Source organism: Metopolophium dirhodum, chromosome 2 (assembly GCF_019925205.1).
Source record: "Metopolophium dirhodum isolate CAU chromosome 2, ASM1992520v1, whole genome shotgun sequence".
Classification (NCBI taxonomy): Eukaryota; Metazoa; Arthropoda; class Insecta; order Hemiptera; family Aphididae; genus Metopolophium; species Metopolophium dirhodum.
The window spans coordinates 33,675,444-33,945,129 of NC_083561.1; the positions used below are offsets into that span (position 1 = coordinate 33,675,444).

Below are 269,686 nucleotides of genomic sequence, written 5' to 3' on the forward strand. Positions count from 1 at the left end.
TTTGTAACAATATATCAGAAGCCTTGCATTAAGTTTTCACGTTTTTTTACCCAACAAATAATATTTTATTGATATTTATAGAAAAAAATTGAAAACTGACAATGTAATGTCCGTAAACAGCTCAAAAAGAGTCAAATTATTTTCAAAATTTGATGGTGTCTAGAAAATGCTAATACAAATATTCAGTTAAATTTTCAAGTATCTACAGTCATACGATTTTTAATTACAACAAAATAAGAAAATCGTTACAAGAGAAATCGAGTGAATATCTAATGTTGAACTATTATATCTTAGTCCGTAGATATATCTTAGTTCGTGATTGTGGTATTTGTGATTGTTATCTATAATCAAAATGTCTTATCACATTGGTAGAATCAAGTATCCGTGGTGGAATCACAGAATAAAAGTAGAATACTATATAGAATTTAAATTTTATTGTTTTAAAGTAAAAACTATTATCAAAGTTAATAGTTAAGACCTTAGAGTATATATTAAATATTAATATACTATAATAATACAATACTTTAATACGATGTGTATGTTAAATCTATGGTTTAGTCAATTATTTTGATTAATTTTAACTTGCATGATGATTTGAGTTGAAAAATTAAAATATTGCCGACAAAACCGAGGTTTTATCTAAATCATGAGTAATCTCCATACGACCACAGCATTGACGGAGTTCACTCCGTTAAGTCCCGAACAAGAACAATCATCTGTTGGTTCATTTTTTGCTAAAGTATTCAACTTTAAGACAAGTCCAATAGACACCAATGATACAAATGCTGAAATGATTGTTAGTAATGTAAGTATTATTCTAAAAACAACAATAAACTAGTGAAGTAGATACTAATACCTATCCAATCTTTTTAATTAACTACCCAAAATATTGAATGTAAAAAAAAAAGAATTATGTTATTTAATAACTACCTCTATTATGTAAACAATTTTAAGTTCAACAAAAAACTGGTTAAAAATATATAACTTAAAAAAAACATTTTTATTGATGGATATAATATTTAAATCGATTAGGTATATTCGGTAGTTATAATTTTTTAAGGTGAGACTATTCAATTATAACTGGACATTTTTTTATAATGTATAATTTTATACATTTAGTTATATAATATTATTATTAGGGCTATTAATTGAATGCATTAGAACAACTTGAATGCACTACCTATAGGTATCTACTTAACTATATAAAAGAACTATAATTTAAAATATATATAAAAAATTTAAAATATTTTAAATTAAAGATATTATTAATTAAATGTGACATGCGTAAAGAACATGTAAAAATTAAAAATAAAAGTTTATACATTTTATTTATTACAATCTAATTCAAATCTTAATTTAATGAAGCTATTTATAGTAAACTAAAATAATGCATTTTTCTACAAATTCACAGCCCTAATTATTATACTTTATTTTCATGATTAGGATCAAACAGAAAAGGATACTTCACAAGCTCTTATGGCTATAGATGCGAGAAATTTACCAAATATTCTTAAAAGAGTTGGAAATTTATTACCGATTCGTTCAGGAGTAAGTCAATTTTTATTTTTATTAAAGCAAATGTATTTTAAATGATTTCTATTATTATTTTAGGATTATCCATCCTATAGAAATACTGACTTAAAACAGTACTGGATGCCTGATTCTGTGAGTAAAGAGTGTTATGACTGTTGTGAAAAATTTACAACTTTTCGCCGGCGTCACCATTGCAGAGTATGTGGTCAAATTTTTTGTTCAAAATGCTGTTACCAAGAAATACCTGGAAAAATAATGGGATGTTCTGGTGAGGTTTTTTGCATGTTTATTCAATACTAATTATATTTGTAATTACTATAATGAATAAAATATATAATTGATTTGTATTGCTTTTTAAATATTATTAAAATTAACTAAAAAATGTTTTTTTTTCTAGGGGACCTGAGAGTTTGTACATACTGTTGCAAAATAGTATTGTCTTACTTACAGTCTGTAGCTAAAGATGTAGTATTATCCCCAGACTTAATATCACTTAGAAATGAATTACAAGTGAAATTGGGCAATAATGAAGTATTAACTAACTGTAATGTACCCACAAACACAAAGTACTTTGAAAACATAATTGAAACAACCAATTCTCCCAGTAGAAAGATTTCTGTTGGCTATCAAGAAGAAAATTTTGCATTAGCCCGGTACGTTTTTAATACACACCAATTCAACTTATAATTTTCAATGACAATCTATTTTTTTTTTATTAGATCAAGCACGTTAGGTAGTTTATCTCCTATAGAAACTACTGATGATCCAAATGTATCTCATAATCTAAATAACTTGTTTGAAGAAATAACACAAATTAATGGTGGATTAAGTTTAAAAACACACAGATACCATTTAAGAAGTTACCATTCCTGCTTTCTTGGAAATAATTTAATTGAGTGGCTATTAAACCATGGGAAAGTTACTAGCAGGTAAAATATATTCTTTAAAATCATAGTATTTCAGTATCCTATGTTTGCCATGATTACTGTCATAATAATATACAATAGGTATTAGATCAAATCTAAAATTATAGTACCTACTACCTAGTTGATATTAATTAGTATGCATTTGTACATATTTAGAATGCATGGTACAGCAATAGGGCAAGTACTTTTGGATGCTGGATACATAGAAGATGTTATGGAAAATGAAGGAGATTTTTTGGATGGAAATTGTTTGTATAGATTTTGTTCAGTGCTTCCTAATCAGTCACATAAGAATCAGAAAAGTAAAACTACAAAATCTAAAATTTATGGTAGTTATAATTTAATTATTTATACATACTAGAGAATTTTTAGCTAAATTGGTTTTTATTTATTTTATTTTTACAAATATATTTTATTGTTTTATAAAAGAAAAACAAGGTTCAAATGTTTCTAATGGAAGTTACAAATTAGACTTAGATCTTCATAACAACACAGTTCAAATTTCAAAACCTAGTTCTCAAAAACTAAAACAAAATCCAGGTAAAATGAATCATTTTTTCACAAAAAAATAATTTTATATTTTAAAAAATATAATGATTTTAGTTGTAGAACCAAGACCTATGGATACATTAATTATAAAACTGTTAGATATTATTTCAATGACTTACCAGCGCAATAATTTTGGTACTATGAAAACTTGGAGTTCCCCTAAAAAACTGGGAGAAGATTATAATGAAGCACATATTTTTAGTTACTTAACGTTAGTATCTATTTATTACTAATTACATAATTAAAAATTAAATGCATATATCAAATAATAATTTCTATAATTTATAAGTTAATTAACTAGAATGATTTTAAATTTTAGAAATATTTTTGAAGATCATAAATTGAATTTTGTCGTACAAATGTTGAAAAAGAATGGTCTCTCCATTAATTGGGTTGACACCTTAATTGCTCTTTCTGACTTAGTTATTGGTGAACTTTCTCCAGATTTATCTACTGATACAGAAAATATGAGTATTTGCGAGTAAGTCATTTTTAAGTTTGTAATATTATTTTATTTCATCCTCATTTGAAAAAAAGCAATTTTGCCCTGGAGTGTTTTTAGATGTAGCCCAGATGGCACAATGGTCTACTCTTTAAATTAAAAATGCTCTTACCTGCCCCGTACTTTTTGATAATATGTTCATATTTAGATACCCGTACTTACACAGTCCGGTATGGTAACTCTGTCTCGTCATTCTACCCAATTAAAGCAGCAGTTCCCCAAGGTAGTGACTAATGTTTACACGGCTGATATTCCTAAGACCCCAAATACTGTTATGGCCACCTATGCTGACGACACTGCAATTTTCTCACCTGGTAATGATCCTGTAGAAACTGTACATTTTTTACAAACACATTTAAACTTAATAGACAAATGGTCATCCAACTGGAAAATCAAAATTAATCCTGACAAATCAATTTATGTTCCATTTACACTAAAAAAGTCCATACCCCTTCCCCTCTATTCTCAATGAATACAAATCCCAATATCCTCAGAAGTAAAATACCTTGGCGTCCTAATTGACAAAAGACTGACCTGGGGTCCTCATATCAAGTCAAAAAGAAAAATTCTCAATAGTCGACTCCACTTCGCCCAATTCTGAAATCAAAATTACCCTTCCACACAAAAATAATCATCTACAAATCCTTATTACAGCCTATCTGGGCTTATGCTATCCAAATCTGGGGATGCGCTAAACCATCTCAAATACGTACCCTCCAAGCCTTCCAATGTATCACTCTCCGAATTATCTCTTCTGCACCTTGGTACGTATCAAATTCCACACTCCAAAATGACTTCCAAATAGAAACAGTAAATCAATTAGCCATAAAACATTATAAAAAAATTCCACTCTAAATTACAATGTCACTCTGACCCTTTAATCGCTGAACTTGCTTCCAACTCACTTCCTAGTAATCCCCCACGCTGTCTAAAGAGAAATTGGTGTCGTGATTTATTAAATGATTGATGGCTCATACCATTTAAGTTTAATTTAATTTATATTAAGTCAATAATTGATAAATAATTAAAATAACGTTGGGTTCTATCACTAGATGGCCTCCCTCCTCATGTGTTTATGTTGTAGAAAAAAAAAAAAAATATTATTTATTAGAGGTAAGTAAAACTTAGATCTTAAAAAATTAACTGTTTAATTGATAACTGAACTAAATCAAAATATTACAACACTATCTACATTTTATTAAATGCAATTTTTTATAAAAACATCTATATATTAAAATCATAAGTATTTGGTATATATGATTTGATTAATACTTTCATTTTTGACCCACCTTATATTATTAATTTTGTATTCATTCATTCTTAGTCTCAAATTATTATATATTTCACAATATTTAATATTTAATTATTTTTCAATATTGTTAAAAAAAAAACTATTTACATTTCATCTTTTGCTCTGATATTTATTATCCTTGTATATAATGTTTTTTTTTCAGTTATTTACAAATAAAAAAATTAGAAGGAGGTGAACGGAGTGATAGCTGTATTGTTAGTGGCATTGTGTGTTCAAAAAATATAGCCAATAAAGCTATGGCGTCAAGAATATCTGGACCTAAAATTTTACTACTTCAATGTTCAATCATTTACCAACGTGTTGAAGGAAAATTGTTATCATTAGAGCCTGTTATTATGCAGGTAAACTTAGTAAATTTGTACTCCATTCAAGAAGTGTAGATACCAGACGACGACCGGTTTTCATCCGGTAGAGAGCACCTACATGTGGTAGTGGTAGGAAGTGTAAAATAGTGCACAGAACTGGTATCTTCTCTTTTAGAGTCAAGTGCTGTATCTATTTTAATAAAGAATTACATTCTTCTAGTAATTTAATTTATATTGTATAGGAGCATGATTACTTCAGAAATATTGTGAGCCGTATAGTATCAATGAAACCTGATCTTGTATTAGTGCAAAAAAGTGTATCTAGAATTGCACAAGAACTCTTTAATCAAATGGGAGTAACATTAGTATTGAATGTTAAGACATCTGTTTTGGAGCGTATTGCTCGATGCACCGGTGCAGAAATATTAACTTCGGTTGATGCGCATATGGGAAAACCAGTGTTAGGAACATGTCAACAATTTTATATAGAAAATTTTGGTAACAAAGCCTTAATGTTTTTTGAGGGATGCCCAGTACCTGAACGAGGGTGTTCAGTTTTGCTTAGAGGTAGTTCTAATAAGCAGTTGAAGATATTAAAACGTATACTTAGACAACTAATATTAATGATATATAATTGGAAGTTGGAAAAATCCTATATAATGGATCAATTTGCATCACCGCCAGTGAAAAATAAGCAATTAAACAATGACTCTTTAACTGATTTATCAGTTTTATCAAATGAAAAAAATAATGCTGTCAATGAAAATATTAATAATCAATCAAAATTGTCTGAAGTGAATAATTCACAAGCTATATCAACCAATGCCGAGCAAGAAAATAAATATCAATACTTTTTAAATTTGACATTACTCTCGTTATCACCAATAGTTAATGTAAGTAAAACAAAAATAATAACACAATTATTAAATTATTGTAATTATATTAAACAATATGATTACAATTTTATTTATTTAGTTTTCAGTTCCATACTTAGAATCAGATATTGGAAAACGTTGTAAGTTGCGAAAATATTTTTCAAAACATATTTATGTATCACAAATTTTAAATAATATGAAATCATCAATTGACTGCAATAAAGAAAATGGACAGTTGGAATTGGAAATAAATGTAGTTGTATAATTCTTATATCATTAACTGTTTACTATTAAGTATATTATTATAATTCAGAGACAACTATTTTAACTAATTATATTGTAGACGGAAAACAACTTTTTAATTAATTTTTTGCCATCTAGTTTGCATTAAAATTGAAATAAAAATAGATACTATTAGTTTAAAATTTAATTAAATTTAGTTTAAATTTAATATTTTAACTAAACTCTGTTCACCGAGAGAACACGCCACGGCCCGACAAAAATCGGTTTGTTCTGTGTATCCCCTTGCGTTACCCACCCATAGCTGCCGGTGACGGCCGACTATTGTCGCTAGCATCGGCGTCGGTCACCTATTGTTGTCGTGAATCTTGGAAGATGAAATAGAGCCTCAGCGTGCGAGCAGCCGTCAGTCTGCATGCGCAGAACCAGTGTGTTCTCTCGGCGAACAGAGTTTAATTTTAAGTACATATTTATATGTGTTATATTTATAATTCATAACTCACATATGTACTGCTTTTTGTATTACAGCTAAAACCAAAACATGCGTTTATAATATCTAAACTAACTGAAGACATAAATAGTGATGAAGTTCAAACTATGTTGGCTTTGTTTCGAGCTCAAGGTGGAAGAATATTACACAATCAATTAGAAAAATCATCTGTAAAATCTAAAAATAGTAATTATTCCAAAAAAGAAAAACTTGTTGACATATTTGATCCTGTCAATCATCAAAGATTGCCTGTGATGTTTTACAGTTTTTGTCCAGAATCAAATAATGCACCTTCATTTTGTGTTGAACCTAGGTTTATAGTATTATTTATTATTTATTATTTATAACTGTTTCATACATTGTATGAATTCAATTTAATTATAAACATTTTTTCTAGGTTAGTATTTATGGAATTCTATGGAGTTAATGATATATGCTTAGGTAGATTTTTAGAAAGATATTGTTTTCGTGAGACATATGAATGTCCATCTGATTCATGTGACAGTCCAATGAACAGACATGAACGACGTTTCATACATGATAAAAGTTGTTTTAGACTTTTGTTATCTAATATTAGTGGCCGTTTGATTGATCCTCCATACAATGAGAATTTAATTTATTCTTGGTCTTATTGTAAAAAGTGTTCCTTAGTAAGTAAAATTTTATATGATAATAATTATTAATAGTAAAACATAAAATAAATATGTGAATTAACTGATTTTTTTACTTAGATAACACCTGTAGTACCATTGTCAGATGATACTTGGTCATTCTCTTTTGCAAAATACCTAGAACTAAAATTTCATTCTCAGCAGTGTGTTTGTCGTGCATTACCTAATTGCAACCACTTTTTAAATCAAGATTATATACAATTTTTTGTTTACAACAAAACAATAGCATCATTTGAGTATGTTCAAAGATAATTAATTTTGATTAATTAAATAATTTTAAACATTATTCCAATTTTTGTTATAGATACATGAATATTAAAATGTGGGAAATTAGATTACCTAGTTTAAAACTTAAAATAGTCCCTATAAAAGTTAGCCAATACCGTCCTGATATATTGGAAGAAGTGAAACAATGGGCATTAATGGGACATGAAATATTTAATGCCGTTATGAACAAAATATGTTCTTTATCTTTGGAAGCAAATGGTAAAATAAGATACTTAAACTAAATAAATTGGGTGAAAATGCATGTATTATATTTTTTAGCAAATTTCTTACCATTAAAACAACAATTACAAAAGGATCAAGGATTGTTTAAACAAAGAGTAGATGATATACAACTCCGAATTACTTCACCAACACTAACTGATAAGGATACAAATTATGGTACTTTTATTTACATTTTACATATTTATTCACTTTAAGAAGAAACCTCGACAGCTGAATTGTGCACAGGGGCATGGCTTGACAACACAAAGAGCATACATATTGTTGACTTGATGGAGGTGGCTGACGTTTGTTGCCTGACTGCGATGAAAACTGGTTGCAGTCGAGGTTCCTTACTAACTTGAATAGAGTATAGTATTCCTTATATGTTAATTTCTTATAATATTTATTATTAGGGACAATATTAAATACAATATGGAAGTTGGATGATACAATGACTTTGTTGAAGAGGGCAGTAAGTGAGGCCACAATCAATTGGAATTCTAAATTAATAAAAGTAGAAGCAGCTATTAAAAAAGAAGATAAATCTCAGAGGAAAAGTGAATCCAAATCAAATAACCTATCTGAAGTATTAGAAGAAATTATGAATTTTGAGTGTGACTCAAGTCGCTATGTTATTGAAGAACATAACATTTCAAGTCATCTGAGCCAACATTCATTAGTTTCTGAATCTGAAATAGCTGCTGAACATGATTTTGAAAATCTAAACGATTCTGACATGTGTCAGAGTGAAAAATGTTATTTATCTGTACCACAAGCACCGAGTGATATTACAACAGATAGTGACAGTGATGCTATTGATGATTGTTAGTAGACATTATTTCAACAATCATTAACAGTATAATTTATATATAATTTTTATTTTTTCAGTTGACAGTAATGTACCAAATGAACCTAAGTCTCAGTTATCTATGTCACAAATTGATAAAAAAAGTGTTAAAACAATTCTATCACAATTTTTACCATCATCTACACCCCCTGCAATTATTCCTGTATGTATTTTATAAATGACTGAAGTACAATGACTAATACAATGCACAATTTCAATAAATTATAGAATCCAATTGAAACTACAGAACACCATGTTTTGAACATATACTGCCGTACTCCTATATCAATTTATGAAAAAGAACCCAGTTCCATTATTGCGTTCACATTAAGCACATCATTTTACCAAAACAACGTATCCAATACAGAATTAATGTAAACCAAAATAATTTAATATCAGTACTAATGTGGTGATCCAAATTTTATATTAACAAAGTTATTTAGGATCTCAATGTGATTCCAGTTTTGTTACATAAATTTAAATAACCCTATATATAATATTTATAAATTGAATTACCCTTAAAAATTTAAAATTTAAATAGGTCAACCGTTGAACATGTTGAACAAGATAACGATCAAAAAGAAACAGATGAAAAATCGAAACAACACATTGAGGTATATTAGTTTACATATTATGATGTTATTTTTCAATAATTGACTTAATAATAGATTCTAAACAATCATTTCTTTATTTGATTTTTATGTAACCACCGTTTTCTTTTGTATAGATAACCTTCTCAGATTCTACAACCAATTTTTATGTGAAAGTTTATTTTGCTAAACAATTTGCAAAATTAAGAGAAACATTCTTTGTATCAGGAGAGGAAATGTACATACGTTCTTTAGCAAGATGTATTTCATGGTCAGCTAGAGGTGGGAAATCAGGGTCAAATTTTTGTAAAACAAAGGGTAATTTAAAGTTAATAAATATTTTATTTATAATATTATGATTTTCATTATCATTTAACGTTTATAATTTAGATGTCTATTCATTGTATAATATTCAATATTATTTTCTATAGATGACAGGTTTGTATTGAAGGAAATGTCTCGTTTAGAGATATTACCTTTCCTAGAATTTGCACCTCAATATTTTGCATACATACACTCGCGTCAGACAAATAGACGACCCACTCTTTTATGTAAGATCGTTGGAGTTTATAAAGTAAGGTATCGCAATACTGTCAAAGGATCATCATTCAATTCAAACTTATTAGTAATGGAGAATCTCTTCTACAATAAAAATATATCTCATATATTTGATCTAAAAGGATCAGTTAGAAATAGATTAGTGGATCCCAATTCGCAAGACGGAGAGATTGTATTGTTGGATGAAAATCTTATTAAAAGTAAGTTTCCCAAAATAATTTCTTTCTTTTCTTAAATGACTTAAAATTGTATAGACATATAATTTAAAATAACCATGGTTCCTATTTTAGTGTCATGTGAATCACCATTATATGTTCACCCTCATTCTAAAATAATTTTAAATCAAGCAATCAATGATGATGCAGAATTTCTCACCTCACAACTGGTCATGGATTATTCTCTATTAGTTGGCTTGGATGAAGATTCTGGTGAATTAGTATTAGGAATCATTGGTAATTTATAATTGTAATAATTAAGATCAGAACTCGGAGATATCGTCAAACAATGATTAATCCCATTAAAAAAAAATCTACAGACTTACTAAAATATGCTGATGTTAAAAACTGTGATTAGGTTGTAGAAACTGAATTTGTTTGCTAAAATATACTTTAAAACAATATAATAAATGCACAGTTCTGAATAAATTTCATGATTATGTTATAATTAAAAGTAGTTTTATTATTTATTCTTATGTTTTTTAATACCTTAAATAAAAACTTTTATTATTGTATACCTTTTTAATGATTTTTAGTTCATTACTAATAAATTTCATGTTTACAGATTACATTCGTACTTTTACATGGGACAAGAAAATAGAAACAATGGTAAAGAAATCAGGACTCCTTGGTGGTCAAGGTAAATTACCTACAATCATTTCTCCAGAAGAGTACAAGAATCGATTTGTTGCTGCAATGAATTTGTATTTTTTATCAGTACCTAATAGATGGACTGGTATGGCCAAAGGCTTTGAACATCGGTTTTAATATTTTATATTTCCTTTCTGTGATATTATTATGTTTTACAAATAGTTTCAGTTTTAAATGTTATAAAAAGTTTTATTTATCATACATATTACAAGAAACAATATTATTATTATTATTTATATACTTATAATATTTATTAATTTCATATGTATGTAATAATAATACCAATTATTACAAGGCAGTAACAGTATACAGGGTAATTAACCATGCGGACTCACTGTTTTTTTTTAGCAATATATTAGTTCAAATTCCAATTCTAAATTATTGGAAATATGGATAGTTAATAATTTGAAGAATCAGAATTTAAATAAATTCATTACTAAAGTAAAAAAGGGAGATGAGCATGCTTGGTTAAATACTTGTATACTATGTGCAATGTGCATAGGCGTGCTCACAGGGGGTGCCAGTGGTGCGCAGGCACCACTAAATCCTTCACTGTAGGCCCTAATTATTAAATAAAGACCTCAATGGGTTGATTAAATTTTATATTTTTTCGTTTATGATATTCTGTATGTAAATAACTTTATTACCTAAAGTACCTATTTAGTTTCTGAAGCTTTACACATGAGTCCTACATCTATCAAAAAGTACAGAGCTATTGATAAATGAGCATTAATGAAAGTTGCTAATGATCTAAAACAACAAAAACTGTTTTTCTAAGTATCAAAAACGAATAGGCAGTGTTTGAGTCGTTCACTAAAAATTTGAGTAATTTCTCATTAAAAAAGGGTATGTTACCAATTATTTGTATAGGTATTTAATTCTTATTTTTTTGTCTACATAAATTAGTTTACCCGTACACTTATTTTTATTTAGATAGATTTTTTGATCAATTTTCACTGTAACAATAATTGTGCCTAATAACTTTCATAATTGTGGTGGGCCCCAATTTTTATTATGCATCCCCCCCCCCCAGATTCAAAAGTACGCACGCCTATGATTATGTGCAATATGCCATTATATATATTTAAATGAGGGTTAATATATTATATAATATTATGTATATGATTTAGTGTTAATTGATGTAAATTATACATTATGATTTTACCTAATGGTAATATTATAGTTAGAAATCTAAATAAAAATATATTTATAGTTAATTTCTTGACTGTTATACCTAATATGACGTGTTATTAATATTGAATATCTTCTAAAAAATAAAAACTTAGTTTAATCAAGAGGACGTCACATCCGCATGTGTTTTCACCGTCTTACACACGTACGACTTAGACAAAACGTGTTTACGCAGTCTGAGTAGAGCTCGTTCAATTTTGGTTTTAGAGCAAAAATACCCATTATAAAATTAAATCTTGACAATATTTCTGAGGGCTAGTCATTGCGTATTTTCCATTATACCCAATAAAACGTTCATTAAATCGTTTCGAAATAGAAAACATTTCAACATTTTTAAAATACATTTAACTTTTCAAAATTTAAATTTTTTAAAAAAAATCGCAACGACTTGTACTATTTTGTACCATTATTTATTAATTATCAATAATAACGCTTATACCTCATATTAATACATAATAATATAATTATTATATTATATATTTCTCAATCTCAAATCTCCTAAAGATTAAAATAATGATTTATTTTTTTATTGGAATTTGTCAAATTGTTTTAAATTGGTTTTTCTATAATAGGTAAGTATCTTTTTTTTAAACACAACCTATAAAAATTATTATTTACAATTATTGCATGTGCCGTGTGAGTGTTGGGTGAATATGTTTTCCGTTGAAGGCACTTCTGGCTTTGGCATAATCTATAATATCTTGACTTCAAATAATTACCCATATATAGAAAAAATTGTGTTGGTGCTCCATTAAGAGGACGTGGCACTTGTATGTGTTGTTTATGTCTTACAAGTGCATAACATTGCAAATTTTACGCTCAGCACATCACGTTTAGCTCAGTTAGTTTAAAAATTAGAATGAATTATATTTTAATTTTGATGCGAGTCATAAGTATTTCAAAATTTTGAATTGTTTGTACATCCTAAAATACTCATAACTCGCTTTAAAATTAAAATATAATAAAAAGCCCATGAGATTGCCTAGGTAATAATCTTACCTTTACATTTTATAAGAGGTCAATTCACTCTAATTTTTAAACTAACTGAGCTAAACGTGATGTGCTGAGCGTAAAATGTGCTATGCTATTCACGTCTTGTAAGGCGGAGACAACACATGCGGGTACCACATCCTCTTAATAAATCATAGACCTATTATAGGTCTATGTAATATATTGATATCAGCTATTAACTAGGTATTGATTGTTATTTTTTACACTCTTAGACATTTTGTTATATTTTATTAAACTATATTATATTATGACATTAGTTGTTGTTGGGTCTATTATGTACGTATCTACTACTTGAGTCGAAAGATATTTATCTAATTAATAAGTGTTATTATTTATTACTATACATAGGTAGGCACTATAGGCATATCAGCAGGTATATAGCCATATAGGTATACAATGTGCCGCTTTTTTTTTTAATTATTTCTACGAATATTTATCTAATTTATGTATACATTTTAATATATATATTATAATTTATTTAATGCTTGCTATTATTTGTTATATGATACTGAAACCTACTTAACCTGTTATACCTACTCTATACACTGAAAAATATAGCAATGGAAAAATTGACAGTAATATTACTTTCTTTTATGCTGCAGGCCACGCGTATATCTGGTAAGGTTTTTTTATATACCTATTTCATGAATTATACATTTTAATATAGTAAAATTAACCATTACCATAGGCGTGTCTACGGTGGCAGCCTAGGGTGCCTGGGCTGCCCCTGCAATTTTTGAAAGGTGTCGGTCAACCGAGTTTTAAGTCAGAAGGGTTACAATATTTATTTATATTTAAAAGCTTGATTTTTTTGTGGGTTTCGTTATAATTACCATTTACCTATAAAGATTAATTAAGATAATCTGCTATAAAGACTTGAGACAGACGACGACGATACGGTACCTACGCATCTAGGTATTATTGATATTATTGTTGTATTATTTTTGATTTGTAGCTAGGTGGTGTAATTCAAGGCTGTAGATGAATATTATTTCTGAAGTTACTGTAGATAATTTTTGTAAATAGATAATTTAGACTTTTTTTGAATTATGTAAATATTTCATTGTGGAGGGGGAGGCTTAAAAAAATACGTCTTCGGGTGTATAGGGCTTTTTTAAGTTAACTTATAAGGTAGCGCCGGTTATTAGCTAGGCTGCCCCTGCCGATGAAGTCTAGTCACGCCTATAACCACTACCTATATATTTATTTATCTAACATTGTGACGGAAAAATACCGAAGGAATTAAGGAATGAAATAACAGTAAATATAGGTACAATACAACATTTGAAAATAAGAAACATACCTATTATTACTATAAATTAGAATCAAATAAAATAACAATAAATCACGACTCGGCAGCAATAGCCATTAGTTACAGTTACTTGAAAAAAGGAGATTCTCATTCGAAAAAAGGTTAGGTATTATATTGCCATAACACGCCCCTTAAATTGTATATAGGCCAGTATTATTATTTATTAGTAATAAATGAATAACCAACCAATAACAGTCATGAGTTTGTGACAAACCGAACGGGTTTGCTACTAAATTTTAGTATTTAAAATAAGTAAAATAGGTAATTAGGTAAACTATAAAGTAGGTGTATACACTATACATAGTCACATATAAATATATAGGTACCTATACATATTATAAACATTGACTCATAATATATGAAACACTTATTTGCCATGTTACGAGTGCATAATTAAATAAATTCAAGGTTTAGATAAGATAGATTACATAACCAAAATTAAAAAAATTTTATTTAAGTTACTTACCTATATGTAAGTACCTATAATGTTCAGGTTAACATAATTCCTTCTTATTTTCAATACGAATTTAATATAAAATATTAATACGTATCTAAGTATATAACCTAACATAGCCAGTAGCCAATAAGTACCCAATTATTTGATAACCACATATGGTCATAGGCACAATTTGGGGGAGGAGGGCATGCTAGAGTGCTCTCTTCTTTTGGTTTTGACAAGTTCGGCCAAGACTGTTGAATCCCAATCCCTATGATGAATCGACATCATTGCCAAGCCGTTTACTCTAGCCTGAATTTTTCAAATCTATGTTTATTGATGTATTTTGCATAGAATTTTTTTTTTACATTTTACATGCCTAATTATTTATTCTTACCTTTTCATAGAATTTCGTAGATATGTTTTGATTCGCTTCAAATTTAAAAAGGAGCTCTAATTTGATGCAGTGGGAACTGGTAATTTAGTAGCAAGGATCTGAAGGAGTTTGAAGACACTTGGATACATTTATTGAAGCAAACTGTCATTGCTTGGAGTGCGTTTTTGGCTATTCCCCCGTGTTTTTTAATCTCCTTTGCTACAATTTATATTCAGTTGATAATATTGAATGGTTTATGAACTCCAGATCATCTTTGCAGTAATCATCGGCAAATTGAATTAATTTATCTCAATTTTCTTCTGTATCAAACAATGACTGAAAATTATTAAGCTCAACCTTATGATACCTATTACGGGTTAAATATGGATGTACGGTAATACTCTCCGATAGATTTTGCTTGAATATTCTTTCTATGTAGGTACTTGTCTTTCTATAACTCTAGGCATTGTTATTTCCACTTGAAATTTTGCAGCTAAATCAAGTGCAGTTGTATATATTTGTAGAAATGATTTTTCAGCATAATTTCGAAAACATAATTTCATTTCGTCTAAAGTTTTGTCAGCTAATCTAGTTGCTAATTTTAAATCGATGTCAACTTTTTGCAAATGTTTAGATAGGGGTAAACCAAAACCAAAACCTTTTGATAATATTAATAATGAAATAATGAATTCTCCATCTAATAGATTGATTTTTGTAAGCGTTGTGCTTTTCCACTTGTATTATTATCGTTACATTCTGATATTTCACCTAAAGACTCTACAATAAATTAAAAAAGTTCTTAAAAATCGTGCACTGCATGGTAACGTCCAATCCATCTCGTTTCACTCAACTACAAACATTTTGCATCATTTACACGTTCTACGATGTTTTTGAGTAAAACTGAATTACATTCTTCAATAATAGCATTTTGACTTGTTTCACACGTATATTTAATTGTACCATCACTTTCTAAACACATTTTCAAATTTAATTCTCCTTGGGCTCTAAAACGAAGAATTTCTCGAAAATTTGCTTCATTATTTTTGAGTCACCAGATTTAGTGACAACTAAACGACCATCATGCCAATCAACCATCAATGACCACATAGACAAATGTTCTGACAGTTATTGGTTTGATTTTGTTTCTATTTTCTGTAATCTGTATAACCCTACAGGTATCTAATTGTTGTTCAATAGACATGGTTGGATTTTTTAAAACGTTTGAAAACTTAGTAGCATCAAGTAAACATTTTGGTGATATTCTAGAGATAAGTGTTTGGTAAAAATTTCGACTGCGTATTTCCAGTTATTAAATGCTTTTAACACAATAAGACTTCTTAACAATTGAAAATTGTGTCCACCATGAGATTTAAAAATTGCAAAAATGCAAAAATTTGCAAAATTTTAATAGTAGGTATGAAATAACAGAAATAGTGTTGTATTATTGTCCCCTATTATAGTGGAAAAATACGCAGATAAACTCATCATCGCAATATAACAGAACATCATCGGGAATTAATGTTACGACGGACGATTTTATCAAAACTATAAAAATACGATAGTAAAATATTATTATTATTATTTCAGTAGATTCTTGATAATCAACCTACTTATATTTGAAATATATAAATACATTATATATAGGTACGGTATACCTACTGGGTCAGACCTTGTGTATAGTGCATTAGTGCATCATATAAATTATAATTAATATTTATAATATTTATAATATCTAGACGACCAGACCCCCTGGACCCTCCCCCCCCGTAAATCCGCCACTGCTGTATTTAGAAAAGTATTTTCAAGTAAAACGCTCAAACGCGTAAGAAAATGTATTACATATTATATTATGTTGCCTAACGGCATGCAGGTAAAGTACAAATATAAAAATACAACAACGGCTCCAGTAACATAGAATTTAAAAAAAAAAGTGTTCCCCGTCGAAGTTGGGTAATACGAAATACAAAAAACCGTTACCTAACCAATTTATATAATAAAAGAAAACAATAGTTTTTCCCATGAAAAAGTGTAAAATGTTCATACGAATAAAAGAAGAAGCACTAACACTTTACACCGATACTTACCAAACTGCATGCGCGCAAAGAAATGTAATAGGTACCTAATTTACTATTTAGAGCGTGTTGATCTGCTCCCAATTTTGATCAATGGGCGATATATTATCATTATTGTTATTATTGTATTATTACTTATTCGTTATTTTTGTGTTTCGTTATAAACATCAAAAATTTCAAAAAAAAATATTCTGATTCTGAAAATAAAATATAAATATGGATAGATAGAAATGAATAAAGAAAAACAACTTGTACTTTATGATTACCTATAATAATTTAAAGGGGCCACTGATTGTACTCCACCGTGGATGGCTCAAAGTAATCCGTTTTACGCAAAGATTTTATCAAAATCAGTCTACAGATGTCCATCGGTTTTTGGGGACTCAAATAAGGAATACTGTTGTTACAATTCGGATGGAGACGTTGAATGTTGCAATTATCAAGAATATTTCGTTTTTAGGTATAATATTTTCATTATTTGTAACAAAACATTCTCCATGGGAAAGATGTCAGCATAATAAAATAATTTGTATATATTTCAGATTATTTTGTCTTTTTCCAATTATTTTAATAGTGTTGATCATTCTATCATTCGTCTGCTGTATGTGTTGTTGGTTGTGCCCATTTTGCATGATTTATAAACGCAGACAAACTAGAAGTAAGCATGAAAATATGATATATTAATTCCTGCATTAACATTAATTAATTTTAATTCTTAAATAAGTTATAGTTTATTACGATGGATAGTATAATATGTTAATTGTATAGTGTTTCGACCAAAATACTTGGCCACCCCCAAACTAATTAGTAGGTAATTTAACAGGATGTGCATTGTGCATTACCACCATATCGTCAGACCAGTACAAGATTTCCTCAAAGACCCGTGGCTACCATTTATTCAAGTACCTTTACAAATTTCAATATTTTCAAAAATTTAAATTTAGTATATGTAGATACCTCACAGGTAGAATTTTAAATGTGCTCCTGAGCCCGCCCAACAAAATTTACCTATATTATTATAAAATTATATTATATCTACATACATAGCTACTACCTACTTATAATTTGTATCATATTCGTATTTAAGAAAGTTTACTTTTTAACGACAGTTTGTACGAGGCTATACATTTCTTTAATATTGGAAATATATTGAACATTTAATTATTATGCATTGAGATTGAGAAGATGTATTAGGTGAATACCAATATTCGTAGGTATAATTTTGAATACCTATACCTATCGGCAGTGGTGTGGTGAATGGGGTTTTATGACGCCTAGGCCTATGAGGAACTTTTTTTTTGGGTGGAGGGGGGGTAGGGTGGTTGGATACATTATGGTAACCAATAACATAAAACAAAAATTAAAATATTTACAGTCACATAATAATTGTATGTACATACTATTTATTATATTAAGGCAGTGGCGGCTCGTGGTTTGGACGACGGGACGATCGCACCCCCTACTAAAATTAATTAAATGAAGAAAATTAATTGTATAATATTCTTCATTTTACATTTTTCAAAAATATTGCAAATTTTTAAACAGTAAAATGTTTATAAACTACCTACTAGTTACTACCTACTCTACATTTGTTTATTACATTAATTGTTGTGTGCAAACTGGTTATTTCTCTCAGATATCAGGAGCATATGGGTATGCCGTACGTAGGTACACACGAGCAGTGTTTGGACGACCAACAGCGTCGTACAAGCAGTATTCAGAATTTGTATATTATAATAACCTTAGATCATATACCATGGAGCTATCCATATAATTGCTATAGCACCGAATTGTGTCCAACATCATCCCCACCACCCTTAAATTTCACAGTACACGATACTAATGCGCATGCCCGAAAGTCAGTCATCTGTATCAACCTTAGATCATATATGCCTTTGAAGAGTAAAACTGTAATGTAAGGGCAAATCTACGAATAGATGATGAATATTTACTATTGCGGGATTTAAAATATCTTTAATAGGCTCAGAAGTAGTGTTCTAGAAAAAAAAAACCACTACTATTAAATTATAATTAATGTAGATATATTAAAATTAGCTCCACAAATAACATAATCTCATGAGTTAATGTCAATTTATTGTTTACAATGATTTATACAGTTTATACATAAAAAAAATCAACAACTGCTCGACTACTACAACTAGTCTAATACTACTCTAGTGTTCTAGAAGAAAAAAAATACACTACTACTAAAGTATAATTAATGTAAATATATTGAAATATTAATAATATTAAATTAATAATCACACAAAAAACACAATTTCATTAGAAAACCACAAACACAATTTTGATTTTATTGGTCCATTTTTGATACAAATCAAGATGATTGAAATTCGTAAAAACAAAACAAAAAATAAAAATTGTATTAATATTAGCTACACAAATAACATAATTTCAAGAGTTAATGTTAATTTATTGTTTCCAATGATTTATAAAGTTAGTTTATAGTTTATACATTACCAGAATGTTGTCATAGGCTGCTTCACTCATTAATTCCGTTTTTTCATGCATGCAAACAAACTTTTCAATGATGATAATTTTTTTTGTAACCTATTAATTTGTTGTTTTAATGTTTTGATTTTTCTCCTCTGTTTAATGATTTTTAATTTAACCAATTTGAAACTTTCTTTAGCACGTTTCGGAGTACTCAAATCTGGAGTAGTTACATCACCAACATAACAAATCCTCCTTCGTTTTGGAGTTTCTGAAATGAAATCATTCATTGTGACATATAAATAACAATTTATAGAAATATTCATTATTAATATACCAATAATGCACTCAGATGGTGTAGAAGATGGTTCATTGATAGTTATTTCAAGTACTAAAATAAAGTATAAAACAGTTTCAATTAAAATAAAATATAATAATTATTTGATAACTACATATTCTTACTTTGATTAATATTTTGAATTGTGACATTGTGTGAACAAGACGGTTCACTGTCAGTTATTTCAAGTACTAAAATAAAGTATAAAACAGTTTCAATTAAAATAAAATATAATAATTAATTAATAACTATTCTTACTTACTATTTTTACTATAGGATACCATAGATTGATCAGGTTCAATCATTTGCATTCTGCTTCAATAAAATAAAATTACTAAAAATAAAAGCACATTAAAAAATAACCATAAATTCTTACTTAGGCTTGTTAACATATAAATGTTGTGCAATCTTCTTAAATTTTGTAGGAACTGCACCAGGTTTTAATAATTTCCTTGTTGTCGCCTTATAACAATGATCTTCAAAGTGGAGGGAACATATTCTCCTATCTGGCGAATAGTCGTTTTCCGTATAGCCACAGGCTTTTAGCCAAGCGTTACATAAATATTTATCAGCAGGTAACCTGGAAATGTAATTTTGATTTATAAAATGCTAGCAATAACAATGTGTATAGATTTATAACTTACGTGTGCAATGTTAAGCCTGAGATCTTGGATGGCGTTGATTGGCAATAAAAACAACACACTCTGCCCATGTTGATGAAAACAATTTAATAATTTAATATACAATTTTGACATCCAATTAGTAATTAGTTAGTACTTGCCACTTGGTAGCATATTTAATAAGTAAACAAAATTCAAAAATTTGATTTTAAACGTTTTAATATTTAATTTTAACGTTATCAGTTAACAGTATGACAGTCTGTACTCTGTATCGTTCACATATATTTCTGAGCATGCGCATTACTGTTGTGTACCGTGAAATGTAAGCGATTCGCAGCAATCTTAGATCATATATTATATACAATGGATGGAGCTACTTTAATCATTTGCTGTGTCCAACATAACCCCCCCACGGCCCACATATTAGTTATTTTATAGTGATTGTTGGCGAAACGCGTGCGTAATAACTGGTTGTACCTTGAAGTTAAATGGGTGGTGGTGTGTTATGATGGACCACGAATTAAGACATAATTAAGTATATCTTAATTCACGGTCCAACATAACCCACCACCACCCATTTAACTTCAAGGTATGAGTTATTACGCACGCTCCATACATAAGCTCTATCCATTGTATATGATCTATAAGGCAGTAATCGTGTGCGTGCGGGGACGTTTAAGCTGAGTTCTTATATACGGATATTGGACGACCGGCAGCGTCGTACAAGCAATATTCAGAATTCGTATATAATAACTTATAAGCGACGCGCGCAATCGTGTGCGTGACTCATAGGCGTAATTTGGACAGTTGATTTGGGGGGCTAAATTTATAAAATCAATACAGACCCGCATAATTTTTTTATCGGGTGGATTTAAGAATGAATATATTTAAAAACTTAGGGGGGCTTAAATAAAACTAGGAGGGGCTAATCCCCCCTCCCAAATTGCGCCTATGGTGCGTGCGGGTACGTTTATATTGTTGCTGCGGTGTTATAATATACGGGTTAGGACGTATTTATATATTACTATATTCAATATTGGGTAATTTATTTTTAAATTAACAGCGTTGTCGGTTGCTCGTCGCTATTATTATTATTTTAATTTCCATTTTCTACTGCGACCTGCGACTACATACAAAGTAAGATGCATGACAAAATAGATCTATTTTGTCATGGTAAGATGTATATTTTCGAATATTTAAATAATTTGTTATACCTATCACTACCGCTATTATAATTAAAAACCAGCAGAGCCGCCACTGTATTAAGGGGATAAATAATGGATACCTAGGTAATGAAATATAAACTGGGCATCGTGGTTTATAAATGTTCACCACACCGTCCACACCACTAGGCTATTATGGCTATTTAATTTGTTACATTTTTATTTATTGGGAAGAATATAAAAGTAATTTTCCAAACTCAACGACATGAACATTTAGGGATTAGCATCCATATGCAATATTTATCGGAATTATATATACATTATATACTTTACTATTTGTATAATATGTATTTTGTAATCTTTTTTAGGATAGCTGAAGACAACCAAGGTGCATCTCATTATCTCAATATTAATAATAAAAAAAAAAATTATATTTTATAAAGAAGAAATAATACCATGTTTTTATTAGCTCTGACCTCTGTATATTCTCTTGATGTTTATAACTATATCTATAGCAGCAATTCTCAACCTTGGGTTTCCAAACATTTTTAAGGTCAACTATACGCAACGTAAAATAGATACCTAGTAAGTGTTTTTTTGTAAATTTTGTTTTAAATAAACTTGTTAATAACTATTAAATCAGATTTAAAATTTTAAAATATTGAATTTATCAAGTACTTACCTACATACTTTTTATTTTTATTTTATTACAATAATAACCATTATAATTTGTAACAACTTCTTAATTATAAATGTAACCAAAAGGTCGTTGAAAATCATAGTGACATTATATAAGGAGGGTCGCTGCCTCAAAAAGGCATATACTAGTATACTTCTAAATTCTAATATCTATAGTATCAAAATCCTAAGGAAAATTCAGATTGGTTTTTTTTGTTCTTTGGGACGTATGAAATGATCTCAATTTTTGAAAAATGTGAAAGAAAATAGTTTGAACTTTTAAATTGTATTTAACTTATACAAAATGTGTTTACGTATTTTTTATTTGCTTTATTTCGTTTAACACGGAAATGCAATTTTTTGTTACTAACTTTTGTATTTGATTAGTTTTTTTATTACTATATCTTACGTATAATCTATTGTTAAAACCAATTTTGGAACTATATTTCAACAGAATTCAACATATTATCTGGGTACTTAGCCCTACCACATTTATTTCTTTTCAATATATTTTAAAAACTTAAAAGTAATTTTAGAAATTTTGAAATATGCTTTCATTTAACCCGTTTCATATATTTTAAAATTTTTTACCTTAGGTTTCTCGTAAGTTTTTATTGCAGAGTCATGTCACATTATTTTTTATGAAGTTTTAAATTAGAAATTTATGATAAACCGGGAATATTTACAATAAATATGATTTTGACAAATAATAAAAGTTTCCTTACAAGTTTTTCTTACAGGAATTAAAATCTATAGAAAATAGTTATTTATAGTTAATTTTTTTTAAAATTGGCGTTTGATTGTTAAATTTTGACAAAAACCAGTCAAAATTACAAAACTATTTTGTAGTCAAAAAATCATTCAAGTTTTAATTTGCATCCCCATAAGCTATAAGGCTTGACAATTTAATACAAGGTTTGTCATAAGATTTCATTACAAGTGTTGAAAAAAAGAAGCTTAGCGTAAAGCTACATTCATATTTTTTACCTATTGGCTATTTACATGTCTACAACTACAGACCGTCTCCGTTCAGAATCGTTTTTCATCGTATACCAACCTAGTACCTACCATTGATTATAAATACTACTAGGTAAACTAGTATTTACTATTTATTATCAACATTAGCGTACATAGGATTTTAGTTCAGTTAGGGTTTTATTTGAGCAATTGATTTACATTATTTTTTGCTAAACTATTTTTATATAATTGGTTATAACAAATTATAGTAAGGTTAGTTTCAAATTTGGTCTACATTTAGAACACTTGAGTGTCTAACTTGGGTCCTGGACACCTGGTCATCTATAGCGAGCTTCGGGACGCAATAAATGTGGTAATAATCGATGAACGATGATACATATAATGATACACCATATACGAGAATTATGACAGACGTTTAATAACATTCTAAATCAGTCAAAAAAAAAAATTAAACTATGATTATCGACATCTTTGTCATATTTAACAATTTATTTTATATCTATTAAAAATGACCAACAGGCAACAATTGATCGACTCCGTGTATTGAAATGGTGGTAAATAATATAAACAGAAATGTATTTTATTAACCATATATTATATCATATAGCAAAGTTTAAGTAAACAGTAAAATAAATTTAAGTACCTACAATTAATATTATTAGTTTTATATGTAGTTAAATTTTATAAATAATTAAGTAAAGCTAGTAAAAAAATTTTGAAGCACTATTACTAGCACAACTTTGCCTAAAATTTAAAATCGTTAGTTAACAAACATTTTGATGAAAACGGATATAACTGGTTAGGCAACAGTGTAAGAAACACACAAAAAACAACAAGACCTATCAATGTCAATTTAGGCAATCGAACTAGACCTGGAAGTAAAACTCCCAGTCAAAATAAGACACACGATACATTCATTCCAAATTCTAAATTAGAATGTATTGCTAATATGGAGGACACTTAAGTAGTTATATTTAATATTTAAACACTTAAAATATATTCTAAATTCATAATCAATTTTTGTTTTTTAGTCAAGGACAAATGCCTAAAAACCACATTTTTAACATTCAGTATCTACATCAAGAAGCCAAAGTAAGATTAAATAGAAATCAATCTGGTATCCAGGTCTCTTCAGTAAGCTGTAATCATATTTTATTATTTTATTAAAGAATTCAGCAATGTTTTATAACACGTATAAACATACACAAAATATTTTTTAAATGCAACTAAAACTTAAAGATCAGTTTTTTTTAAGCAGCCCCATAATGAAATACAAAAGCCCCATTAAAAAGTACTTAACATTTTGTTGAAAAAATGCTTTCCATCATTTTAGATTCTGAGCAGAGAAATGAATGCATATTGATTTTACAATAATGTATTTAGTTTTAAATTATTTTTATTATTTGTGTCTGTGTACAGTATACAGGGATAAGCAGTCGAAATATTGCTTCGATTTTCAACTTCAGTATCTTGAGATACATATCAGTTCGATGGGAAAGTGAATCTAGTTGACGGGTATAAATTTCAGTAGTCATGTTTTTACTATTTGTGTAAATAATCTTTGTTATAATATACTAATAAGTATTTAGCAAAAACCTTTTAAAATGTAATCGGACACAATAATATTTATTATTCTCCATAAAACAGCATAAATAGTTTTACATATTCAACCAATTAAAAAGTATAATAAAAAAACAATTATGTTAAAAACTAATGTAGCAAAATAAATTAATTGACATCCAGACTATTATTTTAAATGCATTTGGCACCGGCTTTATATGCAACTGTATAAAAAAGTTTTAACAGAAAAAATTCTTAATATTAAATTATTCATTTGATACAAAATTAAACAAATAAAAGAATGTAGATAAAAACATAGATTTGCGATTAACATTACATGTATTTAATAAACATTTTTAAAATATATAAAAAGGAATATACATCACTGACAGCAGCTTAATATTTTAAATGAATATAATATTATATTTGCATGTGTAAAAATAGTATGTTGATTAAAAAACTAAATTTAGTAATAAAGTAGTCCATATTGGCAAAAATATAAATTTATATATATATAATAATACTTAACATAATATTGAATTCAAAATCATGAACAATTCATTTTAAATTTTACAAGTAAGAAGTGTATTATTATTTAATGTCAACATGTATTGTTCATTTTTAAATCCACTTACTTCTAAATTATTTTACATATTTTAAATAATATATCATAGATACTTAACATTATAAAGTAATATCTAATATTGATGAATTAATTGTATTAGTTAAATATTTTAACTATTAGTATTGTTTAGGGTACTCATTAGGTATTAAAGGCGTAGAACCTGTTGAAGCTGAAAAAAAATTGCAAAATGAATACATAGTATGAATTTTAAAGTATCTACAATATGATGGAAATTGTATGCATAATATTTTGATCTCTTTAAATGTGGCTAAAATTCTTCAAAATTATGTATACAGAGTACAGTCGTTTCCAGATAAATTGAGACGGCAGCAGCGGCTCTTTTCAGTAAGTGTAGCCCAAACTAGTCGCTGGCAGTGTGGTGCATAGGTCACACAGTTGGCTACGACACGCACAGTCACCAGTTCGAACCCAGCTCAGTGCAAACAATTTTATTTATTATTATTATTATCATAATATTTATATTATTTTACAATTTCTACTTTTTGTTCTTAAATAAAAGATTATTATCAGAATATTTTATTTTAAATTAATATCGTAAAATAATTTTTGCGACAATTGTTGGTTTATTGATGTATTTTCGGTAATAATATTCAAATACAGAGAACCACGGGTTTTCTGTTATCGCGCCGCCGCCGTCTCAATTTATCTGGCAACGACTGTACAAATACTAAATAGCATATTTTTTCTATTATCCATCTACGTTTATACTTAAAGTATAATATGCCGAGTATGCCCTCATCATAAAGTACTATTTGCTAATGCATTTTCTATAAGTTATTTGGAAATCGGATTCACAATATAGTCTTAATCAAGTTGTCGATAACATTACTATGCTGCCTCAATGTTGTGCTTTTTCCAGGCTTAGAACATTATATTGCATACTTTTTTCCACTAAATTTCTCAACTAATGGTCAAATAAAATATTTCTTTCTGATATGAATTATAAGTTATAACTTATAAATTATAATTCCTTAATAACAATGGTCATATTCTTGAGTGTTGCCAATATTAACAAAAATTTTGACTGGGATAAAAATCAATTTATGGTTTGGTCTGATGGACCAGACAAAAATTGACAGACCCTTGAGGTTACGTAAGTCTTATATGGGATGGAATACAAATAAACTAATGAACAAATTATTATAAAATATAAATTATACCTGAAGCATAATAGGATCCATCACTGTATATTATAGATGGCATACCCTCTATAATGACACAATTGGTTGAAAGCGGTTGAACAAGTACCCCTGCAGTAATATTTTTTTAAACACAACCTGTGAAAATGCATTAAATTGTAGTCAGTTTTTTATTCACGGGAATTATGAAAACCACAACCGACACAATTTCATGCATTTTCAAAATATAATTACAGCAAATAATATTCAATGTTAGTTTAAAATAAATGTCTATAGACTAAATAATGAACACTTATTATTCAATATGTATAGAATTGTTGAAATATAATTAAGGAAAATGTAAGTGATTTCCAGATAAAAATTAAATTAAACTGTTTTAGTTAATTACCCAAGGTTAAAGAACATAAACATTTACTACTAATCGTGTAATAGTAAAAGCACATCAATTTAAATGTAAAAAACATTAAAACCTAAAATTAATATAATATAGAATATAGCTGGTATAATATTGTATATATTTGTTTTATTACTTGAAGTATTAAAAAAGAAAAACATTGAATATTATTTGTTCATATAAATTCAATATACTTAAAATATTACCAATTTAAATTTAGACAAGGTGCAAGTATTAATAAAATCATGCAATACTAGACATTTGGCATTCTTTGTATTTTTTTTGGGAATACTATATATTGAGAAAGCATTGTTATAAATTTGTTTATGTATCTTTTCATAAGAATAAAACTTATTTTCATAATCTGATTAATACTAAATCATATTTATAAAAATATTCTTTAATTTTTAAATGGTAATTAATAAACACAATTATATAAAATTGAATTTATAACATTTAACCATTAAGGTAACAAATAATAAATATAGATTTCAAATGTTTAAGAGATAATCATTGATTTATGTTTATAGAACATGCACAAAGAAAAAAATGTTATCCATAACAAGCTGTGCAAATGTAACTACAATTTTTAAAGGGAATATTACAAGATAAATAAATGCTTGGAAATATCAATACTACTAAAGTACTTCTAATAGTAATTTCACAAACATCTGTTAATTGTATAATATATAATGATAAGTATGCATGGTTGTTGTTATTAGTAATATTACTTAATTAGTTTTTTTTTAATTATGGATATCTAATAAGCCGTTTCTTTAAGTACTACTTACTGCCAGATTGCCTACGTTTGTAAATGGCGCAACATGGGCACAATAAACAACAGATGCAACTGAGAATGGATGAAAGAATCAGCAAAACAATGAGGATCGGAATAAGGCAAATCAATCTGAAAAACATAAAAGTAATTAAAATTTTGAATTAAACAAATATAATGATAATAATAATAATATATCCACACTTACCCAAAGAGCATAAATTCTTGAAAATTGCAACATTCAACTTTTCCGTCAGTATTATAACAGCAATATTCTTTTGTTTGATCCCCAATAATAGGCGTAGGACATCTGTTGACGGAGAAAGATTCAACCTTAGAGATGAATGGATTGTTATCTACTAACCATGGCAAAGTACAATCATTTGATCCTAAAATAAACATAAATAAGATTAGTGAATACCGTATACATTGAAACGCCTTTATTTCAGTATTATGGTCACAACAACTAAAATTTGTATAATAGAGAAATTTATTTAATGAAATATTGAAATTACATAAATTTAGTCAACTGATAAAAATACATTAATACCTATACTATATTAATAATGGAAAATAAACGTTAATTGCAATTTTCAACAACATTTCTGATTGGATTTTCGAAATCAGTGTAAACTATATTGAAAACGACATTTTTTTTTTAAATTAAGTATCAGATAATCTATAATTATGTTTTAAAAATCCCAATTCTTCTATTATGATTTTTTCACTATTTAAAACAAATTAAGTACCTATAGGTAATTACTATAACAGACAATAGGTATCTAATGAAGTTAGTTATGTATATATAATATCTATTACATAGGTATTATATTCTATTCCAAAAAAAAAATCGCGATGGAAACATTTCGCGGCTTGCATATGTGCAGTGTTGCTGTCTGCAGTCGGTGCGCTGCCGACTACTGGCCTAACACAACGGTCCAACTGTTCAGAGGCTGTGCAGTTTTTCCAAACTTATTTGGGTTGTGTATACAATAGAGTGTATACAATATACCACACATAAAGTTATTAATTACTTGTTTAATTAAGAAATAAAACAATAATAAAGACTATTATGGACTAAATGCAAGGTGCAGCTTAAGCAAATAGTAATTGATACTCATTAGTCAGTAATAAGACCTTGGAAATTGGAATGAAAAAATTGAAAACAACAATGATTACCAATCATCTACCTAGTACCTAACCGTTAACAATAAAATAATAGTTCCTCTAATAAGGATGTATTTGGAAACCTCTTCATCAGTGTCTAGGCAACAAAATTAGCGGTCCTCAAGAGGAACTCATTTATTTTGGTTAAGATGAACTTTTTGGAACATATCAGAAACAAAATTCCCTTATTACTTCAAAGAATATAACTGGAAATTTGTTCAATTTTATCATGCTTTTAGCAGGCTATTGTTCCAAATTATTAAATATCTCATTTTAAAAATTATATTTGTTGTGATAAAAGCAATCGTTTAAAATTAATTTTTTTTCGATCCTGGAATGGAAATTCAACAAAGTTCGATTTTATAAGGTAAATTAAACTTCCCAAGCACTGATGATTAGACATTTGGATCTATTTTAGGTAATTTTAGCTATAATATAGGTATACCTATTAATAATATAAATTGTAAAATAGAGGCAATAGCTCTTGTCACTGAACTAGAGTCAAACAAAAAAATAAACAATTCAAACAAGACACAATATAGACCAATAACATTTAACCATTGGTATACCTATGAACATATTTTGTTTTTACATTCTGAGTGAAGTTGATGTTTTTTTTTTTTTTTTTGTGTCATCACCAGGACAGTAAAAATGCTTGGATTTTCTTCAACAGTGACTTTTCTGATAGGAAAGTGAATCTAGTTTGTACTTTGGGGGATCAAAAGTAAACATTTTCTAGTTGTTTTCAAAAGCGACGTGAAAAACAAAAAAAAAACGGGAATTTTAACAGAAAATCGATTTTGGTTTTTGGTGCAACTCTAAAACAAATGACCGTAGGTACATAAAATTTTGACTGAATGTTTATATTAGCATTTTCATTATACACGATAAAAGTTTTGCTATATTTTGAGCTGTTTACGGGCCTTTTCAGTTTCCATTTTTTTATGTTATTTTTTCTATAGGTAAATATCAATAAAATTTTATTTGTTGGGTAAAAAAGCGTGACAATTTCATGCAAGGCTCCTGATATATTGTTACAATAGCAGTTGAAAAATATTAAAAATACGTAGGTACAATTTTGTTTTATAAGCATTTAAAGTTTAAATTTTTTCAAAATTTATAAAATTTAAAATTTAATAATTATTTTGTATCTAAAAATTTATAAAATGTTCAACTTTTATAGCTAAGGATTGAAAATTTAAAACAAGGCTCCACGTAAATAGGTTATATATAAATTACTTTATTCACAATAATATCATCAAATATACTTGGTAATATCATAGGCTGACTGACCGTTTTCGCTCAGAATCGTTTTTCTTATACAATGATATTATATCATTGAATTCAAATTTAACACCATCCATTACAGTGACCCAGTTGTAACCTACTGTACAGCAGAGCGACATCCACTCACCCACTTTTTAATAATCGAGACTGATACCCAATTGTCGAACAATTCTTACCTTTAACCACACAGGTGCAGAACGCAAAAGCCACCACCAACAGCATTAATCCTTTGACAGCCATTGTATCGTCGGGTGTATATACGATTTTTGTTCAGTCTATGAAAAAAAAAAACGACAAGGTAAACTAGGTATTAATAAAAATATATTGTCTATAACTTTCGAAATAATGTAATTTTGATTTAATTTAGATAATTATATAGATGTTATTAATTTATTAATGATAACCGTAAAATATCGCACGTAGTAAACAATAACAAATTTGTATGTAAATCGTTTACCGTAGATAGCGGTAAGCGAACGGTAACGTACCAACCTGTGGGACAAACGTGTGTGTAATAGTATTAGGTATATCAATAAAATGGAAAGTAGCTGACGGCAACGACGGCGGACAGGGGTAACGCGTAAAGAGTGAGAGTTGAAACCGACGAACAACTTACTGAACAAGTAACAGCAGTAAAACACCGAAAACGTCTAAAGAGTGGAACGGTCGTCGGAACGTGAAAAGACGGACGGCGTGAGACGGTGACGGCTGGGGCAGACTAGGGCGCTTGACTGTTCGTCGTTCGAGCTTGGTTGGCGTTGGCGAATGGCGAGCGGCGACAGCAATGCTGCGGTGGAGATGGCCGATGGGCGAAGTTATGAGTGGCGGGCGAGCGGCGGAAAGCGATGTACAACGGGCGGGCGACGGTGTCGAGGACAAACGCCGCGGCACTAACCAGTATTTTACAGGCTAACCAATACAAATACGGCGGCTGTCAAGGATTGTTTTTTTTTTGTTGTTGGGGAACCGACGGGCGACGCCGCGGCGGGGCTCGGTCACTCGGACGATGGCATAACCAGAAACAACTATATAATAAACAGTAAACTACGCCGTGACCCGAACCGGCCGAACTACAATATTATTATTAATACCACATATTAGAACTACAATATTATTCCGAACGACCGAACGGTTAAATATTAATAAATAAAATATTGTTCTTATTACTATTCTAACAATAACAAAAATGACGATAAACTGTTCGAAAACGATAAAATTACATCATAAATATTAACGAGGGCCTAGGGTTCTTGAACACTCTGTGACACTGTCAAATAACAAAACAACAAATCGTCGGCGTAAGCACGAAAATATAAAACAAATATACGATATTGTTACTGCACACACTTATAAGTTATAATAAACAATCGATGACACATAATATTATCACAGATATTTTTATATAATCTGTTATATAATATTATTATTATTTGGGTCTCGTTGATTGTTATTATTGTTGTTTTTTTTTTTTATATAAGAATTTAATTATTCAACCTGTTAGTTACATTGACCATATTATTTTGTCTTTTCTATACTATTCTTTAATCACTCAACACTTGTGCTTATTTTAAACCATTATTTTACAGATTGTACAATTTCTCTAGATATTTTTTTTGGTTCATATTTTTTTTTTATTCAATCTTTTACTAAAACGAAGAACAACAAGAACAATTGTTGGTTTATAAGTTAAAATAAATAAAAATAAAAAGGCAGATTAGACAGTCCGTAGAGGCCTCCCAGCGGAGGTACTACGACAACGATTAAAAATAAATGTAAGATTTTAATAATACATTTTTTTGTATATTTAGGCACTTTTGGATTTGGGTTTTTCTGCATAATTTATACAGGTTTCACGATTTATCGTGTCCACTGGAAATCGGCGGAGATGATAAATGAGTAGGTAAAATCGTTAATCGTTATGCATTGCCGCAATGGCCATTAGTCATTACTCATATTAGTCATTACTCATTACTCATAACTAAGGATCAGAAGTTGTAGAAATTGCATATTTTTATTTATAGCTAGGTGAGATAAAAATCTGTTCCATAATCTAACATGGATACCCATCCATATAATTTGGTACTTTTATTGCATATTAATTTATCTCATAAAACAAAAGTTGGCCAAAAAACTGTAGATTCTGTAGATTCTGTAAATTCTCCTAATTTAGGTTAAAACCTATCTAAAATATAAAACTTACATCTATTAACTTATATAAAGTATTATTAGTAGTACCTATATAAACTATTGTTCGTTTTATTATCGAATATTACATTAATACTTGAATATAAATATAATAATATATTATGGTAAATGGACATCCCCCCCGATATATTTTTGATGCTGACATTTTCCCCCCACACCATTTTTTTTTTAAAGTTAATTATTGACTAATTATATTGAAATTATTATTATAATATTTTTTATTATTTAATATGAAATTGTTTTGGGAAAATGTCCGCGATTCATATATGAATATGATATAATATATCAGAATGTAAATATTCATAAAAATAAAATTCCTTTTTTTTCGTACTATCTATAGTGTTTTTATATGCATATTTTATGGATTAGAATGTATATTTTACCAATTTCACCTCATATAACTTCTCATCCCTACTCATTACGAATATGGATTGTAACAACTTAGTAGGTTGTGTTATTTGTGCTCGTATCCGGAGGACCATGCCCCCCTCCTCAGACAAACTAACACACTTTCCCATGTCCCAGAAGAACTTTTATAATAATTCAATCACTTTTATTAAAAAGCACAGAGATACCTAAATAAATAAATTGTATGACTTTAAAAAAAGAAATTTAATATTACAGATACACTTTCAACACTTATTGTAATCAACACATATTGTGTGATATACTGATATGCGTTTTAAATTAATAGCCCCCAGATCTTCGTGCCTCCTAGATCTTCATTCAGGATTCTTGCAGCCTGACTTCTTATCATACTATATACTATATAGGTAGGAATCGCGGACATTTTCACCCCATTTATTTAAAGTTTACAATTTAATAATATTATTTTATTATTTAATATAAAATTATTTTTTTGCCCATTATCTAATATTTTTACATATTTTCATAAATATAATAAATTATAGATGTATATGTTTGATCAACTGAACTACTTGAATCATATTCAAAAGCAATCATTAAATTGTTAAATATCCAAACTGGTACATTTAAAAAAAAATAATAAATATGAACAAAGCCTAAAAAATATGTGTTTATAAATTACAAAGGAATCAGTAATCAAATGTTTTTTACAAAATGTATCATTTTTATGTCGGAAATTTTGGCCATTTTTATTAATTATTAATTATATTTTATTTTATACTTATTTTTTTTAAACTGTTTATTGTTTCAAGTAGTTGAGTGGATCAGACCTAGGTTCAAACTTCAAACCAGGTGTTGAATGATTTAACTTGAATCACTTGCGATTTAACTTATGAATTGGGAATTGACTTGATAAATTAATTCATCTAAATGAGTTCACTCACAATTCCCATTTTTAGACTAATATAATATTATTATGGTATTAAAATATTAAACTGTATGTGTACAACCGTACGGGATATAAAATATAAGTGAATAACCGCCAAACAATAGGATCTACTCATAACGGCGGTACGTCATAAATATTTATCATTATTCACTAATAATAGCTGGTTGTTTTAAGACTTGAGAAAAATTGTCACGTTCGATTTACGACGGTTATAACAATAATTATCTTTATCTTTATCAGTTAATTACTAACGTATACTTATGACCACGGTCTTAGAAGATATCTTCTAAAACCGTGCTTATGACTCAACAAAAGTAATAAATTATCAAACATATTTATAAGTACATATTAGTCATTACTTTTAGACATATTTTAGAACGATTTTCTGTCTCAATATGAATAATATAGTGCATGCTGCATACCTAATATGTTCCTACATAATATATTTATATAAATATATTCCTATAATAACATAGGTTGTATTCATGTCATGACAGTTAGGTAGGCACTTGTTAATAATATAATACCTATGAGGAGGCTAAAAGTGAAAAAGCCCAATGAAATGTATTGTATAAAATATATGAATTTTTATTTTTTACCAGTCTTACTACCAGTTCCACCGTATACTTATTTACGTCATTATTATTTGTAGTCCAAAATAATGTAATATGCGTTATTGTGTAAACATTATTTTCTTAATACTAAAATCGATCAATTTCAAAGTGCTAGGAAAATATAACTTAACGTCAATAATAGAAGGTCGCCCTAAATTATGTATATAATAAAAATACAAATACGTAGGTACATAATATATAATATTATGTATACAAAAAATAATTATAATAAACATCACCTAACCTGAGTAACCTAAAATCTATATCAAACATTCATATACCTACTATAATACGTCTGTACATATTATAGCAATTTTGAGGTATGACAAATTTACTTTTGGCGTTCTGCAGCTTTAATTATTTACACTACACTAATTAAAAATGAACAATGGTTAGATCAAAAATTCTCTTAAAAATTATGGGCCGTCACTTGTTAGGACGTGATATTAATACTTGTATAAACCAATAATTCAAGTATTTTTGACGTCCTAGACTATATTACCAAAAATTAAATTTTTCTTCGAGCAAATTTTGAACTATAGCTAATTGGTAAAATTATTTAATAATTAACTAACTATAATAATTATAATTATTAGAAACCATAATTTTGATTTATTTTTATTTTTTTTTAAGTATAACAAATGGATCTGAAAGTTTTCATCGAACTTACAACGCTCAATTTCATACCTCCCATCCTTCTGTCTATGTAGTTATTTCAAATCTAAAAAAAACGCAAGAGGAATGTACAAAAATGCAATTAGTATTTAAAGGTGGATTAAAAAAATGGAAAATTATGATTTAATTCGTATATAAAGAGCCATTAAAGAATATAATAAGTACAAAATTCCAAAAAATATAACATATTCGTCAAAAATTGAGTGTCTTAAATGGTTATACATCTAAAAACATCATAATTTCATTTTTTCAAAATTTAAATTTTACACATTTTTCACAAATAAAAACTTAAATTTGGCAACGTTACTACGCACTGCAAAATACGGAAAAATCACGAAAATTAGCAAATTATTTTGAGTTGAGAATTCATAAACTTTTTTCTTTTTGAATCTAAGATTTGAAAATGTAATACAAGATTATCCATAAGTTTGTCTAACTTTATCAAAAAAAAAAGGTGGATAAGTGGATGTCGCTCTGCTGTACAGTAGGTTACAAGTGGGTCACTGTAATGGATGGTGTTAAATTTGAATTCAATGATATAATATCATTGTATAAGAAAAACGATTCTGAGCGAAAACGGTCAGTCAGCCTATGATTTTACCAAGTATATTTGATGATATTATTGTGAATAAAGTAATTTATATATAACCTATTTACGTGGAGCCTTGTTTTAAATTTTCAATCCTTAGCCATAAAAGTTAAAAATTTATAAATTTTTAACCACAAAATAATTAATAAATTATAAATTTGATAAATGTTGTCAAAATTTGAACTTTAAATGCTTATTAAAAAAAAATTGTGCCTATGTATTTTTAATATTTTTCAACTGCTATTAGAACGATATATCAGGAGCCTTATATTAAATTTTCACGCTTTTTTACCCAACAAATAAAAATTTATTGATATTTATAGAAAAAAAAACTAAAAAAATTGAAAACTGACAACGTCCGTAAACAGCTCAAAAAGAGTCAAAATATTTTCAACATTTTATGGTGTATAGAAAATGCTAATATAAACATTCAGTGAAATTTTCAAGTATCTACAGTCATTCGTTTTTTAATTACAATAAAATAAGAAAATTGTTACATGAGAAATCGAGTAAATATCAAATGTTGTAAAAATATAAATTTCAGACGCTCATAAAAATTTAATTTAAGTTTCTTCTAGACATTTTTTTTTTGATAAAGGTTGACAAACTTATGAGTAATCTTATATTACATTTTCAAATCTTAGATTTAAAAAGAAAAATTTTTATGAATTCTCATCAAAATAATTTGTTATTTTTCGTGATTTTTCCGTATTTTGTCAAAATTTGAACTTTAAATGCTTATAATTAAAAACTGTGACTAAGGATTTTTAATTTATTTCATCTGCCTTTGAAACAATAACCTAGGAGCCTTCTATTAAATTTTCAAGCTTTTTTACTCAACAGATAAAATTTTATTGATATTTATAGAAAAAAAAACTAAAAAAATTGAAAACTGACAATGGCCGTAAACAGCTCAAAAAGAGTCAAAATATTTTCAAAATTGTATTGTGTATAGAAAATGCAAATATAAACAACCAGTGAAAATTTCATGCATCTACGGTCATTTGTTTTAGAGTTACACCAATAACCAAAATCGATTTTCTCGAAAACAGATTTTGCGTAAAAATTCCCGTTTTTCCTTAATTTTTCTTTCGTTTTTCACGTCGCTTGTGAAAACTACTGGGGAATTTTTACTTTTGACCCCCCAAAGTACCAACTAGATTCACTTTCCTATCAGAAAAGTTACTATTGAAGAAAATCCAAGCACTTTTACTGTCCTAAAAGGTGATGACAGACACAAAAATAAAAAATAAAAAATAAAAAAAAAAAATAAAAAAAAAAACACACATCATTGTAGAATCAATACATTCATCGCTTCGCTCAGAATCTAAAATATCCACAAGAAAGTCAAATTAAATTTTTATGACCGTTTGAAATTCACTCTTATTTTATCACTTTCTTATTTTATTGTAATTAAAAAACGTATGACTTTAGATACTTAAAAATTTCACTGAATGTTTATAGCATTTTCTATACACGATAAAATTTTCCAAATATTTTGCTATATTTTGAGGTGTTTACGGGCGTTTTCAGTTTTCATTTTTTTATGTTATTTTTTCTATAAATATCAATAAAATTTTATTTGTTGGGTAAAAAGCGTGAAAATTTAATGCAAGGCTCCTGATATATCGTTACAATAGTAGTTGAAAAATATTAAAAATACATAGGTACAATTTTGTTTTATACGCATTTAAAGTTCAAATTTTGACAAATTTTATCAAATTTATAATTTAATAATAATTTTGTACTTAAAAATTTATAATATGTTCAACTTTTATAGCTAAGGATCCAAAATTTAAAACAAAGCTTCACGTAAATAGGTTATATATATATTACATTATTCACAATAATATCATCAAATATACTTGGTAATATCATAGGCTGACTGACCGTTTTCGCTCAGAATCGTTTTTCTTATACAATGATATTATATCATTGAATTCAAATTTAACACCATCCATTACAGTGACTTACTTGTAACCTACTGTACAGCAGAGCGACATCCGCACTTACCCACCTTTTTTAACATTATTTTGAGTTTTTCACCTATTCAACTAAGTCATTTTGTTTTTAATATTTAATTATATATGGTAATTAATTAATTTAACTGGAGGAAATTATTAAATTTGATAATTTATATAAGTATGCTAGGAGGAAACAACAGCAGTACAAACGGTATCCACCTTTTTAAAAATTAATTTGACTGTTTTTTAAAAACTTATTATTTTACTATCGCTTGTAGGAGTTAACACTATGTTTTGTAGGTAATCGAAAAAAAAAATCCCCGGAAATAAAATCCAAAATCCCCAAAGCAAATACTTATATATAAATATATAATTGTACATCATAAAATATACTCATAAGTCATAACTCCCTTTAAAATTAAAATATAATATATAACCTTATGACATTGCCTAGATAATAATCTTAACTTTAAACTTTATAAGAAGTAAATTCATTCAATGGCGTATATAGAAATAATTTTTGGGGTGCGCTATAATGCTATATAATATGATTAACTATTAAATGATACTTTAATTTTATAGTAAATTCTAAATAAATTTGTTACTTATATAGTCGTCGAAATTACCTCCCACTAAATATAAATAATTGCGATGTCATTACTTTTTTTCGTCTAGATAATGTTATTAGTTATGACTTTTATTATACAATTGATAATTGTAGCATATTACATATTAATACTTTAGTTAAAAAATCATTTTAGATGTTAAGATTCATAAACAGGAATACGATTAATTTAAAAAAAACATTAGCCCATTTATAATATAATGTTATTTAATTTCAGTATAATATTTGTCAAATTGAGATTCAAATTACTTTATTTTTAATTTGTAATACCAATCCGTTTATAAATAAATAAATATTTATATAGCAATATCATATTATAATATAATATGTACCTATTGGCTATTTATCAATATTATAATAATATAATAATTATCATTCAAATTTTATATATTTTTTTATTACAATTACTATTTTTGACAGCTGTACCCAACAGTACGGTTAGGTATTTATAGCTTTGGATTTTTTTTCCGAGGATTTTTATCCTAGATTCGTTTTGTAGGAGTCAACACTATGTTTTTGTAGGAGATTACCTACATTTGTAGGAGTTGACCATTCCCCATTAAAAGTGTGGTCACTCGTCTCTTGTCAGAAAAGTCTCGATATTCGTGAGAAAGGAATAACGGATGCGAATCGACCAGAATATACCAAAATTATGCTACGATACCCGAATTCTGCCTCGCCGGATATTCGCCACTACTACAGTCTACGAACACCACTCTTGAGGATAAGATCATAATATGATATATTTCGGTATTATATATTATCACAATATATAAAGGAGACCATGACAAGAGCTCGTCAGACGGTTACAGTATGGGTTAGCAAACGATTAGACGGTTAGGGATACGCAAGAGTGTAAGACATTTGGAGGCAGATCGTAAAACCACTAACAGTCCTATAACTATTAGTTCAGTCAGGTCGTAACACCGCTTACCACTCTATTGTAGCTTATTATTGTAATTTTCTATTAAACTATTAAATATATGTTAAATAAATACACATTATATCTGAATATATCACGTTTCATTTCCTGAGTTGATGTATATATCGACACGAGTTGGGACGTAACAGAAAATTAGCACTATATGGACAGGATATAATAAAAAATAAAAAAGTGAAACATTACTTCCTACAGTGATAACAACGATAATTATTCTAATTTAAAACTTCTAGACATGTCAAATCTACCAATAAATTAGTTTACTCATCCAAAATAGAATATCATGCAAAAAACGGGAGGATGATAAATAATGGAAACTCATGATATAATTCGCATAGTAAGCCATGAAATAACCCATACCTACAAACCTAATATACCCTGACCCATACCCTAACCTACATTATACAGGATATGGGAATTGGACCAATACAATTATATAAGTTATGTAAAACGAATCTAAATTAAAATATATTACAACTAAAAATATCAGTTCAATAATGTAGACCATATCTATAACTGGGAACCTGAGGGTTGGAAAATAGCTCTCCCTGAGCCATTTTAAGCCCTCCTTAGGATATTTTAATATATAGATTATAAGTAATATTTATTATAATAAATTATAAACATAGAAAGAGATAGTTAGGTACTTAGGTATCTAACAAAATAGATACCTAATGATCATACTATATAAAGTATAAACAAGTTTTCTGAAAAGGAAAGAAAGATGCAATTATAATATAATTAATTATACATAATATTATATATCTTTATATAATATATTAAATTTCTTCTGTCCGCGTGTGTCACTGAACTCCTCTTAAATGACTCGACTGATTTTTATGATATGTTGTGTGTGTGTGTTTTATAGTGGTTCCCTGCATGGTTTAGATTCACATTTGGACCTGGTATAGGTCAAACCCGGAGATGTGCTCAAACTGGGATTTTAAGATTTACGAAAGGCATTTTTTTATAAATGGTTGCCATTAGTTACTCGGCCACATGAGGTAAAAGCATCCATAAAATTGTCACTTTTATGGTATCGAATAAAGAAATTATATCTTAAAACAAATATGAGAGTTGAATGTATGTGTGTAGATATTATATAGGCACTCAAAAACTATTTAACAGATTTTGTGAAATTTTCAAATTGTTCTTGGAGATATCTGGTGCAGGAAAATCTGGTTATGCAATTATAATTGATTGTTGGTTTTTGCCTCTCGGTTCATCCGAAGTTAATAGCCTCATAGACCGTGTAAAATAAAAGTTATATCACTCATTATTTTTTTTCAGTTCACGAAAAAAGAAAATGTTTTAGTTTATCCAAATTGTTGCAAATGTTGCAATTGGTTACATATTATATTCATATTATAATTAGAAGAAATATGGCATAAAAATGTTGTACATAATAATAAATCTTGGGCCTGGAAACGTCGGACGGGACAACTAGTATAGCTAATATATTATAATACGTATAATGTATATACGATATACGATATACCTATACTTTATACTTTATAAAACTGTATAAATGTATACAACGATTCAATAAATAAATTGACATTTTATTTGTGGTAGTTTTGAATTACCTATATAATTTATATCATAGATACAATTGTGTATATGTAGTGGGTGAAAGACAAGTCTCCCACTCTTTTTGTTCTTGAAACTTTTTTGGCTCAGGCCCTATGTATTCGAGGACCCTATTTACGTCTATTGTATAACGTCACTTTTTATCGACAGCAATATTTATATATGAATGCTAAGCTCTATAGTAAAATAAAGATTCTAGGAAGAAATATCCCCAGATAAAAAAACCAATAGCAGGAAGCCAGGGAATAAAGCCCCTTTTAGTGAATAATTATTAATTAAATGAAGTTATACACGCGTACTATTATATTTTCTAATAGCTCCAATATTTAGCATAATTACATAATATTATTATCATGCATTGTCAAGAATTGTCATAAAGATAAACGTAAATACTAGTTAAATAAAAAATTATTAATTAATTAAAAATGTATATAAATTAAAAATAATTCAATAGCATGCTTTAACTGACTCATCGCTCACCGAATCTATAAATGTAAGCGTATTTAGCGGCAGTTTGCATTCTGTGTATTTTCTTTTCTTTTGGAAGGTTCGTTGATTTTTTTCCGAATACCCACTACGCTTTTAGGACTGGCTAACTACGGTATGGATTGAAATTAAACTATTATAATATCAGTCTATACTATACTTAGTAATTGAATTGATTCTTATTACTTACCTAATTAAATATTTTAAATCTATAACTATGTCATTATATTTTAAAATGTTTCATGATAAATATAAATTTATTACGAAACATCTTTAACAAATTATGATTACCCTTGATAAATAACATACTCCTTTAGTAAATGACAAACGCAGCATGTCTAAATTATTTTTAATTTTGGTAATATAATTAATCCAACACTTTTCTACTGTCGTTTAATCGTAGACATAATTATATGAATATATGATATATTATTGGTATATTTGATTAGTTAAACTGTTGTACTAGAATATTTTTAATTGACTAGGTATGTATTATAACTTATAAGCATTCGAGCATTCGTATTTACGGTTATTACTTAATAATTACTAAATACACACAAAATGATCTTTACATACTATTATAATATATTTATGCTTATAAACACATTACACACATTAATATATTATGTAGATCAGTGGCGAGCTGAAGGTCTCAATTTTGACGCAGTTGCATCAACTTTTCAAAGGGGGTGACGCCACCCTGTGCAGTCTGTGGCGCAGAATTACATGCTAAGGCCTGACCTCTTGACTCTTTTGACCAAATTTTATTTAGAATATCATAACATTGTTATGAGTTATAATGGGCGGTAGTGGTGGTGGTGATAACTGATAAGTATAGTTAATTATGAAAATGCGTCATTTGAAATTTAAGTTCAATCCGCCACTGATGTACCTATATTATATACGAGAATTATAAAACAAACTAAATTATTTATTAACGTAATAACGTATTACGATCGAATCGACGATTATTCGTGCAAGATAGTACACTACACTTCTACGCTATAACACACGGCAATATGCCAGACATGAGATCATGGTTCATGTTCATGTACCTATTATATTTTGCAAGGCCGAGCGTATTCACTAAAACCACGAATTTATATTACAGACTACATCTATATAATACTCGTCCACAATAAGGTAGACCTTCCATGTGGCATCTATTATTACATGTGTCTGCGGAGTGCAGACTACGAATGTTTCCGGTTTGACGCATATAATTTTATATTCAAATTGTATACTATAAAAACAATATTATTAATATACAATAATACACAGCCTCTTGAAAAATATTACCTATGTATAAGATTCACGGTTTACCTAACGACTTTTTACAATAATGTGTGTATAATATACTATTCATCATAGTATGGTTCTAACCTTCACTAATCATCCATCCAAGCAATATAATATATTCAAGTTTTAATTTAATTTATATGATGGTCTTCTATCCCTCGTTTGAATGAATACAGGGTAATCATTAGCACTTCTCAATAACAAATCTAATTTCAACTTTATGTCATTAAATGTACAGTTTGTGTGTACGCTGTAATTTCTCAGGAACGTAGACATCATTACTTTCATTGACAGCATAGCATATTTGGACCCTGTAATAATATTTAACAATAATAAAAAATACGGTCAAGTTACGTAAATCAATCGTTCTAAAATATTATATTACCAATGCATCCTCTCGGACCACCACTAAAAGCTATAAAGCTATACTTATGGTGTTTGGAAATATTTTCTTTGCTGAAGTTCTCTGGGTTAAAATCCAATGGATTTGGATACGAATCACAATCACGATGAGTGAATAACGGGGCTATATAACATGTAGTACCTTTTGGCAGTACGTGATTACGAGAAACTAAAATAAAAATGATTGTGATGTTATAGGAACAAACTACAGTTTTATAGTATTCACTCACTAATTTTAACATCATCTTGGAGTTCTCTAATTACTAATGGTAGTACTGGGAATAATCGAAGGGTTTCTTTTAAGACTTGTTCTAAGTACACAACTACACAAGTTTAGTAGTGTCTTCAGTAGTAATTGTTTGATCCCCATCACCTAATACGTCGTAAATTTCATCGTAAACTTTATTATAAAATATAAAATTATCAATAAATGTATCTACAACTATTCAAACATAACAAACATATGCATAAATTATAAATAAACAGCAAACTTTTATTAGTTTTCCAGTATACGACAAGTGTAATAAGGGTAATAGGTATGTGTGATTAAATAGGTACCTAACATAATATAGCCATGTATAGGCACTATTTAGATAATAATATATAGCAGAGGTAGGTATTCAAAATTGTTCATTCCCTTCGTTTTTTTTTGCAACATTTTGGTGACTCTCAGATTAATAAGGACATAGAAAGAAAAATATGTTTTAATGTATAATTATTTATAATATAATATAGGTACAATTCTCGTGTCACAGTGTTGGTGGTCGCACTCCTCCGTAACGGCTTGACCGATTCTTATGAAATGTTGTGTATATATTCAATAGGTCTGAGAATAGGTCGTAAAATATTTTTCACCCTCCACCCGGGGAGGTGTTCAAACGGAGATTTTGAGATTTACGGTGGAAAATTTTGTACATAAATGGTTGCTATTGGTTATATATGAGAAATAATTATTATAAATTAGTATTTATTTATTATTGGTTGCCCTTAGTTAATCGGGCTGATCAAGTGCAATCAACTCATATTTTCGCACATTGCCTACTTGATATGCTGTTGCACATTGTCCGCGATCTGACGTACAGTTACACTCAGAAGGAGTTGAACAATCATAATTTTTTTTTAGTGAGTTGTAATTTTTTACGGGCAACGAAGTGTATGGGATCAGCTAGTATATATTATATATATATGTATATAATATATGTGCATATATATTATAAATATAATATCAATTATATCAAGACAACAAATTTAATAATAATCATCAATAGAAAACTGAAATTAAATGTTTTATGTTTAAAATAAAACAATATATTAGGTAATTGTAATCATCATTATTTTTTTCCACTTTTATGTCACGACTCCCCTGACAAATACTCGCGACGCCCCTAAAACCATGGGTTTACGTCAATTGCACCAGAAATTACAGATAAAAAAAAATTTATTGGATTCATAAAGGTTATACATCAACGGCGCCGGATGATATAATTGAGGTACAAAAATTATAATAATTTAATTAAGTGTAAAAGTTGCTCAACCGCTAGCTTCATTATAAGAATTAATTAATTAAATATTGGCCGATGATACAGTTATTTTAGTTTGTAATATACCACTGATGTATATAATTTAGTTAATTATTCACTAAAAAGTTCTAAAAGGTTTAGTTTATATTTGTGAATCAAAATTATTGAATACATTCCATCCAAAAATAAGTCTTGTGGATTTTGAGAAAAGTTTACATAATGCTATAATTACTGTTTGGCTTACTACAAGGCAAGACTTTATTTTAAAAATTTTAATTTTGAAAAGTTAAAGATATTTAAAAAAATGTTGAAATTTGTTATTTCTAAACGATATAATAATATATAATTATACATTGAGTATATAATGGGAAAAACGCAACGAGTTGCCTTCAGAAATATTGCCACAATTAAATTTCATAATGGTATTTTTATACTCGAGAACCCAAATTGAGCGAGTTCTATACTCAGACTGCGTAAATATGTTTTATCGTATGTGTGTAAGACGGAGACAACACATGCGGGGTGTAACGTCCTCCTAACACATTAATTCTAGTATATTTTAAATATCTAAAAATATTATATCTCATATCTTCTTATAATATACCTGATATGTGAGTATAGTACAGTAGTATATATTATCGTTTTGTATATATTATATTTCTTAGCGCAATCTATGTATATACCTATTTCATTTGCGATAAATTCAACGGCCCAAAATATGTATAGCTTTTTAATTTGTGACAAATCCCCTGGAACAAAATATGTTTATATTTCAGGTACCTGTCTTGTACCTAGCAAGCGACGAACATCGGGGGCGGTGACGCATAGTTGAAGTACCTCTGCAGTCTGCAGATATAATATAATAATTAGTAATAGAGTAGTATTTACGATTTTAACGATTTCGTAAGTTTGTTTCAAAATTTTTTTCGTATCAATAATAATATTAAAAATACAATTTTATCACGCGCGTGCACCGAAAGTTTTTTTTATGTTAGAAAAATTAGCTCTTTCCATTTAGCGGGTAACAGGCAATTTATTTTTTAAGTTACTGTTCAAATCAGATCAATGATTAAATATGAACGCATCAATACGTTTTATAAACTTTATTTAATATATCAACTATTAGCATTTAGCCGGTTGGTACAGCTCGGCGAAACAGTTTGGTAAATCCTGCAGAATCCTGATAGCGAGAACAGGAAAATCAATTTGATATAGATTATCGTTACCTAATAATAATTGCCAATATTATTACCATATACCGATACAGGTGGTTTTGGAGCGTGACAAAAAATAGTATAGGTGGCTCGTGCAGGAAGTAAATTTCAGTCTTGGATGAAATGCTCGTGCAGTCTCGAGTCGTGAGTTCGTGACGCACACGCGTCGCCCGAGAGTGAACTTCCCGCCCTTGGTATACAATATAAGATATTTTAAGTAATAGGACGTTGCACCCGCATTTGTTGTCTCCGTCTTACACACGTACGGCATAGCAAAAACGTTTTGGCGCGGGAAAGAACCGGACAAGATTACAGTCATAACTAAGAAACGACATTTTCACCACACAAAGAGGAGAACTTTGGCTGTGCAATATCGTTTTTATTTTTTTGACACCACTTATACGAAACAAGTAGAAACATTTAGAACATGTTATTTTAAGATTTTTAATGTATACAAATTACAAGTACTTTATTCATAAGGTTATACTCACTTGGATATCAGAATGGATAGCTAATAATAAAAGAGAAAAACATAGTGTAATAGCACTGGTTTCACTACCCTGAAATTAAATTAATATTAACAAAAAAAAAATTGACTTAACTGTATTCATTTATAGGTACTTACGCCTATCATCATTGTAACCACCTCATCAAGAATATCATTATCAGAAAAGTTCGCACCAGTTTCATTCAATTCAAATAAAGTGTCCAAGAATACTTTTAAATTTTTTTTTATAATAATATTGAGTACATTTATATTATTACAACGCACTACAACAAATGTTCAAATAACTCACTTTCTTCATCGGTATTATTCATGACAATCGTTTCTTTTACGATTTTCTTTTGTGCAAAAACTTCTTTCTTTTCATTGATCATCTAACAAATTCAAAAATACACTGTTTACTGAATGTCTAGACCTTTTAGTCTCTATTACACGCCTACCTTTAATGGTAGTTTTTTCAAAGTTTTGAAAACATTAGATTGTCCTTGAAGACTAAGAAATAAAGAGAAAAAAATATTTGGAAACAACCATGGTTTGTAAATCCTTATTGAATCTAATTCTGATGCTCTAAAAAGTTGAATATTTAATTATTTCATAGTAAAGTCTTTAAAATTTGTGATAAATTGAATTTTTTACTTGATCATAGCTTTTTCGAATTCAGACCCACATTGTGAATGACTGTCAAGATTGTAACCCATTGCATTTTCTATAAATGATAAATTTAGACAATAACTAGCTATATTAAGTCTTCAAAGTTCAAATAGTATATGAATATTAAACGTACGATATATTAAATTAAGAGCAGTAGGTGCAATGTAGTCCCAAAGGGCAAATGGTTGTGTTTTACCTAATTCCTTCTTTAGATTTCTAATGAGAATCTTTTTTTTCTCATTAAATACAGGAAAAAACTGACTTAGTAGGTTGGCATTAAATAAAGGAGTAATAATCCGACGGTGTTTCCGCCATTTATCAACTGTAATAATAAAAGAAAAATTGATACAATGTATTGACTCCAGACAAAATTTGCAATTTTGTAAGATAATGTACCAAAATATTTCCAATTAAAATATTAAAAATTCGATTGAATTAATCAAAATTAATTTTTAACGTGTAGGTAACATTAATTTGAATTTCCGTACAAATTCTAAATTTTGTACGTTAAATGTGTGTAGGTATAGGTTACCTAGTACTTACATGAGATTCTGAGCAGACCGATGAATTTATTTGTTTTACAACGTTGTTTTTATGGTATGTGTACATAATAATATTATGTGTAAGCCGTAAGGCGTAACTGTACGCTTAATCTACTAGTAGATAACCGTAATGGCGTGATTTATATTAACTTTTTTTTTAACATAGGTACCTATTTGGTATCCATTATTTCATAATCCTGAAATAAGATGTTCAAACGGAACCTTTAGAAGTTATTCTATTGCTATTTGCCACCATACTACTATATTAACCATTACTGGGGAACCATCACTATATAGTATACCGTAATACTGTATAATAGTGGCGTGCTCAACTTTTTTGAAAGGAGGCATATATATATACATATATACATTTATGACTTTTCTCACACCACGTTGTATAGGTATACACTCATTGCTATATCATATATTTTATATTTTTATATGACAAAAATAAGCCAAGGCGGTATATGACACTTGCACCCCCTCCTATGAGCACGCCCCTACCATAGAACTCAAATATATATAGCTCAATTAATGTTATCAACAACAGATTGCAGATAAACTATTCTTTAAAAGAGAGGCGTTAAACATTAAACTCAGCAAAACCGTTAAGTTTATGACTATTGACCACTGTATAAAAAACTGCTTGTAAACGAACTATACCTTTTTAAGTAGGAACTCCGTATACTAGATTCGAGCTAAGCTCAGTTGGTATACGCATCAGCTCTTATCATTATTTTAGAATATAAATCTTAAATATCGTATTATAATGTTATTGAATTATCTATGTTGAAATAAACAAATAAATAAATATATATAGGCTGACGCCAGAATCATTTTTCATACGCTGCAATAATAAATCCTTGAATTCAAATTTAACACATCCATTATACAGTGACCTATTCATAATAACTATAGGTAAACTTCACACCTACTGTAACACAAAATGTAAAATTTTGAGTAATTTTTAAAAGCGCTGAAAAAATAAAAACCTGAAAAACATTACAATATACATAATATATTTTTTTTATTAGATTTTAAGGCTTCGACGACTGAGGTCATTAGCCTGTAAGGTTGGTAACGTTGGTGCAGTAGGGTTGGGACTGTTGGTACAGTCGGTTAGGAACACGTGTATGTGTGACAAGGTTTTTGCGCACAACGAACCCGGATGGTCACCCATCCGAGAACTAGTGGCAGCGGCCATTGCTTACTCTTAATCACGTCACGTGATTGATTTCAGCCACTGCGCCGCGCCGAGTCACATATATATATATAATAATTACTTAACAGACGCAGAATTTTCCAAATTTTCCAGGCTTTCAGTAAATATTTTAAATTATCAAAGATTAAATATCGTAATTAGGTACCTGGTGCAGTTAGTAAGCCTTCACCAAAAATATTCTTGATGAATTCATAAAACCTGTCCTTTTGTAAAGCCTTTGAATTATTTAACACAATCTGAAACAAATTTGGTTTTATATTTAAATACATATTTTGATGACATATGGTTTAAATGGTTTAATATAATATAATAATATGTTTGCGGCGGACTCCGGTCGGCCCGAGAAGACCAGGAAGGCGCCGAACACACGCCTCGCAAATGTAACGTAAAATGTCATGTAAAAGGGGGGTAAGTCAAGGAATTGTCCCGTCTACCCCTCCCGTATGTAAATGTTTGATATCAAATAAACGATGGCGGCGCCGCGGAAGTAATGCGAAAGCAATACCCGCGGCATCGTCGGTTCAAAAAGGAAAAAAAAAAAAGTATATAATAATATAATTGATTTATTGTAACAAGATTTTGCTTATCTTGTTAACTGTTCAGTTTTCTCGATTCGGTCTGTATACTTTTGTAAAGGCACAGAAAATATATAATCAGAAAAATAATTACTTGTACGTCTTCTGGTTTAGTAATGTACACTCCGAAAAAAGGACCTAACCATACTTTAAAAGGCTCCGATCCGTAATTTTTGTAAAATCCCAGTAATACATTTATAACCTCTGAAGCAACAACAAAAAATTAATATAATAGATATTCATAAAATAACCATATAATTTTTATTTTTTATGTTTTATTTTTGAAGTGTCTTATTTCCCTTACGTTCGGGAGTGCCAAGAAGCTCTAGTGCTGAGCCAATGATAGGGTACGCCGGGGGCCCTTTCATTTTCGCGTCCAATTTATCGATGTGTCTATTGTTCCATTTGTAGCGGCACCAAAAAACGACAACAGAAATAATGGCCGAGTACAAGAGTACCTCAGTTACTGCCAATCTAAATTCACTGACCGACTGCATGATGATTGATCCTGTGATATAATTATTATTTAAATAACACTAATAAACTAATAAAGGGGACGTCAAACGTTGATTTGTTATCTTTAAGGCCAGGATTTATATTTATTTGCATGTTTTTTTTAATAGTCAAAAGGCGAAAAGTAGCTAGATAAGGTACAAGTTTGAATTATATATATCCGTCAATATATCCGGAATACAAAATTTTATTTTTGTATATTGTGTAATTTTTTATGTGTTCTGCATCTTTTTGTATTTTACGATTTTTCTTTGCATATAGATGATTTTAAAATACATACTTTCGCATATTTTGTAATTATTTGATGTGTATTACATATTTCTGTATTTTACGCGAATGCCGAAGTGTTTTATACCCATTTGTTTTACTATTGTTCGTTGGTTTTTCCGGACTAATCCCGACGGGTCAACATTAAGGAAAAACTATTTAAAAATTATGTATATGAACAAACCTTTGCCAAAATCCATGATTTTGATTCATATCAAAAAATATGGATAAGAGTTGAGTATATTATACCCTGTTCAAAATATAAGAAGCGCATGGATTTACGTAACAAAACAGGTTTTGCCCGATTCCACCCTTGCGCTTCTTATTGTGAATAGACTCTATTCGATACAGTATAGGTAATACAACTATTACAACTAGGTACTCACACATATTTCCGCTGCTCTTATTTTAATTATTAATTAAAATTCATATTTATTTGTATATATTTTTGCATATTTTAAGTGCATACATTTGAATGATAATCAATGCATGCATATAATTGCATATAATTCCGGGAGCCCTAGTCATCTTTAAAATTCAGTGTTTGAAAAGAATGGAACGTGAATGACATTAAAATTTTTAATAAATATGAATTGTATAAATATTGATTAATAATATTATTATAATATTCCTATTATATTTATTTGATTATGAATCATAAAAATTAAATACCAGTGGGCACGGCTAGACATATAACTATACAATGATATATTTTCAACGATTTTTGTATTAGTGTTTGGACGATGAATAAAAATAAAATAAAACAATTTAAATGAATGCATTTATATTTTTAAAGAACCTGAACGTGTTCCTTTTTTAAGCACTGAACGTTAATGAATTAGTTGTTTTGTTGAATGTTTCGAACAATAAAATGTTAGGTTAGGCACAAGAGATTCCTTCAGGCACGTAACCAGATAATTTTCCATAAGGGCGCCAACATTTCTGGCTTTTACCTCCCTTCTACTTTTCACTAAAATCTATAAAAAAAAAACGCTTGCCAAGTCAGGGATCGGCATGAAATTTTTCTTGATTTTTAATTTTTAGACATTTATTAACTGATAATCACCAAGCGGTATAACAATATAAATCCAGAAAAATGTGGGTGTGAACCACCCCACAAAAAATCATTTTCATTTTCATTGAAAATTTATTTTAATGGGCGTTTTTTTATGTTTTTCAGCTCTACAGCTTGGTAGTGAATTAACGATTGGAGATAAAAATCTGAAAAGCACCTCCTTCACTGCACCTCCTCCTAGCCAATGTGAATCCAACAAGATTCCAAACAACAAAATCCGTTCTCCAGTTTTGGAAATCTACCTCGCTAAATGAAAACCTAGCAAAATAATAACTCTTTTTTTATCTGTGAAAAATTAAATGATTTTTAAAAAAAAATTTTAATTCCACATTTAGTGTTCACTTGATAATTTCTTTTTAATGAGTTTTTAACCAACTTTCTAGCTATCATAGTTTAGGAGAAAAGTTAAAAAATAGACATTTTGGGACTGTTCAAGTCGACTTATTTTTTTATGGATTCAAGTCGTTATACCGCTTGGGTGTGATATCAAATCTCTATCATTAATATTTTATATTAAAGCTAGCTAAATTACCCACCTATTCATCATTACTGAGCTACATTTTTATTATTTTCCTATTTAACACAAATTCTTGAAGTTTTCAAAATTCAGACTTTTTTCATTTCAATTACCATACTTATCTGATTAAAAATCAAGAAAGTAAAATACTACATTTTAATAATAAGTTAAATGAGTTAGGTTAAATAAGTTAAATTTTAATAATAAGTATGAATAAGTTTAAAAGAACGCTTATACCCACATGTATTGTCTCCGTCTTACAAATGTAAATCATAGCAAAAACTGTTTTGCGCGGTAAAGAACAGAGAAAGTTAGTCATAACTAAGAAATTAAATTTTCACCACATAAAAAGAAGAACTTTGACTGTGAAATATAATTTTATGTTTTCGATATCAAAACTAAAAAAAGTTACTCAAATTTGAAAAACACAAAAATATTTTATTTTAAAACAATATAAGAAAAGTGCATCTCTTAACAACTGAATGCAATTATAATAAAAAAGGGTTTTTATAATTTACAATAATCCCCTCTTTGACAGTTATTTACATGTCATTGGATTTTAATTATACCTATATTTGGCTGTACCTATGTACTTAATAGTTTTTTACACTTTAATTTTAAAAATAAAACAGGTTTGGCTCATTATATCCGAATTTGAATTCTCTTCAAACTCTTAAATTACAATTAAAATCCTACCCGCCTTGAACGTGTTATAATTAGAATATAAAAGCATTGTCGGTACAGCATCAAGTCCGAAATTCGTGGAAGAGTGATTCGGTAAGGAAATAAAATAATGTACCTACCTATAAATATTTACTATTTAGATACATATTTATATTTAATATTTTTTTTATATAATTATATATTATCTAACTTGTATAATTATTTGTGTCAATGTTCAACTTTTAAGTAATTAACTTATTATAATTAGTCCAGAAAATTATAAACACGCATATAAAATATAATTGTGTATATAACACAACATGAATATACCTTTATAATTGTTGGTCTTAACATTATAAGACTACCGATTTGCCTGATCACCGAGGTGTCGTATTCCTTGTGAGCTATAACATGATGGCGAAGTATATGGAGCATATGGAGATTGGAGATCGAAATAAACACATTAGCAGGGACGGATAGGTTTATCGGGAAATCAGGATTTTCCCAGTGGGCCCTCGTCCGTATAAAATTATAGGGCCCTCAGTCTCAGCACCGTATTTTATGTGTTATAAATGTTATTATAATAATACAATAATATATAATATCGAACAAAACACAATTTTAAAAGAGTTTATTTCATTGGTTTATAAATAACGAGATAAGAACATTTGAACTGTAAATGCATATAAAAATCATTGTTCTTATATATACCTATATCATTAATATTTTTGAACTTCCATTAATGAAGCTTATAACTTATGAAAAAACCTTGCACTACAATTTCAAGCATTTATTTTTGACTAAGTGAAAAAGTTTTGATCAAGAATAATTTTAAAAACATTTCTCAAGACTATAGATTAGCTCAAAAATATTTCAAAAATGTTAAAATGCTAATATAAAATAATATTGGGTGAAAATTTCAAATGTCTATGATTATTAGTTTTTGAGTTACAACAAAAAAATTGAATCGATTTTTTCAAGAATTGTTCGAGAGAACACAGATAAAATGTTGGTACCAACACAAAAGTTTGATAATAGGTAAATTCACTCTATAATATAAAAACTGACACTTGACAGCATACTATTGAAACTAGTGAAAAAATATTTGATGTGTGTAAGACGGAGATAACACATGCGGCCATGCGGGTGCTAGTGTGGGACGTCCTCTTAAAAGTAGGATAATAGATCACTTTAGTCCAATTTTAAATATTAAGGTAGATTACCAATTCATTTTAATGATAAAACTGAATCCAACCCTAAAAGTATTAATAATTAATGTAGATTATAAGCATCTTAATGTTTTAATAAAAATAGAGGAGTATATAATAAAAATATAGTTGTTACCATTTAAGAAAATGTAGTTGATTTACAACTGTGTGCTTAAAAATAAAGAAATTGTGATAAAAAAAATATTGCTTTTGGGAAAAGTTTTCCCGTGTTTGGTTATATGGCATCCAAGCACGTGTAGTGTACACAGTAACAGTACCTCTTTCATTGTCGTTGTTGACGGGTCATCGTAATGGATGTGTGAACAATTTTAAAAAATATATTTACATAACTATATTAAATAATCCATTTTTCTATTAGTACCTAATACAGAAAGTGGATTTTGTAATATGAATACATTATTGACAAAATTAACGTAGGTACATATATTAGTGGGGCACACGGGGGGAGGCCGGCGGGAGGAGGATTAATAATAGGTCACAAACTCTGAACTCACAACCCCCTGGAATTCAATGAAATTTAATTCAAATTTAATCCATCAGTTACAATAAACTACTCAATAATGAAATACACTTGACACTTGGCAGCTACAGTACAGTGAAAATATTTGCCCACTTTATATCATTTGATTTGGTTAAGCGAACTCCAAATTTAACAATATGAGAACATTTGTTTGATAATGTGGATAATTATATATACTTAAGATATTTCGGTAAGAGATATAAAAAGTTTATGCAAATTAAGAAACTGTACCATGGCAATGAAATACAAAATATACTATGTAGGTACTGAACTATACAGAATACCCTCTACTCTCTAGCTTGGCCTAGCTATATTTAAATACGTAATAACATCGATAAAAAAACTAATATAATTATTTATGTTACGTATAGCTGCTCTACTGAAGGTATATTATTATTAATTAATTACTATTATCACCATCGGGTTCTTAGACACTCTGTTGTTGTTATCCACCAGTCACCACTATTTTTTTTCGGTAGGTACCTACATGCAATGCAACGTACAGCAAAACGGGTTTTCTTTTGTGCATCCGTGAATTATAATCAGACGTCGTAGCAGACCATTTATTGTTCGACGACCACGACGCAATTATAGTTTGCAAATGTCTAAAGGTCGTGATTCAACGAAATGTTACGTCGCTGTGAAAGATACAAAATATGTAAACAAAAATTGTCTCTCGAACATTATACTCATATTAAAGTCATATCATACACTAGCATTCAGTGCCATGATTTTCTCTGATCAATTATTTAAAAATATGTGAACATTTTGCAAAATAATTGCAAATTGGTTTTCAAAAAATTCAAATATTTTAAATAAAACGTGGATTTAAATACAAATTTTATTTAACTGGGAGCTCCAAAACAGTGCTTTAAATGCACAAATTCTTTCCAAACATAATAAAATAAAAAAAATTGTATTTAGACTGCATTGTAAAACATTTTTGTGTATATTTTATATTTTTAGGCATTTTTATAAAATATGTTTTTCGGAAGAAAAAACTAAAAATATCAAAAATAGCAAATGTTTAAAATAGCTAAAAAAAATGAAGATGCGTGATTTTGTTTGATAAAGTAAGCAAACAGTATATTATTTATTGTTTATCTTTACCGTACATACTAAAATTAAAATGTGTATTTAAAAAAAAAGTAATTAGAAAATGTATTATTAATAAATATATTAATATATTAAATTTGTTCCAATAAAATGTTCTGCTTGTTCCTTGCAAAATGTCAAGCTTATCTATGGCTACAATTTCAACGATAATATCTGTAAGATATAAGCATATTATGAATATGATTTTTATCTTTTTTTACATTTTTTTTGACAATACTTATTTACTTGTGAGTGTTTACTTATTTACATTTTTTTTTATTTCTTTTATTGTTTTTAATATTATCTTCTTCATAACTTTCTTAATTTTTAAAACCAAAAATAAAATTCTTTTATCTAACGAAATTGTTTAATTTGTCAATATTTAGAAATATACTTAAGTAAGTACATATCTACTTCTAATGTATTGATATTTATTTTAGATTCTGAGCGGAGCGATGAATGTATTGGTTTTACAATGATGTTTTTTTATTTTTTATTTTTATGTTTAAGTACACAATAATAAGTAGTCGAAATAATGCTTCGATTTTTCAGTATCTTGTTCGATGGGAAAGTGAATATTTTTGCATTGGGGAAGTCAAAATTTAAATTCCCAGTAATTTTCAAAAACGTCGTGAAAAACAATTAAAAATTAAGGAAACACGGGAGTTTTTACGCAAAATCGATTTTGATTTTTGGTATAACTTTAAAACAAATTACCGTAGAACTGTTTAGGGACATTTTCAGTTACAATTTTATTAGTTTTTTTTTCTGTCAATAAAATTTTATTTGTTGAGTAAAAGTTTTGAAAATTTAATAGGTACAATGCTTCTACTATACTGTTACAATGACATTTAAAAAATATTAAAAATCCTTAGTCACAGTTTTTTTTATAAGCATTTAATGTTCAAATCTTGACAAAATACGGAAAAATCACGAAAATTAGCAAATTATTTTGAGTTGAGTATTCATAAAAATTTTTCTTTACATAACATTAATAAAAAAATAATTGAAAAACAACATAATTTTTATATTTATAACTTGAATATACAATTTTAGATAAATATAATAAATTACAATTATTTAATTGTTGATCTGAATTTTTAATTAAAACTTATAATGTACAAATTAAAATATAATACATTTTTTTCGTTTAGCAGTCTCATTGTTAATTATTTAAAAAAATCTTATCTAAAATGTTTATACATTTTTAATACCTACTAAATTTTGTCAAAAATGTAGTGCAAATATTATACAACACACTTACGCGCTCATGCACAAATTAATAATAATAATAACTCCATTTTAATTTATGGCACTATGTCCTATACTCCTATAAACACAAAAAAGGACATAAGGGGTAATATCATAATTAGGTAAGACATAGACAACATATAGTTCAGAATGAATAATCCATTTTTTTGATTAAGTATACATTTAAAAATAGTTTAATTATATTATAATAATGATGAAAAACTAGTACTAAGACAGATGGAATGGAAATGAAACGTTCAGTTTTCATAATAAAAACGTGTTAGGCTTAACTGCTCTTTGGGACTTTCTTCTTTATATAGTTTTTAAGCTCAGTCTAACTGACAAAATGTAGGTATTACAAAACCATTCTCATAGGTACCTAACTCATATTTTATTTAGAATGTCATAAGTAGGAATTTATTTTTTTTAGGATTAAGCCGATTAAAGGTAGGTACAAAGGTATTTTTGTATGTATTTTATAAATGTGAACAATTAAAAATACACACAAGTTGTTGTCATTGTTAACCATACAACTTAATAGTTTTGGACCACACCAAAAATTATTATCAGATGGTATCTCATGAGAATTATATGTTTCCACGTTTTCTGTTAATGTAAAACCATAGATGAATGCATAAGGAATAAGTTGATGAGTAATATCTCTTAGCCCCCATTTCGCATTAGGCATCTTCAAATTACTATCAAATTCAAATTTTCTCGTAGGAGTTAGCTTATAATTATCAGTATATGGACCATACATAACAATTTTACCTTTTGGCTTTAATGCACAACAGCTGCCTCTAAAAATATAAAAATTAATATTATTGTACACTAAGTTAAGAGGGCGCAACACCCGCATGCGTTCTCTCCGTCTTACAAATGCATAACATAAAAGGTTTAAATATTAGAGTGAATTAAACTCTTATAAAATTTAGAGGTAAGAACATTATCTAGTGAACCTCTTATGGTTTTTTTTTTTTATAGGTATTTTAATTTTAAAGCAAGTTATGAGTATTTTAAAATTGTAAATTGTTTGTGCATTTTAAAATACTTATAACTTGCTTTAAAACTAAAATATAAAACAAAACCTATGAAGAGGTTTACTAGATAATAATCTTACCTTTAAATTTTAGGAGGTTAATTCACTCTAATTTTTAAATTAACAGAGCTAAACATGATCTCCTGAGCGTACAGTTTACCATGTTATGCGTTTGTAAGACAGAGAGAACGCATGCGAGTGTAGCACCCTCTTAAGATTAATAAAAACCGTTAATAACTTTTAAAACTTTACCTCCTGTACATATAAAATTAGAAACATACAACATGTTTATATTCAGTACCTATATAATCATATTGTATATTCATCAATTGACCACCAAAAGCCACATAGACGGATCAGAAGATACATCCAAATATTTTGCTAGTAATACATTTGACAAATTATGTGTGCAAGCAATTATAGTTTCAAAAAGTCTTCTATTAATTTCAGTTGGCTGAAACTCAATATATGGAAAATATGCTGCAAAATATGATATATGCTGGCCACCTCCAGAAGATATTTCCAATAAGCTACCACCAGATGGGTCCATACATTTTTTCAGAGACGATAAAATTGATTCTTTATTACGTTCAGGGGCATTTTCATGAAACATCTAAACAAACATGTTACACATACAAATAATACGTGCTATACAATTTAATCAAATAAGCAAATTGTATATTAAGTATCCAAATTACTAATCTATTAAAATTAGATGTCTAAAAGTTAAAGTTATAAAATAATCCCATACAAAAAATGTAATTATTAAACAAAAATAATTTTTATTATGTATTTTTCATACCTAATGATAAATGATTAATCAATAAAATATTGGTTTATTTATTAAAATAGAAAAATAATGATTTTCCCTAAAAATTGAAAACCAATTTCATTAATACATAATATTAGGTATATATTAACTAATAAGACGTGTATCTAAAAACTATATTTAGAACATATAAAAGTAAATACAATATTATTTTTTATTATAATAAACCCCAGAAAATGTTGGTTTAAATAAAATAATACAAATTTTAATTTACAATACATCAATAAATATTTTACATTTTGGGTCTTTTGGGAACCCCAGTTAATAGATTAACACTCTTTTCTCTTTTCATTGAAGGATTCTTATTTGATCCAGGGACGTTGCTGTCTTGTAACCATCTAACTTGTGTAGCTGGTCCATACCCCTTCTCATTTTTAGCAGCAATTCGAAATATTATAGCAGGTTTATTAGTTCTATCGATCAGCGCGGCTCCAAGTGACTCGTGACTGACTACAGCAGCATTATGAGGCCCACAATACACACGAACAAAATTTAAATTTGTCGAAGTTGGTTTTGGACTTTGGTGTGGTACATCCTTAGGATTTTTGATGGCCAAACAAACAGAATATTCTAAAATCTTACCAGAACTAGTAGGAGGGGCTTCCCATGTTAAACTAGCACCATCTGGTGCTTTTGTAATTTTAATAGCAGATGGAGCACCTGGATAACCTGGTAAACAGGTCTTAAATGCAGATATTTCACTCCATTCTCCACGGCCACAAGTATTTATAGCAGCTATACGGAGTTTGTAAGCTGTCCCTGGTTGAATATCAATTTTTAATTTATGTGTATAATCTGGTAAATGATCTAAGCTAGTATTTTCATGTTCATCAGTAGTAGAAGTCGAGTAAAATTGTTTCACCAAACAAGTAGTACCTTTAATTACACCAACATCACACCATGCTGGTCCTTCATGTTTAGCTGGTACAATTGGCTGTACAGATTTTGATATTACGCTTTCTGCAGTTCCATTAGTAGGAGGTGCCTGGTTTAAAGCAGCAGTTGCTAATGTTGATAATGCATCAGCAATATCATTTTCTGATTTCTTCTCTTCTTTCTGATCCGCTTTCTCAACCTTGCATAAGGAATTTTCAAGATTTTCAATTTTAATTTGGTCTTCACTTTTTATAAACTCTGATTTCATTTCAAGTAGAGGAGGTCCAACATTTTGAGATGGTTCATCAGTTAAAAACTCAGATAATTCTCTCATAACCAAGTCTTTCAATTCTGAATCTTTCATACTTAACACTGATTGTTGATCTAAATCAACTACGTTATCTTCAAGTTTTAAATCATTATTCAGGGCCGAATCAGTGACAGGAATAACTTGTTGACTTTCTTTTATTAAACTGTCTTGACTAACTGGAACAATTTGATCTTGAGTGGGTTCAATTGAATTATCTTGAGCAGGAACTGCAGATTCCATATCTGATGTTGATAATAATTGATCTGATACTGGTGTAGGTTGATCAACAACACTGTCTTGCTGTATTGGATCGCTGACAACAATTGTAGTGTCTTCAACTTTTTCATTGTCTCCTAATGTTTTTTCGGAAACTGTTTCTAATTGTTCAGCCTCTTTGACCTTATCAGTATCTTCAATAGATATTTGTTCTGGTTCTGATTCAGTTATTGATTCCTTGTTTTCCTGATCAATTGTAGGAGGTTCTACTTTTTTTATTTCTGCGGTAGCTGATTGATCAGAATTAATAGTTTCAGATATAATTGTTTCTGTTTTATCAGAATTATCAATGACATCTTTATCGTCCATGGTCTCAAGTATAGATAAATAAAATATCTGTAAATTAAAAAAAAAAATGGAAACATTATAGTATTAATTAGTTTATTTGTATAGTTCTATACTAAATAAGATAGTAATAGTAAAATAATTATGAACTACATCAATTTAAATAAAATTGATTAACAACTTATAATACCTATTACTAATAAGTAGGGCTAGGATTTATATGCAATAAAAAAATTTAAAATGTGCATTTTAATTACCTACCAATATAGTTTTTTTTTTCTACACAACATTTAATATTTATCCCTCGCCCCCTTTAAAAATGTAAGGGAGTAAACCCCCTTGGTATTTTATAAATTAATTAAAAAAATATTATCTAAAAGTCATTTTAGATTTGTAAGAATTATTTTATCAAGAAAAGTATATTTAAAACAATTAACTATCGAAAAATAAATGTATGTATTAATCAAATAATTTTAATCATTGCCAGATTTTGCCATCACAACACATCATGATAACAAAATTTAATCTTTTCTCATAATTTCGTAAGTAAAAACAAAACCAAAGTGAAATTTTAATTTGAGATATGATGATCTTTTAGTAATTTGTAACACTGGCAATATTGACTTCAATGATTTAAAGGCAGAACTAAAACTATTTGAGAAAATGTGTTTATCAACTAATATTACTGAACATTTTGAAGCCAATTTAAATTTGTATTTGGAATAAAAGACTTAATTGGCTCATTTGACAATAATATATAATTTATAAAATGTTTTTAACTATTCCAATGAGTTCTGCTTTGAATGAACGTTTGTTTTCATCTTTTTGTCGCTTCAAAATCTCCAGACACTAAATTATGTTAAGATGTTATCCATACCCTAGAAATAAATTGCATTCCCTGCGGTAAACCCAATGAGAAAAACAAAAACACAACAAGCTTAAAAAATAAAATATCATCCATAATGTTGCCACTTCCCCTCATCAAATTTTTCCGACACAAAATGATCATGGTCACCAGACTACCAGAGTACGCATTGAAAACACAAGACTTACAGATTCACATCTAATGCGCGGAGAACCAGAACTCATATGTGGAACATGCTTCTGTGTACTCTCCGTGAAACACAATATATTCTTAGAATGTCCTACACGCCTACCTACCAATACACTCGTAAAAAATCTTACGTTATCACCATCTTATCCAAAGAACTAAGAAGCATGTGGACCGAAACAAGAATCAAGAATTATAGACTCCCTCAAGGGTCAAGATAGTCACAATTCACAGCAAGTTTATAGTACAATGCACCAAAGATACCTACCACAATAAAATATATTATATTATCTTGAACTTTTTTACAATTGTTTAAAACTTTTAACTACCATAGGCTAATGAAAACTATATTTGAAGCATTAATCTAATAAAATTTAAAAAAATATAATAAACATAATTTATAAAGTATTTTTAAAATTATAATAATAATAAAAACATTAGTTAATATTGACATAAAATTATGAAATTAATCGAAATAAATATAAACTATAAGCCTTAAACGAAGTATGAACAAATTTATAATGTATTCAGCAAAATAAATATTGATGTTATAACATTTAATAGATGAAAATTAAGCTCTCACCACTTTTATCATACTTAGCTACCTACCTATTCTGAGATTAAAATATCAGTGTTTTAGTAAAATAAAAAATAAAAATGTATAATTTTTTATGTAAATATTATATTACCAATCCTAAATGTTTTTTTGTCAATAATTATTCCAAAACTAGTTTCTACACTGAGTAGTCTTCTATAAGCTGATGACTAATGGGAAAAGTATCTAAACAATTATAAATTAATGCTCCACAAGTACTTTTTACACGTTAAAAATGTAATTTTAATAATATGTAATATTATATAGACTAAGTAGTAAACAATCCAAAATGTTGAGAACCATTGCTCAGTATGTGTATGTGGCAGCATCTATGTCAAATTATCAAACAGCCACTGTATATTACAATACAAAACGTATAACAGGGGTCATCAAATTGTGGCATTCAGGTCACATGCAGCCCATGAACGAACTTTACAGATTTAAACAAGTACTAATTATAATATAGGCAGTGGCGCAAACACGTACATTAGGTAGTTGAATTAAACTGCCTTGAACATTGGTTGGGTTGGTGAGTAAAATAATAAGAATACACTTCCTAGTTTTTCTGCTATAATTGTATTAAGCACTGTAATGCCATTAAATTATCAAATTAGTTAAGCTCGTCTAAAAGGGGTGTAGTGGGTGAGTCAGTCAAATTATTTGAACTGCCAGTCTCAATTTCATTCGGCGCCGCTTTATATAGATAGTCAAAAAAATATTCATATCCAATATAGTAAGTGACACATAATATAGGTCATAAATCATATAAAAAACGTATTATATTTTATAATAGTAAAACTAGTTAAACATACTGTATAAGTCTAACACAACTCACAAGTTTGAGAGTAATGGGTTTAAATCGGGTTTAAATTTTGTACTAGTAACTTTTAAGCAAACAATAAATCATTACCTTGATTAAATAGATTCAAATGTAAATATAATTTGTTCTATCAAACAAACAAATAACGAAACGTAGATCACTAACTTACGAAGCAACGAAGGTAACTTCAATTAACATTGAAAACATTGACTCAAAGAAATCTAATATCTAAAATTTAGAATACTAGAATCAGTAGAATCTGAATTCTGATTTCAGAAATAATGATAAATGACAATTGATAAATAGTAAACAACTCTTATCATGGAAGACATTAAATTTCACTATTGAAGAAAATTCTAACAATTCCATTGTTATTACAAGAAAAAATGTAATTATAATAATTCTAGCAAATGGTTTAGAAAAATGTTAATAATTAATTATAATAATTAGATTTGTTTTTTTCGGATCACTACCTTTTATTCCATGAAATAGTTTTTTACAAATGAAAAGTAGACCACAAATTCGTTAGATTAAATATTTAAATCCTGAGAGAAACGTCGTGTTTGTAAAGGATCATTACCTCTTGTTCCATAATTTTTTTTTTCTAAGTCAATTTACTCCAATGATATTAATTTTCAAATTTCACCTTTTTTTCTATTTACATATTTTGTTTCAATGCTTGTTTGTCAAAAGATATTTATTCTGATGGACATTTCGTCCATTAAATATTTCTTCTAATGACATCTTTTCATATAATTTATTATTTTTGGTCCCACATATATAGTCTTGGAGTAATGACAAGCTCGAATATGGTTAGATAGTGATATGATATTGTAATCTTTAAGTCGGGTAAATATTAAAACATAAATTCAATCAGCCGGGGAAATTTTATTTCCTGAAATATTGTATGAGTTTCTTATTTTATTTTATTCTATCTATGTGTGTGTGTGATAGAAAGAGGGGAGGGGGTAAACAATTATTATTTTAATTATTCTTATAATACCTATATTCAATCTTATTTTATTTTTTTTTGTTAAATGATTTGTGATAAAAAATAAATACTACAAATTAATATACTCATCAAAAGTTATTATTTTTATTTTATGTAAATTAATTTTTTTTTATAATGCGGGTACGACGCGACTATATTATGAATGAACATATTTCATAGTAGTTAATAATTATATAGAAAAATTATAGACATAAATTCACTTTAGCTACCCAGCACATTTTTGGAATTTTTTTTTCGAAATATACGTATTTCAACGAGTTAAGAATGTTGGTGCAAAAAAAATTTGCAGAAACCATTATTTTGGAAGTTATAGTCATCCAAATGTTGTGGTTTTAGGTATAATACGCATGCGCGGAACACTACTTAATGCCCCGCGAATGGAGCCACTATTATATTATACTTATGTGACTTACAGACTGGCCATAACAACTTTGTTTAATTCCGAAGTATGCCCAAGGTGGTTTTACACAACAAATCGAAATTAAAATACGTATAAAAAAAATTTGAAATTAATTTTAGGCGCTGCGCGCGGTATTAAAGTAGTGTGGCGCGCAGCGTATAAACGTAATAATGCAAACTTTGCATGGCTATTACTTCTAAAATAATGGTTTCCGCAATTTATTTTTTACACCATCGTTCTGAACTCGTCCAAATAAAAAAAATTCCAAAAATGCGCTGGGTAGCTAAAGTGAATTTGTTCCAAAACTAAAAAGTTTCATGACAATATACAAAATATAAATAATATTTTTTAATTACAACAAATTAGATAACTAAAATCGAAGCGAGTTTACTATTAATCAGAACCGTAGACCTTATAGTGTAAGGTCTATGATCGGAACACAGATTCTATGGTATTCATGACAGATCTTTTGGAACAAATATTTTGTGAGCCTACTGGAAAAATGTGTTATGGCGTGTTATGGCCTGTACTACCTAATAAGTTTTATTACCCAACAAAAGTTCAAAATTGTTTCATAGCACAAATAGCTACTTTTAGAATCAATTAATCAAAACACTTTAGTGAAATAGATATTTGTACCACTAAAGTTAAGTATATTTAAAATTATATTTATTCCAATGCCCTTGTCCGTTAGTTGATTCCATAAAAACATCTTCCAATAATTATTATTATTTGTTCCAAACACGATGTAGAGAAATCTTGTTATATTCTGTGATCGTGGTTCCAAAAACTATTGTGTTCAGTTACCTGCAGGCTGCAACCACTTTATCCACAAAATATTTGCTCCAATGGTCATTTGTTCCAAACATTTTTTGAAAAAATGTTTTGTGGAACTACCTATTGTCTCGTTTTTTCGGAATAATTAACGGTTTTTCTTCATTTTGTTACAAAACATATAATCGTAATGATAAGATAAAAGATAAGCGCCGCTTTCTTCAATATTTGAAAAGTTATAATTTATCATAGTCCATAGATTTAAGGCCTTCTACTAAGTTATAATAGAATACCTGAATACTATTATTCTATAAATATTAGTGTCTGTAAGAATAAGTTCTATCGTTTATGTAATTTATAACATTTAATGATTTTCTGGAATGTTGTTGTTTCCAAAATATTTATTTGGAACATTTAAAGCTGTACGTTTAATTTACTGTGCTTTCTTATAAATTCATCATGCAATTTTCGGTATTTGATGATCAGCCAGAAACTATTCAGGTAATCATGTGTTTTATTTTAATAATGCAGTGTATTAAAAAAAATATAGTTGTGTTTAATTTGTTTTAAATATTAATTTTAGAAATTTGAAGAAGATATGAAATATGTTAATTCCAAACTGAAAATTATTGACACTAAACTATCATCTATTCATCCAACTAACAATGCATATGTTAGTAAACTTGAAGGTAAATTAAATACAATTTAATAGATTTAAATGTATCTAAATTGTGATGTTATGTTTCAAATTTTAAATGTAGCTAAACTGTAAAGATACTCATTAAGATTCTTGAAGACTTCAAACAATTTTATTTAAGTTACACATTTTTTAGTATCGAAAGTATTAAACATTTAAATTTATCATTATAAATGTATGTATTATCTTATACTTTATTATTAGTTAAAAATATTAGTGTATGTACACAACTAATTAATATACTTGACAGTTGACATTTTTACAAAACTATTAATTTTACTGACATAGGTAATAAATAGTATATAATATTCCCTATATTCTATCGACTATTATATTGTATAATGTATATTATAAATAATAAATATAATTCAATAAGTATGTACATATAATTTTACAATATCTACCTTGCAGGCAAAACGACTTATTTTATTTAACTCTTAAAACGCTTAATATTTCTTTCTACCTCTACTCGATTTTAAATACTAAATTTGTATTTGGTATAAAAATTGTTATGACTTTTATATTGGAGGCTGGCTTTATTATATTTTGTACTTTATAAAACTAATTTGTTGAGTCATCTTGGTTGTATATTAATGGCTTTAAACAAAAAAAAAAATACAATAATTTTACAAAATGATAAATTTGTTGTACATAAATCTTAAATTCAACATTTTACTAATTATATTAAAACATTGATTGCACATTTACACTGATCCAAGAGAAATTCTTTATTTTAACATTTAGTTATTAATTATAATATATAACAAATATATTATCTTAATTTTGAAAATACCAAGATTGTTTCTTTTATTTATTGTACACATCAAATTTATTATTATAGCCTACTGTAATTTTGAAGGGTTCAATTACCGATAAAAGTTTGTTTTGCAATGACTATATAAACAAAGCACAAGGTCGAGCATTAGCACATTGCAAAGTGGATTTGGAAGCAAGCCCGGCTCAAGGCGTAGGCGATAGGCCCACATCTAAGGCGGCACTTAAATAGTGGGCATTTTCAAAATAGCAATAATATTATTATTTTAGGGGCAGCAAAATTTGATTTTGCCTAGAGCATTATTTTTGCTTGAGCCGGCCTTAGGTAGGCAAGTGTATAGATATTTTGTACGTAGTGTTTTCTAGAGTAGGACCTGACATTTTTATGCACCACAAACTAAAACTCTAAATATGGTACATCTAAGGTCATTAGCCTGAAGGTTATTTAGTAGGTTTTTAACTGTAGAGGAGGGTATGGGGGTATGGTTGGCTAGAACATGTGTATGTGCGGGGAGGATTGTTAGTAGAACCCGGGTGGTCTGATGGTCACCCATCCGGGAACTAGCAACACCGGCTGATGCTTGACCTCCACCGCACCACACCAGGCCACAATATATATTATTGTACTAGAAGTCTAGAACATTCCTTCATTTTTGATAAATGTTAATTATAATATACTTATTTTTACATCAAACCAAATATGCATCTAAATTAACTTTATTGTAGAATTTAAAACTATATATTTTATTACATAGTCTACTAATTTTTATGGATATTTTTAATAAATATTTATCAAACACTTATTTAAAATAAATTTAATAAATAATAATATTAAATTGGAACAATGATGTGTTGGGTCCGGATTTGTATGTTAAAAAAAGGTCAAATATGATGCTAATTTGCTCAAAAAACCTGCAGAAATTTTCTTTGTATTTTTTCAAACATGATAATATGCAAATCTAAAAATAATTTTCAATAAAATAATACACAAACGTTACAAATTTTAATATTATGATGAAAAACTAACTTTATTTTTCAAATTAGGAATATAACATTTTATACATATATTATATTAACTATTTATACAAAATTTGTTTTATATATTATATGATTGAATATACCTTTATATATCTTAAGATAATATATCTACCTTCTATTAAACAATACTTGTCTTGAAAACAGAGAGTTAGACACTTAGAACATACAATGTGTGATAATTCACAAATAATAATAACAATTTAAACAATCCATGAAATATGTTTCAAAATAGATAGACACAGCTTACAGTTAGTGTGTAGGCATGTAATTAGTTATTACAGTGGCGTAGCCAGGATTTTTTTCCGGCTGTAGCTAATCAACTTTTACACTTTTACACATTAAATACGTACTAGCAAAGATAGATAGCTGAAAAGTGTTAATACTTATGGTACATTTTTAAATAATTTAAATACAATTTAAGACTGTTTTACTATTATAGACCATTAAAATAATTTTTCTCAACATTTCGGGGGAGGGGGTGCAGCCCCTTCAGCCCTTCCCCTGGCTACGCCACTGAGTTATTATAAATGTATTTTTAAAGGTAGATTTTTATCAATTTAATACTAATGCAAATAGGAAGATAAAATAAAATAATTTAAACATTAGAGACAGTACTTAGTACTTACTTATTTGGTTATTTCTAATTACATCAACAACCGATCAGTGAGTAGAGCATTTGTATGCATTACAAAGTCAAAACCAACCAAATATGAGCTAAAAAATCATAACATATACATAAATATCGCACTAAAATGTTCAAATATACATGAAAAAATATGCACTCAAAAATTAGAGACATTTATTGTTTTTTGAATATTTAATTAAAATAATAAATTTAAAACTATACTTTTGTTGGTAGTTTTAATATATATGAAAAAAATAAGTTCTACTTAAGTACTTCTTAATGAATGAGTCCTATATGAATCCCTATGTGGTCTAATCAAACATGTGTGTTTAAACACATAGGTTTGGACGTTTCAACGTCTGGTAATAATTATTATAGGTCATAAATCATAATTAAAACGTTTTGTATATTCAGTAACACTAGATCAATAATCTTTATTATTAGTTTGTACTATACTACTAATTACGAAGTTCTACACACTAAACGGATTGAAATTTTGTTCCCTACACGGATATTTGTTTGTCACCATCTTACACTCGTACAAGTACGTAACAAAGCAAATTTACGCTCAGCAGATAGGTAGCTTAAAAATTAGAGTGAATCTACTTATTATGATACTTTATGAAAGAACTTTATCTGTGTTTCTATGTCGATTTTTTACGATAGTTCAATTTTAAGCAAGGTATAGCATATTATAGCGTAAATTAAAAATGTTCCTAACTCACTTAAAAACTGAATTAAAGTAAAAAAACCCAAATATACCAACACGGTTAATGTTCTTACAATCAAGTTTCTTAATAGTACGTTCACTCTAATTTTTAAATTTACGAAGCTCAACGTGATCTGCTAAGCGTAAATTCGTTATGTTGCGCACTTATAAAACGGAGACAAAAAATTCACCTGTACGTCCGTGTTAATAACAATTTAAATACTATGCAAAAAGTAAATTGTTTACGAATAGTTAATTAAAAAACGTAAACACGTAATTAATTTGATTATAGTAAATATAAAAAAATATGTTCAAAATGGTCAAAAAAAAATTAAACAAAAAGTTGTTGCCGAAACCAGGGATCGAACCAGGGACCTTTAGATCTTCAGTCTAACGCTCTCCCAACTGAGCTATTTCGGCAGACAAGAATTGAGGCAATTTTGGATGTATAAGACATAATGTTTGAGCATTAACTTCGTTTTACTTATCCTACGACCTATAGTTGTAGGCAGGGCAGGTACGTCACAAAGGGGGTGAACACTCAGTGGTCTAGAACTGGCCCCCTCAGTTTTATTTTAAATTCTGAGCGAAGCGATTACAATGATGTTTTTTTTAAATTTTTTTTTTATGTCTGTCATCACCTTTTAGGACAGTAAAAGTGCTTGGATTTTCTTCAACAGTAACTTTTCTGATAGGAAAGTGAATCTAGTTGGTACTTTGGGGGGGTCAAAAGTGAAAAATTCTCAGTAGTTTTCAAAAGCTACTTGAAAAACAAAAGAAAAATTAAGGAAAAACGGGAATTTTTACGCAAAATCTGTTTTCGAGAAAATCGATTTTGGTTTTTGGTGCAACTCTAAAACAAATGACCGTAGGTACATGAAATTTTGACTGAATGTTTATATGAGCATTTTCTATATACCATAACATTTTGCCATATTTTGAGCTGTTAACGGGCGTTTTTGCAGTTTCCATTTTTTTTAGTTTTTTTTCTATAAATATCAATACAATTTTATTTGTTGGTTAAAAAAGCTTGAAAATTTAATAGAAGGCTCCTAGGTTATTGTTTCAAAGGCAGATAAAATTTGAGAAATTCATAAAAATTTTTCTTTTTACATCTAAGATTTGAAAATGTAATATAAGATTATCCATTAGTTTGTCTACCTTTATCAAAAAAAAATGTCTACAAGAAAGTCAAATTAAATTTTTATGAACGTTTGAAATTCATATTTTTACAACATTTGATATTCACTCAATTTCTCATGTAACGATTTTGCTATTTTGTTGTTATCCAAAAACGAATAACTGTAGATACATGAAATTTTGACTGAATGTTTATATGAGCATTTTCTATATACCATAACATTTTCCAAATATTTTGCCATATTTTGAGCTGTTAACGGGCATTATCAGTTTCCATTTTTTTTAGTTTTTTTTCTAGAAATATCAATAAAATTTTATTTGTTGGCTAAAGCCTAAAAAAGCGTGAAAATGTAATGCAAAGCTCCTGATATATTGTTACAATAGCAGTTAAAGAATATTATTATTTATAAGCATTGAAAGTTCAAATTTTGACAAAATTTATCGAATTTAAAATTCAATAATTATTTTGTAGTTAAAAATTTATAAAATGTTCAACTTTTATAGCTAAGGATTGAAAATTCAAAACAAGGTTCCACGTAAATAGGTTATATATATAAATTACTTTATTCATAATAATTTCATCAATTATGCTTCGTAATATCATAGGCTGACTGACCGTTTTCGCTCAGAATCGTTTTTCTTATACAATCATATTATATAATTGAATTCAAACTTAACATCATCCATTACAGTGACCCACTTGTAACCTACTGTACAGCAGAGCGACCTTCACTTACCCTCCTTTTTTTTCTTAATAATGTGCAATCAAAAACACATTACAACATGTACCTATATAATAATAGAATTTTAATATGTATATTTAAACTAAATGTTTATTAAACATGTTATATTCCCCCCCCTAAAAAAACATAGATACGCTAGTGCAGTGGCATCAATTGGCTAATGTCCTATGCCTATCTATGTTTTTACTATCTACGATTCTATTGATGTTGCCGATGTCGCCATGTGGTAGTCTTTTATGACTCCAAGCGCCAATTTTGTACCTTCCAATGTACCATATACCAAGATTCGTCGGAGTATAGCATTTTTTACATGATTGAAAAGTTTATAAACATAAATAAGAAAAATAACTTGTAATTTATAAGTTATAGGTAACAGTATTGTAAATACTAAATAATAATCTTTAGTAAAAGATTTATTTGAAATATTTGAACATTTTAAATTCTAGCGGAGCAAATGAGCAATGAATGTATTGATTTTACAATGAGTTTTTTGCATAACTCATGAAAAATAACAGTAAATAAATCAAAATATTTTGACCCTTTTAAATTATTTATAGGCATAAGATAGTTTTTATTAGTATGTTCTTAATAATTATTGTTTCTGATAAAATGTTTTTTGCTCTGCCAAAAAACGCATGAGTTGTTGGTAGAAATTGAAAAAAAAGTTAAGCATAAAATCCAGATCTAATATTATTTTATGAGCGTCCGAAGTTAGAATTTTATATAAAATAAGGCTTAAATATTGTTTTTATATAAACAGTTTAATGAATAAACAAAAAATTTTTGCCGAAACCAGGGATCGAACCAGGGACCTTTAGATCTTCAGTCTAACGCTCTCCCAACTGAGCTATTTCGGCCGTGTAGAACGCCGCCATTTGTACAGTATGTAAGGCGGGTTAAAATTACTTTTGATTTAAATCTAGATGGCGTTACTGTAATCTATAGGTCTATAATTAATTCAATCCGATTTCTTAGTCAGTTTACTATATAGTAGGTTCTGTGATCTCATAATTGCAATGATCAATCATTGCCTAGAAAAATTACTATATTTCAAAGGATAATTTTTTTATGAGCAATTCAGTAGATAGTATAGGTTGAAATAATTTTACCTATTATTGTTATAAACTAACTTATTACGTCAGTCCCACATAAACCGTTGAACAATTTGAATAGGTTCGCGGTAAAAATTCCTTAAAATTCCTCCAAATGTTTTTCAAATTGCATTGTGTATTTAATATTTATTTAAAAAAAAAAGTTTTAAATTTTAATGAACATAGTATGTATTTAGGAACTTATTATTTATAATAAATATTATCCTCCGAACAATATAATTAATTTATTAATAAGTAATAATTTTATAACTATTAGGTATAAATTATAATAATACCCATATATTTTTTTAGATACATCTAGTATAAGTTGTTTAAACCATTTAAAAGATGAAGAAGCTGAAAAGAAAATTGAAGACGTTTCTAACTCTACGGCTAAAACTTCACATAGGTAAGAGTTTAAAAGTTTTATTTTAAATGATATATATATTTTTTCCTTACAAAGCTGTCGAGCTGTCGAGCTGTCGAGCTCTATATACATGAATATTTTAGTATTTACTATTTGGTCACATTTATTTACTAGAACGTCTAGAATATTGTATAATTAAAATTCTTATTAATTATTTATTATGATTATATTATCTAAAATATTTTAATTTATTCTCAAAAATGAATTGATATAATTATTGGAGTAACCTATAATATATTTTTCGTTGATAAGTAGCGGATTGGGCCGGCGAGATACTAGAAATATTACCGGTGGGCCGCTGCTCAAAATTTATAAAATAGGTACCTATATTAAGGTCCCCACGGCCCACACACTGTAGCGATGGCTGTAAAATGTGTCCGGACTCATTTTACCGCTACCGCCTATGATAAGTACACACAACTGTGCAAGGATTTTGCAATATACTAATTAATAATGTTATATTTTTACAACGAAAATTTTGCGTTATAACATATAACTTATGAGGTACGGTATACTTCAGGTACCTGGTACGATTTTATTTTTAGTTGAAAAACAGTTGTTCGCTCGTATTAATATGTAAAGGCGCATATTATATTTTTATAAGTATGGTGGGTGCGTATACAAGGAAACCGGTGTTCTCTTACTGACAAACACGAGCAACTGAAATTGCAGATGTCTTTGGACTTATTGTTAAGAGTACTTTTTATAGTTATGTGCACCTTTTTGATCAGCTGCCTCAGATAGGTATGATGCAAGAAAGTGCTCGTGCCGTAGAACATATAAGAGGGGTTCGTCCATATTTTTTTCAATATTATGCAGGGTGAAGGAAGGGTCCTTACTCCTTACTCTTTTGTATTCAAAGGCTTTCTTCACCTAGCTCAATGGCTTACAACATACATTACCTATATGCTTCTTTGTTACTACCTCACAAAACAAAATTAAGAAACCAACCTAATGAATAGATGAATCACGACAGAGGCGTAGTCAGGGGGTTGAGGCTATTGCGTCCCCTCTCAATATTTACTGTGTTTATTTTAGCCTATATTATATTTAAAAAAATATTTTACAAAAACCCTGTAATCCTCCCCTCTCGTTACAAAATTCCTGGTTACGCCACTGAATCACGAATATGATTATTTATATAAAATATTAAAATATATTAGTAATGGATTTTTGATAACTCAATACCTACATAATATTATACCTGATTTGGTACATTGTATTAGTTTTAAATGTTTTTTTAATACAGACATTCAGTGTATTAATTCTAAAGTGTCGTTTAACAATATATTACACAATCGTAAACATTCGTATTTTTCTAACTAGACACCTAGATTAGCTATTTTATAAACTTAAGTTATTAATTAAGATCACTGATTAGTTATATAAGTTTTTTTAAATTAAAATTGCTTTTGCTTTGCTACTAATATATATTCATTATTAATATGGTACTTTTTACATATCTAGGTAGTTGAATAAAACTTGTAAAAATACCTTGCCTTTCCGAAGAAAATAAAACTGTGTCTATACATGACGATTATAACTAGGTAGAGGCTAAGCTTCTCTAAAAATTGGTTTAGCCTCCCCAAAATACTGATCAAATATACATGATGTAGAAAGATATTTCTTGGATCTCATCAAAATACCTTAGGCCCCTTCCCAATAAAAAAAAATAGTACCTATTTAGTCTACGTTTAAGTATATCTATATTTTACAGCTGACCATTTGTATGACGTATATGATGCCTGGAACTCATTTTAATTACCTACGTCAATATATTATGCATTATGCATAGATACAATTGTACAAATAAATGAAATGACAATATATTACGCCAGTAGCGTAGACAAAAACATTTTTTTGAGGGCATTTAATTTTTTTCTCTAGTTTTTGCAATGCAAGAATATCTTTCTATAACCCCTTTGTTCATTAAGTGGAAACACCACTCTTTTTGTGACTATATTTTAGTTAACAACTATGGTACCCACATTTAATATAACAATGTATTAACGTTATTGTAAACCATAGGTTAATGTATTCATTAATATATCATTATACCAATATGTGTTGTAAACAAACATTTGATTTTTTCTTCGAATGTTATTATAATTTACTAACAAGAATAAAAGACTATATAATAATAAGGCTGTTGAAAGCTTGTCATTTTTTCGTGCATTTAAACCAATAAGCAGTATAAATATATACTTCCAGTCTCCAGAAGCTCAATTTTGAACTGCGGGAAACTCCGCACACTAATGTTCAGTCACTATACACACCCAGTCATATAGCACTAACAAATGACAATGGATACAGAACATTTAACTTTTAATTTTTATCAAACATAATATAATATAAAACAAGCAAAAAAAAAATGTCAAAAAGATTTCCCGTGTGGGGAGGGGGGTGCGTGCCCCCAGTGTCCCCCCTGGCTACGCAGCGCTGTATCACGCCATCACAGAAATTCTGTATTTCGTTCCATTGTTCTGGCGTGCATTTTTTTAGTCTTTACACTCGGTTTTATTCTCCCACTCTACGTCTACGTATCAAGTCTCTACTCCGTTTTATATCCTAATTTTACAGTCGCACTACTACTTAAAAATTCATTAACAGGTAGTAGCTAGTTATCCAAGCAGACCCAAGGTCTTTGGAAACTAAAAAACAGCGCGTCGCGCATGTGTCAATTTTATACGCATGTTCACTACTGCGTTTATACGCAGGATGTCAATTGTTGCGAATTGTGATAGACATTGGACCCCTCCCCGCTCCCCTTCACCACGAACTACTCCCCTTTAAAAATACAAAAATTAGTACGTTGCTATAACGTAATGGAATACAAAAGTGACATTACTGTTTACTTGTTTGGAATGTATTTAAATATTTTGAATCGTTGAGTCATTCCAGAGTGTCAGAGATTGAAATGCAGTTAACGTTCTGATAAATAAAAAAATAACAACACGTTGTGCACACGAACGAGATAACGTTAAAAAACCAATCAACCTTGCTATATGCGATCCATAAATGTGTTTTGCATACAAAAAAAAACTCGCCTAACCTGAATACCATTGTAGTAGTCTAGAAAACACACGTATGATACTTACAACGTACATACACGATATAAACACGTGACACGCGCATAATAAATGTGTATTAAAATATAATATGGGTACCTTATGAGTTATGGCGTATTCGTGTATGTATTAATTTTATAGCATACCTATTTGATAATTTCGAATTTTGATTCTTATTTCATACATTTTATTATTGCTTAATATGAACAATGTTAATTCGATTTTTTGATTAGATTGACTGTATTCTACCAACCAACCAATTCTAGAGACTAGAACCAACTAAACCAAAAACATAAAAATATAAAATAAAAAAAAAAATTTTAAAAACACACTTTTCCATAAAAACATTTAAAAAAAAATTTTAAAAATTGCACTAAAAAGACAAAAATAATTCTCTGTACTTAAAAATAATGAAAAATTTATTGATGAAAAATTTAAAAGTGTGTGGTGCTCATACACTTGACATATATTCCCAGTCACTATCTTATAAACATGATTGAACAAAGAAGTGTATGTGAGACTTTCCTTGGCTTTTAAATTTTTCATCAGTAAATTTTTCATTATTTTGCTCTTATACTTGACATATACTGCCAGTCACTATCTTATAAACAGGATTGAACAAAGAAGTGTATGTGAGACTTAGCTCGGCTTTTAATGTTTTGTATGATGCACCACACACTTTTAAATTTTTCATCAATAAATTTTTCATTATTTTTAAGTACAGAGAATTATTTTTGTCTTTTTAGTGCAATTTTTAAAATTTTTTTTTAAATGTTTTTATGGAAAAGTGTGTTTTTAAAATTTTTTTTTTTATTTTTTATTTTCTACTTTTTAGTTGAAAGTAAATATTTTTATTAAACGTTTAAGAAATATGTTATCCGGTGTTTTCGGTACCTATATCAGAATACCGGTATAATGTTATTTGGTAATAATTACCGTTGTTACCATAGATATTATAATAATGGATAGGACACGCCTATACTTGCTTCGTAAGAGGTTGCGGTTTTTTTTGGGGAAGAGAGAAAGTTCAATATCTGCGAGAGATATTACGGCGACGTCGTGGGGACAATCCTTTTTTTTTTTTTTGGTCCATGTCCCAAAATGACAACGGATTATTGTATTGTCATCCAAGACCAAGGTCTATACCAATTTTCAGAATTTTTCATCTTCAAAAAGTGCCTCAAATCGAGCGCGCAAGATTTGATCACAGACAGACGTGAAACCAAACTTAAGAAAAGTGTTAATAAAACACCTATTCACAATATCTTTTTTTTAATGCTCAGTTATATCACTAATTAAATACATTTTATTGTTACTGTTTTACTGTACTTTTAATCAATGCATAACCATTAATAAATTATAGTTATAAAACTAAAAATAGCCTAAAACAAATATTAAAATCTTTGTTTTTGTAGTTCAATAGTTATTTAATTAAATATATATTGGCGGGACTAGTAAAAACTTGGCCCCACCCTAAGTTAATTTCGGTAATATATCTGAGTCCTGAGGAATTTTCCAATTCCAAAACTCAACTTAAAATTATTTACGAATTAAGCTCTACAACATACAATTTGTCCGGTATAAATTGGCCAGTGGTTACTTCATAGTTTACATACATAAAGAACACGAAATGAATGTTTTTATGGGAGATCCGAGATAGTGTGCTACCTATTGTGGTTATAGATTGACGTGTTATACTGTTAACTGTTATTACTTATTATTATAAACGAAGTTAACCCTCTGCAACTTATACAAAATACATTCATTGTTTTTTACAGTTTTTGAATAATTGTATAGAAAAACCATCTATAACAAAAGTTATGTAAGTTCTGAGTTATGTTATGAATAATATTGTATTGATTTGACAATGATGTGTTTTTTCCTTTTTATTATTTGTGCCTGACATCCCCTTTTAGGACAGTAACATGCTTAGATTTTCTTCAACAGTATCTTTTCTAATAGGAAAGTGAATCTAGTTGGTGCATCGGAGAGGTCAAAATGTAAAATTCCCAGCAGTATTCAAAAGCGCCAGGAAAAAAAAATGAGGAAAAATGGAATTTTTACGCAAAATCGCGTTTTGACAAAATTGATTTTGGTTTTTGTTTTAACTCTAAAACAAATGACCATGGATAAATGGAATTTTTACTGAATATATATAATTTATATTGGCATTTTCTATACACAATAACATTTTCAAAATATTTTGATTCGTTTTGAGCTGTTTACGGACATTTTCAATTTCCTACTTTTTTTATTTTTTTTTTATAAGATATTCCAATAAAATTTTATTTGTTGGGTCAAAAAGCTTGAAAATAGTCTATTAATATATTCTTGAAATGGCAGTTGAAAAATATTAAAAATACATAGCCACAATTTTTTTATAATCATCCAAAGCGTTCGAATTTTGATAAGATACGTAAAATTCACGAAAATGTGCATATTAATTTGAGTTAGAAATTCATAAAAAGGTTTGTCTAATTTTATCAAAAAAAAAAAATCTTACTGAAAAGTTAAAAAATAAAATGTCTATCAATAATATTCACACTAACAAACAATCACCGCTCAAAATCGTTTTTCGTATATAATGATATCATTGAGTTCAAATTTAACACAAATCATTATAGTCCACTTACGTGCGTTTTCATTTTTCATTAATATTTTATAACGTATTAAAAATTATGGAAAAACGTGTTGAAAAATTTCAAAAAAATTGCTTGCCTCCTGTGAGGTTTGAACTCACGACCCCTGGTTTACGAGACCAGTGCTCTACCACTGAGCTAAAGAGGCGCGTTGCGATTCCTGAAGAAAATGAATTCATTTAAGCGCATCCGTATATTGTGTTTCAATATCATGAAAATGTATGTAAATATTATAATTTATAAATAATAACCATAGTATAAGAAATATTCCTTATACTAAGATTATAACCAAAATATGTCTTTAATTACTGTATTATGTTATACTTATAATGTAATAGAAATTATTAATTTTTATTATTTATGCAGTTTGTATAAACGTTTAAATCATAGACATATAAATGTATTTTATTTATTTATTTATTTATTTATTTAGATGGCTATGGTTTTAATAAAACACAAATCTCATATGTTATACCATTGATTATGAATACTAGTAATATAAGTATTCATAATCAATGGTTTTATTTATATTTTGTAATCACAAATACTTATAATTACTAATGTAGAGTGTAGACTTATTTTTGGTTTCTAAACTTCTGAAATCTAAATGGTAGAAAGAATTTATTGGCTTTACAATGTTGTGAGTTGTTTGTTTAGTAACATATAAATACTAGCATTTATAATCAATGGTTATATACTAATATAGGTACTTAGTACTTATTATAATATATTATAATTAGGTTTTGGAGCAGAATATTAGCTCCAATCTTCAACATTGATCACTCTCAATTTTGTGGTAGAAATTTATCTAGTTGCTAAGATGTTATCGTAGAAGCTAAAAAATATCAAAATATATAATATGAACAATCATTTTTATATGTTTGAAGTTCAAATTTTGACAAATTATGTTATATTCAAACATGAAAATATCATTTTTCCTTAAACTATTTTATTATAACTTAAAAATTATTAACCATATGAATTTGAAACATTAAATTTTTACTCATGCCAGTTACACAAAAATGTTGTATAAACATTACTGAATACAATTTTAAAAATACCGTTTAGACTAATTTATTTTTTAGTTGTTTATATCACAAACCTTTTTATTCACACGGTACGCCGAAGGACGATATTAAGTCATAAGTTGTATGGAATGTTTTTGGTAAAAATTATTTCAATCTGCTAAAAATTATCTCATATACCTAAACATTTCCAAGAATATCTCATTTACCCAGATATTTTATCTGTATGCTTATAATATTGAATTAATAACATTGCATTTTGATTTTAATTATTTGAATTATTTGTTCTAACTTTAAAAATATATTTTAGACTTATAATGAAGTATTTTTACCTGATAAATACCTAAAATATTTAAAATACCTAATAAATATGAAATATCAGTAATAATAAAATATAATATATAAAAACCAAACATTTTTAAAAATTGCCATAAAAATACCAAGAAAGTTAATTTTTTTTTCTTATTAATTTTATAGATCAAACGAGTTAAGTTATATTATTTTTATAAAAAGTTTACTTACATTCATAATACAAATATTATGTCAAATGAATAGCTTTATAACTAATTGAATAATTGAATGTATTATACACATTTTTGATTCAGAAATTATTTCTATATATTTCATTAATAAAATTTGACATAATGTGTCCCCCTGAAAAAATAGTAACACAACTCAAAAAATATGTTTTCGAATTATTATCATCAAAATTTGCATAATTTAACTCTTCATATTTTAGTATGCTTAAAATAACAATTTAAGTACCATTTGGCCTTTGTTTTATTATAAATCTGATTTCAGTTTGACTTGTGTCATTACTTTTGCTTGGAAAAAAAATATTATATGTGGCGTAAATCAAAAAACATTTTTTTTCAAGCAGAAATGATGACACATATCAAACTGAAATCAGATTTACAATAAAACAAAAGTGAAATAGTACTTAAATTATTATTTTAAGCATATACAAGTAAACTATTCAATATGAAGAATAATATAAGATTGAAAAAAGGAAAATCAATTAAAAATTCTATTTATAATGACTAAATGACATAATAAAACATTAAAAGTCAATTTCCCAACATTTTGATATTATAATTTGTGTCACTATTCTTTCAGCAGGGGTGCAAATTATATCAAAAACGAAAAAAGTAAGTTGTGCTTTTTGATTTCAACTTTTAAAATGGTTGAAAAATAGCTGAAAAATCCAAAACACCACCTTACATTTCAAATAATTAAAATAAAAGTAACAAAAAAAAAAAAAAATGCAAAGTAAAAATTAGTTGTTTAAGAATACAATACTTTTGTTATTGAAAAACATTTTTAGCTAGGATAAAATTTTCTAAAATCTCTCCCCTCCCCCCCCACCAAAAAAAAAAAAAAATAAAAAAATCATAAACTCTCGAGTACTACCGGACGGTGGATACAATTTAGTATTTACCTATAATAATATATGTAAATATAATATAAGTCAAACCATAATATATATAACATTGGCCTCAAATTATTTTTCACAGTGAAGGGGGGGGGGGGGTTGCCTTTAAAAATAATGGTAATGGGTATATTGTATAATTTAAATAATGTTCTATATGTATAACATGATGTACCTATATATTAAATTTTTTGTTTTAGCTGAAAAGGGAAGAAACATGCCCATCTATTTCTTAAAATTATAATATATTATATGGCTGTATGGGCATGGCCGCTTTAGGTCTATTAAAAATTGATACCGCCTCTTGCTCAGAATTGTTTTTTTTTTTACAATGGTTAATGATTTATATTTATATATATTTATTGAATCCAAATTCAATACATTTACACAATATACATTTTAGTGAATACTCATTAACCAAAACTACAATACAGGCTTACAGCAAAATCAATTTTTATGATTTTTTTTAAAAAATATTTCTGATACTTCTTATTCTGATAGGAATATTAAATTTCATTAGTTAATCATGAATAACCTAACTTACACTTCCTTATATACTTACGATTTATCAATTGAAACTTTACATATTATAAAATATAAGCACATAAAAGTTCGATCAGATGATGAATCGTTTATTTAAGCTTGAAGTTGATAAGTTAATTTAACTTTTGTTTTTGTAATTGGTTAATTTGGTAAAAAAGTATTTGCCTCCTGTGAGGTTTGAACTCACGACCCCTGGTTTACGAGACCAGTGCTCTACCACTGAGCTAAAGAGGCACAGTTAAATTAATACATTTTGTATTTACTAAATTAAATAAATAAATTTTTGTTTTTCATTTTTTTTAAATTCACAATTTTAGTCAAAATACCGTTATATTACATAACTATTAAAGATACATTTAACTCAAATATTATATTATATTTTATTGTTATAAAGTTATATACAATGTATTAAATCACTATCCAAAAGCTCTACCAAAAATCAGAAAAATGTAGGCACTTAGAATTTATAAAATGTTTATAACTTAGTCACTTAGTAGGTACAAAAATAAGAATTTTATGAATTTAAATTAGGTATATGGTCAAATAACCAAATAGGTAATTGTAATTTAATTTTTAATGATTAATTAAAAGGTAGTTGCAGTTTTTGTTTTAATTATTTGTAAATCTATAGGGCATAGGTAGTAAAAATTGTTTTGTATTACTAAAATGTCGGTTTTATTGGTTAACCTGTAACCTATACTTTATAGCTTATAGTTCAACGTTATCACTTATCAAACATTTATCGAAACACTTTCTATATATTTTTATAATTAATATAATTTGAAATTTTATGTAAAATTAACATTTCAAATTGCAATTTATCAGTTTAACAATAATATTATATTTATATTCAATTTTATAGTACAGTAACAGTAGGTATACTTAGTGTATATTGATATAATTATTTTATTAGCTACTATAATACTATAGCTATATTATAGCTTTCATACATGAAAACTTGCATGAATTATGAATACAACAGGAGGTATACCTAGTCTTTAAGTATAAAAGTATATTGTATACAACATAAGAGTATTTAATAAATATATTTATAAAATAATTATTCATTAATTCTTTTCATGCTTAAATTGTTTTAAAAATTAATGGCTAAATTAGTGAGCCACTAATCCGCTCAAAATCGTTTTCAAACTACAAACATACCCAGTGTACCTACTTTGTTACATATTATTTAACACACTGACACTGTGTTTTCTATAATATACATAGTCATAACTCATAGTCATTGACATCTATAGACTATAACACAAAATCCAACTTTCTGTTTTTAGACTTTACTCATCAATGAATTCATCTATTATAATTTTGATACTCCAGTGTGCAGTGTGCAGTATTTTATATCGATTATATTATAATTAAATTTCTACCCCTCCCCTTAATATACCATTATGCATATTATGTAGGGAATATAATTTTCAAAATAATGAATTTAATTACATGTTTTTTATTACAAATAAACAATTTAACTTGTTACAAGCACGATAAGTGTATTAATAATGAACACATAAACATCATAATATTGAATAATAAAATTATATAGTAGGTAACGTCATAAATCATAATATATAATGTAAATAACACTCATGAAATGCAAACATATCGCTTAAATGTTTATTCATAATTTATTATATTGACCTTGGTCTAAATAAATTAATGGTTTTCTAATTAAGATTCTAATGCACAAATAGTTAATGTTTTCATATCATAAAGTTAGGTCCTTAGATTATTGTACATTTGTATAAGATTTTTCACTGTAAATTAGAGAAGTAATTTTACAATGGCGTATTTTTCGTTTGGTAAAACTTAAAAGATTTTAAAAAATTAACAAAAGTTGCATGTAGGTAGGTTCTTTTAATCTTAAATTATAAATTAAATTTAAATAATACAGGAGTATTTAAAATATCTAATATAGCACTATGTACTGTACATACAACTATAAAAAGATACATGTATAACAATGATTTTTCTATCTTAGAAAGTAGACAGTAAAATTTAATACGTAAAGTACGTTTTTGTGCTAATTACAAACAGTTGCCCCTGAAAAAATTCATATACCACTAGGCCAGAAATATTATGTTTGTGAATTGTGGGCACCTATAAAAATATGTTTTCTACCTTCTGATCATAGACGTATATATGGTTAAAAATCTGAGGCAGCCAGAAATATTACTTAACGTATTAAGTAATAACATCATTTGTTATACTTACAAGGTTACGTTAGGAAATACTCTGGGGGAAGCCTTACGGTGTTTTTAGGGAGGCTAAAGGCACTTTAAAGCCCCTCCACCACCACTTTATGCCTATGCTTCTGGTTACTAATTGTAGAGTTAAAAGAATTCACAATTATAATCTACCTATAAACAATAATTGTATATTATGATTGATTTAACCGAATACTGGACTTTCCCACCCACTACAACTACATCATATTTTTATATATTTTTATTCTAATTTATTTTTGGATATTTTTAATATCACCGTATCAGCTAAGTTTTGTCTGTTAAATATTACTATCTAGTTTGATGAAACTCAAGCAGGCAGCAGCACTAGTTTCATCGGTCAATATAATAGATAGTAGCTACTTTAATTTAATTTGATTGCATTCATAATGGAAAATAAACTTTCACAACTGTATTTTGATATATTGAGTATAAAATTTAAATTTAATGAAATATGAATCACTTTTTCCAAAGTACAAAATATGTCTGCACTCTGCAAGTTTATTAACTATATTATTTAAAAATATTAAATTAAATATTTGTTTTCACTATTATTTGTCACTTAATACAAGATTTGTTAATGATAAATTTTCGCGTGTTGTTAAACTTTCCAGAACTTTTACCAGTCATCCCCTGTTATATTGTATACTTTATATTTGGATAGTCTTCCAGAGTAAAAAATACATTTCACAGCTAGATGGCGTATGTATAAAACTTATTACATCGAAAATAATATTTTATTTTACTTCTGCAGATACAAAACTTGCTATTTAAAAAAAAGAAATCATTTTATTTTTAATTTTAAAATAATACCTTACTACCTTAGCCAATTTATTATATTTAACTTGTAAAATATGGATTTACAATTTTGTGTATTAAAAATAGTGTTTGCATTGTGTAGACTGTAGACTGATATTATTATTAGTTAGATATTCATTACTATGACAAATTTTAATAAGCCATAGCTGCAGAATGCAATAATGTTTATGTTATTCTTATGATCGAAATAATGTGTAGATTGGCGTATAATTCAAAATGTTGACCTTAAGTTAAAATGTACGATTGTCGAATTGTACCTAGGAATTATAAGTTTATTGAAAAGTTAATAAAAAAAAAAATAATAATTTTGGAAAAACAATGATAAGTATTATTGCGTATTATTATATTATATTATATAACTCAACCTTTAATCTTTTAATATACTTATATACTTATATACCTATGGATTATGTCCCGTGGTCCGTCTCTAGCACACAGTATATTATATAAACTAATTTAAGTATTAACATAATAATAGAATATATTGTAATAAATCAATTTTAAGTCATGTTATGGAATATGGTGATAACTGAGTGTAAAGTATGCCTACGTGGCTTTTAGTATTTTATAAATTACCGAGTCATCATATAAACTTAAAATATCAGCATCGTCTGCTATAGATAACTGACACGCACTTAGCTTGTCTTTTAGAAAATGTACGTGTTGCATTCAATATTCATGTTTCATTATTATTAAAATTTGTATGTGCAGTTGTAATGTCGAGCAAGTATAATATTGTATAATGTTTATTATGCACACGATGCAGTTTTGCGGGACATTTAAAGGTTATCTAACCTACATTCTTAGGATAGGTACAAGTTCTTTATATAACACTAGCCAGATATAAGCTAGAGCTAGATATGTAAGTATAATTTATTGATGAATACTACAATAATATACGTTTGCAGCCCAAAATTCGTACTTGAATGAATGGCTAAAATTGTTATACTCAATAGTCAATACTCATATTTATTACTTATTGTTATAACTTATTAACTTATAAATTTTAAGTTCATAAGTTATAACATTGATTTGGTACATATAATTAAAAGGTCTAAATGATAATTAATGTGCACTATATTATATAATCTATAGGTAATCTATAGGTTATCTATATGGTGTATTATATGTAATACATTTCAGAATGAACTAAATAATTATTTATGTCGCTTATCGAGATATAGTATTTAGTATTTACTCTGTACTTTAATAAACATTCGGATTGGTGTATAAAATATATCGTTTTAAATTTTAAAATTAAGTTTAAATGGTTTTTCATCATGCTGAGATTAATGATCCTGTTCTGTAGAATCAACCAAATTTGGTAATTGTTTTTTAACTAATAGAAGGTAATTCTACAGACCAAATTGAACTCCGTTTTTCAATATAATATAATATTTATGCTTTTTTTTACAACCTGTAGGAAATCTTCTTTTTTTCAGATAAAAATTAGTTATCAAAATCCGACAATTCTACAAGGCCTAATAATTATTCCTGTGAAGTCATTTTTTTCTATATAATACACCTATCAACCCCTCTCCACAACCTATATAGGTATCGGACAGTAGATTAGTGGATAAGTTGGAAAAGTATTATAATTATGGTGAAAATTAAAATATAAAATATAATTTTCAAATTTTATAAAATTGCGGAAAATTTGAAAAACCGGCACCGCACTTAATATTTTTTATTTGTTGACCGTCTGGAATATGTAATAATAACAGTCTACGTATACAGCGCCCACATGTTATAGTAGGTAAGTAGGTTCTTCAAATCGTACCCACTCGCATTAAAAAATAACCAACAACAATTCCACCAATTTATAATCGTGTCTCGTATATATGTATGTATGTTTGTGTGCACGTGTGTGTACATATTTTTTGAAACGTCCTTGTTTTTTGTTTTTACCCAACCATTAAAAATCTTATTTAATTTTATTCACGCATAGTTTTCGCGAAGGAGACTCTGAAAAAGGACCGGTTTTGAGAGGTCAGATGATCGCAATTTCTACGGTTGGAAGGGTATGAAAAAACCTGTTTGAAATTGTGTATACGTATAATATGACGAAAAAGGAAAAATTGCAATATAATATGTACAACTCCGCTAGTAATTGGCTGCGTTGGCGTTTGAGCATAATTTAGAGTCTGCAGAGACTAAAATATTAATATACTATATAATTGTCCCTTCTACTGTAAATGTCAAGTAAATAAAAAAGTGAAAATAAAACCGCAACATAGGTATACTTATTATATTATATATATTTAGTTAGATAAAAATTAAAAATCGAAAATAAAATAACATAATAATATGTAAAATAAAGGACATCGCATACATATTACTATGTTATTCCTTATCTGTAGTACCTACCTAGAAGTCATAATAATAACTAGGTAATAAGAATATACCAATAATATAATATAATATATAATAAGTCATTCAATATACGAGATTATATTATATAGGTACATTTAAAAAACATTACTTTATTAATTCTTCAAAATCCTACATTAATTATTTTGTTCATTTATATTTGATCCTAAATTAAAAATATAATCAAATTTAAATCATACTTAGTAAATATTTCAAAATAATTGTTTGAACTCTATTTTTGAAATTGTATTTAAATTTTACACAGTTTATATGTTTTAGAAGAGTTTGTATAGAAATACAAAAATTATTTTATAGGTACAACTTTGTTATTTTTCAATATATTTTGTACATTGTTATTATTTAAATTTTCAACAATAGAAACCTGAACATTTTTGAAATCTGTGTACTTGAATTCGATTCTAAATCTTAGAAGATGATATTTTTTTACTTAAAAGGTAAATCTATCATTAATAGGCTCCCGAATGGGTTACTGAATAATTTAATAATTTAAAATGTTTATTCGTAAAAAAAATATTATCATTTTATTAATTCCAATTTTTTAGATATCATATTATTTTGTATTGTGCATTATATTTTGCCAAACGTTGGAAACAATAAAAATTCAACACAGCATTACCAGCAATTGTATAAATGTTATTCTTACCAATATTTGTAAATATTAAAATCTTGAGAGGATATTATTGATTCAACATTTCCACCAGTACTTTAATACGAGTGTAAGACTTATGTAACGTAAGATTTGAAATATAATTTTCATTGAACTTGAAAAAAAACATAATAACATTACTCTTTATTGCGCTGCGTTATATATATTTATATACCTAATACTTGTGAATTTAATAAATATATAAATAAATAAAATATAAAATATATGAATGTCGATCTATTTTGACAAATCAGTTTGCTGCACTAGTGCACTATTAGTTTCATATAATTTTAATATTGATTTATTATTAAAAAAAAATTCTTACACGAATATATTAATTATTATTTCCGAAACGAAATTAATTCTACTTACGTTTACGAATTACGAGTGTATTAATATTCATATACATATTATATATTTCTGTATAGCCTTTAGGTAATAGGTATTTAAAATATTATGTACGGAACATTTCGCATTATTGATGTAGGTCGTGTACTCGTGAACAATGACGGTTCGAGTATATTCGCTTTAACAATCAGCTGTTACCCCGCAAGGTAAATGATTCGAGTGCCTTGTTCAAATTCCTCGAGGTATGAGTCGAGTATACACATTAAACTATATTATAATATTATGTATAAGTAGTTATACTGGTTTATATGGTGTGGCATTTAACGTGCATTATGCGTTGTATTATTTTATTATTTTAATCATCCGTGCGTATTTTTAATTTAAAATGTTTAAATATTAACGATTATAGTATTATACCCGTTGGACGCCTATCCACTCAGCTAAAATTTTTTTCATCGCATTATATTATACAATATATTAACCTATAAACAAGGGCTTTGCATCCGAACGTAACCCGAAACCCGAATTAACCCAAACAAATAGCATAACCCAAAACCAGTATATACAAAACCGATTGAAAAAATGAACACCCAAAAAAACACCCGAAACCTAAATTTCCATTTGGGTTTACCGGAAACGGCGGAAATCCGTAAAATTGAAAATTAAGTGGCATATCAATTTTGTATGTATTTTTTACAACTAACGCGACTAAGAAGATAAGAAGATAGTAGTGTTAGTGTGTAACGGATAAATAATTTTTTTTTTGTAACTAACAAAATAATTAATTAAAAATTAAAAAAGACCTTAATGCTAGATGATTTTTTTATTTTATTTCACAATATTCAATAATAGACAATAGTAATTGTGTTGTCTAACATTCTTAATCAAAAATAAATATAACGAAAATATGTTTAGTTAAAAATTAAAATATGTAATAAGTGAGAACTTTCTTCTGTATAAAAAGGACTGAGTAAGTAATAAGTAATAAACTAATAACTAATAAGTATTAACAGGTGCGGATTGGCGAATTTTTTTGGCCGGGGAAATATGGATTAAACCAGCCTTACACCGCAGATGAAAAAAATTAAAAATCCAAAGTCACAATTTTTTTATAAGCATTTTAAGTTCAAATATTTACAAAATAAGTAAAAATGACGAAAATTTGCAAATTATTTTCAGTTAGCAATTCATAAAAAATGTTCTTTTAAATCTAAGATTTGAAAATGTAAAACAAAATTCCTCATAAGTTTTCATACCTTTATCAAAAAAAATTGTCTACTAGAAATTAAAATTAAAATTTTACGAGCGTTTGAAATTCATATTTTTACAACATTTGATATTTACTCGATTTCTTCTGATGTAACGATTTTCTTATTTTATTTTAATTAAAAAACGAATGACAGTAGATACTAGAAAATTTCACTGAATGTTTAGACACCATACAATTTTGAAAATAATTTGACTCTTTCTGCTTAATTTATAAAAATATAATTTTTTTTTGTAACTATAATATAATAATTACCTATAGTAGCCCGGCCGGCCCTCACAACAACCGGCCCATCGGGAAGATTCCCGATTTCCCGATAGGCTAATCCACCCCTGAGTATTAATAATTTAATTTTTTAATTATTTTCATTATGCTTAATTTAAATATAAAATCAGATTACTATACCAAATTTGCATCGAAAATCTCATGTTAATTGATATACAACATGTGTTTTTTTAAACACCCGAATTAACCATAATTAACCCGAATAAATTTGCAATTAACCGTAACCAGAAAAGTGTATTACCTGTAACACTCGAATTTTCTTTCAACACCCGAAACCGGAAACCCGAAATAATGATTCCGGTGCAAAGCCCTGCTATAAACCTAAAGCTGGATTCACAGCGACACAGTTACTTTTTCGTGTCTTGTGCCTTTTATTGTATTCTGATTGGCCGTTCCAATAATGGGATCATTCACTAACCAGTAACTACGATCTACCCGAAAATTTCCAGTGTTGGACTCAGCTAAAATTTTGGACACAACACGACCCACGACGTATAGCAACTAGCAGCTATGGCCTGTGAAACCGACTTTACTTTACAGTCTACAGCATATTATACCATCATGATAATATGATATCGAAGAAATATTGGCCCATAAGCCATGTAGGTAAATAACAAGAATTAAATATGATGTCGCAGTCAGGCACTCAGGCTCAAGACCTTAATTCGTTTCGGAATTTCGATAGATCGCGATATGGTACATAGACATTTGGGCAAAGCACCAAAGAGTAATCGCTTTTGGCGAATGAGTTGCGTATACAAAAACGAGTTTTATTGAGTATTATCATTTATCAGGCATCGTGATAGTATATACAACATTTGAGAAATTATACATAATAACTACATTATACAGTTGTCCGTTCGCATCATTATTGTGAACGAATGAGCGGTAAATGTAACAGATATAACTTTAAAACAACTTAACAAGCCACTGCGGTTACGATTAAAGTCGCGCGGTGTATTGCGCGCACAAATGGTAAATAATACTACATAATATTACTACCTACTCGCATTCCAACGTTAATTTTTACGCTATTATTGAACACGACAACTGAAAAGTCATAAAAATAATTATGTACAGTTATGCGCAACTTTAATTTATTGGTAATACCTATTTTGTATATTATAGTTTTTCGAACGTCCTCGATAGTATTATTTATTCGTCGTGGATCGCGACAGACAACAGTTCAACACTAATACACTGTTGTCTATTATAATATAATAATATGTATACCCATAATTGGCTGTAGCCTATAACACACAGACGGGATCGATCGACCACAAATTGGAATGATGATGTAACGGGCACTGCCAGTGCGTTGCATCGCGATGCTAGGCAATCGCGCAAAAACGATCAAAACGTTTCGCACGGAGATCCAGCATCCGGTTCACGCGCACCGTTATCATATTATCGACGGTGTGCGCAAGACATCATTGTTTTCGACTATTCCCGTATGTCAATTTCCGATCGTCGTCGGCACGGATTCCTATATTATGTTCACGAATCGTGCGGTATATACCTCGAACAATAAGAACCTCGCATGCTATTTATAGACATTAACTAGTTCATTTATACTGTTTCTACGGTCTAAGCCTAAGTCTCGGCCTTAGTAATAAATATTAGTATAATATTATAGTGAATAATGATTAGTAAGGGCTCGTATTCTGTAGAAAATGCAATTGCGGTGGAAGCGTATTGTTAAGAAGACAATTTTCACACATACGTGTGTTTTAAATCATTATGTTTGCAATGAAGTTATTCAATCATTATTTAGCATTTTTACATACTAAAATATGTGCAAATGAGCTCTTAGAGCAGTATAGTTAAACATTCTAAATAATATCATTTACTCGAAAAATTGTCATATTACATCAGTTTACGTAGAAAGATCAATAATTGCAATATTGCAATGTATAAAAAGTATATTAGCAGTAAATAGGTATACAAGTTTTAATGAAAATAATTTAATTAAATAATAAATATTATATTGCCGTAAATTTGTTTTTTCTTTGCTTTTTTTGGTAATAATTATAATTACAAAATCTCACCTACATTAATAATATAGTAGAAAATATGATATTTTATCATTTATTTATATTTATTTTTTATTTTAACATTATATCATATATTTTCAACTGAAAATTAAAAAGTTGAATCTAATAACTAATAAGGTTTGAAGGAGAGTCCGTTGAAGGGTTTCTCCACTTTACGAGTGTTGGACAAGTCTGTGGTGTGGATGTTAAATAAATGCCATTCAAGTAAACTTGAGTTTGGCGTTGGTAGTATATACGCTATTATATCGATGGATCGTCTTCTTTTTAGTCGTGTAACTGCAGAAAAATGGCAGGTCAACACTAATGTTATTATTTTTCACTTCCGCATATATTATAGCGGAATGAGGAGACGACGTTGTAAACGAAACTTTATGCCCGGTGGTGATGCGATCCTATTTTTGAAATGTCCCACGGAAGTGAACAGGTGGCAAGACTCAATTTGGCACACATTTTAAAACGAATCTAAACGGCGCAACATGGCTGTGACGCTATTATCGGTGTACAAAACGTACAATCATAGTGGTCGCCTTTTCGCCATCGCGTCAGCGGTAAGCGGTATATCATGGTAACATCGGCAATCGTATACGTGAAGTAGTGGTTGTCGTTGTAGTATGTATCGATAGTAGTACTGTAGTAGTATTGTAGCGAGTAGTGGTAGTAGTACTTAGTGACGGCGACGCGAGAGCAGGACGGTGACTATCGGAAAAATAAACAAATAAAAGAGGGAACCTCATCCATGTGTGTGTGGGATTCTACAGAATATATAGATGGTCGGAAGGTGGTCGGCACGGCGGCGACGTCCATAATAATATAACGTAAGAATAGAGTTCAAGGGCTGGTGACGCACGAAGCAGCTCGGCCGCCGCGCCGCCGAGCGCTTGTTCGTTCACGCAATCGATGGTCGCCACTCTCCACGTACACGTAGTACTATTATAACTTTAGTGTGCGTGCGTGTCATGCATCGGTTAACTCGTTGCCGGGCGCATGCGCATCCTGTATCCATGGCGATAACCCACCGCCGCACAATCATCGATCGATTTATTATTATTTTTATTATTATTATTATTATTAATAATAATAATAATGTTTCCCCGTACGAACGAATCTATCGGCGAGCTGCGCAGGATGGAAGTGACTGCCTGGTAATAGTAACGGTGGTGTGCGGTCGTCGTCTCGACTTTCGAGATCGAACGACCGCGGCAGCGTTACCGTGACGACGCGACCACGTCGGGGCAACAGTTGTGCTATAGGATGGGGGAAGAAGACCGCGGTGGGGAGTGATTTCTTATTATATATTATTATTATATTAAAATAATCGGACCGTGATGGCACAAGCGATGCGTGCAGGCGGCGCGATACACGCGCACAAAGTACGGCGGCGGAATATTTTGGAGGCCGTCCGTGAACCGTGTCGCCGCTGTCGTCATGGTTCCGCGGACGCACAATAGAAACTCTTGACCGGAAATTCTGCGCTCTACGAATCGCCTCTCCACCGCCACCCACCCGTCAACCATCGTTTCACGTTGTCGTCACGTCTACGGCACGACTGCCGCGGTTATCCGTACGCCATACGGTCGACTTCTCCGATCCTCCTATGCGGGCCACACTGCAGAGAGCAATCTTTTTAACGTCGGCAGTGCCGCGGTTTTCACCGGTTACGCGCGCAAAGGCTTTCGCCACTCCCGCTCCCTCCAAAACCTATCACCTTTCGTCAGCTAACCGTCGTAAGTCGTAACTCCTCCGTCTGTGACTTTGCAAACCCAAACTGTTTATTCCCATATTAGCTACATCGACATCAGAAGACTGTACGTCGTATAATAATGATATAATATTATGAGATACGATAAAATGCAATGTTCGATGTTCTTGTATGTAATATAACCTACGTTGCACGGTTGATAATTTTTTTTATCGAAATTATGCTTGGCCTGGCATATTGACTATATTATTATATTATTATTACAGTTTACCAACTACTATGTAATAATACCATTGATTATAAAATACTAGTTACTAAATAACAATTAGCATTGTGTATTTACTTTAAAGTTTAAATACTACAAATTACAAAGCATTTAATTCTTATTTAAAACAAGATGTTGTTGGTGTTATATTATATACCAGCTGTGTATACCCCGGCGTTGTCCGGGGATAAATGAATCCCAGATGGGAATTACGCCATTACCTGCGGCGGATAGTTATAACTACTAAGTAATAAGTAACTTTTTTTTCTTACTTGGACCAATTTCAATCATAAATCATAAGTCATAACGAATATGTGGTTATGATTTTAATACTATCGATAGTGTAGGGAAAGGCGCCCTAAAATAAAAGGTTCAATCTATTATCTGAAATTTATATTTTATTAAAATTAAAATTTATTTTAAATTTAATAGTAATAGTATATACTATACACGCTATATAGGTGTATCCCGGTTTGAGTATACCTTAGTTTTAGTGCACCTCAGTTCTCGGAAAAAACGGCGTTAGTGGCAGCGTCAGACCTAGCTTTATGAAATAATTTGACCTAGATGGGCAACCGCAAGTCGATGATTGGATTTAGCACTTGGTATATTTTTTGACGTGGTTAAACTACTTACTCTTTAAACTTTTCTGACATTTCTAAAAAAAATATCTGAGATATATTTCATAAAATTAAATTAAGTAGTTTTTGAGTGTATAACCTACACACATACATTTGGTTTTAAGACAATTTGGTGCATGCTTGTACCTGATCTGCTGGAGTAACCAATGGTAACCATTTATATTAAAAAAAAAAAAATACAAATTTCTACTATTACTATTATAATCTAAAAAAGTTTCAATTTCCACCGTGCGAATTTCAAGATCACTGTTTGACCACCTCTTTAAAATGCGAATATCGGAAAATCCTTTCATATTGCACATCTAGATCATTATAGGATCCACTATATAAGGAACTTATTCCAAATTTAAAGTTCATATTTTTATATTTTTTGAGATGTAACGATGAATGAATGAGTGAGTAAGTGAGTGGTATTTGGCTTATGTAATATAAAAAGATAGCTTTATTAGCCTAATGACAAAATATAATACAAAACAGAACCCTATACATAAACCAAAAAATATTTGATTTTCGTAAGTAGAAACAAAATGAACATGTGAGTCTACTACTCTACTGTGGGCCACCCTATAACGACATACCTATTATATGGTTTGAAAAACGATAGGTACTACAAACCTTCCCCATGTCTCAACTCTCAAGGAATCTATAATGATATAACTTTTATTGAAAATGGACAAACGGTCCGGTAGCTTTGAGTATATTGAGGACTGACAGACAAACAAACATTCAATTTTATATTACATCAGATGAATATTATTGTACATCAGTCATATGTCTAACTAAATATACATTGTGATTACCATGCGGGCCGCACATAAAATGTTTTTTTTTGAAAACATTTTATTCAACATTTTTTATTGTATTCATGACTTACAATACTATACAATACTTATTTAATTACAGTTTATATCAGAAGATAAGACAGTAAAGAAACATAATGTATATTTTATACCTCTCACTAACATAGTTGTGACACGAAAGGAAAATTGTATAATTTTTTTTTCAATTAATTGTTCATCATTAAGGTATCCATGGGTCATAAAAAATGAGCCGAGGGCCTGTTGCATGTTCTACACAGAACATTAAAATGTTTTAAACTTTAAAGTGAAAATAATGCAATAATTATTGCACCTAATCATTTTTAAATATTTATGAATTAAGTAGTACCTATAATATTTTATGAGAATTAAATAAATTGTATTGTATAGTATGAGTAATATTTCATCAGTATATAATCATAATGCCTATATTAATATAGGTACCTACAGTAATTAATAAGCAAAAATATTTATTTTAACTTAAAACAAAAATTGATTATCTATCGTGCTTATTTCGATGAAATATATTACTTTTGTATATATATTAGTAAATAGAAAAATGTTATACCTATATTCTACTTTTAAATAGGTTCAACTTTCAACTATTACCTTCGAATATTTGATTACGTTAACTCTTATTATTCTTTAGATTTTCAGAACAAATTATGTTGTAATGTGTATTACTATCATTGTAAAACGAAATAAAAATATTATGATTTGGTTGAAATTTTAAGGTTCTAAATGATGTATAGGTTAATATATATATTAATACATTATATAACGTTATATGTTATAATAATTATTATATACATTTTATATTTAATTTTTAACAAATTCTGATAATATTCAATGTTCAAATGCAATCAAAATAAGTATTGTAAATTTCAAAGGCAAGACTCTAAAGTTACCATTAAATTTAAAATATTGATAATAATATATGACTGCCAACGTGTATTACATGAATAAATCTTAAATGCACGAAATGATTATACATAGTGATTCACAAAGCATGCTCACGGCTCACGCCCATTATCCCCCTGAATAATGAATTTTATTTATTCAAATTATGATTTTTGGAATTTTTAAATATACTCGAAGAACATATTTTCAAAATTTTGAATTTTTTTGTACTACTAAAGGAGTTTACTGTGGCGATACAAACTTCTGTTTTTCAAATAAGAACCGATTTTTTTTACTTTAAATTATTTAGTGAATGTTTTTTTTGAACATTTTGATGTACCTAATTCAAAATTTGATTGAGTTGCTTCTTAGTTATTAAAATTTTGTTTGAAGGATAATATTATAAAATGGTTTTGCATAAATATATAATAGACGTAAAATTGGATTTAGTATTTATTATACTTGGGCAATTCTTACATATTATTAATATTGATAGATTAACGTTAATGACTACAATTTTCAAATCACCTTATTAACCCAATACCATGGACCTTTTATCCTAAGAACACAAAGTTAAATAACTCAAAAACTACTTGTAAGAATTTTGATACGTGAAAATTTCAGAAAAATTATCTTCTAACTGTATAATTTGTAGTTGAATAGGGGTGCTCTCATCTGAAAAACAGAAGCTTGTATATACACACAGAACACTCCTTTAGTAGAACAAAAAATATCAAGAATTTAAAAATATGGTCTTAAAGTAGATTTAAAAATTCAAAAAATCAGATTTTGAATAACTGCATTATTGAAGAAGAAAAAGGGGGTGGGCAATGGGCATGCTTGATGGTGTGCGTATACTTATACAAAATAAAATATAATCAAATTTACCTATGTACTATGAAGTACAATATATTAATATAATAAAATGCACAAGTGTTTTGAAGGGAGGGGGCGTGAAGTAGGCATTCGCCCTTTCTTTCTGTGATAGTTTGTTTACCCATATATTATGTACGTTTTTGTCCCTTGTTATCAATAATATATTAGTATATGGTTCGAGCCAGAAATTGATTAAGAACTGTACGATTAGAGTGTATTAATATGTCTTAAACTACGCTGCTGGAGAATGACTATTCGTCTATTCATGAAAGGCCTTTTCTGGATTTTTTGTAACTGATGGGTGTATAATTATTAATTACTGATAATAATGACATTTATCAATCTTTAATTTTGTTATACATATCATAATTATTACAGTTTATAAATGATTCCGTACAACATATTACATATTATTATAACACACGTCATTATCTGTGACTGTCTTCAAGTATTATTACGGCTCTCAAAAACTAAGTTTAAGTAACATGCCACATTGCTACTGTTCATGTCGTTTTATATATTATTATACATGTATATTGTATAATATATTAATATATTAAAATATAACCAATTACGTTGTGTTGCTTTTATTTAAAATCGACAATTTATTTAATATATCACTTGAATTTCCTACACTTATCTCACCTTGACGTTGAAGTTTGATATTATCAAATAGTTTTTGTATTAAATGCTAAAATACCTACGCAATTAATGTACTTATAAATTAAAATCATAATAAACTACATTAGATTAATCCGATTAATAAATAATAACACTAATGTAGTAATATCTGACGTTGTTTGTGTCGTCAACTTTACTGTAATTAACGAAGTAGCGGTCTATCATATCTTATTTCGATACCAGATACTCACTAACATATTTCGGTCAATATAAAAATATAGAAAAAAGCCAAAACTAAAGATTTTATATTGCACGACTGTTTGATATTTGAGCCACCAATCACAGCTAGTGTTTATCGACAGTTTTGAAACGAAAATAATATCATCTATTTTTCACGAAATCTCCTTCGTAGGTATTTGGTTTACCGTTTACTAGTTCTCCGTTAACCAATTAAAAAAATATTTCAATCGTCAAGTAAAAATATTTATAATCAAAATTTCGTCTAAATTTTCTAAATAGTATGTTATTATATAATTACGTTTAGTGCTACTTTGAAGAAAATTGTTTGAACCTAGTCCAGAAATATGACGAGCCGTGTACAGAACTACATGTTACAACACAACTGACGTAAATCGTCATTACGAAAGTGCACGTTGGTATTATTACCTACGATTACCCTTGGCGGTGGGTTACATTAAGACCGCCGATAATAATATTATAATCCGACCGCATTTTCCCATAAAACCTCGTGGGTCTAGGTCAATATTGGAGCTATGAAAATAAACAAACGAAAAAATAAACCCGTATTTTATTACATTTCGTACGATGACGCGACGGTGAAATCGTGCGACGGGCCGTTGCGCATGAACGTGAAAACGATTCGGTGCGGAACCTTCGGCGTCCAGAGCGCCTTCGTCACATCCGGTATAGTGTGACGCAATCGCCGCGACGTCGAGGCGGGCAAATGAAAAGTAAAAAAGGAAATAAAAATACCGAACTCGACAACTCGGCCGTTGGAAACAACGTCTCGCAAACCCTATTGATGCGTGCCCACCCCTCTCACCCCTCCCACCGCGGGTCGGTCTACACGTATGTATGGCCATCGTCGGAGACTCGGCGGTGACGACCGAATAATATCTTGCGACGCAATCGCTTGTGCTGTATAATAATAATAATATAGTAGTAACGATAACCGGTTTTAAAGTCGACGGAATGGATAAAAAATGGTAAAAAAAATCTTTTCATTTTAAACGTGACGGGACAGGCGCAAAAAAACTCCCGTGTGCAGCGGCGGTTGCACGCACGCGCACAGGTGCATTCCACCGTCAGTACGCGCCGGCTCGGCATCGCGCCGGTCCGGTACGGGGTGGTGGTACGCGTGAGTGCAACGACGTCGCCGCCGCCGCCGGGGAATGGAAAGGAAAATAAAAAACAAACAAACCGGTCCCGACAGCATTCCCAGACGATCTTGTCCGTTACCACCGTCCACCACCGCTTGCGCGCGCACAGCGGCAAGTCCGAATGCCGTACACGCCGTGTACGTACGTGCGCCCGGTGCGCGTCGTGTATTCCATATTATTTCCATGCCGTCGGTCCCAAGGTCCTCGTCGGGTACACGCCGATCTCTCTCCGGCCGCCTACTCACCCGCGCGTTACACGATGGTGATATTATCACCATCACTCGTATGGTATTTTTGCGGCGGCGGCGGCCGTGACTGTTTTCTACGTCTTTCGGCGCAATAATCTAACCACCGTCACCCGAGTGCATACGAACAGAATATGTCGTGTTCCCGTCGTCGACATCATCATTATTAAATTTATCATTCACCGATTTATCAAACTTACCGGTTTACTATAATATAGTATATAATATAATATATTATTATTATAGTATTATTACCGTAAATATTAAATTTCGTTGCATTAGTTTTCCCAATAACTGCGTCGTAGTTTTTGACTTTGTCCCCACCACGCATTCACTCCCACATCCACACAAACATACGTTGTTGTTTACTGCGTTTTACATCGTCTTACACCTTCTGTTTTTAGATTTAGTAATTTGTAATAAATATTAATTAAAATTAGTATAGGTAGTATATTTGTATCTTGTAGTATAGTCTCAATTAATTGATAAAATAGCACTTTATATTTGTTAGCTAACTACTATAAAATACGTTTTATTGATAATATAGAAAAATTACATTGTATTCTAATTATTTCAATGAACATTTTATCGCCACATGCAATAAAAAAAAGATATATGTTTATCTAATCGATGTTTAAAAATGTTTTTTCTGGATATTGCCTCCGCAAATATTCTTATAACGTATTCGAATGAAATATTTTTACTAAATATTATTATTTATTGTCAAGTCGCACTCTATTATAGAGAACGAAATTATAGAGACGTCAGTCTTGATTCACAACTCATCATACGACGATTTTTATTTTTATATTCTGAGTGGAACTGCCATTTTTAGTAAAAAAAAAAAAAAAACGAGTCGATACATAGCCACATAGGAGTATAGGACTCTTTCAACTTGCGTCCCTAGGCTAAGCCCTTTCCCCTTGATCCAGCCCTGAACTTGCACTATAAACTTAAATAATATTTTTTATTATTAAATTTGTCGTTTCTAATCGGAGTGAAAAAGAGTTTTAAAATTTAGTTTTTTTCTCCGTAGTCCGTTTCTGTACTCAGATACTCCATACTTTTTTCAATAAATCGTGATACCAGTACATAATACGTATTTGGTATTGGTACAATACTGCAGTCTGCAATGTATCGCAACGTTTTATAATAATATTGTAATTAAAATCAAAATATTATAAAATCACTAATAGTCGAAACTTGAAATACGTAGGGGTACAGATTATTGAGTCTGTATGTCTTCGCAATATGTATTAACTTTTATTAAATAGTTAACATATAATATTTGTACAGCTAGGTATTCATTGTTTGTTTTTAAGTTAAAAATATTCGTTCGTACTTCGTTGTGATATTTAGTATTTACTGTCACATGGTTGACAGGATAATTTTGAATTAATATAATATTCGTATGATATTAGTATATTAATATATTATAATATATGATTCAATAATTTGGCATTAGGTATGACAAGCATAATGGGGCAGTATAATCGGCGTGTACACCTATTCTAAAATAAGTTTTGAGAGGGAACAGCGGCTCCGTCTCGAGTAAAATGGGAAATTGCAAAATGTGCATGTATAATACGTATGAAATATCATGTCATGTATATTATAAAACGTTCCGTCGTCGACACGAATTAAGATAAACACTACACGCAGGATACAAATTTATGAATAATTTATCATTTATCAACAATATTTTTGGGTCTCCGAGTTTCTAAAATTTCGGCAAGATTACTACCGCTTAAATAGGATTGTTCTGCGATACCAGGAAAATTTGGCACTAATGTCATAATATAACACAAGTACGTTTGATGAGTGCTATATAGTAGTCTTACCGCAGCGTATGAAGGTGCGGGTCGCGCTTATGACTTATCATCATCGTACACAGTTCGTTTCGTATCCTTTATAACAATAATATTTCAGTATAATACTATAATATCTAAATTCTTAGTCGTCGGCCTTGTGACAGAAGCGATATAATCGTTTGTTGTTGTTTGCCCCCAAAGACGAAAAACTATATAACCTTTTATTATGAAAAAATACATTATTGGCAACGCTGTTACTCGTTATCCCAAATTAAAAAAAAAAAAAACATTTTCCATCCCGAGCGATTTTCGTCCGTCAACAACTGCAGCACACACACGTGCTCGCCTCCTGAATATTTTATTTATTACATTACCACTGTATATTATTATTGTAATCGTCATTGCTGCCGGACGCCTGTACAAGGGCCTTGTCCGGCGGAGCGTAATATTATAAACGCTGTGGACGTGCGGGAAAAGGGGCGGTGGTAACATTGAAGGACACCAATCCGCGTATACGCGTACAATAGTAATAATAACGTTTGCGTATTAATAACGTGTGCGTCTAACAATATGGTGTGCGAGCGAGAGGCATTGCTGCACAGGTTCATTGACGGACGTTGTCAAGGTCCGACAGTCGCCGACGGGGAAGTTTCGACTCGGTGATGGTGGGAACCCTCGCCATCGCAACGAGGGATATTATTATTATTATTAGAAGTAGTAGTAGTAGTAGTCATAGTAGTAGTAGTAGTAGAAGTTTACTCCACGTAATCGTCTGTCTCCGTCTTTCACGTAAGATTTTACTATGACGTAACGCGTGTTGTTGATTTTATGCACCACTTTTACCTTATTATTATATTCTTCTCTTCATTGTTCGTAATAAATACTAATAAACGTTCTCTTCTGGAGCGCAGCAAACAGCAGTGTGTTATAATTACTACAATAATTAGTATAACATAGGCGCCAACGACGAGAATAATTAAAATAACAAAAACAACAACGACCCCGACGACGACAATCATGGTAATAATAAAAGGAACGATTCTCAACCCCCCCCCCCCCTCCCCAGCAGTAAGATCACACATACGTGCATGGTAATAATAATAATAACAACAACAGTATAATAACAACAACAAACGTGTGTAATCAGCGCGTTCGACCGAGTGACGTCACGTCGCCCTGCCGTACACAATGTAGAACAATGGGCGCGCGCGCGCGCGCGAAAGCTATTCAACATTTCAACCTCCGAGACGACGGCGGCCAAGCGGCGTCGATACCCTTGGCACGTCTGCTTTTGCCGCCGACGCCGTCTGACACCTGACAATACGAATTGTAATCATCAGCAGTACAACAATAATATACGTGTAAATAATAATACGTGTACGCAACACACGTCGCGCGCAATGCATTTATATTATATTATTATTATATTATGCGAGTTATTATAACACACACCGGTTCCGAAGGTCTACCATTATTATTATCCTATCCCGCCGAGTAGTATTAGATGGATAAATGGATAATAATAATATAATATGCGATCGACTCATGTAATCAAAACGACACTGGTTTTTACTTTTTCCTTTCTGTTGCATTATTTTATCGTGTCGGGTTTTTTTTTAAAAATATTTCATCTCACTCCGTCTCTTGCTATATTTTGTCTGTCGACCGACCAACAACGAATAATAAGTAATAACACATAGCATGTCATGAAACCGACCGCCGCCGCCACCGCAATGACGTAACGCCATTAACGCGCACGCACGGCAGCATTGTAGTGGCGGCGACGACGACGACGACGTCGGTTATATATAAGTTCTCTTTTCCCCTCTTCAACCCATCACAAGCGACCCCCTTCGATGGTCAACCGGGCGGACGTACACAAAGGAAAGTGCGCGCGCCCAAAACATGACCTTGACGTTCGTGCATGTGAACGCAATGCTGACGACGGCGAAGACGATATCGACTGCTCTCGGTGTACAAGCCCGTCCGGTATCGACGGGAATTAAATACAAATCATGTAAATACAAGTTCCATATATAGGTTAGGTTTGAGTACTGTTTTGAGGTACTTTGACGATTACCGAAATTTTGTCGATGGACAAAACGTGTCAGTCGAACCAGTTCACCAGTGTAATATACTAATATAACTTACAAGTATATAACACGTGTCCACCACGAATCGCGGAAAAAAAGGCCACAAACTATAAATCTATAAAATATAAATATGAACACGATATTATGTATACGTCATGATATATTGTGTTATAATTTATAAGCTATAAGTCAAAAAATTTCAGTCTTAGGTATATACATGTATACACAAATTACACAACTATATAAATAATAATATAATAAGTTAATATAAAACAGGTGGTAGTATAATATATTTAGATAACAGACAATATTTTAGTATGTTTATACCTAAGACTTATGTTTTTTGACTTATAACACAATATATCATGACGTATATATAATATTGTGTCCATATTTATATTTTTATTTTATTTACAATATATATTTTATACAATTAACAATTAATTATTATTTTCATTATAATATATTATTATATTTTGTCATAGTTACATGGTAATTACTAATTAGGAGTAAAGTATAAATGTGTTCACATTTATATTTATATTTCTGGGCTTTTTTTCCATGGGCTTTTTTTCCGCCTACCGACCACCACACCGGATGATTGATGAATGATGATTGATAATTGTTATTACTTTATATTTTTTAAATGTGATGAATGTGAAGATTGTAATACGGTTGTTCCACAACTAATCTCTCTACCCACTCGCCAGTTGGATATGCCGTTTTTCGACGCATCTGGACGATTCTAATACATTCTTATTTTTTGTATTGCACATAAAATAACTTTGGTTTAACGATGAGAACTGTGGTGTGCTAAGCGTAGAGTAGCGCGAATGCTCTATTAAAATTGTTGATAGGTGTTTAAAAATGTTTAATATTAATTATTTGAATTAATGAGAATTATACTTTACTTCGTAAATCGTATTGCCAACGTCGTAAACTATAAATTTGCTCAAATTGTTTTAATGATTTCAAATTAAACCAGATTCTATTAAAACAATAAAGAGTTATGTTCTTACTATTACATCGATACACAAAATCTAGTTTAACTTTGAAATTTGGGTAGTTTTACAATATCCTTCGACAAAAATGTTTATATTATTATATTGCATTAGAAATTCAGATAAATTTATAACAGTATTATGCCTGTATCTCAGTTCAGAAATTGTATCCAGGTCGTTGCTCTGGATCCGTGCCTCACGCCCACACCTGAACCGGCAATAGGCCTTAAAATTGTGATAACTTAATAACATGAGAATTAGAAATTACGTTAATGCGTAAAAAATATAAACAATTTTGAATAACCCATAGACAAATAAATACACAATTATTAGTGTTTTACCTTTGAACCACATGTTGTCGTCATTTGACAGAAGTCGTGATCCTGTTGAAATATTGAATTGTCACACATATTATCAGTGTCGACCTGGTACTTAAAGGGCCCCATATGCATTTATACAGAAGATGATAACCAAAAATGTTATTTAAAAAATTATAAAAAAAGTTCTAATAAACAGTTTGTGAAAAATATTATATTTTTTTAAATGTACCTTATTTAAAATACACATTTAAGTTAACTACATAGTTATAGTAATTATTTATAATTCTAAAAAATCATATAGATTAAAGGTACCTTATAATATTTTACAACTTAATATTTTTTAACGCGATTCAAGTTGTGTAATTGATTTTATTTATATCAGTAAATTTTGATATAATGATTATGCTATAATAGTATTATAATTTTTAATGATATAATATAAAATAATATTCAATATCCAATATTCTGAATATTCATAGTACTATCGGGGCCCGTTAACAAAAATATGGCCGGACGCGTTTGTGGCCTAGCGGCTATGGCCAGGCCGACACTGCCTAATATTTTATATTTTATCATGCCGACATGAAGCTGTAAAAATTAAATGAATATTTTAAAATAGGGGTTTCAATGAAAAATGTATGCGTAAATTAACTTAATAAATGTATTTAACAGTCCATAATTACATAATACTATAACAGATATTTTAACTTTAAACAGTTTTAAGTTTAAATAACTACCTACCTATAGTTAAACAATTTAGGTATACATGTGTATACTAACAGAACCGTTATTAATTAATAATTAGTAAATAATAATAAGTATTTAATTTTGGGTATGTTTGTATCTATGTATATGTTTATCTGCGTTTATTAATTATTTGCTCTCCACGTGTTTTTATTTAATAATACAATTATTGTAAATAGGGTTTATTCAAATTTTGTTGGTATTTTTGATACAATTCCATATCATATTGAATATTTTAATTAAACATCTACGTGTTTCCACTTTCCTTACACATACAGTAATTGAAAATACCAACTTTACTAAACTTTGGTGCTATACTTAAAGTATACAATAATTAAAAGAAATATTTTTAAAATAAATCATTTTTAATACAATAATACTTTTATGAATTTCTATTGGTGAGTCTTATCATTAGGTACGAGTGTACAATTCAATAAATAAATACCTTAGGTATAATTATAAACTCGTTTGATGTGTTTTTTTAAATATTGGTTATAGATGATTATTTTTAATAGTTATGAAAATGCGATTGTTAAATAAACGATTTAACGATATAATATAATAATATATAATATACATGTTTCATAGGTATTTAGTATTTATTGTCGAATAGTTTGTAAATTGTCCTTCAAAAAAATAATACCAAAACAAGGGCAAATAAAATGAGTCTTGATGTACCTCCTATTCAGCTATTCATCAAGTACGAATATTATTTAAAATTATAGGTTGAAAAATTGGTTTATCTCAGCGATGGTACCTAATGTTATATATTTGACATTTGTTGAGAAATGTGTATAGAATTTTTTGGTATTCAAATGTGACAAGTTGTACATTTTTCTGTTTGTTGGACAACACAGATCCTTGTTCAATATAGGAAAAAAAATCTTCTTTATGTATCAAGATTATATTTGACTTTTTGATTAAAATATCAATGATGATGCTGAATTATAAAATCTCCCCGACACACCTTGCAGTTAATAAATATTTTATGAGTTTAGTTTTTGGTACCAAAATTGAAAATACATCATTGCAATATGACAATATTATAATAGCATTTAATAAGCTTAGCAAAAAAGTAAACATTTTTAAAAGTTGGCCAATAACCTTAAATGTTAAAGCATTAACAGTTAAAAAAAAATGTATTTTAATCAATTTAACTTATTATCACTAAAAAATACATAATATTTATTTAGGTTGATTGTTTTGAAAACCTAACAGTAGTAACTTGTAAAATCAGTAAAACACAAAGACATTTTGAAAATTCTAAAATTTATGTAGTCAGGACGGCAAGACGTGTAAAGATATAAGTGATGAAATAACGGAAATACATAATATAGGATAGTTCAGTGGTTGAATACTTGAGAGTTCAAGGGAAATAATTTGACCTGTTGTTCAAAGTATTCTAAATATGTTCGTGAAACAACTAATTGAAATAGTCATTAAAAATTGCAAACTGCAATTAGCATATTTTACTGACTCATTTCTAGTTTATTTTATTTTTTTAATTAAACGCCAAAAATCAAAATGGTAATAATAGTTAACATTTAACAGCTAACACATTCATGATTCATGGGTATTAAAGATTATTGATCATTGATCATACTCATACTAACAGATCGCGGAAAGTGGAAAGTGGCCTATTCGGCTATTCAGACCATTAAGTAAGTAATGTCATAACCAGATAACATTATTAAGCTGGTTCAAGCCCAAACCTACGTGGTTTTAAAATATTATGTTGCATTTAAGTTATTGAATTTTGTGAATCTACGTAGAATTTTATAGCCAGATATTAGAATAATATAAATTATTAAAATATTATATTATGTATAAAATCCATTAATTTTTTCCTCTTTCGTTATCTTGGTCTAATAACCGTTTGTTGCTACACAAATATTTAAACAGGTGCACGTAGCAGCCAGCCGGTTGTAAACATTAAATACCAAACATGAGTTCAAAAATTATTAATAATAATAATAATATTTCGGAAAGGAAAAAGGAAACAATTTAAGACTGCCACCTGTTTTTTGGTCTCGATTTTTATGTTTTGTTAGCGACGACCTCGAACCGCCGCTGATTACCACCGCTCTTATGCCCATTAACTGTTAAATAATTATAATTATCATAATAATATTATAGAAAAGACCTCGCAAAATGTGTAATCACACTCACGCTCAGCGATGACAGTCACATGCCACAATGATAAAAACTTAAACGCACTTTTTTATTATTCCGTTATCGTTTAGAGGCAAATCCGGAATAAAAATAACAATAAATAAACTGAACGATATCGTCGTTATCGTTATCAACCACGGATCCGTCGTCCGGAAATGGATATCCCGGATGCGAGCGCACATATTATTAAAATAATTATTAACAATATAATACGTACGCGTTTTTTTTTCCATCCGCTTCCGGCGCGGCTGCTGTGCGCGGCATGCGGTGGTATCGATCAGCTGTTTATTATTATTATTTGACGCTAGCTCGCGCGCACGCGCTTGTAAATAATATGTTTTAGATAATATAAAAATTTATATACATGCGTACTATATTATGTTGGGTGTGTGTGCAGTGTGCTCCTGTATGGAGATAATAATTTATGTTATGCAATTACTAGTCGTCGTGGCGTCGGTTGATGTGGAGGTAGTGGCGGGGTCAAAGACGATAACGTGACCGGCTGCTGCTATTACGTCATATTATGGCGGCAATCTCGTCCATATTATATTATAAGCCATAAGGCTTCGACGGCATGTTCTGTACGTGGTGTTCTAATCACTGATATTATACAAAATGTATAGCAAATAGAAATATATATATTTGTTATTTGTACTTATATATAAATATATATAGGTATGGGTATTGTATATTTGTATATATATATTATATATATAACTATTAACTATATTATGTAAGTAAAAACAACAAATATATATTTTCTATTTGCTATCTATATTTATACAATAATAATATAATATGTAATTATTAAGGATCGCCGCTGCCGTCGCCACTGATTTTTCGTAGTAGAAAAAGCTCAGACCTTAACTTTTTCGCGGTCGTCGTCATAGCAGTGGTGGTGGTATCCCTAACCTAACCCTAACCGAACTTCGCGAGAAATCAATCGCACGACGGGGCAACACAAATACATAACAAAAACACTCACCCGATGTTTGTTGTGCTTATGTGTCGTCGTTTACTAATATAACTTCTTGTATATTTGTACAATAATAATGGCGTATAGGTATAATACGGCGGTGTATAATGGCGTGTTTAGGAAGTTTTCGACAGCCACATGGGAGAAATGAGTTATTTTTTTATAAAACTGGTAAAGATATTATTTAAATTGCATTATTATAATATAATATTGATATAATTTGAAGGGTATTGTGTTTATGTATAGTGGAATCTCGCTAAGTTCAATAAAGGTATACTGAAAAAATACCATTTGTCTTTAAGTCAATTTAAGGTATATAAAATTTAAATTGTTTTAGTTTAGTTTAAGGTTATTACTTATTGAAGTTAAGTGCGACCGAGCCACGGTGACGATGTCTCAAACATTCAAACTAAACCCAATCATAATATGCAGCCTCTTTCATATAGTTGAAATTAAAAAAAAAAAATGTTTGCGTATTTATTTATTGGGGTACATTATGTGAAATGTGATATGTCTATGTAATGCGGGTATGTGACTAGATTCAATTTGACTATAGGTTGATGTATTTTATAGAGTCTAGTTTAGAATTTTTAGACTGAAATATTCTGTACTACAGTGGTCTATAGATTATAATTTTATCGTGTAAAGATAAGTATACGATTATTAAAATTGAAATGCGGGAAACATACCTATTTACCACGTGTCAACTTTCAACTTTTCGCTCGTTATAAATTGTTGTTACATTTTCTGCAGAATTTTTCCTCCACCATACTAAACTCGTATACTGAACTCGTTTTTAACACTGTGATTGTCTGCTGCTTATCCCCACAAAGTCGTTATGCTATCTACTATTTTACCAGTACAGTGTCACCTTATACAGTTATGCACTATTATACATCTTAGTCGTAAGTTGTAACTATTCTTATCGTCGTTTAACCCTTATATACTGACCTATATATTGTAAGTACTTATAACTTATGTATCATGTTATCAAACCGTCAAAAGTATTAAAATTAATTTGAGTCTTATCAGCCATTGACCAACTGGTCAATATCAATATTATAATCAGTTCTTATCCGAAAAAGGTAAAATATCCAATTTTCCTTTCTTCTGAAATGCTTTAGTATTTTTTTCTTTACCAGTTCCCTTCGGCCATAGTATTATGCGCGAGCTCGATACTTTGATAAAAAACGCATTTCTGTCTGCTCTCATGAACTATGAAGAAAATAATAATTTTTACATTGATTATGATTTATAAATTATGATGTGTAATATTATGCCTATACTACCTATAATCTATATAGTAGGCGAGAAGTATTTGATTTAAAATTAAATACTTAAAAAGTTGAAAGTTATAAGTTATAACATTAAACATATTATTATTGTACGAGAAGTATTGATTGTATATTATTCTAATGACAAATTTAAAATTAATTTTTATTACATTTCTTTTATAATCCATTCTTGTTAAATCTGTTGACTGTCTTATATTTATATATTTGTATTTTGTAATAAATGTATAATTAACAAAATATGTCCACTAATTTATATTTATACTCATCGAATATTGAGGTTTAAATAAGTACCTATATTAATAAATTAATGTGCATATGTGTATAATTCATTAATTGTAATACAATAACATTGTAGGTGTTAACACAATTTAACTACAATTTTATTAAAATACCGGAGCGTTGCATCTGTAATGACTAATGTTGTATATGTACGCATATGTGGGTTTTAGCTAATAAAAATAATTTTAACTATACAACTGCAATTTAAATGGATACAGTGGCATAAAAAAGTTTGCCATGGATACAGTGGCATATTTTTTTAAAAAAAAAAGTTTGCCGCGTTCATTTTATGTGAAACGTATTCTTTCACTTGTGTAGGTAACGTAAGGCACGGGCACATAGATAGGTCAATGGCCAGTTGATGAACCTATACGAAAAACTCGTTTCTGGTAGTTTTCATAATATCTTAATATCGTTAAAATAATAACTACGATTTATTAAATGATAACTAAATATGATATTATTGTTAATCTGCTGTTAAAATATGACAATTACCAGTGTATTATAATATAATTTCATATAATTTATAAGTATTTGATAGTATATAACGTTTATGTTAGTGATTTTATTTCCGTTAAAAAATAAGATTAAAATATAGTATAGTTTATACAGCAGCATCCTTCTATATGTATGTAGTATGTACCAATTTACCGTTATCGAGCAATAACGTTATATTATGTTTTTTTTTAAATTGAGTGGCCGTCGATAAAATAATATACTTACTCACGTGCAGGTCAACCGTATAATAAATTAATTTGATCAAGACCCTGAATACTGCAGGTCACTGAGAATATTTAACATTCAAAAAAATATTTTTTTATTATGATATTTTGCAATTATTTTAAATAGTATTACATAATGTTAATATATACTACACAATTCATATATATAAATCAATATATCTAAGTAATTAATTAAATTGATTTTCGTATGTATATAGAATATAGAACACACAAATTTGCCCCCAGCAATTTGGCTACTAGGAAATACAGCTGTTTGGTGTAAAACTACTAAAACTTATAAATTATTTTTCAAGTATTTTTTTTTTTTTTTTAACATTTATTTAGAAAATATACAATCTATAAGGTTTTTTACAATAGGCATATATGCGGTGTTTATGTGATTTTAACGTGAGTTAACATGATTTTAAGGAACTACTTAACAGTAGTACTTATGGCTTGAGGGGTTTTTTTTTTCAAGTATCGAATACAATATATTTTAAACCACTTTTTTAAACATTTGTGATAGATGTACTAAAGCTATGCAAAAAAAGAATAAGAAGCAAATGGATCAAAGCAAAAAAACTTGACGGACTTGTTCCATAGTAGGTACTATAGTTATGAATTTTGCTTCTTAATTTCATGTCTCTATGATACCTACCTACCTAACTACCTTACATACTATTAGTATACAATATTACCCGAAATCTAAATATCTGATACATTAATATTTTAAATAATATATTTACGATTTAGTGTATACTCATGCCAACATTAAAACTATATTAAATAATCTGCAGATTTGTTATGTATGTGAAGTAAGCTTATACATTTTAGTACGTGATTAATATTATAATGGAGACAGAGTTAATATTTATTTACAAAGCTGATGCTATGTAAATTTACACTTAATGATCGCGAAGTTGAACATATTTTGACACGACAAACAAAATTTGATCAGAATATATTTCTCATTAAACTATACGATTTAATATTATAGTATATTTTATACGTCACATCGATTTTTTTGTAAATAAACATAATATCTTATGTAATGTATTGATAATGGTTTCTGATTTAAAACAGTGTAATAAGTACGTGATTATTTTTATTTCTTATGAAAATAATATTATTGTCCTAAAAATGTCTTTATATATAGTATAACTTTTCAGTTTAGTATATTATGTGGCGTATTGACTTTTATAATAATAACGTACCGAATATTCTAAGTAGTCGATAAATATAATATAAAATGCTTAGTACCTACTTATAGTAGTAATAGTATATAAATAAATATTATTATACTGAGGAATTAGAATTGCTGATAAACAGTTTGATTTTGTGAAATTAATAAATAATAATAAACAAATAAATAAATAAACTAATTATTGAAGTGTAGTGTAGCGTCTGTCAACATTACTTGTAGGTACATTAATAAACCTTAACGTTTATGTTAAGGCATTATCCAAGCCTGGAGGATTGTATATTTGTATTTACTAAAAGTTTAGACTGAACCTTATTTTTACATAGGCATTGGATAATAATGATAATATAATTAATGTATAATTTATTAAGATTTACGAGTGGTTTTTAAAAATTTATATTCTGAAGTTAAAATGTTTATAGGTTTCTTTGAAAATTATAGAAAATCACAAAAAATATTTGAAATAATTAAAAAGGTTGAAGTTGCGGTAGTACGGTGAGATTCTATGGCGTATCTATAGGTATCTATAGGCGAATATTACCCTCCTAGAATTTTAGCCTTAATTTAAAAAACCAATATTTTATTGCTATTTCAAATTATCATTGTTGTAATTATTTATTACAATCATCACGTCAGAATATAATAAATAATATAATTTTTGATGTTGTATTATATTATCTCAGAGAGGCAAGAAGCGATTATTGTCAAAAACAGTATTCAAAATTATATCGACAATGATAATAATGGATCGAAACATTCGAAACACAAACGTCACAAACATCAAATAATATTATTCTCAAAACATAAACAATTTCAATTTTTCTATAAATTTACATAAACTTCTAAATTTAACATAAATCGTACCAATGTTTTTACTTTGACATCATGTGAGTGATTATTTTCCACAATATATTTTGTCATACCTCATGCCTAGGGTGGTATCTCTCACAAATAGTTTTCGAGTTATATCTTAGTTTTTAATGTTCTTAATTTTAATGTAGAAAAGTTAATATTATAAAAATTGAGAATTGTGATGCAAGTGTAATTATGGATTCCGAGCGGAGTGAGGGATCTAGTGGTTTTACAATGGTGTTTATTTTTTTTTATATCCTGTATACAAAATTTTAAGCAGAAGGAGTGCTTCGATTTCAACATATAGTATCTTATCTTTTAGCAAATTGGATCAAGATGGTACTATAAAGAGGTCATTTTTCGATTTTCTCAATAGTTATTTAATGCCACGTGAAAAACCACCGACAAATTACAAAAAACCGCTAAAAATGGGATTTTAATTTCTAATGCTTTGTCTATCACCATAGAAACGATTAAAAATAAAAATAAAATAACGATTTTAGTTAGTTTGTTGTAATTTATAATATTAATTCAACTTCCAGGTTATAATAAAATATAAAATATCCAGACTGACAAACCGTCTCCGCTCAGAATCGTTTTTCGTATACAATGATAGATACGATATCATTGAATTCAAATTAAATACAGTGACCCACTTGTAACCTACTGTACGTCTATACAGTAGAGCGACATCCACTTTCCTGTTTTTTTTTTATATTTAAATAGGCACTAGTATCGACTGTGTCATTTATTTTAAGCACTTAAACTTGTCGTTGAATAAAATTCGTATAACAACGTAGTACCTATACTAGTATTCGGTATTACGTATTTGTAAGTATAGATACCTATGTAATTTTAAATTGCGATAAATATAAAATATGTAGGTATAATTGTTAAAATGTACGATATGTATAGTAATACTCAAATACCTTGCTTCGTAACCACGGTTATGAAAAATATATTTGTAAAATGAATCATGCAATATTGCAATCACTTAGACAATAACAGTATATTATTATTATTTTTCAAGGTGATTTTGATAAAACACAACAAAGCATAGAGACAAAAATAAAGGTATAGCTTATTGGTATGTTAACACAATGTTAAAATATCGTATATTTGATAATATTATATTAAGGGCCGTTCTTGGCAAGTTAAAGTTAACAATGTCAGGTTAAAGTTAACCAACACTAACAAGTCTAAGGGCCTGTTTTACAATCATAGTTTAAACCTCGGTTATAATATACTAATCTATGGTTACGCCTAACCCACTGATTTTACCGACCGAGTTCGGTGGTTTAACCTTGGTTTGATGGTTGTAATACCTTCTGGCCGTTCTTACAATGTCCGGCTAAAGTTAATCAACACTTAACCGGCCGAATTCTGCCGGTGATAAAATTTGTTATCTTAATATCTTTATGTACATAACAAACTAGTATTTAATTATTGTTATCAGGGTCGATATTTTGGACAAAATGGTGAATATATGTATAGCGTAAAAAAGCCGGTGTCGTCAGTTGTGGAATCAACTGAGTGCCTGAGTTTCACGTGCGCGTGTGTAAGAAGTTTTTATTATTTAATATTATATTATAGTTTATACTTTTGTAATTAAAAATAACAAGTTATGAATCGTTAAACCCAATAAAAAATAGTCGAACTGAAATATTAAATGTAACACGCGGAAAAAATTGTTAGATTTTGGAGGGAAGGAGCGCATTACTTGCTTTTTAACGTTACACTTTTAATCAATCGATGTGAAGACTTGAAGATAAACGGTAGGCAGGTGTGCCGTTTAAAGATGATAATATTTTGGATCGAAGTGTGTTGTGCAATAAAAGAGATTTGATCTGGAAAAAATCAAATGGCACTTGGGACTTTTCAATTGAATGCCACCCGATATTATCTTTTATTAATGTTATTATAAACCGCGCACAACGACGGTGTGACGACGCGAGTGTCAAAAATGTAAATAACACACGAATTGGTGGGGGGGGGGGAGGATAAAGGGAAAACGAACAAAATCAAAAAGGTGGCGCGATGACTCATTTAAATATTTGAAATTATTTGTGGTGCGGCCCGGCAAGCTCCTCCGAAAGGCGTACATAATAATGTACGTGGCGGTCGCACACGCGCACTGCGGCAGCTGTGCACACATTAAAATTTGAAACTTTGAAGAAGACGTGCGCGCGCTGCATACCCGGGAGGCGCGAAAGCTGCGGCAACAACGTGCGTAATGTTATCGAACCGGTTTCCGGGACGGAGAAAAACCTTACAAAACACTCGCGCTCACGCACGCATGCACTTATAGTCAACCTGTAACCGTTTGTTGAACCCGGTGCGCTGCGTCCTAGATTCCGCGGGACGAGGGGTCCGCGGGGTAGGCTTGCACGCTCGCCCCTCCACCGCGGCCTCCGCCGACGGACAGTTATAATGGTAATAACGTAACATGTAACGACGACCAAATTCGGTACGAGATTATAACATAATATTATTATTATTATATAGGTACACGCATACAATAATTAATAATAATAATAATATACGACGTATAATCTGTCGGAAGATTTTTTCCATCGCCTTTCCTTGACGACCGGTCCCATGTAGGTATATTATAAAGACAACGTGTACGCCGTCATCGCGAAAGGAATCATCTTTATTTCTTCCCGTTTCGACACTACCCGACACGAAAGTTGAACGCACTCTACTCCCCCCCCCATTCACCACCTTCTGACGATCATCAACCGCTGACATCGTACTTCATATTATTACTGTCGTCGTTACTATCATACTTTCGATTTTAATCGAAACGGTTTTTTTCAGTTCTTGCCGTCTCGTTTCTTCGATCGAGTTATAGGGTACCCCCAAGCAGCGCATCGTAGCATTATTTTATTTATAATATTCTTGTATTGTTGTGCGGACTGTGGAGAGTCTTATTATCATGTTATAGTTTTTACGATGTATTGTATCATTAATTTTGTTTATCGTCTCCCCGTGGCCCGTGCATATTCATTTTTCACTGCACAGGCCGCAGGATGGGCCAACATGTCTTTACGTTTTGGTTTCTGAGAGGAGCATTAAATGTATTGATTTTACTATGATGTATATTTATATTTTTTATATATGAATACACGATAAGTATTAAGTAGTAAAAAATAATAATAATAAGAAATAATGCTTCAATTTTTTACTTCAGTATCTTTTCTGGTGAATGAATCTATATAGTTTGGACTTTTGAGCGTTAAATTGGAAAATGATTAGGATATTTCAAAAGCATCAAGCAAAACCGAAAAAAAGTTAAAAAAAAGCGGTGATATTTTACGCAAAATCAATTTTTGAATTTCAATTAATTTAGATTTTTAGTGTAATAAAAATAACCGTAAATACATGCAATTTTCACTGAATGTTTATTTTAACATTTCCTATACACTGTACAATTTTTCGTTTTTATTATTATTTTGAGTGTCTTAGACGATGATATAAATGTAGCTTGTATTTTAGTGTAATACAAATCTATAAATGATTAATTTGTATTTTGCATTAAATGCATTCTAACTTTTTAATAAATTTATACTAATTGATTAGTTTATACCTAATTTTAATTATATTAATATCACAGTTTAAAAATACAAATTTTGAACATACTTAAAAAATAAATATCAATACATTTTTTTCATAAAAATAGAATTATACTATTAGTTTTGTTATTTAATATAAACATGTGCTTGACATAATTTATTAGACAATGTATTATTTATGTTGGTACCTATTTCTATGGTTATTACATTTTTAGATAATTTAATAGACACTAATTCTTCAAACTTCATCAACATTTCGAGCCCTAGCACTTACAACATATAGTAGAGCCTAGTGGGTGACCCTGTCTATATATTATATATCATTATTTCGATCCTTAAAAGCGGACACTGGCGGTTGTCAGTATTTTTAAGCACTACGCAGTCGTATGTATAATAATTATATATTATTTAAGTACCTATATGAAACAAGGCAATGGTCCTGTCATCGAGGCTTTCTTCTTTAATAAAAAAAAAAATAATAATTATATAGATATTTCAGTGTGTTATCGAAGTTAGGAATATCGCTCTTTGTCACAAGCTCAAAGCGTGCCTATGCTCCATAAAACCGTTACGGGGAAACGTTACTCAAGTAGCGTTGAGGAAAACTGCTGATACCAAAGATGTATTTATTACGCGTATTCAGTATTTTATTATGTATTTTCACGCGAAACGTGTATTATTTTTCAAACGCACTTGCCCTGCTGGAGTGCTGGACGTTCCCTTTAAAATGTAAATAATTTAACTAACGAAAACGATATGATAAGACACTATATTATAATAATAATATATTAAAATGTATGCAATCTGCATCTGTATTGCAGTATACATACCGCAACTGAAAATAAAAATCGTCAAAAGTCAAAACAAAATAACTATAAGTTATTATAATTTATAACTATTGCCTATTGGCAGTGGATACATTTTTACTTTTTGTTTTATATATTTACAACACTTCATATTTTGTACTATAGAAAATATAAATCAGAAATCTTATTCATTATCAGTAATTTCTTTATTAGTGTAATCAAATAACTTTTTACAACTAATTTGAATCAAAAATTATGTATTTTTTTCAGAACTGGGTAATATATTTAAACTTTAGTTAATAATTTAACACCTAAGATAACTTTATAGGATATAGCGTGTACTGCAGTGTAACCACGTTCAGGTATAGGTATGTTATACATTATAATATCCATGTAGGTATGAAACTATATTACTTAAAAGTATAACTATAGTATGCTCCTATTCCTATTGTATAATAATTGCATACTACACACTTTTGATATTTAATCACAAAATGATTTATCGACAATCGACTTTAAAATGTATTGGCATTTGTCAGTTAATAATTGTGTCACTTGAGGTTTATTTAACACTCTATCATGTTATGTTACTAAAACGTATAAACATACAACAGCGTAATATTTAAGATACATTTTTTTTGTAGACATCGTTCCAATATTTTTAGTTATAAACAACGTCTTATCGGAAAGTGTTACACTGTTACCTAACCGACTCAGTCTGACTTCAGACTTGTATGGGTAATATGTAGAGTGGTTGTGTAGGTAGAACAGGTAGATAGATATCTACTTAATAAATACTTATCAAGCACATTCTACATCTAACATTCGAACAGACCCATTGCTCAATTCTCAATGTATATTATTATATTAATATGTACAATATACATTGTACATCTTCAATATTCAATCTAAATCAGCTGCACTGTTCTGATAAGACTATAATATATAAGTCTACATTTTTTTAACCATATGTATATGACTTTGCAGATTGCGTTTAGTTTTTACTTTCTTGACATTTAACCCTTCGTTTATCTATATATAGTGCAATTTACTGATTAAATATTTCTGTACTTTAGTCCGGGTCGTTATTACAAATGATGTGTTTATATACCATCATAAGTGATAAAATATATAATAATAAATTCACTCTTGATCGGTGAGCCCACTGAGATAAGAAGCTTGCGGCATTTTTAATATTCTAATTACAAATGAAAACATCAATACCAATCGCAGTTATTGAGAAAACAACATGATTATGGATCACGAGGCGACCATGAGCTCGACCTCTTACATCATATAGGTTATCTTTTGTTTATTTCAAAAACATGTATTTATAATATTATGATAGGGAATAGGGATTAAGTACCTATTTGAGTGCTTCTTTTTTTTCGCGATAATAATAGCTGATATTCAAATATTTAAATATACGTTTATACATACATAAATAAGAGAGGAGAATTAAAATTATATTTCCCACCCCACAATTTTAGTATAGGTCTAAAATTCCGATAAAATGTGATATTGTTTATAACTAGATAAAGACACCGACTTGTACATTTAGTAAATATACAAATAATATGAAATATAATGAAAATAAACATAATATTAACATAGTGAATATTTACCAAGCTTTTCAAATATCCTTAGGTAAAAAAACACATACCCAAATACCTAATTGTAAAAAAATAGTTAATTTTAATATTTTATGCTCATAAGTTATAAAATATTTATCATGTTAACGTATGAGTTAATGCATGATTGATAATTCGAACCCAATAGCCAATATTTATATTTGCAGTTAAATGTTATGTTTGTATTCAATGTAATATAAACTATTATAATATATTTATATTCATCAAGCTTTTGTGAATATTTATATTTTAATACTTGAAAGACATGACGAAAATATAATTCAAATTATAGTCATTACTCATTATTGAACAAATACCAGTAAAAGTCTATTAAATTTAAAATGCATTATGAATAAGTGAGCAACTAAAAAATGATTTCGTGATATTAGACTTGTGAAAAACGTATGAAAAATAGATTAATTATATTTTATACTAAAGAAAAACATGAGATCGATCGATTTCCGATGAGTAAGAAAAAAATATATTATGCAAGTCCTTTGAAATATTTATTTAATATGATGGGTTATAAATATGTAAATTATTAATTAATATACTACTCAATTGATACTAGTGTTTTTCTAAATTAATAAAGCTATTGTACCGGTATTAAAATACATTGATATACTTTATATACTAAATTTATATGATAAATTAAAATTAAAGTTGTACAAACTCACTACAGTGAAAAATATCGAGTAGATGTAAATTATTATAAACATAATATCACATTTTTAACTCCTTTTAAAATGTATTTGCTTGAATTACTTCAGGTTTGTTCTCTTTAAAATTAACTTTATTTGATTTATTTACAATTTAAAATATTTATATTTGAGATGTACAATAAACGTATGTGTATAAAAAACTATATTATCACATGTGTAAGAAATAATAGAAATGGATTTTAAATCACAAATATGTTCCAAGATTTCCAATCACTATAGAGGCTAGAATTCCTCCACACTGTTTAATATAATACAAATAATATCATGTGTTTTGAATATTATTTTCATACATTTATATAACTAATAAATATACCTATTCCCCAATGTAGGCAGTTTCGAAAGTTAAATATTTCATATTCCAAAATCCAAATTAACAAATTAACAAATTAATAATTTTACAAGTCGTATTACAATTATACTGTCTACTTTATTAAATAACCTATGATTTATCTATACTAAATAATCTGTTGACAAACTTGCTAAGTAACTAGTTCAATTTTAATAATCAGTTAAATTTTATCGTTTGACATTTGAATACATTTTCTGGTTATTTTAATTAATTTCTACGTAATTTTTACTAAATGTATAACACAAGTCACAAGTGTTCAATATATGTAACACGTGACAATAGAGTGATACTTCGTAACCAGAAAAGCATATTATGTTCTTATTATAATATTATAATATTAAATAAAAAACGTATATAATTTGCAATGTTTATTATTGATGTTGGTTTTTATTTATACCATTTCTTAAAGTTGGTAGCTATACATGGAGCACGTAATGATTAATAAATATCTATAAAACGCACCATGTTTAAGAGGATGTCAGCACAGCGCTATTTGTTTTCTCTCTCTGACTCTTACACGCAACATATCAAATTTGCCTTCAGAAGAACCAATTTTGTGTTGTTAGTTTTAATGTTATTGTGAATTGAGTTATTATCAAACTTTAAGATAAGGATAGATCACCTAATTATATTAATATTTTAATCTTTAAGCGAGTTATGAGCATTTTAAATTCGTAATATTTGTATATACCTAGTTATAATTCACTTTAAAATAAAATATCAATAGAATCCTAGTAGATCCCCTAGATAATATTCTTATCTTTATATTTGATAATTAATTAATTCACTCTAATATTAAAACTAATAATACGAAATTGGTTCTACTGAATGCAGTGGCGTAGCCATGATTATGAAATGGTGGGGGAGTTTAAACACACCCTCCCCTGACTACGCCACTGACTGAACGTAAATGTGCTATGTTGCACGTGGGTCAGGGAAAAAACCAACAGTACCTAGCTGAAATCCTCCTATAATTTACTATTATATATAAAATAAAATATTATATAATATTTGTATTGCTACCTAGACACCTAATACCTCTTTTTCTTTTTGTAATCTTCGTTTTGTTATTCATAAATTATATTAAATAAACTTCAAAAATGTATACCATCCTCCAATCAGTATAAATAAATATTCTTATAATTTATAAACCAAAAAACTTATAAATTATAAAAATATTATAAAAAACAATTCATTTTACGTTTAGATAACTACTTTATTATGGGTCTTACGTCTTATATTAGTATATTTTGAAATTTTGATTATTATATTAAATTAAATTGTTTCATGTAGTTATTTAAAACTGCAGTTCCGACCTAAATTATACTTTATAGCATTATTATTTATTATCTATGGACTTTATAGTATGGTAATTAATTATTAGTTAATGAAATTTTAACCTCAATAGAAAATGATAAAGGCTTATACATATTGGCTATTAGGCCTATATTATAGCGTTGATTAATTATATTTTTGTTGTTATTATTATTATCATGAAATAATAATTAAATATTTTTCAAAGAAAGTTACTTTTAATCATTAATTTCTCGATAAAGTTATTTATTTATTGAGAAATATTTAGATAAAACATAATATTATAGGTTAATATCCTATCAGCAGGTGTATATATTCATAATAATTTTAATTTTGGTTATGTAGACTAAACTAGATGTCTAGATTAAAATTAATATTAATTGTGCTATCGTTTCAGCTTTTTACAAAAAATTTGTTCTTACAAATATTGTTTAAACATCCAGTTAATAATAATAACAAGTAATGTTAAAAATAAAATTGACAACGAAACAATTTTAGTATCAATTCATTAGTATACGTGTTTAATAAAAAAAAAAAATATGAAGTCGCTAATTATTATTGCTATATAATCCTGGCATATGCTGTATAGAAAATGTCGAGTATTCTTCGTCATTAAGTAGGTACCTACATTGTGTAATGGATGTGTTAAAACTTACATTTGAATTCAATAATAAATCATTGAATTTGCATTATATACAAAAACGATTCTGAACAGAGACCTGTCAGCCTATATATATATCTATAGGTATATTTTATGAAATATTTATAATATTATAAATGCTATTAGTAATTTTATTTTTTATTAGTGGGTAATAAGGTAGGTTGAACTAATTTTTGCCAAAAGCAAATGGCATATTTTAAATAATATTAATAATAATATTAGACATTAGTAACTATAGTAATACTATATTAGCTATTATTAACTTCAAACTTAAGTCAATACAGACGTAAATATATAATGGTGTGAATAGGTTCGTCCCGGTTCATGGTAGCCTAAAATTAGTTAAAATACTTTGGAAATTTCATTGTATGTATACCTAATATAGATAATATATTATGTAATACTAAATTTTCAAGTTCCTACGATTAATATCTTTATAATAATTACAACATATTAATAAGTGTAATAACTAAAATCGTTTGAGGTGAAATCGTTATTATATGTTTGATCCTTGATCATCCTGCAGTTTCGTCAAAATATTAACCTCAAAAGCTAATAAAAAAGTTATTATATCCGTCTATATGTATGTATATAATATGTATATTATATGAATTTTCGATATTTTTTTAATTGCTGTAAGAATAAATTATAAGGAGTGTTATATGTTCAAGCTATTTGACTCACAAAAAACAATTTTATCATAAAATAAAAAATTAATCAAAAATTAACAAAAAAAGTTAAAAACTCAAATGGCAAAAAAATTTTGAAAATCCTATCATGACTAGAAAATAAGTATAAATATTGGATGAAAATATTAAGTCTCTAAAGATATTTATTTTTTAAATAAACAAAAATATAGTTATTGATTTTGCGTTTTTATTTCCGTTTTTCCAGATTATTTTGAAAATAACTTTGAATTGTACAAACTATTTGCTAGATTGAAATTTAAAAAGTGTCTTCAAATACGCGCACACACCCTCACACACATACCTTATTATATCAATACATTATCGTCTGCTCTGAATTTAACTTAAATAATTTTCGGTGGCTCGGCGCGGCGTAGTGGCTGAAATCAATCACTTGTCGTGATTGAGAGTAAGCAACGGCCGCTGCCACTAGTTCTCGGATGGGTGACCACCCGGGTTCGTAGTGCGCAAAAACCTTGCCACACATACACGTGTTCCTAACCGACCGCACCATCCGTCCCAACACTAATATATCAACCCTACCAACCTACAGGCCACCTCAGTCGTCGAAGCCTTAAAACCTTAAAAAAAATATAATCTTCATTAAAATTGTACATAATATTATGAAGTCTCATCTATAAAGGCTTTTTATTATAAAATTGAAAGTATTACCAGCTATCATATAAAATTAATTATAAAATTATTTTATGATAATTCGGCATTAATATATTTGTTTTTGGGATAACAAAGGTAGGCAATACAAACGCCGCTTTCATTTATGGCACGATATTCTCCTTTTTTATACTTAATAAAAGCAATAAATTATAAATAGTTACGATAACAATATATTATAAAATATTAATACAGGTATTAGATACTCGTTTTCTTCAACATAGCAAAGGACTATGCTGGTATAATGGTATGTCTATAAGTTATTATTAAAAACGAAAATTGGAGTTTCTAGGTAATTAATTAAACCTCGGTTGGTGAGATTTCTTAAATATTTTCAAGTTGCAATTTGGAAAATAACTTATGTACAAGTTATATATTAATATGAATTTTAATTGTATAGTAACTTCTTTTTATTTTTTGGGGATGAATATATTATTTTAAGATTTTGGTATATTTTACTATTTTAGTATTTATATTTATCAATCAAATTTCTGGAAATATTGCTGGTTGCTATAACTATGTAGTACCCAGTCATAAAACTCTTAAACTGGTCACGTGCAAAATTTAATTCTTAATAGTTTTTGCAAAAGTGTGTCGTTAAGTATTTGTTTGAATCAAATAAAAACGTAAGATTACTAACTTTTATGTACAAACTGAACTTTAAACTTTACTGTTGTCAATTGTTTTACACTTTTATAATATTTCTGTATTGTATATTTTATTACTTTTATAATTTTGTATATTATACCACACATGTATGTGTACGTATGGGTATGAAAGAGAATGCCTTTGTGCAATAGAATATAATATTATTACTGTATATTCCAGCATAAAATAAGGCGAGGAGCCCTCTCAACAAAACTCTATGTTGGACATTGATTTATTTTGTGTTTGTTTGGATGATGTAATCGATAAAAATACTTACGTCTTATTACTCTTATTCATCTTAAACTATAAGTAGGTACTACATTTGTGGCTGTATCAGTATTTATTAATTACAATTAACGACAAATATAATTGTATTAAATGCGTTAAACTCAATAATCCTGAGTAATTTATAAATCAAAATCTCCTCCAAACTTTATTTTTTTAATTTTAAATTTTTTAGGGAATTTTATAGTTTTCGATTCTGAGCAGAGCGATAATTGTATTTATTTTACAATTCAATGTAATATTATAATTACTTTATAATTACAATATAATATTGTGTATTATTTTTTTGTGTCTGTGTACACGATAAAGTAGTCGAAATATTGCTTTGATTGTAAACTACAGTATCTTTTCTGGTGGGAAAGTTAATCTAGTTGGTACTTTTGAGAGAATAAATTTTAAAAATTCACAGTAGTTTTCAAAAGCGTTGGGAAAATCAAAAATAAATAAGCGTAAGCGGGAGTTTTTACAAAAAACCAGTTTTTGATGAAATCGATTTTGTTTTTTTGGTGTAACTAAAAAAAAAAATTACCGTTGATACTTAGGTTCATGATTTACTTACAACCTACATACAATGACATTTTCAAATACAATTTTTTGGGCGAAAATTAATTCAACGTACTAACTGTATCAAACTATTATATATATACCTTAGACTTTTATGACTTTTAGACACTATTCATTGAACATAAATTAACCTAATTATAACATATTATTTGCATACTAATATACTATATTATTAACAAATTAAAATATTTATATATAGATAATATTTTTCATGTCAAATTTAATCGCGTTATGGCGATAGTCTTGATAACTTTTATAGATAAATTATAATATATTATATAAAAAATAATAAAATAATAAAATCGTCAATGGTATATAATATTTTGATTTATAGTATAATATACTATTTATATATTCGATTTTTATATTTCCTTGAATGCGTTATATTGCGAGAACTATTCGTACGTTCGTTTTTTGATCGCACATATTGTTTTATAATAATATGTAACGTCATAATATATTATGTTCAACTGTTCAAGACAATAAATATTGTGCCCATGCGGTGTAATATGAAGGATTACGATAAAAAGGAGTTTGTGCCGAGCGATAATTTCATATTTTAAGTTACACACACTACACACACAAATTATATGTTCATAGTGTTCATACATAATTCATTCGGCAGTTTGACGCCTAGCCAAACGATGTATACGAAGCCGTTGTTCGGGACGCGCACGCCTACTTACACACGCATACTTACACACACGCATACTTATACATACGCTCGCATATTTACACGGACACTCGTCGCATACTTACGCACTCGGTCGACATACACGACTCTGTACATGATACGTGCATATTATACACGATGATAGGAGGACACTAACGGGTCCGCTATTGCCACCACCGCAACAGCCGCGTCGATGTCGACGGATACCGTCGACGGCCAGGCACCACCGTTTGACCTACAACAACGCTCGTAATAACGTAACCAAGAACTTTCTTTCCACTCGCGTGTGAATGTAGAACGTGACGTCACACGACCGCACCGCCGCCGCCGCCGCCGACGACGGTCTCCGCGTGTCCCGCTCGCCCACTGTCGTAGCCGCAACCGTTTACTGGCCGTCCTGCCAGGCACACGCACCCGGGCACGGCCGGCAGGGTCGACGAACTCGATCTCCACGCGCTGTCGCTACTATCAATATTTATAATAATAATAATAATAACATCGCGTAAGATATTAAATTATTATTATTATTATTTTAATATCGCGTTTAAATTAATACTATTGACGTTGTCACCGTCGTATACGCATATAGTATTGAAATATTTATGCATGTACGAAGCAACGCATCACCGAGCGATTGGAAAAAAAAAAAAAACAATAATTATCATGAGTTCTGGCGTTCTTCTATCGTAACGCTCACATACCGCGATACCTCGCAATAATGTAATATTATCATATTATTATCATTCATAGCATCCGTCACGATTCGACCGGTGAAAGCCGTGGCGTACTGAATGAATTACACATTAATAGTTAATAGCCGTTTGGGTTTCTTTTATATTTTATGATTTATTTTCTCATCCCTCCCTTTTCTTCTTTGCCGGCATTTTCTCTTCGAAATCGTCGTAATCGTTTAATACAGACGCGGCCACAACGGGTTTGGCGTTTGCGTATAATATATGTTATTTTATTATTATTATTATTATTATGTTGTACGCCACGTAATCGTACATAATATTAAATATAATATTAAAGTACCGCTACGTGAACGTATACCAAAAAATCCTATCCCGCCCGTCTGTTGCAGCGCGCGCGTGCAACTCGTGTCGGCTGCCGAGAGTTGATAACACGGAGTTTATTGACCCGGAAATTCGTTCGTGATGCGACCGTCGTCCTCATCACGACCGTGTCAATGTCGTCGGCGTTGGTGCATCATGTCGTGTCAACGAGTGGTGCCGGTGGACTCGGCACGTCATGTCGTACATACATCTACACTGATGTAAAACCGACGAGCGTTGGAGTTTCCGTTTTCTGTACAGGCTGTTTTTCAAGTCCGAGATGTCTGAATAGGCAAGGTGCGGCCATAGCTAGCTTTGCGGATAGATTCGTTTCTCTTTGAATTTTGACTAAATGTTTCCCGACGTTTGGGGATTAACCCAAATTCATGAGCGATCACTACTTATTCCACCTGCCAAAGAGACACATCCAAACGATGTACCTATACAAATTATGTCATATTCATATGGCCGACATCTGCGAGTGAGCTATCTATGCGCAAAACCGCCCAAAGTTATTCGGGGCTAAGGGAAAATTAATGGGGTGCCTCTAAATCATCATAACACGACATAATAAAAAAAACTGAGATTTTCAAAATGTTACCAAATTAATTTGACCAACCAAACTCTAGAATTCTAAATCATGATATCGGTGTTAATATAACTCATAGTTTCCAGTATTAAAATAATAACAGCTACCTGCACTTTATAGCCACTATAAAAGATTATGTACCTGCACGATACAAAACAGTAAACACAAGAAAAACTAAACAATGAATAAGTAATAACAAAAATTCAATAATTATCCATGGATAACTTACCTAATTAATACCTATAGTAACTAATAAGCAATAATTACTATATTAACCGCCCATCCGCCCGACTGCTATGCCTTGTCGATACTTGCAATAACGAATTTCTGTGAATAAAGTTGGATATATGTTGGAGATTTTATTTTTTTACCACACAAAACTAAAAGTTAAGTATAATAATTTCTCTAATACCATTGATTATAAATAGTAGTATAGTATTTGAAATTAATACTAATACCATGGCATATAAATATAATATTATAATAAACACCACTATAGTATATTATTGTCATCTTTCATCTGGGCTAATGTTCCAATTACGTCTGACCTTTTTTCAGCTGTTATTATCATTGCCAAGTTAGACAAGCAACCAAGGTACGATTTTGATAATTTTTGTCTACTTCTATTAAAACCTATCTTGGCCGTCGAAGGTCGAACTACTCACTAGTCATGGGTACTGGATAGTGTAAACTATAATACTGTTTAATACATTAACACATTGTATACAGAAACATTTAGGTAAGGTTCTCACCAGAGTATGAGTATGAGACACATACATTTTATAACAATCAACATCATTGTTTTAGAATATCTTCATAAATTTGGTATTTGGTATTCACTATTCACCATCCTAAATCGGTTAAATCTTTATTTAAGTGATAATAAAATCTTAAAAGAGGTAAAACCGTAATGGTAAATTATTTATGGTTCATACACTTTAATTTTATTATATTACCTTGGTCAGTTTGATACATTTTAGAAACAGGCCATGTTAGGTTAGCTAATGTAATCCTTCACTACTTATCCAATAAATGATAAAATACCAAACATTTTATGAATATTTTGCTATAAAATTATCAGAAAATGTTAAACGAAATCTATTTAGTTTAAATAGAAATTAGAATACATCAAACACTCGAGTGCAATAATTAATTATTAATTAATTAGTAATTACTGACCAGGTATACAAATCTAAAAAAAGAAAATTTTGATGTAAAATTACATTGAAAACTTTTCACCAAACACCCTTTTTTAAACATTTTTTTTTGTTTTAACGTAGTTAATAATTAGACTGAAAACGACAATGGAGGCAAAATTTGGCGCTCGAACTAAGTTTTGAAGTTATAGCTAATCAAAATTTAATTTACACCCGCATGATCACTCGCTCGCTCGGACTGTTATGTTGTGTATATGTCTTTATTACATTTTACATTAAACAATATATTATATTAAAAACAAACATTGCTGTCATAACTAATTGTTAATTAATACATTAGGTAATAAAAAGCACGAAACATGTGACTGTGTACAAAATCTTTAATAATATAATAAACTAATGTCTAATATATAAAAACATAACCTATAGTAGTAATAATAATAATGTTATAATAATAAATTTATGTTACCTTCACACGGATTATTTAAAATCGAAAACATCCCTCGACTACCAGTAAAATCACGTAGGGTGGGTCTCGAACTTCAAGCGGTTATAACACTTCAAAACTAAAATAAGCGCTAAATGTTGACTTCCCCATCATTTTCAGAATGCTTAACAACATGTTAAAAAAAGAGCGTTCAGTAAAACAGAATTATATATACCTGACATCAGTGGCGTAATTTAGTAGTATTTCAGTAGGAATTTGTCATGCGGGGGGGGGGGGATATACATTTTTTTACACACAAAATATTAAATTTTCAAATACATTGGTGAGTATATAATATAATATATAATATTATGAAGGCTCTACTATCCCCCCTTAATTACGCCCCTGCCTGACATTATACAACATTTAGTATTAATGATTCATTCATATTTGATATCATGGTAGAAAAAAGTGATAGTAGACCGTGGTACTAGTAACTAGTGTACTAATATACTATAATACGTCTATATTATAATGTACTAATAGGTATCAAAAAATAATAAAAAATTATGTTAAGAAATTATTAGCTAATGATTTTTTCAAAAAAAAAGTACAGTTTCATGTACTTTACACTATTGTAAATTACACTAGGGAAATACTATAAAAAAGTACTGTCCTACCTCTACGAAAAAAAATATATCTGATCAGTGTATAACAGTCATCAAAAATCATTAAAAAAAAGGTGGGTAAGTGGATGTCGCTCTGCTGTACAGACAGTATACAGTAGGTTACAAGTGGGTCACTGTATAAACTATAATGGATGGTATATTTGAATTCAATGATATAATATCATTGTATACGAAAAACAATTCTGAGCGTTGACGGTTTGTCAGAGTGGATATTTTATATTATATTTGTATTGTTATTAGTTATTACTTATTACTTATTAATTATTATTAATACGGTAGCCGGTAAGTTGAACTAATATTATAATATTACAACAATATAACTGAAATCATTATTCTTGGTTATTTAATATACCTCCAAATTTGAACATAAAATATGTATAAAAAATACTGTGTTTTTATATTTTTGAACATCGTGTACACAAACACAAAAAATAAAACATGCATCATTGTAAAATCAATACATTCATAATATCGCTCTGATCAGAATCTAAAATATAATTTTTATAAATTAATCATATCCCTGTTTTTTAATATATAAATTGGAATAGCAGTTTAAGAAAATAAAACAAATTACTTTTTATAACTGACATATTGTGTTGTATAATGTGTATTATGTATTCATGTGTGTAATACAAAAACACTGATGTAATTCATTCATTCATTCAAGAACGTCGTATGCTATCAATTCATCAATACATAAAATTATAATCTTCTTTAAAACTATTGAAGATACTTTTTTTATTTTTACGTAGCTATATTTATTTTGCATCAACTACTACTACAACTACAGAGTATCTAATTTTTATCTACATTTTCCAAAAAAGTGAATTGTGAATGATCATCTATCAATAAAATGTTAACAATAACAATAATTATTTTTGTTTTCGTATAGTCGTGAACCACGAGAGATTAACCACTAATAATTAAATCATGATAAATAGTATGTAACTATATTAATTATTTCTATCATAAATTAATGAATGAACTTATTTTTGGTTTACAAATATTAAATATAACACATTATTATTGTTTTTTTTTTTTATCAGCACTGAGGAGTACACGATACACACAAACACAGATTGTCTATTAAAAATAGATAATATGTTTCAGATTTTTGCTTAAATTTTTGAAAGTATACGTGTCATTAGTATTTAATATTTAATATATTCTGCAATTTAAACGTACATACTAATTGTTTTTACGCATAAAATATGTAGACATTACATTTATTGTGTTTGTTTATAATAAGATTATTAATATACGGGTCATTATTATTATATTATATTTCCGTCACAGTGTATATTGTAGTGTAAATATTAAAAATCCTATAATCTCTTCTATCTATCAATTGAAGGTTCATAATACAAAATAATTATTAAAATTCGGAACAGTGTTCTTTTTCACGTCTAAGTTATCTCATATTATAGTACTATCCTGTTATATTTATTAGTCATTAGCACGGCTATAGATAGTACTATCTTTAATCGTGGTCATTAGTAATTTCAGTTATTTGATAGATTATAGTAAGGTACCATATTGCGAAAAGATAAACGCGTAAATGTAATCATTGTAGTCAGTATAGATAGTGTAGATTATTCAGACATAACAATGGAATTATAACAGGTTTCTCAAAACCAAATTTAATAATTTCGAAAGCTAATTTTAAGCACCTTAGTTAGTTATAACTTATAACTTTTAATTTATAATTTTATCAATAACTTTAAATTTTTAAAAAACAGAGGGCAGTGTGAAATGTTGAGGCATTTATTAAAAAAAAATATAATATCGTATAAAAGTAAAATTATGCAGTGATTACGAGGAATATTGTTAGAGCTTGGTTAATAGTTATATTAAAGATGTGCAATACAAACATTTTTGAAATCGTGCATTGAAACAACCGGTTGTACAACTTTCTAAAATGCTCTGACAAAATATTCGATGAGGTCTATCGGATGTTATTTTTTTTGTTATTTCGGAACGTGGTCTCTATTGTGACAAAAGAGCAATGCTGTTTAGTGTGTGATTAATAACTATATATTGTGAAAACGGAGTTCTTAAAAATAATAATAATAAAAAAGACCTTAGACCGGTTTCGACCTCGTCCAGAATATCACAGCAGGTGAATACAAAAACGTAGTTGAATAGGGAACGGACGCACAAAATAAAAGAAAAAAACAATACGTTTGGGATTCTCTCACGAACGTGAGAGGGTTTGTTTATTATGTTCCACCTCCGGTCGAAGTGGGAAAAAGTGACCTTGACATTGTTCAGCATCCCTGTTATTCATGATTCATGAAACACATGGGAATCATTGGTTGGTTTTTTTTTACTACTATTCACTCACTAAGGGTGGTCCTACGGTCTTTCACCCACCTCGCCCAACCCCACTCATAGTAATTGTTGCACCCGCCGCTATAAACAACCGAATTATATAAATTTACACGTGTATCCAGAAACCGGATAATAATTCGGGCACGAATTTCAACGACTGGGTCTCCATATGAAAATATTACAGTATCGTATTCACTAATGTTATGGTTGGTCGCCAACATTTTTACAACGAATCATATCGGATTTAATCCAACATCAATAGAGTAAAATATAATATTGTTATTTGTTGTAAATACCATCATAAAAGTACAAGAAGCGTGTTATTCTACGACGTGGCGACCGTCGCATTTCCACGAATGCCGTGGCGCGCAAAGTCGCAGCAATGAAAATATGAAATTGAACACCGCGTGAATAACTCTAAAACAGAACGCACACATCCATAGGTCGTGAGAATCTGTCGCGAATTGTCGAGTTATCGTCATCGCAATCATTCCGAACACCTCGGAAACAACAAAAAAACGCATTTATAGTCACAATTATAATATTGTAAGTTATAACTTATAAGTTTATAACAGTACACAGAGGAGTTGGAGTGCAATAATACTATTACACGACGTTGAATATTGGACCAATAATTTTCAGTATGACTGCATTATTATAGTTGTAGTGCCTTAGTATTATGTATACCGCGTTACTATAATATACATTATACAATACACATATCTGACGTCGGGGGCGTTGTAGCAGAGTAAGCAGAAGTTATTGATACTTGACGATATCGTTTACACTGTCGGGCGTTTGTGTGAATGTATTCGATATTGTGTATTTTTTTCTGCTCATTATTCACCGTTGTTCCTCTGCACCGGCGCGCGCATGTTACCGAACAACGAGCGGTTCGGTTTTTATCTCGCGTGACGTATTCTCCATCCTAGTCACCCACCCTCCGACACACCATGGCCGACGACCGTAACAACACGCAGAGCCGCTGTGTCCTCGCCGCCTTCCCCGCCCGCGACCCGACAACACCCGTACTCCGAGGGCATCGCCGACGACGTCTGACCCGGTTGATGGATAAGCGGAAGAGTAGGGTCGGCATGCGCGGTGTGTTTTTCGTGACGGTGAGCGCGCGCGCGCGAGGGGTTTTCGGATCAATGATAAAAATAAAATACGACGATTACGGCGGTGACTGCCGGCGCATGCGCGTCCTGGAAGTTCGCTCTCACGTACGAGTTTTAGTAGATACGTCACGCGCGCGTCGAGCTCCAGAGAAGCCGGTTGTTCATTGGCCGCGCCGCTGAAACCCCGCTCTCTCCACACCACCACCCAAGAAAGGTTGGCAGCGCTGCGACGACACACGCACACGATCGTTGTGCCCGCGCGCGCACGGACACCGACACCACCCTCCCCCAACTGATCCCGTCCTGTGACCGGTCACACCCCCCTCAGCTCTCGCCATCACCGCAGCGACGTCACTCCACTACGGCTGTTCATTGCGCTTGCTGTGTGGCGCTGTTATGTTCAGTTTCCGTGTGTACGTGCCCGTGTACGCGGTCGTGGTATCCGTTGTCCGTATTCTCGCGCGTACTGATCATTATTATTATTATAACTATTAGTTTTGTTTTTTCGTGTTTTTTTTTACAATTAAATTTGATCATATGGATTTTTATCGAGTGGCGTTTATTGAAAGCAAATACAACAACGGCTCAACGACAACATCGCGTGTTCACTACTGGTAAACAATACCTATCGACTTCTACTGAGACCACGCGCACACATCTAAGAAATCCGTAACCATGCAGATGGGTAAGCGACAACACTGCTACTTGTGTGACTTGCCCCGCATGCCGTGGGCAATGTTGCACGATTTCACCGAGCCCGTGTGCCGCGGGTGTGTCAACTACGAGGGAGCCGACCGCATTGAGTTGGTGATCGAAACAGCCAGACAAATGAAACGGGCCCATGGATTCCAGGAATCAGCCCGGTCCACGGCCGTGGGCGGTGGTTCCAACGCTGTCAACGCGCACCACCCAAAAAACTCGCACCGACACGAGAACGGTACTCTGGAAGTGGTGGGATTGCCACCGCAAGCACACCAGTTGGCCGCACGACAGACACAACAACCACCACCGCCCCCGCCGCCGGCCGCGGCCACGTCTCACTACGCAGCCCTGCACCATCAGCGGTCCACGCTTATGGAATATCCCGGTAGGCCGGGTGGTGGTCACGTTGTCGACCACGAGGTGGCTATGAGCCGGACATCGGTGCGCTTATCGCAGAGCCAGCAGCAACAGCAACAACAACAACAACAGCAGCAGCAGCAGCAACAACAGCAGCAACAGCAGCAGCAACACATGGCGCATCACATTCCGAGCCGGGCCCAAGCCGGTAGCCAGGGCCTGAAACGCGGACTGAGCACGCAAGCCGATGACGACGATCACCACTCTGAGAGCAACAAGCGCATGATGGAAGAACAGCAGCAGCGACCGCCGCTACAGAGGGGCGAATCATTGCCAGCAGTCAGTCTTGCCGTGCCGTTCGTCGAGCGGTCGTTCAAAGCCGAACCTAAACACCCAATCAGGACCACATCGTTCGACACATCCACGTTCAAGGCATCCAGTAAGTGTCCTTACCTCATATTAAATAATAACAAATCTTCCGGCATTAGGTAGCGTGGTGATTGCAACGTCCGACGACGACGTCATTGCTATGTAGATGATCATTGTGTTTCACATCCCGAAATCACTATTATATTATTTATTTTCGAAAAAATTATTATTGCCTTCCTTACCTACGTAAATGTATATTGGCCATTGGGCATTCTACTACTATAACTGAAGGATTATTTCATTATCGCGGACGTTCTTCTGTGACGTAGTAATTTTGTAAAGCCAGCGAGCGGTTATATTTAGCGTTGAGCGGTCGCGCGCAATGGTTGGGGGCGTGAGCTTATCGAGATCGTCGATAATACACTCGTCGACGGGCGACGGCCAACAACAATACGTCGGCTGACGAATGGGCCGTGACGTCATGGGATCCAGTTCCCCGACCTGGTTCAACCGGCAGGCCACTATATTAATACATTTAAGACGTGATTTACTATGCGATCGATATTCAAAATTCGCCTTCTTCTGTGGAACAACGACCTTGGTGGTGGGACAAAAAAACACTCAAGAAAGTACGAAATACTGATTTATTTATTTTACGTTTCTGGAGGGCGGGTTGGTCGGTCGGTCGGTCGCTTATAGATTTGGCAACGTTACTCGTATACAACGAGTCTAGTGACGTAACATGCACACGCACGTAATACGTTCCATTGCGCTTGCGCACATTTTCTACGACCATCGCTCATCGGATGATCCGATCGTCCCGTTCCTCACCCCCATCGTAGTGGTGATTGATTGTTGTTTGCGTACCAGGTGGGTTGTTGTGGTGACGGGTGGAAATAACGGGTGCCGATCGGTGGTGCATTTTCGTGCGTTTTGACTAGAATGCGGATATTTCGCTTTGCGTGCATTCTTGCGTGAATTACCGATCGGGGTGTGGTAACCGTCGTCGTCGTCAATGACCTATTAAAAAACAAAATAACACGTGGTCGAAAAAGGGATCCTCAAAATATAAACGCGTTTTCATTGAATACGAGTGGAAAAATAAAATAGGTGTATCATAAAATCTTATTCAAACAGCCACAGACGGCTCTGCGTTTTTTCTTTCATTCTTCTTACTAACTCTTTGTTTCTATTATGACTTATATGCACTGCCTGTTCTGGCAATATCTTACTACACGTTCTTTTGGACTAACAGACCAGTTTTTGTTTGTCTGTTTTTTGTTTGTTTTTTATTTTTACTGACCGTCCCTTGTGTGCGCCAGGTGGATATGCGTCGGCCGCCGTGGCACAACAGTGCATGACCAACGGCAACGGACCGGCGGCTGGATCACCGCTGGCCGCCGGCCGGACGACCGGGTCGCCGACGGACGGACCGCCGTCCATGCAGACGATCGGTGCCGGCGGCGGCGGGCAGCCGGGCGCGCAAAACCAGCAGAACGGGCCCAGCAACCCGATGGCGGCGCTGATGAGCGTCGCCGATAACCTGCCGCCCGGTTCTCCGCAGAGTGCCCGCGGCAGTCCGCCCGGCTCCACCGGTCCCACCGCCCAGGCGCCCGGTGGTCCCAGGTCCGCATCCCGAGGATCTCAACACTCGCCAAACTCCACCGGTATGTATTTTTACACGCCAAATCCATCCATAAATTTGTGACTTGGGAGGGGGATATTTTAAATATATCGATTGTTCCACGGGCTTATTGCACTCCACAGATTTTTTAGATTTTTGGTTATCTCGGCACTCGCCCCCTCAACCACTACAGTTACCAAACCACCGCTGTGTCGCGCCTTTGTATTGATGCAAACGTACCAGTCGTTTTGAATAGTGCTACTTTCTTTAAATACAAACCTACGGTTTGTGTACTGCTAATTTCTTTAGCAGTACATTCATAATAACAACGAATTCTATATTTCATTATTTCTCGTCGGTCTGAATCTTATTTTGTTGTTGAGCTGATATAACACGCGTTCTGTTAAGTGGGCTCAAACATACAGGGGCCCCCAGGTCAGATAAGGCCGAGTGTACATCTCTCTTTCATGTGCACTTTAAATGCTCGTCTTATCAATCTGTGCATGTGACAGTTTGTTAGATTACTCATATTTATAGATCGATAGCTTTCCGTCGAATTTATCATCATGCACGCATAGTTCAAGTACTTACACGGCCGGTTGAAAATAGTACCACAATAATATCTTATCGCCCGCCGTTCGACGCAGCCGGCACAACATTGGTAGGAAATTCTTTAAATCCAATTAAATTGTATCTGTTCGAATACTTCGACCACGTAGTAATAGTACGCCAATGAAAATATGTACAGATTGTTCGTTTTGTTACAAATCTTATCTAGTCGCGCAATTAATAGTCAAAAGTTAAACGTTAAAATTAGTCGTTTTCAAAAATTCCTACGACATTGCATATTTTATTTTTTTGCACGTGCATTTTTTGTAATCAATGGCAATAAATATTGATTATACAACAGAATAAACTTATCGCGGATTCATTGCATAATAGCTTAAAATAGTAAATAACTTGTAAATTGGTCAAAAATGCTTATCTCAGCGTGTTTCGGGATAAAAAAAAACGTAAACCGCTGAAAAATGCGTATGGCTACTTTTCGACGCCGCGTCCACGACCTGTATACGAATGCCACAACAGCACCGTTAATAATAAGTAATAACAATATTATACCGTTTTAATATTGTGGTAACATTATTTTGACACATTGCCAACCAGACGTTACGCGATAAACGTATTTTTCGAATCTCGTTTATAAGTGCTGCCGGGAAGCATGTACCGCCGCGTTGCCTTTTTCGCGCACTACAACTACGTACACGATATTTTGATTAAAGTAGAGAGATTTATGATTTTCCACGCTTATCGTGTGACTAAAAAATTGAAACAAAACAGTGTATTTTCAAGAGCAATAATTTTAAATAGTGTCCCGTACTCCCGTCTCTGATGAGAAAATTGAATTTGTATAGGTTTCATTTTTACTTTTTTACTATGTGTCGTGGACCCGAGTATCATAACCGATCGTCGTGAGAAAAGGAAACACATGCCGCCTTAACGCGCGCTACAATCCTACAATCGGAAAGTAGGAAAAAAGTCTGTAAAATAAATTCTCAGTGAAAAAAAACGATACTATTTCCTGATACTTTTTATCCTAGAGAGCTCTGTTCTCCCTACTACCGTACTCTAGTTATTGTTGCTTAAAGTAGATTTGTTGATTTGCCATCCTTTTTTTTCTTTAACAAGTCGCGTTTTGTAGGCGGTTCGTCCAGCGGACGTAGATCATCCGGAAGCCGTCACGTCAGCTCCACGACTGTAACGTCAAGCGAGGCCAACGGCGGCGGCGCTCCTGGTGCCGGTGTGCCCGGCGTTAACGGTCCCGGAGTTAACGGCCCGGGCGGCGTCGGCGGTCCAGCCGCAAACGGCACCAGTGGAGGGAACGCGTTGAACGCATCGGTTCCGGTCGGCGGCGGTCCCGACGGCATCGCGCCCGGAACCCCTATGGACGCCACCACACCGACGTTGCCGCAAGTGCCGCCTTCCGTGCCTCTGACGAATGCGGCGGCGGCTGCTGCGGCCGCTGCCGCCAACACGGCTACACTCAAGTGTACGCTCTGCCAAGAGCGGTTGGAAGACACACACTTTGTCCAGTGCCCGTCTGTTCCCCATCACAAGTTCTGTTTCCCGTGCTCGAGGGACAGCATCAAGCGACAGGGGGCCGGCTCCGAGGTAAATTGATGACCTTGAGCGTCTCATTGTTTGGTTTTTGTTTTTGTTTTATAACTTGCATGTTTTTTTTCGCAGGTGTATTGTCCGAGTGGCGAGAAATGTCCGCTGGCCAATTCAAACGTGCCCTGGGCTTTCATGCAAGGCGAGATAGCCACCATACTGGGTGAAGAATTCAAAGTGAAAAAAGAACGAGACTCATAAATTATATTATTATTATTTTTATTATCATAATGTCATATTATATACTGTAAACGTGTTTCACATAATCATATTATGTATGTTATAATATGAAACTTCACCACCTACGGATCCTAACAGATTATCAGACTTCTAGGCCTGGAAGGATCGAGGCCTCGGGTGTAAAATATGCATTTATTTATTAAGCCCATTGTATATTACATTATGTATAAAATAATTTTATTACGTTACGTGAAAATGCCAATAGCTATTATAACGGTATTGTACGTTCCCGTAGGGGCAGTCCTTTAATTTTACTTTTTAGGTGAAATTTAGAATAATTTTAGCCTTGTTATGTTCTTGTTTCCCTACCGTTTTCCTTCGAAATCCCGTCGGCTCGTTCAACGTCGATGGGACGCGGAAGGGAGACGAAAGGAAGCAATATTTGGCGTCAAGACTGAGTCAAGTCGTGTTTGTATTTTACATTTTTTAAGTAAAACAATTATTAAGAAAAACGGTCCTAAGACTGTGCTAGTCAAAGCAAGTATATGTATAATATATATAAATCTTAAGTGCACAAAATGTATATTACTGTTTTTTAGCTTTAAACTATGTACTCTATAATTAATATTTAGGCCGGTAGCGTTGAAACTACGTTTGATATTTTTGTTTTCGAACGGAGATTATATTTTGTAAAGGAACTCACAATCTCGCTTGTTTGCATCTCGTGCGTGTATATTTGTCAAAAATATTATCGTACTAGATTTTGTGGTTTCTCCCTCACCCGCCGCCTCTTCCCTAATGTGTTTTAATAAGAAAAATGATAATAATAAAAAATACAAATCGGTAATCATCGGAAACGTTTAATATTTTATTACCAAGACTATAAGTAGGTATAATATATTGTGCATACCTAATATTATATTTTTGTCGTTTTATTCAAAACACTTGTCATTGCGTATTCGGGTGTTAGATTCTTAAAAAATGTAAAATCTATGGTACGTTATGGTAACATATAATGGAAAAAAATGTGTGCCTGCCTGATACCGTTGCAGCTAACTTTGCATTACCCAACATTTGTTGTTATTCTCGGTCGAAGTCGGGAAATAAAACTCGCCCACGTGGAAGTCTGTTGGATAGCGTCCAAACATTTTGTCCGCGTTGAATACTTCATATGTCTCGCACTCGCCAAACGCCCGTGCCCACTACTTTGAATTGTCTACGCTGCTGCACTTTTGACTATAATGTTTGTTCATGGGCGAATTTTGTGCAACAATCGACACGATTTTACACGCTAAAACATTTTTGATTAATCAATATCCAGGCGAATCCATTGTCGCTCAGCAAATTCATCTTCTCGGGTGACGAGAATCGCACAGTGCCATTTCCTCGGGCACTTCTAATTTCTATATATTATATACACGCGAGTACGCAACATTCCGTCTATGAATGAACATTTAAACGCTAATATTTACGAGTGATACTACGCAGGGGTGGTCGGAGGTTTGTTTCGTTGCGTGTGTAAAAACTGACGGCGAGTGTAGTGAGTACTGAGTAGACGTCACATCATCCACACGCTAGACTTTCGAGTGACGTCACCACGGCTAAACCTCGTCGTGCTTCACGGCAAGACCTTCTCGTAATATTTATTAATTTTTACCTAATTTAATATTGTGTATTCGTACACGCGAGACAGGCCGAGGAGGGGTTTGTACGTTATAGTATTGATCGGCGGCATCGCGATAATATGTATATTGTGTAAGCGCGCCATAAAGGGTCGAGTCGCTGACGGGCTGTTGCTGTTTTTAAACGTATACGACATTAAAACCGACGCTCTCCCTCCCCGGACACCTAGTCGTGTATCGATTGATATAACCGTGGCGGGTGTGTCGGCGGTATATAATATTATGATATGTTTACCCGTTTTATACGTCATGCAATAATTATTATTTATAAGTACCCAATGATGGTCGTGCCGAAAATTGTTTTAATACAGTTTACAGTCGTATACACTACTTGCCTCGGAAGTTCCAGTTGACTATAGGTACATAGGCGTGCGCAGACTTTTGGTTCCAGGGGTGCACACTAAAAATTAGAGCCCACAATAATTTTGAAAACAATTATAGGTACAGACAAATGTTTTAAAAATATCAAATGCACTAAATATATTTATTTTATTTTATTATTCATTCTAATAAATATTACATAACAATATAATATAGATATACAATCTCATAATGATAATCGACGTTTAAAAGGAACAACATTTTTGAATTCATCAATAATTTCATTAGTTTAATTTACATTTAGGTAATTGATAATTAAGGCCCTTGTCGTTTTTGGTGAAGGGTCCGGGGGTGCCCAGGCACCCCCTGTACGCACGCCTATGTATAGGTACCTATAATATATAGGTTCACCGGTATTTGCAAATATTTAAATGACACGTTTAGTTTGAGTGGGGGGAGCTGATTTCACGACACGCGTGTGATTTTTATTTTCCTTCAGGAAAATTATTTTTACAATCAAATTGTATAATACCTACTATAATGGTAGTATGGTTGGATAGTTATAATATTGATTATATTATATAATAATTATATAGTAGTACTGTTTACAATTAAATAAATATGAGGTATCTCGCACATATTGTTATATTGTGAACAACAACAATAAATAACGATAAAAATGGTACTTCGAGGGTTCGATTGTTCAATTACCTAATTGCCAGCTCCGAATAGTGATATACTGATATGCTATCAGCCGATAACTTAAATTGAGACAACAATGTACTATAATTGTGTTATTATTTACCTATGTCGGGCTATGTAAACCACATATCCGAGCATCACTCATTTACTTGGTATCTATATGACTATACTTTAAACACCAAAGCGTAACACAATCAAGTATTTACACAAGACAATATGAACTGAAATTAATATACTTCTTACTAACTATGGGTACCTATAGAAATAAATAATAATAACCTGCATTTTCACTTTTAGACTGTGCGCTACACATTTATAATTCATTGGCAGTATATTAATATAATATGATTTTATCACCTGGCAAGTCCTATAAAGACGGTCGCGGGCCGGCACGATTTTAATATTCGTATTTCTACATGCCTATCATAATAATAAATATTATGCCGAGTTGCCACATAAACATTATCGATTATTCATTATTGTAAATATTGTCGTCGTTTTATGCACACCGAAGTGCCGTACACTTTAGGTAACTAGGTAAGTCGAGTGGAAACACCGCGTATTTACTGCAGGACGGATCGTCACGGCGCGGGCGGCCTTTTCCCGCGCGATCCTTCCTGTATAATTTATGATGTGTGCGTAATGTGTATGCATGTGTGATCGGGGATTCCCATGACCGCGGTATAATATTATACTATATTATACTGTACAGTCATTCATCTGGTGTACAACGATATTAATATTTAAATATTTAAAGGTTGTTTACGATGAGCAATGGTTTTATCCGTACCACCATCATATTATATACAACGTACCTTACTACCTAGCTGTTATTACTTATTAATATTAATTGTTTATGCATTTTTTTTTCTACCGAAATTCATCACCAACAATCCGTACGCAAATGATTTCAGATTATAAAATTCGTCGAGGAAAACGCAACACTAGACAAATTAAAATTGTCAAGCGCGCGTATGTATGTAGTACGTATAATGCGCGTGTGTGTGTAATGTGTTTATGTGTATATTATTATTATGATTGATATTATGAACATGAATACTGTACGCCGCGGCACATTTCAATGATGGTGATGTGTAGTTCTTATTTAATATTTTTTTTCGCCGACCTCATTTTTAAATATTTTAAATATCATCAAAATGTAGTATGTATGCATATTATAATTGTTTGTTACGTGTATTCACATGAGTTGATTTTAACAAAAAATTTGTCGTCAATCTTCATAATGAAATATTTCTGTTTCGTGTTGTTTGATTTTGTTTTCGGTTTCTTCGACCGCATTTTGTAAACATTACTAAGAATAAAGACGACCCGCCAAAATGTTTTCGTTTTGGTTAGGTACTTAAAAATGTATTGTCTCCGTTCTAACATCCAACATTTTAATCTTGAGATAAATATTTTGTTCTCATACCTAGTCGTCAGTCGTCACATTCTCTTATACTTAGAGACACGTGTTTCATAGCCATGATTACAGTTAACCTTATCTTATCTTATTTTATCTATAATCGTGGTCATAAAGTCACAAGTCACAACTATGATGAATTTTACCCGTGTCGATCGTAAAATATGTTATTCTATACGTGTCGCTTGTTTCGTGTATAGGTACTTACTACTCAGTAAACTCTATACTACTATACTGTATAGTGTATATATTATTATCGTCTATAGCTTTGTTGTAGGTATACATGTATAATGTATACACTATAATGAAAGACGACAATACGTTTACTCAATATAGTATCCCACTATCTCCTATCTACATATCTGATATATAGGAGATACTGTATGTAATAATATCTGTACATGTTGACATGTAGTCATGTCACTTATCGACTATAACAATACTATATTATATATTGTAATGTATTTATATCTATAGGAAATTTTAAAGCGATTGAACTATATACGTTTTAAATTTTAAATGTGCTGCAGTGTACGAATTTATATATCTAACAACGGAATGTTTTATTTTTTATGACGATGAGTTGGCGTTGCCATTTGCTTGATAAAATCACTAACAAGTGCTCGAAATGGTTGTGAGAGATCCACTATTATTTTTTATATTTTAAGAGTGCCTACCCTTACCTACTAATAATTTTTGTATTGCTACGTTAATTTTAATGAAATAATGTTTATCCCGTAGGACGTAGGTAATGCACTATGCAGTACGCAAGTACCTATTTATATTATTTTTATAATTTTTAAATAATTGTAAAAAAATGTTTTTCATAAAATATTCAAATTTAATTTAAATTTAATACAACTTAATATTATTATTTATTCTGATACTGCATAAATAGTGGTAGTACCCCCGTACCCCACTTTTGCAGACAACATTTAATTTTATACTGTATGAATAGTAATTAGTAGGTATAGACACCTACTTTATATCAAGAATAATTTATGTATACGAGTGTCTAATAAATAATAATAAATAACAAAATCATAAATCCCTTGTGCACCCGTGACCCAACTTCAGTTTTCTTGGACTTGATCCGCCCCTGACAAAAGCTAGTTAAATATACAATTTAAAAAATTAAAATTAACATAGGTAGTAGGTACATTTGATTAATTGAAATAAAATGTAGGTTGAGTTAAATAATTTTAAGTCACCCTATTTGGCCTTTTTGTTTTAACTCTAAGGTCCATCTTTTTTTATTTTTCCATTTCGAACACTAGCTCAAATGGTTATGCATCATTTAAATACTATGAGTCGCGTCAAGAAATGTGGGTATATAACTCGTGCAGTAGGTATACGTATACCTAATATTAGGTATATTAATTTGGTCGCAGACAAACCAAAACGTGAAAAAGCGAGAGTAGTTTGTAATTTTCTATAGATTATAGTATGACGACAGTACGACATTGTACCTACGAAATAGTTATCGCTTCCTGCAGGCAGAATAAATTGCGTGTTTCTGCATTTATCGATTTTACGCCACGGCCCACGAGGAAATTGCTCTCATTATAAACTGTTGGGCAGACCATATCTATCTACATACAGTATAAACAAGTCGCAAGTTTGAGTAGACTAAACTTAATCCCCAGAGTTTTCTTATACCAGCCAAAAATAAGCTATAATATAGATAATAATAATGGTAACGCGCACGCGTAAAATTCAAACGTACAAACGTCCGCCCGCCACCTTTACAGTGTGAGGTGATACTGGCTGCCTTTCCTGGACTGCAGTCTGCATCGCCGAGAAAACTACGTATATCGGAAAAACGCTTATATAATTATTAATATTATTATCGTCTGATATTATAACTTTGACGTCACGCGAATACCCCCGTCGCCGTTTTCATGGTCAACTAGTTAACGATTTTTTAACAATTTTTAACCTCTGATGTACCATATATCAAACCGGTCATTAGGTTGAAAGCGGGGAAAGGCTTGACATTTTAACCATTTCGCAATATCCAATATAAAGCAGGCTTCAACCTTGCCCGTCAAATGTTGCCCCGAAACACGTAAATAAAGTAAATCAATAGTAAGTGATAGGTAAATGTTTATTTAAATGTTATAGTCCTATAAATATCATAAGTTTTATAGAAACGAATTAAACCTTCTGGGAGGTGAGGGCTTATGAAAACATCCTCGATTAACCTAAGCCTCTCCTAAGTTCCCCTCTCAATTATCTACCAACACCAACCACCTACGCGTTTTATATCATTGTTTATAGTACACATTAGCTAAGCAAATTTGTATTTCGAGTTAACCGTAGCGGCGTTTGTGCGCGCGTGCGTCGCTCCGTCACGTGAGGATAAGACAAAACCGTCGTCTAGCTGTTTGCCGGGTTACGTCACTGCCACATTTTTGGCTTCCAGCCCCGAGATTCCGTTTATAAATTTGTGTGCGTGTGTGCGAATGTTTATATATATTTATGTACGCATGACAAGTATTTCGCCCCCTCCTCTCTAGAAATTCTTGGCGCAACCGAGACCCTTTGGACGGAAATAGACGCGTCTTTAATTATAGAGAAATAGACGGGAAGTCAACCTCGGTCTGGTTTGATGTTGTGAGTGTTTTGCGGCGCTGTATATGCGATTCGGTTCGCGTCGAAAACGTACTGCCCAGTCTAATGGTATCGGCGCAAAAATACAACGATACATTCAATACAATATGTATACATTATGTATAGACATTATACGCGTAGTCCAAGCACCAACCATGTTTAAAAAGACTTTTCCGATGTCATGACAATCGATCAATGACGGGTATGCAGAAAAACACTATTATCCTACATTGGAAAAAATTGTATATTATACTTAAATGTTTTTTTTTTTTTAAATGACTACCTGATAAAACTGATACATAAATGACAATCAAATATGGTTTATAACTCCACTTTTTTTTAAGAGAAAAGGGTGGTTTTTCGGGGGCACAATTGTTCGTAATACATAATTCATTATACCCTGCCAATTAAGTCATCGATAATAGGTGTACGTAACCAATTTGTTTATAATGTGCGTATGCACTATGCGGCCGCTGTACAGTATACTATGCGTCTATGCGTGTATAATATTGTGATACATAAACAAAAAACACGTGTATATCATATACGTGTTCGACACGTCATGTTATATGCGAAACCACGCGTCTCGGTCCTCTCTGTAGTGTTTAATGTTTATATATGTGCCTATCTCTAACGTGTACAAAAAAAAAGTAAACTTGAATTAATGCGTGCGCATGTGTGTACATATTTTAATATTTAGGTATATCCATAAAGGTGTATAATCCAACGTTTGCGTAGTTTGTTTTCTTATATCAACGGTATAAATGTTATAATATTGATTCGGCGCCGAATACACGTTTGGTCGCCCTCCAAAAGTCAGTGATAATTAACAAGTGGGAATACGCTGAGCTCTTGTCTCGCAACGACACGGGCGCTCCGCGGCCGTCCCTGAAGTCTTGCAAGATCAATACGACGGCGCGAGGTCTGTGTCGGCGAATGGAAAAAGGCCGTTATCCTGGGTACACGATATGTATATATTATGATGTTGTACCGTCCGGGCCATCGGGGTGGCTTTTATTGATTTCCGAATTTCGTGTTTTAGCGCGCATCGATATAATTAACTTATCTACCAGCTTCCTCCTATGGATTATAATTATATATATACAGGTATAATAATATATGTGCACCGCATGTCCGCACATTTCACGACCGGTTGCTTGTACACACTTAAACAGGCGGGTTGAATGAAACAAAACACTGCGCTCTATACAGGGTCTTCTGAGTTATGGCATTTACATTGAAAGGATTCGACGACCATGTAGGACGATACGGGTGGTGTTATGTTTGTTTATATAATTATATAATAACAGACGACAGTAAATTATGTCATTTATTTAGACGAAAATCAAATAAACTAATTAAATGATATTTTTCATATTTTTAAGTTTTAAACTTCAAACTGTAATTCATTTCTGAAATAATGAAACGATATTATATTGTCTACGAATCTTGATCTGACACCCCTGAAAATTAGGTAAAATTGGTATTATGGAGTATCAACACTATCAACTACTCGTTTATTCGATACATGTCGATGCACTAAAATTGCATACTCAACGCGCCTTGTTATAAAATCCGTTTGTTTAAAATTAACAGCAGTAAGTTATTTAGTTATCGCTTATCTTACATAAAATATTTGATTTCAAACTGATGTTTCGATGAAACGTTGAGTGGCAAAAGTATATACAAATACAGTTGATAATAAATATATTATCAATATGTCTTAGAGCGATGGCAGGGACGATGTACTGGAGGGGAGTGACGTCACTGTTATTTATTATATTATATTATTTCGTATGAAAAATAAAAACACGGGCTTCGTAGTTCGTATTTCATATTATATTGATCGACTGAACGTATGGAGGAGGCCTTTTGGTTGGAGGTCAAGCTCCCGGACGTTGCATTACGAGTTCATTGGTCTCAAACTATCGAGTGTATGTGTGTGTGTGTGTGTGTGTGTGTGTGTGTGTGTGCGCGCGTTTTGTGCGAAGCTCCGAAATGCGTAAATAATCTTAATATGCATACGTCATACGACCTTCGCGGGACGACCACGAGAATAATATATAATATATAATAGTTTCTATTGTTTAACATTTTTATACAGTTACACGCACACATATATTAAACGCACACCGTAATATTTTTCATTGCGTTATTGTCATTTTACACACGGAAACGAGTTATAATAATAATAACTCGTACCTAATAGGTATTTGTATATTGTAAATTATCTCCGGGTGTTTGACGATTTTCACTATACGCTAGCCCATTGATAATAATATAACTAATCGCCATCGCCTAGCTCGAATATACATAATTTATGTATAATAGCTGTATTTTAGCAAACGTCCCGATATCCTAATGTTTTTTACTCGAGTAACCTTTATTAACGTATTTAATTCTATAAACAAATATTTAAAAAAAACGCGTTTTAGTGTCTGGCATAGGTTTATAACGTATAACATATTATAATGACTATGTCACACGCGCGCGCACCAACACATCGGCTAGTTTTAAAAATACATACTCCTATTAAAAAAGCCTCCGCTAGTTTGCTGTATATTATATATGTATAAATATAGTTAAAAAGCATGTGCCTATTATGACTTGATAAGACAATATATTCGAGTTCACGAAAATATGCTGCAGGTAGCATTCAATTTGAAAATTATTGTAACTATTAATTAAATATTAATATTACTTATACTCTAACAAAATTATTATTGTATATATTGATGAGTGATGACATACTTTATCATCATAATTAATTATTTTGTATTAATTTTGTATAATTTGTTTTTTTTTTTCAGCGACACAAGCCAAAACACAAATTTACTAGGTGCAATATCCGAAGTTACTACAATGTCGGACCCCTACGATGCATTTTCAAAACTGAAGGTATATACTATACATACAATATACTTTTATACTTTAGGTAACATAACATACGCTTATACAGTACGTTATTAATTGGAATGTAAGTACTAAATAGCTCCAATTCGAAATATAATTGCAGATATTATAGTGCAGTTTTTTGAATGTAATATATAACTAATATGCTCTTTTACCATGTTCTAAAAAAAGTTTCATAGAAAGGCTTAAAATCTTTTTTTTGGTATTTAAAAAATTGAAAATAGCAATTTCGTAGAGTTATTTATAATAATTTTTAATATAATGAACTGCTATGCGCAAGTCAATTTTATAGGCTTAATAAAAATTTAATAAAATAAAATTTTGTAATGAAATTAAAGTATCTGAGAATATCTTGCACATATTTTAATTATAGCTCTAATTTCGTTACATAATATACAAAGATCATGGGTCTATAAAACTGACTTGTGCACATAGCAGTTCATGATTTGAACAATATTATAAAACAAATAAAAAATATTACATAAAATATCGACGAATAGGGTTCTTTATTATCTGATGGATTTTCATTTGTTATCAAATCGTAAAAACCATACAATTTTACAATATTATGCTGGGTTTTTGAAAATAGAAGTTGCTTTCATTCATTCAAAATTCAACCGATTTCAAAATTGCCTTTTTATCAATATTATAATTAAACAACTACAATAAAATGGCCATTTTTAAATTTTTAAAAAATCAAAAAAGACGACATTTATTTTAAATTATTTTTTTTAAACCACGGTAAAAGGGAAGTTATTAGTTACACATTACATTAAAAAAAAATTCACTTCAATATCTGTATTATATTTCGAATTACAGATTATTTACTTTCCAATTAATTAACATACTGTATAATATAAGTAAATAACGGTAAATAAGTAATGCTATAAATTATAATTAAACGAAATCGTTTATATACATAATTTATATAAATAGAAACGAATAAATGTTTGTGGTTATGTAAAACAAAATTAACTCTGTTTTTTTTACATTCTTAAATTGTTGACACATTTTTTAGGGAGATCAATTTGGTACGAATAATGTAGTCAGTATCAATAAAGAAATGGTCAAGAACGACTTTGTGAATGCGTCTACATTGATTAATAAAGCAAAAAAAAAGGCCAGAGAAACTGATTTGTATTTAAAAAATCTACATGAAAAAGTATTGCCAAGGTGTCAGTCTGCAGATATCACTAGTGACATAGTTAAAAGGTTGTTTTTAATTGTATGCAAGTATAATGTATATCTATGAGCTATGGCATATGCTTGGATGCTCGTTAAGGTGCGTTTAAAAGCCGCGGACGGATAAATGGAATTAGGGATAGGTCAGAATTCAATTTTCACGAAATCGACTTTTTGGAATTCTGAACATTTAAAGTTAAAATTTATTTATTTATTAATCCACTTTAATTTTAAACAGAACCCTTATGAGTTATGAATATCCTGTTTCGACTGATATATCTAAGGCCACACGACAAATACGATAAATGAAAATAGTATTCTAAGATACGGGCGGTACGGCTACTTATATTTTATAAAATATCTTTAGGTATAATTACGATATTAAACTTTTTAATCGTTCCTGAATATAGTTTGAATTTTTTCAAGTTTGGGCTGTTCAATAAGTTTGAGAGCCCATCCCTAAATAAAATGCTATTCAGTGTGAATGACATTCGGTCCCGTACTCCCGTCATAACGATTCGCTTTCGAGCAAGGGCTATAATATTATAGCAAAAAAAAAAAAATCCTGTGCGGCTGTGCATACAATTAGCATTCATTCATTACAAAAATTATAATTTTAATTACATTTATGAACAAATAGTGATACTATTTTTGATTATACCAACTATAATTATAATTGTAGATTTTATTAATTACAAATTGCAAATTTCAACTTATTATAATCAATGAATTACTATTTATATTTAGAGATATATATGCAGATATTCCATCAAAAACCGTACGGCGACTTCAACCTGATCTTAAAGAAAATTTAGTAAGATTAAAAATTGTACTTAATTATTTTAGATTCTGAGCGAAGCGATGAATGTATTGATTTTACAATGATGTGTGTTTTTTTTTTTTTTTTATTTTTTTTTGTGTCTGTCATCGCCTTTAGGACAGTAAAAGTGCTTGGATTTTCTTCAATAGTAACTTTTCTGATAGGAAAGTGAATCTAGTTGATACTTTGGGGGGGTCAAAAGTGAAAAATTCTCAGTAGTTTTCAAAAGCGACGTGAAAAACAAAAGAAAAATTAAGGAAAAACGCAAATTTTTACACAAAATCTGTTTTCGAGAAAATCGATTTTGGTTTTTGGTGTAACTCTAAAACAAATGACCGTAGGGACATGAAATTTTGACTGAATGTTTATATTTCAATTTTTTTAGTTTTTTTATCTATAAATATCAATAAAATTTTATCTGTTGAGTAAAAAAGCTTGAAAATTTAATATAAGGCTCCTAGATTATTGTTTCAAAGGCAGATGAAAAAAATTAAAAATCCTTAGTCACAGATTTTATTTATAAGCATTTAAAGTTCAAATTTTGACAAAATACGAAAAAATCACAAAAATTAACAAATAATTTTGAGTTGAGAATTCATAAAAATTTTTCTTTTTAAATCTAAGATTTTAAAATGTAATATAAGATTATTCATAAGTTTGTCTACCATTATCAAAAAAAAAATGTCTACAAGAAACTTAAATTAAATTTTTATGAGCGTCTGAAATTTATATTTTTACAACATTTGATATTCACTTGATTTCTCATGTAACAATTTTCTTATTTTATTGTAATTGAAAAACGAATGACTGTAGATACTTGAAAATTTCACTGAATGTTTATATTAGCATTTTCTATACACCATAAAATTTTGAAAATATTTTGACCCTTTTTGAGCGGTTTACGGACATTGTCAGTTTTCAATTTTTTCAGTTTGCAGTTGAAAAATATTAAAAATACATAGGCACAATTTTTTTTTATAAGCATTTAAAGTTCAAATGTTGACAACATTTATCAAATTTATAATTTATTAATTATTTTGTAGTTCAAAATGTATAAAATGTTTAACTTTTATGGCTAAGGATTGAAAATTTAAAACAAGGCTCCACGTAAATAGGTTATATATAAATTATATCATCAAATATACTTGGTAATATCATAGGCTGACTGACCGTTTTCGCTCAGAATCGTTTTCTTATACAATGATATTATATCATTGAATTCAAATTTAACACCATCCATTACAGTGACCCACTTGTAACCTACTGTACAGCAGAGCGACATCCACTTATCCACCTTTTTAATCATGTTTTAATTTAATTATTAATATGAATTTAATTTATTTTAATATACATTTTAGAGTAAAAATATCCATGCCAATAATGAAAATTCAAATATAATTTCGAAACCTATATCTTCAACTCAAGAAAAACGTGTTCATTTTAACAACCGTTCGGGATATTTAGGTAGAACGAGCAATCCTCATCAATTGAACGACTCTTCTAAATCAATTGAACGGTTATCAAAAAATGACCGGCAAAATGTTAGTATAACGAATGTGAATTTTGAGGCTAATATTTCAGATGGAAAATATAATAATGATTGTAAAGTAAACAAATTAACGGTGCGGCGAATTCCTAGAATTGATTTAAAAGCTGATCTAGTCACTCAAAAATTAACTAACATTCAAATACAACCAGATAATAAAAAGCTCTTACGGTAATAGAATATTAATAGTTACCTATTCTTAATTTAAATCAAAATATTTTATTGACTCTATTTTTTTAAATATTATATTTAGTAATTATAAACCTAATGTAGCTTACCAAGAGTTCGCTTTTGGATTAGAACCGGAAACATGCAAATGCCATTCAGTAGTTCAGCCAAAAATATCCAATGATAAAATAGTTGCTCGTCATGAAATACGTAAAATTATATGTGGAATGTTAGATAACACGTCGTCAAACTATTGTCTAAGCGATCGATTAATTAGTCAATTACAAAAAATAATAAACAAGTTGGAAAATACAAAATCCTTGGATTATAACGATTCAAGTGAAATAGAAGATCTTATTGAAGAACACAGTATGGTTGGTTTTAGCGAAGAAGTAATAAAAAAAAGACTATTGGAAATAGCCGACAATATAGTAGAGAACGACATTGATGGTACTTAAATAAAGATATTAAATTAAAAATGAGTTAATTAGATTAGTATATTTTTTTTGTAATTTTAAATAATAAATAATTTTCAGGAATTTCATTTGATCAAATGTCTGTAGAAATAGAAAACAATTCTCGTCAAGTATTAAATCGACTAACTAAGATTAAAAACTCTATCGTGGCATTAAATCCATTAGTAGAATTTCCAAATTTACCTACGGACAATAAACTTGATGATGCAGCAAAATATGTTGATGAAAATCTTACAAATCATCATCCTAGCAATATTTTATCCTCAAAAAGTAAAATATTGATGTAACAATGTTATAACTAAAATTTAAATATTAAATATTTTTTTCTTTTTTTTTTACAGATCAACATAAAATACCATCAACTGGATGTGTCAGTGTAAAAGACTTTTTACGTCATGGTTGTAACTTCACAAATTCGGAAATGTAAAAATCTTTGTTATTATGGAAAAAAAATGATCTTGTTGTAATACTACTTTTATGTACTTAGGTTCTAATGATATTGTGCATTATATTTTTATTTTAGATTTGAAAATGCATCAGTTATAAAGGAATGTGGTTCTCAAATTACATTATGCTCCAACGACAACATAAATCAAAATAAAAATATATTTAAGACTCAAAATGCTTTGAACAATCAGAACAGTATATCTCAACTGAAAGTAAAAATGTGTACCAATGTATGTTTGTAATATTCAACTATTTTAATAATTGAAGCAAATAGTCTTAATTATCATAATTTAGTAAATAGTAGCAACTGACTACCAGGGCCGGCACTAATGATTTTGTAGACACTGGCAAGATTCAATTTTGCTACTCTTATGACTTATAATTTGATCAGGCTTCTTCCAAAAAAATAGAAGTTTATTTTTTTTTACACCTGTATAAAACTATAAAAGTAAAAGAGTAACGTTCTTATTACCTATTTGTATTGGCACTTCCTTTAAAATCATAATTAATTACTCAAACTGAGAACGCTTGTTAATATATTTTTTTAATTACTTATTTATTATAGTCAACATATTTTATGAATATTGTAATTTATATTATATTTCTTATAATAATATCACTTTTCTATAATAAAATTATATTAAAATACTTAAAACTAAATACTAAATACTAAATGTATCAATAGAACTTAAGTTAACTTAAGCTTTACTTTAAAAGTGTACTTACCTTAATTTTAAAGCAGGGGCCTCCAATTTGTGGCTCACCTTGTCACTATTAGAGCCTAGAGGTCTGAGGTCCGCAAATACATGTTAAGCATAGCATGTGTTTTTTATTATTCCGTACATGTTTAAATGTTTTCATTAAGAATGTGACATCAGAGATTTTTCAAAAATAACATATGGTCTGTTGCCTTAAAAGGTTTAATATCCCTGTTTTAAAGAATAAATACTAGATTCAGATTAAATCATGATAAAATAATAGATCATAATTGGGTTTTTATAATTTGAATTTAGAAAATGTTTCTCTGTTGCTGTCATAGAACAATAAATGGTTGCCGTTACTATTTACTGGTATGAATTCTGGACTCTGGTAATACAATTTTTAATGCTACATAAATATTAAGAAATATTCCTGTTAAATTATTATAAAATTACCTGTAAATCACTTTTTTCCTTATTTAAACGTTATTATTTGTTCAAGTTCAATAGAATTCATGTCAAAATTGAATTCAACTTTTGATTTTGCTTTTATAATATTTCATTACATTTTCATAGTTATAACTTATAAGTATTTAAAATTACAAATATTGTAAAAAAATGAAAACGATAAACATTGTCTTAAAGTTTCATAGACTTTTAGCAACTTTAGAGTCAACTACAAGCGAAGATAATAAAAGTTTACTTTAAAATGTTGTTTGGGATCTATTCAGTGTTGTAAAGTACTTGAGTAAAAGTATTCAAATAATCTTTAAGTACTCAAATAAATAATAAGTATTTTAAATACTTTCTCAAAGTATTATTTAAAATCAAATAATAATTTTCAAATACTTTAAAAATTCTTTTTAGTTTATATATTTTCTATTTTAATTTTGATCATATGAAATAAAAATAAAAATTGAGAATATGTTAGTTAAGCTGACTTATAAGGAAAAAATATATTTTTAAAAAATTTGAAAGTATTTGGAAGCACCAATCTATTAATACTTTTTCAAAGTATTTTTATTTGTATTTGAATATACAATATTTCAATTTCAAATACTTTTAAAAAATATCTTTTACAAGACTAGATCTATATAAAATGCATGAGATTATCATGAGATTTAAATGCAAATTTTTTTTTTTTACGCCAAGCTTAATCTTGTTCTAACTATTTACAACATCCAGTTTATTTGCCAATTGTCTTGTTTGTTTTAGAACATCTTTAAATTTATCATTAATATCAGGGTCGACCTCGGAGAAAAATTTGGGTATTACCCAGGCCACATTACTATGAATATGTCATAGGCGTAACTATGTGGTTTTTGGTGGAGGCTGATCATATGTTATAACCACCCCAAACCACCTACAATAAGGTTTATAATTATTTATTTTTCCAACCTTTTAGTTTGTATTATATGTTAGAGGACCACAAAAAAAACTGTCCATAAATCAGTATCAACATTTTAGTGTGACTACTCCCCTAAATATTTCTTATGCATAGATACACTTATCTATATTGTTTATTGAACTTTATTCTCTTAAACATTTTTTAGAAAAGTTCAATTAACAATTAAATTATTATTAAATGCAATTACAAGTAGGTATTACTATGCTTGAAGCTTTTATAATAATTCATAATTTATACCGTTAAGGGTGTCAGTGCCAATGCATTTCTAATACAAAAACATGTCTTACTGGAAAAACTCCCACGCCCTGTAGACTAGTTAGTTTTCATCCATTTCTTTATTTAAAAGAAAACAACATTTTTTCAGGTAGGATCAACGAGTACAAAACTCCAAAACAACTATGAACTATAGGTATTACTATATAATATAGCTTATCGAATTAGGATTTTCCTCTTGTAGTATTGTTTACAAATACTAGTAAGCATATTTTTTTTAGTTTAAAGAAATAATTAATAAATACTAATTATTTAAAATAATAGTTTCATGCATCCATCAAACCAATGGCAAGTCCCAATAGATCTAAGATCAGGCCACCGGGAACATCTCGGTAACCCAATGAGCCAGGCCGTCACCGATAACTGATTACTGATTAGTAAAAATATTTTAGTTTTTTTTTTATTACAAATAGTTTCAGAAATATCCAAAGATATTGTTTGTAAAAATTTCTAGATACCTACCTACATTAATTATTTCATATTATAATAAATCATTCCATGTTATTAGAGAATTAGAGAAATGTTATACAGTTTACTCTCGATTATCCGCTGTCTTCCACGGAATCGTCTACATACCTATATGTATACAAAAAAATATATACGTATTGTGTCTTTCCATTATAAATCATTATAGGTTTAATTGGGTTGTGAATTTGTCATAGCCGATAACTCGATAACGACGTAAAATACGCTTATTTAATATTAATACACGTGTATGTACTTTTATAAATACACATTATGTTATGTTCCTTTAATACTAGACCCTCGAATGTACATTGTACATCATTATCGGTTAAATTGGGCTGCGATAGTCGATTATGCGATAACGTACATTACATATTGCATTTGATCAGTTATAACGCGTATACCTATTTAGTCTTCTGTCTACTATCGATTAGAACTTCGCATTGGTGTTTAAAGTGTTTACGAAATGAGTGAAAAAAGAAAAAAAGTGGTATTGTCAATTCAAGAGAAACTTGAATTGATTAACAATATCGAAAAGGGTACGTCAAAAAAACAAATCATCTTGAAGTATAGAATAGGAGAAAGCACCATTAGAGACATTTTTAAACAGAAAGATAAATTAATGAAATTCGCGTCCGCATCAGACAACTGCTCATCAATGAAAAAAAGAAAAACCATATAAATAATTTATAATTTTTTTTAATTTTTCATTATACATGAACCATACATTCATTGTACATACATATGTATCTTTTTTAATAATACATATGTAATAATAATTTTCAATTTCAATTTCCAATTTAGTTTTTATTATAAAATTTAATTTTGCGGATTATCCGCGGAATTTGTTTATCCGTGGATGTCCTGCAAACCTTATTCCACGGATAATCGGGAGTAAACTGTAAATAATAATAAAAACTTGAAAAACTAGCATTATTGCAAAGCAACTATTAATTAAAATGGATATATTTATATTTTCTTGTATCTATATACAATGAATTAAATACATTTTAAAATATTATAAATTTAATTTATAGTATAATATTTTTTTCATAATTAATTCATAAAATACCCCTTCTGTAAAAAGAGTTGTTAATGCTGTTGTAGCCTCGTACCTATATCACCTATTCCCTAAACCGGCCCTGCTGGCTATTAACTACTAATATCCTGCTCAGAAAGAAACATGCCACAAACTAGAATAAGACTCTCAATGATAATAAAGCAAAATTATACAAATATTAAAAGTATCTTAATTAATATTCTTAATCATATAGTTTAAAAATTATAAATTAGGTAATATAAAAAGATTAATCATAGTTATTTATTTTTATTTTCAATTAGTTTTAAATCAGTGTAACTTTATTTTTTAGAGGAATCAACTAAAATTTAAAGATCAGAGTACATTATTTGAAGATTCTGTATCATGTCAACCTCAATCAAGCCATTCAAGTATAATATTAAAACATCAACTGAAGTCATCTGATGATGAAAATCTTAATGATGTATGTATACAATTTTACATTATATTTTCTTATCTAATAATTTACCAGAATAATAATGAGTATTAGTTAAATATATGTATTAAAATCTTGAAATTTAAAATAGAAAAATTATGGTTATATGACTACGACAAATGGATATGATTGGGAAGCTGAGAATAGTTTGAAGATAAATACAGTTTGTGAAACCAATAATGACACTATATTAACGAGTAAGTTTTTAGAATTTTAATTGTGTTATTAAAACAAAAACAATTCTATAATAGTTTATTCAGAAAGCGATCAATTAACTAAATTTGAGAAGGATAAAAACACTAATATGTCGAAGATAAATACAAATATTGAACATTTACCTATCAACGATACACGTAAGGATTATGGTAATCTTCAATCAAACATACAAGAGTGGCAATTAAGTTCTTTATCATCATTGACATCCAATAATTATCAACAAACCGATAAAGTACAAATTCTAGACAAAAAATCACAAAGTTCTGCTTCAACTTCTTCTTCAATGGTAATAATAAATTATAATTACCTAGGTATATATGTTGTAACCTAATTCAATTTTATTATAAGACTAAAAAGAAATCACAATAATAACAAAAAAGTATCAGTTTAGTAAATTGTACAGTTGTACTTTACTTCTAAATGAAAGTTGTAACTGTGTTTTTAATAAGGCCAGAACAAAATGATAAATAACTAAGAAATTCATACGTTATAACACATTTAAAAGGAGTTCTGAAGTCTGAAGAAGTTTGATTTTTTTTGTATATAGCGCTATGTCCGGAAGTTTGATGAATTTATTATATGGATGTAAAAACAAATTTTACAGTTTCTATTAAGTGCTAAATAAAAATTATATTTTCATAAATATTAACTTATTTTTATATTTTAGACTCTGAGCGGATGAATGTATTGATTTTACAATGATGTTGGTTTTTTCTTTTTTTTTTGTGTCTGTACACGATGAGTAGTCGAAATAATGCTTCAATTTTCAACTTCAGTATCTTGTGATTTGTTCAATGAGAAAGTGAATCTAGTTGGTGCATTAGGGAGGTAAAAATTCCCAGTATTTTTCAAAAGCACCAGAAAAAGTTAAAAAAAAATTAGGAAAACCGGAAATTTCTACGCAAAATTGGTTTTAGACAAAATCGATTTTGGTTTTTGTTGTAGCTCTAAAACAAATGACTGTAGACATCATATTTCCATGTTTTTTTTTTATCTACTCTCATACTTGAATAATTTTCAAAATATTTTGATTCGTTTGAGTTGTTTAATGACATTTTCAATTTTTAATTTTAGATTCTGAGCGGAGCGAGGAAGCTAGAAGTTTTCTTTTATTTTTTTCTATAATTGTCAATTGAGTTTTATTTGTTGGGTAAAAAAGCTTGAAAATTCAATACAAGGCTCCTGCTATATTGTTACAATAGCAATTGAAAAATATTAAAAATACAAACTTAATTTTTTTTACAAGCATTTAAAGTTAGAATTTTGGCAAAATTTATCAAATTGAAAATTTAATTCACAATAATATCGTCAAATATACTTAGTAATATTATAGGCTGACTGACTGTTTTCGCTCAGAAACGTTTTTCTTGTACAATGATATTATATCAATGAATTCAAATTTAATACAATTGACTACAGCTAAAATTTTTAGCTACTCTCGAATAGTGTATTATAATTGCGATATACTGCCTGGTGACCTGCCATACTCATATTGTTATTGCGCCTATTCTTTACACTTACCATTATTGTTCAATTATGATGATGTTTAAATATTAAATACCACTAATGACTGATCACTTATTATCACCCATCCACCCACCTGACTCAACCATACATAGTTCTGGGGAATTTTCCTCAGTTGAAACCCGTGTTTGACGCCACTAGAGACACCCACTTGCCCACCTTTTTAACTTTAATCTTATATTGTGGTTTATATAACTTCAAAGCAGTGGTGAATCCAGGGTTTAATTTTTTTTTTTTTGGGGGGAGGGCTCCTAAAAAAATTACTTTTAAGCCATAAATACAATATACATTATAATGTTCTAGTTGATGTTTCTAAAAATATGAAAGAAATGGTTATTAAAGGAATGTAATTAATTGTATCATGGTTGGATTAGGAATCGTTTATTATGGTTAATTAGATACCTATAATAATTATAGTCTGTTGAAGAGGTCTTAGGGGTGGGAGGTGAGGCCTCTACTCCCCTCCATGAATCCGCCATTGCTTCAAAGTTCCAAGTACATTTTAATGACTAAAGAAATTAATAGTTATAAAATTCATTCAGTAGATTTTGGTATCTCTGTGGTATTTTCATAACTCATAAGTAATATTTAAAGTACATTAAGTATGCTCACTATCCTAAAGTCCCTCCCCACCCCTAGCAGGATTTAAAATTATATAGAATAAATAAAGGTATGCAGTACCTATATTGTGGCCTTTAATATTTATACTATTTTGAGTATTCCACATATATTTAAATAATTTGTATTACTTAAATGTTAAAATTAAAAAATAACTTAAAAATTTTATCACATTGTCAAAAATAGTTTTGGGCGCAAGGTCCTAATATTAATTAGACCAAATTATTAATTTAATTTAAATTACAAATTTTTCATTTTTAAGATAATTTTTTTTTAATCCTTTATATTCTAGCACTCACTCCTTCAGAATATAAATTATGTAATGATTAATACAAAAATGTTTAATTTTAATTATTTAAGAATGTTTCTAAAATAAAACATTATCAATATAATAGAAATTAGAGATCTTAATTATATTAAAGTATTTAAGCATTATACCTATTATAGTTGTTTTGATGCCTACATTTATATTATAATATTAGGTACCTATTACATTATATACTATGAAAAGTATTTATTAAGTAAGCATATGAAATAGTGAGATGATAAAATAAATTGAACTAAGTTCTTTGTATGGTATATATTTAATACCAGACTAACTGACCAAGTGAACTAAATATAATATGTAAATAATTATGATGTTGATTTTATTCATAATTTGTGAACTATTAAATATTAATATTTTATTGTTATTTTCTGTTGACATAGATTTCATTGAAACAGTCTACTCAAGAAGTTGGAAGTGAAGCTGAAAGTTTAACTAGTCTTGGAGAAGTTAACTATTTTTCTTAATGATTCACAATGTACTCGTCTACTAGAAAAGTTAGAACATGCTAGAACATGAATAAATAATTTTATTTTATTTAAATGTTCAAAGAAATATTATGTTTTACTTATAAAAAAATATTTAAAATAAAAGTCACTTTCTTGTTTCTAATAATTTGTGAAGTTATATAATAAGACATAATAAGTTTAAAAATATATCTATAAAAATGTCATAATTGTTGTCAATAATTTAATCAATATGTAGGTATTTACCTTCATTTTAATATACAACATTTATGAATAATAATTGATGTATTATTCTTACATTTTTTCTTATGATATAGGAAATTTTTTAAGAAAATAGGAGTGTTTACTGAGATCTTTGATTCGTATTTTAGTTTTTTTAAAGACTATTGCTGGATTGCATAAGAAATTAGTTAATAGTTCACTAACATTTAATGGGCCAATAAATTATGTTTAGGGACTGTTTGAGGGACCATTAGTCATTAGAATTACAAAATTAAAAATAATAATTATATATATAAGTTTTAAGTTATGAGTTACAAATTTACAATTCTTAAAAACTAAGATTGCTTATATAAAGGTCTGGAAGTGGTTAAAGATTTAAAAAGTGACTGATGTCAATTTATGTGTCACATACTAAACTATGTAATGGGCATACGTGACTAAATTTAATCATAAAAGTGACCTATATATTGTATGTATGTTTCCTAACAACTTACCGTTATTATTATTTTTCTTTAACTCTCAAAATATATTTAATTGATTCTTACTTAGTTATTTACATAAAAATTTCAAAAAATAATGATTATAATAAATAGGTACAAATATTTGTTCCAAATTTAAAATGGACTTTTATTTCGAATGTTGAAAGTGGTTTATGGAACATACGACAAGTCTATCAGAACAAATATTTGTGGAAAAAAATGTTTATTTAACAAAATTAAATTAAAAAGTCTTTATTTATGAACATCTAAACATCTAACAAATAACAAAAAAAAAAATGTAATTTAGGCAAATTTAGATACTTAAGTATCGATAATTATCGACATACCTCATACAAATGACCTAAAAGAGACTCAATTTCAAAGGTGACTTACTTTCAGCCCCATAAATGTAGGTCTTCTTGTTTTATTCACATATCTGTTGGCAATAGAAGACAATAGACATCAAGATATTCTCCTGACTCATAGTCAAATTGGAGAAAATAGGAAAAATACTACCCGTGATCTGCAATCACCGTTCCAGGCTACATCGCCATAATTTATTTCAGATTATAAAACTGAAACTATAAATTATCATTTTAAAATCATAAATAATTTATAAAGGCATAGAATGTTATTTAAAATTTCCATAAAGCTAATTATGAAAAAATTGAAATACATCCTAACTCTGAATGTTTGACGTTATAAAAATTTGTGTTAAATTAAATTTATAATCTTGTATTTTTGTCAATAGTTAATAGCTTAACAAAATATTTATCGTTATTCTTAGTTCTTATGAAGTTACGACATTATAATATAATTCAAAATAAATACTATGTTTACTTGTATTCGTAATTTCGTAACTATTGAACGTAAAATACAACGGTCAACAGTAGGCAGATATATATTCAATATTATTTTGAATTGTAAAAAAAATAAAATAATAACTAAATTCCTATTTAATAATAATATTTTATTATTTAATATGAAATTATTATTTTGCCTATTGTCTAATATTTTCAAATATTTTCATAAATATAATAAATTATTGATGTATATTTTTGATCAACTGAACTACTTCAATCAAATTCAAATGCAATTATTAAATTGTTAAATATCCAAACTGGTGTAGTCTTGACAAAAAAAAAATATGAACAAAGGCTAAAAAATATGTGTTTAGAAATAACAAAAGAATTAGTAATCAAATGTTTTTTACAAAATGTATCATTTTTATGTCAGAATTTTTACCTATTTTTATTAATCAATATTAATTATATTTTATCTTATGCTTATTTTTTTTTAAATTTTTATTTTTAAGTAGTTCAGTGGATCGAACATATAGATTTATGAAAAAATAAATGTTTATAATATATTTTATATTTAAAAAAAAATAATAATTTCATATTGAATAATAAATAATATTGTATTATTAAATTCAATATTATTAGTATAATAAACTTTAAAAAAAAAAAAAATGGGGGGATAATGTCCGCATCAAAAATATATCAGGGGGTGGTTGGCGGAAGTGTCCATTTACCGGTGGTCAGAGGGTACTGACGAAAATTGTTATTAATTTTGAACGACCAGAAGATTAGCGGGAACATTTTTGAGGTTAAAAACGAAATGTGTGCGTTTACTTCATTATTTCTAAAGTTTAATCGCCAAGTGAAAATAACCACGACTACGAGTGCATAACAAAACTTAGAGCTTTGCGTTCGGCCAGGCAACCGATCAAATATTCAAAATATGTAATTGAATAGTTTTCCAAAAAATCGCATAACCTCAAATATCGTGGAAAACGAAAAAACTAACGGTTGGTCCACCTCTCTTTGTCGCCACTCCATTATCGTGTGCCGCCACAAGCGTCATCCCCGCGATCTTCACACGACGCCCCATCATAGTGTACCACAACCACACTACCACTTGTCTTTTCTCTCCCCGCTCGTGCTTCACCGGTTCCCGCGATTTATTTGTTGATATTGTTGACATCTCCCGATCGACGGACGAACCGACGAACGCGTTAACGACGACGGACCTACCGAATGCAGAACTCTCGTGTTTTACTCTCTCATTTTGTTATCGGCTTCTCGAACGGCTTCTACGATACGGATCCAGCTTGTGCGTTTAGCGTTATCGTGACAACGTCTCCGTCAGTCGTCCCACCGAAAACCGCATCCATGTAATCCGATTGACTGGTGGCGTGTTTCCCGGGCAACTGTGGCGTTCGAAGACATTTGCACAACGATCTTTGGACGCGTCCGTCCTGCTCATCACACGTGAATCGCGCGTTTCCTGCCGGATAACGCCGCCGGCATATCCTGTATTACAAACGAGTACGTATGCATCCACATGATAGCTGTTGACTTGCAGTTATAAATGGTTTTATATTATTATATTGTGTATGAGCATATTATGCATTATAAGTGAAAAATTGTATTCATAGCTCACCTACGGATGAGTTTTGTGTGACACGGTTTGTGTCGTTGAAGACGCATTTTGTGTGTAGTCAGGCGAATCGTTTTTACATTATTCTCTGATGACCGAAATTCAGTAAAAAATATTCTAACCGTAACAACTCCCAATAGGCTTATGGAGAGAAGTTATCCATTTCATTCAAAACCCTTTGGGGCACTGCGTTATAGGATCTGATCATCATACTACTTCAACGCAATAATCAGTTGACATATGTTTACCTTAACGTAGAATGGTGATATGGTATAAGAATATACCTATTGTGTGTTATTTTTATTCATACCTCTGAATTATGAACTGATTTATTTTGCATGTTCAACTACTGTGCGGTTATAGGAATTTTATAACACGTTAAAAATTTACTTGCCAATATTACGAAACGAGGTTTATATGAAAACCTCTTTTCAATAATAAACGTAATTTCTACTTATCTATGTAACATTCTAAGTAGTATTGATTGTATTTATAATATTAACTTGCATACTTTCAACAATTGATGTAAATACAAATAATATGATAATTTATATGAAAATAATATTGATAGGTTACCTACCTAGTTAAACACTATTAGCATGATAAACTACGTTTATCGTGAGTTCTCGTGTGTAAGTACTCAAACACATGAATTCTTTAACCTGCTGATAGTCGCTCTAAGATACAAACACCCCAACTTAATTAATATGTTCTATTACACAACAATTTAAGAAAAACATTTTTAATTATATATTTGAATCTATGTTTAAGAGGTCTACACCTGTATATGTTGTCTATGTCTTACAAACTGTTTTGTGCGGGCAAAAACCACTAGGGCTGTAATCCAAGCTAAGCAACCAAATTTTCATACTATAAAGAATTTACAGTGCAACGTTGGTTAGGTATGCGTTGTTGCGGGTGTAGCATCCTCTTAATATATTTATAAAATATATATTTTTTTTTTTATTATTTATGTAGTTTGTATTTAATTATTTAATGATTTTTTTCCCCCAAAAGATTTTTTAAATTTAGTTAACTTGTCAATTTTTCCAATACAATTCATCTTTAAATAATTCTATGTTTTATTATGGCAAGTGCATATTAACACCATAACAACATATTTTTTTTTTAAAATATCAGTTTTCCACCACCTATTTTTTACAACAAATAATCTGTATAATACTATTATGTATGGATAAGTCTAACCATGACAAAATAAATAATAATAATACTAATAATTTAGTATGTTAACAACTATAGGACAAAATTTTGCTCCAGCTGATAGTCCTACTGTCCACAGCTCTTGTTAATGTTTGCCTCATTTAATTTGTTAAATTATCTGGCAAAGACCAAAAGATAATCTCACATTATATCGCCTATATACTATCATGTTATTATATTCTACCAACGAAAGGCTTATGATGGAATGTGAAGTGGTGGCAAACACGCTGGCTATCACAAAGTTGTGAACATACCTATTTACTTTGTAGTTTGAAGTGAATCAAACTACGATTAACATTAACTCAAAATTCTAACTTCTTTTATTTCTCAAACTCAAATCCATTTTTTACTTTAACATTTAAACTCAAATCAGACAATTTGTAAAAGATATAGATACACGGGAAATACTGAAAATAAAAATAGTATTCTGGGGTGTGGCTAGTTATATTTATATTAGTATTTTAACTTGATTTTTCTTAAACTGTTCAAAATGTTAAGTTTGAAGTACCTATTCAATTTTGAGTATTAATTTCCAACAAACTTCAAAATTGTTCGAATTTCTCAAAGTTGGGATAAAGTTCAAGAACTCATCCTTACTTATTATCACAGATTATATTTTATATAATTTTTATATAATATAAGTTTAAATATATGTTTTATATAATCTGTGCTATTATGTAACTAATTATATTATAACCATATTTTTTTTCCATTTGATTTTGAATTAGTTTTTGTATTTTTTACATTTTTAACATGTTTGTTTGAATATTTTATATTTTTCATGCGTATCTATATTTTATCAATTTTTAACTTCCTAACCCCTAGTATGGAATAATACAAATTCATTTTTTTTGGCTTGTATGCCTTAATTAATTTTACTATAGGTAATAGTTTCTAGCACCAACAAATTAATTTTCAAATATATATTAATTTTATCTTTTATAACTTAAAAAAAATATTAATAATATTTTAGTCATTTTGTATTATTCTAGGTATCAACAATGGATAAATCGGAGAGAAAGAAATCTGCTGGTTTAAAAGTAATTATTAAATTTTTATATATTAAGTAAAAATTATATTTACTAAGTCTATGTCACATTGATTTATTAACAATATGATTTTAAAATAATATGATATTTTGGCAAATAACTACTTTATCAAGACGACTTTTTTGCAAAAAATCAATGCTGAAAACGATGATGAAATCAGAATTTAGCAGAAACATTTTAATAAACAACTGCTGGTTCTAACAGCATAATTTAATCAGTTGGTAATATAGTAATAACTTGACTGTTATAATAATTGATGACTATATGTTTAATTACCTATAAACATTTTATTTTTACCTTTGATTTTATCTTAACATTTCATGTATATCTATACAATATTATAAAACATTTTGTTTTTGTTTTTAAATATTATAAGACTAGTTAATTTCTATACAGTTATATATTTTATATGTTTTTTAAATTTCAATATTTGTTTTAATGCATTGTTTAAGAGTATATGGATGATTATTTCTATGTTGGTATCACTGACCACCTATCTCATTAACTGAGTACTGACAACTGTACATTAAAAGATTTTTCTTATCCATTTTAGTTTTCAACATTTTTAAGTTATTTGCCTTTTTCATTATTATGGTTTTAAAAAATGAGTACCTTAATGGTAAGTTTAATTTTTTATTTTCTGTAAGGCACTCATTTCAGTGTAAAAGTTATGATTTACATGCAATGTTAACAATATAGTATGTATTGTTTTAGTGCAGATTAATAAAAACAATGATTAAAAATAATTTGTCTTAATTTAACATTTACTAAATAATGTGAATATAATATAGCTTACCCACTTACTACTTATTTTAATAAAATGTGCTTAATTTCTATATTATTTAAACATTTTAAACCACTTCATTACCTATGAAAAATTAAGTTTAGATTAGCTTATATTTCAAATAATGTACAACATTTTTCGTAATATTAATCATATAATATTATAGCAAGATTGTATAATATGATAAATTAAAAATAATAAGTTATAATTTGAATTTGTTTATTTTTAGGAAATCAATAAACCAGAACAACATTTTATTGGATTTGATATTGATGATGATGTATTGATAATAATTGAAAATAAGAAAAAATGTAAGTATTTTGACCATAATATGTTTATACAGCTTTTGTATTTAACTTAAAATTAAATATGTACCAATTTTAAATTTTTTTTTGCTTATGACCTGGTTTAGCGGTTAAAATGGAACTAAGTAAAGAAACAGGTGAACCTATGGAAGTAGAAGAGCCATCCATTGTTAATAATAATCATGTTAATAAAAAGAAACAGTCTAAATCAAGTAGTAAGTTATAAAGACTATCTGTAAACCTGCTTATGTTCTTATATTTTATATCATGTATATTGTGAATGTGTAATAATAATGTATTATTTTTATGATTGATTTATAGTATCATCACCAGAACCTAATGATGTTAAGAACAATCGGAGTAATAAGAGGCATAAGAAAGATAATTTACGTGATGCCGTAGAATCTTTGGAATTACAAGTTCCCCCTACTTTAGGTGAGTGACCATCAATGTATAATACATATATCAGAAAATGGACAAAATCTCCCTGTATTTTTAGGGAAAACAAGTACAATTCATTTGCACTCAATATAAATACACACTAAACATTTATTTCCAAATGTATTTTTTTATTTTAACGTATTTCTTGTGATGCTAGCTTTAAGTCTTAATGATTTTATGTTTATTGTTGTACACACACCCATCATATAACACCTGATCATTTAATTTTTGTGTATTAAACAAATGTTCTCTTATAAGTTTTAATAACACTTTATTTGATTGACTAAAACATCAATTCCATTATAAATTAATTAACTATTAACTAGCCATTGGCGTTGAATGACCGCAAATTCCTGGTCTTGCCACCTCTTTTTTTTCATTATTATTTATAATTTATAATTTAATCTTTTACAAGTAATGATGTTCCTACAATTTTTCTTAATTTTTTTTTTTTTTATTAATTAACCCGCGGTAACTTGGGCCCTTTGGTGGTTTTTAACTGTGGGGGAGGGTACTGTAGTTTTTAAACACGTATGTTTTAGTCAGGCAGAATTTTCAAGTGGGCACCCATAGGTATCTGCCATGCCCGGGTGGGGATGGCAGCCTCTCTCCAGACACCGTGACTGCCCCAAGAAAAGTGCAGCCTGTGGCTGGGGATCCAACTGGCGACAGTGCGCATCTCAACCAACGCCTTAGTCCGCTCGGCCACTTCGTCCCCCTAATTTTAAATTGTTAACCATTAAAAATTAATTTGTAATTTTTTATACATAGTTATATATTGTATAATAATTTGTATTCATCTTGGCTCAAGTAGTCTGACATATTTTGCTGATTATTACACAGTAAGCGAGTATTCACAGTATGTGAATGTTGTGTGTTCCTTGAAACCGGTGTGCGTTAGTGAAAAAAAAAAATATTACGTCAATATTATTGATTGAATGCAACGCTCACTTTATGGATACTAATAACATTGAATGTTGATATATAATCAAGAAATATTTATAAAATTATTATATTTACAAAAGTCTATTTAAACATGTGTCGATTGAATGTATTACTAGTATCGGATGAATTTAAGTAATATTGATTTATGGTTCTAATGGGTCTGAGAAAAAAAATCAAATATTGGGAAAACAGATTAACAAAACACGCTCTGGTGGAAACAATTTGTACCTTCCGATTCGGGGTGTATAGATATAGTTTTATATTGGTTATCTTACTTTTTATAATAAATGAATTTTGGTATCAAAACTTTATACGCTTTTATAGCTAACTGTGTAAACGTTGGTAAGTACAATTTCTACTAATATTATCAAATACATTCGATTACACTTCACTTAAAGGAAAATATATGCAAAATGTCAGAAAAATACATATAATCTCCCGACTCCACGTAGGAGAGAACCTGCCTAACCATCAGTGTGATAGGCGTCGACAGCGCTCCCCGTGTTAATCTGTCTTCCCAAATGTATGACATTTTATTAAACTTATAAACTTAAAATTTCAATATTTAAAAATAAAAATATCAGAGAAATTATAATATTATATATTAATTTTTATATATCTAAAATATATTAATGCTCTATTATCTTTTTCTCATTTCATTAAAATAATAAATAATTATATTATGATTTTTACTTCTCAGTTTTTCACAGATTTATAGTGCAGTTATATCCGGTATCGAGTCATAAGCTTATGCCACAATTTTGTTATTGTATTTTAATATAGTGCCTTATAAATTATCTTTAAGGGAAGTAATAATCAAGTAGTTAAACTTGACACACAAGTCTTGGTCAAATGGTCTCAATACCACAAAAAAAAAAAATAAAAATATAATTATCTTTTTTAAAATTTTATATCATGATTGCTAAACATTAGTATTTAAAACCATAAAGAATGATGTGTAGCTTGAGGAAGTTTTAAAGAATATAAATTTGTTACAGCACACATTTCACTAAGTGTTGTGTTCAAAAAATAAAAAATCTGTAGTGGTATGCACTACAACCATCGTATTTTTGTACAATTAAGTATCAACTTATATAAATAAATATTGAATATTAAGATGATATTTGTTTAATTTGATACCCTATATTTATATATCTTATGTTTTAAAAGTTAATAATACTTATTATATTTTAGGTTCAGTATGATGTTCATAATATGTACTGGGTTTACTTTAAATGAATAATAATTGGTTTTAAAAAAGATAATTTTATCAAATAGTAATTTATTTTTAACATTTTTAGAACTTACTACTCCAACATTCAACCTTACCTCTTCTAACACTAGAACACGCCGTAGTACGGGTAGAAAAATGAATGTTGATATCAGTGATGCTATTTATAAACTTCCATTTGAGCATGGTAAGTAAATTTTATTAATGATATATATTTGTGTATTATTTGTGTTTAATAATTTTCAGGTTGGAAACGAGAATTAGTATACAGAACATCAGGTGAATCTACTATTCTTAATCGTGCAAATAGAAGTGGTGATGTATACTATTATTCTCCGACTAACCGAAAACTTAGATCATTACGAGAAATTCAGGAACAATTGGACATCTTATCTGATAAACATCTAACCATAGAAAGTTTTACATTTTTAAAACAACCAATTGGCATGAATGATCGATCTAAAGAACTTATCAGAGATGCAAATTCTAAATTATCTAAAGTAATGAAAATAATTTTTATTTATTTTTGTCTATTGTAGCAAGTTTTTCCATATTCTAATAACAATTTACATAAAAAAAACACATTTAAATTTGTCAACTTTACTTTGTAATATTATTTTTTAATTTCCTCCCTGCTTTTTCTTTAGTTCCGAGAACCCTTAAATATCGTAAACTTTGAGTATTTTGAACCGAGAAAAATTGATGTTTAATCTTAAATGGTTTTAATAGTTGATTATGTTTAGGTAAAAGAGAAGAATAGTTTGATTTATTTTTCAACCTCTTGCATTTTGATATCACATTAACAATGTCCTGCTATTTGATATTTCTTTTTTAGACTTAATAAGTAATAAATCAAAACTATTATGTTAAAAATAAAAACCCTTACAATTTAATGTCAAGGTTTATTTTACTTTTATTATGTTTTAAAATCTTTAAATTAAATTTTTAAAAGTTTTGTCAGTGCAGAAGATTTAAGTTTGAGTTTAGGAAATAAGTAATTATTATTATATTAACTTAAATATAAAAAAGGCTGATCAGTGGATGTCGCTCTGCTATACAGTAGGTTTCAAGTGGGTCACTGTAATGGATGGTGTTAAATTTGAATTCATTAATTTGATATCATTGTATAAGAAAAATGATTCTGAGCGAAAACGGACAAACGAAAGTTCTATGATATTACTAAGTATATTTGATGATATTTAAGGTGAATAAATCTTGTTTTAATTTTCGATGCTTAGCTATAAAAGTTGAACATTTTAAAAAATTATTATTAAATTTTAAATGTGATAAATTTTGTCAAAATTTGAACTTAAAATGCTTATAAAAAAATAATTGTGTGTATTTTTAATATTTTTCAACTAATATTGTAACAATATATCAGAAGCCTTGCATTAAATTTTCACGCTTTTTTACCCAACAAATAAAATTTTTAAAACTAAAAAAATTGAAAACTGACAATGTTCGTCAAACAGCTCTAAAAAAGTCAAATCATTTTAAAAATTGTATGGTGTATAGAAAATGCTAATATAAACATTAAGTGAAACTTTCAAGTATCTACAGTCATTCGTTTTTTAATTACAATAAAATAGGATAATCGTTACATGAGAAATTGAGTGAAAATCAAATGTTGTAAAAATATGAATTTCAAACGCTCATAAAAAATTAATTTAAGTTTCTTGTAGACATTATTTTCTTTAATTTTTTTTTTGTTTTTCACGGCGCTTTTAAAAACTACTTGAAAAATTTTACTTTTGACCTCCTAAAGTACCAACTAGAAAATCCAAGCACTTTTTCTGTCCTAAAATGATAGTGATGACATATCATTCTTAAATCAATACATACATCGTGTTCCACTCAGAATCTAAAATATTACAATTTTAAATTGCTCTTCATACATTTTATGGTTTTAGGAAGACTCTTTTGTTGGTGTTGCTGTTAGACCTAAAAAATCTAAGACACCTGCACAGCGGCCACCATTTGATTATGAATTGTCAGATGATGAAAACAACAAGTCTTCAAATAAAATGAAAATTGTTTTTAAAAATTCTAAGAGCTCCTCTAGATTGAGATCTAAAAAAGGTAAAAGTAAATATATTTTATTATTATTTATGAATTATGAATAGGAATTCAATTTTAATTGAGAATAATATACCATCGGTTAAGACATAATACCTCATATCTCCAAAAAGTGGTTTTTTCAGGAAACCCATAAAACTGATAAAGGAATCAATGAGATTAGATACGCATGACAATTGTTCAACATTTATATTCTTCTTGGGTTTTTGTGGGATATACGTGATATTTTCACTAATATATGTGCAATTTTTTTGTATATTTTGATGTATATATTTCAAAATACCTTTTTTTTTTGCTTACGAGGTATTATGTCTTAGTCGACGATATATAAAATTTGTTTAGTACTTAATATATATTTATAAATTATTAAATAAACCTAATTCAAATAATTGGTATTGACTCTTGGGGTTGTGAATTAGTTTACTCGCATTATCTCAAATAATACTGCATCTCATTATAATATTCTAAAATGCATACAATATAATTTTATATTTGGTAGAACTCTGTATTTATTTGCCTATTAATCAGAGAAATAATTATTTGTTTTATTGTGCAATTTAAATACAGAACTGACATTTTACATTATCACCTAGGTATTTCAGAATCAATGAATACAACTTCATCTACACCTGAATACATATCTGAAGACTGCCAAGCTATTCAATCTAGTGCATCACCAAAAGTTTCTTCTCCAAAACTTGAGAAAATTGATATAAATAATACAATAGTTAAAAGACGGTAACATATTGGCTTTATTTTTTATTGTTAATGCTTAAACAGTTTTTGCTTATTAGTCTATTATTTGGCTTCACAAATATAACGCAAAATTAAGGGGTTGTTATCCTTATGCTTCCTTCATAATCCTTCCTCAATCAAACCATATACGTGAATGGATAAAAATAGGTTGTCAACATCAGATGGTGAAGTCATTATGCAGACACCTTGTGGGATACGGTGCCCAAATAATGATGAACCTGCCACTTTAATGTGTGCCCAATGTCTGGTCTACTATCATCCAGCATGTGTCAATTTAAATGCTAATTTAAAAATTGTTGGTTATGTATGTATAGTAAGTGATTATTTATAGTTTTCTTTATTTTTTTAAAACAATAAAACTTTCCTTTTTTTTTTATTTAGAACTGTCGATCTACTGTGCGACAAAGAAATAGACGCGTACAGTCTTCTCATACTGTGGTTGTTGGTGCTACTGAACCGGAACAACTACGTGTTGAACCAATTCGTATACGACAGGTGCATCAAGCGTCAGACACACCTAATTTTTTTATTGACAGAACACCTATTTCTAAAACTGAAGAAACGCATTATGAAATTGATGAATATAGTGATAATAGTGACTCTGATATAATTAATACAGTTATTTGTCAAGGAAATGTATACAAAACTACAATGGTTGATGGTAGTTTTCATGAGCAATATGTTTATGAAATGAAACAAACACGAGGACCCAGTTTAATGACCTGTGTTATTCAAGAACCTAAAAATCTGGATGAGTAAGTAAATATTTTATCTTCCCTATCTTTTGGTGGTATGTAATAATGGACCAGGCACACAGTAGCGTTGGTCATTGGTCTTATTTGTATGAATGAGTGTATGTTAAATGTTCGTTTTTTACTACTTTAATTATTTGATTGTGTTTGTTTTCAGATTTGAGCAGAAAGTCAGCATTCCTATATTCCTTTCAACCCCTATTTGTTATTTACTAATTGTTTCATACATGTTCTGAGGCCTAATTTAGTTTGCATGTTAAAGCTAGTGGTCTTTATATGTGCCTGGTCGAGAACATAAATAAATATTTATAATGCTTTCAAGTACAATAAAATAATTATAAACCTAATTTTTTTTTTTTTTAATCAAATTTAACAGGAATTCTGAAATGAATGGTTCTTTAAGAGAAATTGTTACATCTACTGCATCCATGCAATCAGTCAATTACATGGTTAACTCAATGAGACATGTTTTTAAACATTTGAAAACGCATGAGCTGTTATCAGCTTCTAGAGTATGTACCGCCTGGCATATAATTGCAATGAATAAATACTTAGTAAGTATAACCTTAAAATCTCATATGGTGTTTTTTTGCTTATTTATATATTATTTTTAGTGGCAGAATGTTCGTTTAAAAAATTCTATGGTCTATGACTGGGAAAGATTTGTAGACTCAATTGATCAACAAAGAACTGATACATTAGACACTAGACGTATGTTGATACCCTCTAAAGTTGAAGACTTCGAAAGTTTTTGGTTGCGATTTGCAAATGCAATGAAAAGAGCAAAAAAGTTAAAATTCATTGAATTGTATAGATGTCCTGTCATTGTAGTTGAAGATATTATTTACTCATTACCTCAAATTGAAGTACTTAATGCTACTTCAATAAAGTAATAAAGAAAATATAATCATTTTTTTCAATAGTTTCAATAATTAATTTTATTTTTAGAAATCCAAATTTGACGAAAGAGACAAAGAATCTCAATGATTTAATGTACCTTAACTTAAATTATTTGGGACAAATGACAAAGCTCACAGAGTTAAGACTAAAAGGTTTAACTGGAATAAAATTGACGGCACTACCATCATTTGAAAATTTAATACATTTGAATAGATTTGTAAGTTTAGTAATAATTAATTATATATATATTTAAGGAAAGAAAAATATTATATTTACTCTTATTATTTTTATGATTATTATTTAGTCATTAACCTCTATTAAAGCATTTCCAAAAGAGATCTATCAGAGTTTAAATACTATTACTGATAATATTGAGTTTTTTGAAATTGGTGATTGCGAATGCTTAACAAGGGACTTTGCTGTGTCACTAAAAAGATTTGTCAATTTGAAAACATTGAGATTAGAAAATTGCTGTAATAGATGGGATCAATCTGCACAGGATGTTTTTACTGTCATTAGAGGTCTTGAAAAGCTCAATGTTCTGGAATTGATAAACATTGAATTCAGTAATAATGTCGAAGATGAATTGGAAAAATGTCATGGTATTAAAGCTTTACTGATTATTCCTGCTTATGTGAGCCAAGTATGTAAACTTCTTATGTATTATATTATTTTATAACATCTATTTATTAATGTTCATCTAATCTTTTTTTTTTAGTCCGCAACTACTAACTGTCACCTGATTGACTGTCTCAAGAAACTCTCCAAGACATTAACGCACTTGGTTTGGGGATTGACTCATGAGTTACTCCGTGTTACAGACTTATTTATAACTCAATATCAACAGAACCAGCATACAATTGGTTATAATTTAGAATTATCCCATACCAAAGAAACGACTAACAATATACCTATACTCAGAACAAGAAAGCCCCGACAGCGACCAGGAGATGAGGCTACTCTTGAAAAAGAAAAAGACAAGTCAGATAATGTTGATATACTTTCAGTTCCTGCTCTAGAGAAATTGTTAGATACTATGATGCCTGATGCTAAGACTAAGGTAATTAAAGTTCCCTTTTCTGGAACAGGTAGAGTTTATTTGAGTGAACAGTTTAATGATCTTTAAATAAAATGTATAGTATTCATTTGTTTCTTTATATGAGAAACCTTTTGCAATATAATTCTATTTTTTGTGACCAGGAAAAAATTTTTTTTTTTGTACTTCAAGGTGGAGATTTTAATAACAATTTAAATTATTAGTTATAATGTACATGTATTATGTTTTTCTGTATGTATAATAATAACTGATCATTAAGCGTAAATGTTATCATACATTTAGTAGATTTTTAATTGTAATAATTTTATTTCATTTATAATTCATATTTTTTTTTTTCATTTTGTAAATAATATAAATCTATAATTTGAAAATGTAATTCTTGCTATTCATTGTATAGTAAATTAATTTTGATTCAAATCTAAATAAAATTAGGTTCAAGAACTTTTTAATAAACAGTAATATTCTATGTACTTTCATGAAAAATAATTCATGCCATATAGAATCATTTTTATAACTGAAATCAATTGTCTTTAATTTAGATATGATTTTACAATAAAAGTTAGTACATCTTTTTGTTATAAAATAAATAATTGAATTTAAATAACTGACTATATATCTTGCTTAAATACAAGAAAAAAACTTTTCAGGTGATCTAAAAATCAATGGATATAGACTATCTTGGGCCGTGGTCAATACCGATGTACTTAAATTATGAATAGGTTCACAAATTAATTCAAATATTTTGATAATGTTATTTTGTATTTGTATATGCCGTATGGTAATAATTAATATACATAATAATATGAACACTTAGCGGAAAAAACTTTCATGTTTCATATTTTATATCAATATTTGAAATTTGAATATTTTCATGAATTATTTTGGTAATTAAGATCCCGAGACAACTAGTTTTCCTATGGTGGCTAATTTGAAAGTTAATTGATTTTTACTTCATGCGACTGACTTTCTAGACATTCCAACACGGTCTTCGACTTTACACTTTTTACAGACAAAAAAGCAACATACATAGACCCCAAAGGACTGTATCATTTAATTACCGATTTTCGTGGTCCATGGGAGATTTCTAGACACTAGAATTCGACTTTTTAACGTTCCCGCCTTCGAAACAAGACCGGAAAATTTACCTTCATTATTTTAGGAGTGATATTTTTATAATTCTAACTTAAATTATTCCAAAATCGGTACCCACTTTCAGTTAACACGGGGTGGTGGGGGGTGGTCCGGGGGTCTTGCTCGGCAAGCTTGGTAGACTAGTATGGTAATAAATAATAATATTATTAATATTGTTATAAGCAGCTGATACCACGATATACTTATATATATATATATACTTATGTATATCTTAAATCGTGGCTGATACATAAACCATTTTTGTGGATATTAATCTTAGATCATATTATTATTCTATGATTATACTAAGTACAACAAGTCTTGTTGTTCTATGCTCATAGGATTATGTCACCAGAGCGCATATCGTTAGCTTTTTTACCCAATATTGTAAGATATAAATCATGTCCGATTTTGATAAGTCTTATCTGTTTTTTTACTATCAATACATTATTATTTTGTGTTGTTTTATTCTATATATAAGAATAAGAATCTAAACCTTACACACAGTACACAGTTATCGTAATTCGTAGTGATTCAGTTAACAAAGACTAAAGAGACAAGAGTATGAATAGGTATATGAAGTACATAACATTGTACATACAATTTGCTTGATGCTGACGTTCTTGACAATAAAATTAATGCGGACATTTTAAACAAGCACAACGCACTTGTAAAAGGTGATGATATATTTTAACAAAACAATATTGTAAATCATTCGACATGGCCAAGATCGTTCATTTTTTATACACTTACTTGCTTTATCTGAACATTCTGAACGCACGACTGTCATTAGCGTCAAATGTGTCTATGTAAGTACATTTTTCATGATTTATTTTTGGGATCTATGAATAGTGAATGGTATTTTTAAGTAAATAATTTTCAAATGAATTCTGATTTGATGTCCATTCAATTCTCGGTCTAGAGATGTATTGCCCGACGGATGTCAAAATCTTCTGCAATCATTTGCCAACGAGACGGCCAGGTTCACACTTTGTGTAGTAACTAATGCTCGGCCAATCACAGTATGTGAAAAATGCGTGAACGAGTTCAATCAAGTATTCAAGAGATATGAGGAAATTCAAAAGGTTTGAAAAACTGTGAAATAAACACGAGTTGTTAAATAAAATAAACTATTATTTTTTCCCCTTTTAACAGTTACATAACAACGATAGTGAGGTAGACTGTCGAGCAGTTTTGACTAATATTGATCGCTTACAAGTTGTATATGCAAGTTATAACTATGTGTTGGACATGTGGGAAAAGGCTTCTTGTAAATGTCAGTACTTCCATAGTTAATACAACTAATACCTATTGTTCATACTTGTAATATAACCAGTTTTTATTTTATTATTATAGTGTGTTTAAATGGTACTGTTTTCAATGACAAGACAAGAGGAGTGATGATACGAGGTGATAATTTAGATAAGTGTATATCTAAACACATAAATGACACAAAACTTTCAAACACATCACTTTGTGCTGACTGCAAACAATACTATGTGAATTTAACCAATTACTATAATAAGCATAAAAATGATAACACATTTTGTATGGATGTTGTTGATTTGGTGAGTGTTTTTGGCTAGTTAAGTAGTTAATTTTGAAAGTTAATTCATTTTTAACCACTGATTTATTGTAGATCAACAACACTCAAAGTGACTGGAGTTTAAAATGGAAATGTCATGAATCGAACTATGATTCTGAATGGGTATTACTAGTCATTTCATTTATTGTACTTTTAATGCCTATTTTGTTTTATTTTATCAATTGGTTAATATCTCAGGAAAGATCAAATGTATTATTATCACGTGAGTATTTTATTTATTTAAATAGATGATAGTTAATTTTATAGTGATTTATGTCTTTGTTAACTTGCAATATTCATTGCTTCATTTTATAGAAAACCGTTGGCATCAAAGATTTACGAATAATGCAGCATCGACTTCCGGTTACGTTGTCATATCATAAGTTAGTGTTAGTGTTGATTGTACTATCAGCACTTTAAAAATGTATATTACATTTATTATATTGTGACTCAAGTATGATATGTAAGATAATATGTTTATTCATGTAAAATCAATAATTGTTAAGTTAATTAATCATATTAAGTGTCAACTGTGATATTCGGAAATTATGAGACATAAAAAATAAAAATATACAATTATTATATATGTTCAACCAACAGTATCTGAAAACAAATTATAACTTAATCATTATTATTATTGTTTTATTTTTATAGAATTATATCATGTTATACTTTATTTTAATCCGATTTAATATTTTACTTTTTGTAACTCGTCATTCACAATAACCGAATACTCGTATACACACCTTGTATTGGTGTTCTATATTCTATTGATGCCAAACCGATGTATTGGCATAGTAGACAGTTGTTTCTACTCAATCCATTATTGACAAATGGCATTGTTGCAGTTCTCTACGTGTATGTGTTATTATTTTTATATATATTTAAACATATATGGATAAATTAAAAATGTTGGTCTCCAGCAGATAACCCAACAATGCCACAATTCCACATGTTCCTGAACATTGAAACTACTGCATGTTTTTAACTGTACTATTTTAAAAATTCAAAAGATGATAATAAAATAATAATAATTTAAATATTAATACTAAAAAACTTACAGAAAACTCGGAAAAATCACGAAAATTAGCAAATTACTTTCAGTTGAGAATTCATAGAAATTCATGAAAATGTAATACAGGATTATCCATAAGTTTTTCTACCTTTATCAAAAAAAAAAATGTCTACAAGAAAGTCAAATTAAATTTTTATGAGTGTTTAAAATACATATTTTTACAACATTTGATATTCACTCGATTTCTCATGTAATGATTTTGATATTATGTTGTTATTCAAGAACAAATAACTGTAGATACATGAAAATTTTACTGAATGTTTATATTTTGACTCTTTTTGAGCTGTTTATGGATATTGTCATTTTCCATTTTTAAAATTTTTTTTTTCTATAAATATCAATAACATTTTATTTGTTGGGTAAAAAAGCGTGAAAATTTAATGCAAGGCTCCTGATATATTGCTACAATAGCAGTTGTAAATACATAGACACAATTTTTTTTTATAAACATTTAAAGTTCAAAATTTATAAAATGTTCAAATTTTATAGCTAAGGATTGAAAATGTATAACAAGGTTTCACGTAAATAGGTTATATATAAATTATATCATCAAATATACTTGGTAATATCATAGGCTGACTGACCACCGTTTTCGCTCAGAATCGTTTTTCTTGTACAATGATATTATATCATTGAATTCAAATTTAACACCATCCATTACAGTGACCCACTTGTAACCTACTGTACAGCAGAGTGACATCCACTTACCCACCTTTGTTTATTTTTAAGTTTATATAATAGTAATTAAAAAAATTAGGGATGACAAACTTATATCCTAAACTCAAACTAAAACAAGGTTCCATGTAAATACATTATAGATAAATATTACTTTATTCACCACAATATCATCAAATATACTTGGTAATATCATGGGTTGAGTGACCATCTTTGCTCAGAATCGCTTTTCTTATTATATCATTAAATTTAAATTTAACATAATCCATTACAGTGACCCACTTGTAACCTACTGTACAGCAGAGCATCACACACTTGCCCACCTTTTTTTTCCTTCTTATTTTATGTAATGTAATGATATGCGCACACACTATTATAATAAACTAAAATTTTACAGAATAATAAACAACGGACAGACTGTTGTTTGTAGAAATTGGTCACATCAAATAAAACCATTAACAATGACACTTAAGATATTGACACGCACTTATAACGGTATTACGTAGGATGTGTGTGACTTTGTTTTATGCTGACGCCAAAGAATAATCTAGTTCCCAGGCTCACTATAACTTTTTGATAAAGCTGCCTACCACTCTCTGGTCAGCATCCTCGTGTTGTCCCTTAAATCAGTGCATGAGCACCAACCACCAGAGTAACAACCTCTCAAGTCTCAAAAAACCGATTTCAATGAGCGACAACTGGACTTCTTATGCGAGCAATAGTCAGTGCGTTCTTTAATTCAATTTGTGTATTTGAAGTATTACTTTGTTTCATCTAAAACCTAAAACTCTTACAATATTATCTACAAACAACTGCGAATCAGGTAAGGCATATAATTAAAATATTTTATGTTGATTGCAGTTAATACATTCTATGTGCTTTTTCCATAAAATTATATTGTACGGTGTATTCAATCTAATTCTCCAATACACGATCTCGAGAGCCCTCCGAATATCTGGAGGAAGGTAATAGCGTAATTTGACCACACTAATTTTACGATTTTAATATAACTATCGACAGGAATCTTATTTCTACGTTATTACAGTAACAAATCACAACTCCAGTTGCGCTTTAGGCGTCTTGGTGGTTATCAGGTATAGTCCAAATTTTTAATAAGGGAATTCAATTGAGTACTTAGGTGGTTGTGGAATCTTTTATAGAAACATTTAAATTCATCACTTATTGTTTTTAGTTTAAGATCTGAATGTAAGAAAAAATTGAGACGTAGGGAGGTGCATTAGTTAACTTCCTTAGAACAATGTTTTGAAATGCTTGAATTTTGTTAGTGTTTGATTTTTTTGCATTAATGCACCTAAATGTTCAATTAATAGGCCCCCATATCAAATGTTGAGACCTTATACTAAATGTTTTTGCGGGCCCTATTTAATATTATTTAATATAAAATAAGTATTCCTATCAACATTTTAAAAATCATTTCAACAGGCCCCTTAACTCTAGGTCCTTATAGGGGCCCTGGTTTACAGTGTCGTAATTGGCTGGAATGTTAATTTGAAATGTAGTGTAATATTTGAGTATTCCCATATTCATTTTTAAATTTGTTTTCAAGTATTTTATCTATCTATATATATATAAAAGAGAGTTCAAAAAAATGTTAGACCATTTATAACTCAAGAACATGCTACATTATCCCTGAGTGCTGTACGCTTATTTAAAAAGGGGAAATTAGAACCTGGAGAGGTGCTCTAACAGGGATTTTGAGATTTACGATGGAAATTTTTGTTTATAAATGGTTGCTATTATAATAATAATTAATGGTTGCCATTGGTTAATCGTTAATTAAATTAATATTATTATAATATATAAATATATATTCAAGATGATCACTGAAAATGTTTTTTTTTTTTATCGAAGCACCTTTTGTATTTACGCGCATATCTCAAAAAGTACTCAACGGATTTTCATACGGTTTTCACTAATATATCGGTCAGTGGCGTAATTATGGGGGGGGGGGATATGGGGATATATCCCCCCTAGACCCTTTTTTTTTTTTAGAATACCCATAATTAAATTCCCTTAAGCACTAAGTTTTAAAAGATTTTAAGATAAGAAATAAGAATTCATGGATATTAATTAATTTAAGACTGGAAAGATTCATCAGGAACTGCTTCTATAGCCAATATGCTTATAAAATCAATTGATTCAGAGTTAATTGTATCAGTTTATGTTGTTAAGGTGAATATTATTATTTTTTATAAATTTAAAATAATTTATTTCCTATTGTAATGTAAATTGTATATTTTGTAATAAGTAATTAGTTGTAATTTAATTTGTAAATTGTATGTATTTAGCTACTGTTTTCATATGATTTGTCTCTATGCAAGCAGTTGCAAAGAGAGCGAATTGATTTAAAAGAAGCAGTCAATCTCACAGAAGATATAGTGACAGAGTTAAAGCTAACTAGAAGTAATAGTGATTGTGAATTTAAAAAAATATTTAGTCAAGCAAAGGTATAAAATATATTATTATAATATAATCACTTATATTAAGCTGAGAATAATTTGTTATAGGACAAGTCTGCTAAACTAGACATTGAATTAACATTTAACACTCAAAAGAATCATTAAAAAACAAAAAAACCGTGCCAACAGATGGAGAGTTAAATGTAGAAACTATAGGATAACAGTTTTTCTACCTTATCTTGATTATTTTATAACTGAATTACAAGAAAGGTTTTTGTCTCATTCAGATATTTTCAAAGGTACAGTGATATAACATAATAATTATAAGAATCGCATATTATTATATAAATATTGTTAAAAAATAATTAATTCTTAATTATATTTATGTAGGGTTCGAATGCTTATTTTCAACAAATTCAAATTTAACTGAAGATGAAGAATTATAATTCAAACAATTGGTAGAATTTTATAGTCCTGATGTAGAAAGTTTTGACAAATCATTTTTTGAATTAAAATTATGGAAGCGTAAATTAAATAAATGTGAAAAGCTTCCAAAATCTGGTCTCCAAGCACTTATTATGTGTGATGAACAAATTTATCCCAACATATTTTTGTTCTTAAAAATATTATGTACATTGCCAGTCTCAACCACTTCACCAGAGCGTATGTTTTCTACTTTAAAAAGAGTAAAAACTTATCTCAGAAACACAATGGGTCAGGTAATAATCATTATTTTTGTAAATTATATTATAATTATGAACTTTTACTAACTTAAATACCTACTTAATAGGAACGCTTGAATGGACTTACAATGTTATCAGTGTATCGGGACATTAAGTTGAACCCCGATGACATACTGGATATTTTGGCGAAAAAAACCAAAAGAAAACTTGAAATAATATTATAATTTATGAAAAATATATTTAGCTTAATTTTATTGTTTACTTTATTGTCTTTGAAAACCATTATTATACCATTTACCTCCTTTAATTAATTTATATAATATTGTGATCTATAAGATTTAATGGTAAATGGGGGGGGGGGAATAGCCCCACTGAAACGATAGTATAAACTTATATCCTAATCCCACCCCAGAACCAATTCTAAATTACGCCACTGATATCGGTCGAGTCTTAGGGAAGAATTTAATGTAAAATTTGTCTTGGAAAACTAATTGGTTGGCCGAAAAATAAATTAATGTTTGTCTGTATGCCTTTTATGCATTTCTAAACAATTTTTTGTGTGTTAAAACTTTCGGGATTATTTAGATTCACAATAGGATCAGGTAGGTCCAACCCTGGGAAGGTGTTCAAACAGGGATTTTGATGTTTACGATGGAAATTTTTATTTATAAATAGTTGCTTTTGGTTATAGGAGAAATACTTAGTAGAAATTAGTATTTTATTTGTTTATTGATTGCCATTTATTAATCGAGTAGAGCATGCATCAAATCTAATTTTCGCACATGCCTTTCTAGGTGCCCGAGTTGCAGTTACACCCAAAAAGAGTTGAACAATCACAATTTTTTTAAGAGTTGTCATTTAGTACGGGCAACAAAGTGAGCGGATCAGCTAGTTATTAAATATTTAAAGATTTATTTAATGTATGTGTATCATGTTTTTATTAAAGTAAATAAAAAAATTAATTAATTTTATAATTGATCAATAATGTGTTAAATATTTTGTAACTTAATAATTAATAAATGTCTTAGAATTAATGTTAATTGATATATAAACTATACATTTATAAATAAAAAAGGTTATTAAATTTGTTATGTTAAAAAATGTACCATTTTGTTTTAGTGTTATATAACTGTACAATAATATACAATTAAAATTATCTTCGTACAATAATAAATAATTCTAAGCTCTAGATTACAGTATTTATAACAAATTTACAAAAATGTTGTTAATTAAACAATATTAACATAACATTAAGTTCTCATTGCGGTCGCTGGAACTGTTTTAAAACCTGAATGAAATAAAATTATTTGTTAATAAACAGATTTGATACAAGTGTAATTTTGTACAATAACTTAGTATGCATTATTTTTTATACGCATATCACAATTAAATAGGTAGTAGGCTGATGTTAAAATGTAAAATATGAAATATAAATATTTAATAACTAATTTAGATTGTTCAAAATTTTAAAATATACTAGTTTTGTGAACTTCAAATTCTCAATATTATTTATTATTTGTTATTAATAGTTATACTTATGTGTATAAATGTATTAAATACAATATAAAGGCAAACATGTTATTATGAAAATAGTTGAAAATATATTTTATGGACATTAATATTAGTGTTACACAAATCATATTAAAAAGAAGGTATATACTTACTCTATTGAGTTTGTTGAACGAAGATCATCGATTCTTAACTTTTTTTGTACTAGAAGCTCGTTTGGCAGAGGCTAATGGATTTCTGGGAGTGGTTGGACCATTTGTCAAACTATTAGATTTTCCACTTTCTTTGGTCATATTATCTTCACTACCACTATTTCCTGTTTGTGACTCAGTTTCACTGTTAATTTCAGCTAACAATAATAAATATTTAATCATATTAATTATATTAAATTAATTTTAATTAGTTATTAAAACAATTAAATAATTTGGCAAGTACCTTTTTCTTGAGCTTCTACTAAACCACTCACAGCCTAGAAAAAACATAATTTTTAAAATGTTAACTTAAATCAATAAATTAAGATGTGATAGCAATTATAACAGTCTGAAAGAGGGCTTATAGATTTCTAGCTTTAAAGTTTAAATAGATACAAAAATAAAGTACACAATGTTTATTTTAGTGTAATATAAATGTATAAGTAGTTATATTTAATTAGTCACTAATAAGATAAGTAAAATGCAGATTATTTTAACATATATGGCATATAATATATTATCTAAACAGTTTTCATTGAACATAATAATGGAAGTTACAAATTCCAGTATGGCAGTATTCAACCAAGACAAATATTTATAGAAGAATAGCAGAAAATTTCGTTAAAATGCAAAAAATTGCGCTTTATTCTTAAGGAAGAGGAAACAAACTAATTTTTTTAAATTTATATTTTATACAATATAACAAAAAAAATGTAAGATTTAACTATTTAAGGGCAATTTATAATTATTGACTATTGGTTATTAATAACAATAGTATAATTATTAATTACTTATACAATTATTCTATAGGTGAAACTATGCTTTTAACTTTCATAAAATAACAATGATAATTAATATCACAACAATTATATGAAACCATCAGATAGGTTAGGTTTGGTTAGGACATCGCTAACATACAACCAATTATATTTAAATGAGCCTGTAGTCCTAACTCATTGCCTAGTAGGAATTGAGAAAAATTTGTTTTGAGAAGTAACATAAAGTTGAAAAATTTTAATGGTTTTGTTTTTTTAAACTATATTATAATGTTATTATTTATAAAAAATAAAACTTACAGCCATAGAAGTAATGGAAGATTTGGAAAAAAGACGCTCAGCTTCTTTAAATTTCCTGTTACGCGGCTCATTTTTTGAATTAGGAAGTTTATTAGCTGATGTAAGATATCTGTCCCAACCACGAATGATATTACCGTATAAATGAGTATCTTCTAAGTAACTTCCTTCAAATGCATAAATTTGACGTTCAAGATTGGCCAAAGTTTCCTAAAACCACAATTAGTAATCAGTTTTAAAAACTAACAAGTATTTCATACAAACATTTAAATTAAGTTATTTTATTTCAATGTTAAAAGTAATCATCAATGAAATAGCACATTTTTTTTTTATTTAAATATTTAATGCTAGAGTACAGTAGGAATAAACATAAAAATAAATATAACAGTTGTTTGAAATTTTAGAATCATAATCAGAATAATTGGTCAATAACTTATCGCCTATTGTTTATGTCTATTATTATAACATTTCAATTCCAAATTAGAGCTATAAATGCATTCTCATTGATAGGTACAAACTTTTTGTACAACCCAATTACTTTTGAACATGAATTACATAGGTACACAGCTGCTGGTAAACACAATATAATTATTGTTGTATCAACACGTACTGTATCTCTGGTCAAACTCTTGTATTTTACTTGTAAGTTAAATATATCAAAGAGTTTGAATGATTACGGACGGTTTTAATGATTATAATATTATATTATATACCTCACGTAGATACGTAATGTTATGTAATTAAAAATTTACAATGTAAAATAATAATCTGTTCAGTTATGAGGGTAACGTTGAAAAACCTAGGCAACCTTGGTGCGTTCGAGTCGTCCGTACAAAACAAACTTACAGCGATATCTGATTTGCGTTTGACGAGCTCGGCCAGCTCGGTGCGCAAGTCGTTGGAACCGGACGACTTGGACATGGCGTGTAGGATAGGAAACGGTGCCAAGTATCTAACGCTCGAATACGTTGCCCGCCCAAACCACGATTGAGAACTTGAGATAAAACCAATGAAATAACAATTCGTTACAGCGTTCTTGACAAAAGCGATGCGCGATGCGTCGTCGCCGTTATTCAATCATCGTCAAATCGTTTTGATTTTAATTTTCCGACAAGACAACGGTGTCTGTTATCAGTAAATTATCACAATATCACGGGTCGCTAGACAGTCATGTGACCGCGGTTTGTTTATTTGTTGTCGTCGAAATATTGGCGGGATCCGAAAACGGACGGCAACGTCAACGACGCGTCGGTTGAGAACGTTGGTGGCACTGCGCCGCTCTCTGATTTAGGCGGCGCGAGCTTTATTTTTTGCCTGCATCCCGCGCACACCTCTGAGCTTTGTCCTGGCGCTCCGGGTGGATTGATTTACGGCTTATGCGTATTATTGATTCGCCCACGCGCGTACGCCGACGTACGCGCGCACGGCGTTCGACCGCCTGGCCGGACGGCTGCAGTATAGTTGGTGGCGGGTTAGCGCGCCGGACAGCAGCTGCACGCGTCAAGCCACACGTCGTCGCGTCGCTATAAATAAAACGGTCGTTTGCACGCTGGTGTTCGGGTGCAGCGGTGTGGGTTAGCGCTCTCCGACACTGTTCGACGGCTGGACAGTAGTACGTCGCGTGTACCTGTCGGCTGCGAACGGTAATCGAGTTAAGTCGAAGGAGTCCAAACGGGGTGCCTGCAGTGCTGATCGCGGCTGTCCGACAGGGGACAAATCGACGGAGGTAATTTTATTGTGGAGGTTTTCGTAACGAGAAGAGAAGTATAATATATAAAATGTTGAACATTGTAGGTACTCAAAACCAGTGCGACAGTGCCTTTTGAATAAATGGGAATACATATAAATTCGATAATATTATATTAAACCTACCTATACTACGCTACGAATATACGATTGAGGAACTTGGAAAAAGTTTTTTTTTAAAATAAGGATAAGGACGATAAGGTGGATAAGTCTTAATTGATAGGTACCTAATATATATAATGATTATATTGCATATACCTGTACGCCGGATGTAATCACTATACGGTGGGAGGGGGGGGGGGGGGGGGGGGGGTAGCTAGAAAAAAACGATTGAAACTACTCAGTTTTAATATTATTCTTATTGTGAATATGACTGAATAATATATAAATATTATCTGTTATGCAATATTGTATCAAATATTTTTCGACCGAGATACAACTCGAAATAGTGTCTTCATGTTCACGGGTAGACAGCACCCTATATCTGCTATATCCCAAAATCAGATCGAGTGTTCGACATATTATGTACAGACGCACACGCACATGGTCCAGTCGGTGGGGACAGATGCAAGTGATGGAAGCGAAACTCGAGAGGGAATGGTCAACGGGCATGGTCGAGACATTGTATGCAGTGTCTTGACGAAGGGTAGTTTCATAAAATTGCCTTTGAAAATTTAAGACTTTTGGCCTATGGGTGGTGGGTGTAATTTTTCAGGGTACATAGGCATGCCGTATACTCGTATGTGTTACGTTTGGTCACAGTGCTCGAATTGGAAAAATAAAAGAAAGTGGACTCAAAATCTTAAAAAAAAAATTAGCGTTCCTGACAATGGTTAATCTCAACCTAACCCGTGGGGGGCTACACCCCCACACCCCCTCCCACTAACCACCATCAACAACATTAGACATATAATACACCAGTACCAATAAAATTTACCAACAATCAATAAATATTGTTTTACTTCTCATTTATTATAATAAAAATCAATTTTACACATTATTAACTACACTTATAAGTTATACCTAACTAATAAGGTAACTCATTTTAAATTTTTAAGTCACCCATAATTGATCACAAGTATGTCTCACTTTAGTATTATTCCTAACACTTAAAGAACAATATACCCAATTTACTATGCTTACTGTTTGCATCCATTATAAAACAGAAACATATACGAAATACAATTCATTAATTTTAAATAAAAGTTCAAAGTAAATTAAGATTTAAAAGAACACACAGCACAAAAAGAATGTTCTTTAAATTTTTCTTTAAATGTTAACTATTATTTACATAGGTAATGAATGAGAAATAAATAATTTAATTTACGGATAAATGTGTGATTTTAAGTGTTTAAGATGATAAAAGTATCAGAATTTCAATATAACGTTTAGTTTTCTAAATATTAAAAATCTTAAAAGTAATATTTTTGGTAAACAGACAACAGTGCGTTATGGCGAGTGATTTAAATATAAAATAAAAATTGAAAAATATCTCTTTTAAGATTTTTAATATTTAAAAAACTAAACGTTATATTGAAATTCTGATACTTGTATCATCTTAAACACATATCTTAACTACACATAGACGTAAATTAAATTTTTAGGTCGGTAAATAGTTGTGTGAAGCGAGAAACTTATACACATATAAGATAGGCAATTACGATGAGACAGGCCTATTTAATATCTTATTAAAAAGGTACAACTTTATGAAGACCCGAAATAAAAAATACAATATTATTTCAACAAAATAAAACGTTCCGTCCCCCCCCCCGTTCTAAAGAAAATAATTAGAAGGGGTAGGTACGCTCAAAATATAAAAAATTAGAAGAGGAGCTCCGTTCCCCTGAGTCCCCCTCCAATTCGAGCACTACGTTTGGGTTATTTTAATACCTTATAATTAATATATTTGGTACGTAGATACCTAAATAAGAATATACAAATACATCCTACAGGCATTTTAAGTCGACACGATAAACATTATAAACGTAATTCGTAGGTACATAACATTATGTGGTCATGTACTCATGTGGACAATGATTCGTAAGAGAATTATTGAATTTCTGTGTAAACGTATTTTTTACTCTTTAGTAATCGTAGTATGTGCAAAGCCTTTCACAGCTTCAAACGATAAATCCTATAAATATCTATCTGTGCCTACCTAATACAGTTTTGTGCGGGCTTTTCCCCCCTCTCTCATTAAATAAAAATGAGCACTAGCTAGATTCGACGATGAATATATATGACTCCGAATCGGGATCCGCGTTTTTGATCGTTTAGTTATATCGATGTATATCATTGTGCGTTTTTTTCAAACACTATTATAGTGTTTACGTAAAAGTTTTCTCGCTTAATATGGCTGGCTCAGTCTAGGTTTGAAAAAATGGAAAACTGTCCGAGCGTTTACCCTATCTCCTAGGTTAGCCACACCGTATTATTGCACGTTGCACTGCCTGCACTGCTGCAGGTGTGAACAGAAGTAGGTACTCGCCGCGCATTTGACCCCCGGAGCTCGACGCACATCGAAAACACATCAGTTGCTGACTTTCTGTATTAATTGTATTGTACCTATGTTTCGCAAGTGTCTTCCCGTTTCCGGAATTGTTTTTCTATCGATTAGTAGGTAATTACTAATTTATAGTAGCTAATTTATGACATGCATCTACAGTGGGTGGAGGCTGGTGGGTCCCAGTTTAAACTTATTCCAAATGGCATAATAATATAAAATATTATTTATACTGTTTTGGGTCCCGATGTCTCTTATTAGTTATTACGGTCACAAACTATATTATACAATCAAAAATAATTAAATTAGCTAAAAAAAACCACAGTAATTGTTGGGTAATTTAAATTGACAAATAATTTTTGTTTCTAACAGTTATTTTGTTAATTTATTTCAATTACTTACTTCTTTCGTAAAAAAGATATTCGAGACATTATTCAAATTTAAAAATTTTTATTTTAACAAAATCAGTATTGGTGTACAGGTGTACTTACATATAAAAATATTCAAATGTAAAAAAATATATTATATTGATATGTTGGTATTTTTGTACAAATTATATTATTTATAATTCTCGTTCTATAGTTTTTCAATATCAAACTGTTATAATATATAAATAATAATTACCTACTTTCTTAAATTAATTATTTTTAGATTCTGAGCGGAGCGAAAGAATGTATTGGTTTTACTATAAGTGTGGTTTTTATTTTTTTTTTGTCTGTCGGCAACATTTCGGATAGTAAGCATGCTTTGATTTTTGAGATCAGCATATTTTCTGGTAGAAAAGTGAACCTAGTTGGTACTTTTGGGAGGTAAAATTGAAAATTCCTATAGTAGTTTTAGAAAGCGTCGAGAAAAACGAAAAACGAAAAACCGCTAAAAATGGGATATTTATTTTTACGATTTGTATATCACCATAGCAACGAATAAAAATAATAATATTATAAGGACTAAGTTAACCGCTCAGAATCATTTTTCGTACATACAATGGTTTATCATTGTATTAAAATATAACACATCCATTACAACTACTGTACAGCTTTCCAATTTTTTTATTTTTTTATTCTATAAATATCAATAAAATGTTATTTGTTGGGTAAAAAAGGTTGAAAACTTAATAGAAGGCTACTAATATATTGTTTCTAAGACAGATGAAAACTATTAAAAATCCAGTCACATTTTTTTTTTTATAAGCATTTCAAGTTCAAATATTGACACAATACGCACGAAAATATGCAAACTATATTGAGTAATAAATTCATAAAAAATGTTCTATTTAAATCTAAGATTTGAAAATTTAATACGAAAAAGTTTGTCTACCTTTGTCAAAAAAAAAAAAATGTCTACAAGCAAATCAAATTAAATTTTTATGAGCGTTTGAAGTTCATATTTTTACAACATAGGATATTCACTCGATTAGAGGTTTGTTATTTTGTTGTAATTCAAAAACGAATAACTGTAGATACATGAAAATGTCACTAAATGTCTTTTTGAGCCTGTTTACGGAGATTGTCAGTTTTCAATTTTTTTAGTTTTTTTTTCTATAATTGTCAATAAAATGTTATTTGTTGAGCAAGAATGCGTGAAAATTTAATTCAAGGCTCCTGATTTATTGTTACAATAGTAGTTGAAAAATATTAAAAATACATAGGAGCAATTTTTTTTTATAAGCATTTAAAGTTTGAATTATGACAAAATTTATCAAGTTTAAAATTAAATAATTATTTTGTAATTAAAAATGTATACAATTTTCAACTTTTATAGCTAAGGATTGAAAATTTAAAACAAGGCATCACGTAAATAGGATATATATAAATTACTTTATTCACAATAATAATATCATCAAATATACTTGGTAATATCATAGGCTGACTGACCGTTTTCGCTCAGAATCGTTTTTCTTGTACAATGATATTATATCATTGAATTCAAATTTAACACCATCCATTACAGTGACCCACTTGTAACCTACTGTACGGCAGAGCGACACCCACTTGCCCACGTTTTTGATATTATTTTCTAACTAATAATATATGCATATATTTATTATATAATATATGTACAATGTAATAAGTAGGTACGGTACATACCATAAGTTAAAGATATCTTGACATGTATTTTTATGTTTCAGAATAAAAATGTCGGTCATAACCATATGTAAAGCTGTCGAAGAAATGAATACGTTTAAAAGTCAACCAACTACTAAACTTATCAATGCTTCTACTCTTTCAAAGGTAACTGAGAAAACATCAGTAACTGTACCGTCTACATCATCCGTCCAGTCTAATCAGATATTGCTGATTAACAATGTCGAAGGACAGCCCGTATCTGGTATATTGTTACCTTCTAATCATTTCATGTTAAAATTGAATCAAAACCAGCTCCAACCCGAATCAGATCCAGATGATAATACCGAGCGCGAATCTACTTCAAAGTATTTTTCAATGAATAAGAGTGAAAAGAAAATGTTTAGAGAAACATTTTTTTGTACACTTCTTGATTTTATGCACGAAATTGTGAAAGATGGTCGTATTGTTAGTTCTTCCGATCATATATGGGAAAGTGTTGCTTCAAAATTAGGTAATATACTGAAACCAAAAAGTATTTACAATCGTTTTATTCTAAATAAACATTCTTGTAGAACTAGATTAATCGAAGCATATCTCAAAGACCCTAAAAGTCAAACTACAGATCCAGATATATCATTACTAAACGATATGATGAAAACAGATAACAACTTCATGATGCAAGTCGTTGGAAAGAAACCGGGTCATGTTGATAATGAAACATTTTATGATGCTTTGTTCGCGTTCAAAGATAAGGTTCTAAAGGATGGAGAGGTAGCACCAAGTGTTGATTCTGTTTGGAATCAAATCTCAGCTCACTTGAACCATGCTATAAAGCCCAATAGCATTTACTTGAGATTCAAACGTAATACCCACAACTGTCAAAAACAATTGCTTTCTCATTGTAAACTTGACCCTTCCAAAGCTAAAACCTATGACGTTTCTAATCGAAAGTTTGTACCATCCGTGGAAAAGCAACAAAATAAAGTAAAAAAGAAATGTTTGAAGTTTGAAGATTCTTCCAAATTTTTCAAAGCATTATACACCCATAGAAAAAAAATCATACAAAATGGGTCAATAGCAAGATACAATAATTCGGTTTGGAATGAAGTGGCAAAGATGATAGATTACGCTCTACAACCATCTGATGTCCATTCTAAATTTATTCGTAATCATGACTTATGCCAGACTAAACTTATTGAGGAATGTAAGGAAGATGAGAATTTCACACCATTAGTCGTTCCAAAATTGAATAAACCCAATAGTGTATCTGATGAAACATTTTTCAGTGTATTATGTAAATACCGTGATGATATTTTACAAAATGGAAGTGAAATAGCTAAATTTTCTAATCCTGTTTGGACTCAAATTTCAAGAGACCTTAATGATACCTTAAAGCCAGCAACTGTATACTTCAGGGTAACAAGAAATTCTCAACTATGTTTAAATAGACTTCTTAAACCTACTGGATTATTGACAGACTACGCTTACAAAGATACAATTAATAAAGACCAGTTTTTCGAAACAATATGCTTGTATAAATATTCAATAATGAATGGTGATCAAGTTGTAGATTTAAGCGATCCCGTTTGGAATGAGATTTCTCTTCGATTAAACTCTGCATTATCTCCCGAAGTTATCTTTGACACAATTTCTAAGGATAAAGATTTGTGTAAGACAAAAATGATTCAAGCTCTTAAAACAGAACGCAGTGTGTTTTCCGGAGAAAATCCTGAAGTGTCTGAAAATATGACTGAACTAACACCAATAGTCGAATGTAATATTTCCAATGAATCTATTGATGATTTTGTTGAAGTTATTAGTGAATTTAAAGATTCTATCTTACTAGCCAATGGACAAATAGCTTTAAAAGATAATCCTGTATGGGAACAAATATCTAGTCGTTTGAAAGATCTGAAGGCAGATGAAGTTTATTCATATATCATTAATGATTATAAAAATTGCCGTACTCGACTTTTTAATATTAATTCTGTTCCTAAAAACAACTTATTTGAAGCAATATTTGCATACCGACAGTCGGTTATAAACAATAATGTTATTGCAAATATTAATAATGGAGTCTGGACGAAAATCAGTCAAAAACTAAACTATGCATTGAAACCCAGAGAAATTTATATGAAATTCATTAAAGATGTAGATGGCTGCCGTACAAAGCTGTTGAAATCTTCAAAAAAAGACTTTTGTCGTTCTCAAGGTATTGATAAAGACAAGTTTTTAGATGTGATAATTAACCATAAAGACTCCATACTTAAAAATGGAACACATGCTAAACCTAGTGATCCAATTTGGAGAGAAATTGCATCTAAACTTAACTTTTTAGTAAAACCATTAACTCTTTATAATAACTTTATGTTAAATAGACATAACTGCCAGCAGAAACTTCTAGAAGCTTGCGAAACAGATAAAAATGAAGTAATTTCTTCACCAATTTCATCAAAAATTACTTCTCAGATGGACCACGATTACACTAAAGGTGATGCAGACACTAGTTTTGAAGATTTGATATCCATGAGACAAAAAGTTGGCTATGTACAAGAAAATGACTTCATTGGAGCTTGTTTAGTGTTCAAAGATAAATTAGTGAAAAATAATTGTATTGTGCCTTCTACTGATAATGTTTGGAATGATATATCAAAACACCTTAATTATGCAATCAAAGCTAAAACAGCTTATTTGAGATTTAAGCGAAACACTCATAATTGTCAGGGGAAATTGTTTGGAAATTTTCAATTAAATGATGTTTCTTACGAAGGAGATGACGATGCATATTCTGCTGAAGAACAAAGCATCGAGGATGAGATGTTCTTTGATGCAATATCAATTTTTAAACATTCTATTATCGATAATGGTATTTTTGCTATGGAATCTAGTCCAGTTTGGTTGGATGTTTCAAATTTAATGAACAATTTACTCTCTCCTGATGAAGCATTTTGGAAGTTTCGTCAAAACAGTGACTCGTGCAGAACAAAATTAATAAAAAAGTGTTTAGCGGACTGGACCAATGAACCTTCCTCGGTAATTAAAAATCGAATCCAAGTTATTAAATCAAAAGAAGCATTGTGGAAAGAAACGTTTAAAACTGAACAAACTGCAAGGATGGATAAAAAAAATTACACAAAAACTTCAAATTTAAACGACGATGTATTCTATGATGCTATTTATAAATATAAAAGTGATATATTTCATAATGACTTGATTGCAAGCTGTACAAGTCCTGTATGGACAGCTATAGCCAAAGAGTTAAACAATGAAATGGAACCATCAACTGTATACTTAAGGTTTAGGAATAACATGACTAAATGCAACCTGAAATTTGCAGAAGCCGCTCAAAGACACAATACCTATCAATTAAAACAAAAACATAGTCAAATGAAAAAACAAAAACAATTACTTATTGAAGAGAATTCTAATGAATCATGTGATCAACATATGGTTATAGACTATGATGACGAAGAAATTATAGAAATTGAATCTGATATTAAGAATTACAGGCCTGTTCATAAAACTATACCAATGCAAACAGAGTTGCAAACATTTAAACATGTAAATAAATGTGAATAATAATTTCAACAAATTCAATTTATATTAGCTACAAGCTACAGTTAACCTGGAAATGATGAATAAAACTTATATTTAATCATAATTTGAAATAAAATTTAATAAGGATCTCTGATGTAAATATGTTTTTTTCTCATTATTCTTTAAAACTACCTACTTAATAATGACTGATTAATGTTACCTGTAATTTTAATTTGTTTTATTTGTTTACTTTGTTTTTATTTTTGTATGTTTCCATCAAACTATGAGGTTGTGCAATATGTGTGTTCAATCATATGTTTTTAAAGGTAATTTACTAATTTGATTTGTAATAATTTGTATTACTATTGGCCAGTTTATTATACTTTATAGTTCATTATGTTTTTATAATTTAAAATGTTTATTTAAATATAATAGCTACCTACATAATATACTTCTTTTAAAATAATAAAATGTATACATAGTATTTAATAGATATAGGGCACATTAAATTATACCTACATTTTGTCACATTATTTTCTACATATTTTTGTAATTATATATATTAAATATTTTTAATATAATAACTATTAGTTAGAATCTCCTAAAATAAAATAAACTAATGTTCTTGTTCCAAGCCATTTTTATTTTTAACTCATTTTGATTCTATCTAATGGTTTCAATTTGTGTTATTTGTAGAATTCAATAAATAATACATTTCATAATATCATTTGCTTATAATTTTAGCTATTTTATGTATATTGTAGGTATTAATGTACTACCTTTACTAATTATAATATTTTAGTACCTAATATTATTACTAATTAGTAATTATACTTTACTTTAAAATATTTAAAAGTAAATTTAGTTGGTAGTTTAATAAATAACTAGTGAGTTCTACACTGTATTAGACATTAAAGACTTTCACTGAAGAACCAAGTCTATTCCAATATTGTGATTTGGTAAAGACCAATCTACATTTTGTATCGGCTTGTGCAAATATTTTTTTTACATCATTTATACCCGATTAAAACAATATAATTCATAAAACTTTTTGTTAAATGTTAAAAATAGTCTGTGTCTGTATATTACGTAAATGACTATGACACTGTACAAATTAGATTTCTATTAAGAATTTAAACATTTAAACTATAAAATGTTTACATAATATTATGTGTTAAATGTTAATGGGTATTTATAATGACAACTAACCATTATTCTAATATTCAATTAACGTGTAAATGTGTGATGAAATGTAATTTTATTCAGTAAAATAATGCAATATAACTATTAACTATTATTCATAGTTGCAATTGTCAAAAACTAGCAGTAAATGTTATACATATAGGTACCTAATATTGTAGATAAGTAGGTACCTACCTAGGTATTATTTATACAAAGCTCAGACTTCAGAGCTGTATAGCTGTATAGGTTGTGAATTGTTGACATGTCAAGATAAAATAACTTTGATGTTTAAATTCTCTTTTTAGGATTAACCATGCTTAGCAAAAATATCCTTAAATAAGTACCTAGTTAAATGTTAATATATTTTTCATCTTAATTTAAAAATTAATAGGTAAGCAATAAATTGATGTATAGGTAATAGAATATATTAGTAATATGTACCTATCAAATTAAAGAATATTATTACTCTATGAATATCAATACCTACTATTTATTATGGTATAATACTTATTACTTACCAAAAAGTAAAGATAAAGTGAAAAGAACCAAGACTATGTTGTACATGCAAACTAAATAGATTTAAGGATAGTTAATTATTTAAAATGATTTAAGCCGTTCATAAGATTTGAATAATATTATGTCATTAAATCGATTAATTATTTTACAATTTAACAGGAAAATAATTATTTGTATTTAGTTGGTTGGTGAATAGTGGTATAATTTAGTAAACTAGTCATCAAGATAATAATTATTTTAAAAATTAAATTATTTAGTATTACCTATATATTTTACTTGAAAATGTATTTACTACAAAATTGAAAATACGACTACAATACAAAGACATGCTATAAGACATGTTGTATTCATTTGTTTTCATCAGATTTAAAGATTAAATACATTTCAATAATTACATAAAAATATTATGTTTTAATCAAAGCAATTTTCAATGTTCATATGGTTTAAATAAAATTACCAATCAACACAAAAATAATATTTTTTATTAAAATATAAACAGTTTTTGTAATATAAAAATTGTTATGCTTTAAAGTTAAAAGTGAAATTATAGTAAACATGCCAATGAATCAAAATCTGTTTTTATAGTTAAAAACAAATTAACCAAATCTTACAGTTTTATCAAGCGATATCATCTTTTACCTACGTATGCCTGAAAATAGTGACCACTGAATATACAGAAGACAACATTTACAAATTAGAATCAGAGACACTAATATCTTAATATAAATTTGAATTTAGGTTTGTCCTTAAAATACAAAAAAATTTAAAGTGGGAATTTTCTTTTTAGGGTAGGTATATAGTGTAATCGTTAATCATCCAGATTCTAGGACTTTACAACTGGACAGTTAAAAATATTAAATAATGTTATTTGATTATGTTTATTAAATATTTTTACCCAACATGTTTCATGTGTTTAAGTACCTTAGTTGTGCAATTGTCAATTTGTTTTGAGTAGGTATAATATTCCATGAGTTACCTATTACTATGTAAAATATTACAATATAAAAACTCATAATGACTTTATCATAACTCAGATAATGTTGAATGTATTGATTTTACAATAATGTGTGTTTTTTTTTGTGTCTGTCATCACCTTTAAGGAAAGTAAAAATGCTTGGATTTTCTTCAACAGTAACTTTTCTGATAGGAAAGTGAATCTAGTTGGTACTTTGGGGGGTCAAAAGTAAAAATTTCCCAGTAGTTTTCAAAAGCGACATGAAAAACAAAAGAAAAATTAAGGAAAAACGGGAATTTTTACGCAAAATCTGTTATTGAGAAAGATTTTGGTTTTTGGTGCAACTCTAAAACAAATGACCGCAGGTACATGAAATTTTGACTGAATGTTTATATTAACATTTTCTATACACCATAACATTTCTAAATAATTTGAGCTGTTTACGGACATTTTCAGTTTCCATTTTTTTTAGTTTTTTTTTTTCTATAAAAATCAATAAAATTTTATTTGTTGGTTAAAAAAGCTTGAAAATTTAATAGAAGGCTCCTAGGTTATTATTTCAAAGGCAGATAAAAAAAATTAAAAACCATAGTCACAATTTTTTTTTTTTTATAAGCATTTAAAGTTCAAATCTTGACAAAATACGAAAAAATCACAATTAGCAAATTATTTTGAGTTGAGAATTCATAAAAATTTTTTTTTTTAAATCTAAGATTTAAAAATATAATACAAGATTATCCATAAGTTTGTCTAGCTTTATCAAAAAAAAAAAATGTCTACACGAAAGTCAAATTAAATTTATATGAGCGTTTGAAATTCATATTTTTACAACATTTGATATTCACTCGATTTCTCATGTAACAATTTTCTTATTTTGTTGTAATTAAAAAACAAATGACAATAGATACTTGAAAATTTCACTGAATTTTTATATTAGCACTTTCTATACACGATAAAATTTTGAAAGTAATTTGACTCTTTTTGAGCTGTTTACGGACATAGTCAGTTTTTAATTTTTTCTAGTTTTTTTTTCTATAAACATCAATAAAATTTTATTTGTTGGGTAAAAAAGCGTGAAAATTTAATATAAGGCACCTGATATATCGTTCTAATAGCAGTTGAAAAATATTAAAAATATATTGGCAGAATTTTTTTTTTTATAAGCATTTAAAGTTCGAATTTTGATACATTTATCAAATTTAAAATTTAATAATTATTTTGTAGATAAAAATGTATTAAGTTCTCGACTTTTATAGCTAAGGATTGAACATTTAAAACAAGGCTTCACGTAAATAGGTTATATATAAATTACTTTATACACAATAATATCATCAAATATACTTAGTAATATCATAGGCTGATTGACCGTTTTCGCTCAGAATCGTTTTTCTTAGACAATTATATTATATATCATTGAATTCAAATTTAACACCATCCATTACAGTGACCCACTTGTAACCTACTAAACAGCAGAAAGACATCCACTTACCCACCTTTTTTAATTTAGCTTGTCCCTGAATCGTTTTATAAAGTGGATATTTGTTTTGTGTAAGTTAAAGTAAAATTAAAATTTTCTGAAAAAAAACATAAACGCAAAAAATTGTTTCCAAAGTGGTTATCCCGGTCATACCGGTAATCTTGAAGAATTAAAACCACTTCCAAACCGATAACCGCTAATTACATTTTTAGGGATCATTTTGGTAACCGGTAATCAATTACCACTTATTCTAAAGAATTTTTTATAAAAAACCCTAAAACTGGTAACCACTTACGAACATGTTTTTGGGTCTTACCGGACCCGGTAACCAAATTTTTCATAAGCGGTTTCATATCGTGCAGAAAAGTAAAATCTATTTTTTCTTAAATATGTTTGTAGCATAAGTATTCGCATATTTCTCCCTTTTTTGACGGTATTTCGTTCGCAGTGTTAAGGAAAATACTAGTTTGTCTCTCAAAGTACCAACTAGATTAAATGACCCTCAATATGGACAAAAGCACTAAATTGTCTACTTGCATTAGTACAATAATCAATAAGCAACTCTAGATATAAAAAAGAATAGCACACATTAATGTAAAACCAGTACCACCCATATTTCTATCCAGAATCTAAAATAAAAGTACTTTTACAAAATTTAATTTTAATTATCGTTCAATACAATTTCATACCTTTTTATATACTTAAACTATTAACAGGAAATTTTATGAAGCACATGAGTATTTGAAATAAACATTTTATTGTCTTTTAGAATAGTTACTAGCATACCTACAAATAAGTACTTAATCCAATATTATTTCAATTTAAACTATTAGGTACCTACCTAACGAATTTACGGAGCTCAGGGTTTCGTAGTTAGTAATATAGTGAGCCAAAATGCCATCTTCATTTTCAAAAAAATAATCATACCAGAATTCATTGAAAAAATAGTTGTCAAAATTTAAAAAAAACAATTTTTTAGTTGTTTGTTTGTTAAAATTTTAAATTGTCATTTAATTAAAAATCAAACAAATGGCCGTAAAAATAAATAAACACGTGTTTTAAATTTGTTTAAATTCCTTTACCTACTTTAATCCTTTGGTAATCATTAAAAAAACCATACAAACAACTAAGTTATAAGTTCCTACTTAAATATTATAAAATACGCTCTGTATATTGTATATATCTTGTAGTTAAACACACTGCCATGCCAATGCCCAATTGGCCATATTTCAATCGTTTCACCTATATTTGGTTAAATTATTTTTGGAAAGAAATGTGTTAAGTTCTTAAGTTATCACTTATCATTGAATCAATGAACTATACCAATTACAAACAATGCTATCCTCAATTCTAAAAATCTATGTATAAAATATATTTTAAAATCGTATTTAAATGTTTCATAATATATAGATAAAATCTACACAGTGTTTAAACAATATTGTTTTAGTTTTTAATTATTTTATAGCATTGAAATGTTTAAGGTATAGGTAAAGATCAATTATCACAAATGGCTAGTGGCTACCTCTAATTTTGCGGTAAACAAAATAAATTCAACAGTTATTGTGATTGACGATTATATACCACACAATAGTTAACGCCGATGGCCGTGTTATATAATTTAACAATGATTTTGAGGACACTATTGTGGAATTAGTTGTCTCCGCCATCTCGTTTAGCTTCGTTCGTTTAAAAGTCAGAGTGAATCGACCTGTTATGATACTTGATGGTAAAAACAATATCTGTGTTTGTATCTGGATTTTTACTATGATAAAGTTTTTTATCAAGTTTTTGTAGGCATATAGGTAATATAGGCTATAGCGTAAATTAAAAATGCTCATAACTCACTTAAAAATTAACCATTGTAAAAAACCCATAGGTATACAAACACAAATAATATTCTTACTAAGTATTAAGTTTCATAATAGGTCGACTTACTTTAATTTATAAACTAACGAAGCTATATACAATAAACGTTAGCGTAAATTTGCTATGTTACGCACTTGTTAGACGGAAACAACAAAATGTGTCTGTGTAGTGTGTATAGCGTCTTCTTAAAATTAAATAATATAAATACGTGGCCTATTATAATAAGCCTTCCCAACAGGCAACAAAACAAAGAGCATTGTAATGTACCTATATATGGGAACGAATAACGATGTACCTACGGCTGCTAACAAAATAATTCGCGGTACGCATTAAAAAATATTCGTTTCCGAAACATAATTTGGGTTCGTGACATACATATACTTGTCTCTTCGGTTAAATGATCTAGACCAGCGTTTCTCAACCTGTGGTACGCAAGGAAAATGTCCCTTTATAAAAAAAACGGAATGGATCATTATTCAAATTAAATATTATTTGGTTTATTTGATATTCATAATAATATAAATAAGAATTGTACATATTTCAATTTATTTTTGTGCATTAGGCAAATGCTTATATATATTATCATGACTTTGTAGTTCCTAATAAAATCAAATTCCATACATGTAAAATAACGTATACATTTTTGATACGCAAAAAAAAAGGTTTTTTTGGTCAAATGGTACTCTATACATGAACATTTTCAAACTGTGTAGCCGTGTAAGTGGTAAATACGCGGATATAAAAAGGTTGAGAACCGCTGATCTTGACGGTTGGAAAAATGTATAAATTGTAGGTAGTGGTGATAACCGATAAGTCCATTAAAATGTTCTTATTTTTTGACACACGTATTATTATTTATTATATTATTGTATTGAAATAATTCCGTTAGTTACAGAAAAAAATTATAGGCGGTAATAGTACCTCAAATTGCTTGATTTCCTTCATATAATGTTGCACTAAAATACTTCTTTACAGTGCATAACATTATAATATACGACCTCTCCCACGAATTAACTCACATATATTATCTACATTGACAAAAAATATGTTACCTGTAAACTGAAGAATAAATACTATACCTGTATACTGTATAGGTATAAAGGCATTAGTAAATATATTTTATGGTAGCAGGTACATATATAGCTATATTATATTATATAATTAGAGTACTCCATGTATAATTTATAAACATACATAATAAGTTATATATAGTTATAGGTCCTCTCACGGTATACTTATTTTTGAATTGTGTACATAGCGTATATATATACATGATACTTATCTTATATATGTGTGTGTGTGTGTGTGTGTATACTATATAGGTTAGGTTAGTGTGGTTATACAATTAAAAACGTTGAATAAACTATCTGCAATTGAGGAGTAATATATGTTATATACCTATGTTATTCTTCATGGGCTCCAAGAACAAAGTTAATTACTCAAAACTTGACATGGGCGCATTCTTTAACCTTTGAATTGAAACACGGTACCACCCACCAACTATATTTTAACCTCACAACTATAAGACTCACACAACAACTAAACTCGTTCAAACTTCGATTTATATGTATCAAAATTATCAGCAAAAAATATTCTGCTTAGAGGGATATGAAATTAAAAAGGTGGGCAAGTGGGTACGTCTACTCGTGTGGGTCACCGGTCGCATGGATGTGGTAAATTTTAATTCGATGATTTAAATCATTGTATATAGGTACGAAAAACGATCCTAAGTAAAAACAATCTGTCAACGTAAATATAGATATTATATTTTATGATATTAACTATTCATGATTTTCGCTCTGCTCAAAATATGAAATGTATGTTGTCATTCAAAAAAGTATAAAACCAATATGGAGATACAGAGTGTCCCGTAAGGATATACCCGTTAGCCGCAGCGGGGGACTAGCTAACTGGATGGAAACCGGTTTTTTGCCGTTTTACCTATAAACTAAAAAAATTATTAAAAACCATGAAATTAATGAAAATAAAATATTGAAAAGTCAAAATTGTCACAAAAATAAACTCTATAAATGGCTACATTCAATTGTCACAAAAATAAAAAAATAATTGAACTAAACAATAAAATATGTGTAATCCTTGTCTCTGTGAGTCCAATAAAAAAAAAAAAATGTATCATATATTTATTATCTCAGGAGATATCGCAATGGGTAAATCCTCGAGGGACAACACTCTGTATATCACAGCCTGTGATTCACAGATAAATTTGTAGGTATTAAATACGAAGTTTTGTATTATCACGTCAATAAAAATTTAGTTAGCTGGTAATCAATGTCATATTTATATTAATAGGTATGTATAAAAATAATACATTTAAACATAATCTTTTTACCTCAATTTCAGTGGCGTAACCAGCGGGTAGGCCTGGTAGGCCCAGACCTACCCACTTTTCTCCAAAAATAAATTAAAAAAATTAAATACCGACGGTTTTTAATCGGTTCTGAAAATCGGTCAATAACACGATTTTTCATAAAAAACTTATTTTATTTTGAGTGTTGCGGTTTAATCATCGATTGGTTCCTGTTAATCGGCATCCGACGAAATGCATAGATAAGAATATAATAAGCTACATCAAATTTTGTATTACAACTGATAGTTAACGAAGTTCATTCTAGGAGCCAGATATTTAGTTTAACTGTAGTTGAGGCTAGATATCAGTCAAAAATTGAACAAATGAGTAGGTATTTGTATTCGATATTTGCACGATTTCAAAATTAAAGAAAGATTTTTAGGTTTTGTCGAATTAAACGAACACGAGCACTGTGTGATGGCTTAATATTTTTTTTAAATAATGCTGGTTTGAATATTTCAAATTGTGTAAGCCAATCTTATGATGGTGCATATGTAATGTCCAGAGCTTTTTCTAGTGTTCAAACAAAAATATGGGAATTAGCACAGAATCCGACAATCCGTGTCCATATATTCTCTGTCATGCTCACAGGCTAAACCTAGTTCTAGTTGACGTAACGAAAAATATTCCAGAAGTAGATGAAATACTTGGTTTATTAGAAGCTATTTATGCATCCCAATCAGTATCTACAATTTGCCATCGTCTTTTTTACAAGAAACCAAGTATAAAGTGCCAGAACATTGTGAAACGAGGTGGGTTTCAAAACACAAGGGCATTCAATTTTTTTAAAATAATTTTATTGATATTTTAAAAGTTCTTAATGCATTTAAAAAAAGTACTAAGAAACAAGAAGCTGCAGAAGCAAAGGGTTTGGTCATACAGTTCACTAAGTTTGAAGTTATCATAATGATTGTGTATTTAAATTACATATTAAATATCATTAATTGCTTATCAATTAACTTGCAATCAGCTATTCTTGATATAAAACGATGTACATTATTATTTAATGCAACAAAGCAACAAATTATGGAACTACGTACCGATGAGAAGTTTTTTGAACTATATGAGCAATCAATGGTGATTGCTCAAAGTTCTAAAATACTCATCAAGCGATAATTTGTCATCATCAAACAGAACAAATTTAACGTGGCTGTCTATTGAGAGATAAATAAGTGAAAAATTCATGGATAATCCATTTGCTGTGATAAACGAGTTTGCATCAATGAAAAAAAGAAAATTGGAATTTTCAATTCAAGAATATTTTAGTAGTAAAGCTATATCTATAAACTATTTTTATTTTATACTATTAGTTTTAAAATTTAAAATAAATGCATGTAATATGCGTATGATAAATGTATAATCTACGGTACTCTGTTACTTTTTTATTTAATAAAAATATTAATTGGTTAGGTGATCCGTACATAAAAATATCGGGCCTACCCAGAAAAAAGTGTCTAGCTACGCCACTGCAGTCAATTTCCGATAAAATGTGTTTGTTTATAAAGATAAAACAATACAATTTGTTTTGCTATTAAAAATAAATAACAATAATTTAGGGTAAATGATAAGATTTTTTCGTTAGTGATCGATGATCATGTATTATTATCTAGGTATACTGCAGTCTTTGGATAGAAAATATATCGTAAAATTACAAAAAATAATATTTATAACACGATATAGCCTTAGTTTATGGGATCTGAGTTTTAATGATACACTAGGTATACACTATTTTATGTTTTATGTGTGTATAGCCCAAGTTAATTTCTTATCAATATTATCAATATGGACTCTTGATGACCAGACCATTATAACTTTGAACAGATAATAATATCAACATTTACAAATTGTTCTCAGCTATATTAAATACTCTTTAGATAAGAGTTTTAAATCATTACAAATCCAAATTTAAATAATGCAAAAATTTTGCTCACTTGGGGTAATTATAATAGTATTGTGATTTTAATTCAATCTACATCAAGCAACAAATACTATACCTAATATACCATTATACCAATGTCCAATATAGGCACGTATTAATGTTAAATACAACGCATTCAATTTTCAGTATTTCATTACTCTTACTATATAATTCTGCATTTAATTATTCAAGATACAATTTTAATATAAATGTGTAAATAATAAATATTAATGGTAATCAATAATCAGTTACATAAAACTTTTACACATGACCGTTAGGTTATGGTATATATATACATATAACGGTCCATTAAAGTTTTATGTAACCCTGAACCGGGCATAACATTTATAAGTCATAGGTAGTTATAGTCTATTATTTAAATTCTATATTTCTATACAGTATGTGATTACGAGAGTCGAGAAGTATTGGACGTTTTGATTCATTGTACGCTCTTATAAATAACGACCATCTTGAACCCAACCTAACCGGTCTTCTTTGACCCTGAACTCAAGTGTGAATTATATATTTGAGATGTAACTACTGATCGACAATAATTGGCGAATTGAAAATATTAAACCCAAATGTCGATGGAATTTTATCAATGTCAAAAGTAGAATTTTTATTTTGACATTCAAATCTTTTTACTAAACAATATTGGAAAATATTTTAGAAGATCAGTGCAACTATAAAATATGATCTATGTATAATGTATATTATTAACAAAATACCGTTAATTATGTGTTAACCTACATTGACAGTTAATAATATATATTTTCACTTTCAAATTTAATCGCTCTAATATAACTTTTGTTTGACAGATTCGTATATATACAATTTACCTATTATTTATCAAAGTGATCTGATAGTGCACGGACTACTGTAAAATAAAAAAAAAAAACATTTTACAAATTCTCGATTAAAATATCCAAAAATACAATAGCATTTCTCTAGTCATTGCCAAAGTCAGGGCCAAAATATTTATACGTGTAGTTGGCCATTTATTTTAAAGTGAGTTAAAAAACCTAAAACTTTTTTTCTAACTGAAACTCGAATTCAAACGAAAATAGTATTCAAACGTTTTATTATTTTTTTTTTTTTTGTTACATATAACACAGTCACGTACAGTTTTTTGCCTCATAATAATAGTGTGTTCCACAACAACGCAATGAGCAATCGTTTTCGTTACGAATTTATTGTCCATACACGTTAGAATATAATAAGTCATAATATGCTGGCGGAAATCTGATAAAATAGTACAACGTTAATATTCAGCAGTGAAAAAACCTATAAATAGTTGTATTATACTGTTACAAAACTCTTTGTAATGTATAGCTGTATAGGTAAAGGCGTACAGCGTTACCATAGAGTTAATCTTGAATTATAATAAAAATATACGTTAGTGTAATGTTCATGGAAACTTTTCTCTGTTTTTATTATATGTTTTTCGTAATTATAATTCACAAATAATTAAAACTAAAATCTGTAACCCACTTACGACAATGTACATGGAAATTAAAATTTTAAATTATCCATGTGTATGTTTTCCCGAAAATGTTTGCATACAGTAGCGCACCCCCCCCCCCCTCTTCCCTTGCGTTAAACCGTTTTCCTAAATATTATGTAAAACCTCCGTAGTTATACTATATGGATCTCCAGTGTTGATTCACGCCTCACGTTCATGCTCACCACCATTTTTCCATCAATAATTAATTTCTTTAAATTCTGATTTTTGGAAAGTTTAAGCATACCTACTACTTAAAGATTATATTATCAATTATTTAGATTTGTATACCATTTAAGGAATGTCTTGTGGTGATTAAAACTAATATTTTTTTTCTTTTCAAATGAGAAGCAACATATTTTAATGTTAATAGTGAAGTGGCTGATTTTTATGAAATGTCTAATCTAAATCAAAAATCGAAGCAGTAGTTTCTGAATACATTAACATGTATATAAGTACTAAGCCAATGCTTAAGGGTAATAGGTATTCCTTAAAGATGTTCTTACAAAAATATAAAATATATTTAATATTGAATATAGCATTTATATACTCGGACAATTCATACAAATTATAAAATATTGATGGATAATGGATTAATATTAGTTATTAACAAGGTATGCCATAGGAATGTTATACCATTTGGATAGGTACTTATTTTAAATGCTTTAGAAATAGAAAAGTAAGCTTAAAATTTGATTCATGATACAGAAAATTGAAATTAAAATTTAATTTTGCATATTTTGCGATTTTTAGATTTAAGTGCTATTTTGGGACTTTTAGATATATTTTTCATTTTAACCCGTTTTTGAATCAAAATTTGTCATTTTAATAAACGGTTTTATGACTATTATCTATTTTTTAAGAAATTTAGATCAAGTAAGATATGTAAATAGATCGAATACAACGACACGATGCAAACAGCGGTATTCATAATTTCATATTAGGTATTATTAGTTCTAATTCAAAACTTTTGTTATGGCTGATTTTTATGGGGTTTTTGTCATTTATGGCTGCGATTATTGTCGAACGAAAATTCAACATTCAAGTAATAATAATAATTTGTAAATTATAAATTAGGTAGGTACTATCATTGATTATATAATCAATGGTACTATTAATTAATAAATAAATAAAAACAAAAATTACACTCAGTAAATGTATTTAAAAATGTAAATAGTTAAAAGTATGGTCTTAAAGAAATGTATACTTTATAATTCCAAAAATCAGAATATGAATACATTTTTTGATTAAAAAAAAAATAGTGTTGATCATGCTTGATAAATAACTCTGTGTATTATATATAGGTACCTAAATTTAAAGTTCCGAATGGATATAATATAATAATATGTATATCAATATCATCATAGGTGGAAAAGTAACCGTTTTAACGTATAAGTTATAAATTATAATATTTACAGTAAGTTGACACATTGTGATTCTCTACGACCTTCAAACTGAAACTTAAAAATAATCATAAATCTCTGGGTAGAAATATATATAGTATCCAGTTTAAACAAATGGTTAGAAGGTATATTTCTGAAAAGGCGAAAAATATACCAGTTCAGAGAATTTAAAATAAAACCTATAAGCGGGGAAACAGCAGAGCAAAAAATATGACACATTAACTACAAGGCGGTGTGTGTTGTGGCGAAGTCGTCACTAAAGCAATGCTAAGCGCGAACGAGTGCAGCTCGCGCTCGTCCGCGTAGACCGGTTGTAGCCGCCGTGCGTAGAAATATTACACCGCCGTCGTGGCGTCGACGCGTCGTCGATGAGATGGCTGGCGGGCGGGCGGGTCCGAGTCGGCCAGATCTCGTGAGTCGCGCGGGACGGCAGTGGGGTGGATCCGTCAACGACCATGGCGCGTACCTATTATAATAGTAGGGGTCACGATCGCGTTCGTCGGCTCCGGCGCAGAACACCACCAGAGCACCAGCCATCTGAAGTCCAAGCCGGTCGTTGACTCCTCCGCGTGCGCGTTACTCTTGTCAAAAACACACGTCGTCGTCGTCGTCGTCGCGCAAAGTTTCTGCGAATAAAATTGAAAAATAAAAACACCCGTACCAGTGTTGGACGCGCGCGTGTGCACCGCCGCGACGACGATCCGCCGCGGGGCTGCAAAACGGAAAACACGCGCGCGCGACCATATACGACAACCGCGCGTAGCGCAGTAGCAGTCGGTCGTCCACCGCGCGCGTATACACGGGATATGACCGCTATAGTAGCTGTCGTCCAGCCTGACCGCTCGTAACCACTCATCATAAACGCAGCCGATACAGCAGCTACAGCAGCTATCGTCACCGGTGCACCGTCGTCACGTCGAGTCGAACGGACGCCCGCGATCGCCGTCACCATGACCGTCACCGTCAAAGGAGTTCCTCGTTACCACCACCGGTCGTCTTCGTTCAAGGTAAAGTCGGAAATCGTTGTATATTGTCACTGAGATAAGTATAATTAGGTATCTACATGCTACCTCCAGAAAAAAAGCTGTGGTGGAGGGTGGTGGTGTCAAACAAAATTCTTGACTCTAAATACCATATTTATCGACTCGAAAATAGAGCAAGAGGACGTGGTTTAGGGGTGTGAATTTCAGAAAATACCCGAATATGAAATATAATATGCGTTAAATATATATACCTAGAGTATTTTCTTGTAATAATAATGTTTTCCAAGATGTTTCAAATTTCAATTACTAGTTTCTGCAATAATAAAAACAACTAGGTATTATAAAAATATAAAATACTATAACCATAAGTCCATGAAAACTTTTTATTTTAGTATATTAAATTTTAAATTATCAATGGACTAAAAAAAAAATGCATTGAAAAACCATTCGAGTTTGTGGTTTGAAAATGAAAGAGAGAAAAAATATATGAAAATGAAATAAAAAACCTAACCTATGAAATAAAAAATTATTGGCATTACTCTAAATTCTGACTAATAACAAAACTGAACACTTCTGCCCATTTTCCAAGAGGGGGGGGGGGGGGTGGATTCACAATAAAAATAATTTGACAGGTTCACCACCGAACCTAAATACTGCCCTGAATTGTAGGGCAGTACATGTATACAACATAATATTATGTGAATCGCTCACATCAGCAATGATCAATATTATAATTTTATCTGCTAAAACATGGTAAAAAAATATATGTAATATAATCTAGAAATTTTTATATTCTATTTATTGACTCTAGATCCTAATTTTGCTTAAACCTAAAATTTGAACGTTCGTCTCAGGTTTGACAATAAACCACAACCAATTTTTATAATAATAGACATATTATAAAACAATTAATGTATCAGCTACTACAGATATTAAAAATTAAAGCAAAAGTGTTACATTTCGAATATTTTATCAGATATACTATATCAACAGATGGACTATATTAATATATTATAATACTATAATAGGCAATAGCCAACCATAAACATTTTATGCTCTATTTATTTGTATATTATTTTTAAGACCAACTTTATTCTTTGTTAACTCCAATAAAGACTAAAGAGGAACTTTGAGTCTTATAGGACAAGTGACAACATATTATTGAATGCTGAAGTTTAACAAAATGTAATTTTGATGTACATACATTTATTATTTTAATAGTATTTTTATTAAATAATTGGAAACAAGTAATATCTTGGGGGGTGCAACTTCCTATTTTCTACTTGTGTATGTAATACAAATATACAATATATATTATATAATCTGATTTACTTACCAACTGTACTTATTAGTTATAGTTTATTACATGTCTTATGTACAGATAATAAATAAACATTTTATTTCGATAGTAAAAATAAATAAATTAAAATGTATAAGTATAACCTAGTAATAAAAACGTATAGGTTTTGTCAACTTATCACATCTCTTACAAATGTACGACTTACCAAATTTACGTTTAGCAGAACCAATTTTGTGCAGGTAGTTATATTGTTATAGCTTTACTCGTTATATTAGAATAAGTTATCAAACAATATCAAACATTATGGTAAGAAACTATGAACATAATCTGTGTGTTTAAGATATTTTAAGTTTGTTTTTTACGATATTTCAATTTTTAAGTGAGTTACGACTTTACGATCATGTAAAATATTTAAAAATGCTCATAACTAGCTTTAAAATTAAAAACCATAGTGCAAACATAAATAATATTCTCACCTTTAAGTTTGACGATAGTTCAACCATCTGTAATATTAAAGCTAACTGCACGCAATTTATTGTTTCTTCTGAATGCAAATTTGACATGTTGTACGGTTGTACGACGGAAATAAGTAGACAACACTTGCGTGTAAAACGTCCTCTTAAGAGGACGTCGCATCCGCCGAGTAGTCTCCGTCTTATACACTGACGACATAGCAAATTTTCGTTCGCCAGTTTCATAGTGTATTAGTGTGTAGTTAGTTTTGATATTAGAGTGAATTGACCTATTATAAAACTTTTAAGTAACAATATTATCTGTGTTCTCTCGTCGGTTTTTTACAATTTTTTAATTGTTAAGTGAATTATGAGCATTTTAAAATATTAATGTTTTATATACTAATAACGTACTTAAAAATTCAAATATCGCAGAAAACCAACGAAAGAACACAGATAATGTTGTTACTTAAAAGTTTGATAATAGGTCAATTCACTCTAATATGAAAACTGACAGCACCCTGTTGAAACTAACGAACAAAAATTTACTATGTCGTTTATGTGTGTAAGATGAAGACAACACGTCATGCAGGTGCGACGTCATCTTAATAGTTGAATAATTTACATTTACATTTAATTAAATTTTAAATTTTAACAATGACGGGTAGTTGTAGGTATTAAGTGTGTACTGTATATTTAATATTTATAAAGAAAGACTACAAAGTTATTCCGTTATGTTGAGTAAACAAGTAAATACAACCTAAATATGTATAATGTATGTAAATTAAATATTGAAATGTATGCAAGTGTATAACAAATATTATACAATATTACTTTTATTTACTTCATACACTTTGTAAATAATGTGCAAATAAATCTTCCAAGTAAATTTTTTAATAATATAATTTGTATAAAATAATTACGATTATTTTAACATCAACAATATTTAGGTAGGTATATACATGATGTTTAATAATACAGATATAGGTAATATAATCGTGTTATGTGTGAATGCTCCAGATAATAATAGATATGGGTACTCAAATTTAGTAGAAACTTCAAATCGTCACACTGTTGATTTAAATGATTATAGATAAATATAATCAAAACGAGTACAATAGAATCGAGGTCCAACGAAATTTAAATCTTATCGCACTGTATACGGTTTATCTATTGAATTCGTTCTAAGTAATCGAATGTTTTGAGGCAAACGTTTCGATTGTCGATTGATAATAATCGTAAACAATAACCAATCAATCATTTGTGTGTGTTTTCAAAATCATTTCTAACTCAATTACTCATCATTCATCCCACACATATTATTATCCGTTTAAAATTTACCTAATTTCCATGTAGATATTGATGTATGTAGAATTTGTAGATTGTATAGGTACACATTTCCAATCCACTCGCTAGTTTATTCAAATCGTTTTAAAATGTTTCATACTTTCATCTCAATAAAATTCAATAAGTTTTATATTATTTCAGTTTTTTTCAACGTTATATGGTTTTGTATAAGTAAAATTAACGACATATTTAGTGAAAATTTAAATATTATTATACATTAGTATATTAGGTACCTATGAATATTTCTGAAACTGAAGATTTTATTCTAATTATATGCCTATAATATCATAGTAGCCCATAGGTACATACTGATACCTAACAATATTGAACAAGTATGTATAATATATTATATTATATACCTACTGAAATTTGAAATGAAGTTTATGACATATTTATTCCGCGCTTCAGAACGAAAAATTTAAATATTTTGATCATCAGGTACCTACACGGTTACACTTTTAAGTTTAAAATAAACACTTTTATCATTTCAATCATAAATCGAATTTATAACTCGCGTAAATAATGATACGCGTATACCCAACCAATACGATTTGAATTGGTATTATTGAAACAAACCTAGTTATGTGTAGGTATTTGTGTGGAATTCCATTTTATATTTCAAACAGTTATACATACATCACTACATACATAATATACACACAAATGCTCTTCAAGAAATCCACCGTACGAACACAGTTAAGATATAATAATCGTATTCAGACGCGTTTTCATCTGACAACCATACTCTCATTTGTACATAACAATAATATAACTTAAAAGTTATAGGTATATGTGTATAGTGAATTGTATATAGGCAGTCGGATTATCCCCGACGCAGTCCCGTAAATGATAATCGATATTCCATGTAACTCTTTTTAAGTGTTGGATGGCTTGATGAGGGGTTATAACGAGTTATTTCTTTTGTGATCCTGATTAACGACGAACAAGATCCTAATTGGTTGTCGGTCACGCACGTTTGTCATGAGTCGACGCAAATCTATATATATATATTATATACGACAGCTGACGGTGCCTATATATATGTATAATATGATAAAGAAATAGTAAAAAACCATTTTTAAAAAAGAAAAAAATGTAATCCTAACTAAATTATTTAGCATCGTTCATGTAGAAAAACGGCTGGGAAACAAAAACACTGCAAGTTCAATGACTGCAGCACGAATGACCGCAGGAATCCGCGTGGACCGCAATGTCCGTATAAACGTGCGTCACGCGTGACTCGGGAACAATTACGATTAGTGATTACTGTTCGTTTAAAAGTTTCATTCATATCTGCGGCGGCGAGTACCGTACTACCGTATAGGACGGATTTCGTATCTTGGAAGAATACTGTTCATCTATATATATATATATATATATATAGGATATGTGTCCCTGTAACAATATTTATTTATTCATTTTGTGTTTGAAAAATCAACATAGACCGGTTCTCATGTCGAGTCTCCCGTAAATATTTCCGGTGCGTCATCCGAGGAAAAAAAATATCGCATATACGTATATTATTATGCGTGTAGTTATAATGCCATAAGAAAAAAAAATCCTAACGGATATTATTATTTACTTATAATATACAAAAACTAAAATAATTATAAGTTACCCGCACCACACGGCACACACTACACATACGAGTTGAATTATTATGATAATTACATATTTATTTTATACAGTTATTGCTGGTCTCTCGCCACGTTTGTCACCGTCAACAACTTGTTTTCAAACCATTATTGTTGTGATTTAGGAAAATAATAAAATTTTGTTCAAGGGAAAACACGTCGAGACCCATGCGCTGCGTAAAGCTATTTTTTTGCTGTGCAGAGGGGGAATTTACTTTACCCCACCGATCGCGCGTGGTTGCTCTATATTTTTAAACTGTTTTTTTTCCACTGTGGCACTGTGCAGTACCTAGTGGATTCTGTAGATATTCATATTTCTAGAGTTACAGGATTCAATTTCTATGTACACGCGTTTATTGAAAATATTGTAAAATTACAATTCTGAAAGTCTCTTGCCAGTCTAATAATAGCACATTACTATATTAGTAATTATAGTAATTACGTTTCTTTATCATATAGTTCTGGTGACTATTGACTGGACTAGCATTGACACCGTTCAGAGTTTCAGACATTCAACAGATACGATAAAAGTAACTACGAAATAATATATACAATTCGAAGCATGACTGCAAATGTCAACCTTTAGTATCTATACGTCCTATGTGATATTACTTATCTTATTGTACATTTTCGACAGTTCGACGTTTCGAGTGGGCTAATAAATAATATATTTTGTAAATGTTGTAAAAAGTTTTGTATGTGTGCGCCCCCCACAAAAAAAAAATCCTCCATCACTTGAGAGGACCCGCATCATGTGTTGTCTCCGTGTTAAACACGTACGACGTAGCAAATTTTCGTTTGGTAGTTTCAATAGGGTGCTGTAATTTTTGATAATAGGTCAATTCACTCAAATATCAAAACTGGCCGCACCTTATGGAAACTAGCGAACGAAAATGTCCCATGTCGTACGTGTATAAGACGGAGACAACACATGCGGGTGCCTGCTACGTCTTCCTAAGAAGGGGGTGCGTACCCTCTTTTCCGTTTTACACTATAACTTGTTAAATTTTAGACTTACAGAATACAGATATAAAGCAAAGGTCGGAAAGTTAATGAAAATAATTAACTCAAGTTAAGAGGACACAACATCGATAAGTTAAAAGTTAACAGCTAAAAAATCAAAATTTAACTCGATAAGTTAAAAGTTAATATTGAAAAAAATATTAACTTTCCTCAGTTTAAAAAAAGTTAATTCACTTTTATAATTAGTAAGTGGGTCACATATTAAGGGTGACTGCGTTTTTCTAATTTCCTAAATTATAATAAACAATTTTATTGAATTTTCAACGTAATGTACAGTATTCTATGTATCTATTCTACTTTACATGATTATTAAATATTCAAACTATACCGACACATCCCAATTAATAATTTAACAAATATTAATTTTTTTTATACAAAATAGCAATTTAAGGTCATATAATATTATGCCTATCAATTTTACTAAAATATATATATTTACAAAATTGTTTTATCAAGAAAAATAACAGAAATGTTTGTATTATTATAGTATTTTATTATTATGTAGTACAATTTTGAATGATGATAATTAAAAACTAAAAAGTAAAAATAATGTATTTTAATATAAATATTTTATTTTAATTACTCTTTCAAAGTGTCGAATGTTGGATTTTAGAATGTACAATTCAGTTTTAATGTGGGCTACACAAACTTTGTTAAAGAGCCGCGTAGTGGGGACTGCTGCTCTATATGAACATATTTTGATTAATTTAAAAAAATAATTTTCTATGCTGAATTTTGGCAGTAACTAGTGTATAGTAAAATTCAAATCATATTTCTCATAAGACGCAATAACTCTTAATCTGTTTTAAAACATTGAACACATATATATTATATATACGGACAGTTATGACTTACCTATTTCTATTGTGTGTATGTATGATACGACTCACGATCAGTTATTCCATACAGTGTATTATCAGTGTTAATAATATAATAATGAACGCGTGTGATGGCGTTTGTCGGATGGTTAGCAGTTTGCAGTATAAAATAATACGAAGAGAGAAACTACTAAATGTAACCAGTAGGTAGGTATTAGTAAATATCGTCTACACAAAATTAATGTATGTATTATATTATACACTAGTTACTGGATTAAAAATCAACGGGATACCTAAGACACAATCAATAATAAGCTACTGTATAGGTTAGTGTATCTCTTGTACTGATGCGCCTTTTTGAATAGATTATGGATAGTACGAAAATACGATGGTTCGAAAATAATATCATCGATGGATACTGTGTAGACTGTATAGGTTTAATATTGAACTGGTTAGTATGAGTTTCGGATTATCTAGAATAAAGAAGGTAGATTCCACCCATGGATATAATGTTATATGCGTATACCGATGGGTGTAAAACAGATTTAAAATATGGCACCCTGCACAGAATTCTAATATTATAATTTATAATAAGTACGCGCTGAGCAAAAAGAATAATATTTGACAACGACCGATCTATTTGTATTAACTTTTGGTACTATATAGTATAATATAATATTTATTATATATAATCCAAGTTCGCTATCAATTTTCCTGTGAGGAGGCATAGCATTCTCTTCTGTGGACCACTTCTGCAGGTGTGATGTGTTATGTGTATCGGTACCACGATGGCACGACATTTTTCAAACAGTGGGTATTAATTGAAATATTCTATAAGAAATCTATAGGCATGCAGTTCTATATATAATGTAATATATTGTCAAGCTAGACAATAACATAATACTCACTGCACCACTCCGTCGATGACTGATAAACCCATCGAATTGTCGTGAGAGTTATATTATATTATTGCAATGCAATATAATATTTGTGTAGACCTCGACGTATGTGTTACACACGTACATAGTAAGTAAGTAACTACCTAGATGCGTGATTTCAAATTATAAAACCATTAGCCTTTTTTTTCTCCGCACAGAAAGTCAGAACCTATAAAACTTATACATGGAAACTAAATAAATTTTCACGTTGTATTACTTTTCCGTTAGGTTATAACATACTTAAAAGAACATATAGGACATAATACAAATCTTTTAATGTCTAATATATATGTGTATCGCATAATGGAAGCGAATTATATGTATTTAGGTGTTACAATACCTACATTGTACATAGGACGTTATTATAGTAGAATGTCTAGACGTCTAGTGCAGAACTATATAGCTGGAAACTCATATAGACTATAGTTATGTCCAAAAGTGTTGAATAAAAAATAAAAATATTTAAAAAGTCAGACTTTTTACTTTTTACTGGATTATTCAATATTTTATAAGTACCTAATAGTTTATGATTAAAAGTATACATTGATTTTGCTATAACTGTGTTTATAAATCGAATCCGCGAGAACAAAGCAATTTTAATTTTTAAGTGCTGATTGCAGAGGTATACAAATTATGCTTAAATCAAATTGCAATTATAATGCTTGGGTACTTATATATTAAATAAGAACACAGCTGATGTTAAAAGGATGCTGTAATCAGTAATCACAGACGTAATAAAAATCTTAAACTGAAAAATGTAATCATCACAAGATGTTATGTATTTTAAATTTTAGTACAATCTATTATCTTCTACAGCAACATAGAGGCGGTCAGACAGTCATTACTTAAAGATATTTACTGCCGCTACCGAAGCGAAAAACGTAATTATTGATGTATATATATTTTCGTCAAAATACCGTTCTGCAATAAATCCAAACCGCGAGATGAGAAGATAATTGTGTACCTACATATTTTATGGCCTAACGGATATCTTTAAACTCCTTATTAACTCTTATGAATTTACGAAAATTGTCGTATTAGGGTACCTATTACCCGTAAAAAACTATTTTATATCAAAAATATAAAAATTCTTAGCAGATATTTCATTATAATTACACCGATACGATCGATATAGGTACGAAGTACCTACTGGCTTATAGTAATAATCTGTATACCTATATTATATATTTTGTTATGTTGTGTATAGAGACAAATCTCTTTGATTCGCAAATATCCATATATAGATTATAGACGTTATAATTATACTCACAATGGAATAATATTATACATGCACAGTCCGTACACCATACACGATTGTCCGGCTGTTATCATATACATAGTTCCTACATATATGTACATGATATACAGGGTGATTCACTAAGCATGCTCAACTCTGTATATTCATATATTGATGCATTTTTTCAAACTATTCTACTAACTTAAGTAGCTAATTTTCGAATATTTTGATTTTTTTATTCTTTATAAGGAGTGTTTGGGGGGCGATACAAACTTCTATTTTCTAAATGAGTACCAAAATTGTTCACGGTAATTTATCAAGCCGATAATTTTAAATCGAAATTTGAAACTAGTTTTTGAGTTATTAAACCATGTGTACAAAGGATAATAGTGTATAATAGGTGTAGAATATGTGAGGGTATGGGGCGATTCTATGGTATGGAAATTATAGTAATATTATTAATATAAATGTATTACAATTTTATAATTTGTATAGACTGTCCGAGACTCCGAGTATAATGAATTAATGAGTAGGTACGCTAGACTAAATATTACATACTATAAGCTTTATATTATGTGATGTAAAACCATTATTAAGGACTAATGACTATAAGCCTAAGTAAGTATTTAAAGTTTAATTGTTTAATGACTCAGAAACTATTTGTTCAAATTTCGATTGGACGCGTCAACATTTTTAAAACAATTATAAAAAATGTGCTTATCTTATTAAAAAAAAAAAGAAGTAGGTACAGAAATCAAAAATAAAACGGTCTTTAGGTACTCTTTACTAAAATTTGCAAAAATCTGAATTTGAATAGAAGCATCATATTATTATTCATTATATAGGATAAAGTGGCCGGTGGGTGGGCATGCTGCGTGAATCACCCCGTACATAATAATAGTCCCGTTCCATACGATGTACGAGACCAGCAAAACTTGTAATTCGCATAGGCACGCCGTGCCGCGCCGACAGACACGGAATAAAACAATACAATAATAAATTATTATAATAATAATAATAATAATAATATTGCGATTACGTCGTCGTGAGAATTTGGGTCAATGGGTCTCGGGCGCAATCACCATGAATCATCGTCGAAATATCTGCCGCCGCCAGCTGGAGTCCGTGCGTGGTATACGAATAGCCGATTGTCGAACGTCGTCGTGGCTATATATAAAGCCGGTATAAAAATGTGGGTTATCCCGCGGTATCTGTACACCCGATCTCCACCCAATAGCGTGTGGGATACGACGAGCGCACAAGTCTCTGGCGGCGGCGTCGCCGATCCCGTTACGATCGGACCCCACGACCATCAACACACGTCTTGAGTGTGTCGCGTTTTTCACCGCGTTTGTAACCGTCGTTGTACCTACCTATTTCCTGTTATAGACTATAGCGTTATATATTTATATACGAATACACGATTCATACGTAGCGGTCAAGGTTACACACCGTGGTCGTACAGCTGGTATAAACGTTCGTTCCGAAATGACTGGCAAGCATATTATTATGATACGCGCAATATTATACATCTAAATAGTAAATATTGTATATTTAAATTGCGTTCACGTGGTTTTTATTTTATACATTTCATCACTCGGCGGCAGTGGGTAAAAAATAATAATATTATGTCCTAGTCACTGCAGTCTGCAGCCGTCGCTACAGCATCAATACAGCAATTGAAAATATATCAACACTTTACAATAATATGATATGTATTTTATGATTGTAGAATACTTGGCCGATTCGAAATGGCAAACGAAAATAACGTACGGCGTGGACGTAATAATGCGTGTATACCGTTATGCGGTGATTTTTTATTTTTTTTATTTCCTCGACTTTTTATAAACGCATCAAACACACTCGGCTGTACTATAATATACCCCCAAAGACCTATCATGAATGTATATATGCATTTGGTCCAGATATTATATTCACACAGATAATGCATCACACACGGGCGCGCGCTCACGTTTATATGCAGCAATATTGCCGGAAAACCGCACCGCCGGCGACTGATGGTTTCTAATTACACGATTAATTACAAAAGCGTCTTTGAAACTATACAATATTATAGTATATAGTAGGCCAATCGGTGTTTTATTATCCAAATACAACATACATATTTTAACGGAGACGTGGAAATTTGCGTGAAGCGATGTTTTGTTTTGTTAGATATTTTTTTTTTTATCCATTTTCGGTATTTCTCGTGCATTATATAGGTATCTGCCTATGCTATATAATTGTTATACAATTAGGATACTATTTTTTATTCCGTGTTGCATATACGTTTACATATTTGACACATCACACATTCACACATCTCAAGATTAATAACTGTTATTTAATGTGTGTTTGTATAATTGTATACGTTTGCAGTTGTGTTACATACTACTGTCTGTAAAAAGTAACAGGTATCAAGAAATTGATGTAAATTTACGTTTTATTATATTTTTCAAACGGCATTTATTTTCAAACTGTTTTTTACATTTTTATTGAGTTTAAAAAATGCAATACATATAGTATATATTTGAATGAATTTAATTTGTCTACAACATTGTGTTAAAATGACTTAAATTGAGAGTTATTGAAAAATATCTCTAAATAGACAGAACTTGAATATAATTTTCTGGACAGTGAACTGCTTAAATATTAATTGAGTTCCAAAACCAGTTTATTATAATTTATATACGTACTAATTTGTGAATTTTATTTTTCTTCAAGTTATGAAATAATTATCATAATGTATTAATTAATAATAATAACCCATGGATTCGTGGAATTAAGAATTAATATTTCGTATACCAGTTAATCATAATATATAGGTATTTTTATTAAAATGTTTTAAAAAAACAATACAAATAATTTTTTTTTTTAATTGACGGATTAGTTTACACTATTTATAACTATAGTTCTTAGCTTACATTTATGGTGACTTGTTCTGTAGTTGCGTGTTCGATTACAAATGTTGAAGGGTTTTTTGTAAATGTTTTATTCATATTTAATTATAATCATTCTATTTTCTCTTTATAGTTATTGCGTATAATTTATGTACTATCCCTGTGCAAGTATACGTGGGCTGAACTTTGTGGCGGAAATGGTGAATCGCTGAAATACTTGCGGGGTGACGCGCTCACCGATAATTTGGATTGCATCGGTCCCAATGGTAAACCTTATCCTGAGTAAGTACAAAATATGCTTAAATAAAAATAAATCGACACAATCGGAAAAATTGATAAAAAAAAATCGACCCAGTTTTTGATACGTAATTATACCTATAGTTGGCGTCATTGAACAATTCAATTATTATTAGTTTAGTACCATTACGTTTACTCGAAAATTATAATAATTTAAAAACCATATATTCAATTCGTTTTAAAATTTGTTTATTTATACAAAAATGTACAGGTCGATAGTAGCCGGCACTTATAGACGCACCCACAACTGGGGATCATCAAGGACAGGACGCGACGCTTTTAACGCAGGCTCGAAACCCAGTCCCGAAACGGTACGAGAAACACTACTAAAAACCTATAAAATTAATAATCACAATGAAGATTACACGATCAGTAGAACTGGTAAGTAGTGTCTTCACTTTTTAGTATTTGCTTTAAGTTTAAAACCTAACCAATATATTATATTGTGATGGTTTTCTTATTACTTTACAATTTATTTAGGTACAGTTAATTTTAAAGTGTTTGGTAATCATTTTTTTTTATATTTATTTTAATTTTTAACCATTTTTAAAAGTAATAAATTAAAAATTAATATAATATATTAATTATTTATTGAAAAATAAGAACATTTAGATTAAATTTGTCTGTATAATAAATAAAAAATTCTGATATAGTTATTATACTTATTTATAGGCTTTCAGTAAATATAATCTGATACTTGGTTTATATTTTTTATTTTTAATATAATATGTCGACAAGATAATTGAGACATTATTTTGTTCTGTTTATTGCTTCTCACACTGTACGACCACTAACCACTACCATTCAATTAAAGAGTAAAAAAAAATAGGTAAAATTAAATCGATAGGTATCATAAATAAATGTAATAACTCTCGAAACGAAATATCGGTCATATATATTATATATAATACATACCTAGGTATATGTAAAACTTTAGATCATATTTTATTCGAGAAATAAACGTTTTTCACATTATATTCCTACTTAAACAACTGCGCAACGAATCGAGTTTTATTCGGATATTTAACAAAATAAATAAGTAAGTACTTGTACATTCAATAATGAAGTGTATATAATTTTGTATCCTAAATAAAAATAGTGTCATAGTTCTTATGTATCTGATATAGGTATATATCATATTACTATGGGGTATCATTATAATATATAGGTATATATATATATAAAATAATAACCTACTATTATTATTAGAATAAAATACTATCAATGTTCAATATGTTATACTTTACTTATAAGTTATATTACGATAATATTATAGAATAATAATTTTAAATCTAAATGGAACGATGAATGTATTGATTTTACAACGATGTGTGTTTTTTTTATTTATTTTTATTTTTATTTTTGTCTGTCATCACGGTTTGGGGCAGTAAAACTGATTCGATTTTCTTCAACAGTAAATTTATCAAATTTTAAATTGTATAGCTAAGGATTGAAAATTTAAAACAAGGTTCCACGTAAATAGGTTATACATAACTTTATGTTAAGTTATTATATTTTAAAACGATTATTAAAAAATTATGAATTCTTAGTAGACCTATATCACAAACAATAGGTAAAACCCGGGTCACATTCCAGTTATCGGAACAATTAAGTATACACATATTTTCAACAAAATATTTTTTTAATAAAATGTGGTTCCATAACGAAACATATTATGATTCAATACAAATGTATTATTTATTAATTATATTAATACCATGAGTCCATGAAATACGGATCACTATAATTTTTTTTTAAAGTACCTACCTATGTGTCTAACAATTATAAAATGATTCCAAGTAAATACGATTCAGTTCAAATATACAGTTCCAATAAAAAAAAAATAAATTTAATATGATTCTATTTTCCATTTCCATTTTCACGCAACCTTGTAAGAGCTGTAAACAATGCAAATTGACTTTGCACCAAAACTGATCCAAAATGGCAAAATATATACAACATGTGCAATTTGCATCAAGTACCAACATTTTGAAATGCGTTTGGAATTTGCATCAAAATATATAAATGTAATTTGCTACTTTGCACCATCTCAGGTAATATAAATAATTATTGTAATTTACACCAAAATTCAAATCGATAGTGCTTAGCTGCGTACAACTGTACAAGACAAGTTTCCATATAGACTATAGACCAGTGGCGTTCTCAGGAATTTTCTATGGGGTGGGTTCTGAAAATTTACTAGAGTTAAATAGTGTGGGGCTCTGCCCCCACACCCCCCATAGTCATAATATTTACAAATTTTGTGTTATTATGTATTTTACCATTTTAGTAGTCAGTACCTAGTGGACTGTATTTGGTATATCATATGAATATCAAAAGTAAAATAATGCAACCAAAAACTAAGCTTTTCAACATTCATACTTTAATAATCATTATAAAACCATAATAATTTACCAAACATTTCAAAACACAATATTTTCAAGTTTCAGTCCATGATCTCTATCCGTTCTCTTTACCGTTTTACACTACCAACTACTTCTGTAACTGGTCAATTTATAGGATATTGACATATTGTGCATCGCCAACAAGAATAAATCTTTTTCTTTTTAAAATTAATTTTTTATTAACCTGTACTTTTTTGATTTGTATACTTGTTATACTTATAATATAAACTTATCTGTACATAGGCCCGCGGCCTGTTATCACGGCCCGCGACGTTTCTTTAAAATATTTATTTAAATGACTCAATTTTTAATGAGATGTGTCATTATTAGCTTAGTTAATAGTTAATAGTTCTCCATATTTTTATTCAAAATTTCAAATAATAGGTACGATACAATATTGTAAGAAAGTAATATTAACGGCAACCCTTATAACATTTCCGTCTATAATATAGTTATATAATATTTTCTGTGAATATACAGTATAATAACTATTATTATAAATTATTATTTACTAATTAATATATTTAATATTTCTGATTATTTGTTTATAAAATTAATTTTTACAAAATTGAATTTATTTTAAACCTGTGGCTTACGAAAAAAATGTACTTAACGTGGCAATAAAATTAATTAACTCGTAAGTTACTGAATAACATAAGAAAAAAAGTAACTCGTTAATTAACTTAGTTAAAAGTAACTTAACTTTAACTTATTAACTTGTTAATGTCCAGCCTTGCTTTTTGGACTACAAATAAAATTTTATTGATTTTTATAGAAAAAAAAAATTTGAAATTTGAAATTGTCCATAAACAGCTCGAAACAAGTCAAAATATTTTGAAAATTTTATCTAGTATAGCCATATAGGAATTGATAAAATAAACATATGATAAATTGTGCCTATGGATTTTTAATATTTTTCAAATGTCATTGTAACAATATATTAAGAGCCTTGTATTAAAATTTCAAGCTTTTTTACAGAACAAATAAAATTTTATTGATATTCATAGAAAAAGAAATAAATAAAATTGGAAACCGAAAATATCCGTAAACTGTTTAAAATAAATCCAAATAATATTAATAATACATTTTTTCGTGTATCGAAAATGATAATATAAACAACCAGTGAAAATGTCAAGTATCTACGGTCATTATTGTGTTAGATTTATACCAAAAACCAAAATCGATTTGGTCAAAAACCGATTTAGTGTAAAACTTCCCGGTTTTCCTTATTTTTTTTTTCGTGGCGCTTTTCAACACTAATGGGGGAGTATGGGATTTTGACCAATGCACCAACTAAATTCACTTTGCCATCGAACAAGATACTGAAGTTGAAAATCGAAGCATTATTTTGATTTTCGACTACTTATTGTGTACACAGACAAATAAAAAAATGATATTGTTGGTAAACAAATATTAAATTGTAATACGCATATAAAATAGTGAAAAAAAAATACGGCCGATGGGGGGGGGGGGGGCTTATCACTATATTTTTTGATGAATTCTGGTGAAGCTTTTTTCCTGAACATTTTGACAGTAAAATGATCAATTTTGGTTCACTGGGTAATTGACTATGGTGTCATTCAAAAAGTAAAAATTAAAAAACTGTTATGATAAAAAATGGTAATAAAGATAATTTTTTCAGTAATGTTGTTTTAAAATAATGAGTGTATCACCTGATATACTTAATTATTAATTTTGAATAAACGATATATGATAATATATCGTACACCCCACAACGATATTATAGTATAGTAATAATATAGTTTATACTTCACGATTAATTAAAAAAATAAAGTGTTACAATTTTACGTGATACAAATAAAAAATAAATTTATCAATATTACAAATTTCAAATTATATTCAGAAGATAATATGTTAATTTTAAAATTATATAGTTGTTTAGTGTTAACTGATAAATTATAATAATACAATAATATATGTTTCGTAATCTAACAAAAGAAATTTAGATTCTTCATAATATTAGTAATATAGATACTTTCGCGAATATTTGTTACAATTATTAACTAATACAGTAATACGTATAAACTATTAACCATTATTTATATGATTTTTCAGCTCGAGAATATGGATCAACACCAGCAGCCAATCGTGAACTATGTCAAACGCCAAACAGACTGTGCCGCACCAGATACAATACGACTGCGCCCATGTACGGCGTGTCACTGACGTCTGGCCAACCTGTGACTATCGTTCAAAAATTCCCGGATCTGTTACAACAAGTCGTTTACGAAGTTTGCGAGTAAGTACTATATTTTTGTTTTATAGTAATAACTATATTATATCCACCATTCAGCCGTTCAACTCCGCGTGTTCGTCTTATCATTATTGTTTTATGTATTGAACGTTTACACTGTCGTTTATTTTCAATTTACAGCTACGTACAAGTAATATTATAATTGTAATAATAGGTACCTAATATCTATATAATATATAATATATAATATATACATAACGAACACAGTTTTTTAGATCGCGTGAGAAACTGATTTTTGTTTTGATTACAGATCAAACGAGTGCGACATGGTCAGAGGAGAGTGTACGCAAACTTACGTACCATACTTGTTCCTGGTAATACCTTTGGGACCGGTGACACTGACCGGCCAGGATTACGTGCTCGTGGAAAGTGGATGCGTATGCAAACCAAAGGGCTCCAGGTCCACCGCACACGAATTGGTGTCTACTATTCCGGCAATGCCTCGTCCTTAGAGTGCGTTTAAACGTCATCGTATACCTACATATAAAAGAAAATACACCTCGCCGTTTATACTATATTTATATTATCATATCATATTATTGTCGTGTACTATATAGTCCATATTATTGTATATTATACTCTATACAATAATAAAATATACCGTACTGTATATAGGTACTATTCAATAAAGTCATGAGAGTTGTTCAAAAAAACAAATGCCTTGTTGACCTCATGACGTAACACACCCCTACTTATAATGTTTTTTACTTTTTCGTATCTATCCGTTTATTGTTTAAGTACCTATATACACGTATACGCGTGTCTAAACATTTACGCGTGAATATAAGTACAGTAGCGTCACGCATTTTTTTTTATTATTTTTAGGGCCAACATAGAAGTTAAATCCACCCGCATCTATCCCTGAAAACTTAACACCGATATACATGACTTAGATTATGTAGTAGAAAGTCTGCTTGCTCACCTAAAAAACTATATTTGCAACTATGCAAGTGGCAACCGAGTAACTTCCCCCTCGTATAAAAAAATTCTCATGACGCAACTGTACATTGTATATACCATAGCGGATATACGTATAGATAGTAGATACGTTATATTTTATTATTATAATGATGATATAAATAATATGATTATTATTTATTTAAAATAATGCTCAACTTATGTAGTGGCGCCAAATATTTTTAATTTATTACGCGTATACAATGGTTTTTATAATATTGTGTACCTAGTTTGCCTTACTGTAACAGTGAATATTTTACTTTAATGGCTAGTATGCTGCACGTTTTTTTTAAAAATTATGTGATACTGTATTAATAATCAACTCGTTTATGTAAAATAATAAATTAGGTTAATTATTAATATTAAGATAATTAGTCTTAAATTTAAATTAATATTTTTTACCAAAGTATATCTTGTATTATAGTGAAAATATATTATTAACATTTCAACTGACCAAAAAATCAGATTCAATTACCTACATAATATATGATAAACGTTTTTTTAAGAATTGTAAAACTCGGAACTCTAGTGGTAGAATACTTTATGAAAACACAAAAAGTAGTAGTATATTATATAGATAATACACTATTAATAGGCAATAAATACTATAAATGTAAGGTATAGGCGGTGGGCGTATACTTAAAGAGATTGATAACCTAACGGTTACACACCATACAGGGGTGGATTTATTGGGGATCGACGTGGTGATTACAACCCCTTTCCCTTTGGGATTTAAAAAAAAATTATTTCAATTAGTTAATTTTATGATGTAGATAATACGGTGTAGAAATTCTGATTTCACCAACACATGCAGCATAATAATACTAACATTTCCAAAAAAAATATTCCAAAAAATCAATTAGGAAGTAAGCTACATTCGTTCCCGAGTTAATGCGTATACCGCTATATACCGCTACACAGAATTATTTAAAGAATCGGCCTTCTTAGCGCTCCTGGCGGCCAACGTCCCCATTAAATTCCGTAAAATCAAGATTCAAAAATATCTTAGTCAAAGTTCGGAAGTGACCACTGTGTATTATCTACATCGTGAAATTAACTAATTTAAAAAAAAAAATTATTGACCATAACTTACAAATTAAGTTTGAAAGTACCATCATGCAAAACACGCATGGGTTTACGCATTTGGTGTACCTACCCAGATAAAACAGATTTGTAAACTGTAACTAAGATTATTTAATTAATCATATTAATTACAATAATTGTTACCTAACCAATGTTTGTTCAGGATATTTAAACTAAACTTGGATTCTCGTATGAACTCATATAAGTTAATTAGTAATTAATATAGAAATAAATTTTCATTGTACTTTATATATCACTCAAAAATATTCCTACTCGCCACAAGCTTGTTTAAGGCTTCAGATCCGCCCCCCGAGTCAGCATACCTATATATGTAAGACCTATGTAAGATATGTATTTTATAATGTAGGTACATGCTCAATAATTTGAAGAAATGGATATAGCCTACAATAATATCTTACATGCACATTTTATTGCATTTATATGATTTGTATATATCTATAAAAATAGTTAATTTGATAGTAAATAAAATTGTACAGTAGGTGCTTTTTGTAATTTATTATTAATGAATTATATATATATGTATTTATGTGTAAGCAGAAAAAAAATAAAATTATACTTGATAAAATAATTGTTCGTATTTTGTATAAACTATTTCATGTTGCTAATAATAATCATATATAGAATTTTTATATACATCGATAATGTTTACAAATTATAAAATTGTAGTACATACCTATATAATATTATTATAATAATAATAATTATAGTTTTCAAAATCTCCATACATTTTAAACCTATTATTAGCATTATATTGTCTAATAGATGATTATTATAATTAGAGCAAGGACATTTGTTCACTAAAAATCGTAAATGCATTTAAAAATATACAATTATGCATCAAAAAATTAAAAATATGCAGTAAAATATACCCTAAAAATGAAATGCCCACGTTAATCTAAAAATTACATATGTACTTATAAAATGTAAAAAAAAAACAATAATAGGCACAGCCAATACAGATCACATTCTTCGTTCAAATTTAATATGTTTAACTGTATATTGTATAATTGACATTAATTCATGAAAATATTTATCGATGTGCTTGATTTTGAACTCTCAAAATATGCACTGAAAACTTAAAATATGCCTTTATAATCAAAAATATGTCCTTTAAACCCAACAATTTTAAAATATCCAAAAATATGCGCTAAAAAACTTTGATCACAAACTTGTGAAATGTATTGTGCACTTACTAAGCATAAGATATAGTTTACTAGAAAAAATATGCAAATGCATGAAAGTCCTTGCTCTATAGTTATAATATAGAGCAACACGACAAAACCGTATATATTGAATAAGTAATTACTAATTAGTCTTTCACTAATTACTAAAAATACTATTGACATTTATATTATTAAACTTAAAGGTTAGAATATTACGAATATTATCTAGTAAGGCCGTAACCCTACTTATAATAATTAATAAGTAATAGATAATCAGTAATAATTAATATTCTACAGATAATTTTAAGTAGTTTAATTAAACTATAGAGTTATTAATAAAGTAATAAAGTAATAAAGTTATAAATAAAGTAAATACATATATTAAAATTTAAAATATTAATTTATATTCTGATTAAGGTACTGGTTTGTTATAGCCCCGTGGCGGTGAGTGAAAACTTTAAAGCCCCGCCGCGCCACTAAGGTTTGTTATAGCTCCGCGGCCCCTGCCATCCGTATAACAATAAATACATGATACATCGTATAGATTCCATAATAATATTTATATAATATAATTCGATGATAGATATATTGATATAATATTAAATCATTAAAATTAAAAAATGATAATAATAAATATATTGTATAAGTATAATTGTATAAAACAATGATAAATTAAAAAATGTTTAAAAATGTTTATGGTTTCTGTGATTCCCAAAATTCTGCTATACCTTTTAAGATGGTGTCAAACGGATCACTACATTGTTTAGTTTTGATCATCACATAAATTCTGCCATGTAAGAGTCTAAAAAATGTCTAACAGTTCCTCTACGTTTTTTGTTGCCCCATTTGGCCAACCATTCTCTGGACCACTGCACCACATTCTCTCGACATTTTGTGTGTGGGCTCCTGAGTTAGGGTCCACGAAATTTTATCTATGATTAACTTGATTATGTTGAAATCCATGTTGTTGCAAATTAGCATAAACTTTCCAGCTGTCAGAAAAAATTGTAGAACCATGTCTATTTTCTAATATATATCGGTTAATGATATGTATCAATGTAACTTCTAATCTATTTGGCACACTAACTATGAAATAGTTTTTGATTATTGATTATTAAGTACCTCATAGTAATTGTAAGTATTTTTCGTCGAATTATTTTATATTTATACTATGTATTTATTGTTATATGGATGGCGGGGCTCTAAAAAATCTGAGTGGCGGGGCTTTAAAGTTTTCACTCGCCGTGGCGGGGCTATAACAAACTAGTTCCTATTAATACAAATTATGACCATACTATAAGGGGGTTGGAGCATAACATATTTTAAGGAGTAATATTTAGGCAGTTTATATTACTGTATATTTGAACGTTGTCATTGTGTGAGTAGTGAATGAACATTAGTGTGTGTAATCCTTTATCTGGGCCATTATCGCGTTGTCGTACCACCACGATTTTAGATGCTATTTTAAATCGTGCGTACCACCGCGCACTGCCTTACTAACAGCTGTAATATGCGGGTATTCTCAAAACTTATTTATTACGATGATAATAACCAAAATAAACTATGTTTATTATTTATACATATTTTATCTACGTGTATTATAACTATCTTAGTTCATGATAATACTAATTATAATATGTTAAAAAATTAAAAGACACCAGAAAAAAATTTTAAACGATAGATCTATGTCAATTCGGTACTTGCTACCAAAATGACATTTACTTCGTTTGCGTTATTTTAGATTCTGAGCGAAGCGATAAATGTATTAATTTTACAATGATGTGTGTTTTTTTTTAAATTTTTTTATTTATTTTTTTATTTTTGTGTCTGTCATCACCTTTTAGGTTACAGTAAAAATATGAACAATATCATAGTCATGTGAATATAATATATAATTATTATTTATAATTTATATATTATATATATATTTTTTTATATCTAAAAGATAAATACCTATATCTAACAATAATGGTGTTTAAAAAAATTAACGCGCCCGAAATTCTTCTAATGCTGCGGGCTGACGAAAAAGATAAACAAACTATAGCTGGCTAGTAGGTAATACACGTCGTCTGGGAGATTTTCTCGGAGATCGGTCTCTGCGTTGAAATATTAATTGTATTTAGCTCAATACCAATTCTCAATAATCCGAACGTGCACGTACAAATTATCTTCACCCGAAAAATAAAATATGGCAACTAACTATTACAACATCGCACGCTACGCGGCAAACCTTAGAAGACATCGCAGTCAACAAAATGGAAGGCACTTACGCTGACGAAAGCGACGAATACCTCGTGCGTCTAGTACTTTTCTTCTGTCTGCCATTGATTCGGTCGCACTATACTGCAAGTGGCGACGATCAGACCCCGGCGTCGGATGGACAAAATCCGATTCTTGGAGGCGCAGATGGGAAGGAGTGTGACGAAAACGTCGAGGTGTTTCGAAAATTTCGGAAGCAGAAGAGGACCATTCCGTTTTGCAGGCGAACATTTGTGCGTCGTCGTCGTGTGGGGACGCGCCGTCCTCGGAGTCGGGGCCTGTCGATCCCACTCCGACTCCCGAGGGCGGTCCGCTCGACGACGTTTAGCGACCAGACGACGTGTTGGATGATGAGAACATCGAGCCGGCCAGGGGTATAGCTGTGAGGAATAGCTTTGGTGAGTTGTTCGGACGGCTGGTCGCTGGATACCCGGCGGCAGCACACCCGGAAACTGCGATCCACTTCGTCGTACGAGGTGGAAAGGCGTCAGACGCTTTTTCCGCGGTCTGTGCTGGCACCGACGAGAAGCCGTCCGCAGCTCGCCCCCGGGCTGAAGACGACGGACAGGATGACGGCGACGGAATGGAGGGGAGGATGCGAGAAAGAGCACGGACGGTGCGCGGCGGTAAGTCACCCGCGCACGTACTCCGACCACCCACGGCGCGACGGGTTTCGCTGGCGTAGCGCACTCGGTCGTCGTTGACGCGCGAGACCCTCTGGCGGCTCGGCGAGCGCCCGGCTGCAGTTACGGTCACGCGGAGCGGCGGCGACGGAAGACGGCGACGACACGGCGGCTATATTGTAGAGGTACCGGCGCGGGCAACGATTCCGCCCCGACTCGGTACGACGGCGATGGCAACTCGGTACTACGGTAGCGGCGGAGAATTTGGCACGGGGTGAGTGGTATGGAGATTTGCGTGCTAGGAACACGGGGACGTCAGCGGCGCTAGACTCGCGGAAACTTAACTGTTTCACAGGGTCTGGCGGTGCGCGACTTCACCGCGGCGGCGGAACGAAGACGCGGCCAAAGGGATAACGCCAGGGCGAAAATTACCGAGAGTCAAGGATCGCGCTGTGGTCCGCTGACTTTCGCATTTTCGCCCAGTGGTAATCCCACATCGGCCGTTTCGCTCGTCCCCACCGGTTCCGCAGCACAAAATCTCACTTCACTTGCTCCGCGTCTTGGTCTTCGCCGTCCGTCGGCCGAGTCGTCGCGCCGTCGACCGTCGACGCGCACGACATCGCGCTTTAGCCGCCGTCCGTTGCCGTCAACCGTAGTCGCTCCCATGGTCGTCTCGGTCTGGCCTCGCCGGCTGGGCAAGGTCGTCAAGCGGCCGAGCAAACGCGCCAGGGAAACTCGTCAACCCGCGGGACAGGTCGGAGAACGTGCAGAGGTGACCAGTGGCCAGCAACACTGCATTTCGGCACCAATCGCCATCTCGCATTCTCCCCCCCTTGTTTATTGTGTCTATCCTGTCCGTCGTATTTTTTTTTCTTTAAATTTTATTAAATTATTTCAAACTATTAAATTGTTCCGATATTATTTTTTCTTTTTTATTTATTTTCATAAACGCATAATATTGTGTAAAATATTATATTTATATTTTTTTTTTAGCTAATGTGCTATTTTTTTTCAAAATTGTTGTTCATACATTTTCTCACTTTTTTTGGTTTTAATTAATAAACATATTTTGATGTGAACAAAAAAAATATCTTTTTTTTGTCGTTTTGTCGAGTGTATAATCAATTTTTACAGATTTAACGACTAAAAAAATCGTTAAAATATATATTTTAAATAAAAAAACTCGTTAGTCGATTATGCAAAGTAATGACCGCGGACCTGCAGTATAAACGCTACACGGATATTATAATATGTTCCAATTTAAGCCATCGAACACTAAAAGCGACCAAAACTGCTGAATAAATCATATAATACCTAACGCGTTACACCAGCGGATACGACACAAACGACCAAAACCAATACAAGAATTGTAAATAATAATAATATAATATGTATATTATGTAGAACGTGCAAACGTCAATATAGTCGAATAGTTAGAACAAAATAATATTTAAAAAAATTCAAAATTGAATTTTTCATAGGTAAAATAATAGTGTAATTTTTATATAATATAATAGAGCTGCATGTCGAAAAATAATATTGTTTGAAAACTTTCCGGTTTAGGTTTGAACCATTAAATGTGATAAGGAGTGGTGATAACGCAGCGACGGCTACGCCGCCGCCGGGAGACCGCCCATCCGGGAAACGCGATTTTTTTCAATAGCCTTTTCCTTACGCTAGTTCAAAGATTATACCTAGTCGGAATCGGAGCACCACACGCCCACACGGGTCTCTGTTTTATATAGGTGGAGGATGGAGGATTTTACTTTTTATAATAAATAATTTTGGTATCGAAACTTTATACGCTTTTATAGCTAACTGTATACGTTGATAAGTACAATTTCTACTATCGTGACTCGGCGTGGCGCAGTGGCTGAAATCAATCACGCGACGTGATTAAGAGTAAGCAACGGCCGCTGCTACTAGGTCTCGGATGGATGACCATCTGGGTTCGTTGTGCGCAAAAACCTTGTCACACATACACGTGTTCCTAACCGACCGTACCAACAGTCCCAACCCTACTGCACCAACCCTACCAACCTTACAGGCTAATGACCTCAGTCGTCAAAGCCTTAAAATCTAATAAAATAAATTAAATAATTTCTTCTAATATTATCAAATACATTCACATACACTTCACTTAAAGGAAAATACATACAATCTTCCGACTCGGGACTCCACGTAGGAGGGAACCCGCCTAACCACCAGTACGATAGGCGTCGACAGCGCTCCCATTGCAGACCCCAGTGTTAATATGTCTTCCCAATATCATGAACTAAGATAGTTCATGCCAATACTAAATACACACGGCGTGATATCAAAGAATAGATTAAGGGGGCTCCGGCGTATCTTGTTTTGAGAGGACGCCCATAGAGTATTACTCTATGAGGACGCCACACTGAAATTTATCGTCTCCGTCTTACAAGTGCATAACATAGTAAATTTGCAAATTTACACTCAGCAGATAATGTAAGGCTCCGTTAATGCTCTACATATACTGTATATAATGTACGTTTTCTGTTATTCAGATACTCGGCATTAGCAAAACAGTATTTGAACTTCCGGTAAACAGTGAACTACGTAATTCTTAAAATAGTATTATCGTTTTGTTACATTTTTTTAATATATTTTTGAATACTTTTTAAAAGTATTTTTAACAAAGTTTAAATATACTTGTATTAAAATACCATAAAGTCCGTTTTATACATTTTATATGGTTTCTGTTTCTGGAATATTTTAAGAAAACTGAAAAACTAATAACTTTAAAATAGTTCCATATTAATAGTTAATACCACTTTTATTTAATTTTTTTCATTAAAATTTAATCAATTAGTTGAAATATATATCTGAATGCAAGATGAAATATGTGAACATGTACCTATTTATCTTTAAATAGTCAGACACGTTATAGTAATTGTTAAAATCTATGGTAAGTAGTAACATAATAGGTAGGTACCTATACTGATATAGTGATATGTACATTGTACAATATACATATATATATTATAATATTATAAAGCACAAACTTAAAAAAAATATTTGTATTTGTATTCAAATACTTCGTGAGTATTCATAAAATATATTTTTATAATAATAGTTTAAAAGTATTTTAAATACTTTTTTATTCGAATACATTTTCAAAAGTGTTTTTTACAAGACTGTATTGACCTCATTAAACGATGGCGGCGTCGTGGAAGAAATACGACAAAAGTAGTACTCGCGGCGTCGTCTGTCCAAACCTGAAAAAAAATTTTATTATACCTATAGTATAGTTGGTTTATAAACCAAATTATTAATGTTACTTAAAAATGTAGAGATGGCTGTTGTTTGATATTCTCTACTTCGCGATTCAAACTCGACTGCTGGCTATGCCAATAATTAACATTATTGTACTCTATATACGTTCCTGTGTTCTATTTACGTTTTACGTTTTTTTTTTTAACTTTTGTAAACATAAGTCTATAATTTGAGATTTATTTGTTTCAACTGTAGATTATACAACCGCATCATTTATTCCAATTGCATACTTTTAGATTCTGAGCGAAGCGATTTGATTTTACAATGATGTGTGTTTTTTTTTGTTTTTTTATTTTTTTTAAATTTTTTTTTTAAATTTATTTTTTTATTTTTGTGTCTGTCATCACCTTTTAGGACAGTAAAAGTGCTTGGATTTTCTTTAATAGTAACTTTTCTGATAGGAAAGTGAATCTAATTGGTACTTTGGGGGGACAAAAGTAAAAATTTCCCAGTAGTTTTCACAAGCGACGTGAAAAACAAAAGAAAAATTAAGGAAAAACGGGAATTTTTACGCAAAATCTGTTTTCGAGAAAATCGATTTTTTGTTTTTGGTTGTAACTCTAAAACAAATGACCGTAGGGACATGAAATTTTGACTAAATGTTTATATTAGCATTTTCTATAGACCATAAAATTTACAAAATATTTTGACTTTTTTTGAGCTGTTTACGGTCATTGTCAGTTTTCAATTTTTTTAGTTTTTTTTTCTATAAATATCAATAAAATTTTATCTGTTGAGTAAAAAAACTTGAAAATTTAATAGAAGGCTCCTAGGTTATTGTTTCAAAGGCAGATGAAAAAAATTAAAAATCCTTAGTCACAGTTTTTATTTATAAGCATTTAAAGTTCAAATTTTGACAAAATACTGAAAAATCATGAAAATTAGCAAATTATTTTGAGTTGAGAATTCATAAAAATTTTTCTTTTTAAATCTAAGATTTGAATTGTAATATGAGATTACTCATAAGTTTGTCTACCTTTATCAAAAAAAAAATGTCTAGAAGAAACTTAAATTAAATTTTTATGAGCGTCTGAAATTTATATTTTTACAACATTTGATATTCACTCGATTTCTCATGTAACAATTTTCTTATTTTCTTGTAATTAAAAAACGAATGACTGTAGATACTTGAAAATTTCACTGAATGTTTATATTAGCATTTTCTATACACCATAAAATATTGAAAATATTTTGACTCTTTTTGAGCTGTTTACGGACATTGTCAGTTTTCAATTTTTTTAGTTTTTTTTTCTATAAATATCAATAAATTTTTATTTGTTGGGTAAAAAAGCGTGAAAATTTAATATAAGGCATCTGATATATCGTTCTAATAGCAGTTGAAAAATATTAAAAATACATATGCACAATTTTATTTTAATTTAAAGTTCAAATGTTGACAACATTTATCAAATTTATAATTTATTAATTATTTTGTGGTTAAAAATTTATAAATTTTATAAATTTTTAACTTTTATGGCTAAGGATTGAAAATTTAAAACAAGGCTCCACGTAAATAGGTTATATATAAATTACTTTATTCACAATAATATCATCAATTAATATACTTGGAAAAATCATAGGCTGACTGACCGTTTTCGCTCAGAATCGTTTTTCTTATACAATGATATTATATCATTGAATTCAAATTTAACACCATCCATTACAGTGACCCACTTGTAACCTACTGTACAGCAGAGCGTCAGCCACTTATCCACCTTTTTTCGAATAAAATACCTATTATTTGAGAAAATAAATTTAATGAATAAAAGATGTTTGTAGAAACTAGAAATGTTATTTACCTTTTGGCGTCCTAATACAAAAATAACAATAATCTCTCCGTAAAATTTGTAAGTAATGAACCTTGAATTTGATAATAATAATTGTCATTTTTTTTAAATGTAGTAATTCATTATTTTTCAATACACAACATTTAATTATTTTGTTTTCTATTGCTTCTTTTGAAGATACACTTTTGGCACTAGAAGGACATTTTATTTCCACTAATCCATCATCTCCGATAAGTCCATCCGGAGAGGTAGCCAAGTATAATTGTTCACTATCTACACATAATCCCAATGGCTCAATTTTGACGCCCAAAATATTTGCTAATTGTTCTTTTGCCACGTCTTCGTGTTAAACTCCATACTTTGTTGATAAATTTCATTGAAACGTTCCGTATAATATTTGTATAAATTTGTATATGAATGGTATTAGGTACATAGGAAAACAGGTATTTTGTATTTTAGTTTTTGAGTCTATGAGCTACAAACAAGCATTTGAATACAAACAATAATTGGTAATCGTTTAGTATGTGACCTACCACCTACCGGACCACGTGACGTGACCTACCGTACTGCAGGGTATTAATTTAGTATAATATGACCTACTGGACTAAAAATTAATTTAAAAGCAGTCATATTTAAAATTATAAAATTATCTTAATAATTATTTAATTAATAAATTAGTAATACAAATATAAAATAATACAAGATTACATTTAACAATGTCAAAATCAGTCAAACAAAATATCAGTTAAAAAAAAATTATGAATACACAATATATAATAGGTATGTTATAGCCATATAGTAGGTCAAAACTATTAAAAAAATTTCATAGTATAAAAAAATGTATCTTACCTGTTACGTTTCCCGTATATAATATGGATAATCATCTTGGTAGGACACATACTAAACTCGATTCTCACTCGGTAGGTTCTTATACTAAACAAATAGGTACCCAATATAATTAACTATTGTTTTTAATTATTATATAAATGTGTTATGTTACTGCTTAACTGCAGCAGTACCGACTATACTTATTATCAAAATTATTTACCTCTGGTAGTATTTACCTGTTTAATATTGTATTTATTGTACACACATTTAATAAATAATTTTTGAAAGCCAATCGGCCATTTTAAAGCTAATAAATTCCACATTAATAAAGCAAAACTATATTACAATAATTCTGAAAAAAAAATTCGCCCGGACAGGGGCTCGAACCCTGGACCCTTAGGTTAAAAGCCTAATGCTCTACCGACTGAGCTATCTGGGCTTACGATAACATACGGATTTATCAATAGATTTCAATAAAATGTACATTTTAACAGAACGTTATGGGCGGTTCACACTACACCGTGTCGTGTAAAATAATCACGGCTACCACAGTTACCAAACGATACCGCATAGTTGAATATATTCAACTTTTGACCGTGTGGTTACATTTATGATCTGAAAAGTGATAATTATAAATAAAAAACAAATGAATAATTTTAATTTACGAAGTTGAATATATTCAGCTATGGTATCGTGTGATTATTTACACGACACGGTGTAGTGTGAACCCGGCTTTATTCTGTGGTTGTACCACGGTTCACGGTTGAACCTTGATATTAAATATATTATATACATATTAGAAGAAGATAATATGGTGTGTGAAATATTACAAATAAAAAATGCTCATAGGTATGAACATGTTGTATGGCATATATCTTGAAAATTGAAATACCCGATATACAATTTTCAATCTTTTCCTACATTATTGCCGTCTGGTATTTCTCTGTGATGCCGCTCAGCCAGACAGACAGTATCGGATGTGTTGTGTTTTTTTTTTCTTTTATGGTTTATATAAGATAAAATGATATCATTTCACGCGCCAATAGTATTATTTTTTTATCTTTTCAACATGTGAAATTGTGTATGTGATATTCATTCTGTGGTGATACTGTGAAATGTAATGCGATGCGACTCCTATTTATTAAGATAATAATAGGTAATATCTACTATACTCTACTCTACTTATAGTATTATTGAGTTGCCCATTCATAATTTTGATATAATATGTTGCTGTTAGGCGTTATTCCTTATTTTTAGTTGTAATTACATGCGCTTCTGTAAATCTACTGATAACATACATCGGTATAGCTCTGGGTTACCAGTGCCCATACGATTATTCGAATAGCTAGTATTTAGTACCGAGGTACTTGTTAATGTTTTCTGTTGTGTGTCCGTTTGAAGCTATATTCTTTAGATTTTGAAATGTGTTCGTAGTATTGTTTAAAAATGATGGATCCTAATAATTTACCACACCATGTGTACCTGCACAAAGACCACAAGTACAGATTGAAATTGGGATTTTACGCAGCGCCCAGCAATCCCAAAGCGTTTTCTAAGGCTATTAGAGATGAACTTCACAAATTAAGGTTTACATACTGTTCTGAGTAAGTTGAAAGTTCATATTGTTGTATGTTATCTTATTTTTACATGCGGTTAATTTTTAATTATTACTTGTGTTAATTTTTTGTAGTTTAAATGGACTGATTATGGGATTTGGTAAAATAAGTTCAAACGAACTTATTCCAGCTGATATTAGACATTGCATCAATGTAGTTGTCAATGTTGATGTATATATATTCAAACCTCCAGTTGGATCTATAATAGAAGGCAAGTCTTAAAAACGTAGAGTTCAGACATAATTATAAATTGTGAATTAGTCAGTTGGTACCTTGAAGTAGTAACCTTGAATATGATACCTAGGTACTAATATATTTGGGTGCAAATGATTCAAGTATGAACCCCTGTTTGCTGATTTGAATGTAAACCATCTAGTACCTATCAGTTTTAAATTCAAAATAATATGTTTCTTATACAGTAATAGTAGGTACCTATTCTCTTACATCTTTGTAGTTACTAGAAAGTTTACTTTATTTATATAAAATTACAGAAGTTAAACTTAAACATGTTAACCATGCCTTAAAAGGTTTTCTAGGTATTAAAGATTTTATTTTATGCTATTCATCAAATCTTAAAAGGTTTTCAATAATTAAATTAGAAATAATATTGTTATCATTAAATATAATTTTAGTGTAGTAACATGCAGCTAAATAAGTTTCTCTTTTTTCTAATAGTTATGCATTGTTTTTTTATTATGGATACAAGCTTTTTATGCATATAAGCCATAAACATATGAGCATATATTTCAGTATCTCTCACATTTAGTCTCTCCCTGTCAGGGATGGATAGGTAGTATTTATGTTACAGGGAAATATTTAATGGCGTCCCCAAACTGAAAAAAAATTTGGTTGCTTTGCTCGCATCAGATATTTAATCTAACGCCTTTACCTACAAATAAAATGTTTCGTGCGAAAACTTATTTTTTGTTTGGTTGGGGGCTGGGGAAACGGCATATGAGGAAAAATTTTTTTGTTGTATAAGGGATTTTTGAAAAATTTGTACAAATTCCGTTCTAAATATCGGCATAGAAGTTTCACATAAATAAGTAGGTTTAGAAATAGGGATGAGGGCGGAGAAATGTTTCTATAGCCCCCCACCCTATTTCTCATATAATTTCGAAAAAAATTTGTACAAGTTCGTACAAATTCCATACTAAATATCGGCACAAAAATAATTGCAAAAACACAATATGGTAACACAATAAAAATTTAAAATACCATGTTAAAGATCCGTTAGCAAATTCTTGACTTGTCGTGGTATTATTATATTGTTAAAAATAACAGTAAGTAATAATAATTTATATAAAAATATGAATAGTTTTAAATTCAAACTATTCCTATTTGGTGAAAATTTTATTCTGCAAAAAAACAATGTGTAGTCCCGAGTGGGCTCCCCAACATAAACATAGACGAGGACCTACAGGGAAAATCCCTTTTTCTCTATGTGCCTATCCACCCCTGCTCTCCTGTTGTTTTGTTCGTTTTAAGATGTGAATTGTATTTTGTTTTGGTAAATATAGTAAAATGGGTAAAAAAATATATTTATTATCCTATAACAATTTGGTTTCATTGTTCCTGAATTTGGATTTAAGTATATTCATTTTTTATCAATTTATTTAGTACAAATCTTATTGTTAAATTATAGGTAGGAATATATATTTTGGTAGTTTAAATTTTATAAAAAGTATTACTTAAACCATATAAAATAACAGTAAATAATAAATAATATCAAATTAAAATAACGTAATAAAAATGTACAGATTTATATATAGTATTAGTTTTAACTTTAAAATATTTTAGCTTTTGGGCTGGATCACATGTTTTTGTTTTTCTGGCCGATTTTTCGTTAGGTTTTTCTTTTTATATTTTCTTATTAACAAAAACATATTTATGATTCATGGATTTTCCTTGTTGAGGAAAAATATTGAGTAGCGTTTTTAACTATAGAACTAAGGCAACATATTTTGATGGAGCCTTTATCAAAACATTAAAAACAAATAAATCTGAATACTATATTTTTAACAATGTTAACTGATTATTATTAAAAGCGGATTAATTACTTGAAAAAATAGTTATTACCTACCACTAAAAAAAGCTGACGATAGGATTAATTGAAAATAGCCCACTGAGATTTCCGTTTTTTGAGTGAACCAAATATATACACCGGGCTATTATTTTAGGAATTTTAGTTTCTACTACCTAACATATTTGCATTATAATTATTTCTGGAAAAGTCAACAACCCAAAGAACATAAGCAGCTTACCAAAAAAAAATGTTGGTATCTACTAACTAGCCTACCACTGAACTGATCTGATGTAGGTATTAAGAACAATTCATTTAACTATTTAAGTATAGCGATGAATAAAATATTAATTCTAAATATTTAATTTTAAATAAAATATATGGTATTTTATTTTTTTTGATACCAAGAATATCTTTGAAAAAAATTGTTCATTTAAAATATACTTATACAGTTTTAATTTAAGTGGTCAGTGGTCATATAGAATTTTTAATAGTAATAGTTTGATAGATTTTATGGTATGAATTTACCAGTCTATTATTGTGTTTATTCTTAATCATTTAGTTGATTTTTTTTTTTAGCTGTAGTAAATCAAACTAGTGATAACCATGTCAGTTGTTTGGTGCACAATTTGTTCAACGTTTCAATAGTACGACCTGAAAATAAACCGTGTGACCAGTGGTCAGGATCTAAAATTAAAAAGGACGATAAGATTGATGTTAAAGTTTTATCTTTTGATCTCACAAAAAAACTTCCTCATATTACAGGCGAAATAATTAAAAAGTAATTTCAAACTTAATTTTGTTGTAACATTAAAATGAAACATAATTATTCTAATTATTTATCTATTTTGTTTTAAATTGCAGGAATGATGATTGTTATGATCCTAAAAATATAAAAAATAGTTCTTTTACGAAATCGTCATCCTCAAAAAATATTGTAAGTGATTTTACTAAATCTTTTAATAAGAGTACTGCAAGTCTTTCAACATATTCATCAAATGATTCTGAATGTTCAGATGAACAGAACAATATGATAACTGAGTCTAAAATATGTGCCGATGAATCTACAAAAGTATCACCATTATTAATTAATACCACTATTAAACAGGTACAAAAAGAAGACACTGCAGTTAGTATTTCAACATATTCATCAAATGATTCTGAATATTCAGATGAACAGAACAATATAATAACTGAGTCTAAAATTTGTGCCGATGAATCTATTAAAATATCACCATTATCAATTAATACTACTATTAAACATGCACAAAAAGAAGATACAGCAGTTAGTTCTTCAATACTTTCATCAAGTGATTCTGAATCTTCTGCTGAAATTAACAATATGATAACTAGCTCTAAAATATGTGAAGATAAGACTACTAAAAAATCACCTGTATCAACTAATACGACCATTCAACATCAGGATACTGCTGATAGTTCTTCAGAATTGTCATCATTTAACTCTGAATTTTCAACTAAAATTAAAGTTGAATTAACCAATTTTGAAGAGTGCGATAAAAATAAATCTTCTAGAACATCATCACGTATTCGTGCCAATATTAACAATACTAAGCACATTGAAAGTCCATTATATAGTTCTACTCCTATTTTAAATTCTGAACATTCTGTAAATAGTATCAATTTAATCAGAAACAAGCAACTAAAACAATTAAAAAAACATTTGGCTAAAAATAGTACTGAAAAACAAAAATCATTGGCTGCTGTTAAAGTACCTAATCAGTTTGCTAAGGATAAATTTTTTAAATCTCTAAATATTTTACAAAATATTAAAAATAATGATAACAATGATCCACTTGAAGTACTTGCTGCTTCGGTCAATACTCAAGATAATTTGGGTAGTCCTAATAAAATAAGTCACCATAGTAACCTCCAAGGTGATTCTGGTTTAAGTGATAGTGAACATAAAAATATTTCAGTTCATAATTCATTTTCAAGAAAATCTGAAAAATCTACAAAAACAACTAAAAAGCATCGAAAATCAAATGAAATTGTAGATGCAATTTTAAACTCAATAAGTTTAAATGGGATGAAATCTAATGCTAATATTACCAAACATTTGGTTGATTCTAATAATGAATGTAGTAATGATGAAAAAGAAGAAAAAACTATATATACTCAACATAAACATAATTTAGATGAAGGATTACTTATTAATCGCAAACATTGCTATGAATCAGCAGTTAAAAATTCTTTGACATTAAATTTGAGTACTAAGAATATTAGAAAAGAAGATACTCCCCAAAAGAAAAATACAGATGACAATGAAAACCAAATTAAAAATAAAGTATCTAAAAAATGTTCAAATGTTACATTATCCATGATATCCGATTCAGATAGTAATTGTAGTAAAGATCTTAAATCATTTGTAAAAGATTTAAGCCGTACTACTCATTTTAATAAAGAAATTGAAAATGACACTAGTAGCTCTGATGATGAAATTTATTCAAAACTTAGACAAAATATATCAAAAACACAAATAAATACAAACCATTATAATGAAAAACCTAAAAGTCAATCACTTGATTATAATAACGTATATTTTAGTACTGATGAGAGTGATTCGTCTTCCAAACTTTTTTGTAATACATCTAAGTTGTCTTCAAAGTTAATTAAATCAAATGTAACAAATATATTAGAAACTGATGTTTGTAACAAAAGCAATGACAATAATTTGTTATTAAACAAAAAAACATTTAAAAAAGAAAAAAAAAAAAAAGAAGTAAATGAAAAATCTGCACCTCCTCAATTGACCAGTAAAATTGTTAATAAAATGGACATTATTAAACACATTTTGGACAAAGATTCTAGTAGTGGTAGTGAAGTTACAACTCTTAAAAAAAAAACTAGTGATGAGAAAAGGAAAAAAGGAAAAGTTTCTAGAAAAATATCATCTTTAAATGTATCAAAATTAAATGAAAATGATGGGTTATTAAATAAAAACATCTCAAACCCATTTTTAAAAAAATACACTGAAAATATAACAAGCTCAAGTTCTGATGATGAAACATTTGTTTTAAATTTAATGAAATCAAAAAAATCATCAGACAAAAAAAAAATTCAATTTGTAAATGATGAAGAGAAAAAAAATATTTTAATAAATAAAGTGTTGACTTCTATAAAACGTAAAAATAAAAAACAAATTTTACCTGTTTCACAGAATAATTCAAAAGCATCTGAAAGTAAAAAAAAACTTTTTGAAAATGACAAAATAACAAAAGATAAACCTATAGTTAAAACTAAAAATAAAAAAGATATTCTTAATATCTTAAAAAATTCTATCGGAGAACCAAAACCTAATGTGCCAAATTTTAATATTTCCCAAAAAGTTGACTCATCTCAATTAAATATTCAACCTTCATCCAATGAGAGTACCGATGAAGAAAATGATGTTATAAAAAAAATTTTGAGAAAACGAAAACTTAAAAAAACTAAAAAAGCTTATGTACCAGAGCAATCTATGCAAATTAATATTTCAACAAAATCAAACAAACAGAATGAAATCAAAGAAAAATTGCACACAAAATCAAAATCCCAAAATGTATCAATGGCAGATGAAGTAAAGAGTAATGATATAAAAAAAAAAAAAAAGAGACCAAGAGAAACTAAAAATAACCTTGTAGATTCTATAATAAATGCTTTAGAAAATCCAAGTGATCATGCCCCATCTAAAAAGAAAAAAAAAGATCATAATTTGACTATTGAAGAATCACATGATTCTAAAGATAAAAATTCTGTTGGTAATTTATCCGAGGTTAAAATGAAGAAAAAGAAAAAATCCAAACATAAAGACAATATTAGCTTAGTTGATTTAATTTTAAAAGATAATAAAAAAAAAACTAATGATTCATTTTTTGAATCTTTGCCAAAAAATATTGAAGCAAAAGTAGACAATACACTTTTAAAAGTTTCAAAAAAAAAAAAAAGAAAAAGTGATACTGTTTTCTATGAAACACCAAGTACTATTGCTGATAAATCAAGTAAAATAATTGATAAACTGGAAGATAATAATGTAAAACTTAAAAATGCGGGATCAAGTAAGAAAAAAACTCAAAAACTTTTGGAAAGTCAAATGAAAAATTTCATGTTAACTCAAGATAATACACATTTGGATAATTTGTATGATTCACTAAACATGCATTTGATTCAATCTTAAGTTTTAACAATTTTTATGATTAATTAACTAACCTTATGTTTTATATGTAAAGTTAAATATTTTATTTGCATGTAATTTTTAAATATTGAATAATTATTTTATTAAAATAAATTAAAAGGATGAAAAAAATATGTTTTTTTTTATGTATTTATTTATTTATTTATTACTCTATAATTTACAATAAGTTAGTTTTGTAGTTTTGAATTTATCACAGAATAAATAATAATATATTTTGTTTGTATTATATTTTATAGTTTTATAAATCAGAACTGATTTTATATGTAATTGTATGTATTATATAAGATTTATAACCAGGATAATAGTTATGTACTATTAAAATATGTATTCTGATGAAGGAACTCAAGATTCCACCCGTGCAAATGTTTAAATACTCATATTGAATTATACTTAATTAATCATCACATTTTAATACAGAGTTGCACTCAATATAAATGTATAATATTATACATTATACATCATACTCAATTGTAATTTGTAATAGTTGTACTATATTATATCTTGTTGCAATCAATTAAATAATTTTTTTTTAAATTCAAACAAAAAAATTGTATGAAATAATTACATAAACTTATCCTAATCAAATAAATACATAATATATGGAAACTTCTACCAAATATTAGGTGTATTGATACACTGCGTGGTCATGTTTTTGAATTTGGCTGTGATAAATCCCTCTTCATAATTCGTATTGTGATGTCAATACTGGGTTCAGGGGACAAACATGTTCAAAATGTGTCAATAGTAGGTACTAGTGAACTTGTAAATACAGATCATACAATTTATTATTTATAATCCCAGTTAATTTAAATATTCAAATTTCAAAGGAATTATAATATTTGATAACAAAAAACCACTATAATTTATTACATTGTTGAAAAATATAATTAGGTAGTTGCCACTATACAAACATACAATAAAAATATTTATTAAAAAAATTAGTGTAGAGTAAACGCTAAACATCATAATTGTCTTTTAAAGGTTTTAGTGATAAAAAAGGTGATATAATATGATTAATTTAAGTATAAAACACTAGATGGGTATAGGCCCAGTATAGGTAAATATTGTACGGTAAATACTAAAGAGTTGACTGCGTGAGTCGGAGTACCATCCGAGTACGTCCCATAGTAAAGTATATTATATCCATGTGGCCATGTCCCGTGACCATTGACCATGTAATTATTACTTATAATTATATAAACGTCTAGAACCACCATGCACGTCAATCACCTACGGTTTCGAAATGTGACGATTGGTAGAAAGAACAGACACACGGTCCTATAGAAATCCCATGAAAAGACACGTCCGACATAAGCGACGCACTGTTCCGCGAACGTGTTTGGGCGACTCGGGGCCGACGGATTCTTCTCATCAGCACCGGATAACAATTTTCCGCGGTCCCGCGCCTCCTCATCGGCCTTGGTCAGTTCAGATGTAGGCATCGCGTTCACAACGCCGTCGCAATCCATTTCTATGCAAAACGACGGCCACTCGCCGGAAAACTGTTTTCCGTACGCCACCAAGTTGACGTCCTGCGGCATCGACTGGAATGTCCATCGTCCACTCAATCGATCCAGCGGCCGCCCGCAAACCGTCGACGACGGTTGCTGCACTGCCAAGTCGAGCGTGTCCGCTATTGTTGACGATGAGCAATGAATTCCGACTGTTTCTAAAATCTCCGAACGCCGACTGTTGCCAAGGTTGACGCCGTCCATTATTTTATATTACCGTCAGATTTAACACGTCGATTCGAATGATAATTTGACGTGTATAAGTTAGTAAGTAAAGGTACCTATTTAATAATTTATTATGACGTTATGTGTTCAGGGATGCGAAAAGTATATGATATATTATAATATATCTGCAACATTCAACGATGAATAATTATAATCCGATACGGCGATACCTACTCACCGATTGAAATTCGCATTGGTTAAAAAACACTGGGCCTATAACCTATGCATATATTGGTATACATAATTACAATTTATTGTAGGTACGAGATCGGAAAAACAAGACGATTATTGTGACATACAAATTATCTTTTATATTGAATATTGCGTGACAGACGTAAAAGTACAATGCAATAATTATAAATTATTTATATTATTATTTTACAGACAATTTAAAATAACGATTATAATTGTCGTTTTTTTATTATACCACGGAGTTATATGTTACACTATATGTCTATATAATATGTGCATAGACCATCTATGTGTATCGAGTATTTATTTTCTAATCGCTATGAACGTGTATAATATAGTTCTATACAACTACTATATAAATAAACCTTTGACCTTTCTATTATAATAATGACTAAATTGACATCATCGATGACCAATAAAACGTTTAAAATTATTCTAGTAATCAGTCATCTTCTTTCGATTGGTATCCACGTTATTTCTGATACACATCAGTATATCATAATATAATACCTATTTACAGAAGTATAGTCGTATAATGTATACACTATACACGCAGTAATGCATCCATTTGTTATAACCCCCGCCCCCCACCTCAAAAATGGTTAAATATTAAAAAAAAACCACTCGAGGAGTGTCCTGTTGTGATACAAACTTCTGTTTTTCAAATAAGAAACACCCTTTTTTACCGTAAATTATTTAGTGGATATTTTTTGAAAATTTTGATTTTCCCTATTCAAAATTTGGACGAATAGTTTCACAGTTGTTAAAATGTTTATTCGAAGGGTATAATACTCCTTAAAAGTAGTTGTGCAAAAGTTTAAGACAGATATAATATTGGATCTGGTATTTATATAATACTAGGACCATTTTTACAAATTATTAATGTTGATAATTTAATATTAATCACCAACATTTTTAAATCACCATCGATCCCATATCTTCCAAACCCAATAATTTATTATATTTATTGAAATATTTTGAAATTTATTCTATCTTTACACTTAAAAAAGCCAAAAAAAAATATTTATTTCAAATTCAAATAGTTTTTAAGTAAAAATTTTCCTACCAGAAAATATGCAGAAGTAGAAATTTGAAGCATTTTTACTGCCCCAAAAGGTGATGACAAAAAAAAAACACACATCATTGTAAAATCAATAACGTTTATCGCTCGGCTCAAAATCTAAAAATATTTTCAACTATACCTGTAGAATGTTGTCCTATAAGTCTATAAAAATCGAAACGAAGATGTTTGAAGAAGTTTGACGGGACTCAGTTAGTATTATATTTTTAATTTCAATTTCCCGGGACTCCATTAGTACTTAGCATAGATAATATATATATAGTATATATTATTTATGGTATTTAGTACCTATGTAGGTACCTAACCTAGATTAACCGTGGTCCACGATCCGTAGACTCAATTCGCTCTATGGTAAGGTCTAGTTGGCAAGCCATGATTTGTCCTTCGGGACGGTCTTAAGTCTTTAGGTAATATACACACGTGTCACGTGTGTATATTGTATTATTATTCTGTATAAACAAAAGGAACGGATGTAATAGGTATAACCTATTTAAATATGTTATTTAACCTATTTAACAAGCCTGGAGTATTACAATCACTCTTAGGACGCCAGTTTAACCAAATACAAACCGCTCACCTTGAAATAGACAGTCAAGATAAGGAACAAGTACCAATTACTATTTAAGTACATATACAAATAATGAAAGACTTAGTAATAGTAAATACTGATACATTAGTATATACTGTTTATCAATAACCATTATTTTACTGCACGGCGATTCAATGTTATCTATACTTTTATTACTTTATAATAACTAAAATTGTTCAAAAAACGATTAATAAAAATAAAAATATTGTTTGTATGCTGCTTATTTGATTACAAAAAATCATGATGGTAACATAAACGTAGTATGCTACTCGATATTATCCATTTTGAAGAAAATGTATGAATCATATAAATTAAATCATGTATATTAAAATTATTAATAAATAACCATTAATTGTATACGAATCACGTCTCCGCCGTTTCGTCCCCATCAAATAAACCAGTCCACGAACGTTTGGTCCCCCGGTATTTTAAATCACTAAATTAAAATCGCCGCGAGGAAGCTAGTGGTTTTACAATGGTGTTTATTTTTTTTTCCTGTATAAAAAATTTCTATCAGAAGGAGTGCTTCGATTTCAACATATAGTATCTTATCTTTTAGCAAATTGGATCAAGATGGTACTTTAAATAGGTCATTTTTCGATTTTTTCAATAGTTATTTAATGCCACGTGAAAAACCACCGACAAATTACGAAAAATCGCTAAAAACGGGATTTTAATTTCTAATGCTTTGTTTATCACCATAGAAACGAATAAAAAATAATAATATTATATTAATATTAATTCAACTTACGCAGGCTATAACAATAACAATATAAAATATCCAGACTGACAAACCGTCTCCGCTCAGAACCGTTTTTCTTATACAATGATATTATTATATCATTGAATTCAAGTTTAATACAATCCAATATACATTGATCTACTTGTACCTAATGTAACCTACTGTACAGCAGAGCGACATCCACTTACCTGCTTTTTAAAATTTCAATTCTTTTTATAAAACGTAATATGTCAGTATAATTTTCATTAATGATATATGAACATTTTTAAATATTATAAAATATATACTATATTAGGTACCAACAATAAAACTTTCATTATTCAAATTTATTTTTTAAATAATAAGTAAGTAAACTAAATAAAAATACAGTACATTAAGGTAGAATACAAATACATTTACATAATTAACTTTTTTTTGATATTTCAGTCACTATATTTATTTAAAATTTAAAATGTCAATACCATACAAAAATTATTAATTAGGTAATTATTCTTTTTCAAAAATATAAAATTTTAGTTTAACTATTAACTTTAAATTGATTGCCTAGTGCCCTAGTGCCCTAGTGCTTACAAGATAATTTTCATCGGTCAAATTTAATATTTAAATAATATAAGTAAACTATAGCCATAGGCGCAATTTCAGTTTTTAACTTGGAGGTGCTTATTACAGTGGCGTATTTAGGAATTTTGCCAGGGGGGATGAAATATATAATAATACACCCATAAATACATATATAATATACATTTTTGAAATCCCCTAACTTGTTACCTATTGAAGTAAGTGTGGATCAAGGCGAAATGAGAATTAACACAAACTGTGTAGTACCTAATACCTACTTAATAGCATTTATTATAAATTCATACTAGTGCCAATCCCATGTTTAATACGATAAACAAAAAATATAGTCATTATACAAAATCCAGTTTTCTAATTTTTTTGGATTCCCAGCTCATCGATAACCTTATCTGACGTTGTTATTGTACGGTGACAACTTACTGACATGTCAATAAAGCTGCGGGTGAGCCATCACCACAGTACTCCCTCTATACGGTCCCCCTGCAGCGGTGGTTCGCAACACCGACCCGCGTCCGTCATGACACGGCGTCTCGACGTTAAAATGAATATCTTTTTATGTTTAACTGCTTCTAATTTCTATAACCTGTGTGCGGTTTCCCTGCGGCGTCTAGCGTCAATATACTATACCGGTCCGGACATTAGTCATCCGCCGTGCTGATCCACTGTTAGACGCCGCAGGGAAAACGTACCTTTACACTACATTACTATTTATTATTAGGTATATCGTGTATAGTTTATGGTCTGTACTGTCCCAAATAAGAGTTACAATTTGGGCACTTGTGGTTGACAACATTGCACGAGTCCAAGCAGCAAGGAATTAGACAGCATCCAAAACAACATCTAAAAATATATGTCATTTTACATTGGTAATAGGTACCTGTACAATTAATCGATATCCGATCATTAGATAGTAGATACAGTGATTTTCTGTTTTTGTCTAACACACACGCGACATAGGATTTTAGACCGGTTCTTTGCCAAACACACCAATTGATCTAATGAAGCGATAAGAATTCTAAAAATAGATTTGAATTTGTCGTCAAGTCTACTTGAAATCGACTTTTCCACATTTTTGATTTTTTGATTTTAACTTCTCCAAAAATTAAAATACGACAATTTTAAATATTCTTTTTTAATATGACATTTATAGGAATTTGGGGAATAATATCAAACATGTGGGAAAGTCGAATTCAAGAAAACTTGACGAAAAATTCAAATCTGTTTTCAGAATTCTTATCGCTTCAATAGATCAATAAATTGGAATGTTTGGCAAAAATCACGTCTAAAATTCTATGTCGCGCATATGCTAGACAAAAACAGAAAATCACGGTATCGAATCTCCTTAAATAAAAAAATTTCAATTCTGTAGAAATAGTTAACAAACTTAATAATAATAATAATTTCATCAACTTATAATAATTATAACAATTATTGTCAATTGGTTTCATAAAAAAATTTAAATTTCGGTTCAATGCTCACCCATAAATACACAATAGTATACAACCCCACCAAGCAGAAGATTTTGCTTTTCTAGAAGTACTGGTAAATATTGTCTGACCACATGAAGTGCATATAATTTGGGCACTACTTGGGCCTAGCGGTGCTGTAAGTGCAGGCGATTGAACCCCTATACAATCACAAAGAAAAATGAATCCAACTATATAATATTGTTATAACAATATTTCTTTTGATCTAAACATGATTATGGATAACTATGAACTAGTTTTAGCAATAATTATTATAATTTGGTTTGAAGTCGGTTACTATTATATTATAATATATTATATATATACATAATTAATAAAAAATTGTATTTAGTATGGTCTATGACTCTATTGCTTATGAATTATGACTTATGACTATATTACTATAATACCATATTATTATGTTCATTGTTCATATATTTGATACGATGTACTCACATTTCTTCCTATTTCCTATTTTTTAATGATATTTTAAAAAAACAATCATATAAGTAAGACAGTTGCATCATTTTTAATGAAAATATGAAACAGGCATAGGAATTAAACCTACATTCCCAGGTTGTGGCCAAGGAGGGTGGCTTGGGAACTTGGCAAGAAACCATGATATAAGAACAAACATATTTAACAACATATAAAGGCCGGTCAAAATGTAAGTAGGTAGCTTTCTAGTAGAACCTGAAATACACCGCAGAAGGGACTAACATATATTGTTATTTGAACTTGACAAAAAAACTTATAGGTACCTCATACAGGAATGTACAAATACAGGTGTACGTATACATTATTACAGTGATCTTGTTTTAAACATTGCATTTTTGTAAATTAATAATGTAAAATAAGTTACGTGAAAAAAATAAATCATTATAATATATGAAAAGCCAGTTAGACAAGCGTGCTTTTTACTTACATTGAATATTTTGTGGAGGAGCTGCTGGTATCATTTTGTCTTACTTTAGTGTTAAAATCAAATTAGTTTCAAGCGTGAAATAAATAGGTAGGTATACCTAGCAGCAATATTATATTTAAACATAAAAGTTAAATGTTATAAAGTTATGATTTCATGTAAAAAAAAATTGAACAGTCTAAATAATCGAACGTGTGTGATTGATGAATAACTATGACAATATTATATATGCAAATAACGGATCGTATTTGAGTGCGTTCGTCGTAATATGATGATTACATTTAGTATTTAGTACATACAGTTTGATAAGTGTCAAGTGATGACACATGCGCAGGAACTTAGTACCTGGTACCTACTAACTCTTAGATCCTTAGTGGAGAATGAATATATTGATTTTGCAATGGTGAGGTTTCTGGTTATGGCAAATTGGATCTAGTTTTTACTTAGGTGGGTCAACAGTACTCTTCAATCGGACAAAAAAAAACTACGAACATTGTTAAAATTGAAATATCATTATTTTATTTATTAAAATATTTTTTTTTATTTTGGTAACCTTGTATAGGTTTTATAGATACCTAAAAAATAGAACGTCTCCGCCCAGAATTATTTTTGTCATATATACAATGATTTATTATTGAATTCAAATTTAACATATATCCACTACAGGTACAAACTTGGTAACGACGTAACACTAACAAAATTCAAGCATTTCAAAACGTTGTTCTAAGGAAGTTAACAAATGCACCTCCCTACTTCTCAATTTTTTCTTACATTCAGATCTTAAACTGAAAGCAATAAGTAAAGAATCTAAATGTATCTATAAAAGATTCCACAACCACCTAAGTACTCAATTGAATTCCCTTATTAAAAATTTGGACTCCGCTACTTTACCTGGAAATGCCCCAAGACGCCTAAAGCGCAACTGGTGTCGTGATTTGTATTTGTTATAAAAAAATAAGAACGAAAAAAAAGGTGGGCAAGTGGAAGTCGCTCTGCTGTACAGTAGGTTACAAGTGGCCAGTGTGTCACTGTATAATGGGAGGTATTAAATTTGAATTCAATGATATAATATCATTGTATACGAAAAACGATTCTAAGCGGTGAAGGTTTGTCAGTGTAAATATTTTTTATTATATTTAATATTATTCCTATTACTTATTACTAATACTTTTAGATTCTAAGCGAAGCAATGAATGTATTGATTTTATAATGATGTGTGTTTTTTTTTATTTTTGTGTCTGTCATCACCTTTTAGGACAGTAAAAGTGCTTGGATTTTCTTCAACAGTAACTTTTCTGATAGGAAAGTGAATCTATTTGGTACTTTGGGGGGTCAAAAGTAAAAATTTCCCAATAGTTTTCAAAAGCGACGTGAAAAACAAAAGAAAAATTAAGGAAAAACGGGAATTTTTACGCAAAATCTGTTTTCGAGAAAATCGATTTTGGTGTTCGGTGTAACTCTACAACAAATGACCGTAGGGACATGACATTTTGACTGAATGTTTATAATTGCATTTCCTATACACCATAATATTTTCCAAATATTTTGACTTATTTTGAGCTGTTTACGGACATTGTCAATTTCCATTTTCTTAATTTTTTTTCTATAAATATCAATACAATTTTATCTGTTGAGTAAAAAAGCTTGAAAATTTAATAGAAGGCTCCTAGGTTATTGTTTCAAAGGCATATGAAAAAAATTAAAAATCCTTAGTCACAGTTATTATTTATAAGCATTTAAAGTTCAAATTTTGACAAAATACGGAAAAATCCCGAAAATTAGCAAATTATTTTGAGTTGAGAATTCATAAAAATTTTTCTTTTTAAATCTAAGATTTGAAAACGTAATATAAGATTCCTCATAAGTTTTTCTACCTTTATCAAAAAAAAAAATGTCTACAAGAAACTTAAATTAAATTTTTATGAGCGTCTGAAATTTATATTTTTACAACATTTGATATTCACTCGATATCTCATGTAACGATTTTCTTATTTAGTTGTAATTAAAAAACGAATGACTGTAGATACTTGAAAATTTCACTGAATGTTTATATGAGTATTTTCTATATACCATAAAATTCTGAAAATAATTTGACTCTTTTTGAACTGTTTACGGACATAGTCAGTTTTCAATTTTTTAGTTTTTTTTTTCTATAAATATCAATAAAATTTCATTTGTTGTGTAAAAAAGCGTGAAAATTTAATGCAAGGCTCCTGATATAATGTTACAATTGCAGTTGAAAAATAGTAAAAATACGTAGGCACAATTTTTTTTCATAAGCATTTAAAGTTCAAATTTTGACAACATTTATCAAATTTATAATTTATTAATTATTTTGTAGTTAAAAATGAATAAAATGTTTAAATTTTATGGCTAAGGATTGAAAATTTAAAACAAGGCTCCACGTAAATAGGTTATATATAAATTAGGTACTTTATTCACAATAATATCATCAAATATACTATTATTTTTTCGCTCAGAATCGTTTTTCTTATACAATGATATTATATCATTGGATTCAAATTTAACATCATCCATTACAGTGACCCACTTGTAACCTACTGTACATCATAGCGACATCCACTTATCCATCTTTTTACATTTGATATTCACTCGATTTCTCATGTAACGATTTTGCTATTTTGTTGTTATTCAATAACGAATAACTGTAGATACATGAAAATTTTACTGAATGTTTATATTTTCATTTTCTATACACCACACAATTTTGAAAATATTTTTACGTACATTGTCAGTTTTCAATTTTTTTAGTTTTTTTTTTATAAGTATCAATAAAATTTTATTTGTCGGGTAAAAAACGTGAAGATTTAATGCAAGGCTCCTGATATATTGTTACAATAGCAGTTGAAAAATTTTAAAAATACATAGACACAAATTTTTTTATAAGCATTTAAAGTTAAAATTTTGACAAAATTTAATAATTATTTTGTTGTTAAAAATTTATAAAATGTTCAACTTTTATAGCTAATAATTGAAAATTTAAAACAAAGCTCCACGTAAACAGGTTATATATAAATTACTTTATTTACAATAATATCATCAAATATACTAGGTATTGGTAATATACTAATATCATAGGCTGACTGACCGTTTTCGCTCAGAATCGTTTTTCTTATACAATGATATTAGATCATTGAATTCAAATTTAACACCATCCATTACAGTGACCCACTTGTAAACTACTGTACGGCAGAGTGACATTCACTTACCCACCTTTTTTTAACTGTTTTAAAAAATACGATTAACAAAATAGCTATCTTGGAAATTTAAAAAACTTATTTGCCTAAGATAATTGTTTGATAATCTTTAAATTTTTGAAAACTGCATTTAAATATATTGATTTTCCACGGAGATACTAATAGGGTGATACTGGACTTCTGGGACATACTGTATACTTATTATTATATTATATTTATCCGATTTTTTTATTACCTATATATCTTTAGCTTCTGGATATCTGTGTACTTCAACAGCAGGAACGTAAGTTGTATTTCTTTTTATATTCATTAGTTATTTACATAATTGATTATTATAATATTATGATGCATGATGTAGGTATATTGATTTATTGTTGTGTATCTACTACCTACTAATAATGATATACAATAACTATCTAGGTACCTACTTTGTGTCATTAAATTATATACATATAATAGGACTAATAAATCAATTTATAATAATCTATATCTATACTATTATATAAAGAGGATTTGTTAGTTCCCGTTGTTGAGGGTAATCTCTGGAACTACTGAACCGATTTCGAAAATTCTTTCACCAATAAAAAGCCACATTCTTTGTGAGTGTCATAGGCTAATTTAAAAAGGGAATTGATCACCCCTGGTAGGTGCTCAAACAGGAATTTTGAGATTTACGATAGACATTTTTGTTTATTAATGGTAGCTATGGGTTATAAGAGTTGAGAATAATATTTATTTATTATTATTTTTTTTTATTTTGAATATATTAATGGAGCGTCTCAATCTCATTCGTTTCAATCAGTCGAAGTTACGATCAGACGAGTACATCCACTTGCGTAACGCCATCGCCACTGAAGGAAACGCGGCCAACATTGGTCGTTTCACCATTCTCTCCGTTACTCATGTTGGAAGCCCACGCATGATGTATTCAATCGCGAATTGCAACGGGAGCAACACTATGATCGAGATGAGCTGGCTGAAAAAGTCGAACAAATGTGCCGAAAAAAAGAGCCAAACATCATCTTCCTCTTTTGTTTAACACAATCACAATTCATTAGAAAACTATACCAATAATTATACCACTAAATAGTGTTAGACGATTGACCACGTATATAATAGTTCTAGGCCATGAATGACGAATATCCCCTACACACTATTCACGAATGCATACAAATCGTGAACCACGAACAATACGAATACGCGCATAGTAAATAAGTTTCACCATAACTATTTAGTGGTATAATTATTGGTATAGTTTTCCACTGATTTGTGATAATGTTAAACAAAAGAGGAAGATTATGAGAAATAATGAGTATAAATTACTAATTAGTATTTATTTATTGTTGGCGGCTATAAGTTATTCGGACAAGAACGCATCAACCACATGTCAATAAATCGAGAAAAACGAAATATATTCTTCTATATTCACCTAAAAAAACTACCAAAAGCGGAAGTAAATTAAACATACTTCCTGAAGTTTGATTGTAATTTCGAAAAAAGGGTTGAATTTGGAAGCTCCTAGACTATGCTTTATAGGAACCACTGTTTTGATATAAAACCCATTAAGCTCAAAATAAATACAAATGTAATTCAATTATTTCATGAGATTTTTTAAAAAAATATCCAAATTTTATGATCCTTTAAAATTGAAAATTGAAAGTCGACTTCCTAGAAAGCCTAGTTATTTTGCCAAAGAACTCATACATATATTAAAAATTAAAAACGGACATTCGGAAGTGTGTGTAATTTACCACCGCTTATTGGTCCAAAACATACAAATAATACGTGTGATGCAATCCCCTTAACAAACTCTGCACAATGTAATATATATTATTTCATATTTTAAGCACATCACAACAAAAAAAAAATCTTTAAACATATTAATTCAATACTTCTGTTATAGTAATCATACTGCTGTTTTTATTGAACTTCTTCAGCAATAAAATAATGAGAATATCATACCTTATTTTTAAATTTACTGCCATCATAATAGTATGTATGTTACAGTGTAAAATAGAAGAATAAATATACAGTTTATTATTTTTTATTGAAATAACACACAAAACATTGAAAACAACCTGTATTCAATTGTCATTTATAATAAATAATAATATAGGGAGAAAAAAAATTAGGTATAGTTTAAAGTTTAAACTCATATTGTTGTATTTTAGTTTATGGTCTGTACTGTCCCAAAAAAGAGTCACATTTTGGGCATTTGTGGTTGACAACATTGCAAGAGTCCATGCAGCAAGGAATTAGACAGCATCCACAAAAACATCTAAACAATATAATATAATTAAACCAATATACAAAGGGTTAATCATCATAATTACTTATTTTTAAAAATACTTAACAATTATAAAACAATGCGTATATAAATAAAAATATTTTTATTTTAAACCGAGTTTGTTTTATTAAAGAAAAATTGGAAGTTTTGTTTTAATACTCACCCACAGAAACACATCAGTATACAACTCCACCAAGCAGAAGATTTGGCTTTCTTAGATGTACTTGTATAAATGTAATTTCCGCAAATAGTGCATACAGTTTGTGTACTACTAGGACCCATTGGTTGTGGTACTGCAATTGGAGGCGATTGAGGCCCTAAAAATAGAAATAATAATTAGTCAAAACATTAAGACTTCACGTAGATACACTGTAAAATATTGTATAAACATAATATGTTATAATCAACGTTATATTCAATAAATTGAATTCTTGACCAAAGTGCCCCCCTGCAATAGGACCAATATGGCAATATGCATAACCGAAACAAGGTAGCTTTATGGGCTAAGCCCCTAAAAAATTCAATATCCCCCAAACACAATTTTTTTTATGATTATTCAATATTATTATAGTAACCCTTTCCCCCACATCTCAAACAACATTTGCACCTATGCCAATATGGGAGATTGGCTGTCAATTATTATCATCCGTTTGACCAGTACATGAATCAGAAGTGCTTCATATAACAGACATATAGTTATAAGATATACACATTTTATCAAATCCCGTATGACGCGGGATATATTGCGTTTGCTAAATTAGTGTGAGTGTCATTGCACATAACTCATGATAATAGGTTGAACGGTTGTCGGTTGGTACTAAGGGGCAGGGGCTATGGGGCATATGAAATTTATTGTAGGCAATTAATAGGGCTCGGATTTATGTGTAAATACATATTTTCTCTGCGACATGATAAACTAATTTCGGCAAGTGATAAATTTGTTTCACAAGATTTTTGACAAAACGAGCTATATTTGATTTTACATATTTTGTCATAAATAAATGTTTTTACATAATATTTCACAATTATTCAATTTTTTCTCACATATTTAGACAATTATACTGTTATAAGGTCTTTTCTTCAGAGTTCAGAATGATTGAAAGGTTATCATGACTATATATTATTATATCGACGATCTTTAGAATTCGAAAATTTTATAGTGCACGTTATTATTAATTGTAATCAAGATAATTAGATAACTAGATAAATATACATTTTTTTATTACATTTTATTTTATTATTAATAATTATTAAAATTTTACGACAATATCGACGATCTTTTGGATTCGAAAATTTAAATACATATTTTGAATTCTTTAGCACATATTTATGTACATATTTCTGTTGTATAAATACATACTTTGGTTATATAAATACATATAAACCCGAGCCCTAGTAATTAATATTAATAGGTAGGTAAAGGTAACCCACTAGGTATATCAGTATTCAGTATACCTAATTACTTGAGTTTAAAAAACAAAAACAAAGGTGTCTGGTAAAGTAGAAATATAGAAAATAATGTTATAATAGGTACTAGTAGGTATAATAATATAGACATTTTGTAAAGGGCAGACGGTAGTGTTTCCAAATCTTTTTGGTGAATGCAACCCGTCAACGCACTATTATATAGACCCCTTTTGAGACCATAAAAAATTCTAGTTGATGGTATTATTGTATTTGTATAGTTATACACTATTAATTTGACGCGTTAAAAGGATTTCGCGATCCAACATCCAAAGATTGGAAAATACGCTGGTCAGGTCAAGATTCAATAATTCAGTATTACGTGTATATTATACCTTATGTAAAACTATTATTCATTAATGATTATTAATTATTATTTATTATCCTTAGTGAGCTTACATAAAGCTTGATAATACTGAAACGACAGAAACTATATTGCTATTTTGATTAAATGCATTTAAATGACCATGACGGGGGGAGGGTTCTTTTATCCTCAGCCCCAAGCATATAGCCCCCCACTCAATCCCTAAAAATAGCTAGTTTGTATTCTGTGGTATATTGTATAATATGTATATATCGGAACCAATTTTAGATTCTGAGTGAAACGATGAATGTATTGATTTTACAATGATGTGTGTTTTTTTTTTTATTTTTTTTTTTTATTTTTTTATTTTTGTGTCTGTGTACACGATAAGTAGTCGAAATAATGCTTCGATTTTCGACTTCAGTATCTTGTTCGATGGGAAAGTGAATATCGTTGGTGCATTGGGCAGGTCAAAATTTTAATTTCCCAGTAGTTTTCAAAAGCGATGTGAAAAACAAAAGAAAAATTAAGGAAAAACGGGAATTTTTACGCAAAATCGATTTTTAACAAAATCGATTTTGGTTATTGGTGTAACTCTAAAACAAATGACCGTAGATGCATGAAATTTTCACTGGTTGTTTATATTTGCATTTTCTATACACAATACAATTTTGAAAATAATTTGACTTTTTTTGAACTGTTTACGGACATTGTCAGTTTTCAGTTTTTTAAAATTTTTTTTCTATAAATATCAATAAAATTTTATTTGTTGGGTAAAAAAGCTTGAAAATTTAATAGAAGGCTCCTAGGTTATTGTTTCAAAGGCAGATGAAAAAAATTAAAAATCCTTAGTCACAGTTTTTTTTTATACACGTTTAAAGTTCAAATTTTGACAAAATACGGAAAAATCACGAAAATTTGCAAATTATTTTGAGTTAGAAATTCATAAAAAATTTTCTTTTTAAATCTAAGAATTTAAAATCTAATACAAGATTCCTCATAAGTTTGTCTAACTTTATCAAAAAAAAAATTTCTACAAGAAAGTCAAATTAAATTTTTATGAGCGTTTTAAATTCATATTTTTACAACATTAGATATTCACTCGATTTCTCATGTACCGATTTCCTTATTTTCTTGTAATTCAAAAACGAATAACTGTAGATACATGAAAATTTCACTGAATGTTTATATTAGCATTTCCTATACACCATACAATTTTGAAAATATTTTGACACTTTTTGAGCTGTTTACGGGCATTTTCAGTTTTCAATTTTTTTAGTTTTTTTTTCTATAAATATCAATAAAGTTTTATCTGTTGGGCCAAAAAGTGTAAAAATTTAATACAAGACTCCTGATATATTTTTACAATAGCAGTTGAAAAATATTGAAAATACATAGGCACAGTTTTTTTTTATAAGCATTTAAAGATCAAATTTGGACAGAATTTATCAAAATCTCGAAAATTATCAACCATTGTAATTAATAAATTATAAAATGTTCAGTTTTTATAGCTAAGGATTGAAAATTTAAAACAAGATTCCATGTAAATAGATAATTCGGTTACCAAAAAATCTAAAAAATACACAAGCACAGTTTATTTGTATAGTCATTTTAAGTTCAAATTTGGACGAAATTACATAAAAACCTAGAATAACTATTTTAGTTATTTTGTTGTGATTGTATAATATTATTCGTGGGCACTTGAAACTTCTAATTTGTAATATTTTCATCGATATATTATGATGATAGTATCACGGTTTGTTGTTGATGTATAACGCGTTATATGTACCTAATGGATATTGTGATATGATTAATTTGGAATTTATTATAGGTAAATTTTTTTTTTAATACCATAGATAAGTGTATAATATGTCTTATACCTAGACTGACATATCGTCTCCACTCAGAATCGTTTTTCTTATACAATGATATATCATTGAATTCAAATTTAATACCATCCATTATACAGTGACCCACTTGTAACCTACAGTACAGCAGAGCGACATCCACTTGCCCACCTTTTTTCTTTTATATATTCCTGAAGGCCAAGTGGCCAATATACTTTTTATTGATTTTACGTATTATGTTACGATTTAGTCTTAAGTATAATCTTTTCATATAATCTGTGGTATAATGACAATTTTGCGCGCCCCCTCCCCCCCAAATGAAACATCCATTCTGGATCCACCCATGCCTGTAGGTATAATAGCATATTATACTTAATTAGTTTATTTTGATTTCTATTGTTTTAATTATTTTACGTACAATTAATATTGTTGGTTCTATCATGAATATAAAATATTAAATACAATGTAAAATTGCATATCTACGGGTTTAGACGTGTTTAATGACTCCAACGCCCGGTTACATGATATTATGAATTATGATCATGGTGACATGGTCAGTAATAATAATAATGAATAATAAAATATTAAAATATAAATATTATTATAATTATAACTATAAAAGATGAAAATATAAACATAATGCACCTAAAAACGAATTTAACTATATAAATTGGTTTTATCGCATTTTATAGACGTCGCACATAGTCACACACGAACACGAATGCAACTAGCCTGCTAACGATAGCAAAATTAAAAAGGTGGGTAATTGGATGTCGTTCTGCTGTATAGTAGGTTACAAGTGGGTCACTGTAATGGATGCTGTTAAATTTGAATTCAATGATAATATCATTGTTTAAGAAAAACGATTCTGAGCGAAAACGGTCAGTCAGCCTATGATATTACCAATAGTATATTTGTTGATATTATTGTGAATAAAGTAATTTATATATAACCTGTTTACGTGGAGCCTTATTTTAAATTTTCAATTATTAGCTATACAAGTTGAACATTTTATAAATTTTTAACAACAAAATAATTATTAAATTTTAAATTTGATAAATGTTGTCAACATTTGAACTTTAAATGCTTATAAAAAAAATTGTACCTATGTATTTTTAACATTTTTCTGCAATTGCTATTGTAACAATATATCAGGAGCCTTGCATTAAATTTTCACGCTTCAAAGGATGTTACGCGCAAATGTTACAAGTGTGTACGCGGCTTAATATTATAAATTTATAAAATAAAATAAGTATTAATATTTCTAGTTTTTTGTAAAAAATCATCTACAAAATATTATGATCTAATGCAATTCAGATGTGCCAATATAAAATATATATTGAAGTATAGTATATTTTTTTATATATACCTATCATCTTTGCCTACAGTTCAATTATACAATTTATTAAAAAAAATACCTACAAGTTTTGATATTTGACTCTCATTTAATCCAAACTGGTGGTTCTTTGTTCTTTTGCCTTGCATTTAGCAAAACTACTTTCATACACTCTTCGTGTCGACATAATAATTATACAAAATATACTGATGATATTACACAAATAAACTACTTAAAAATACTTCACGATTACGTAAATAAAAAACATGTAATATTAAATAAAGAAAGTTAAGTCTAATAAATCTTTTATAAATTCGCCTTCTCACCCTTAGAACGTAGCTACCCGACCCGAGTTCGATTCCTCGGCCATCTCCCACCCGGGCATGGCAGATACCTACGGGTGCCTACTTGAAAATCTGCCAAAAACTACACACACGTGTTTACCAACTAACAGTATCCTCCCCTACAAATAAACAAACAGCTAATGGCCATAGTCGCCGGGCTTAATGATCAAAAAAAAAAAAATAAAAAAATATATACTATTACCATAGTCCATTGTCCATAAACAACACGTATACTAAAATAGTAAATAGAATAAATATACACGTATCATTAAAATTGAAATTATCATATTATATTCATATCATTATTTATTATAAGTTATAACTTATAACACACACGTGAAAGGCACAACTAAATAAATTTCAAGACTCAAGAGTCGAGACTGTAAGTTGTAAGTTTGTAACACATAATATTTTATATTGTTAATTGATAGGTAATATTTGATATTATACATAGATGCGGGTGCTAGTGGAAAATCCCATTTACGATATATCCATCACAATGTAATTACAAAAAATATTTATTTCTGGTTCAAAACTGAAAACTAATCCGCAAAACTCAAATTTAAAATTTAAAATTAGCTCTTTAAAAATTCCTATCCGATTTAACCTCCATGATAAATTCTTTTCTTTCCGCTATATTAATAACCAATTAATTATGGCATGTACTTTTAATATTATTTCTGTCATTATATACAATATTCCGTTTTGTTTATTTATTATCTGACATTATTATCTTATTTATTATTATATCATTATGCTTATTATGTTTAATTACCAATTATTACTTATTGTATCACTATATCTATCAATATTGTAATTGTTGAACTAAATAGTTTTACTGGAAGTTCTAAATAAAAATAATAAAAAAATATTTATTTTCACATTGATTTAACATTAGTCCCTGTTATAATAATAATACGAGTAGGCTGTTGATTGTTGTATACATTTTAGAACACTATTCTTGGCCTCCATTAATTCATGGTTATAATTGTATAATATTATTAAATCAATAACTCGTAGTGTAATATAGGTAATCCATAGGCTCTATTAACAATAACTATTAAAATAACAGAATAAGTAATTATAGTATAACCATCTCATTTTAATGTAGATGTTTATAAAAAAATATAGGTAATAATAATAATTATAAAATGTGAAAAAATACTAAAAACCAATTTTTATTATGGGGGCCCCGATAAATCCGCTAGTAGCGTGACTGGGGAGTGGAATAATTGTGTGTAGTTTTTTAATACCACGAATAATATTAATTATTAATACATATTACATTTTGTTATTTCTATAAAAAGAACGACGATTTACGGTGGTTGAATAACACTTATCATTAACCAACGATTAAAGTATTAAACGTTGCAAATATTAACTAAAAAGTAAGAGGCGAATCGTTAGTATAACATGTTCATACAATTTAAGACACAAAAACACAATATAACATCCATCAATAGATTAAAATATTAAATATACATATATTACCAAACACATGAAGAACAAAAGTATAGTTTTTATTTGTATAAAATTCGAATACGAAGAGGGCGCACTATAGAAGACAAAATATGGCATAAAAACATGGTTTCGTAATTCCAGTAATACGGCTTATTGAAGCGGTTAACAGCAAAACTACCTATTACAAAAATTGTAGAGAAGAACTTTTTTAACAATCGTATGAAGCCAGAATTTCGATATTTTTGTTAATTAGTTGAATAATTAATTGTTAAAAAATTAAAAACCTTGTTAATTTACTATGTGATATTGGACGATTGTAATACGATATCAAAAATCGGATTTCTTACGATTGTTAAAAAAGTTCTCGTCTACAATTTTTATAATAGGTAGTTTTATTGTAAACCGCTTCAATAAGCCGTATTACTTGAAGAACAAAAGTATAGTTTTTATTAGTAGGTATGAAATTCGGATACGAATATAAAATATAAAACCGAACAAAATTAAATAATATTTGTCATGAACTATAATATAATAATCATTTTCTTATCTGGGTTATTTATAAACTATGTACGGGCGCACGGCTGCGATAGAAAACCCGTTTTGACCTATGGTGCGGTACTGCTGTTATCGCGCGCGGGGTGGTGGTATGAACACCTAGTATCGAGCGCTGCCGCTGCCTATAATGGGCGCAGCACATGACGAGCGTAATTAAATGTTTTTTTACCGAAAAACATGGTTTTGTAATTCCAGGAATACGACTTATTGAAGCGTTTTACAGTATAAATACCTATTACAAAAATTGTAGAGGAGAATTTTTTCTAGAAACGTAAGAAGCCCAATTTTTGATATCTTGTTCCAATCGTCCAATATCGCATGGTAAATTAACACGTTTTTTTAAACTTTTTATCAATTAATTATTTTATTAATTAATAAGAATATCGAAAATCGGGCTTCTTACGTTTCTAGAAAAAATTCTCCTCTACAATTTTTGTAATAGGTATTTATACTGTAAAACGCTTCAATAAGCCGTATTCCTGAATTACGAAACAATGTTTTTATGCCATATTTTGTCTACTAGTGCGCCCTCTTAAAACGAACAGAATAAGAATTTGATACTACTAACCCTGTACTCACAAATAATTATGATTTTTGTAATTTGTATTTATAATAATTGAGTATTTGAGTCCGTATAATATATTTTATTAAATTTTAACAATATTGTAGTCACGTACATAATATTAACACATGCGCCGGCATTGAACGAATTCCGTTAACCACTTGTGAGTTGTAGTCTACGGACTACGGCGCTCCAGTACCTACTCTACAAGCGTGTGCAATGTGAAAATGTAATTTGAAAATTAATAATTGAAAGAGCAGTTTCTTTCTTTTGAACATCACCAAAGTATAAATACTCAATAATAACAATATTATTAATTAAATAATGTATAATTGTCTGGGAAGGTGGACAAATTCAGCTCTATACATACTACAATACTATAATATTACCTACTGCGCAGTGCCTATCTCGTAATGCCAAAAAGCATTTTAATGCCCGTACGCTATTGTGTAATATCAATGTATTAAAGATTAATTTTAAATTTTTAAATTATAGGTATTAGGTTAGGTACTCACATTGGATTTGAAACGGAGCTATAGGCTGGATAATTTCACTCATGTTTTTTTTTATCCAAAACTTCTCGAGCGTATGAAAGTATTTCTACCGCTGCAGATGGCTTAAGTGTGCTCGAATGTGATCGTGTTCAATAATGATTTAGAGAGAAAAAATCTATGAAACTAATAACGCGTACAGGAAACGCAACTGCAGCTACGCTATCGGCTATGCTGGAGTAACGCATTGTATACTGTATAGATGTCTCTCTGGTTATATATATATTTATATATTATATACTGGTACGGGGGACGGCCCGCAAAAGGTTCCTCTGTTATCATCAACACTCATAATTGAATGTTTTCAGCGCTACCAGTGGTTTTATTTAGTGTCACCTTTTGTATCTCAGTTCGTGTTTTATACAGATGGCGCTGTAAACTCTCAATAATGATTGCGACCCCCCGCATTAGCCTCTTGTACATACTTTCGAGGCCACTGATAAGCTGCTCGTTTCCAGTCCATTATATCTTCTTGGTCCGTGATGGATGCCAACACTGAATAAACATATTAATGTGCTTACGACAGACGACTGTATAGTATTACAATCGTCTGTGTCCTACCCCATGTGGTATTGGGGTCAGTGTTGGTTCTCCATTGGAATATTGTTTTATCTCTATTCGTTCCGCGACCACAATGGCCATTGAGTGTCATTACTTAAATAATATTAGTCCTTTCTAAGCGATAAGTCATAATTATTTAGTTGTATTTAGATAGTTCGTTTGTACCAATAATAATTGTACTGATCGTTGACACGTCCGATTACATTTAATCAAGACTGCATTTTCGTCTATCGAGTGTCGATCTGAATACAACGCACAACTAATTTGTCGTGAAGACGTGAAGTGTTTACTGGCGTACATTTATTAAAGCTGTTTCTACAGTTTTGACTAAGAAAAAAGACTGCAAGAGAGAGAATAATTTCTTCTATATGGCTATTCATTATTATAGTCCTATATATTTTCGAGAGAGCAGACCTGAGAATCTAGGAAAAAAATTCCCAAAGCTATACCCAACTGTCAAATAAATAACAAAAATATATATAAAATTTGAATGATAATTATTATATTATTAAATATTGATAAATAGGTACATAATATTATATTATATGATGGGATATTGCTATTATGTAAATATTTATTTATTTATTTATAACCGAGTATATAATACCAAGGGGGCTATCCGTGGATTTTTATTCCGATTAAAACGAGATTGAGGCGTAAAAAGTTAAGAGCACATTGTACAAGCAAAATATTATGAAGAACATTTCTCGGTGACGGTAAAATTATCTATTTATCTGGGATAAACCAAAAACAATATTTTAAATTCGTCTAAAACTAATAATTATATTTTTGTCTACTTGGTCAAAAATAATATTACTGACATGTGGATAAACCGGCAAGTAGTCACAAGTCAGTAATATATAGTCAGACTATAGTCTATTCACAATGAGATCATTACTCGGCGGCCAAGTTGTGCGCATGGGCGTGGCTTTGTTCTGTGGCAGCGTCTGATGCGTTGCCGTAGTGGGGACAGCGTCTGACCATATGTCTGACCGCCGCCGGACGAAAACTGGTCGCCGTCGAGTAATGATCTCATTGTGAATAGACTATAGTCAGTAGTCAGTACTCCATAGTCATAATAATCTAGAGAACGGAAAAAAGTCTCGGGAGGGGGGGGGGGGAGAGAGTTAATGAAACTGATGAAATACACAATTTGGAACATTTTAAATAAAACGTATATAATCATTATAAATATTATAATCACTCTGTATGAATAGTAATAGGAAAAAAATCCCCAAAGCAAATACTATTATATATACACCTACTTATTATAATTGTACATCTTAAAATACTCATAACTCGCTTTAAAATTAAAATATAATAAAAAGCCTATGATATTAATAATGTTACCCTTTAAATTGTATAAGAAGTTATTATTTTAATTTTATATTTCGTAATTATCATTCAAATTTTATATTTTAGATTCTGAGCGAAGCGATGAATGTATTGATTTTACAATGATGTGTGTTTTTTTTTTATTTTTGTATCTGTCATCACCTTTTAGAACAGTAAAAGTGCTTGGATTTTCTTCAACAGTAACTTTTTTGATAGGAAAGTGAATCTAGTTGGTACTTTGGGAGGTCAAAAGTAAAAATTTCCAAGTAGTTTTCAAAAGCAACGTGAAAAACAAAAAAAAATTAAGGAAAAACGGGAATTTTCACGCAAAATCAGTTTTCGAGAAAATCGATTTTGGTGTTTGGTGTAACTCTACGACAAATGACCGTAGGGACATGAAATTTTGACTGAATGTTTATAATTGCATTTCCTATACACCATAACATTTTCCAAATATTTTGACTTATTTTGAGCTGTTTACGGACATTGTCAATTTCCATTTTTTTTAGTTTTTTTTCTATAAATATCAATAAAATTTTATCTGTTGAGTAAAAAAGCTTGAAAATTTAATAGAAGGCTAGCTCCTAGGTTATTGTTTCAAAGGCAGATGAAAAAAATTAAAAATCCTTAGTCACAGTTATTATTTATAAGCATATAAAGTTCAAATTTTGACAAAATACGGAAAAATCACAAAAATTAGCAAATTATTTTGAGATGAGAATTCCTAAAGATTTTTATTTTTAAATCTAAGATTAATGAATTAAATTTTTATGAGCGTCTGAAATTTATATTTTTACAACATTTGATATTCACTCGATTTCTCATGTAACAATTTACTTATTTTATTGTAATTAAAAAACGAACGACTGTAGATACTTGAAAATTGCATTGAATGTTTATATTAGCATTTTCTATACACCATACAATTTTAAAAATATTTTGACTCTTTTTGAGTTGTTAACGGACATTGTCAGTTTTCAAATTTTTTAGTTTTTTTTTCTATAAATATCAATAACATTTTACTTGTTGGGTAAAAAAGCGTGAATATTTAATATAAGGCTCCTGATATATCGTTCTAATAGCAGTTGAAAAATATTAAAAATACATAGGCAAAATTTTTTTTTTATAAGCATTTAAAGTTCAAATTTTGACAAATTTATAATTTATTAATTATTTTGTAGTTAAAAATTTATAAAATGTTTAACTTTTATGGCTAAGGATTGAAAATTTAAAACAAGGCTCCACGTAAATAGGTTATATATAAATTACTTTATTCACAATAATATCATCAAATATACTTGGTAATATCATAGGCTGACTGACCGTTTTCGCTCAGAATCGTTTTTCTTATACAATGATATTATATCATTGAATTCAAAATTAACACCATCCATTACAGTGACCCACTTGTAAACTACTGTACAGCAGAGTGACATCCACTTAACCCCCTTTTTTAATTATTATTAATTTTGATTTATGATGAATGTATGATATTATGTTAGTTTTGTGTGAAAAATACGGTCTACTATAATTCACATATTAATATATTATACCTAATATACCTACGTTATACGTTAGTTTGGTGTGTAAAACCATAAATGAAATGATGATAAGGTCTTCTATTATATACCAGCTATATTTAAAATTGTATATATAATAAAATTGTATATATAACTTTTTATAGTATAGTACAAGACCACAGGGCATTAGCTTAATTTGGGGGGGGGGGGTCAACTGAGGCATTTGAATACATTCTAGTATTTACATCAACCTTAAGTCAACACATTTATCACCCATTTTTTTTTGTTACATATTTTGCTACGTTTGTATTTTTAACGCTATTTTATGATTTTAGTGTCATTTCAAATTTCTATAAGTTTTACAGAATAATCTAAGGGGGAAAAAACCGGACTTATATATACAGCTGATTTTAATAATTGGGTTTTATAGTAAAATATGCCTGATAATTAATTCTGCAACCATATTAATTTATTGTTCTTGAGGGGGGTAGGTGTAAATTACTGGTGCCACAGGGAAGTTAATAAATCTGTAATATAATGTATAGTCTATAATAATTAATTTCCACAAAAATATTATTTTAGAATAAAAAAAATGGGTGGGTGGATAACTTGTCTTAAGAGGACGTCACACCCACATGTGTTGTCTACCGGTAACGGTACATATTATATTATTTATATTATACATTATTACATTACATTATCACAATAAATATTAAAATACACTTATTGGTATTCTACTATACTAGTTCATACCTATATATAAGTACATAAATATGTATACTGCAG

At 29.5% G+C, this 269,686-nt stretch overlaps 16 protein-coding genes, 1 long non-coding RNA gene, 5 other non-coding genes and 1 pseudogene across 41 annotated transcripts; 10 read left to right on the forward strand and 13 right to left on the reverse strand.

Annotated features, from left to right (window-relative positions):
- Positions 1 to 395: 395 nt before the first annotated feature.
- Positions 396 to 11,678, forward strand: LOC132938738 (putative 1-phosphatidylinositol 3-phosphate 5-kinase). Its single transcript, XM_061005753.1, has 25 exons — positions 396 to 805; positions 1,444 to 1,548; positions 1,612 to 1,801; positions 1,931 to 2,186; positions 2,253 to 2,462; positions 2,616 to 2,788; positions 2,889 to 2,999; positions 3,063 to 3,219; positions 3,328 to 3,489; positions 4,965 to 5,163; positions 5,370 to 6,020; positions 6,103 to 6,255; positions 6,771 to 7,045; positions 7,130 to 7,382; positions 7,464 to 7,639; positions 7,708 to 7,889; positions 7,950 to 8,069; positions 8,306 to 8,716; positions 8,781 to 8,902; positions 8,968 to 9,113; positions 9,281 to 9,353; positions 9,467 to 9,647; positions 9,761 to 10,087; positions 10,178 to 10,339; positions 10,668 to 11,678. Exons 1-25 carry the CDS (start codon positions 647 to 649, stop codon positions 10,868 to 10,870), a joined length of 5,157 nt encoding a protein of 1,718 aa, XP_060861736.1. The 5' UTR covers positions 396 to 646; the 3' UTR covers positions 10,871 to 11,678.
- Positions 11,679 to 13,344: 1,666 nt separating this feature from the next.
- LOC132938171 (uncharacterized) lies at positions 13,345 to 24,905 on the forward strand. Of its 4 annotated transcripts, XR_009663879.1 has the most exons (5): positions 13,371 to 13,573; positions 17,434 to 17,611; positions 17,694 to 17,809; positions 22,091 to 22,307; positions 24,410 to 24,845. XR_009663879.1 is itself a non-coding variant. In XM_061004859.1 (4 exons), the coding sequence occupies exons 1-4, from the start codon at positions 13,516 to 13,518 to the stop codon at positions 18,196 to 18,198; spliced, it is 576 nt and encodes a 191-aa protein (XP_060860842.1). In that variant the 5' UTR covers positions 13,345 to 13,515; the 3' UTR covers positions 18,199 to 18,213. The 4 variants fall into 4 exon arrangements, 3 of the variants coding, with proteins under 3 accessions (XP_060860842.1, XP_060860843.1, XP_060860844.1); XM_061004859.1 differs by lacking the exons at positions 22,091 to 22,307; positions 24,410 to 24,845 and adding an exon at positions 17,975 to 18,213 and having other exon boundaries at positions 13,345 to 13,573; XM_061004860.1 differs by lacking the exon at positions 24,410 to 24,845 and having other exon boundaries at positions 22,091 to 22,381.
- LOC132938170 (uncharacterized) lies at positions 19,229 to 21,342 on the reverse strand. 3 transcript variants are annotated; one of them, XM_061004857.1, is made up of 7 exons: positions 20,584 to 21,342; positions 20,316 to 20,519; positions 20,202 to 20,254; positions 20,065 to 20,130; positions 19,940 to 19,993; positions 19,630 to 19,873; positions 19,229 to 19,358 (listed from the first exon to the last, which is right to left on the reverse strand). In XM_061004857.1, the coding sequence occupies exons 1-6, from the start codon at positions 20,649 to 20,651 to the stop codon at positions 19,659 to 19,661; spliced, it is 660 nt and encodes a 219-aa protein (XP_060860840.1). In that variant the 5' UTR covers positions 20,652 to 21,342; the 3' UTR covers positions 19,229 to 19,358; positions 19,630 to 19,658. The 3 variants fall into 3 exon arrangements, with proteins under 3 accessions (XP_060860840.1, XP_060860839.1, XP_060860841.1); XM_061004856.1 differs by having other exon boundaries at positions 19,229 to 19,355; positions 20,584 to 21,341; XM_061004858.1 differs by having other exon boundaries at positions 19,229 to 19,873; positions 20,202 to 20,251; positions 20,584 to 21,287.
- Positions 24,906 to 24,975: 70 nt separating the features above from the next.
- Positions 24,976 to 31,245, reverse strand: LOC132938172 (uncharacterized). Of its 6 annotated transcripts, none has more exons than XM_061004866.1 (6): positions 30,839 to 31,245; positions 30,523 to 30,621; positions 28,101 to 28,281; positions 27,924 to 28,024; positions 26,745 to 26,834; positions 24,976 to 25,732 (listed from the first exon to the last, which is right to left on the reverse strand). In XM_061004866.1, exons 2-6 carry the CDS (start codon positions 30,584 to 30,586, stop codon positions 25,680 to 25,682), a joined length of 489 nt encoding a protein of 162 aa, XP_060860849.1. In that variant the 5' UTR covers positions 30,587 to 30,621; positions 30,839 to 31,245; the 3' UTR covers positions 24,976 to 25,679. The 6 variants fall into 6 exon arrangements, 5 of the variants coding, with proteins under 5 accessions (XP_060860849.1, XP_060860847.1, XP_060860848.1 ...); XM_061004864.1 differs by having other exon boundaries at positions 27,909 to 28,024; positions 30,804 to 31,245; XM_061004865.1 differs by having other exon boundaries at positions 27,909 to 28,024; positions 30,963 to 31,244.
- Positions 31,246 to 42,774: 11,529 nt separating this feature from the next.
- Positions 42,775 to 58,121, reverse strand: LOC132939146 (cytochrome P450 4C1-like; annotated as a pseudogene).
- A 258-nt stretch (positions 58,122 to 58,379) lies between these two features.
- Positions 58,380 to 62,759, reverse strand: LOC132939147 (host cell factor-like). The gene is made up of 2 exons (XM_061006173.1): positions 62,581 to 62,759; positions 58,380 to 60,075 (listed from the first exon to the last, which is right to left on the reverse strand). Exon 2 carries the CDS (start codon positions 60,046 to 60,048, stop codon positions 58,510 to 58,512), a length of 1,539 nt encoding a protein of 512 aa, XP_060862156.1. The 5' UTR covers positions 60,049 to 60,075; positions 62,581 to 62,759; the 3' UTR covers positions 58,380 to 58,509.
- Positions 62,760 to 64,769: 2,010 nt separating this feature from the next.
- LOC132939216 (metacaspase-2-like) lies at positions 64,770 to 158,955 on the forward strand. Of its 3 annotated transcripts, none has more exons than XM_061006281.1 (15): positions 64,770 to 65,177; positions 65,260 to 65,365; positions 71,806 to 71,902; positions 146,504 to 146,591; positions 147,625 to 147,818; positions 148,536 to 148,602; positions 149,967 to 150,325; positions 150,408 to 150,772; positions 150,859 to 151,068; positions 151,140 to 151,221; positions 151,322 to 151,475; positions 155,460 to 155,591; positions 155,695 to 155,800; positions 155,855 to 156,105; positions 158,670 to 158,955. In XM_061006281.1, exons 1-15 carry the CDS (start codon positions 65,136 to 65,138, stop codon positions 158,751 to 158,753), a joined length of 2,337 nt encoding a protein of 778 aa, XP_060862264.1. In that variant the 5' UTR covers positions 64,770 to 65,135; the 3' UTR covers positions 158,754 to 158,955. The 3 variants fall into 3 exon arrangements, with proteins under 3 accessions (XP_060862264.1, XP_060862265.1, XP_060862266.1); XM_061006282.1 differs by having other exon boundaries at positions 155,864 to 156,105; XM_061006283.1 differs by lacking the exons at positions 64,770 to 65,177; positions 65,260 to 65,365; positions 71,806 to 71,902 and adding an exon at positions 146,028 to 146,342.
- Trnaf-gaa (transfer RNA phenylalanine (anticodon GAA)) lies at positions 68,867 to 68,939 on the reverse strand. The gene has a single exon. It is a non-coding gene; the product is annotated as a tRNA-Phe (tRNA).
- Positions 71,187 to 71,259, reverse strand: Trnaf-gaa (transfer RNA phenylalanine (anticodon GAA)). The gene has a single exon. It is a non-coding gene; the product is annotated as a tRNA-Phe (tRNA).
- Positions 77,704 to 77,775, reverse strand: Trnat-cgu (transfer RNA threonine (anticodon CGU)). Its single transcript has one exon. It is a non-coding gene; the product is annotated as a tRNA-Thr (tRNA).
- Trnat-cgu (transfer RNA threonine (anticodon CGU)) lies at positions 80,787 to 80,858 on the reverse strand. The gene has a single exon. It is a non-coding gene; the product is annotated as a tRNA-Thr (tRNA).
- Positions 131,672 to 137,812, forward strand: LOC132937905 (interferon regulatory factor 2-binding protein 1). Of its 2 annotated transcripts, XM_061004499.1 has the most exons (4): positions 131,674 to 133,052; positions 134,305 to 134,649; positions 136,306 to 136,775; positions 136,851 to 137,812. In XM_061004499.1, exons 1-4 carry the CDS (start codon positions 132,230 to 132,232, stop codon positions 136,974 to 136,976), a joined length of 1,764 nt encoding a protein of 587 aa, XP_060860482.1. In that variant the 5' UTR covers positions 131,674 to 132,229; the 3' UTR covers positions 136,977 to 137,812. The 2 variants fall into 2 exon arrangements, with proteins under 2 accessions (XP_060860483.1, XP_060860482.1); XM_061004500.1 differs by lacking the exon at positions 134,305 to 134,649 and having other exon boundaries at positions 131,672 to 133,052.
- A 2,384-nt stretch (positions 158,956 to 161,339) lies between the features above and the next one.
- Positions 161,340 to 174,017, forward strand: LOC132939822 (uncharacterized). Of its 4 annotated transcripts, none has more exons than XM_061007209.1 (16): positions 161,340 to 161,784; positions 164,110 to 164,157; positions 165,180 to 165,261; positions 165,363 to 165,470; positions 165,577 to 165,690; positions 167,943 to 168,059; positions 168,119 to 168,372; positions 169,783 to 169,951; positions 170,542 to 170,686; positions 170,852 to 171,017; positions 171,086 to 171,459; positions 171,833 to 172,010; positions 172,071 to 172,345; positions 172,405 to 172,573; positions 172,661 to 172,999; positions 173,075 to 174,017. In XM_061007209.1, exons 2-16 carry the CDS (start codon positions 164,119 to 164,121, stop codon positions 173,480 to 173,482), a joined length of 2,937 nt encoding a protein of 978 aa, XP_060863192.1. In that variant the 5' UTR covers positions 161,340 to 161,784; positions 164,110 to 164,118; the 3' UTR covers positions 173,483 to 174,017. The 4 variants fall into 4 exon arrangements, with proteins under 4 accessions (XP_060863192.1, XP_060863193.1, XP_060863195.1 ...); XM_061007210.1 differs by having other exon boundaries at positions 170,852 to 171,008; XM_061007211.1 differs by lacking the exons at positions 161,340 to 161,784; positions 164,110 to 164,157 and adding an exon at positions 164,716 to 164,785.
- Positions 174,018 to 174,996: 979 nt separating this feature from the next.
- Positions 174,997 to 176,811, forward strand: LOC132939823 (osteopetrosis-associated transmembrane protein 1-like). The gene is made up of 6 exons (XM_061007213.1): positions 174,997 to 175,353; positions 175,467 to 175,629; positions 175,700 to 175,820; positions 175,901 to 176,112; positions 176,184 to 176,352; positions 176,445 to 176,811. Exons 1-6 carry the CDS (start codon positions 175,265 to 175,267, stop codon positions 176,510 to 176,512), a joined length of 822 nt encoding a protein of 273 aa, XP_060863196.1. The 5' UTR covers positions 174,997 to 175,264; the 3' UTR covers positions 176,513 to 176,811.
- A 680-nt stretch (positions 176,812 to 177,491) lies between these two features.
- Positions 177,492 to 181,746, forward strand: LOC132939826 (uncharacterized). Its single transcript, XR_009664012.1, has 4 exons — positions 177,492 to 180,347; positions 180,408 to 180,598; positions 180,690 to 181,018; positions 181,090 to 181,746. It is a non-coding gene; the product is annotated as an uncharacterized LOC132939826 (long non-coding RNA).
- A 213-nt stretch (positions 181,747 to 181,959) lies between these two features.
- LOC132939825 (chromatin modification-related protein MEAF6) lies at positions 181,960 to 184,903 on the reverse strand. Its single transcript, XM_061007214.1, has 5 exons — positions 184,602 to 184,903; positions 183,759 to 183,965; positions 182,927 to 182,960; positions 182,647 to 182,840; positions 181,960 to 182,270 (listed from the first exon to the last, which is right to left on the reverse strand). Exons 1-4 carry the CDS (start codon positions 184,674 to 184,676, stop codon positions 182,671 to 182,673), a joined length of 486 nt encoding a protein of 161 aa, XP_060863197.1. The 5' UTR covers positions 184,677 to 184,903; the 3' UTR covers positions 181,960 to 182,270; positions 182,647 to 182,670.
- A 251-nt stretch (positions 184,904 to 185,154) lies between these two features.
- LOC132939821 (uncharacterized) lies at positions 185,155 to 195,629 on the forward strand. Of its 2 annotated transcripts, none has more exons than XM_061007207.1 (2): positions 185,155 to 185,481; positions 190,133 to 195,629. In XM_061007207.1, the coding sequence occupies exon 2, from the start codon at positions 190,140 to 190,142 to the stop codon at positions 193,647 to 193,649; it is 3,510 nt and encodes a 1,169-aa protein (XP_060863190.1). In that variant the 5' UTR covers positions 185,155 to 185,481; positions 190,133 to 190,139; the 3' UTR covers positions 193,650 to 195,629. The 2 variants fall into 2 exon arrangements, with proteins under 2 accessions (XP_060863190.1, XP_060863191.1); XM_061007208.1 differs by lacking the exon at positions 185,155 to 185,481 and having other exon boundaries at positions 190,416 to 190,581; positions 190,643 to 195,629.
- Positions 195,630 to 207,264: 11,635 nt separating this feature from the next.
- LOC132939139 (uncharacterized) lies at positions 207,265 to 227,043 on the forward strand. Its single transcript, XM_061006165.1, has 5 exons — positions 207,265 to 207,800; positions 219,559 to 219,707; positions 219,934 to 220,103; positions 224,204 to 224,387; positions 224,653 to 227,043. The coding sequence occupies exons 1-5, from the start codon at positions 207,744 to 207,746 to the stop codon at positions 224,852 to 224,854; spliced, it is 762 nt and encodes a 253-aa protein (XP_060862148.1). The 5' UTR covers positions 207,265 to 207,743; the 3' UTR covers positions 224,855 to 227,043.
- A 9,743-nt stretch (positions 227,044 to 236,786) lies between these two features.
- On the reverse strand, positions 236,787 to 236,859 carry Trnak-uuu (transfer RNA lysine (anticodon UUU)). The gene has a single exon. It is a non-coding gene; the product is annotated as a tRNA-Lys (tRNA).
- Positions 236,860 to 237,248: 389 nt separating this feature from the next.
- On the forward strand, positions 237,249 to 244,687 carry LOC132939810 (MATH and LRR domain-containing protein PFE0570w). Of its 3 annotated transcripts, none has more exons than XM_061007191.1 (5): positions 237,249 to 237,783; positions 237,855 to 238,024; positions 238,111 to 238,247; positions 240,639 to 240,840; positions 240,924 to 244,687. In XM_061007191.1, exons 2-5 carry the CDS (start codon positions 237,867 to 237,869, stop codon positions 244,231 to 244,233), a joined length of 3,807 nt encoding a protein of 1,268 aa, XP_060863174.1. In that variant the 5' UTR covers positions 237,249 to 237,783; positions 237,855 to 237,866; the 3' UTR covers positions 244,234 to 244,687. The 3 variants fall into 3 exon arrangements, with proteins under 3 accessions (XP_060863174.1, XP_060863175.1, XP_060863173.1); XM_061007192.1 differs by having other exon boundaries at positions 237,249 to 237,576; XM_061007190.1 differs by having other exon boundaries at positions 237,249 to 238,024; positions 240,924 to 244,686.
- A 465-nt stretch (positions 244,688 to 245,152) lies between these two features.
- LOC132939814 (uncharacterized) lies at positions 245,153 to 248,502 on the reverse strand. The gene has a single exon (XM_061007197.1). The coding sequence runs from the start codon at positions 245,964 to 245,966 to the stop codon at positions 245,478 to 245,480; it is 489 nt and encodes a 162-aa protein (XP_060863180.1). The 5' UTR covers positions 245,967 to 248,502; the 3' UTR covers positions 245,153 to 245,477.
- A 400-nt stretch (positions 248,503 to 248,902) lies between these two features.
- On the reverse strand, positions 248,903 to 251,824 carry LOC132939817 (lipopolysaccharide-induced tumor necrosis factor-alpha factor homolog). The gene is made up of 3 exons (XM_061007200.1): positions 251,559 to 251,824; positions 250,647 to 250,794; positions 248,903 to 250,007 (listed from the first exon to the last, which is right to left on the reverse strand). Exons 1-3 carry the CDS (start codon positions 251,590 to 251,592, stop codon positions 249,902 to 249,904), a joined length of 288 nt encoding a protein of 95 aa, XP_060863183.1. The 5' UTR covers positions 251,593 to 251,824; the 3' UTR covers positions 248,903 to 249,901.
- Positions 251,825 to 256,801: 4,977 nt separating this feature from the next.
- On the reverse strand, positions 256,802 to 265,693 carry LOC132939816 (lipopolysaccharide-induced tumor necrosis factor-alpha factor homolog). Its single transcript, XM_061007199.1, has 3 exons — positions 265,449 to 265,693; positions 257,224 to 257,377; positions 256,802 to 257,051 (listed from the first exon to the last, which is right to left on the reverse strand). The coding sequence occupies exons 1-3, from the start codon at positions 265,489 to 265,491 to the stop codon at positions 256,946 to 256,948; spliced, it is 303 nt and encodes a 100-aa protein (XP_060863182.1). The 5' UTR covers positions 265,492 to 265,693; the 3' UTR covers positions 256,802 to 256,945.
- Positions 265,694 to 269,686: the final 3,993 nt, after the last annotated feature.

Coding starts and splice junctions, on each gene's coding strand:
- LOC132938738 (XM_061005753.1), top strand. CDS start 647: ATGAGTAATCTCCATACGACCACAGCATTGACGGAGTTCACTCCGTTA. Junction 1,549..1,611: donor TATTACCGATTCGTTCAGGA/GTAAGTCAATTT, acceptor TTATTATTTTAG/GATTATCCATCCTATAGAAA. Junction 8,903..8,967: donor CACCCCCTGCAATTATTCCT/GTATGTATTTTA, acceptor AATAAATTATAG/AATCCAATTGAAACTACAGA.
- LOC132939147 (XM_061006173.1), bottom strand. CDS start 60,048: ATGGACGATAAAGATGTCATTGATAATTCTGATAAAACAGAAACAATT.
- LOC132939825 (XM_061007214.1), bottom strand. CDS start 184,676: ATGTCCAAGTCGTCCGGTTCCAACGACTTGCGCACCGAGCTGGCCGAG. Junction 182,961..183,758: donor CTTCCATTACTTCTATGGCT/GTAAGTTTTATT, acceptor TGTTTTTTCTAG/GCTGTGAGTGGTTTAGTAGA. Junction 182,841..182,926: donor AGTAGAAGCTCAAGAAAAAG/GTACTTGCCAAA, acceptor TATTATTGTTAG/CTGAAATTAACAGTGAAACT.
- LOC132937905 (XM_061004499.1), top strand. CDS start 132,230: ATGCAGATGGGTAAGCGACAACACTGCTACTTGTGTGACTTGCCCCGC. Junction 133,053..134,304: donor ATCCACGTTCAAGGCATCCA/GTAAGTGTCCTT, acceptor TGTGTGCGCCAG/GTGGATATGCGTCGGCCGCC. Junction 134,650..136,305: donor ACACTCGCCAAACTCCACCG/GTATGTATTTTT, acceptor CGCGTTTTGTAG/GCGGTTCGTCCAGCGGACGT.
- LOC132938170 (XM_061004857.1), bottom strand. CDS start 20,651: ATGGGCAGAGTGTGTTGTTTTTATTGCCAATCAACGCCATCCAAGATC. Junction 20,520..20,583: donor TCAGGCTTAACATTGCACAC/GTAAGTTATAAA, acceptor TTACATTTCCAG/GTTACCTGCTGATAAATATT. Junction 20,131..20,201: donor GGTATCCTATAGTAAAAATA/GTAAGTAAGAAT, acceptor ACTTTATTTTAG/TACTTGAAATAACTGACAGT.
- LOC132939822 (XM_061007209.1), top strand. CDS start 164,119: ATGGATAAATCGGAGAGAAAGAAATCTGCTGGTTTAAAA. Junction 165,471..165,576: donor GAAACAGTCTAAATCAAGTA/GTAAGTTATAAA, acceptor ATTGATTTATAG/TATCATCACCAGAACCTAAT. Junction 169,952..170,541: donor TAGATTGAGATCTAAAAAAG/GTAAAAGTAAAT, acceptor ATTATCACCTAG/GTATTTCAGAATCAATGAAT.
- LOC132939816 (XM_061007199.1), bottom strand. CDS start 265,491: ATGAGTGAAATTATCCAGCCTATAGCTCCGTTTCAAATCCAAT. Junction 257,378..265,448: donor AGCTCCGTTTCAAATCCAAT/GTGAGTACCTAA, acceptor TTCTATTTTTAG/GGCCTCAATCGCCTCCAATT. Junction 257,052..257,223: donor ATACTGATGTGTTTCTGTGG/GTGAGTATTAAA, acceptor TATATTGTTTAG/ATGTTTTTGTGGATGCTGTC.
- LOC132938171 (XM_061004859.1), top strand. CDS start 13,516: ATGGAAAAATTGACAGTAATATTACTTTCTTTTATGCTGCAGGCCACG. Junction 13,574..17,433: donor GCAGGCCACGCGTATATCTG/GTAAGGTTTTTT, acceptor AATAATTTAAAG/GGGCCACTGATTGTACTCCA. Junction 17,612..17,693: donor CAAGAATATTTCGTTTTTAG/GTATAATATTTT, acceptor TATATATTTCAG/ATTATTTTGTCTTTTTCCAA.
- LOC132938172 (XM_061004864.1), bottom strand. CDS start 30,586: ATGGCTGTCAAAGGATTAATGCTGTTGGTGGTGGCTTTTGCGTTCTGC. Junction 28,025..28,100: donor CAAGAATTTATGCTCTTTGG/GTAAGTGTGGAT, acceptor TATGTTTTTCAG/ATTGATTTGCCTTATTCCGA. Junction 26,835..27,908: donor CAAACGTAGGCAATCTGGCA/GTAAGTAGTACT, acceptor ATATTACTGCAG/GGGTACTTGTTCAACCGCTT.
- LOC132939810 (XM_061007191.1), top strand. CDS start 237,867: ATGATGGATCCTAATAATTTACCACACCATGTGTACCTGCACAAAGAC. Junction 238,025..238,110: donor AGGTTTACATACTGTTCTGA/GTAAGTTGAAAG, acceptor AATTTTTTGTAG/TTTAAATGGACTGATTATGG. Junction 238,248..240,638: donor AGTTGGATCTATAATAGAAG/GCAAGTCTTAAA, acceptor TTTTTTTTTTAG/CTGTAGTAAATCAAACTAGT.
- LOC132939823 (XM_061007213.1), top strand. CDS start 175,265: ATGGCCAAGATCGTTCATTTTTTATACACTTACTTGCTTTATCTGAAC. Junction 175,630..175,699: donor GATATGAGGAAATTCAAAAG/GTTTGAAAAACT, acceptor CCCTTTTAACAG/TTACATAACAACGATAGTGA. Junction 175,821..175,900: donor GGAAAAGGCTTCTTGTAAAT/GTCAGTACTTCC, acceptor TTATTATTATAG/TGTGTTTAAATGGTACTGTT.
- LOC132939814 (XM_061007197.1), bottom strand. CDS start 245,966: ATGGACGGCGTCAACCTTGGCAACAGTCGGCGTTCGGAGATTTTAGAA.
- LOC132939139 (XM_061006165.1), top strand. CDS start 207,744: ATGACCGTCACCGTCAAAGGAGTTCCTCGTTACCACCACCGGTCGTCT. Junction 220,104..224,203: donor TTACACGATCAGTAGAACTG/GTAAGTAGTGTC, acceptor ATGATTTTTCAG/CTCGAGAATATGGATCAACA. Junction 224,388..224,652: donor GTCGTTTACGAAGTTTGCGA/GTAAGTACTATA, acceptor TTTTGATTACAG/ATCAAACGAGTGCGACATGG.
- LOC132939821 (XM_061007207.1), top strand. CDS start 190,140: ATGTCGGTCATAACCATATGTAAAGCTGTCGAAGAAATGAATACGTTT.
- LOC132939216 (XM_061006281.1), top strand. CDS start 65,136: ATGCAATTTTCGGTATTTGATGATCAGCCAGAAACTATTCAG. Junction 146,592..147,624: donor ATGCATTTTCAAAACTGAAG/GTATATACTATA, acceptor CACATTTTTTAG/GGAGATCAATTTGGTACGAA. Junction 155,592..155,694: donor ATGATGAAAATCTTAATGAT/GTATGTATACAA, acceptor AATTTAAAATAG/AAAAATTATGGTTATATGAC.
- LOC132939817 (XM_061007200.1), bottom strand. CDS start 251,592: ATGATACCAGCAGCTCCTCCACAAAATATTCAAT. Junction 250,795..251,558: donor TCCTCCACAAAATATTCAAT/GTAAGTAAAAAG, acceptor GTGATTGTATAG/GGGTTCAATCGCCTGCACTT. Junction 250,008..250,646: donor ATACTATTGTGTATTTATGG/GTGAGCATTGAA, acceptor ATATATTTTTAG/ATGTTGTTTTGGATGCTGTC.